At 38.7% G+C, this 247,466-nt stretch overlaps 7 protein-coding genes across 13 annotated transcripts in view; 2 read left to right on the forward strand and 5 right to left on the reverse strand.

Annotated features, from left to right (window-relative positions):
* thsd7bb (thrombospondin, type I, domain containing 7Bb) overlaps window positions 1-24,942 on the forward strand; it is a 127,553-nt gene extending 102,611 nt beyond the window's left edge. Inside the window, exons 15-30 of the mRNA XM_079844379.1 lie at window positions 843-1,034; window positions 1,125-1,433; window positions 4,098-4,276; window positions 6,137-6,291; window positions 6,792-6,945; window positions 9,549-9,687; window positions 10,624-10,739; window positions 10,824-10,938; window positions 13,088-13,233; window positions 15,760-15,934; window positions 16,176-16,349; window positions 19,578-19,673; window positions 19,823-19,905; window positions 21,168-21,357; window positions 23,508-23,595; window positions 23,906-24,942. Coding sequence (XP_079700505.1) covers window positions 843-1,034; window positions 1,125-1,433; window positions 4,098-4,276; window positions 6,137-6,291; window positions 6,792-6,945; window positions 9,549-9,687; window positions 10,624-10,739; window positions 10,824-10,938; window positions 13,088-13,233; window positions 15,760-15,934; window positions 16,176-16,349; window positions 19,578-19,673; window positions 19,823-19,905; window positions 21,168-21,357; window positions 23,508-23,595; window positions 23,906-23,984 — 2,390 coding nt within the window. The 3' untranslated portion in view covers window positions 23,985-24,942. The remainder of the gene's footprint in view (window positions 1-842; window positions 1,035-1,124; window positions 1,434-4,097; window positions 4,277-6,136; window positions 6,292-6,791; window positions 6,946-9,548; window positions 9,688-10,623; window positions 10,740-10,823; window positions 10,939-13,087; window positions 13,234-15,759; window positions 15,935-16,175; window positions 16,350-19,577; window positions 19,674-19,822; window positions 19,906-21,167; window positions 21,358-23,507; window positions 23,596-23,905) is intronic.
* A 30,968-nt stretch (window positions 24,943-55,910) lies between these two features.
* Window positions 55,911-71,429, forward strand: spoplb (speckle type BTB/POZ protein like b). Its single transcript, XM_079844774.1, has 13 exons — window positions 55,911-56,090; window positions 57,766-57,881; window positions 58,711-58,840; window positions 60,608-60,732; window positions 60,825-60,946; window positions 65,725-65,876; window positions 65,972-66,099; window positions 66,185-66,362; window positions 66,555-66,610; window positions 66,922-67,044; window positions 67,139-67,281; window positions 67,855-67,908; window positions 70,417-71,429. The coding sequence occupies exons 4-13, from the start codon at window positions 60,655-60,657 to the stop codon at window positions 70,559-70,561; spliced, it is 1,179 nt and encodes a 392-aa protein (XP_079700900.1). The 5' UTR covers window positions 55,911-56,090; window positions 57,766-57,881; window positions 58,711-58,840; window positions 60,608-60,654; the 3' UTR covers window positions 70,562-71,429.
* Window positions 71,430-72,815: 1,386 nt separating this feature from the next.
* Window positions 72,816-78,267, reverse strand: nxph2b (neurexophilin 2b). Its single transcript, XM_079844775.1, has 3 exons — window positions 77,872-78,267; window positions 77,238-77,359; window positions 72,816-74,906 (listed from the first exon to the last, which is right to left on the reverse strand). Exons 2-3 carry the CDS (start codon window positions 77,286-77,288, stop codon window positions 74,172-74,174), a joined length of 786 nt encoding a protein of 261 aa, XP_079700901.1. The 5' UTR covers window positions 77,289-77,359; window positions 77,872-78,267; the 3' UTR covers window positions 72,816-74,171.
* Window positions 78,268-78,850: 583 nt separating this feature from the next.
* Window positions 78,851-90,151, reverse strand: LOC307142953 (uncharacterized protein). 3 transcript variants are annotated; one of them, XM_079844160.1, is made up of 6 exons: window positions 89,981-90,142; window positions 89,531-89,591; window positions 88,451-89,399; window positions 88,294-88,369; window positions 81,514-81,627; window positions 78,851-80,258 (listed from the first exon to the last, which is right to left on the reverse strand). In XM_079844160.1, the coding sequence occupies exons 1-6, from the start codon at window positions 90,022-90,024 to the stop codon at window positions 79,586-79,588; spliced, it is 1,917 nt and encodes a 638-aa protein (XP_079700286.1). In that variant the 5' UTR covers window positions 90,025-90,142; the 3' UTR covers window positions 78,851-79,585. The 3 variants fall into 3 exon arrangements, with proteins under 3 accessions (XP_079700286.1, XP_079700288.1, XP_079700287.1); XM_079844162.1 differs by lacking the exon at window positions 89,531-89,591 and having other exon boundaries at window positions 90,086-90,151; XM_079844161.1 differs by lacking the exon at window positions 89,531-89,591 and having other exon boundaries at window positions 89,981-90,140.
* Window positions 90,152-90,421: 270 nt separating this feature from the next.
* phka2 (phosphorylase kinase, alpha 2 (liver)) lies at window positions 90,422-134,486 on the reverse strand. Of its 3 annotated transcripts, XM_079844153.1 has the most exons (36): window positions 131,440-131,647; window positions 130,068-130,109; window positions 129,877-129,915; window positions 129,511-129,549; window positions 129,090-129,419; window positions 127,760-127,842; window positions 113,325-113,483; window positions 112,553-112,600; window positions 112,201-112,369; window positions 111,286-111,368; window positions 111,126-111,206; window positions 110,949-111,047; window positions 110,535-110,681; window positions 109,353-109,406; window positions 109,141-109,263; window positions 108,971-109,066; window positions 108,627-108,734; window positions 106,767-106,845; window positions 105,187-105,321; window positions 104,949-105,058; window positions 104,680-104,824; window positions 104,508-104,586; window positions 104,279-104,412; window positions 101,722-101,892; window positions 101,525-101,625; window positions 101,302-101,435; window positions 101,016-101,172; window positions 99,353-99,432; window positions 99,188-99,266; window positions 98,988-99,117; window positions 98,807-98,908; window positions 97,289-97,407; window positions 96,797-96,850; window positions 95,747-95,974; window positions 94,973-95,173; window positions 90,422-91,683 (listed from the first exon to the last, which is right to left on the reverse strand). In XM_079844153.1, exons 1-36 carry the CDS (start codon window positions 131,537-131,539, stop codon window positions 91,510-91,512), a joined length of 4,212 nt encoding a protein of 1,403 aa, XP_079700279.1. In that variant the 5' UTR covers window positions 131,540-131,647; the 3' UTR covers window positions 90,422-91,509. The 3 variants fall into 3 exon arrangements, with proteins under 3 accessions (XP_079700279.1, XP_079700281.1, XP_079700280.1); XM_079844155.1 differs by lacking the exons at window positions 127,760-127,842; window positions 129,090-129,419; window positions 129,511-129,549; ... (1 more) ...; window positions 130,068-130,109; window positions 131,440-131,647 and adding an exon at window positions 133,891-134,486; XM_079844154.1 differs by lacking the exons at window positions 127,760-127,842; window positions 129,090-129,419; window positions 129,511-129,549; ... (1 more) ...; window positions 130,068-130,109; window positions 131,440-131,647 and adding an exon at window positions 133,891-134,233 and having other exon boundaries at window positions 110,949-111,206.
* Window positions 134,487-134,941: 455 nt separating this feature from the next.
* Window positions 134,942-165,535, reverse strand: col6a2 (collagen, type VI, alpha 2). Of its 3 annotated transcripts, none has more exons than XM_079844487.1 (28): window positions 165,333-165,535; window positions 161,297-161,392; window positions 158,909-159,516; window positions 158,725-158,745; window positions 158,170-158,235; window positions 150,956-151,009; window positions 150,775-150,819; window positions 150,445-150,471; window positions 150,318-150,344; window positions 150,179-150,223; window positions 149,751-149,804; window positions 149,602-149,664; window positions 149,448-149,510; window positions 149,313-149,366; window positions 149,190-149,225; window positions 149,045-149,107; window positions 148,821-148,883; window positions 148,642-148,704; window positions 148,418-148,480; window positions 148,270-148,320; window positions 147,998-148,096; window positions 147,000-147,062; window positions 146,817-146,852; window positions 146,693-146,738; window positions 146,454-146,606; window positions 142,628-143,083; window positions 142,473-142,511; window positions 134,942-136,441 (listed from the first exon to the last, which is right to left on the reverse strand). In XM_079844487.1, the coding sequence occupies exons 2-28, from the start codon at window positions 161,382-161,384 to the stop codon at window positions 135,840-135,842; spliced, it is 3,048 nt and encodes a 1,015-aa protein (XP_079700613.1). In that variant the 5' UTR covers window positions 161,385-161,392; window positions 165,333-165,535; the 3' UTR covers window positions 134,942-135,839. The 3 variants fall into 3 exon arrangements, with proteins under 3 accessions (XP_079700613.1, XP_079700614.1, XP_079700615.1); XM_079844488.1 differs by having other exon boundaries at window positions 165,337-165,476; XM_079844489.1 differs by lacking the exon at window positions 134,942-136,441 and adding an exon at window positions 138,050-140,058.
* A 21,909-nt stretch (window positions 165,536-187,444) lies between these two features.
* On the reverse strand, window positions 187,445-242,092 carry col6a1 (collagen, type VI, alpha 1). Its single transcript, XM_079844492.1, has 35 exons — window positions 241,845-242,092; window positions 240,374-240,503; window positions 237,721-237,921; window positions 237,468-237,627; window positions 233,571-233,684; window positions 232,475-232,495; window positions 232,358-232,378; window positions 232,227-232,271; window positions 231,978-232,031; window positions 229,569-229,613; window positions 229,434-229,460; window positions 229,265-229,291; window positions 229,132-229,176; window positions 225,496-225,549; window positions 224,304-224,366; window positions 223,387-223,449; window positions 223,147-223,200; window positions 222,983-223,018; window positions 222,767-222,829; window positions 220,847-220,909; window positions 217,748-217,810; window positions 217,607-217,669; window positions 217,469-217,519; window positions 217,338-217,373; window positions 215,321-215,383; window positions 197,046-197,111; window positions 195,418-195,453; window positions 194,084-194,120; window positions 192,646-192,654; window positions 192,424-192,548; window positions 192,029-192,138; window positions 191,655-191,841; window positions 188,798-188,969; window positions 188,667-188,696; window positions 187,445-188,571 (listed from the first exon to the last, which is right to left on the reverse strand). The coding sequence occupies exons 1-35, from the start codon at window positions 241,930-241,932 to the stop codon at window positions 187,970-187,972; spliced, it is 3,024 nt and encodes a 1,007-aa protein (XP_079700618.1). The 5' UTR covers window positions 241,933-242,092; the 3' UTR covers window positions 187,445-187,969.
* Window positions 242,093-247,466: the final 5,374 nt, after the last annotated feature.

Here is a 247,466-nt window from a genome sequence, read left to right on the forward strand (position 1 = left end):
ATCAAATCACTATGCTATAAGGCCTAGGGTGGGCTAAGTTTTAAAAGTAACCAATAAAGTCACATTACTGGGTTTTCAATGTGTCCTGTCCTCCAATAGCAGTCTGGGTTTTGGGAGTGGTTTTAAAAGAACAACCAATCCAGTTTGAGTTGAAAGACCAATAGGGGGTGGCAGGCAAAGCTGCTCAGAGGTGTGAAAATGTCTCCTGAAAAAACCTGATGGGATTACTTGCCATGGCAACAAATGGCTGTAGCATGGGAGTATACGGCCACAACATACATCCGATTTGGTACCATTTCGGATGTATGCGGATATATACAGATCCATGGAATTTGATCTATCCGGCCAGGATACTCCTGGATTCTTCCGAATTTCAGCAGTGTATACAGGAGTATACTGGTCCGGATACACCTTTTTTCATGCAGTGACCCTTGCTTCATTTAGTATATGCGGATTCATGAATATGCAAATTAGCCCATTCGCTAATTAGACAGCTGCCTTCTACTTCACATTGACGGGTTGGTTACATATTTGTGACGTAGAGACAGTGGTTTCAAACCGTGTTTTTGAGAGTCTTTGCTAAAGTGCAGTTTTAAGGAGAAAATACTGAGCAATGGTGTGTACTTGTGAATTTGCACATGGTTTGTCTTAATAAAAACACCACATAGACATATAAACAACATTTAAAAGCTTGATTTTCATCACAGTATAAACTTTAATAGTGTCTGAATGATACTAAAATAACTCTGGTTTGACAGTGTCCAAAATATTTTATACTAGTTTTGAACAGAATAACCATTTTTTCTTTGCCTTTCTCTCTTTCCTCTTTGTCGTGTTTGCAGAGGTGTTGTGTGTTGGTGCAGATGATTCTCCAGGAGATATGACAGACTGCATGAGGTGGGCAGGAGTGATGCCCGTCCCGGTGAGGGAGTGCCGTGTGCCATGTAGAGACGAATGTAGCTTCACCTCCTGGAGCAGATTCACCCAGTGTCATGGCTGTGGAAGTTGGCGCACTCGTACCCGATCTCTGATAGGTAACGTGTTAGCTGACTTTATTCTGATTATCACAGTGTTTTCTGAAAGCACACACAGCATCCAAGCTCCCTTTTTGTTCAAACTCTCAGGTCGCAGTAAGAAGCGCTGGCGATGCCAACAGGAGGAGTTGTTTCCTCTCCTGGAGAAAGAAGCCTGTCCTTGTTCTGAATTTCACACCAAGCCTCAAGGTCCCTGGTCTTCTTGTTTGCTCTCACCAGCAAAGAATATTGCTGGCCATCCTTTCATCCAAGGAGTTTCCCACCAAAGCCAAAAGACAGTCCAGGACTGGCAAGCTCGGAGGAAGAACCGCGAGTGTGGGCACGGGAAGCGCTACAGAGCTCTTGCCTGTCTGGATCATCTGGGAAAACTGGTGGAGCCAGATCTCTGTAGCAGCCCTGGTGATGTGCTCTTCAAACATAATTTTTTTTAAATATTGTAAATGTATATATGTATATATATATATATGTATATATATATATATATATATATATATATATATATATATATATATATATATATATATATATATATATATATATATATATATATATATATATATATATATATATATATATATATATATATATACACTCATATACTGTATATACACACAAAATATTTCGGTCTAAATTTAAGTTTTATGTATTTGAATTACATTACAATTTTCCATCCATTTGGATTACATAGTTTTAACATAAACAAACTAATAAACTTAATGTGATTCATATTTGTCAGTCATACGTAAATTAAATAGGTACGTTTTATGGAATAGTACACAGCAAAATGCCTATGATAAATTAACACTGCCTAGTGTTCATGTGTGTGCACACTACAGAATTAAAGTACCATTGAAGCAGATATTCAGATATTAGACTCTGAATGAAATCAGTGCGTCAGGTCACTAAATAAAAACCATCAACACGTGACCATATTTTCTCTTGACTTTTGTCCCATAACAAATGTATTTTATATACACACACAGTTACAGCAGTCATAGAAAAGCTAATGTTATAAAGTCAAGTGTCAAGAGCCCAACTAAAGCAAACACTGATCTTGATAATGGTAACTACAAATGAAACTCAATAAATCATCATCATCTAAACCTCTGTTAATCTCAATAAGAGCTTCTCAAGATGAATGACAGAAATAAAGTCAAACTAGTAGCAATGCGTGAAGCTGGTACTGGTGTTTGTGGAGTTGTTTAATCTTCCTCTGCTGAGATCTTCAGAGATTGAATGTCTTTTATCTTCAGTTGGTTTCGGCTGATTCTCTCTTTCTTTTCTGTTGTATATTTATATTATATTTATATTTAGTATATCTATACATTTGGCAGACACTTTTATCCAAAGCGACTTACAGTGCCCTTATTACAGTTGTTGTTTCTCTTTCCTTTAGTGATTCTGCTCATTATCATCAGGTGTTCATCATTAATGCTCAATCATCACTTAATTATCTCATTAACTTCAACACTGCTTCAATGGTACTTTAATTCTGTAGTGCGCACACACATGAACATTTTTTTATTTTAAATGAATATTTCAAACTAATATTAAATATAATGTTTTATTGTTTTATTTTATTGCCCTGGTGATGTGCTCTTCAAAAAAAGGACATGTACATGTTATATATATATTTAACTTTTAAACTTAGATTTAAATTTCCTTAACGCGTTAAAATAATTGAACGCAAATAAATTACAGAAGTACGTGAAACTGTGCCATTAACATACTTTTCGTCACGCAGTTATTTGATCTTAGAAGCCGGGAGATTATCACAATCACACTAGCATCTACAGCACCTGTGACCCTGGTAGGAGGACATTTCCATTCTTTAACCCAATTCTGCTTCTCTGCTTGTGATCAGGCCATTTTAAGCTGTTAAACTCTGGGAAAGTGTTCAGTGATCCAGTAATCAAATTCATTCAAACAGTCCAAAACAGCGCTAATGCAAAGAAAGCCAGGCTGATCACATCAGATATATCAGAGAGAATAGAGACTCACATCACGTTTTTGTTGGTGACTAACACTAACAGCAGTCGTACAATAAGCGCGTGTGAGTTTGTTATATCGATGCGCAGAGAATGTGTATGTGTGTATACTGAGCATGTGTGCCGCATAGTGAACAACGTTGTTGTGTTTAGTAATCGTAGGTTTATGCCGTCAAAGCGGATGATTTAGGAGTTTTTTTGCCGTCAATCTCGTTGTTGTTGCTCTGTATACATACTATACACTGTGAATTCTGTAACTTTTTTTTTTTTATGTTTTTTGTTTTCATGGGTGCTTAGGTGTGTATACATTTATTATATAATATAATTATATGGACTCCTTATATTTGGTTATTTGGTGTCCTTTTGGAGTCTCCAATGATCCCCGAAGCTTGCAGAAAATACAGTTTTGTGAGAATCACCCTTCAATCTGATTGTTTACTTTGGATATAGCACATTATGACGAAATTAATGGGTTTAATAAGATAAATGGCGTATGCTTAATTTCCCGATAAGTGTGCGATTAATCGCACCTTTGTTGTGATTAAATGTTTTAATCTATTGACAGCCATAATACATATACATACAGATCAGGCATAACATTATGATCACCTTCCTAATATTGTGTTGGTCCCCCTATTGCTGCCAAAACAGCCCTGACCTTTCGATGCATGGACTCCACTAGACCCCTGAAGGTGTGCTGTGGTATCTGGCACCAAGATGTTAGCAGCAGATCCTTTGTATCCTGTAAGTTGCGAGGTGGGGCCTCCATGGATCAGACTTGTTTGTTCAGCACATCCCACAGATGCTCGATTGGATTGAGATTTGGGGAATTTGGAGGCCAAGTCAACACCTCAAACTCATTTTTGTGCTCCTCAAACCATTCCTGAACCATTTTTGCTTTGTGGCAGGGCGCATTATCCTGCTGAAAGAGCCACCTCCACCAGGGAATACCATTATATATATATTTCAAACTAATATGAAATATTATTTTTTATTGTTTTTTTTACTATTATTATTTATACTATATATTAAATGTATCTCTAAGTAAGTGTCATGTATGCTGTTATGTATACAGGTTATGAAGAGGAAGTGTGTTATGTGCCCTGTTTTACGGACTGTAAGCTGAGTGAGTGGTCAGATTGGTCCGCCTGCAGTGCCTCCTGTGGTGGGGGTGTAAAAGTTCGCTCTCAGTGGCTACGAGAGAAACCTTTCAATGGAGGTCGACCCTGCCCAAAACTCAATTACAAAAATCAGGTGAGAATGATTTTTCACTTAAATATTTTTTTTATTGAGGGAGGTTACGTTTCTTTTACATTATTGATATTGTAGTCCAAATAAGACAAGAGTTGTTCTAATAACTAGCATTAGATTTACAATTGACAATGACAGAGTTCAGTCCATTCAGTTCCACTAGCCTAGAGAAAAAATCACATGCTGTACACATGCACACACGCTTAAATTATGTGTTCATATATTCATGAATAGTGTTTTTCCATCTTTGAGTGGGAGTCACAGAGGACCAGACAGTGTGTGTAAACCTACTGTATAATTTATTATTCATCTGGCCTGGCTTTGGGGGTCTTCCCCAGCCTGTCCACTTTCAGCTGTTTCCACATTGTTTCTCAACTACACAAGACAAGACTGGAGAGGATCAAGACCTCCGGGGACTGAACCTCTTATCCCCCCAGCTTTTTGCTCTCGCTTCCTTTTATTTCACTCTCTTTATTTTATATTCCATCAGGGCAGGTCAAGCAACATTAAAGTTTCATGAATCTGAACTGGAGTCAGCAAGCATTTCCTTCAGCTCAGTTTCCCTCATATAAATGAACCACTAAATAACGAATCTACGGTGGGGGCAAACATCTTTCAATAGAAACTAATAGAAATCCTTTCCTTTCCCTTTTTCATTTTCCGTTTTCCTATTCCTCCTTCCTTTCCCCATTACTTTCCTCTTCCTTCTTACTTTCATTTCCTTTTCCCTTTCCTTTTCATTCCTTTTCCCAATCTTTAAATGTCCTTTCTTTTTCTTTTCTTTCCTTTTTCATTTCCTTTGCTTTATGTTCGCTATCTACTTTTTTTCAAATTCCGATTTCATTTATTTTCCTATTTCCTTTTCCTTTACTTTCCTCTTTCTTTTTTCCTTTCTTTCCAAATTAATCAACTCTTCCTCTTTCTTAATTTGCTTTTCTTTATGCATTTGTTCCATTTTCTTTCCCCTTTCTTTCCTCTTCCTTTCCCCTGTCTTCCCTCTTTCTGTTCATTTCCTCTCTCCATTAATTTCCTTTTCCTTTCATATCCTTTTCTTTATGCATTTGTTCCATTTTCTTTCCCATTTCTTTCCTTTTCTGTTTCCATCCCCATTAATTTCATTTTTTTTCCTTTCCTTTTTCCCATGTTTTAAATTTCCTTTCCTTTTATTTCCTTTCTTTCCTTTTTTTAATTTCCTCTTTCTGTTTATTTCCTCTCTCCATTAATTTCCTCTTCCTTTCATATCCTTTTTGTTATGCACTTGTTTCATTTTCTTTCCACTTCCTTTTCTGTTTCCTTCCCCATTAATTTCATCATTTTTTTCCTCTTAATTTCCCTTTATTTATTTTTTTCATTTCCTTTTATTTACTTTCCTCTTCCTTGCTCTTTTCTTTCTTTTCCTTTACTCTCTCCATTAATTTCCTTTTATTAATTTCCATTAATTTCCTCTCATATCCTTTTCTTTATGCATTTATTTTAATTTTCCAATTCCTCCCCCTTCCCCTGTCCCCATTATTTCTATTGGCTTTGTTTTCCTTTATTTTTATTTTTATTTCGTTTCTTTACTGATGCTTTTCCTTTTCTTCCCATTCACCTTTCCTATTAATATTTCCTATCCCCTTTTATACCCCCCCCCCCCCATGTTCATGTTCTGCTGATATGAACATCTACAAAGGCTCAGGTGAGTACCCTAGAGAATTGTGTGTGTATATAAGATGTTGTCCTTAAAAGTGTGTGCCTGCATGTATAAATATTAGCATGTTATCTTTTTTTCTGCACATACTTTGTATACACAGAGATGCACAAAACACACACCTGTGTGCATGCTGCCATAAGTAAAGTAATAGCTATCTTGTCTGTGAACAGGTGTCTGAGGTACTGCCCTGTTACTCTGACTGCAGTCAGTATGTGTGGGAAGTGGAGTCCTGGTCCATATGCATCATAAAGCCACCAAACAATCTCACGAACACCGGATCCACCCAGCCTTCCTGCGGAGAGGGTTTCCGGACCTGCAAAATCCAGTGAGCTTATCACAGTTAGTCTTTTAATGAGCAAATAATCTCTTTAAAAGTTTCATTAAAAAGAAGACGTGTCTCGTACTTAGAATGTCTTTTTAAAATGTCCCCATTCTGCCACAATACAGCAGCACAATATATTGTGTCTTACGCGGTACAATGATAAAACCTGTGCGCGTCTCACAGCAAAATTGTCTCATAAGTCAGCGTTCAAAACCGAGTCACGACAGTGCCAAACAGATTCATGGCGTCATAACTCTGCTTCTTAAAGATAAGTGAGGTCGTAACTCTGCCCTTCCGACTAAAGTGAGGTCAGAGGGGATGATGGGATACAGTGGGTAATGTAATAACTGAATTTCTGGTTGTATTTGTGCTCTCACCGTGACTAGGTAACATTTTCTTTGCATAAGAGGCGCCACAACCACCCTAGACATCGTCTGAATTTGAGGCTCTTTATAGTTTCATTTGAAACACAAAAAAAACTCTTGTTTTTCTCTGACTGAAAGCTGCTTGAAAAGGGGAGGAGAAGACCAGGATGAGGTTGTGGATGACTCACTGTGTGCCCAGGAGGAACAGCCAATCACAGCTGAGACCTGTCAACTGCCGTGCCCCGCCCACTGTGTGACATCAGAGTGGAGCCAGTGGACCAAATGTGCCGTGGTCAGTTTGACTGATGAATGAATAGATGGAGGGGCTGATGAATGGATAAGAAAATGTCAGGATGGAGGGAAGCTTGTCATGATGGGATGACTATAACGAAGCGTTTATTCCTTTAGTAAATATGTTCCTGTTAGATGATGGATGGCACAGTAAAAATATTCTTTAATGAGTAAATATGAAAATGTCAAATGGTGTATCGATTTGAATGTGCATTTTTTGCACTTTATTTGTGGAATTATGTTGATTATCACTGAAAATGATTGTGGCATGTCCCTTAATTAGCTAAAATTACAGTAATGCATTTTAGTGGATGTCAAGGGTGCAAGGTATTGCATCTGATTAAACAATAAAATCCACACTGTTTTAAAGGTATAGCCACATGACTTTACCATTACGCTTATTGACATGACACATGTGGGGTAGAATTGCTTACTAACCTGTTATAATTAATATATCCTAAACCCTGTAATTTTCATCTTGATACTCAACTGTTTACACAGAGAAAAAAATCCACTTACAACAGTTTTTGTCTCCAATGCCACTGTCCACAACCAGTGCTCGAAGTGGGGCGGTAGTCACCGGTACACAGTACCGGCACTTCTATATTTTACTCTTAAGCGTACCTGCACATCTCGCTTTTATAACGGCTCAATTGTCTGTGCAATATGACTGTGACTGAAGCCCAATTGTTTAAGTGGTGCGCGAATCACAGTAGGTGCGTTCACCGGCGCGCTCCAAAAGTGTTAAGATTTGCTCGAGCCATTCCTATGCGACGCTGATGATAAAATGTGTGACCCATGGGCGTCACTAGGCCCTTTTTAGGTAAAAATTTGTGATTAACCTTTCGAACATATGAAACTGGCGGGAGGCTTCGGCTTCGTCCCGTCTTTTAATCTGCGTTAAACAGCGTGTTCTTCAATCCGCAGCGGCGTCGAACAGAACAGAGCGCACGTCAGAAGCAGAGGTGTGTGCGTTGATCTGAGCCTCATTGGTCTGTCACCGCTCGTCAATGTCAAAATATTTGAGAAAACCAATCAAATCAGAGTAGGCGGGCTTTATGTTCACACAGAAGCTGCTGAGGCTGAGCGCGAATTTTAGCAGCACGACTCGACCTCAAGTGCGAGATCTGTAGCTAAACTAAACATTTCATATTTAAGTCAGAAATGTTAAACAAATGACAAAAATATTCAGGCAAATTAATAAACTTTTGTCTAATTTCGCCATTTTGATTTGAAATAGGCCAATGTAATGTAATTTATAATACAATTAACAAACAAGAAATATTAACAAAGCCGTTTTCTTCAGATTAGGCGTACGATTAATAGTAATGAATGTGTGCATATTGTAAATTAATAATTCCATTTGTAGCTCTCAGTAAATATAAAAGCTCAGCTTTTTTCAGCCTGTATTGAAGATTAGTAATGAATGTGTGCACATTGTGAATTAATATGTAATATGTAAGTAATATGTAGATCATAGAAATCTAAATTTTCTCGAGGGGCCATGCCCCTGAAACCCCCCTAACCTCACATTTGGGATCTCAGTGATTATAAACCTGCCTACATTGCATGATTAAGGGATGTACAATATGGTCTTGCAGAATAAGGAATTCATATTTGCTTTATAAGTAGGCCTATAAGTAATAATAAATATTACAGCCAATATCCTAATATGCATACTAATAAACTACTAGTTAATAGTGAGAATTGGACCCTAAACTAAAGTGTTACCATTTATTTTTGCATACCCTCACTGAGGGCTGAGCCCCCCTAAAATGAAAATCCTAGAATCGCCCCTGGTGCGACCCATTTGAATTCTATTGAGAATGTAGTAAAACACTACGGAGAACATCAAACATGATCTAAAACAGCCTCCAAAATGACTGATGAAAAGAGGGGAAATCATCCTGCAAGCTTTTTAAACTCATGATGACCACATTTACTAGAATTGATCATGTTCTGTTGTATTTATTGTGGTACATTTTGACTAGTTGTAGAATTTATAATAGATAATCAGTTAAGGGAATAGATTTTTCACTAAAGATGTATACCTGTGGCATGCTGTAGCTATAGTTTCTAACTGCGTTGCTATTTTTCATAACAAATGCAATAGATAAAAAAATTTAAAATGTTAACATTGGCCTGCATGGTAATGAGGTGCCGTCAATGGTCTTGCTTTGTAAACCCTTACTGTAACAAATGCTATAGTTAAACAATTACAAGAACTATGTGTTAGTTTTAAGGCTGAGTACAAGTTAGAAAGAGCTTTAAAATATGGACCTTCTTGAATTATTGACTAAACAACCCCCCCCCCCCACACACACACACACACACACACACACAACAAAGCCCCGCCCCCTTTGGTGAGTACCAGCACTTTTATATCTTTTCCACTTCAAGCACTGTCCACAACAATATTAAAAGATTACAATAAGTAACTACAATAATCATAATTAAGATTAAAATACTTAAATTGAGGCATTCCAGAAGTTTGGGAGTGAGCGTTCCGTTGTAAATGCATTACTGTAAACACAGTGAATGAGAAGTCCCCATTAGGATATGCAAGGTTGTGTATTGGTGTGATTGATGTCTGCATTTCTCCAGGATTGTAATGACGGTGATTTGAGGTGGAGGAGTAGAACAGTTTTGAGGTGGCCAGAAGGAGATCATACCTGCCCTGATCTAAACCAGACTCAACCCTGTATCAATATGACCTCTCTCAAATACTCCTACGTTTACTCAGGTACTGAAACAAACGTTCACACCAGTGGCGAGGCCAGGCATTTTAAGGTGAGTGGACCTCACCTCAGTGCCTACTCTCAAACTAAAGTACATCATTTTACAATACACAAGAAACTAATAGGGATGGAAATTTCGACAGCTAAAAAATATGAATAAATTGAAAACAAAAATGCGATCTGTTGAGCATTCTGCATAATCTCGTCTCATATATTGTTGAAAAAGTCTAGCAGAATACAAAAAGCATAATTGTTGCAGGTAGAGAGCAATACCAAGTACCTGCGTTTTGGTTTGTAGCTTCACCAACCATTAGTAAACCATAGTAGATCACATATATTTATTCAGAGAAGGTGTTCCCGATTCAAACAAGCTCAAACACAACATAACATGACGTTTAGATCTTGAGAGAATTCTCAGTGGCGATGATGCAGTGTTTTCTAACGTCATTTGACAACGTCAGGAAGGTCAACAAATAGAAACTTCTCAGACAGTATACGATTTCAGACGCAGTGTGGATGTTCGGTATGGTGGGTGGGTATAGTGAGCACTAGTAGGGACGCTGAGTAAAGACCCATCGGGGACTGTTGTACAGCGGAAGCTCACTTGGATTGGATTGATCACTCATATTGACAGCTCTTGCATTTACCATTCTTATTCACCAGGATCTTATTACTTCTTATCTTTACATGTTTACACTAGCAAGAAGTCTATTTGTTCATGTATTTGAGTGATTATTGTCATGTATGCAGGATTTCCCACAAAAAAATTTTTTGTCTCATTTAATTGGGTGGACCAGCCATCAATCTGACTGGGCCAGTACAACCCTGGCCCTCATGTAGCCTCGCCATTGGTTCACACTATCACAATTTACAGATTGTCAAAAAAAAGTGTTCTGTCCACATTATGGAGTGAAGTGTGTGTCTATGTGTGTGTGTTGAAGACTGGAGTAGCTGTCAGCTCAGTGAAGACGCAGTATGTGGCCGGGGGATTAAGACTCGACTCCTGAACTGTGTCCGCAGCGACGGGAAGCTGGTGGAACTGAGCATGTGCAAAGAGGTGACTATTCTTTTCTCACTGGAATTATTTCACAAAAGCTCTAATAGGAATCTGGTCATTTTATTGTTGTCTTCTCTTTTGTAGTTGGGTCCTTCACGCGGAAAGCTCTCTGCCCCCTGTGAGGTGGGCTGCCCTGTTAATTGCCTGATTACAGAGTGGTCCACCTGGTCAGAATGTTCACACACCTGTGGAAGCCAAAGTACGATCTCCAATTGATATAATATTAATAATAATAATGGTATAATTATTTTATAAATATGTAGCTTTTTATAATTTTGAAGAAAACAAGTGGTGCTTTCCTTCACAACTCTGGCCAATAAAATAAAATAATAATAGTTATTATTATTAGTAATTCATTATTTATAATTATTACATAATTATTTAATATGAATAAATACACCAATCAGGCATAACATTATGATCACCTTCCTAATATTGTGTTGGTCCCCCTTTTGCTGCCAAAACAGCCCTGACCCGTCAATGCATGAACTCCACTAGACCCCTGAAGGTGTGCTGTGGTATCTGGCACCAAGAGGTTAGCAGTAGATTCTTTAAGTCCTGTAAGTTGCAAGGTGGGGCCTCCATAGATCAGACTTGTTTGTTCAGCCCATCCCACAGATGCTCGATTGGATTGAGATCTGGGGAATTTGGAGGCCAATTCAACACCTCAAACTCGTTGTTGTGCTCCTCAAACCGTTCCTGAACCATTTTTGCTTTGTGGCAGGGCACATTATCCTGCTGAAAGAGACACAGCCACCAGGGAATACCGTTTCCATTAAAGGGTGTACATGGTCTGCAACAATGCTTAGGTAGGTGGTACATGTCAAAGTAACATCCACATGGATGGCAGGACCCAATGTTTCCCAGCAGAACATTGCCCAAAGCATCACACTGCCTCTGCCGGCTTGCCTTCTTCCCGTAGTGCATCCTGGTGCCGTGTGTTCCCCAGGTAAGCGACGCACATGCACCCGGCCATCCACGTGATGTAAAAGTAAACATGATTCATCAGACCAGACCTTCTTCCATTGCTCCGTGGTCCAGTTTTGATGTTGGTGCTTTCGTGGTAGGCAAGGGTCAGCATAGGCCCTCTGACTGATCTGCGGCTATGCAGGTCCATATGCAACAAACTGTGATAAACTGTGTATTCTGACACCTTTTCCATCAGAACCAGCATTACAGACTGATCTCATGAAATAGCGTATGTATGACACGGCAATTCGCTATGCCATTTTGGCGTGCTATCAAGACGCATAATTGCTTTTTAGCGTGTTTATCAACGCCGTTTCATTCTATCCCCCTACACTTCCCCTACCCCTAAACCTACCCATCACACACACACACACACACACACACATACACACACACACTGCCCCTGCCCCTAAACCTACCCATCACAAGAAACATTCTGCATTTTTACATTTTCAAAAAAGCATCATTTAGTATGTTTATAAAATCCATTTACATTCACATCTACGCAAAGTCATGATGTCATGTTGAGCATTAACTTCTTGAGCAATTTGAGCTACAGTAGCTCGTCTGTTTGATCGGACTAACACGGGCCAGCCTTCGCTCCCCACGTGCATCAATGAGCCTTGGCCGCCATTGACCCTGTTGCCGGTTCACCACTTGGAGCACTTTTGATAGATACTGCAGAAACCACTGCAGACCGGTAACACCCCACAAGAGCTGCAGTTTTGGAGATGCTCTGACCCAGTCGTCTAGCCATCACAATTTGGCCCTTGTCAATCTCGCTCAAATCCTTATACATGCCTATTTTTCCTGCTTCTAACACATCAAAATGTTCACTTGCTGTGTAATATAGCCAACCCACTAACAGGTGCCGTGATGAAGAGATAATCAGCGTTATTCACTTCACCGGTCATAATGTTATGCCTGATCTGTGTAAATATTTAGCATTATTTTATAATAATATTTTTTTATGTGCATAAGTGGTGCTTTCCTTTTCAAAACTAAACAATAAAATCAACAACAGCGATGATAATAATAGTAATATTTGACTATTTAATACGAATAAATTCATATGTAATATTATATATTTGTTTTCGATGAAAACATAAGTGGTGCTTTTATGAATCTAGAATCTTTGGAAAGATAGCACACACCTGTATGTTTACACCCTTGAGAGTTCAGTCATGCTTCCTTGAACTCTGCTATTGTTAGGGGCTTAATTAAAATCTGTTATCAGTCTCATTTATCTTCATTCAAGGCTCTGCCAGTCCCGTGAGGAAACTCTTCCCGGAGCGCTTATTCAATTTAAGCATGCAAACAGTGGACTCCAGGTCCTGATCCCATGTGTTCGTGTCTTGTTGTGTGTGCGAATTTTCCAGGTCAAATGACACGTTCCAGGGTCGTTCTCCGGCCTGCCAATGAGGGAGGTCGTCCCTGTCCATCTCAACTCTCCCAGACTCGTCCCTGTCCCATTAGGCCCTGCTACAGCTGGAGACTGGGGGACTGGAGACCATGCAGGGTTGAGGTAGTATTGATGCAGTGCACCTCAAACACAACTGCTGCTGCCACTGAGATATTGTCCTTGCTAGCACAAATGAACAGACCAAATATTTAGATGTTCACGTAGCTTAAACTGTCAAAGTGCGCACATCAGAACACGGTTTCCCCTGAGCTTGCATGAGATAAAATCATCCTCGCTGTGCCGTTATAAACAGCTCTGACAGAATTCTGTCTCATTCTTAGATCTTTATGTTAAGCGGTTGGCAAAGGTGCGGCATCATATAAAAGTAAAACAAAACCTATTCCCAGGTGTATTTGTCACCTAATGATTTATTCAGCAGCTGAAAGTATTAGTCACAAAAATGGATCAAAACTGACAGTAAAGACATTTTATGTTTTAAAAGTTTCAAAATGTTTCTATTTTAAATAATTGTGTCCTTTTCATCAAAGAATCCTTAAAGGGGGGGGTGAAATGCTGTTTCATGCATACTGAGCTTTTTACACTGTTAAAGACTTCCCATGCTAAACATGGACAAAGAACATGTTTAACAATTTGGGACATTTGATGGAGTATTTCTGTGCCAAAAATACTCCTTCCGGTTTCTCATAAGTTTCGGAACGTTTTTTTCGAGTATGGGCCAAAGTGACGTCAACAAGGGCGGAATGTCCTTGTACGGGCTCGACCAGAGCAAGACAGCAAATGCACGGCCATTAACGCACTGTGCTCGGCTTTAGGGAAGTCATAGGCTGTGCGCAGTCACAGGACTTCACAAAATTAACAGTGGCACCAAAGATGTGTGTTTTTGGTTGTCAGGGCAAGACAACCCTGCACAGCTTCCCAAAGAACCCAGAGTTGGGACAGTGGATGGAGTTTGTTTTTCCGGAGCAGCAACAGAGTTGTGCAAGTGTTTTTGTTTGTTCCCTGAATTTCGCCAACGATGGTTTATAAACAAGGCCCAGTTCAACTCCGGATTTGTTGCTCTAGATGGAGCAGTCCCAGCGATTAGGGTTCACGGTCGTGTGCTGGAACCAGGCAGTGAGTAAAACTGCTTCAAATGTCTTTGTGTTGTTAGCTATCGACTCGTTCATTAAAATGCGCTACTATTCCATAGTTTTTTTATGTAAACACGCACTAGTCTGACGTGCAAAACAGTAGCAGCTTGCTACTGCTAACATTAAATCGCATACAATAGTCCATAAACCAAATTATGTCCTCATAAACTATGAGTAAACACACAAAAATGTTGTAAAACTCTTGCATGACAAGTCGCTAAGCAAGTATATAAGTTACAGTTCCAGTATATACCATTGAGACGTCATGCTGTAGTCGTTGCTGCTTCTCCTGTTCAATTTCAGCCTCTAAATCTGATTCTGGATCATATATGTATGGCTAAATCTGATTGATAGTCATGGTTTATTTAGGATAACGTTTTTTTTCCACGTTTAAGGATGTCACAGCTTCCAGACGCTCTCAACACAATAGATGCGCGCACTTGTGATTCTTTAGCTCCGCCCACACGATAAGCCTCCAGCCGCTTGTTTTTTTCCGGAAAGACTCGGTACAGCCTATCTTTCTTTTATAAATATAATAAAACTAAAGATTTTTCCGAGATATGAAGGATGCAATACTACTCTATAGGCACTCAAGGTTGACATGAGATTGACTGAAACTGAGTGTTTCACCCCCCCTTTAAAAAAATATTAAGCAGCACAACGGTTTTCAACATTGATAATCAGAATGATTTCTGAAGGATCATGTGACTGAAGACTGGAGTAATGATGACAATATTATTGTTTTTGATCAAATAAATGCCGCCTTGGTGAGGCTTCTTTCAAAAACATTTAAAAAATCTTACCAATCCCATACTTTTGAACAGTAGTGTATGTCAAAAGTAAAATTATGTCAACATTTTTTATAAATGTATAAAATAAAAGCCATTTTATGTTCAAAAAAGAATATAATTTTAGGTGTAAAAAAGTAAACACATACAAATAAACAGTAAAAATGCATTTTTCGGGGATGTAAAAAATTTAACTATATATATTTTTTTTAAAATGGGGGTGTAAAATACATAATTAAAAAATTATTGAAAAAATCTAAATCTCTTGTCCCAGGTTTCTCTCTGGTAGAATAAAGGCTACCAATTAAAGATGCATTTTTATACAAAATCACTGAAATAGGTCTCCTGAGCAATCAAACGTGTCTCTTTGTCAGATGTAGGTAAGCAGCGAAAAAAGAGTTGACACGCTTTTTTAGCCAATCAGAACACCAAAAGATCAGAAACACTCTCTGGCTGTGAATCATTTTGCGTGTTGGACACAAGCCCATGCGGAGGCCACATCATGGTGTTTTGAGCCAATTATATTACGGCTAAATCTAGAGTGGCTTCTTTCTACCCACACTTTCTACATAACAGAACTCTAGAAAAAAATGACCTGAAGTATTTCATCAGCACACAGAAAAGACATAACACATCTAAACTATCCAATATAACGTCATGAACATGACAGACCTGCTCTGTCTGTAATCTTTCTCTCTCTCTCTTTGCAGGGGGCCGACTGTGGCGAGGGAGTGAGTCGGAGGGAAATATCCTGTGTGGTGCACTGGGGTTCTCTCTCAGGTCCTCCTCAGCCCGTTCCGGTGGATGATAAGATGTGTGTAGGAAATTCACAGAGCAAAGTCAGTGAGATTGAGTTACTGCAGCCCTGCACGATCCCTTGTCCAGGTTTGCATTTCTAACACAAATATTAGCACAAATACCACACTCAAAAGTTTGGAATAAAGGTTTTTTAAATATTTTTGAAAGAAGTCTCTTACGCTCACCAAGGCTGCATTTATTTGATGAAAAATACATTAAAACAGTGATATTGTGAAAGAGTAATACAATTTAAAATAAAGGTAATAAAATGTAATTTATAATCTCTTTGCAACCACTCATTGGCTGTGATTTATGTCTCATACATCAGGAGAATGTCACCTAACCAAGTGGTCACCATGGAGTTCATGTCAGCTGCTGTGTTTGGATGGCCGGAGTTTTGAGACGTGGGGTCGGCAGGCTCGTTCTAGAGCCGTAGTCACACAAGTCCCGGAAAATCAGGACTCCTGTCCCAGCCAGATGTATGAGGCACGGCCATGCCAAGGTTTGTGAGAAGCCATAGGGCCCTATCATACATCCGGTGCAATGCGACGGCAGGCAGTGTTTTTTGCTAGTTTCAGCCCGACGCTGCATTTGTGCGCCCTTGGGCGTGCTGGTCTGAAAACGAGGTGTGTTCTAGGGCTTGCATAGACTAGTCGAGTAGTCAAGAGATCGACTACTTCAACCACTAGTCAGCGCTGTCAGAAATGATTGACTACTCGAGCGTGCATTAACCAAGTAATTCATCATGGATGACAAAAATATCGTAATTTGCCAACTTTGTAAGAATACTTTAAAATACATCAGTACGACAGCTCTGCACAACCACCTACGATTGAAACATCCAACTACAAAGGCAAATGTTAGTGAGATGCACACCATGCAAACGAGCATTGGTGGCCTTTAAACGCCGGATTACAGAGAGGAGAAGACAGGTAATAACAAATTTACTTGTGGATTGCATAGTAAAGCCCTACACGGGCCCGAGACGCTCAGGCCCTGGCCTGGCCCGTGTCCGAAAGCTTATCAAACTCTCTGCCCGAGTACACTGGAGCCGTTTAAAAAAAAAAAAAAAAGTATCCTCACTATTACACACTTACCCCTTTTCCACCAAGGCAGTGCTAGTTTCAAATCGGTTCTTTGTCTTTCGACACCCAAAGCACTAGCTCTGAACCAGGAAAAGTGGTTCTTGAGTAGCACCAAAACATTGCTGGTCTAGAAGTAAGAACCGCTTGCATCAGGGGCTGGGTTACCGTGACCAACAAGACAAACACAAACTTGTGACCGCCATGTTTGAAATAGCAGCTAATGGAGCTAATAGCTGCTCAATTGTAATCTCCGTCTATACAAATTTTGGTGAGCTGCACAAATGCGTTGGATTCACTGTGTTTTGATGCCGATGTAGGATCGTAAAGCCATGTGCATCAATAGTAACGCAACGTTCGCCATTGTTGATGGAAGGCTTGTTCGAAATGCATCGGTGCTGTGCAGACCGATCGCCGTATGACATCAAAGTACATCGAGAGCATACGACTACTTATGCTTTTGAATCGCTCTTGCTGTATTTTGATATCATACGTGGATCGGTCTGCGCAGTGCCGATACATCTCAAACAAGCCTGGTGTGTTTGTGTTTCCCGCTGCCTCGCTAGCGTTGCTAAGAAAGATTAGACGTATACAGTAACGTAAGACCTGGCTCTGTGGCGGCTCTCTAGCATGTGGAAAGGCAAACCGGTTCTTAGAAGGCTCGTCAGTCGAACCAACTCAGAACTGGCACTAGCACTAGCTCTGAACTAGCAACCGGTTCATTCTGGTGGAAAAGGGATAACTGTTGTAGCTATTAAAATAGTTCAGCTTTGTTTTTAATGTCAAAGCAGTTATATTTCGTTTCGTTTCTTTATTAAGTTCATTTAGAAAACTGTTAGGAGCATTTTTTGTTTGTTAAATTAAAGTTTTTGTTTTTTAAAGTGACGACCAAGAGGTCAGCGGCCGACAGTGAGTTAACCACATGTTTGATCAATTTAGCCTCTTAAATCAACACTTGACTCATCTTGCATATAATAAAATCCATAGATATAAAACACTTCAAGCATCACAATGTTAGTTTAAACGTTTATCCTATATCACCACCACCACCACAGTAAAAAGGCAATTTTGACAAGTTGAGGCAGGCTGATGCTGCTCGCAACGGCGCTCGCAAACGAAACAGGCTATATGATCTAAAAACTAAACAAAATAAAACAAAGTAAAAGTAAAAAACATGCAGGTTGTCTTACCTTACACCTCTCTGCAAAACGAATATAAATCCGATCTTCAATTCCCACGCTATATACACATTTAACAGAGTTCACGTCAATGAAAGCAACAGATAGCCTATGAGCTGCATTTTATTTATCATCAGCTCATTTCAAAATCAATAACTATTTTATAGTGAAGGATATAAGACCACTCTCTGCAGTTTCAGGAGAGGGATTCAGGATATCAACTTCTGTGAACCCAGTTACACCGTTCCATCGAATGCAACACTCTGGAAAGCCATGCACGTATAGTTTGCATATGTTAGGATTGCAATGTCGCGTGCAGCTATTTATTTGGCTTTACTCTGTTACATGAAAATTAAAATATAATGTCATAATTATAATGTTTTGAGAGTTTACTTATGTAATTGTTGCATTAAGCTATGAATTAATAAACATTTGTTGATAAGAACTATTTCATGTCTTTTAATTTACAGTAGCATGAACCAGTATTGTTTTAATAAGAAATCGACTAGCAGAAATCAGTAGTCGTGCAACCCCTAGTGTGTTCAGGTGCATTGTTGGCACGTTGCTATTTTGAGGCAACTGAAACAACTGCACCACTGACCAACACAAACCTGGTCTAAAGTCAATAGTGCAGTATTTTTTGTGTTATTTAAAGAGCGTGTTAGTAATATGCGCCTATAGGCGGGTGCGCAACGCGCGTACACTCTGTTTATTACACACACAGGGACGCACAGAAGCACACAAACATTTATAAATATGAAAAATTAAAGGATTAAAATGTAAAAAAAAATATTATTGTGAAAATAAATAAAGAAAATGCCAACATGTCATAATGGATAGTCATTGCATTTATCAGAATTAGCCTAACTATTTGCAGTAATGACGAGCAAGCGAGCGTCATTGGACGTTTCCTTGCTAGAGAAGCGTTCAGTCTTTCCGCTTGCAAATTCTGCCATGAAAATAGCGAATCCGACTGATAGTGAATCCGGCACGAGCGCAACTGGCTTTTAAAGGGAATGGGAGATGAGACTCTGATTGATTTATTGCATGTTACGCTCAAAGCACATCCATGACTCATTAAGAGAATAGGGACAAACGTTTCGGACCTGTCGTGCTGAGAATTTTTCCTGTCGTTAAACTAGCAAAAGTGGATTCGCTTCCTAAGTGCACTTGCGCCATGCGCTTTAGATCATGTGCTTAGTTCGGCCCATAGTGGAGAAATGTACTTATTTTCAACATTTTGATATTAACATTTAAAAGAACACAATACTTGGACTCTTTTTGGTTAGACCAAATAAACCCCTTACTTTCTTTGGCTAGGGAAGTTCCAAGGTGTTGTTTTTCATAGCTGTCATTTCCTCTCTGGCTGTGTGTGAAAATAGCTCTTAGACTGAGAAGTGATAAACAGGAAATGTTGTTTAGCCACTAAACCAGAAAAGCACTCTAGTGTGTTTTTGCCTGTTCTTCCAGGAGGAACGTGTCTTAGTTATGAATGGATGACCGGTGAGTGGAGGCATAACCGTAGGCTGGTGTGGTGCCAGCGCTCTGATGGAGTCAACGTCACAGGTGCGCACTATTAATGTATTAATTCTCAAAATAACATGATAAGAAAACAAATGCATGTCTTGTACCTTTTTTAGTATTGGGAAGGACTAGGAAAAAACAACCATTAATTTTCATTTTGGCTTAATGTAATCAGTGTTCCTCTACATTAGGAGGCTGCATCGCTCAGAACCAGCCATCTGCTGTACGGCAGTGTCACCCTCCCTGCACCAAACCCTTCTCCTTCTGCACACAGGTAACACAGAACACTGTGAACATGAATCTCACAAAGAACATGGTACTATTTCATCCCAAAACGTTGCATTCACACGGGGCGTCTGTGTTAACACTGTGGGTACACGATCCGTTCCACCTGCACGATCTGTTTCACGCATGCGCGTAATTACGTAGTAGAAAACGTCACGGTTTTCCTAAACTATCAGTACCTACTAATGAAACACTTGACGGCAAGGCGGCACAACTTGCGTCATATTTGTGTAACGTAAGTTGTATTGTGTTTAACATTTAACAGCGGGTCTATTTTGATGCTTTTAAATATAGCTTACTCTATGCATTACGATGTGTTTACGTGGTTGCCAATCCAAAATAATAAAGGAGTTGTGAGTCGTTACATGAACATATAACGAAATTCAGACCAGTCACACCAATACTTACAAAAGTCCAGCAGAACACCCGTTCGCCATGTTCAGAGGATTAAACGGACTGAATGAGAGGAGGCGGGGTGCGTGTCAACTCGCTGTCGGTCGGAGAGGAGAGGAGAGCGCAGCTGATATCGATACTGTAGAAAATGAGTTTTGTTTCAGATATTTCAGTATCGATACATAGCGAAATATCGATATTTTTGACAACACTAGTAGGCATACACACAGGTTCGAAGACTCGTTCTCTCGCCCCTACAGTGCAATTCGACTAGGTATACATCCGCGATAAAATATCAAGGTGAAAGTCATCATAGCTTGCGTAGTATAGACCCAACTCCCAACCCAACATTGAGAATAGATTAACGGCGATATTTTTTTTATCGCCCGATAAGAGTCTCACGTTAACGCAGCACGTTAACACCGATAACGGCCCACCACTAAAAATATACAAATAAATCAAAATGTTTTATTATTATTGTCAGTATATTTTAATCATAAGGTTATGGTTAACAATGTATTAATAGAAAAAAAATGTTTAGGTGAATTATGGCAGGGGTATTGAGATTCCCCCTGTTGGTAAAACAGCCGCTGCTACACGGTAGCTTCGGATCTTTGTTCCAGCAATGAATGATATTCTTTTTGTAAGGAAATTTGACAGATGCTGAGTTTACTAAGTGTGGTATCATTTGATGTAAAACCCTTCATTATCATACATCACATCTTCATCTCACCCACTAATGCTGTCCAATTAACAGCTGTACGTCTCCATATGTAGAACGTAACACATTTCAATATCCAGCTGCCACCACACTGCCCCATTACTGATGTTTTACGAGAATCTCTGTCTTATTGTCAGAATGGAGTCTGTGGTTGTGAGAAGGGCTTCATAGAGGTCATGTCCTCTCATGGGTTCCTTGACTACTGTACCAGAACCCCAGGGTTGGACCACAAGGCAGATGTGAAAACCACCGCAGGCCGTCTAAGACCAGAGCACGCTCGGAACAAGAACCACGTCAAGGACTGGGCGCTACAGCCTCTTGGACCTGGTACTAACAACAACCATATACTTTCCTATAGAGGTGATGCAGTGATGATGTATTTTTGTAGCCCAACCCAGAAGTTAGCATCACCCCGGTTCCCTCGAAAAAAACCCAATAGGATTTTTCCATTGGCTTTTGAATTATTGCAGGAGAATACACTCTGTTTTACGATCAAATTTTTTTGATTCTTAGGTATTTGGTTCTTAATGATTATCTCTTTACAAATGAACACACCTTTATGAATTTTGAAACTTAAAGGGGTCATGAACTGGCGTTTTTATTTTTTTATACTGTTGTCTGAGGTCAACTTATGACGTTTGCATGGTTTTTACATTCAAAAACATCATAATGAATAAGTAGTAGGCTATTTTCTGCCCTGGTTTTGAGCCTCTCTCAAGAAACACTCGGTTTTGATAGGCGTGCCGCACTGAAGACTTGGAAGTAAACGCCCACTGCTTCAGCTCCCCGGTGAGTACACGAGGAATTGTTTTGAAAGCTTGAAAAAAAAGAAAAGAAAGAAAGCTTGTGGAGAAACGGCAACCGAAATTGATTCGTCCCACATCGCTCGCAAAATATCTTTATCAAACAAACACAATGATTTATCATCCACCCGCGATTGATTGGAATGTTATTTTTGTATTACTTGGCCCGCCCAATCGGTGGAAATAAGGGCGAACCGTGCATCACAAACACACACACACATATGCCAAGTACGTCGCACACTGCATGATCAAAACTTCTGCGATTTTATTTTTCCTTCAAATATCAAGTCTAGACAGTGAACGCACATCAAGAAAGGAATGTTATTTCACTATTTAAGATAGTCCGTCGGCAGGCCGGGCTTACGTTTTGGTAGCCCGTCTGGAAAACACATAGCCCCGGGACGTTGGGCTTTGCGAGCCCTAGCCCATACATGTCCGAGTCTGATCCCAATTCACAATGAACCAACAACACCACAAATAAAGGATTCTCCAGCCTTTGACAGCGTGCTAATGTTCAGTTAGACACGTATACATAATCAATAGATATCAAACGATCTATAACAATGCAATACTACCACATATAAAAACATTTTTACTCACATAAGTGTGGTTAATCTCATCCTTTCTGCAAATCCAGTCTCTTGTTTACAAACGAATCCGTGGTTAAATGAAGGAACAGACACACAATGTCTTCCCCACGTGAGCTGGATATTCATTCAAAATAAAGTTCATCCATGTGTTTATAATATTGGAACCCGAATTAAGCTTATGCGGTATGTTTAGAAATTCTATCCGGTTTAGCTCCATGTAGGCCTGTGTTATGTTAGTGGCACGAGTCGGTGGGCGGGGCTACAGAATCAGGCGTTGTTCTTCTTCTGTTGAGGTGGTGTTTCACTCTGACGTCATAGCCGGGCACATTCTGAGATTGAGCGTTTGCTGGGCCTGGTGTCAATAAAAGCTTTTCTTTGATTAACAAGGACGTTTTCAGCTCTGAAACTTACAGGATATTCTTATATTACCATGACCTTTTATATATCAAAAGCTCAAGGGAAAGTTGATTTGTCAATTCATCACCCCTTTAAATACAATTGCCAGAAGTAAAAAGCTAAATATCGGCAAGTTTTACCTGTCCGGTGTGATGGCGTTTAATGTCTCAATAACCTCTATAGTCCCATTAAGACACTTGTTAGCAACCACCTTTTTCACTTTTGTACTTGTACAGGGTTTAAAAAACAAACAAATATTACTTAGATATTTTATGTCATAGAATAAAACGTGAAAATATCTTAAATATTTAGTTCATAAAAATGAAAATTCTGTCATTAATTACTTGCCCTCATGTCGTTCCAAACCCGCAAGACCTTCGTTCATCTTCAAAACACGAATGTAGATATATTTGATGAAATCCGAGAGCTCTCTGACCCCTCCATAGACAGCAATTTAGCAATTTTCCAGGGTTTGGAACGACATGAGGGTGAGGAATTAATGACAGAATTTTCATTTTTGGGTGAACTAACCCTTTAAACTTGTGTTAACCACAGACCTTATTTCAGGCATTTAACCAATAACTCTATTGGATGGATTGTTTGATTGACAGCTGGTGGTCGAGAGCCAGTTTACTCAACCAGAATGCTTCGATTGAGCAAAAATGTTAATGTTTATTTTGACTGACAGATGGGCGTGTCAAGTTGTGGGTATATGGGCTGATGGCGGCTGGGTTTGTTGTGATCCTCCTCCTCATCATGATGTCCTTCCTACTGTGGTGAGGCTGATTTTTACATGGATGTGTTGTGCTAGTTTAATGTGCTTTATTTCACTCCATGGTTTCTTTTTTTCTCACATAATAAAACAGTCGTGGTCCTAATCACCCTCCCACCCTCAGTTTAGTTTCCATTAATGACTGCCTGAATGAACATTGTTCCATAAATAAACTAACGCAAATCCTTTACCCTCAGAGATAAAACATGTATGTTCTGCACTCTAGTGGTGATCATTTAAACTGCAATAAATCATGATGCAAATTGTTTCTTAGGTGGTTGTTGTGAGTTTATTAAACATGTTTTGTGTTTCAGTAAGAACCCAGAGGGCAGTCCCAGCAGCAGTCCGCAGAAAGCACTGGCTCTGGCATATGATGGGGACGTGGATATGTGAGTCCACTATGTGTATGCAATCCTAAAACAGACGTCTGGCAACATTCAGACCAGAGCATGAACTTTCACAGCACACAAGCTGAGCATGACAAAGAGCCAGACCAGAGATAGTGTTGACTGGAGAACTAAACAGGAGGCTGTCGGGAGAACATGGACAGTGTCATACAGCCGAAACAGGACGTGACATCGTGTCTACAGTACCATAGCGTGAGTGTGTGAATGTTTGTCTGTCTGTGTGTGTCTTTGTTCATGAGCGTGTGCGAAGATCTGTGCGTGCAGTTTGTTTAATGCCCATTTATGAGGAAATTGTTCAGTACATGTTAAAGGAATCGTTCACTCATAAAGGAGATTCTCATGTCGTCCCAAACCCTTATTAATATCTATCTTCTGTGAAACACAAAAAGAGAATTTCTAAAGAATATCTGCGCCACTCTTTTTAATATAATCAGTCGTATGAACTACTTTAATTATGCTTTTTTTGCGTCTACTTTTTTCGACGCTTGAAAGCTTTGTTCCTATTCAGTGCATGAAAAAGAGCTACCAGAACATTCTTAAAAAAACATTTAATTAAAATTCCTTACGTTCCACAGAAGAAAGTCAGTCATAAGAGTTAGAAAATGATGGCAGAATTTTCATTTTTGGGTGAACCATCCCTTTAATGATCCCCCTTAAAAAAGGGATGTTTTCTGATGCACTACATTAGTGCCATCTTAAGTGCCATATTTATTCTTTAATTTATGTTTTAAAACCTATATAGCCTTTAAAATTTGCCTCCCTATTTGATTCATTTAGGTGTTAAACAAAAATCTTTTGATTTTACCCTAATCAGCTTTGAAGGATTTAAAATGCTTTGTTAACCCCTGACAAGGTTGTAACGTTCTTTTGTAATGTGTGTACTGTAATGTGAATATTTTCTATCTGTGTCTTTGAATGGTTTATAAATAAATCTGAATCTCAGAGAGGAGTGTTATATTTAAATAAGCACTGTATCGTGCTGTAGGACTTTCATATTTCTGCTGTGTTTGCGCTCTTTTAGATTCATCTCCATCTTTGCGGTTCTGGAACAGTGCTGCTGTCATTTCTGATCAGTATCAATACACTGAGCCAACTTCTATGGGTCAACCCCAGACTGTCATATTCCTCTCATGAATTGTAATTAGACTGTGAATTAGTTACAACAGATGAGATCAAATGAGGAAAACGCAGGTGCTACACGGCTGCATGTATTCACAAGGGCCTGTAGATGGCAGTAGAATACTATGATAGAAAACTCAATTATCTGAGGCTTTTGGTTCCTGTTTGCTGATATAATGCTCCATAAGCATACAATGCAATATCAAGGACATCCTAAGAGAGCATCTTAGATTTAAGCATTAGTAGACATGTATATATAATTCCAGAAGTTTGAAGAATCACTGTTCTAGATCCCATTTTAAGATCCGATAAGAAAAATAAGAAAAGATAAAATGACTGCTTAATTTAAACATACAAAAAAGTAAAAAGCTATTTATTGCAGCTTATAGTTTTCAGATCAGCTTATAAACAAACAAGTTATATCAATAAAGGTATAATATAGTTTCAAACCTATGTGATTTCCGTGGATCAAAAGCAGAATGTTTGAGTTGCACATCCATACAATGATTTGTCAATCTTGCTCGTTCATATTCACACTTATCAGACATGTCGTGATGGGTTTGACGTCAGTGACAACAAATCTAAATGGTTGTTTAAAGTTTAAAGGAACACGCCGACTTTCTGGGACTTTAGCTTATTCACCGTATCCCCCAGAGTTAGATAAATCCATACATACCACTCATTTCCGTGCCATAACTCTGTCTGACGAACTCACAGCAAGCCTAGCTTAGCACAAAGACTGGAGGTAAACGGCTTCAGCTAGCCTATTGCTCAATAAGTGACAAAATAACACCAACATTTTCCTATTTACATGTTGTGATGTGTATAGTTGCATTGTGTACTAAGACAGACAGAAAATTTAAAGTTGTGATTTTCTAGACCGATATGACTTGGAACTATGCTCTCATTCGTGCGTAATAATCAAGGAACTTTGCTGCCATACCATGGGTGCAGTGGCGCAATGATATTTTACCAGCGCCTGAAAATAGTCCCCAATGTTACCCCCCCTGTTCGAACAGCCCGCTCCAAGCAGGACTCAAACCCTGGTCCGCCGGCATTAGAATCAGACGCTCTAACAAGGAGGCTAAAGGCTGCAACCTCTAGCATCAGTCGCTAGAGCGTCTCTTGAGATCAGAGGAGTGAGGTTTACTCGCACAGCAACTACTAGCTGGCCTCCGTTACACTCACCCCCCTAAACATCACTCCCATCCGGGTCACGGCACCAATGTAACCCCTCCTGTTCAAACCGCCCGCTCCGAGCGGGACTCAAACCCGGATCCGCCGGCATGAGAATCAGACGCTCTAACAAGGAGGCTAAAGGCTGCAACCTCTAGCATCAGTCGCTAGAGCGTCTCTTGAGATCAGAGGAGTGGGGTTTACACGCACAGCAACTACTAGCTGGCCTCTGTTACACCAGCACCCTCTCTGTGCAAGCAGGTTGTCACGTTGGTTATGTTGACGGAATAAGCCTATTTTCAGGCGCTGCGTAATATCATTGCGCCTCTGCACCCATGATACGTAGCAAAGTTTCTTGATTACTATGCAGGAATGAGAGTATAGTTCCTAGCCATATCGGTAAATAGGAAAATGTTGGTGTTATTTTGTCACTTATTGAGCAGTAGGCTAGCTGGAGCTATTTACCTCCAGTCTTTGTGCTAAGCTAGGCTAAGTTATGGCACGCACAGAGATGAGAATGGTATGTATGGACTGATCTAACTCTGGGGGATACGGTGAGGCGTGTTCCTTAAAATAATGCACAAGTTTTCATGTTTAAGCAAACTGTTCCTTTAATGGCGCTTATGCTCAAAACACTGCAGCTGTAGAGCCAAAGGTAATAGAAAAATGTTAAAAACCCGGCAATCTTTTTAGCATCTGCATGCTGTTAAATACTCGCATGTTGGCATAAATGCACGACAAAAAATTCAATCAGCAAATGTGATTGATTTGGAGAAGTTTTGATCGAGCGCAAGGCGTTTGAGTGAGTTTTCTTCACACCTCGCTTTGCATCAGGTCACTGATAAGGTTTTCCAACAGCCCAGATTTCGAAATTGGATTCATTGATTTATGAGAGGAGGTAAACGACTTTTAACTACTCTCAAAGGAAAATATTGTAGGTTATTTGGACCTTGAATTGTTTTCTGTCTAGCTAAATTCAGCCAAAGATGATCAAATTACCCATTATAGGCAAATGGGCGGCCCACAGCAGCAGTCTTTTTGCATCAAAATGTATTTTGTCTCTCACAATCTGGTTACTGTTGAAGGACGACATTAATTTTACATGTCTGTTTTTGCAACACTGGATTAGCCTTTTTTGTAGATATATGGTTGTTTTAGACGGAGTTTACTCATTTAATTTAGTTTTCAGTCAAACAGAAGACCTCTCATCTCCTCATTCCTCCACTCTCGTAGCTTCTTCTCCCCTCCCCTCTTTTTCACTCCTGTATCAGTGGAGAAGTGCACTAGAGAGCTCTCGTTCTCGCTCGTGTCTCTGTGTGCCTTATCAGATGAGATAAGCTTGAGTGCTAAGGTTCTAATAGGGTTCCAGCCCAGTGGGATTCTCCTCACGTGCCCAGAGAACAACAAACACATACATCACTGCAGCCCGAGATCAGCTCCACTCCACGACAACACAGACGCTGCCCAAATCAACCACATTCTGATCCCAGTTTACTGAGATCGCCAAGAGTTTGCACTTAAAGGTACAGTTCACCCCCATAAAAAAATCAGTCTTAATTCACTCAGCCTTATATATGTTTTTCTTTCTTTAACACACCTAATTTGAACGTCAACATGAATGTGTTGAATATATGGGAATATATTACATGATTTGGGGGAATAAATCAAACTGCGATGTTTACAAATCCCTCAATCTGAACCCTCAGTACCTGACTAATCTGCTCCGTCCGTACACTCCATCTAGAGCTTTGAGATCCAGTGAGCGCTGTCTACTCATCGTGCCTAGATCTAGACTTAAAAAACGCAGCGATCGCGCTTTTGCGACAGCAGGTCCAAAACTTTGGAACAGTCTACCTCTTCACATCAGATTAGCTCCCTCCATTTCCACCTTTAAATCTGCTCTAAAGACCTATTTTTTCTCTCAGGCTTTCAATAATCCTTGGCCTTAGGCTCATTATTTTTTTATTATATGCTGTGTGTTCATTAAGTTTGATATTTTTTTCTCTACCTTTTAGTTTGATCAATTTATGTACAGCACTTTGGTCAGCCTTTTTAAATGTGCTTTAAAAATAAATATTTTATGGTATTGTATTTTTATGATAAAAACTGCAATTTAGATTTAAAATGCAATTTAAAAAATGCTTAGGGGTGCACAATTCGGCCAAAAATTGTATATAAATAATAATAAATATTAAATCAAGAAATATTGATATTGTAATATTTCACTGTAAATTTTAAAATCTAGTATATAAAATAAAAATGTAAAATTACAAGTTGTGTGAATATTTGACAAAATATCTCTTTGAATTCCACAGAAGAAAGAAAAGCCACACGCATAAGTGCGAGTAAATACGTGAATTTTCTTTTAAAAACCTAGCTTATTGTGTTAGGCCTTTTAAAACATTGCAAAATTGGCTAATCATTTGCCATTGAAACCGATATTCCCGCCCCCAAACTCACGCAATTGGTTAACTCAGTGTTGCTGTGTTAGTCTGGACAGAACGCACATAATGTTTTGAAGAAGCTACATCCAAAGTGTTTTACATCCAAAACATTGCCAGGAATTCTTATAATAAAACACAAAAAAAGTCTGCCTCAGCAACAAGCTTTGTCAGGCTCTTTCGAGGGCAGCTCACCTTCCAAATATTAGTAAACGATTATTAAACACAAACACTAAGTGGAAGGCCAGTAATGAGAAAGATAAAAGAAAGTGGCAATGAAGAAAAAGAAGAGTGTTGGAGGAGATAACTCCCGTCTCTTCATTACTCCCTTCTCTCTTCCATTAAAAGCTTTTTCCAGCTCCTCTGCCCCCGGCTGAAGACTCTGAAGAGAAAGTGTAATTGTGCATGGGAAATTAAGTCTGCGACTTGCGACACTATTTAAAATACTGAGTCCCCAAGGGTAAGGAAGTCTGCTATAAAATGACAACCAATGTTGAGGAAGCTACTTTAAAACTCTAGCTTGTCAAGCTTCAAGATCCTCATGACTTATTAATAAAGGAGCAGTTCACGACGTAAATGAAAAATCTTTCATTATTTACTTAACCTTATTTTGTTTCATTCCTGGCTTTCTTCCATCGACGGATATTATGGCAACTGTTTTGTATATAATGAAATTGACTCTAAATGACAAGAAAAAAAGTTTAAAAGTGGTTCATATGACTCGTGAACTATATATACCGCACCATGTAAGTCTTTTGAAGTCATATGATAATCTTGATATCTGCATAGATCTCTGAGCTCATGAGAGAAAGAACAATGCCACATTTGCAAATGGTTCATTCTTTTGAGTGTTAGACCATTTCAATGAATCCGTTGATCCATTTAACAAAACCGGTCTATATGATAAACTTGTGAAACGGAGTGATCCCATTCGCAAGTTCAACTCTGAGTTAGCTCAACAACCGGATCAGTGAACGAAACATTCTTTTGATATAGATCTGTCCAATAATTCAGTTGATCAACTGCACAAAACCAGTCTGAATGATTTGTATATGAATTAAACTTCAACTCGCATTGCTTCTCTTCTCATGAACTGACTCAAAAACCTGATCAGTGAATGAATAGCTCTTCTGAAGTCCGAATCGTTCCTTTGATTCAGAACTTTTTACTGAAACGGTTGATCCATGGTTGCACCAGAAATTGCATACTTCCCTTGTCTGGCTATCACCTGACCAAGCTCAATTTAAGATTGAACATTGGTCTGGGGAGTCTGCTATGTATTTTCTGCTGCACAAGAGGGGTGATAAACAAGCATAATACAAATTACTTTGTATGCAATTGGATAGTCCTTCAACCAATCAGACCACAAGAGGCGTGATCAACTGGGATAGATCCATCGCTTCTCTATCCTTCATCGTGTTAAACCCGCCAATGGCGTGCCAGGTGGATAAGCCAGTCTGTGATTGGTTCCCGCAAAAGTGTAACAGAAGCAGTAGAAATGCAGGTTTCCAGACTGATCTGCAGGGCGAAATCAAATCGCCGGCAGATCAAGCTGGGTTTACCCAGTCTAATACTTCCCTACATGGTAGGCGAAAAACAGTATGTGACAAGAGTAGAATGTCCGAATTCACAGCACTCATGAAGTAAAAAGTACCCGGAGGATCTACTTCTTCCAGTGATATTCTGAAGTGTGTATACAATGAACACTTTACTATCCCATGAGCAGGCCCACACGGAATCTGTGCCCGCACACTTCCGCAAAAAATTCAGCAGATTTTGAGACATTGAGAAGCATACACAACCTGCGCGTGCATGATTTTGAGGGGTAATAGGCGAGAGATCGATATTTTAAAATGCCTAAAATAAAATTGACCCTGGAGGAGTTAAGAAAACGTCACTTGTCTGCAAAAATTACTTATTTATAACTATTAAAAGTAGTTAATTTTTTTACTTAGGGAGGTATTTATTTATTTTGCTCTATTGTTGAATGATATTAAATAGGTTATTTAATGATTTGTGTACAATACAATTGATAAATCAATATTTTCTCTGTCTTTTATTGGATGTTCCATAAAATAGTTGTTCTCTTTGGATGATATTGTAATCCTTAAATAAAACTTAAAGGGTTAGTTCACCCAAAAATGAAAATCTGTCATTAATTACTTACCCTCATGTCGTTCGACACCCGTAAGACCTCCGTTCGTCTTCGGAACAGAAATGAAGATATTTTAGTTGAAATCTGATGGCTCTGAAAGTCCTCCATTGGCACAATGCACGGTACACTCTCAAGACCCTTAAAAGGTACTAAAGATGTCGTTACAAAGTGCATCTCAATACAGTGGTTCTAAAATAACTTTATGAATCGGCGAGAATAGTTTTTATGCGCAAAAAACCCTAAAGAACGACTTATATAGTGATGACCGATTTCAAAACACGGCCTCATGAAGCTTCGAAGCGTTATGAATCAGTTAACTATTAGTTAAATAAAAGTTAAGAAGTATGTTTTATATTTTATTTGTAATGTTTTCAGTTCCGTCATTTAAAAACATTCTGCATAATTCCGCAAATTTTTCCAAAAATTCAGTGCAGAAATCCCCAAAAAGTCAGCAGATTCCATGTGGCCCTGCCCATGAGGCCACGGGAGAGGATTTGTGAATGACAGTGACAACAAGACAAATGCAGTACGTCAAGATTACATTCATACAACACACACTCTTAGAAAATACTTTTTAGCAGTCGCAAAGTAATACTTATTCAAAATAAGCACCAATTCTGAGAGTATGAGATTTTGGACACAGCCCATGTCACAATATCGGTCTAAAGGATTCAATCCTGAATCAAACCGATCTGGTTCACGATCTGGAAGAAAAATATCAGCAAAGAAATTGCTCTTGAGTCAGAATCGTTCTTTTGATTCCATCCATCCATCCATCCATCTTCTTCCGCTTTATCCAGGGTCGGGTCGCGGGGGCAGCAGTCTAAGCAGAGATGCCCAGACTTCTCTCTCCCTAGACACTTCCTCCAGCTCTTCCGGGGGGACACCGAGGCGTTCCCAGGCCAGCTGGAAGACATAGTCCCTCCAGCGTGTCCTAGGTCTTCCCCGGGGCCTCCTCCCGGTTGGACATGCCCGAAACACCTTCCCGGGAAGGCGCTCAGGAGGCATCCGGAACAGATGCCCGAGCCACCTCAACTGACCCCTCTCGATGTGGAGGAGCAGCGGCTCTACTCCGAGTTCCTCCCGAGTGACTGAGCTCCTCACCCTATCTCTAAGGGAGCGCCCAGCCACCCTGCGGAGAAAACTCATTTCGGCCGCCTGTATCCGGGATCTTGTCCTTTCTGTCATGACCCAAAGCTCATGACCATAGGTGAGAGTAGGAACGTAGATTGACCGGTAAATCGAGAGCTTCGCCTTACGGCTTAGCTCTTTCTTCACCACAACAGACCGGTACATCGACCGCATTACTGCAGAAGCTGCACCGATCCGTTTGTCAATCTCCCGTTCCATCCTCCCCTCACTCGTGAACAAGACCCCTAGATACTTGAACTCCTCCACTTGAGGCAGGAACTCTCCACCAACCTGAAGAGGGCAAACCACCCTTTTCCGACTGAGGACCATGGCCTCGGATTTGGAGGTGCTGATCCTCATCCCAGCCGCTTCACACTCGGCTGCAAACCGTCCCAGTGCATGCTGAAGGTCCTTAGAAGGGGCCAACACGACAACGTCATCCGCAAAGAGCAGAGACGAAACCGCATGGTCCCCAAACCTGACACCCTCCGGCCCCTGGCTGCGCCTTGAAATTCTGTCCATAAAAATTATGAACAGAACCGGCGACAAAGGGCAGCCCTGCCGGAGTCCAACATGCACCGGGAACAAGTCTGACTTACTGCCGGCAATGCGGACCAAACTCCTGCTTTGGTCGTACAGGGACCGGACAGCCCTTAGCAAAGGACCCCGGACCCCATACTCCCCGAGCACCCTCCACAGGATGCCGCGAGGGACACAGTCGAATGCCTTCTCCAAATCCACAAAACACATGTGGACTGGTTGGGCAAACTCCCATGAACCCTCCAGGACCCTGTAGAGGGTATAGAGCTGGTCCAGTGTACCACGGCCCGGACGAAAACCAGACTGTTCCTCCTGAATCCGAGGTTCTACTATCGGCCGTATTCTCCTCTCCAGTACCCTGGCATAGACTTTCCCGGGGAGGCTGAGAAGTGTGATCCCCCTGTAGTTGGAACACACCCTCCGGTCCCCCTTCTTAAAAAGAGGGACCACCACCCCGGTCTGCCATCCCAGAGGCACTGTCCCCGACCGCCACGCGATGTTGGAGAGGCGTGTCAGCCAAGACAGCCCCACAACATCCAGAGACTTGAGGTACTCAGGGCGGATCTCATCCACCCCCGGTGCCTTGCCACCGAGGAGTTTCTTGACCACCTTCTTTTGATTCCGATTTTTCTAATGAATCAGTTGATCCATGTCACAATATCAGTATGAATGATTCATTCATGAATCAGTCTGATACGGTTCACTGACATTGCCATTTCTCTCATGAGAAACGGATCAGCGAACAAATCATTCTTTTGATCTGTTCAATGAAATGGTTAATGAACTGTTCAAAGCTAAAGTCTGAAGGATTTATTTACACATTAAACTCACCCATTTGAGTTCAACTTGCACTTTTATTCTGTCATGAATCGTTCTTTTGTGTCAAATCTTTTCGATGAGTAAGTCGATCCACTGGTCTGAATGACTCATCCACAAAATGGATTGGTTCAACTCACTATTTGAATCTGCAACAGCAGTTAACAGCCTACTGGAAGGGAAGATTGTCATATGACTTGGAAAATACTTTTGTGACACTTTATAGAGTAACTAGTTATAGTCTACTCTTCTTACTAACATGTTTTTTTTTTTTTTTTGGCTAGCATTTGACTGAAGTCTGACTGCTTGGACCTTTGCCACTGGTGGGCTTATTTAAACACAAAGCCAGCTTTTTTCCATAGTTTTAGTTTTTTTTCCCATTGTGACTCATGAAGCATGAGTAAGAAACCTCTTATCTTGATGACAGATTGTTTTAAAACTGCTGTGTTTTCTCCTCCACTCAAATCTTGCATTTCTTGCACTGCGGTAATTTTAATCAGTTAGTCTGGCGGAGTGCACAAGCCAACATTTTCCCCTTGGGATCAATAATTGTATTGATGACAGTCCCGATAGAGGCAGTTCAAGCAACCCGTCTCTGCAGAGCCACATCGATTTCATTTTCAGCAATCCATTCGAATCAGGTGGTTGCCAAACGCCATTGTGTTTCACCTCGCACCGGACAGGCATTATCAATCACTCACAGAGAATGGCCTGTCCGATCAGGCCAGAGTTATGTGCAGTCGGTCTTTCTCAGGGACATTGTCCCTGGCCTCCGCTCTTGAGAGATGAGGTTCACTCGGGTGCTTTACACAAATGCCGACAGGTTGCAGTGCAGCTGTTGTGCGTTGGCCATAAGCAGATATGTTCGATCTCTTGATGTCAGACTTATGCAACATGTGATGGTTGCAGAAGCTTTTTTGGTGGAAGCTCTTCCTGTGCTAATTAGATTTAACTGGAGATGAGGGTATTTGTTGACTTGTAATAATATCACCCATCTTAATCAGTTGCTCACTTATATTGAAATTGTGATATAACACTTCCTTTACCAAAAGTACTGTTTCGGTAGGGCACAGTGGTATTTTATATACCATGGTATATATGATTTAATATCAGTGCTATTTATGCGCTACTACTATATACTATTTATAGTATTTATTAATATTTTGAATTAGCTTTTATTTTTAGATTTTCATTTTAATGTTAGTAGTAATTTTGTAATTTGCTTTTGTTATTTAAAAAAAATAATTAATTAATTAATTTAATTAATTTTTTTTACTTCAGTTTTAGTAATTTTAGTACTTTTAATCAGTTAGTATAATTGATACTATTATAGTTTGTTAATATTGTGCATTTTTAGTAATTTTGTTGTTTGTTGTTTGTTTTTGTCCTTTTTATTTTTTATAGTTTTTTTCTTTTAAATATGTATATATTTTAGTACTTTAAATTAAACTAAATGAAATTGAGAACTGTTGCTTGGTACATAGCAGAAATGTAAAAAGTTGAAATGTTCCATCTAATATTTGTTATTTTTTTAGATTGCATATTGTAGCCTATTTGTTATACTTTAGTTATAACAAGGCCGTTTCATGCCACTGTATTTTTTATTTATGACACCAACTCAGTCAGTCTCTTTTGATGTTGTTTACACTAATTGTAGAAAAAAAAATTGTCTGTTGTGCAACATCAGTAATATGTTATGAATCCAAGTCTGTTTCTGCACCAAATCTGGACATCAATATGGTTATGTTCCAAACAAACACACTCACAGATATCCTACAACAAAATAAATGATTTATTCGTATTATCTACTTTCCGAAATATGATTTTTCATATTTCTCTTATCGTTTTTGGTTTAACTTCAGACATGATGATGAAGCTGTCTACTGATCCTTATTAATGGACGTTGTGCGGTATCACAGCCGCTAGCCAACAGAAGGAACTCAGATGCAGCACTCAATGCCACGTGAAGTGTTTCACGTATAAAATTTATCGCTGGACTGCCTCTTTGTCAATAATACCTGCCAATGTGAATGTCAGGGCAATGCATGAGAATCCATTAGACACGGCAGCAGTAGCCTGACCTGTGGCATCGCATTCAGTCACTGTAGCCTACTGTCATTTCTTTTGGGTCTCCAAAGAGATATTCAGAATGGAGTGTTAACCCTGGATCATAAAACACAAGAGACTGCCACGGGCCATTTTGACATCAGCCTCTGATAAAGCTCCTCACACATGTGTAGCTATTGTGAAAAGCCACAATCTGCTGTGAAATTAAAAGTTTTGGTCATTTTGAGGTGTGTTATTCTAACAAAATGTTTAGGTCATATGTCACCCCAAAATTACAAAACATAATTTAAAAAAAATGATCTTGCATAAACAAAATAATACCTGTTTTAGTACCTCTAAAATGCTCAATGCTCACAACAGTAAAATGATTTGTATAAAAAAATACACTATACAACTAAATATGAGTAGTTATATATAATATTAGCTGTATCAGGGTTATAATAGTTAACTAAAACTAAAACAAAAAAAACGTGTTAGCAAAATATTAAAACAACTAATAAATAAAATCTATAACAGTATCTCAATTATAATATATATATATGCTATATATATATCAAATTTTTGTATTACAGTAATAAGAATCTTATGAGAATCAACATTGAGAATAAATGTCCAGACACATTACAGTCTGTAATTTTCATTGAAAATGTCCCAACTTTTTTTTTTTTTTCATTTCATTTACTTAATTTACTTGATTTTGGGGTGAAATGTGGCCTGGACAGGTTGTCTTGTGATTCACCTTAAAATGCTTTCGTTCTGCTGCTGGGAGTTTGAAGTGAGAGCTGTAGCCTAATCTTAATTAAAGGGCTTGATGGCAAAAGGCAGGGCTGAAAAATCCTGCAAAAACAGATTCGTTCACAAGGAGAGAGAGAGAGGGAGGGAGAGAGAGAAAAGAGAGAGAGACAATAGGTTTCTAAATCCCATGCCGGATTGATCTTCCAGCTTGTGGTGTTGGGAGTTCTGTAATTATGGCTGAACTGAGTCCTTGACCCACTTTTGCAGTCTTATCTCTCTCCCTCTTTCTCATTTTCTTTCTTTCTATCTGTCTTTCTCTCACTTCGTCTCTCACTCCGTATTTTTCCTCTCTCTCATGCCGTCTTTCTCCTGCTCGCTAAACTGCTGTGCGAAACGGCCGTGTAGATGCTGTTGTGTGAGACGGAGATGGCCGAGTGCCCGGGGTGTTTAAACTGTGAGAGTTCGCTTCAGCGGGGAGAATTACTCTCCTTCTCTCTCTCAACACCACATTTGGCACCTGAGGCCTGCCCTGGCAAAGCACCTCATCATCCCCACCCGCCCGTCCCCCCCCCCAACCCAGACACAATTCAGCATGGCACCGCAATCGGCTCAGTAATGCGGGACCTCGACCACAGCTGGCTGCAGGGAACTGTTGGCCAGCTAATATTTCATTTGATCCATTTCTTCCTAGAGATAAGAGTCGATAGTCTTGCTCGGGGCGATGTTTGGTGGTAAAGATGTTCTCTTTTAATACTACACGGCAAATGTGCCGAGACAGAATACTCAGCTCATCCTTATTCCGGCCAAAGCAGGCTAAAGGAGTGAAACGGTTGAGTTTAACTGTCAACCTCATTTCACGTGTCATACTGGATAATTTGTATGGCATTGCGGAGTTTATGATTCAGAACAGTTGGAAAAAGCTTTATAAAAGACCAAGGTGTCCCACTGTCTTAGTGTTCGATTTTTGGTGAATCCATAGTACCAGTTTGCACGTACAGGTCACGTTTCTCCCCAAATTCAACTGGAAACATTTTTTTTTTTACATATGATAAATAGCATTACAATGAGCATATTAAATATTATAATATTTTAATTAAATTGAGTTGTTAAGGCAATGAGAGCAGTCTTATTGGTCTTTTTTTTTAAAGCAAAATCTAATTTCTTGTTTCTTTTCTTTTGATTTTGTGATGAAAATCACCCTGGACATGTTTTTGACAGGTTTCACCTGTAAACATTATTCAGTTATGTATAAAACATCTATGTATTTTTCACTCTAGAGCATTCTAACTAACAGATTCAGCAGAGATTCGGCATTCAAGTTGCCAAGGTAATCAACAGGCGAAGACTGCTCAGCTCCAGGACCCATACATCACTGTCACCCCGCCACTCCTTTTCATGACAGCCCCTCTAAAGCACAACCACGCTCCTCAACCAGGATGCTAATCACATCTACACATCCTGAAAAAAATGGTGATGAATGCACTGAAACACATTATGCATTAATGTATGCATTAACACATCTGTGGTATCTCATAGACGTGAAACTGCTGGTGTCTAACCTTTTTTTGTTTAGTCCCTCTATCAGGGTTGTTTGCTTATAATGTTTTTATTTCTGTCAGGACCCCTATGGTCAAAGATGATTGACAAAAGCTATGATTCCATTGCAAATTTCACCAAAAAAAATAATTTTTAATTCGCAAAAAAGTGTTTATGCTAGCCAGAGGTGGTTTTTCACTTGTGCGAAAAAGACTTCATGCGAATAATGGGAAATGGAAATGCACTTGCCAAATAAATTCTGACGTATAGCGAACAATAAACCCACATGACTAATCGGCTGTTTCCCCTGATTGGGACAATCTAAAACGCTTAATGTGGCTTAATGTACTAAGAAAGTGATATTAAAAGACCAAACTCAGTAAACACAATAATAAAGCATCCTATGTGCAGAAAAGCAGATGAGCCCAGAATATGACGATGTGTTCAGGGTGTGAGAGCTTGTTGGAATAGTTACTTCTCTCTCTGTGTTTATGATCTAAGTGTAAGTAAAGATTTGTTTTTTGCAAATCACTAAACTTGCCTGTGTTTTATTAATATTGTATAACGTAGTTTGTCTTTTTTATGACTTGGTCCATTAAGCCTCATTATAAGTGTTTTCTATGGGAGGAAAACGCTTAAAGTGTAATTAAACGCATTGCGTTCATATTCTGCACATATATTTTCTGTGCATATAGTATATTTTATTAGTTTGGTGTTTACCGAGTTTGGTCTTTTAATACCACTTTCTTAAGCAACGTTAAGGTTAAGGAAAGAGTCTCATGCATCGGACCGGCAATGTTCAAGTTTATTTAAATAATCTATTAACTATTCTTGAGCTTCTTGTGGAAATACACTGTAATTGTAAATCAATCAGAGCATCAAGGAAATGCCACTTAATGAATCTTTCCGCTTCATTAGATGTTCATATTCTGGACTCGTCTGCTTTTCTGTACATATAGTATGCTTTATTAGTTTGGTGTTTACCGAGTTTGGTCTTTTAATACTACTTTCTTAAGCCACGTTAAGCGTTTTTCACGTTAAGGTTAAGCTGAGGGAGTTTTTAGCACTTGATGGAAACGCACCTAATTCCCATTTGTTTGTTTTTTCTTTTTTTTCTGAACTTAGAAAAGATTTGCTTCATGTTTGGATGGAAATTAATTAGCATACAGTTTGGAGTTATGGTTCTGTTCTGGGCAAGAATTCCCTGCCCATCCAGGCAGCCTAGCATGGGTAAGGTAACCCCCCTTATATGGTAATCAGAACCAACATAAATGTATTGCAGATATCATTAATGTTCAATAATTTAATGTACAACATAATTCGAGAACATTTTGTCTGAAGGCTGAGTCCTGACTGGACGAGAAGAGGAGCTGGGGATGGAGGAGGGTAATTAGCTCCTGAGCAATGCAATAAAGCTGTTGATAATACTGAATGGGCCGTATATATGCTGTGATAGGCGTCGTATAGGTACATTCTCAGAAAAAATTTAAAAAAAATGTACCTTTAGGGGTACAACAGCTTGTCACTGGGGCATACACTTAAAGGGTTAGTTCACCCAAAAATGAAAATAATGTCATTTATTACTTACCCTCATGCCGTTCCACACCCGTGAGACCTTCGTTCATCTTCGGAACAGAAATGAAGATATTTTTGTTGAAATCCGAAGGCTCAGTGAGGCCTGCATAGCCAGCAATGACATTTCCTCTCTCAAGATCCATTAATTTATTAAAAACATATTTAAATCAGTTCATGTGAGTACAATGGTTCAATATTAATATTATAAAGCGACGAGAATATTTGTGGAATGGCATGAGGGTGAGGAATAAATGACATTATTTTAATTTTTGGGTGAACTAACCGTTTAAAATGACACCTGTGTACCTTTTTTTACCCCTAAAGGTTCATAGTAGTACCTTAAGGTACATATTGCTACTAAGGTACTAGGGCTGCGCGATATTGAAGAATAATGCGATATGCGATATCCTTGTTAAATAATGCGATATTCGATATGCGATACAATAATGCTTTAAGTGTGTAAAATCTATTTCTTTCCCCATCTGATAACTTTCACTTAAAGCATAACCGGCTGTGTTTACATGAATACTCATCAAGACATAACTGTGTGTGTATTTGACAGTTCGAGTGTGTAACAAGACACGGAAAAAAGAACGGCTTGTGCGCACATTACGGTGTGTGTGTCAGACAGCAGACGCATGAGACTGCAAGGAGTTGTTTTTTCGCAAGTCATTGCGTTTAATAACTCAAGCAAGTCACAAGTACGTTTTAGTGTACAACCTAAAACATACACTTTTCACAATGTTGCAGTAGCCTATTAAAATCATTCAGATATTGCGTGCCCTTGCGATATGTATATTGTGATTATGTACATTTGCGATATTTCAATATATTGCGCAGCCCTATAAGGTACTAATTTGCACGTTTTAAGTGTGAAAAAGATGAGAGTCAGCTGATGCGAGCTTGACTGACATGACCTGCCAGAACTAACGATATGCTTGATCTCACAAAAAAAATGTCATTCTATAGGACCCTGAACCAGTTGCAAAATGAGAGCCAGTCATAATAAATGGTTGGAGTATTTGCCATCATCTTATCTCATGTCTTGCATAATGTTGGCTGGGTCCATGTTGACTTTTATGATAAATTGCTTGCGGTGTTCCTCATTTGTAAGTTGCTTTGTATAAAATCATCTGCAAAATGAATAAATGTAAATGGCAATACTTGCCGTTCTCTCTTCATCCATTGGGTCTCATGACAGCTTAAATGTTGTTCAAACAGCATTGGCAAGAAAAACACCTTGCGTTTTCCTCTGTGTGGACACTGACAGCACCATTTATTCTCGTCTGATCATGCTGATACGAAGCCTGATGTTACTCCTGTTTTCAAGGCATCATGCAAAATTCCTTTGCTAGGAAAAAGCACCTTGGAGTGCAAGTCCGTCTGGAGAGATAAAGATGCCTGGGCTGTGGGGGAGACATTTTCTAAGTCAGTTACATAGCTCTTGGTTTTAAAGGATTAGTTCACCCAAAAATGAGAATTCTGTCATTAATTACTCAACCTAATGTCATTCCAAATCCATAATACCTTCGTTTATCTTCGGAAAACAAATTACTACCCAGAAATGCAGTAAAAACATAACAGTTAAAATAGTCCATGTGACTCCAGTGGTTCAACCTTAATACTTTTTATGCGCAAAAAAACTAATAAAAATAATGACTTTATTCAACAATCTTTTCTCATCTGTGCCAGATTGTTGAGAAAAGTCATTATTTCTGCTACAGATATACTCTAATTGTTAGAGACGTTTTTTTTTTTTTTACTTTTAATAAAATTACAATCACAACTTAAGAGCACTTTTGACAACAATTTCATTATTTCTATTTCACATTGACAGGCTTGTATTGATAGAAAAGAGTCTCATGCATCGGACCGGCAATGTTCAAGTTTATTTAAATAATTTATTCATTATTATTGAGCTTCTTGTGGAAATACACTGTAATTCTAAATCAATCAGAGCATCAAGGAAATGCCACTTAATTAATCTTTCCACTTCATTAGATTTTCCAATCATAATTAAATGATTAGTAGATATGAACTTTGCATTCAAGCATTCCACTTCTCCTCGCTGACATGATCTCATGTGATTGGAGGGCGATTGAGTACAAGAGCTCGAGTGTTTAGATGAAATGCATAAATGTGAGTGTGTGTGATTTGTGTGCATGCGCACAGATGGAGTAAGTGTCATATTCTCTTAAAATTTCAGGCAATATTGCAGGGAATCTCACTGGCCTGGTGCTTTGCAGCCCCCTGCGAACAATTCTGCTCTCTCCACAGAGACACCCTTAGCTTTTCCCGTTCCTCTTGCAGGGTTTCATGCGCACCGGAGTATGCCCTGCAGCCGCGGTGTCTTAATGTCACAGGAAAATTAAAAAACTTCTACCTTCGCCAAGGGCCTGAATCTTAATATAGACCCATGCTAAATCCAATACACTGGAGATTATGACCAGGTGACAGGGTCAGTAAGTACTGATTAAAACTGAGGTCAGTAAAAGGTAGCCTTTGAAAAAGAGTGAATAAGGAGAACAAAATACTCTTCTGATGTGCTCTTTCAACGAACGCTTAAGGCTGCTCTTATGTGACGCTTGCATTTCATTTCTTTTTCACGCAGCCCAGACCTGTAATAATTCCTCAGACATGTTTTGATGTCCGCTCTGGTTATGTTGTTAAAAACGCATTTGAATATTGCTAAAATATTGAAGGGAATTAATCATTAATTGAGTGGTAAAAGCGAGGCTCTTAGCTTTTCCTGCCAGAACAAATATCGGATGATGTTTATATGGCTCAAGGGCTCAATAAGGAAAACACACAATTTAAACATTTTCACAGCAATCAAATTAGACATTGCTTGTGACATTGTCAATAAGTATTGCTGTTAGCATAGTTGAAACTTTTTAGTGTAAAGATTGGTGTAATGATTACCTGTGAAAAGTCACTGATGGCTAATGACCTTCCATAAAGAGACAATCCACAAACACACAAGGGTGCAATTTCCTCCCAGTCAGATATACAATCCTACTGCTTTTGTCGAGTTTACAGTGGTCTGAAAATAAAAGAACAAGGTGAAGAAAACAGATTACATTTAGATATAGGTCACTGACAAATAAAGCTTCAAAAAAGGTGTTTTTAAAAAAAAAGTTTTTCAAAACTGATGTAATGCATATTATTGAGCCATGAACAATGTGTTTAAACAAGTTTCAGTTGTACATTTCAAAGTGTTTCATTTGACTGTTTTTATGTCAAGCGGTACAACCAAATAGTTGTATGTATACTGTAGTTGTACCAGCTGACAAAGTGTACCTACCCTCTGGATGATACATAATTATGTGTTTAGTGTTATTACCTTGTCATTTCATAATAAAAGAGCCAGGTTTACAGTTGTGTCACCCTGACATTTGAGAATATACTGAGATAATTTAATTTTTCAATTATCTAAACAGCGTTAAAACTACTTTTATTTATAAAAATGTGTTTATATGAAAGGTTTCAAACCTAAAATGATGCCATAGTTTTCCATTTTTCCATTATTAAGACACCATTTTAAATAGTTTTCTTAGTCTGCTCATTTGTTCGGACAATTGTATAAAATACAAAATAGTATATCTGTTTAAGTGATAAAGAAGACCTAAATATATAATTCAAGCCATTTCTTATAAATATGTGACTCGTTTTATATAAAGTATGAGTTAGTAAATCATATTTACTGTATAACAGGAACGACTCAGACACTATAGCCTATATATCATGGATGGCAATGAGGAGATAACCATGAATGTAGCCTACCTGGCTGTAGGCTATTTATTGTCCAACCTGATTATAGGCTACTTTTTTTAACAATTATGATTAATTAATTTTGTTGGAGACTAACTAACAAATCGTAGAAAAAATAGCGCTGAATAAAAAAAAGGATGTGATTATTGTTTGATGACTAACTGTTTAGACCCTCAAATTAGCCTTGTGTGAAGCCGAAGTAGTTTTCACCTCAGATCACAGAGAGGCTTGTGCAGTAAAACAGCTTTTTATCCGCTCCCTCCCTCACGAGCCCGTGAAACATGCGTTTCGCTCAGTGGTTTCTCATTCCAAAAACACAAATTTAGATATAAGTACAAAAAGAGCTTTAAACCGTGCTGTCAACGGCGGAGATGAAAGGGAGTAAAGCGTCGGAAGCCTGTCAAACCGTTGACATCCGCGCGTTATCAGCACAGCGCGAGCTGCTGGAAGCGCGGGAATCGCGTGTCTGCTGACCGATTCGCAGCCTCGCGCTCCCCTCCTTTCTGTCCTTTCTTCTGACAAGCAGTGGGAGAGAAAGGAGGAACAGACAGGCGATGATGTGTTTTTCTTCTTTTTCTATTTCTAAAGCGAAATAAGGATAATTTCTTGGAAACCCAAGACAAACAATGTGGTTTTGTGCGGCGCTGTGTGTCTGTACATTTTCTCTGAGGCCTTATCATTAAGGCTAATGTTGATTAACTTCTAACAGCTCTCTTTCTTTCTCTTAAGCTGTGTGTTTGGAGTTTGGCAATACATTCCTCCTAATTAAACCAATGTCTTCTCAAGCTTGTGTGCTTTTGTTGATAATTATGTGTTTTTGAAATAGCCAGCCAGACAGAAGTCTATGAAATATCTCTATGAAGACAGGCTTCAAAATGCTATACTATCTGGTCTCTCTCTCTCTCTCTCTCTCTCTCTCTCTCTTTCTCTCTCTCAAAATGGGATAGCACAGCTGGCGTATATGCTGAAGACTGGTGAAGCATTAAACCAACCTTTATAAAATGTTATAGGCACTGCTGCACTTTCCTGGTACTTTTCACATCAATACATTTTCAATGGTCACATAAAGGTGCCGGCACAGGTCATCTCCTGAACGAGTGATCCGACTTAAAATGAAATTGTGTACATGCACATTCCTTTTAATAACCCTTGGGGAACTTTTTGCTGACCACGCAAACATGCACTAACATACACAAACCCTCATGCAAATATAAAACTATATAATCACAAGCATGTCTATCGATCAAAGGTTTGGAATATATATATTTTTAATGTTTAATACAGTAAAACTATTGTGAAATTATTACAATTTAAATTAACTGCTTTCTGTTTTAAAATGTAATTTAATCCTGTAATGGCAAAGCTGAATTATTCCAGTCTTCAGTGTCACATGATCCTTCAGAAATAATTCTAATATGCTGATTTGCTGCTCAAGAAACATTTATGATTATCAATGTTGAAAACGTTTTTTGCCACAGAGTTTATATTATTGGTGGAAACCAAGACGGTTTAGGGTAAAAAAAAACACAAACAAAACCTGAAAGTTCTTTTGAATTGTAATAGGCTTAATATTTCACAGAGATCTTTCAAAAACATGAAAAAATCTTATCCCAAACCTTTGACTGGTAGTGTATAGTACATAAATATATTTGTACATACCCGATAGAATGTGCATTTTGAGCAGAAAATGTGTATTTTTATGTTTGCATGTAGACAAGTCCTATCATAACCATTATGCCACCATTACATCTCCATCAAGGAACACTGTTGGTAAGCAATTTAAGTTTAGCCATTTTCAAATACTACAGGGCAATTTAAGAGAGGATTCTGTTTTTGTCATATATAATAATTCAACATTTGGTTACACTTTATTTTAAGGTGACATAGTTACATTGTACTTACTCAGATAAGTACTAATATTAAAGGCGCCATATGTAAGTTTCAACCCGAGAGGTCGCTTATTAAAAAAAAAAGGCGCACTTTGATGATGCGCACTTTGATGATGCTGTGAATGAGCGTGGAATCATGGGAGTTGTAGTCTTGACTTTTCACTTCCACAGCCGATGGAAACAAATCCAACGGACTCGAGCAGAAATCATGTTCATGAATGAGTGAATCTATTAAAGTTTAAAAATAATTTTTTTATTATGGTGGTATGAAGCAGGATGTGTGTGAGAGACCTTGGGAGCGAATGCTAATGAGAGAGACCAGCGTGAAACATCAGTCTCTTGAGTTTTTATTATGCTTGCTGCAGTCGGCCGCTTCCGCTCTTTTCGTTTCATATGTGGGGTAACGAAGCGCTATTTGAAATTATTAAAACAATCATGCATATATTTGAGTTTGTTGAAAGTTATGTTATAACGGTACTCTGTGCGTTTGCTCGGTGGCTGGTGCGAAAGAGTTGCAATTTGCAGTAATCTAGATCGATATTAGAATATCATATTAATAAAAACGGGATGACTAAATGACAGTGAAATCGTCTGACGTTTCAGAGCTCCAACATTCCAAAACATTCTTAGCGACAGCTGAGAAAACACGGACACTTCCTCATCCAGTGAAGATGAACTTTTTTCATTTGATTTAAACAACCGAAAAGAAGGTTTTGGGTGCACCCAGCCTTAAAGAACAGAGAGTCTGAAGGGGAGTATGCTATTGTGCAGGAGCTAAAACATTATCATGGCACTTACTTTCGAATGTCCATGGGACAATTTGAGGAGCTCCTCCAGAGACAGTAGCACCACCACATCTGACGAGACAAACCACACACTTCAGAAACCAATCGATCCGGAGCAGCTATGTTTCCATTTGAGTCACAATGTAAACATTTAAGTGCCACAGTCGTACTGACACATTTGCTTTCCATAGTCGTGGACACAATTAGGTTTAGAAAAAAATCAACAAGTTTTAACTCAAAAGGTTATGTTATCATTGTCTGTAGCCTACAGTGGGCAAACACAGCTGCAGCTGTACAACTGTAATCTCGCGAGAAAGTTTAGCCATTCGCATTTGGTGTGGAAGCAGCTAATCAAAAAATAAGACCATTGCGTGAATTATTTGCACGTCAAAATCCCATCCAGTGTGGAAGGACCTTAACAATGATTTGTTTTCTGTTGATGAATATCCAAACAGTTGCTCGCCTGTCTAATAAAATACATTCCATATTAAAGTGTCTTTGGTGATTCCTTGGTTTCTATGGAAATTAAGGCAAGCGCAGATATGACGTCATTGACAGGTGATGCAAGGACGTGGTCCATAACACAGGTTAAAATCATAGACTGTAAAAAATGATGGACGTAGTGTCCCGTGACGTCACCCATAGGATTCTGAAGAGCAGTTTTGAAGTATAAAGTAGGGTCGAGCTGACCGTTGCCATCTTGGCAGCGCGTCACTCCAGGATAACAGAAAATGGGCAAAGAGGCGGGTGGGTGGAGCTGAGGTGACGTGATGACTAACAGACAGTAGACAAACGACAATCCACCTGTCACTCAAAGTGACCACGCCCTTAATTATGCAGAATTTTATATCATGTAAACGAATGAGTTATAAAAAAAATGAAGGGCAAAAATAGCTATATAGACCAAAACCGCAATTTGTACCAGCCTGTAAACATGTTTTTTTCTGCTGTAAAGTTGGGCATTTTAACATGGAGCACAATGAGATTCTGCTCCCTTTCTAGTGGCCAGTTGATGAATTGCAGTTTCAGTCACTTGCGTATTGGCTTCAAGAGAAACTGAGGGAGGTTGCTGCTTGAATGATTTCTCTGCATGGATTTAAACATTGTTGGAAATGTTTGGGATGATGTAAGTACACAGGTCAACAAAATATATAACATTGCTAATGTTACATTGCTAGTGTTTTTTGGATATTTTAATCTAAAAATCGTACATGTTGAGCCTTTACATGTACTTACTAGAGTTACAGTTACACCGTGTCTACACCGGACACAAGCGGCACGACAAAAGACAATAGAACCCATTATAATCAATGATGTTGTCTACACTGAATGCGATGCGGTGCGGCGCGACACATCCCCAACAGTAACTGAGGCCTTGTTCTATTTATGACTATTTATGTTCTATTTATGTTCTATTTCTATTTACCACAAGCACTCGCGATACTTCTCATAGGAAGGAAAAATGGATTTGCTATATTCTGATAGCTCTCGTTTTCTGGGCCTGGTGTCAATAAAAGCTTTTCTTTGACTAACAAGGACGTTTTCAGCTCTGAAACTCTGAAAATATTCTTATATCACGATGAACTTTTATATATCAAAGGCTCAAGGGAAAGTTGATTTCTCAGTTCATCACCCCTTTAAGTACAATCCACTTGGATTAAGTAATTTGAACTTGAATTATATTGAACTGATTTAAATGAGTTGAATCCTGTGTTAACTTATAAAAAGTTGAAAATTGCTTAACTTATTTTGATGAGTTAAAGCAATGTAAAAACATGTTTTCATAACTTATTGATCATATAATTTTTTTACAGTGTAGGGTTAGTTACTTGTAATTATGCATAATTTTTAGTAAGTATAGTAACGTGTAACTACGTCACCTTAAATTAAAGTGTTACCCAACATTTATCTCTCTTCCATTTTTTTTTCTGATTTAGAGTTCTATTTCTGTTTATAGCCCTGTGATCATGTTGTGAAACTGGAAACTAAAGTAAAAATGACATGAATCTTTCGCTACCGTGTAGCCTGTGTGGTTTGACTTTGTGGAATCCCTCTTGTAGACCGGGTGTTAATCACTTTTCTCTCTCGATCCTTTTCCCCCTATCTCTCTCCATCCTTCTCTCTGTTGCCAAAGGTTTTAAAACTCATTACTATTACCCAGATTAGAATTCAGAACTCAAACAATGAAGTTAATTACGACAGATGATTACTGCTGTAAGAGCTCTGGAGTTCTTATAAGTCATTAGTTGCCAGGGGGGTACTTTGTAGGAGCGTGCTGAAAGTGAAACCAGCTCAGCTAACCCTATACGCTGAACTATTTTGTTTTTGTCAAAACAGAAGAAGAAAAAAAAACATTTAGTAGTAGTGCATAATTAAGAAGGATATTTACTCACCATAAAATAGAGATAGGCTCAGTGGATCCAGAAATTGGTCATGTCTAAAATCTAATTCACATTGTTTTTAGGTTGTATTAATTAACATGATGTGAGTCACTGGGAATTTAAAAAAAATTGGCCTGTTTTATTTTCCACCAAATTGTTCAGATACATTTTTGGAATAGCAGTAGAAATGCTTGCGTCCACATGCACCTCTCATAATAACTAAAACAGGTCAGAAATCCATGTCTGCATACTAGTCAAAATGCTCTGTTTGATGCGGCATTTCAGCTTTTCATTCTGATGAAACTGGCCAACAGCAGTTTCCCAGTGTGCGAACATCAGTGCTTTTATCATCAAAGAAAAGTCTCAATTACTGTATGATAGAAAGTTTTAAACTTTAACAACATTGATGCTGAAAAACGTGATCAAGAATCATTCCCTATGTGTCCCACAACCTGACAGGGAATTTCTGTCTCATAATTGGGAAAGCCAGAGGGGTAAACTCAACACGCACTGTGCTGGAACACCATCTTTCTTTCTTTTTTGGTTCTCTTTCCCTGCCCCCTTTATGTTTCTTCTTTCATTTCTTTTTCTGGGGAAAAAATGGCATATGTGCTTGAGAAAAAAAATTATAAGACTATCAAAATTCTAAATTATATAGTGACATTTCAGGTATTTTGGAAAACATTTTGCCGCATATAAGCAGTTCATAACCATATACATTATTAACTTATAGCAATAATAAAACCAACCTACTTAAACTACATTCTGCTTTACAGTTTACCCTTCCAATAACATAAAACAGTGTAATGGATTATTGTAAAAGATGTTGACTGGATTTTGAGATGTGGCCATTGTACTCAAAAGGGAAGCAGATGACTGTGAGCAGGGTCGAGTTTACAGAGACTGAGGGTATATACGTTTAAACGACAACCATAGACTGTAAGAAATATGAACAAAGCCCCTTCACTATCTTCCATTGGAGAAAGTGAAGCTGCCAATATCCGAATATGACACTGATTTGGTACCCAAGTCTGCATAGAGAGCAGGAAGTACAGCCACAATATCAAAACCCGCCCACGCTTCGCAGCATGTGTACAGTTTACTGCAGAACAACTCATTATGTTGGTGTGAAATAAACACTTATGGACAGCTCCAATCTCCTCCCGAAAATCCTGAAAAAAGTTTGTTGGTGCCTCAGTGACTACTTTACTCAAAGAAGCTGTCAATCATGACGTCACACCCCCGTTTTTAAAGCATCAAATAACTAACTAAAACTAAACTTATTTTAAAAAACGAACCCTAGATGTAAGAGCCATTATGCTTTATTTATATGTCTGTTGTAGTTCCACTGTTAGACACCGGGTGGAGTGTGGGTTTAATGGATATAGGTAGCCAGAGAGGAAGTGAGGTCAGGTGTAATGAGGGAAGCAAACAATTTTTGACCGTGTCAGGAGTACTATGTGTTTGAGCATCGTAACTGTGACAAATAAAGGTGATAATTGCAGCACTGGACTGGAAGCGTCATGTTTTGGATCCCACGCGTCAAATAACCCTACAACACTAAAAAAAAATTCCTTTCCTTATTTACCTTCTATTTTCCTCTACTTCTTCCCTGCCCTAGTGTACAACCCCAAATCAGAAAAAGTTGGGACAGAATGGAAAACGCAAAAAAAAAAAAAAGAAGTGATTTCTAAATTTACTTTGACTTGTATTTCATTGCAGACAATATGAACACAAAATATTTCATGTTTTGTCTGGTCAACTTCATGTCATTTGTAAATATGCATCCTTTCCTGTCATTCAGACCTGCAACACATTTCAAAAAAAGTTGGGACAGGAGCAATTTAGGGCTAGTAATGAGGTAAAATGGTTAAATAATGATGTGATTTGAAACAGGTGATGTCAACAGGTGATTGTAATTATGATTTGCTACAAAAGCAGCATCCAAGAAAGGTCTAATCCTTTAGGAGCAAAGATGGGCCGAGGATCGCCAGTTTGCCAACAAATACGTGAAAAAATTATTGAAATGTGTAAAAAAAAATGTTCCTCAAAGAAAGATAGGAAGAGATTTGGATATTTCACATTCAACAATGCATAACATAATTAAAAGATTCAAGGAATCTGGAGGAATTTCAGTACGTAAAGGACAAGGGCGCAAGTCTAAGCTGAACAACCGTGATCTCCAATCCCTCAGGCGGCACTGCATCAAGAATCGTCATTCATCTATAAGTGATATCACCACATGGGCTCAGGACTACTTTGGCAAACCTTTGTCAAGTACCACAATACGTAGTTACATCCACAAATGCCAGTTAAAACTGTACTGTGCCAAAAGGAAGCCCTATGTTAACAGTGTCCAGAAGCGCCGTCGACTTCTATGGGCTCGGAGGCATCTGGGATGGACCATCACACAGTGGAAACGTGTACTGTGGTCAGATGAATCAGTATTTGAAGTATTTTTTGGGAGGAATGGACGCCGTGTGCTCCGGGCCAAAGAAGAAAAGGATCATCCAGACTGTTACCAGCAACAAGTCCAAAAGCCAGGGTCTGTCATGGTATGGGGTTGTGTCAGTGCCCTTGGCAAAGGTAACTTGCACTTCTGTGAAGGCACCATTAATGCTGAAAAGTACTTAGAGATTTTGGAGCATAATATGCTGCCTTCAAGAAGACATCTTTTCCAGGGACGTCCATGCATATTTCAACAAGACAATGCAAAACCACATTCTGCACGCATTACAAAGTCCTGGCTGCGGAGGAAGAGGGCACGGGTACTTGACTGGCCTGCCTGCAGTCCCGACCTGTCTCCAATAGAGAATGTGTGGCGCATTTGAAGCGCAAAATGCGACAATGAAGACCCCGTACTGTTGCCCACCTTAAGACTTGTTTGCAGGAAGAATGGGACAAAATTACACCTGAAACACTTCATCACTTGGTGTCTTCAGTCCCTAAACGTCTTTTAAGTGTTGTGAAAAGGAATGGCAACATTACAAAGTGGTAAATGCTTTACTGTCCCAACTTTTTTTGAAATGTGTTGCAGGTCTGAATGACAGGAAAGGATGCATATTTACAAATGACATGAAGTTGACCAGACAAAACATGAAATATTTTGTGTTCATATTGTCTGCAATGAAATACATGTCAAAGTAAATTTAGAAATCACTTCTTTTTTTTTTTTTTGCGTTTTCCATACTGTCCCAACTTTTTCTGATTTGGGGTTTTATGATGCTCTGTGCTATGGCCAAACTTTTTTTTTTATTTCAGGCACTTTCTGTGTTTCGCTGCCTCCTCATGACGGATCGCTTCCTGTACTCCTCTTGGATAAAAAGCGTCTGCTAAATGTATAATTGTAAATGTAACACCTCTAGCCTAAGTGACAAGATGGTCCTTTGTCGCTCCACTAGAACTAACATCAGTGTGATATAAATTAACTAAAATGACAGAAACTATCTTTGAAAAAAAATAATTTGAAGTGTAATTTGATTGTTTAGTTTGTCTCGCATAACATTAGAATACATGGAGGAGGCGGGGTTTATACTGGGATCAACCACCTGCGAGCGATCGAGCCGCTTTGGCTTCACTTTTCAGGACCTGTCTGGCACACTTGACGACAACAATGTACTAAGTTTTTCGTTTGCATTTTTGAAAAGTTTCGCGTACAGACGGCAACGTTGTCAAAATGATACCCATTCACACGGATCCACCAAAACAACTAACATCGTGTCCTAATTAAGAGAAAGGGGAAACTTTAAGACTAATAGATTTAGAACAACAAGGAAAAAATTATGTTTATCAATCTGCGTAGTTTAATTGTGGAATAAACTAGATGAAAACTTAAAGCAATGCCCTAACATATTCCTCTTTAAAAAAATGTATACAGAAAAGATTTTTAAGAAGTATCAAGAAGTACTGTAGGAAAATAGGAGATCTCCTCTGTTATGTTTTGAAATATATGTTAGTGATCATTTTGAAGTATGTATGTATGTATATGTGTAGGTATGTGTTATGTGGATATAGGGGTATACATATGTATGTGTGTATGTATGTACAGTATATATATAGATGTGTATATGTGTATGTATGTATATATGTAGATGTGTATATGTATATGCGTAGGTGTAGGCATATGTAAGTTATTTAAAGGAAAGCAAGAATTAAAGGGGTAGGAGTACATAAGTTTTACTTCTTCCTACTCCTTTTCGCACATGAGATAGAAGCATGTTTATACAGGAAAGTAAGATACTTTGCTGCTTTTTTTAATTTATTTTTCTTCTTTCTTTTAAAATGTTTGAACATTATTGTATTTAATTTTTTCTTTTCTCATGTTCGAAATAAAGATCAATCAATCAATCAATCAATCAATCAATCAATCAATCAATCAATCAATCAATCAATCAATCAATCAATCAATCAATCAATCAATCAATCAATCAATCAATCAAAACTACATGCGACACGATAAGATTCCAGCGACAAGCATCTTGTCTGTCCAGACCACACGCGATGTGACTACGAGATGCGACAAATCAATCAAAAACATCAGCCAATCAGAACAGCGTGTGGGAGGGCTCTCGCGGTAAGTGTACGACACCAGAGATTCTTGACGGCACTCGCAAGGAAATTTGATTATAGTACATAATCAAATTCACAAGTATTACGCCATTTAAACATTACTAAAATACATACTGAGTTACTAAAACAATCTTTGTCATAGAATATACTTGTTTGTTCACAGTTTGAACGTTCTTGTTTCCATTTGTTTAATTTCAAGATCTGAGGTGAATTAAAATTATTTGTTGCTTTTAGTATGACTACGTTACAAAGCTGGGAGCACTTAATGACATTCAAAGTCACATTACACGCTTTTAACATTAAATAACGCACTTAAACATTTCCTGAGATCGTTGGCTGTGTGTTGTATGCGTGTTGTATGCGTGCCTACAACGTACCCTGACGCGCACCTCTCCAAAAATTAAACAATGCGTCAATTCTACGCGGACCGCAAGCGCTGTGATTGGTCTGCCAGAACCCTTCCCTCTGTGGTACACATGCTCCCTCTGCATGTGTAACTGCACGTCGACACGGACAAGGACGCAGAAGTATATTGCTGAATTCACACGGGGCGTCAGCATTTATGCTTCTCATTTACTTTGAATGTTTGACGTCATGCGTTGCCGAACTAAATTGTGGGTTCCGTCGCGTCGCTTCACTCGCGTTGCAAGCAGCAGAAGTTGAAGATTTCTCAACTTTTCAAGCGCCAACGCAGGCGTCATCCAATCAGATCGCCCTATTTAAATACCCTAGTGCAGACGCTAGCCAATTGTGTTCATGCAACCCCAGAGCAGACGTGTCATTGGCTGTTGTCACTATGACGGTCGCATCAGCACGAAGCTTCAGCATTAACGCTGACGCCCCGTGTGAATGCAGCTTAAATGAAAATCGGCGCATTGCCCACGGCGTAGAGGCTACGACGCAGGTCCGATGTAGAAGTATAAATCAGCCTTGAAATCAGCCTGTATTATGCATTCCAGGCCAGTAGTTGGCGATGTCACTTTCTAAAGAAACACTACGCACCTATAGACTAAACAGGAATCACAAATTTAAATTTTTGCTGTTTATTCAGAGGCAATAACAATCTCGGTTTCAAAAACTTGAAGTTTTTGAACTTGAAAACGCAAAAAAAGGTTTTGTTTTTAGTCAGTGTCATGTAAATGCCCCCTAAATTATTGGAGATGTCCCTCATATGTCTCCAGAGAGAAGTCTGTCATTTCAGAAGAAAATCGAGATACAGTATTTTGATTAAAAATTACAAGTTAAAAAAAGGATTTAAAAAGACATGCTTGAATAAATTATTCATTTATAAAATAGACAGGGTGAAGATTAATTTCATATTGAATTAACTGTCCTTTAAAATTATTCATACATTTATACATGCAAAGAATTAATATATTTTTTTACAGTTAAAGGGTTAGTTCACCCAAAATGTAAATTCTGTCATTAATTACTTGTTCTCATGTCGTTCCAAACCCATAAGACCTTTGTTCATCTTCGGAACACAAATGAAGATATTTTTGATGAAATCCGGGAGCTCTCTGACCCAATTTAATCAACACTTTCAAGGTCCAGAATTGTAGAGAAAAAAAAAAAATTAAAATAGTCCATGTGACTCCAGTGGTTCAACCTTAAGTTTATGACGTTACAAGAATACCTTTTGTGATCAAAAAAAAAAACTAATAATAACAGCTTTATTCAACAATTTCCTTCTAACCTGTATCAGTCTCCTACGCAGTTTATGTTGTAAGTACGAAGCTCTTATGGGTTTGTAATGACATGAGGATGAGTGATTAATGACAGAATTTTTATTTTTGGGTGAACTATCCCTTTAACTACACAGAAAAAGAATGATTGTTAGTTTAACTTAAAAGTAAGTAACCTAGACCTGGGAGTTTAGAGATATAAAGAGACTAGTTTAATCAACAGAAACTCAAAATATTGTTATCTGGGCAACATTAATTAGAGAAAATTAGTTGTGATAAATCACGAAAATGATCAGATTTATTTATTTTAATTTTTTTTGTTAAAATTACATTTTATTGTGTAAACCAATATCATAACTCAAAGTATCAAGGCTTTGTAGTTGTTTATTAAAAGTCCCTTTGAATTTTTCAATATAATGATTTGTATGCAGGGCTGTTGTACAATCCAGATTTACATTTTACCACTGACACTGAATTATAAAAGCCTTTTATTAAACTTTGGTCTGCGTATGATAATAGAATATTTTTGCACACAAATGCTGGTTCATCCACTCTCATCTTTTTCATTTAGTTGATAATCCTCTTACTTTCAAACACAGATAGTGCCATGCAGCAGGTCACAGGGCATTGAGACTCAGGTTTTGTCATGGTAATGAAGCAAGTGAGACAGCTTTTAATTCACAGACGATGAGCTCACGTCAGAAATAATACAAGGTTTTTTTTTTCTAAATCATTCAAATTGGCAAGTCACTTTTTCATCCGTTATTATTTCCATGTATATCTCCCCAGGCTTAAAGGAACTGCCTTTCATATTTCATTGAGTGATAGCCTGGATTTGTTGAGGATCATTACCATTACAACAGCCCCTGCAAAAATACTGTTATCTTCGCCCGTGATATCAAACGATGATATATATTGTGAGGCATCTCATTCAGTCTCACAGATGTGATAGCGATCAGCGTGCCAAGGGTATATAATGATGAAGTAGGAGAAAATATAATTTGAGTCAGCTTCGGTGACACTTCAGTCCCGTTTGGTTATGTGGTGAAGGGGGAACTGGATAGTCATGGCTTTTTCCAGTCATATATATATACTAGGCCTATACATACTTAAAAAAGTTACTTGATTTTGTCATACAAATCCCAAGATTTTTGTTTAGGTAAAGTTTCTAGACTGTACCATGTTACAAAACGGCTACTTAGACAGCATGGAGTATATAATGTGTGTGATGAAGTACCTATCAATATATTATAGGTTCACTCTATTATCTTCGTCATAATTTTTCGCCCCCACTTCATGGAAACTGCTAGTGCTTTTGCAGCCGAGAGTAACTTTGGAGTGCATCATAAAACGTAGGCTACTAATGTAGGTGCATGTTTTATTAAAGCAATGGAAGCCAAACTAATTAAAACAACCACGATAATTACTCTATCAGTAGTTTTGAATCGCATTTCTAGCCATTCGAGTTTAGTGTACGATGCTAACTAACTGTGCTTGTTATTAGAACAGATGGTTTGAGAGGAAGTTCTGTGCGCATGCGCAGTGCGCCTGCACGGAGCTGAAGCGCAGGCAGCGCTATGAAAGACAGGGAGAGAAAAACACCCCTTATCTGTAGAGAAAGGCTCAAAAGTTCACTCGTTTCGCAAAAAATTCTTTCTACGACTCACTCAGGTCACATATCGTACCGTGTTTCTATGTCTGTGATGCGGAGTGTCTAAGAGGTTTGTAAAATCATTTTTTCTTGTATTTTAACCACCGCTCTGCGCACTGACACAAAGACAGATGCTTACTCGATCTACACCATTATGTGCTGCTTTGGGACAAACAAATCAGATACGAGCGGGGTTTAGTAGAACGATCGTTCTTTGTTTCGGCCTTAAAGCAACATTGTTGGCTGGGCTTTGTTATGGTTCTGTCTCTTGTTTGGGCCGTGCATGAAATGTAGGCCAAACGAGACGAGCCGTGGTCGGCTAACTTGGTTTCCTTGACTCTTTTTCTCTTCGTTTTCCGCATCAGTTGTACAGCGAGCGGATATAACAGAAACACGACAAGTGTTCGGTGCTTGTATGTATGTACAAACTTGTTCGAACGCGGTAAGAAACACGGTTATCGATTTATAACAAAAACTTGGGGCGGATGAGGCTGATTTAGTAGCGCATTACAGCGCTATCCGATTCGCGAACGAACGAATCGTTATCTAGAGTCGAATCTTTTCAGTGGATTGGTTGATTTGGTTCATAAAACCTGTTTGAACGATTTGCTCGCGATTCACAATCGATTCTCAACAACTTATTCGTAATGAGCGTATTAAAGGGATAGTTCACCCAAAATGTAAAATTTTCTGTGAGCAATTCCTCACGCTCATGTCGTTCCAAACCCGTAAGAAGTTCTTTCATCTTAAGAACACAAATTAAGATATTTTTGTAATGAAATCTGCGCAATTTCTGTCTTTCCATTGACAGCTACGCAACTACCACTTTGACACTTCAAAAAGTTCGTAAAGACATTGTAAAACTAATCCATATGAATTGAGTGGTTTAGTCAACATTTTCTGAAGCGGCTCGGTGAATTTCGGCCGTTTATTCACATATAAACATTGATCAGCGAACATAAACAGAAGCTCAACCGAACCATGCGCAAGAACAAACCTCTTGCGGAAATTAAAACGCACTGCGCAACACTAGAATGAACCTCATTGGTTCTCGCTCATTGAGCGAACATGCTTGAGCTTCTGTTTACCAGATTTGATTTGTGCGTTGATGAATGTTTATATGTAAATAAAAGCCTAAATTCAACCTCTCTTCAGAAAATGTGGACTAAACTGCTCAATTCAAATGGATTAGTTTTACGGTTTATGAATGTTTTGAACCGTCAAAGTGATTGTTGCGTAGCTCTCAACGGAGGAACGGAAATCACTAAAAATATATTAATTTGTGTTCTGAAGATGAAGGAAAGTTTTACAGGTTGACCATTATATCTGTTGTCATTATTTCCGCCATCCATTGTTGACCATGAGGGCAGTGCAACGTTTTTAAAAAGTCGTTTCCAGAAAGTTCTTTCCTCAACTTTATTTTCTGTATGTTTTTTTATTTCATGCAATTGGCTTGTGTGTGTTCCTGTCCTCTGCGTCAGTTATCTAACATTACAATGTCCTTTGCGTTTATCACTGCATCTTATAGGGGTTGCGCGTTTCACTTGTCGACAGAACGTTCCCAAACACAACTCGTTTTTTGAATTTAGTTCTAGATGGTCTCGTTCACCCGACTCAAATCTGCCCATATCAGCGTTATGATGTCAATAGTCTATAGTCAGAAATGTGAGCTGCAAAGCAATTGGGACCGAACTTGATGCAGTGCCAGTGTAGATGTTGTGTTAAAATCCAGTTATTCCTGCCAGGGTTCATTGAGTCTCTGCTGAGAGTGGCATCCCACTGAACCGCCCTCATCTGCCAAGCTTTCCGCTCTGGAAGGCTCGCAAAACTCCCACAAGTGAGATTCAGCATTCTTACTGAGGTGAGTGTGCGTGTGCGTTTTCATAAGGTCAGTTGTGATGTGTAGATGAGTTAAATGCAGACTTGATTGTAGAGAAAGGTGAATTCTGATTCGGCATGTACAGCTGGCACATTGATGCGTTTCATCCAATACAAGTTAAGCTCAGTTGACAGCTTTTGTTGCATATTGCTGATTACCACAGTAAATAATCTATAAATAACTCGATGGAAGTAAACAGAGCCAGGAAATAAATATTAAAATGCATAGTGTTTGTAGCCTCAAGATATTATACATAATAGTGATACAGTTGCTCACTGACCTTGTCTGTGTACTAGTTATATCCAATTTTGTTATGTTTTGTCATGGTGATGTAAGGCCAATCATAATCAGTTCACCATGACCGATGAAGAAAAACAGCCAGAAATGGTTCATCTTTTTTGACACCTGTTCATATTCTGGTAACGTTCACAGATTTTACTTAGGTGACTGATATCAAGCAGTTCATTAATTTAGAAAAGTAGTCAATAAGCCAGTAAATATATGTACATGTATACAAATAATACATGGTTTTTATGGAAGAATTAAAGTTTTAACAAAAATATTAACTTTAGGATGCTGGCATTTGTTGCATTTCTTTCTCAATCTGCTATTTTTGCAAACTAATGGACAAGTTGTGTTGTGTGTGAATCAACATTATGCAACAATTGATTTTTCAATTGATTTGGTGCTGAGTATTTTGGAAGTACTGTATGTTCTTTTGTTTTACACTCAAACACTTAAATGCTATACATTTTTGCTGATTTCCATGACATGGATGCATGTGAGGTGAATTCTGTGTCTGTGTGTTTAGGATGGCTTGTTTAGAGGCTGAGGTCAGTATGCACTGCTAGTCATTGTTTCCAGTCACTCTGACGGCTGTGTCTCTGAGCTTGAGCCCAGGGATGACATGGAAACACAACCTGCTGATCTCTGAACACAAGGTATTATTTGACTTTATACATTCTTTGCCATTACTGTTGGTTGAGTATTTCAATTACTATTGGTTCTTTTTCAAAGCCGCTAACCATAAATATTAAACTTTGCCATCTACACTACTGTTTAAAAGTTTGGGGTCAGCAAGATTTAAATTTTTTTTTTGCAAAGATGCATTAAATTGATCAAAAGTGGCAGTGGACAAAAATATTAAGCAGCACAACAACGATAATACCAATTTTTTCTTGAGCATCAAATATTAAGGCCTGTATACACCGGGTCGAATATCGTGCACGCTTATCGCCAGTGTTTTTCATGACTTTTTTCGGCACGTCTTGAGTGTTCACAGCCAAGCGATTTTTCTCTGGCGATGCACCGAGTGAACGTGCACATTCAGTAGATAGCGCTCCCGGTACACAAGGTGGTGCTGCGGCACTTTACACTTCTGACACTCGCTTGTCACACAGAAGAAGAAGTTTTTACGCCTGGTGTTTTGCACATTGGTGTGCACACTCACATTGGCGCCCTTTGTTTTGGGCACGAGGTGTTAAACGTCGGCGATAAACGCGCATGAAAATCGTCCCGGTGTTAACAGGCCTTTAGAATGGTTTCTGAAGGGTAATGTGACACTGAAGACTGGTGTAATGATGCTGAAAATTCAGCTTTGCATCAAAGGAATGAAGTATATTTAAAAATATATTAAAATAGATAGTAGTTACCTTAAATTTTAATAATATTTAATAATATTACTGTTTTTAAATCTAGACGGAACGTAGCGGCAGCAAATATAATTTGCAGCCAGGGTAGTCTAGCAACTCTCCGTTGTCCTGCGAGCTTGAAAAACCAAACTCTAGTCAGGCCAATCACATCGCGTATAGAGTCGGTGGGCGGGCTTAACATAATGACGGTAGAGTTGCGACGGTTCCGCGTGAATTCCCTGCTACTTGAAAATAAAGATGGCTGCTGCTCCCGAACAGCGGTATTACGAATCGGCTTTGGCTGCGACTCTGGAAGACTTTGAGTTAAGCTTTTCTTTGAGAAAAGAACAAAGAACGGCACTGAAGTCATTCTTAAGAAAAGATGTGTTCAGAGTTTTACTCACCGGATATGGCAAAAGTTTAATCTATCAGTACGTCGCCGCCTTCGTTGCTCTGCTTGGTTGTAGCGCGTGCAGAGGGAATTTGAAAGACAACCGTTTATCCCGCCCCTCAGATTGATCCCTGCCAATGGTGTGTTCCCAGGCCCAACATCTTAATGTGGGTCTGGCTTGTCAGGTTATTTTTCATTAAATAACTGCAGCCTTGGTGAGCATTAGAGACTTTTTAAAATAAAATACAGGCCGCAAACTTGTGAATAGTTTTACATTTTGATAAAATGGTCAAAAAATCCTACAGACTTGCATTGTAGGAGGGACACAAGCCACATATCCCAGAATACTCTAGCAACCACCTTGAAACACTAGAAATCACTCTGAACACCTTAGCATTGTGGTCTGTTTATAAGTCGCTTTGGATAAAAGCATCTGTTAAATCTAAATGTGGTGGGGAGTTTTTTTTTTTTATAGACAAGCTTTTTTCTATCTAGTTTCTTAGAATACAAACTAAACTATGATTGAATGCTTTTTATGTTAGCAACCACTATATATAAACTTTGCCCTAATGGTTTACCTCAGTTGTGATTATTTATAGAACTGCCTTGTGATTGTAACCAGTTCTCTTATTGGGAAATCATATTGACTTGTTTTGACTACAGTTTCGTCTTGATTTTGTGTGTAGGCTGAGCAGTAAGCTAAATCAGGGACGTGGAAGGGTGAAAGCAGGCCATGTCACGGGTTCCCACACCCCCTCCCCCAGGGGAAATGACATCAGGACCTGTGGCGGAGAGCTGGTGTTATACACAGGTGAGCGAGACTGAGTGAATGGTAAGAGAACCGTTCTGAGTTGAGAACGTTAGTCATAAATGTCCCTCTGTGTTTTTTATTTCTATCGACAGGTAAAAGTCGTGAAGTTTTCTTACATGTGGACGATTAACAACTTCAGCTTCTGTCGGGAGGAGATGGGAGAAGTTGTGAGGAGCTCGACCTTCTCCTCGGGCCCCAACGATAAGATGAAATGGTATGTTTCACCGGGTTGTGTTGTCGACAGCTCTCAAGTGGCCTCTTAATTGTTCTCTCTAATGCCCCGCCATCCTGCCCAAACAAAACACACTCACATACACGCACAAATACAGCTTTGACCTTTCCAAATATTATTGTCTGTGAAACCACTGTGGCCCATTTTGATTTGGGTTGGGTTTAAACTGAGCCGTTTGGGACAAAGTTTGGGGATCGCAAAAGATTTATTTTGTCATGACAGTTGATTAATTGCTTTATGATGAATCCTAGTCTACGATGAAGTTCTGACAATATTAGACATTTTTAAGCACAGTCCTGCACTGTGACTGCTTCTACCATGGCTATTTCAAGACTAAAAAACAACTAAAGAGACATTAAAATTACACGTTTTAAATAAAATAACTTATTTTTTTGGGGCGTGTTTACACAACAACATTCTAAAAACTGAAGTTTCAATGGATCCGCAAAAACTGCCATATAATAGAGACAGAGCGACACGCGTCATAATCTGAAGACCACGCCCACCGGGGGGTGAAACAATCGAACGCCCTCCATTGACTTTGCATTGCGTGAAGCGGCATCCATGTCATTTCGGACTTATAACAAAAAACAGAACAATGTCTAAAAGCGGATATGTGACAAAGTGTACAGCAAACAAGCTAAGCAAAACCCACAACCAAAAACCCAGACGTTTTTATAAGCTATTTACCCAAAAAACGAGCGTTTAAGGACAAAAAAGTGGATACAGGCCATTGAGACACGTTATATTACACTGAGAACTACACCCACTAGAGGGGAACGTAATCAGCGACAGGAAATATCATATATAAAACTGACATTTGGATATTTGACTTAACAGTGACAACATATTTACTGCACACATGGGTATACTGAGGCATACTGAGTGTCAGGATCCCAAAATTTACCCATTCTTCCTGCTGAAGCGTCACGTTTTACTGCCTTTATCCACTTTTGTCTCCTTAAACTCTCGTTTTTTTGGGTCGACAGCTTATAAAAACTTAGTTCTGTGTTTTTTAGCTTGTTTGCTGTACACTTTGTCACATATCAGCTTTTAGACATTGTTCTGTTTTTTTTTTTATAGTCCGAAATGACAATGAGGCAGCCTCACGCAATGCAAAGTCAATGGAGAACGTTGGATTGCCCCCCCCCCCCCCCCCCCCCCCCCCCCGGTGTGGGCGTGGCCTAAATACGCTCTGTCTCTCTGCTGCCAGGCCAGTCGTTGTCCCTTTGTAAAGAAAAACTGAGCATATAGACTGAACTAGGGCTGGGCGGTATATCGAGTTAGTACGATATATTGATATACTTTTTTAGAAACGATATGGATTGAGGCAATACCGTTTATATCGATATACAGTAATTTTATACGAGCGAGCGCATTTGAAAAATAGCGGGGGGCGCAGAGTATATAATCCAATTTGTCCTAAACATGACAAATACTTTATATTAAAGGAACACGCCGACTTTTTGGGACTTTAGCTTATTCACCGCATCCCCAGACTTGGGGCGTTTTCACACCTACCTTGTTTGGTCCGGATTTTCGGACTTTTCAGTTTGGTCCGAATCAAAATTACAGGTGTGAAACCTCCCCCGTACCACGGTCCGGACCAAACAGACGAAATTTGGTCCGACGAAAAGAGGTAGTCTCGGTCCGGATCAAACTGAACAAAGGTTCGGTTCATTTCTAGTGTGAAAGCATTTTCTGCATGGTTCGTACTTTCAGACCATTTACAGGAAGGAAGTTCCTGTTTGTGTTTAAATATTATAATGTTATTTTTAAATTCAATCTAGGCTACATTGATTATGAAAAGTGAAAAGATGCGCAATATGTCAGAAGACAGAAGGTCAGAAATGATTTTGAACGAAATTTTGCATGATTTTGCTTATGAGCCTTTCTTTAATGTGAATTTAGTTTTGTATAAATTGTATCTTCATTTTAATCAATGTTTCATCAGATAATTACCTGGATTTAATAAATAAGAAGCAAATAGTCTATAGCAGACAATAATCGCGGGAGCGATCACATGCTTTGCAAATGAACTTGAGCGCGTCTCAAATAAACCGAAACTCAGCAGCTACTGTCTCACAAACATGAGAAATATGTGTATATAAAGCTTGAAATGTCCACTTTTAAACGTGACGAAAAGAACATAGTCAAGCAATGCGCACTGTTAAATAGTGGCAACGATATGCGTCCGTTCCACTGATCTATATCAGTGGTCCGTTCATTCACTCTTGTCAAAGACGCTGACGTCAGACACACGTCCGTTTACAAACCAATCAATGTCAAGATGCAGCCCACATAGATGATGACGAGTGGACGCAAGTGTGTCACGTAAAGTTCTTTAGTGCGCTCGCATGATTGCAATGTGAAACCAAACCAAAACTAACCGAAAGTATCGAATGTATTAAAACGTGAACTTTGGTTCGGACCTTGGTGCGGACTTTCAGGTGTGAAAACGCCCTTAGATAAGTCCATACATACCATTCTCATCTCCATGCGTGCCATTACTCTGTCTGACACACCCACAGCTAGCCTAGCTTAGCACAAAGACTGGAGGTAAACGGCTCCATCTAGCCTACTGCTCAATAAGTGACAAAATAACGGCAACATTTTCCTATTTACATGTGATGTGTATAGTTACATCGTGTACTAAGACTGACAGAAAATGAAAAGTTGCGGGTGCGGTGCAGCGGCGCAATATTACGCAGCGCCTGAAAATAGTCCTCAGCACGCTCTCTGTGCAAGCAGGTTGTCACGTTGGTTATGTTGATGAAGTTAGCCTATTTTCAGGCGCTGCGTAATATTGCGCCTCTGCACCCATTGTACGGCACAAAGTTCCTTGATTATTACGCAGGAATGAGAGTATAGTTCCTAGCCATATCGGTCTAGAAAATCACAACTTTTCATTTTCTTAGTACACAATGTAACTATACACATCACAACATGTAAATAGGAAAAAGTTTGCGTTATTTTGTCACTTATTGAGCAGCAGGCTAGCTGGAGCCGTTTACCTCCAGTCTTTGTGCTAAGCTAGGCTAGCGGTGGGTACGTCAGACAGAGTTATGGCACGCACGGAGATGAGAATGGTATGTATGGACTTATCTAACTCTGGGGGATACGGTGAAGCTAAAGTCTGCGTGTTCCTTTTAAGGGCTTGAAAATAACTGGTAAGATGTAGTTAACGCATATAGTTTAAATCAGCAGACGCTCTGACTGATACATGTGCTGAATGACAGATAAATACTTGTGCTGTTTAATGCGTTTGCGATGTGGTGCTTTCCTCGGTGCTTAACTTATATTTCACAGGTATATTCTGCATCTTTAAATGTTCGAAAGTCATGCAAATATGTCCTTTTTGCTGTCAGGAGAGGACGAGCCTCCTGCAAGTGAATTTCCGCCAAAAGTATGGCTTCCTGAAACGAGCGGTGCCACGCACATGCGTGCCAAACAGACAGAGCGCGCCAAACAGACAGAGCGCAATAGAATAAGAGCGAAATAATTCTGACCAAAATATACATATTGCTAAAATATTTGTTGTTGGACAATAAATGTGCCATACTTGGTAGCCTTGTTGTCTGCCTAAATTATTTATAAATAAACATAAAAAACTAGTAGGCTATTTGCAGTTTATTAAATCGTTTTTGACCTGATTATTTTGCACTGAAATGAGTCTGACACGCTCTGACAGCGTTGCATCACGTGCACCTGCGCAATATCATAGTACTATATTTTCGGAAATCATAGGCTATGTTGTCAACTAGTGATGATATCACAAGAACAGACGGGACAACCTAATGCAGACAAGTTAGCTTACTGTTTTTAGGTGATATGACATGTTTGTCGTCAAGCTGTGATATGCAAACTGTTGCTTGCAAAATTTGCATTTGTCTTGTTTCCCCATTTTCTATTTTTTTAAAAATGCTACCACACTTCCGATGTCTTTGTTGACATGGTAGAAGAGGACTTACTAGGAAAACGCTCTCATAATTAAATAAATAATATACAGAAAAGTAGCCTAACGTTACTTCAATCTGTCTCTCTTCTCCAGTGGGTTGGGCTAATCCAAAAGAAGTGAAAACAAGGGGGGTGTTCTGAAGACAGACTGTTACCTGTGAAACAGGGGTGCTCTGAAAACACCCCCATTAGCAATTAGTGCTTTCCACCTGATGAAATGAACGTGGCAAAAAATCGACCAATCAGAATTTTGGTTGGCCAGAACGTATCGACTAATTGACTGGGAGATTACAGCCCTACTGTATATCACCATTTAACCAAAAAATACAGATATAATTTTTTTTGGCCATATCGCCCAGCCCTAGACTGAACACGCAATACACATCAGTGCATGATGTCGTCGTTTTCTCAAACTTGAATCTACAAAATACACAGAGACAATAACGGTAGCGTTTTCAAAAGTTCGTTTTTTCATCAGGCCCCCAAAACGCTGTTGTCGTGTAATTGAAAGACCAAAAAGCATAACACTTTCCGCTGTTGTGTAAACGGCCAAATTACAGAATTGTGTGGATATACAGTAGGTGGTTGTTCAGAAGCAATGTTGTCCAAGCTATTGAATTGGTTTAAAATAAATCTATAACTGATTTATATTTGCGTTTGACTGCATATGGACACGGTTTATTTTCTAAATTTGTTTTTAAATTGACATTTAAATCATTTTTAATTATTATATTTTATATATATATATATTACACACACACACATTTGTAAAACATTTTTCCTATTTATTTTTTTTTCTGTAGGTGTTTGCGAGTGAACCCAAAGGGTCTGGATGATGAGAGTAAAGATTATCTCTCTCTGTACTTATTGCTTGTCAGTTGCCCAAAAAGTGAAGTGAGAGCAAAGTTCAAGTTTTCTTTATTGAACGCCAAAAGAGAAGAAACTAAAGCCATGGGTAAGCGTTTTCTGGACGCTCAGTGGACAGAGTTTGATTCTGTAGAGTAACTAAATGTTTTTATATGTGCTTCTGTATTCTCCCCACACTTTCAGAAAGCCAAAGAGCCTACCGCTTCGTCCAGGGAAAGGACTGGGGCTTCAAGAAGTTCATCAGGAGAGATTTCTTGCTGGATGAAGCTAACGGACTACTTCCTGATGACAAGCTCACTCTGTTCTGTGAGGTACCGTAACATGTACCGTTTCATGTATATTAAATGTTTTGGTGTAATAATGTCCTTGCTTCAAACCAATGACTCATTTGTTTAGGTGAGTGTGGTCCAGGACTCCGTAAACATCTCTGGCCAGTCGAACACAAACATGCTGAAGGTTCCGGAGTGTCAGCTTTCTGACGATCTGGGTAACCTCTGGGAAGGCTCTAGGTTCACCGACTGCAGCTTGTTCGTAGGAGGGCAAGAGTTCAAAGCGCACAAATCCATTCTGGCAGGTGAGCTTAGTCATCCTAACCCAGCATTGACAGATGCTTGGGGTAGACCCAGATTTTGCCTTGCTAAAAAGACAAGCTGCACAGACAATAGAGCATGTTCAGTGAAATGATAATGAGGCACGGGATGAATTTGGCAGTACTTAACACGCATATGATTCACATGAAACTGATGATTCATGTTTCCTTTGACAGCGAGGTCGCCAGTATTCAATGCCATGTTTGAACACAAAATGGAGGAGAGTAAAAAAGTAAGTGAAATGAAGCACATCGTGTTGTCAAAAGTACCGACCGCGATACCAAGTCGGTACTGAAATGTAAAATATGTGACGCTTTGAGCGGAATCGTAAACACCTATGACTTGCCATCGTGCTCATTGGATTTGCTCATTGATTAGTAAATGTATAAGATTTTTAATGTTTTTAGATGATTTTATTAAACTTACCATGTTTACAATGAAACTGCAATTAATATTTTGCAATTGTATTAATCTTTTGTACAATGTAATTCTAAACCAGATTTTTAGTTCATTAGGTTTTAAATTTTCTCAACCCTATTGCAGAACCGCGTGGACATCAGTGATGTGGAACCGGATGTATTTAGGGAAATGATGGTATTTATTTACACTGGTAAAGCTCCTAACCTGGAGAAAATGGCCGACAACCTGTTAGCTGCTGCAGACAAGGTAAGAGACTCTTGTGTTTCCTGCTCTGAAGGACAGGCGCTTTTGTTTTGTGTTCATGCTATCTGCTACCTGCTCTGTTTCTCTTTCTCTTTAGTATGCTCTGGAAAGATTAAAGGTGTTATGTGAGGAAGCTCTCTGTAACAGTTTGTCTGTAGAGAATGTGGCCGACATCCTCATTCTGGCTGACCTGCACAGCGCAGAGCAGCTGAAAGCACAAGCCATAGACTTCATTAATAGGCAAGTACAAACACTCAGTTCATAATCGTTTTATCTTTAAAATAATTATCCTTTGTACACTTTACTATTCATGTTTGCTGAACACTTAAACATTATTGTATTTACTTAGCAAATATTTGCCCATTTAATGGCGCATAAGTTTAATTGGGCTTAAAATGATGCATGATGGGAGAATTTAAAGCGGAAATGCAATACTGATATTATAAAAATCTTCAGTGTTGAAGGGTTTTAAAAAAAAAAGTGTGAAGGGAGGTGGACTATCTAAAATGGACCATAATATTTAAAATGACGATAAATAACAATAATAAATAAAATTTATTATCTTTCTTCAAAGAATCCTTTTGGCTTATTATTATCATTATCTTCCTTCAAAGCCTTCAGAGAAATCATACATTTTATTGTGTGGTTCCAATTTCACTTTGAATAAACGACTGATTAAAAGCAAAACTGACAGCTATATTAATTGCAATTATTTGTATGACGCTAAATCCTAATTTGTCCTAATGGTGACCGCCGTAGCTGCAGTGCATTCTGGGAACTCTGTGTGAATTCTGCCCTATGCTCTTTCCTCAGATGCAGTGTTCTTAGACAGCTGGGCTGTAAAGATGGGAAGAACTGGAATAGCAAGTATGTGTGCCAACATGTTACCATCTCCCATAGTCCTTTGCAAATAAAAAGCACCCAACACATCTGTATACAGCAGGAAGCTCTAGTTTGCACAGTAATTATGTGACTAAGATACCTGTAAACCAAAGGAGAGGATTTTTTTTTCTTTCTCGAAATACCTTGCACAAAAACACATGTTTTTGTGCTTTTGTTGTATTGCACCATGTTTAAAAAGGAATAATTTGGGTTCAATGATATCTAAGCACTATCATCAGCATCTGTGGCATACTTTTTTTATAACTATGGAAAATACCTACAAGAATAACTTTGGCAACCCATAACCAGAATTTCAACCGCTTGTAACGGTAATCTCACCACTCAGACAACAATACAGCCGAAAAGGATAGTTCACCGAAATATTAAAATGTATTAATTCCTCACCCTCATGTTGTTCCAAACCCGTAAGACCTTTCATCTTCAGAACACAAATCTGCAAACTCTCTGACCCCTGCACAGACAGCAATGTAATTAACACTTTCAAGGCCCAGAAAGGTAGGAAAAACATTGTTAAAATAGTCCAGTGGTTCAACCTGAATTTTATGAAGTTACGAGAATACTTTTTGTGTGCAAAACCCCCCAAAAATAGCAACTTTATTCAGCAATTTCGTTCTAGCTTGTGCCAGTTTCCTACACAGTTTACATTGTAAATACAGTGCAGCTCCGCGTCGTCATCACACGCATGCGTCGTGGTGCTCACGTGAACCGCATCGGCTGCCGTAGAACTCGAAAGCGCTGCACTGTTTACAACATGTGTAGGAGACTGACACAGGCTAGAATTAAATTGTTGAAGAAATTCATTATTGTTGTTAGTTTTTACGCACAAAGTATTCTCGTCGCTTCATAACATAAAGGTTGAACCACTGGAGTCACATGAGCTATTTTAACTTTGTCTTTACTAACTTTCTGGACCTTGAAAGTGTTAGTTAAATTGCTGTCTATGGAGGGGTCAGAGATCTCTCGGATTTCATCAAAAATATCTTCATTCGTGTTCTGAAGATGAACAAAGGTCTTATGGGTTTGGAGCGACATGAGGGCGAGTAATTAATGACAGAATTTTCATTTTGGGTGAACTAACCCTTTAAATAATAAAAACTAAAGCATCAAGCCATAGGGGGCTAGTGTGAATTAAGCATTTTCCCAAAAAAATATATATTTTAATGAAAAACTTTGTTTTATTTTCAGTTATTTATTTATTTGACACAACTGCTCAAAAGCTTGGTGTCAGTAAAAATTTTTTTTTTTTTTTTTTAAAGAAGTCTCTCAAGTCATTTATTTGATTAAAGACAATACATCTGTAATATTGTGAAATATTATTAGAATTTAAAATAACTTGTTTTCCATTTGAAAATATTTTAAATGTAATTTATTCCTGTGATGCAAAGCTGAATTTTCAGCATCATTACTCCAGTCTTCAGTATCACATGATCCTTCAGAAACATTTTCACTCTCCCCCCGCCAGCGCTTTTTAAAAAAAAGTTGCCAGCCACCGCCAGGGTTTTTGATCATTTTCACAAAAATGTAATGGCCCATAGAATATTTTGTTGTATGAATATGATCATGCAATATATCAAAAGAAAGAGCAGACCCTCTGCTTTATTCTAGCTTCATGTATTCCTTTTTATCAACACTTGAATATGGGTACGTTTCATAAAAAATAATTTTTTTTTACAAAAACGTGATGATCTCAGCTTTTTGTTCAAGACTACATCCAGATCAGATTCAGAGCGATGATCAAACACAGATGAATTAGATCGAGTCCATCAACACCCCTAATGCTTGGGTCGACATTTCATTCAGCATTCAACATTAGGCAGTTTTGATTTATATGATGTTTAATGTTGATCACGTTATTTTACATATGCATCTGCTTGCATACGATCGCTTGTTTTTTTGCGTCTTCTTCGCCTGTGTTCTGATCAGGAGATTCTGTACTCATTCAGAAGATGCGTAACAGCGCCCCCTAGCGTATAACAGTGAAAACATGGAAAATTCCATATTTGGCAAGGAAAGAGTTAATGTACTGATTTAAAAAAAAAAAAAATCGAATCAATGTTGAAAACAGTTGTGCTGATTCATTTCAGGACAAATAAATCTGAATTCTAAATAAAGTTAAAAGAACAACATTAACTTGAAAGAGAAATCTTCTGAAACGCTATGCATCTCTTTGCTGTCAGCATCCTTGCAAAAAAATGGCCTCAAACTTGATATGAATTAAATGTATATTGTTTTTAAACGTATTTGTTCTCCAGATCATTTTGCACCATTACTGTACTGTGTATTTTTCCAAACCGGATGCCACAGATGCTGTGAAGCTAAACTTGTTTTGAACCCAGAACATTCCTTTTAATTAGCATGATTTCACCGAATTCATAAAAATCCCAGATTATTTGTACTCATTTCATCAGTGTATAATGAATGTTATGTCATTTATAGATAAGAACCTTGAGGCTTGTTTTTGCTCTTTCGCAGTCATGCTGCAGACATAATGGAGACAGCAGGTTGGAAAGCGATGATTCAGTCCCATCCTCACTTAGTGGCCGAGGCATTCCGCGCCCTCGCATCAGCCCAGTGCACCCCTTTTGGTCTGCCTAGGAAACGGCTAAAACAGTCCTGACCTTTGCCCTCAGACTGCTTAGAACAAAACGCATGAGGAGGCGACTACCCCACCGAGCCCTACTTCCCCCTCCTTTTGGCCCCCCTCTTCACTTACCAGAGACACGACGGAGGAGCTAGATCGAACCGCAGTGCTTAAGAAGAAAATGGACTTCACCACGCTGTTTACTTTGAGCGTCATTTGAGAAATGGCCTTAAAGGATCTGCCCCTCCGCTACTTTGTATCTCTATGTGTAGCTACGTGCCTGCTGCGACTGATCCCAGACCTGTCTGAATTGCACTAGCTCCCACATAATGCAGTAGTTTTAACATGGTGGTGTTTAGGACCTTGTATGTTACATGTTCTTGAGGGGGGGGGAGGATTGCGTTAGCCCTTCTTATGAACTCGTGGTCTGACGTTTCAAAAAACCAAGTATACACTCACTAAACGCATACCCACCCACGCACACGCATCAAGTGCAAAGATCGTCTCCACTGACACTTTTAAAGTGATGATGTTGCCTATATTGCTGGCAGAATGTGGCATTGTATGTTTATCATCATTCGATTTGGCGTAAGTATTAACTGAGGTCGTGCTGTAGAATACTCGGGTGAAATGTGATGCAATTCACATCATGAGTATTACACGAAAACGGCTAAAGATGTCGATATTTTGCACCAAACTAAACTATTGGTAAATATGAATATTTGTTTACCGTGCTGTTTACAGAAATTGTTATCCCTTTTTCGCACAGAGGTAGTTCTGACTTTAGTTGAAGTTATTTTCCATGGTTTAACGTACTCTATGGATCAGGAGAGTTCTTTGTGTTGGAGAAAATGTATTGTGGTTCAAATTAACTTTGATTTATTGCTTTGGAAATAAAATGGAGAAAAAACTAATTAAATGTGTATTTTTCTTTTCTTTTTTTTTACAAAAACTTAGTCAACTTCGACTCTGGATTTAGCTAATTTCTCAATTTATGTCCCTGATCTTATTTTGAAATAATTGTCTTCTTTTCCTTATTCCATTCTTCACTCTTTTTAATTTATTTAAACTTTTTTTTAATTGGAATATTTGGCCAGTCAATCACATGCTTTTAAAAATAATTTAACTCCAATTAAATCCGCAGGCTGGGATTATTATTATTTTTTTTTGCAGCTTTGTCCTCCATTAGCATTATGTCAACAAACATATTTAAGAAAAAAAGTGGACCATTATTTTAGATGTTCATCCCAATTGTTATAATTGTAATGCCTTATTGTGCATCTCTAATGGACACTAGCATGTTGTAAACACTCCATATTCTCTTTATTCTGTGGCTTTAAAAGTCATTTGAGTGAACTTTTAAAAATCTTCCCTTCTTTTAGTCTTTAAACATCTGGAGACGACTTAAGCTGAGATCAAAGCCGGCGTGCTGCAAATCCTCAAACGCCCTATTCATCAGGCCATGCGATTACAAAAACTCACACTGACATTGTGTGTATATTTTTTTAGATCAGTGTCTGCATACATGATCAGACCTTCGCAAATTAAAGGTTTTTCTGCTGATGCGAAACATTATCGTCTCTTTTCTTTCAAATGGCGGAATTTACAGACATTAAACTGTCAAAGCGGCTGTTCTGTACTGAGATTCTCCTTTGGTAGCATGGGAGGGATGCTAACGCGTGTAAAAAGATTTTGTAGAAAATGTAGTGCAGATTTGACTTCCAATGCTTTGTTTGACTTCTCCATATTTTTTCTTTGTTCACAGTGTCTGTGCAAGGATTTCTATCCAACTTTTAGTTGTACAACTGGAAATCTGCAGACAGTCTTGGGGCCTCTTTTATAAAATGTTGCGTATAACCATCCTAAATTTGATCTTATGATCATTTCCCAAACGTGCGTACACGAGTGAGATTTCTTCTCTTCCAGATGTGAAATTTATAAATTACAAATGATCTTGAAATTATGAGCAGCTGAACAATTTTAGAGATCAGCCTTGTAAACGCAGGCTAATTAATGTCATTAGCATGAAACAATGAGCATCCAAATCTTGAGAATGGCGAGCGGCGATAATTGCTTCGATTTTCAAATACCTGCAGTACTCCGATTCTCTGCCAAAATGAAAAGTGCGTACGTCTGCTTAGACCCTGCTAAGCACTCTCATCAAAGACCGTTTTTATAAATATGGACGCTGGCGTGGTTTTTAGCGTACGCAAACTTTCAAATCTGTGCAAATGCACGTTTTTATAAATGAGGTCTTGGAGTCAACAAAGACAATACACAAGGGAGGGATCTGGAAACTCAAATATCAACTTTTCTTTAATAACGAAACAAAATAATTTAGGATACAGTGGAACACATGGCTTCAACATTAATCTTAGTTATTGACTTTCTGTGAACACAAAAACATGTTGGCATGAAAAGGAGGGCACCACAAATGGCTGCAACACAAGATGTTTTTTTTTGTTCTGTTCTTGAATCTCAACTTGTGTTGATTGGAAATGTTTTGTATTTTTTAAAACTTCACACTGATGACGTCACAACAGTCACTGATATAAAGGATTATGGGTCACTGTGGAAACTGTAGATGTGTTGGATTTTAAAGCCTTCAGAAAATCGGGTCTTAAAGGGTTAGTTCACCCAAAAATAAAAATGCTGTCATGAATTACTCGCCCTCATGTCGTTCCAAACCCATAAGACTTTCGTTTATTTTTGGAACACAAATGAAGATCTTTTTGATGAAATTTTAGAGCTTTCTGTCCCGCTGTTTACAGTCTACGCAACTACCTCTTCGATGCTTCTAAAATTTCATAGAGAAATCGTAAAATTAATCCATATGAATTGAGTGGTTTAGTCCAACATTTCTGAACAGGCACGATCGCTTTATATTCACATTAAAACACTGATGAGCAAACAAGCTCAACTGAACCTGCTTGACTCGCAAGAACAAACCTCATTGGTTCTTGCGGAAGCTCAAACCTGCTGCGAAACACGAGAATGAACCTCATTGGTTCTCGCACGTCAAGTTAACATGCTTGAGCTTAAGTTTACCACAACTGATGAGTTAAATTCAAAAGAGAAAATGAGAAAAATCATTTCAATCTGTTCATCATTCAAAGCAATCGTGTCTCGTCAGAAAATTTGGACTTAACCACTCAATTCATATGGATTAGTGTTACGATCTCATCAACAGAGGGACAGAAATCGCTCAGATTTCATTAAAAAGACCTTCATTTGTGTTCTGAAGATGAATGAAAGTCTTACAGGTTTAGAACGACAAGAAATTAATTATGACAACATTTTCATTTTTGGGCGAACTATCCCTTTAAGACTGGGCTAAGCTTGGGTTAGTTCACCAAAAAAGAAATTTCTGTCATCATTTACCCTCATTTTCTTCCAAACCTGTTTGACAGACTGTAGAACAGAAAAAAAAGTGAAAATGATGGCAAAAATAAACTAAGTTTTGGGTGAACTATTCCTGTCGTCAACTGCCCCATAAGAAGGACAAGTCAGGTGGAACGGAAAGATTGATTCCTCATCTGACCTTGCTTCCATTTATCCAGTTCTTTGTGGAACAGAACAAGGAAACCACAGGCCAGAGAGGCTGTAACACTGAGATGACACCTCAACACATCCAATCTAGACTGTGCTATCCTACAGAGGTATAGGGAGTGTCACTGTGGTAGTTGTAGTCTGGGCAGACCTTCTGTACTAGCTTGTAGTCTGCACTGAAGAAGTCAATGTAGATGCAGATGACCTTGAAGGGCTTGGAGCAAAGCCAGGAGACATGGCTTTGGGTCTGCTCCTGGAAGCATACCCTGTTCGGGAAGTCGCTGCAAACAGACGTCCTCTTGCTGCGGTCCGTCTTCTCGTATTCCACTCGACAGTTGAAGGCCTTATTGTCTTTGGGTACCTCAATGGTTTCCTGTTGAGTGATCTCAAAATCGACAGCCTTGGAGGGCGGGACCAGACTGACGGACACATTGCCCAGGCCGGTGGAATTGTGGCGGAAATAGACGCTGAAGGTTCCGTTGCCGTGGTCAACGATCTTCCCAGTAATGAGAAGGTTGAGCTTGACCGTTTTGATGTTTGAATGGAAGTCGCCCCAACCGAACATCTTCTTAAACTTGCCCGTTTTCACATAGGGACGACGTTTGGCCCTCGACAGGGTTCCTTCAGTATCAGTGTGGTTGGATAACCAAGCCCACAGATCCAGGGCCCCAGGGTCCGGAGCAGTTTCACGGCTCTGGCTGTTAGATTGGGATGTGTGGGAGAAAAGCCGCAGGGATTTGAGAATCTCTGAACGAGAGCCGTAAGGGGAGACGCTTTCCTCTTTATCACTCTCTCCCCAACCCAGAGGACTGAGCTCAGCGCCACATGTCACCTTCAAAGACAAAACCAGGAAGAGAATGTTAACCGCAAAGGTTGTAGATGCTAACGTATATTGAGAAAAATAAAGATTCCAATCCAAACCAGTGGTTTATCTTAAAGTATATATGAAATGACATTCAAAACCCACTCTATTTCCATAAGGTGACCTATTTCTGTGGGTCTTTATCAATTGAGAATTATTTGACATTTCAGGCACCATTTAGGGTTTCTTAGTTTGCTACACTAGTGGAACCCTTTTGAAGGTGCTTCAAATATCCTAGTAAGGAACTATCCCGTAAGACGAAGTTGCTGGAGGTACCAATGATAGTGTTTGGAATTCTTGCAGGAACTGGTTTCTATTTTGAAGGTTCCTAAAAGAACTGCCCTTTGACTTCCAAAGGGCTCTGCCAGTGTTGCAACCTGAGGAACCCTAAATTATGCCACACTGTAAAAATAAACAGATAATTAAAGGGATCACTGCGTCAAACCAGAAAAATGCTCTAGGATATCTGGTGGCGGTTTGGGGGTCAAAAAAGCTTTTTAGGGTGCCTTGAATATCCAGACCAGAAACTATATTCTGTACACCTCAAAATTCAAACCTATGATGGTGAATGAGAATAAAATTGAGTTTTGATTCGATTTAGGAAGAGTTGCATGTAATAATTAAAATATTTAGATTCAGTGAACATTCATATTAAATTATTAAGGACTAAAGACTTCCTGAAATACTATAATAACCTAATGTGCATGTCCACATTTACACCTCAAATGCAAAACTACCCATGAATATCTACTACAGTAAAACATGAATAACATTACAGCTAATACGAGATGCATAACTACATAAATAATCAAAACCTAAAGGATGAGAAACTGAAAGCTACATCAGCCTTGTTTAAATGATGCAAACAGGATGTAACATCTTCAGAGCTTGAAAATGATCACTGCAATTTGAGTACACAATACACACCATCTACCTAAAGCCTAAGCCCTAAGACAGAGACACCCTCACAAACCCAGCAAAACTGGTTCTTAAAAAACGCCTTCTAACTCTTTTAGTGTAGTCGCATATTAGTACTACAGCCAATCAGTGCGTTTACTTTGTTTGTACTTTAGGCATGGTGAAATATGAATGAACAGAAAACTGTACAGAAAAGACCAAAAGGAAGAAGATCAGGAAGATCTCCTCCTCTCTATCTCTCGATCTTTCAGCAAAGCTCAAAAGACTCTCTCGCACATACTTTCAAAGGTATAATTTGATAGAATGAAAGAGTGTATATATGTCCCAAAAGGCTGTTTATCTCCAAAAGTATATATTCAGCTTTCTCCAGCATTTCTCTTTCATTTTCAGAGATAAAGAACCAAAGCGGGGAGATATTTAGGGGACACAGATAATCTGTTCTGTACACCTCACAATTCAAACCCATGTTGGTGAATAAGAACTAAAACCTGTGCATGAAAAAGTCTGTTTGTCAACTTCAATATAGTGCAAATTCATGATCAAGCAAAAAACAAAACAAAAAACCTACCAACATTCTCTGGCGGAAAGGAAAGACAAGATGATGCAAAGTATTTTAAGGAGTGTTACCAGAAATCACAAACAAAAAATTATCATATATCTCTGTGGAATCTCTGCTTTTGACTTAACATTAGAATTAGAGAATAGATTTATAAAGTAAATACATTTCAAATTACAGTTCAAAGATGAAAATAAGTTAAGGGAAATAAACACGATTCAAATCTGGCTTAGTGATGGCAATGAAAGAAAAGTCTCTTGAGAGAGGACTTAAGGCTGAGCCATCACACAGGTTGTCATCTCATCTTAAACTGGTTTCTGGGCTAAAGCCGTAAATTAAACTCTGCGTTGGCTTTGTGAAGTCAATTCATATGCATTCAAATTAATCTTTGAAAAATAAAACTACATTCACGCACACATTTTGTTCTCCTTTGAGAAATAAATAAAACTGATGGATTAGGGGCCCTGCGGAAACTGGATTATTTGACGTTTAATACAGGAAATGAGACAAAAAGCCACAGTATATTCTAAAGGCATATTTGGATTATCCAAGCTGTTTGTCTCTTTACAATAAAATTAATTTCTATTTATTTATTTTGGATTCATACCTACCCGTTTTCTCAAAACAAAAAAAACATACTTCCGACTAAACGACTGATAGTTATAGAGATATAATTAGCAGAGATAATAATAATGATAATACACAATGTCTTTTTCCATCTCTCACCAGTAATACACCCAGAGAGAAGAAAAAGATTAATTAACTTTGGCAAACCTATCATATATAATGGTTTGCTTTAATTGAAACGATTGAAATAAAACTCATACCATGTGTAAGCAGAGCACAAACAGGGCAGAGTAACACTGGCACATCTTCATGTATTTTATGAGTCCAGATCTGGGTTAGTAAAGATCAGATCCACTCGTGGAAAGGTCTTGTGTCAGTATGCCTAAAAACAGCACAAAAAAAATCATGCTTAAAGATACAAGGAAATATATCAAATTTGTGTTAAGAACAAACAACAGATAACAAGAAATGCTCAAACTTTACACTACATACTTCATGTAAGGGTGTAATATTTTAGCATGTCATTAACAAATAACAGGTTCAAATGTATATGAATGTATAAAAGAATGCATACATTATAACCGGTCAAGTTTACTGGTTGAAGTACAGCCAGCCTTTTAACTTTTTTTGCAGATCTTGTGGTGTGAAAAATTCATTCTAAAACATTTACAAAAACACCAGGTAGCCTCTCAGATAAAATGAGGTCATAAAACATATTTAACAAAATTACAATGTTGTTTAAATTATGACACAGCAGGAAATAACTACTGAGAAATATTAATGAACAAGTTATTTTGAAAATATGCTTGTAATTTTATTACATGAAATAGCTGCAAAGTAATGTAAAGTGTGAGCAAATTTTTTTTATTTAATGCCAGTTTTATTATAACTCACCCTTCTACTGTAGAGTTGGACCCATACATCTCTGTGCGGTGAGCATCCTTGCGGCGTCGTTCACAGATTGCATATAGAAAGGATGAAGACAAGCATCACTCCTCGACAGTCCAAACTCAAAGTGACCAGCAATAAAAACTTTTTTCGCATTTGATTAAAACAATATAATCTTCTTCTTTACTCAGCGTGGCTCATGTCCAGCTGCATTAAATCCTCTTAGCTCTGCTCATCTGGCTGCATGCCTTTCCTCTGCAACACTCGCATATCCTAACACGATTATGTGTGGAAGTGATTGTCCATCCAAAAGAAAAACAAATAATAAAACTGCTCTCTAAGCAGTCCCCAGGGGAAAAGTCCGCTTTTGCTGCATTCTTGTCCGCTCGCTCTTCCTAAACTGATGTTGTGTGATGGATCAGTGCGCTTTTGGGTTGTGACAGTGGAGTCACTGAGCCCAACCCCTCAACATCAGCACCAATAACAGCACACATTACAGTTTCAAGCTTTTTAATGCATGTAAACCCATTTAAAACCACTAAGTGTAAACTCGGTCTTAAGAAGCATTTTGTTGGTTCATAAAACAGCAGAAGACTTGCCTTGTGGGCAGAGTTTATATTTTTGTGAATAAAGTGCTATTCAGAAGCGTTTTGTCTCATTTTTGTCATGAGACTGCAATTTTATATATATATATATATAGGGGAAATATTTAACCCAGAATAATAAAAAAAAACCACGTTTACCTTATTCCACATAACGTGCTACTAGGTCATGTTGTCACACTATATAGACGAAGTTACACTCTAAAAAATGTCGGGTTAAAAACAACCCAAGTTGGGTTGAAAATGGACTAACCCAGCAATTGTAAAAGGTAACATACAAGCATTAAACCATTGTTTTCCCAAAGAAATATTGCAATTAATAACTTGTATACATTGATTCAAAACATTTATAGTGTATGAAAAAAACTTGCTCCAACCTTTATGGAAATTACCAGTTAAATTACTTTTTTTTGTGCCGTTTTGTTTTATTCAACAGCTATTACAAAAATATTATACTGGAATTTACATTTAAGGAGGTATAACTGCTAATGAAAACACATTTGTATAATTTAACCTTTGACTCAAAGCCTACCCTACCTTCTATACATTACTTTAAATTATATTATATATATTATCAAATCAGCCACAATGCTAATAAATAAATTGCTGGGTCTGAAGGTTATACATATATGCGTATAAAGGATATGTATCCATTTAAAACTACTGAGTTTTGGTTGATTCACTGAAAAATAGGAAGTCCTGAATTTTGCACAAATTCATGTTAGATGTCAACACATCATGTTTGGCCAATGTGATAAGAAAAAAAGTAATATGATGTAACAATTAAAATGGTTCAAACAAAAACAAGTGCACATGCAAGTTTGCTTGGAAACAGCGCCGCTCTGTGGTCATTACAGCGACTGCAGTTCAAGCCACTGTGACATTACCAGCACAGACAAACAGATGTGTTGTTGTTGAACGATTTATTTACTCATGAAAATAAATGCCGATGTTAGAACACAAATAAAGGAGCAATACATATCAGCTGGGTTTTTTTCAGAGATCACATCTATTCATTTAAACAAGTAACAGAAGAAACAAAACTTGATAGCAGCGATGCATGTCTCTTCAATTATACAAAACAAATACCAGAATTAATTACAAACTCCCATAGACACTCATTTGCAGGACTCTTTAATAATCTGGTTCTGAGTTTTCAACAGTGTGGCTATTAACATGGACTTGAAGTTTGGCTTCTGTACAGCCGGGTTTGTATCACCAGTGACATTCTTCTGGTTCCCTCGCTTAATCTTATGCTTCATGCTGAAGAGATCTGTGGGCGTCCTGAACCTATCAGAATACTTGGACTCTTCCTGTTGCTCATACTGGAAACCATTCTGGGCTTCACGAATCTCTCCACGTTCATGCCGCAGCCGTTGGCTTCTCCTTTGATCCGCAGTTCCCACATCAACAGTTTCAGGCGTGTCATCAAACTTCAGCACCCGGCGCGTTCCGCCATCAGACACTTCCTGCTTGTTCAGTTTGCCCCAGAAATTAGTCGTCCTCGGTTTGCTGGAGGCATCTGAGTTCTGCTTGTATTCTGCATTTAATCTTGAAATCTGGTCATCTACAAGCAGTTTCTTCTCCTGTGTCACATTGACACTGAGGTTGAGTGGATAAAGCTGCTGAGATAATGTGTCATTTATGGAAGTCTTTCTATTCACAGAATGTTTCCACCTTCCAACGGGTGGCCAGACCACAGCTCGTGGCCTCTTACGATGCAGTGGCTTCGCTTTGGTAATAGACAGGTCAGTCTGAATGGAGGTCAGAAACTTGCAGCGACGCAAACTCCTAAACATATGCACACAAAATGACTTTACTTACTACTGAAATCATATAAGTTACATTGTGCCAAAACAGAAAAGTTGGATGGTGTGATGTGGTGCACTTTTAATGTGTATCCAGGTTCGTTTAATTATCACATTCGCTAATTAGAATGATTTCTGATGGATCATGCGAGACTGAAAACTGGAGCAATGACTGATGAAAATGTACAATCACAGGAATGAATCACATTTTAAAATATTTAATATAATATTTTTTTTTTTACTGTTTTTACTGTATGTTTGATCAAGTAAATGCAGTCTTGGTGAGCAAGAGGCTTTTTTTAAAAAAAAATTGTACATACATTTTGAACGGCAATGCATTTACTGTATACTTTTATTCAAAATATAAAATTAAATTATAAAAAATTCAAAATAATGCTACTAATAATAATCAACGATCATTAGAATTTTTTTTTATGGAAAATAGGTTCAGCCATCGCTGAAGTGGAACACACTTACCCTTTTCCACCAAGGCAGTGCTGGTGCTGGTTCAGAGCCAGAGCCTAGTTTCAAATCGGTTCTTTGTCTTTCCACACCCAAAGCACCAGCTCTGAACCAGGAAAAGTGGTTCTTAAGTAGCACCAAAACATTGCTGGTCTAGAAGTAAGAACCGCTTGCGTCAGGGGCTGGGCTACCGTGACCAACAAGACAAACACAAACTTGTGACCGCCATTTTTTGAAATAGCAGCTAATGGAGCTTACAGCGGCTCGATTGTAATCTCTGTCTATACAAATCACGGTGAGTTGCGCGAATGCATTGGATTCGCTGTTAGGATCGTAAAGCCATGTGCATCAAAAGTAAAAACGTTCGCCATTGTTGATGGAAGGCTTGTTCGAAATGACAACGAGAACAGGCGACTCCTTATGCTTTTGAATCGCTCTTGCTGTATTTTGATATCATGCACGGATCGGTCTGCGCAGCGCCGATGCATCTCGAACAAGCCTGGTGTGTTTGTGTTTCCCACTGCCTCACTACCATTGCTGAGAAAGATCAGACGTATACAGTGACGTAAGACCTGGCTCTGTGGTGGCTCTCAGCATGTGGAAAGGCAAACCGGTTCTTAGAAGGCTCCTCAGTCGAACCGACTGCAAACTGGCATTAGCACTGGCTCTAAACTAGCACCCGGTTCATTCTGGTGGAAAAGGGGTAACTGAGATCTTAGCCCATTTTCAAGTTCGGTCCGTTTAAGTTATCCTGATAATAAATGACATTGACTCACCTCCACTGAAACACATGAGGTCTGGAGCAGTTCACTTGAGTTGTGTTGATGGCTGCAGAATCTGAGCCTTGTGCTGACAGCATCCTGATGCGACTCAGGCTTTTCCACAATAATCTGAAGATCAACATTCACACAATTCACATTCAACCTAATTAACGGGATTTCCAAACATGGCAGTCTATGCATTATGTAGGAACCATTTTTTGGTGGTGCTCACTACAGAGTCAAATGACGTCAAGCTCCACTTTTCTGGACGTTTAACGGGGTGGAGGGATAGAGTTGTGGGAAGGGTTAGGGTATGGTTGGATATTCTAGCTACACCCATTAGGTATACCAACGTTAAATATAAATCACTATATTACTTGGTCAGTGCGATTTTCAAAATGCAAAGGCTGCCATTTAATTTATAAATATATCAGCATTGTGTTTCATGAAGCGCACATGCGTGACTTGTTGTGATAACAGTTTTCAGGGTTTGAAATTAACACCCACCAAATGGTAAAAATCAATTGTGGAGGGTCACGTTAACTCTGTCAAATCACTGATCACATCACATTGGCGGGTCGCTTACGTTTACTCACTTTTTATATATACGAGCGCGAGTATCCTCTTAAGAGCCGTCGTAAATGAGTTAAATAACATCTTAACTGAACTTAAAGAGTTGATAGAAAATTAGATGCGCGTGACAGCGTGTCAGATCCGCGTTCAGCAGCGGCAGATCTTAAAGGAACCTCAGCCACTAATGCTGTCTGCAATTAATGTTAATCCGAGAACAAAGGGAACAGAAAACAGTAGCTTTAATGAAAATTAATCTATATTTAATGTATTATTTATGCAGTGCAAACTGTTTGATAACTTTATTCAATTTCTGTATATTTCCTTCCTGTTAACAGGCCACAGGTACGATGACAATTATTACAATGGGTTTATGTGAGGATTGTTCACTTAAATTAAAAGTTATTTTTTAAAAGCCTAATGTTGAAATTGATATAGCTTTCAGTTATACTGTAATGTTGAATGTCTCTCATTAATGTTAAAAAAAAATCACGTTCATAGGGACATTAGTAAATGAAGAAATGAAACCATATTAACCATATTTTTTTTTATATTGTTTTTTTTTTGTCATATCAAAAATTTGGTTAAGATTTAGCTTACAGTAGGCTGCTTTTTCATTTGTTTTAAATTTGTTCTGCCATGTCTGTGTAAATTAGTTGAGGCAGCAGAAACTACTCGGTTACTCTTCACATTATTTCAATATAGCCATTAGGTGGCTATTTTAATTATCAAAATTTGAATAATGTACCCCAAGTTTGTATTGCAATTAAACTTGTATGTCATTCATACTATGACAAAGAAAATAAAAACTGCTCTAAAGAGAATTAACGCCTCCCACCCTCACCCCACATTCATTTACAATTATTTAGGTGGGTCGTGAGATAGATTATACTTTTCTAGGTGGGTCCTGGGATGGAAAAGTTTGGGAACCCCTGATTTAAAGCACTGTTTTTGAAGAGTGTACCCTCACTGTTCAAACGCCTTCAAACGTCATTAACCAACGTGGTTGAATGACAGATTTGCAACAGTATGGTTTCGGGAAACAGTTGTGACTAGCTCGGAGATTTCTTCAACAATGCATCATACTATAGTAGTTAAACAGTTAAGACCTTGTTCAGGAAACGTACCTCAGGTAAGTTTGTGATTAATTTGAGCAAACTGGTTTTTCGGGCTCAAGAGAGTGGATTGGTTTCATCGCCATGTTAATTTATGCTACACGGCTAACCTGCTCCGGAGCAGGTTTTATTCTGAGTTAGAGATTTCAGACCAAAACTGGACCAATCAGCTGTGAGTAAAGTGACACGTATCTGATGAAATAAGCCAGTCTCCCTGTATCTCTGTATCTGCTCCAAAGTAAAGCAGTTTCACGAGAATGAATTTAAAAGATAAATTAAACCATGTTTTACTGCTAATTATTTATTATATTTATATTAAATGAATTGCAATTATGTATAATTTATATACTTATTTTACAATTAATATTAAACTTTGCTTTTAAATTAATATAACCAATATATTGCTTTAAAATATAAGCTTTTAAACAGATTAAGCTTACGTGCATTATTTTAAGTGCTAAAATATATGATAAATTAAAAGGCCTATTTGTAAGTCACTTACGTTGATATAGTCAATATATAGTCATATTCCTGCCATGTAAACGTAATATTTTTTTCATAAATATCACTTAAAAGATTAGTTCACTTTCTAAATCAAAATTTCTTGACATTTTACTCACCCCAAGGTGTTTGTGTCTTTCTTTCTTCAGTCGAAAAGAAATTAGGTTTTTTGAGGAAAACGTTCCAGGATTTTTCTCCACATAATGGACTTTGAAGGCAACCAACGGGTTGAAGGTTAAAAAAAAATGCAGTTTCAAAAGCGCTTCGAATGGCTTCAGAGGCTCTGCACGATCCCAGACGACGAATAGGGTTTTATCTAGAGAAACGATCTGTCATTTTCAAAAAAACATCTACGTCTAACGCGACTTTTCAGATGTGATTACGTAATCTGTGGCGTGGCGCGCCGCAGAGCAGCACAAGATGAGCAATATAGGTTAAAAAGTAGGGGTGTGCACGAATATTCGATTATTTGAATATTCGATCTGTAATTAATATTCGAAAAATAAAAATACTATTCGAATTTTACTATATTGCTTTGCTGGTCGTAAATGCAATGAATCCATGAGAAATCCCTCTAAAACTCGCAGTTATGACTAAAACCACTGGGTGGCGCTGTGGAGCGTGTTAATAAGTTAAGTGTATTTGATCACATACAGGTGCTGGTCATATAATTAGAATATCATCAAAAAGTTGATTTATTTCACTAATTCCATTCAAAAAGTGAAACTTGTATATTATATTCATTCATTACACATAGATTGATATATTTTAAATGTTTTTTTGTTTTTTGTTTTTTTTGATGATTATAACAGACAACTAAGGAAAATCCCAAATTCAGTATCTCATAAAATTAGAATATTACTTAAGACCAATACAAAGAAAGGATTTTTAGAAATCTTGGCCAACTGAAAAGTATGAACATGTACAGCACTCAATACTTAGGCTCCTTTTGCCTTCAGCTCTTCTGCATTATTCAGTCTGGCATATCGCATCTTCCTCTTCACAATACTCCATAGATTTTCTATGGAGTTAAGGTCAGGCGAGTTTGCTGGCCAATTAAGAACAGGGATACCATGGTCCTTAAACCAGGTAGCGGTTGCTTTGCCACTGTGTGCAGGTGCCAAGTCCTGTTGTAAAATGAAATCTGCATCTCCATAAAGTTGGTCAGCAGTAGGAAGCATGAAGTGCTCTAAAACTTCCTGGTATACGGCTGCGTTGACCTTGGACCTCAGAAAACACAGAGGACCAACACCAGCAGATGACATGGCACCCCAAACCATCACTGACTGTGGAAACTTTACACTGGACCTCAAGCAACGTGGATTGTGTGCCTCTCCTCTCTTCCTCCAGACTCTGGGACCCTGATTTCCAAAGGAAATGCAAAATTTACTTTCATCAGAGAACATAACTTTGGACCACTTTTTTTCCTTTTTGTCTTTAGCACAGGCGAGACGCTTCTGACGCTGTCTGTTGTTCAAGAGTGGCTTGACACAAGGAATGCGACAGCTGAAACCCATGTCTTGCATACATCTGTGCGTAGTGGTTCTTGAAGCACTGACTCCAGCTCCAGTCCACTCTTTGTAAATCTCCACCACATTTCTTAATGGGTTTTGTTTCACAATCCTCTCCAGGGTGCGGTTATCCCTATTGCTTGTACACTTTTTTCTACCACATCTTTTCCTTCCCTTCGCCCCTCTATTAATGTGCTTGGACACAGAGCTCTGTGAACAGCCAGCCTTTTTTGCACTGACCTTTTGTGTCTTGCCCTCCTTGTGCAAGGTGTCAACTTTCGTCTTTTGGACAACTGTCAAGTCAGCAGTCTTCCCCATGATTGTGTAGCCTACAGAACTAGACTGATAGACCATTAAAGGCCTTTGCAGGTGTTTTGAGTTCATTAGCTGATTAGATGGTGGCACCAGGTGTCTTCAATATTGAACCTTTTCACAATATTCTAATTTTCTGAGATACTGAATTTGGGATTTTCCTTAGTTGTCTGTTATAATCATCAAAATTAAAAGAAATAAACATTTGAAATATATCAGTCTGTGTGTAATGAATGAATAATATGCAAGTTTCACTTTTTGAATGGAATTAGTGAAATAAATAAACTTTTTGATGATATTCTAATTATATGACCAGCACCTGTAATGTCCTGCCTCGCGATGTTTGGAATTACTCAAATGAACATTGAAAATTATCTTACAAAATGGAGTTACTTTTGATAAAATGAATTAATGAAATCACATCAAATCCAAACACCAGTCGAATGAGGACAGCTCTCCATCACTGCATCAGGAGTGCAGGTAAGCACAGATGTTCACCGAGTGAGAGAGAGACGATCAGCAAAATTATCTCGAGACAAATGCTTCCTTTAAGTTTTGTCGAGGGTTTAAGAACAGAAAACACAAAGTGCTGTTAAAAACATCACAACACCGTTATCTGTGTCTCTCCTTAACGTCTGTCAGCGGGGCACGTTTCTCACCCGAGAATATAATCATCCACATGATATTATTGTTTTTTCAACATTATAATGTGCAACTATATAAAAACACGATAACCATATTCTGACTCGTGTGTATATGTAGCCTATGTTCTGCACGATAACTGGCGCGCTCTGCTTTATTAGTGTTTTTTTCCGCTCGTGCTGCTTGAGCTTATAATGCTTTTGTTCTTTAGGCCTATATTTTTGGCTTACACATTGTTTAATGTTTTGAACTGAATGAAAACCTTAAGATATAATGTAAGCTTGTTGTGTACCCCTAATACGGCTGGGCGATATATCGCATGACATTGTTAGGCGCATCTCGTCAGTAAAGCCGGTTCCTTGATTAGTAGTAAATCGCCATCACCTGCTTTCAGATGGAGCGGCATTTACTACATAGAGCCGTAGTTCACTGACAAGCTGAGCCATATCGCATTAATTATCACGGACGTATCGCCTGCGATAATTAATGCGATATGGCTCAGCTTGTCAGTGAACTACGGCTCTGTGTAGTAAATGCCGCTCCATCTGAAAGCAGGTGATGGCGATTTACTACTAATCAAGGAACCGGCTTTACTGACGAGATGTGCATAACAATGTCATGCGATATATCGCCCAGCCCTAATACCTAATCATAAGTTTGTTCAGAAATGGTGACAACAACTTGATGAATAAAAAAAATAATAATAATTACATCTTTCTCCTTTTCTCAAAATAACGTCATTTAAATAAACGATATTCGAATATTCGTTTTTTATGAGCCCAAATATCCGAATACAATATTTCGTAAAAATGCCCATCCCTATTAAAAAGTATATACAATTTTTTAATTTCACTAAATAAGACCCTATTCCTCGTCTGGGATCGTGCAGAGTCCTCTGAAGCCATTTGATAGAAGTCCATTATGTGGAGAAAAATCCTGGAATGTTTTCCTCAAAAAACGTAATTTCTTTTCTACTGAAGAAAGACATGAACATCTTGGATGAGATGGGGGTGAGTAAATTAGTAAATTAAAATTACCTTTCAGGTGCACGTGCTTCAGAGATAAATCGCAAACTCTGGATTAAACCGGAGTTGGCAGAGAACATTTATACAGAGCGTTGTGAGCACGTTTATATGGATTTGTCACCTCTAAACGTACTCTGAAACTCATAGTTTGTTCAACTAGCTTCATGCAACAAGTCTTTAGACTTTGCCTTCTGTTTGTTTGTCAGCCAAAGTTGTTTGGCCTTGTCCACACATACACAGGTATTTTTATAAACTGAGTTTTTCCTCAGTTAAAAATTTTTTTTGCGTCCACATGAAAACGCAAAAACACACTATGAAGTGCTGTCAAGAGCATGCCAAACCAACAGGTGGCAATATAACCCTAACCGTAAAGCCATGTTGGCCAATCAGAAGCCTGGAAAAAAAGGTTATTGCCGGTTCTGGTTTTGACTAAAAAAGCCAAAATCTCCGGTTTCACGGTCCACACGACAACACTGCAAACGGAGTTTCTAAAAATGTTCATCCTACCAGGAGTTTTCCAAAAAGTTTGGTTTCAGTGTCCAGATACTGCGTGTGTGTGTGTGGACGAACGGCCAAACCGAATAGAAACTGAAGCAGTTTTGAAAATACCTGTGTTCGTGTGGACAGCCTAAGTTTTCATTACCATTTCCATCCGTTTCCCTTCTCATTTTTTTGTAATAATATCTGCATGTGCAACTTTGTAGACAATGGAGCTAAGACAAAGGAAGCGTCTAATCTGTCAGGTTACAAAGGAAGCATCAGACCTAAGGTGTGACTAACATGACAATTTGATTACGGATAGTCACTACACAGTAGAAAGGCAATCTATATGATTAAAGAAAACAGTGCTGTGGCGTTCTCTTTTGCAAAATAGATAGGGAAACTTAGGGAATAGATAGGAAAACAATCTTGTCTTTTAAAACGCCTGAATGACTTGGGACATTTCTTGACTATTCTCTGTCATGTAAATAGGCTTTTGCCGTCTGCTTGTCAAGTCTTTTAGATGTTAAAAATCTCACAGTCGTTGTTCTGGGAAAAACCAAAACCGGCGTTTTTTTAAATAAACATAGCTCTGTCTTTTTTAACATCAGTGTGATATTCATTTAAAACATAACATACCCCTTCTCACGATTGGATCTCTGAGGGTGCCACTTCTTAAGCAGAATCCACTCATCACAAGATAAAGACGCTGGATCTAATACACAAAGAAAAAACTTTTTGGTAACACAGTAATAGGCATATTACACATAAATCTCAACACATCCGAAATGCTTACTCCTGTCTCTGCTTTTCTGTTTTGGGGTCGGCTGTCTTCTCATTTTGGCAAAAAGACTCTCACATGCTTTGCATCTTACGGTATCAACAGGATGACAGGGCGAGCTGGGACCTGATTCCACCGTGAGATCAGTACTGGATTCGTCCAAAACAGAGTCAACGGGGCTTCTAGGCCTCAGCTCAGAGGTGTTAGCCATCAACCTGAGTTTCCCTAGAGTGTCCTCAGCCATTGCACCTGGAGCCAGGGAGATCTTCTGAACTCTTCCAGATTGTGGTTCCACAATGGAAAGCGGCCTCTCGTCTTCTTTCCTCAATAGGCATGATGCACCAGCTCTACTCTTCTTTTTTGGACGCTTCATATCTTCAGCACTGTCTGAGTGGTTAGAGTTTGTGTCACTCAACACCACAGAGATGTTCTCGGAGACTTTCTCATGTTCTCGCTGTTGCTGTCGTCCTCTCTGGGCTGTTTTGCGCTGCGGTTTCATAGAGTCAGATTTTGTCATTTCTTCAACACTGTCTGATTGGCTAGAGTTGGTGTCACTCAACACCACAGAAATGTTCTCTGAGACTTTCTCATGTTCTTGCTGTCGACCTCTGAGGGCTGTTTTGCGCCGTGGTTTCATAGAGCCAAATTTTTTCATTTCTACAACACTGTCTGATTGGCTAGAGTCTGTGTCACTCAATACCACAGAGATGTTCTCGGAGACTTTCTCATGTTCTTGCTGTCGACCTCTGAGCGCTGTTTTACGCCGTGGTTTCATAGAGGCAGATTTTCTCATTTCTTCAACACCATCTGATTGGCTAGAGTCGGTGTCACTCAACGCCACAGAGATGCTCTCGGAGACCTTCTCATGTTCTCGCTGTTGCTGTCGACCTCTCGGGGCTGTTTTGCGCCGCAGTTTCATAGTGACAGATTTGGTAGTGACCTCACTGAGAACCAAGATATTCACCTGTTATAAAGTAAAATCAAACAAGTTAACAACTTAACAAACAACAACAACATTTACTGACATGATATACAAGTTATTAAGTCAAAACTTCTTCCAGGTAATAGTTTCTAACTGATTAGGGTGAGTTCTACCTCACTGTAGCATCCTGACTCTTGTCTTTGAGGAAAGATAGTGAGGTAGTAGTAGCATGCCCTGAAAACAATAGTCATCAGTGACTAAAACACAGTTTGTTCTATGACTAACAAGTTTTGGGTGACTGAAAATCCAAACAACATAAAAGTAGCACATTTGATTGACTAATGCCCTAATACTTTGTTGGGAAACATCTTACTACATTGTACATACAGTAAAAATTTACGTAAAATACCTAAATTTAAGAATTAACTTTACGTGTAATCTTTTAATAAAGCACTAAATCACCTCACCTCAACAATAAAATATTTTTCCAAAACACTTACGTTAATAAAACATTTGTTATTTGACCGTTACGTTAAGTTACTCCGTTCACGTTTTGATTGTCTCGTGAAGTTTTTGTACTAGTTGAACACATTTTACAATAGAAAATCGAACATATTTCTTACTCTCTCTCGAAATGTCGATAGTCCGTTTGTTCTAACATGTCCATCGCTTTAAAACCGAGTTCGAATCGGATCGATATGAAGCGAAAACGCAGTTTTTCTGTTTACCTCAGAAGAACTGCTGGCTGGGCTGTTCGCGCGCGATTACTTTCAAGCCTCGCGCGACCTGTCATCATCCACCGGAAACTGCAGTTCAATAAGATCGGCCATAGGAGGGCGCTGCAGGCTATTTTAAAATTATGGCTTGAGAAAGTATAGTTAAAAATATATATAATCACAATTAGGTATTTAATTCACATACTGCTTAGCTTTTTTTATAACTGTAAATGTATACTCTTAACTTCTTATATTCCTAATTACTTTAAAAAAAAAGTGTCCCACGATTCATTAGAATATTCTTAAACATTATAACCAGAAAGATCCACAACATCCAGCCAGGAAAAGTCATGGTTAATTAGATTTTATTCGTCTGTGATTCGATTTTATGGGTCATACAAATGCTTAACGGGGGCCAAAATACAGTACTTCCCTTCAAAAGCAGTAATTCTACATAAACATAAATAAATCGGCCAAAACTCACACACACCTCACATCTCTACTGCCAGTGTCCATGGAGAAGAAACCTACAAATGCCCTTCTGCTTTTCAAATGTTACAAGTCGGAACTTACAACAAAACCTACAACATTTTTCCCTAATGAAATTATTTAATTCATCATATTTCTCATGATTTTCTCCAATAACTGCCCCCCTATAAAATTAATAAAAACACATTTGTGATATCAACCTATGTATTAATCTGTTTTCAGCTCACTAAATAATGATTAAAAATGCCTGATTTTCCAGGTTACCTGTACAAAATAATTACCATGAGTTAAAAGAAAGCATTTTTCTTGCAAAGAACAGGCATATATATTATAATTTCAATATAATTTCATTTTTCACATGATTCTCAGAGCTATTACATTTTGTAATGCCTGTATGTTTCTTTTAATAAGAAGCACATGTTAAATAACACATTTCCTTTAGTACTTTTATAATGTAATAACAAGCAATAAGATTATTATGAGGAAAACACAGTTTCAAAGCTTACAGTACTACAACACAGTTTTGTACTAGAGACAGATCACAGGACATGTAAGTGGCCTATAGACATACAATTTAAATTAAATAAAACGCATTTCTATGAACATAAAATTATATTCTTTAAAATTAGTTAGCAAACCAACCAAAAAACATACTTAAAATTACATAAAGATTTTCTGTCATGTAACGGTTTAAATTAATTATATATTAATTATTTTAGTTATTAGCATTTTACAGTTCTTAAATAGAATTGTATACTTCAAACACAGAACAGCACAGTGTAGTCTGTTAGTTTCACAACATATCCTGTTGCATTTTAGTGGCTTCCCTGTTGATGCGTGTCCTTTGCTACTAAACTGGGGTCAACTGATTTTTTCCACCGTTTGATTGAATGAAACCGGTCATAGATCAGTCCTGAAGGTCACAGATTTTCTGGGAACTGCAGTCGTTACTGCATTAGACAGCTGCTGCTTGGCAGGAAGTCTTGAACATATGTGACCACAGCCTTGGAAAGATAAGTCATCGTACCATAGCTGCCGCTAGGAGCACTGTCATAAAAGAAGTTGCAGATTCCTGTGGCAGGATCTTTCTCCAAGAAATACTCATTGGCCCCGTTGGATCTCTGCAATAAAAACACATATGCAACAGTGTCCAGATTGTGCAAAGCTGGAATCTAGACAAAAAAAGGCCACTTTAATGAAGCTAAAATATAAGAATACATAATTACCATTATTCCATATGTCTTATTTCACAGTTTTGATGACATAAAGGGGGACCTATTATGCCCCTTTTCAAAGTCTTGATTTCTGTTTAAGGGTTTTTCTAGAATAGGTTTTCATGCTTGAAAGTTCAAAAAACACGTTATTTTTATATATATTTGACATTGTTGCAGCACCTCTCGTCCCAACGCTCTGTTTAGTTCCGGTCTCTATGAAGCCCATCCTTCTGAAAAGTAGTGAAGGGGCTTCGTGAAGCACTGAAACAGTTGAAGCAAATGTGCCATATTGTTTCGAAGCTTCGAATCAATCTGACACCCGTCTCTACGGCGACACCTAGTGGTCACTTGCACCGTTGCACGTGTTGATCTGAAATAACCTTGACGATCCTTGTAAAAAAAATCTGTCTGACAACTACATGATCTTGCTTTTGTAACCTGTAGCCTCCTCATTGTGAATAACTATAGGGTTTTTTTGGTCATGAAAAAGGAACATTAATAAAATAAATAAAGCCACAATGTGTCACATTTCTTACATAACATTTTTAATCAAAACTATTATTTGCTCTGCTGTTGAAGGACATAGCCGACTTCTTTTTTTTACAAATAATTTCTCCAGCCTTCGAAAAAATCCTCTCACAAGGGACACTTGTTGCTGGCATGCACAAATATTTTTTAGCAAGTACATACAAATGAGGGAAAATCACTGCTATCACAAAATCTCTGTCCTCTCACAAAAACCCACGAGGTGAAGGAGGATTAACTTCACTTTTAAACAGTGGGGAATTAGGTTCATACAGATGTGTGACTGTGTAGTTTGTTCCCGTCCCTTTCAATAAAACGTAGTTTCGACAAGCACCACCTGATGAAACACTTGAAGCTTCATTTAGCCATAGTCACGTGACATTGGTGTTTCGAATCACAGTTCGGAGCAGTGTTTCGAAACGTCTGCGCTTCGGGACAGTGCCGTTTCTAGCCATTCCGACGCCCTAGGCGAAATCCTTATTGGTGCCCCCAGTCAAATTTTAAAAAGCAACATTGGTATTACTGGTATTAACAAATACATACATACCAAATTATATTTGTATATATTTGTTAATAAGTATTAACATTAATACCAGTAACATTGTGTAGCCAGATGCCTGTATAACCCTAGGCCTATAATATATAGCCTATATTTGTGCGGTCCCTAGTTGCTAAGAAATTGTTCTCAGACATAACTACATAATTATTATGTGTTATTATTACATTTCACATGAAAGTAATAAGAGTAAATACTGATTCAGTGTGTTTTTTGTTACTCATTGATGCATGAACTTCCCCTTTAAATAACGCAACACTTTGCCCTCTGTGTGTACAACACTGCTTGCATTAAGCACTATTAGAACTGAATGAATCGATTCAGAATTCAACACCATCCGTAAAGATAAGTTAAATTCGACAACGTGATTTAATAAAGGATGTATTCATGTTGTGAATTTGCACATTTTATTATACCATTTTTAAATTGGCCGATAAAGTTTTATATGGGACAATTACAAAACACACTGATTCTTTTAACAATGCATTGGCGCAAAAACCTTTTGGAGGTGCAAGTAAGAGAAGAAAGCTTTATAGAGTCAAAATATAACTGCACACTCACTTTATCATGAAATGCTGAAGTGAGTGTGCAGTTGTATTTTGCCTATAACATACACACCGAGCAATGCCATCTGCCCATTTCACAGCGTGATTTCTCGACTACCACAAATACTGCCCTAACAAAATACAGATTTGTACCTGTTATTTTAATTGGCCTTTAGTTTGAATTTAGCTTTATTGTATGGTTAAAAAAGTGTTACCTTGCCAAAGTATTGACCGAGCTCATTGATCTAATGGTGTTGTTGAGCGCTCCAAACACGAACTTTTTTAACAGTACTCTGATCTGATGGCATTTAGGAATCGTCAGATTGACAGTTCTCTGATCCGATAGTGTGGGGGAACTAGTGGGGGTGGCAATAACATTTTAGGGTGGCCGTGACACCCTTTACACACAAACATCTAGTGCCAGATATACGGCCCACCCCACCCCCCCTCCCCACTGATGACACCCTAGGCGACCGCCTAGTTTGCCTATGCCTAAAAACGGCCCAGCTTCGGGATCTCGACAAAGCACCAAAACGTCAGTTACGGGTCAGCCATCCCTACCGAAAAGCACAATGTACTCTGATTGGTCGGTTGGACCAGTGTGTTGTGATTGGTCAGCTGCTTTGAGCGTGTTTCAGAAATGTCACGCCCCTGTGCATAACCGCAAGTTTTAACCAAGCGGCAACCTCCTGCAGTTTCTCTTGAAGCCAATACGGAAGTGACTTAAACTGCAATTCATCGACTGGCCGCTAGGGACAGGATCCAGAAGGAGCAGAATCTCATTGAGCTCCATGTTAAAATGCCCAACTTTACAGCAGAAAAACATGTTTACAACCTGGTACAAATTGTGGTTTTGGTCTATACGGCTAATTTTGCACTTCATGACAACTGTGAAGGGGGTGAATTTTTTTATAACTCATTCGTTTACATTATATAAAGCTTTAAAGTCCTGCATAATTAAGGGCGTGGCCACTTTGAGTGACAGGTGGATAGCCATTTATCTGCTGTCTGTTAGTCATCGTGTCACCTCAGCTCCACCCACGTCCCGCCTCTTTGCCCATTTTCTATTATCCGGGAGTGACGCGCTGCCAAGATGGCAACGGCCAGCTCGTCTCTACTTTACGCTTCAAAACGGCTCTTCAGAATCCTATGGGTGACGTCACGGACACTACGTCCATATTTTTTTAGTCTAAGGTTTTAACACTCTACCAACTCAACCAGGCCTCGTCCCCTTTATTTTGCATATGCTTTGGGTGGGAGTTATTTAAAATGAGAAATATTGTGACGTGCAAGTTTGCCGAAGAAAACTCCAGACTACAATCCAGGCGTTTGAAGGAGTTCAGAAACAGTGATTATACTGATATAGAGAATTCTCTCTTTGGAGTGGACTTTGTGCTTGGCAACATTACAAACTAAAGAAAGTTAAGAATGTACAAAGCACAATATGACCTCTTTAACATTATGCTATAATATAGAAAATAGTACTAATAGCAAACAAACAGGTACCAAGCAGAATATAATGAGCATCATATGATTACGCGTAACAGCATATAAAAAAGCATGATGATACCTGATCATGCTGAAAGAGATCATTGGCCATGTGGACAATGCGGTCGATGTGAATAATTCCACCAATACTGGGAATCTCCATGTCAGCCACAAGCATCAGCACCATAATGGCCTCCACCAGCAGCTGTCTGTACTCAGGTTGTGGGACATGATTCAGTACAGACTCCACGTGCACAGCAAACTTAATCTCTCCCTCCGTCATCTACAATAATACACACAGACAACAGACAACGTATACATGGTTATGGGTATTTAAAGGAAAATTCAGGTTCATGTTTCAATATAATATTATATAGCAATATAAATTATAAAAATAAATACATAGAAGTTCAAAAGTTTGGTGTTGGTTAGATATTTTCTGAAACCAAATCTGCATTTATTTATTTATATATCACATAAAAACAGTAATATTGTGGGATATCATTACTTTTAACATAACCGGTTTCTGTTTTAATGTCTTCAGTGTCACATGATCCTTCAGAACTCATTCTAATATGCTGTTTTGCTGCTCAAGAAACATTTCTTATTATTATTATTAATGTTGAAAATGCTTAATATTTTTGTGGAAACCGTGATGCTTTTTTTCACCAGGATTCTTTGATGTTTAGAAAGTTCAAAAAAACAGCATTTTATTTGAAACTGTCTTTACTGTCACTTTTGATTAATTTAATGCACCCTTGCTGAATAAAAGTATTAATTAAAAAAGCCCCAAATTACTGAACGGTAATTAAGAGACTCAACAAATAGTGTGTATAGTGTGTGCAGGCGTATGCACCTCACTGGTGGTGGAGGAAGGCAAGACATATCCGGCAATGGAGAGGCCGTGACATTTCTGGAGAATCTTCCAGACCTTCTGGTAGAAGCCCATGGGCACCCTGTTTATGGCCCCGTCTAATCTGCGTCTCCTCAGCCACTGGCCCTGGCGCTCTTCCCATTGCAGGTGTGAGTCGCCTGTACCGGTTGGAGACAGGATCCCACTGGGAGTGGAGGGGCTGCTGCATCGCTACAGACACGCATACATTTGCATTGTCAGTATGTCAAAGATATGTACAAAGGCAGAGCTAACAATGTGGGTCGTCTGTTTTAAAGTGACGGCTCTAATCAGCACATTGTTAAACACATGCTTCAGGTTTAGTAAGCAAAGAACTAGGACAAACACAGCATAAGATGTCAATGTCAGCCCATGCTAAGTGAATGAAATGATCACAACAAGACAAGACTGAATTGTGACGCATTTTACAAATATGTGACCCTGGAACATGTAGCATCATCTGGAGGCTGAATAAATAAGCTTTCCATTGTGGTTTGTTAAGATAGAACAATATTTGGCCGAGATACAACTATTTAAAAATCTGGAATCTGAGGGTGCAAAAGAATCTGAATATTGAGAAAATCACCTTTAAAGTTAGCCAAATGATGCCCTTAGCAATGCATATTACTAATAATAATATTTTTATATATATTTACAGTAGGAAATTTACAAAATATCTTCAAGTAACATGATCTTTACTTAATATCCTAATGATTTTTGGCATAAAAGAAAAATCGATAATTTTGACCCATACTGTTGGCTATTGCCGCAAATATATCTGTGCGACTTGTGGATGGTTTTGTGGTCCAGGATCACATATATGTTATGGCTGCAAGTCTGTCCCATTTCAACTCAAATAACTAATCTGAGGCACTGAAAAAAACTAAACTAACAATTTATTTAAAACCAATAAGCTCAATGATCACCCCTCCAAGTTGAATTAATCTGACTGTATTTGATATAGTGGAGAGCAGGGGTTAACGGAGAGGTTTTGGTAGTTTTTTTGCGAGTTACCGTGGAACGTGGGGATGTGAAATTACTGCTGGTGGAATGACTGCTGGTAAAGATCTACGAGGATAAGAGCAGAACATACAAACATGTATAATGAACATAAGAATGGAAAGTATTTCAGACAAATGAACATTTGACGCATCATACAGAGAAGTGCAAGTCTAAAAGATGCATCAAGATGTGTATGATATGGGTCTAGTGAACATTACTCAGAAATTTCATGATTCAACAAATGTGCTGTGACATCTAGACAGAATGGGCTCTGCACAAAAAAAGCTAATCTAAAATATTAGCTCGGCATGCCTGGAAAAAAAAATTACAAACTCAACCCACGCTTATGGGTCTGGAGTCATCGAGCTGAAAACAAAATAATATAAATATTGTTTAAAGTACACTAGTAAGGAAATCTGTTTATAACATCTTAAATGGCAGGGTAAATATACAATCATTTATGAAACAAAAACACAAAAAGACATTTCTCCTCTCTCACTCCACCTGTTTGATTTCAGTCTTGAGTTTTCTGATGCCCGTGCGCTCTGTCTTGGTGGCCCCTGTGTGTCCGAGCTCATGGATGGAGATGGCAGGACTGGTAGCTGAAGACTGAATCGGACGCACTTTCACACAATACAGGGAAATTATCAAAGGGAAATCAACTTTCCCTTGAACTTTTGATATATAAAAGGTCATGGTAATATAAGATTATCCTGTAAGTTTCAGAGCTGAAAACTTCCTTGTTAGTCAAAGAAAAGCTTTTATTGACACCAGGCCCAGCAAACGCTCAATCTCAGAATGTGCCGCCTCAACAGAAGAACAAAGCCTGGTTCTGTAGCCCCCCCAACCGACTCGTGCCACTAACATAACACAGGCCTACATGGAGCTAAACCGGATAGAATTTCTATACATACCGCATAAGCTTCATTCGGATTCCAATATTATGAACACATGGATGAACTTCATTTTTAATGAATATCCAGCTCACGTGGGGAAGACATTGCGTGTCTGTTCCTTCATTTAACCACAGATTCGTTTGTAAACAAGAGACTGGATTTGCAGACAGGATGAGATTAACCACACTTATGTGAGTAAAAATGTTTTTATATGTGGTAGTATTGCATTGTTACAGATCGTTTGATATCTATTGATTATCTAACTGAACATTAGCACGCCGTCAAAGGCTGGCGAATCCTTTATTTGTGGTGCTGTTGGTTCATTGCGACTCGGGATCAGACTCGGACATGTTTGGGCTAGGGCTCGCAAAGCCCAACGTCCCGGGGCTATGTGTTTTACAGACGGGCTACCAAAACGTAAGCCCGGCCTGCCGACGGACTATCTTAAATAGTGAAATAACATTCCTTTCTTGATGTGCGTTAACTCTCTTGACTTGACATTTTGATCATGCAGTCTGCAACGTACTTGGCGTGTGTGTGTGTGTGTGTGTGTGTGTGTGTGTGTGTGTGTGTGTGTGTGTGTGTGTGTGTGTGTGTGTGTGTGTGTGTGTGTGTGTGTGTGTGATGCACGGTTTTCGCTTATATACACCGATCGGGTGGGCCAAGTAATAAAAAAAAACATTCCAATCAGTCGCGGGTGGATGAGAGATAAATCAGTGTGTTTGTTTGATAAAGATATTTTGCGAGCCCGGAGATCATTCCGGTTGCCGTTTCCCACACGCTTTCAAAACAATTCCTCGTGTACTCACAGGGGAGCCGAAGCTCATTAAATATGCAAAACTGTTATCCAATCCTAGCTGTGGGCGTTTACTTCCAAGTCTTCAGTGCAGCACGCCCATAAAAACCGAGCATTCCAGGAGAGAGCCTCAAAATCAGGGTAGAAAATAGCCTATTACTTATTCATTATGATGTTTTTGAATGTAAAAACCACGCAAACGTCATAAGTTGACCTCAGACAACAGTATAAAAAAATAAAAAAGCCAGTTCATGACACCTTTACAGAACAGACCAGCAGAATCTTTTGCTGAAGTTAATAGCATGAAAACTAAGGTTGATTAATACTCACTGCTCCTCTCTACACCAAACTCTTTCCCGCTCAGGATGTGATGTAAGAGATTCTTCATGTCAAACGGACTGAGGCTCATCAGGCTCTCTGACGCCTCCTCGCCTGTATAGGTCATATGGGCAGATTCATTGCAGTGAATGTAAGCGAATGAAAAGATTTTGTACTATCTGACTGGCTGTACCTGAGCAGTGTAGACTGCGAGCAAGTTCTGTAGCCATCACTTGCATGATGAGCCCGATGCGCAGACGCAGCATATCTCCGAACAGAGATGGCTGAGAGCGCACATACATGGCCAGATACGCCATGATCTCCTGAGTTCAGAAGTTTAGTAAGTGCATTGAAAAAACAGCAACATTACTTTAGAGCTTAAATTAGGGCTACCTGTGTGAGTACAGCAATGCTGATGTCTTGTCCACTGGCCTCATAGATCAAGTTAATCAGTTCCTCGGGAGGAAGAGGACTACAAATAAGAAAATTGGTTAAGTTATAGGATAATATTAAAATTAATTAAAAAAAGCAACATCTAAAATGACTAAAGTCACTCACACTGTGATGACCTTCTCTCTGGGCTCGGGAGGAAGACCCACTGTAAGCTGTTTATGATGGGAGATCAGATCTGTGCAGGCCTGTGTGCATATAAACAAACAAACTAAACTATTAGAGGCAAAATTATTGGTCATAGTAGAAATAATGCCACTGACGGTCAAACAGATAAATCATTTTTACACTTTTTTAGATAATTTTTGATTTATAAATCAAATAATTTAACCCCTTAACTGTCACCGTCCTGTTCCGGGACGCCTGGCGCTCTTTTTTTGATCGCCTTTTTTCGTTTATCATATATTTTAGTAATTATCATAAATTAGGTATCATTCGGAAGCTTACAAATTCAAAATTCATCCGTTTTGAAATCGGACGTTGTGTTACCATGGAAATGGTACTCTAAATTCTTCTAGCGGGCTCCTCCCCTAGTGGGCGGTGTCATGTTTCAAAACAACATTTATTTTAACTACTTTATAATCAAAATCTTTTCCAATCTTGATAAAACGCATATCGTCAGAAAGGTCTCAAGGTTCCATATTTGGTGACTGTTTTGTGATGGAAGTGATATTTAGACAGAAATGTACAGGAAAATGCATAAAAAAGGAATTTGGATGACACCCGGTGGCTATTTTTGGTATAGTGCCTAAACAAAACAAAACTTACATTTTTGTGATATCAAATTCGAATTTGGAAAACAACTTGGTTAGACATATGGCTTTGATTTTATAGTAATTTTATAGCAAAACATTTTTTGTAAAATATGTATTTTATATCAAATAAAAAATATTTAGTACAGTATTTTTCGTTTACAGTAAATTCAAAACTTCCATAACTTTTTCAAACTTTCATATTTTGAATTGCTTTCACTTCAGCAATAATCTGCAGAGTGTCTTCTTTAAAACAAGACTTAGGTCTATATTCCAAAGCATTCATGAATTACAGCCCTTAAAGTTTGGATAGTGCATTTTCATGTGTATTCTCAAAAAGGGGGGTGACAGTTACAGTAAGAGGTTAAATTGTATGGATTTTCATAGTTTAGTATTAAAAATTGAGTCTGGAAAAGTAGTAAAAATAAATTATGAAAACATTAGGGAAAACGTTTCCAAGATTGTTCTAATGTCAGATTCACATTCACAAATGTTCAAAAGTTTGGAATTAATATGAAAGAAAGAAATTAATACTTTTAATCAGCAAATAGGCATTGAATTGACTGTAAAGACATTTATACTATTGGATTTTTATTCCAATAAAAGCAGTTCTTTTGAACTTTCTATTAATCAAGAAAGTTAAGCTTTTTTGAACATTGATGATAATAATAAATGTTTTTTGAGCTGCAAATCAGCATATTATAATTATTTCTAAAGGATCATGTGACACTGAAGACATTTGCCACAGCTTTGCCATTGCAGGAATAATTACACTATAAAATATATTAAAACAGTTTTTATAAATTGTAATAATATTTCAAAATATTACTATATTTTTTAATCAAATAAATGCAGCCTTGGTGAGCATAAGAGACTTCTTTCAAAATCATTTAAAAATCTTACCGAACCTAAACTTTTTAATGGCAGCGTTAAATTATTATTATTTTTTTTAATGTAAAAAGTTAGTGAAACATAAAAGAGCATGTAGTTGACAAAAATGCTTTGACATGGGGTCTCACTTCAGCAAGGACTTCCACCCTCTTCCTCAGGATGCCTGAGATGTAGCGGATGAGGCCCCATTCCTTACACGATCCCGCCCGGACATAAAGCTCCTCGAGAAGAGAGCGAACCGTCGCCTCACCTTGTCCTGACAGATGTACCACCCAATCCGGACCCCTAAACACACACAAAGACCGGGAAGAAAACAATTTAATGATCGACTTCAATTAAAATGGCTGTTAAATAACAAAATATTAGAATATAATAGAATGGATATGCACAGTTGAGTTGTATGGATGGTCTCACTTCATAGCATAGAGGACATAGAGGATATCTGCCTGGTCCTGAAGGGTTGGGCAATGTTTTAGCTGATTGACCAGATGGACAAAGTCTGTATTCCCATGAGAATCACGTGGCAAGTGCAGGTCAACGCTATTAGTCTAGAGTGTTTGCAGACAAAATTATGTGTCATACAAGTGCATTCATTTCATTCTCCTCACTTTATGTTTTCTGGAGTGTGTGGACTTGCCTTGGTGTGATGAGAAACAGTGTGCTGAGCAACATCCAGCAGGTTCAGAGACTTCCTGTGTTTGCTCATGATGGGGGCAATAGGCAAATACATTGAAGGCTCTGAAAAGCACATCATATAATGAGATGGCTAGTCATCATTCCAACTAGAAAGCATGAAAACAACTTAACAATTAAAGATAAATATTGAGGGCTTACTTGGCATGTTGTGGCCCTGAACCTGGGCCATGAATGAAAGGATGTCCCTGGTGGTGTGTTCAGCACTGAAAACATGGTGCTGCCCCATCTGGATGGGAGGTAGATGGCATTTTGTGGCAGTGCTGTGCAACAAATCTGTGAGATACTGGTCAAACATGTCTCCTGAACCTCCTGTGAGAAAAAAAAAAGAGATAAATGACTTTGAAATAAAGTCATTTAAAGATTACATTTATCAGCGTTAAATTATTACATTACTGATTGATTCATTTAAAAAAAAAAAAAAACTTGTGAGCATCTAAGGTAATGTTAAAATATTTTTTTTTGTTATTTTAGTATTATTTATATACAATTATATTTCATTTTAATTTAAGTAATTAATAATAATTATTTTTTAGTAATTTTGTTATGTGCTTTGTCATTTTTATTAGTTTTTGATTTTATTATATTCATATATTTAGCTTTTAAGGTGTAGTTTTATTCACTTAAGGACTTTATTTCAGTTAGTTTTCAAAGCAACAATTCAGCTTTTTCATTTTTTTTTATTTTTTTAAGTTTAGGTTTTACATGTAATGTTATATTTTATTTGATTTCAGCTTTAATCATTTTATTTAACAATGGACCCTTTTCACAGACTGTAATGACGTGTTTTCAGTTATCAACATTGTAAATGTATGAAAGTTTTTTTAAAGGGTTGATGAATTGAGAAATCAACTTTCCTATGAGCCTTTGATATATAAAAAAGTTAATCGTGATATAAGAATATCCTGTAAGTTTCGGAGCTGAAAACATCCTTGTTAGTCAAAGAAAAGCTTTTATTGACAACCAGGCCCAGCAAACTATCGATCTCAGAATATGTCGACCATTGACGTCATAGAATGCAGAAACGCTTCCTCAACAGATAAATATGTACGCCTGCTTCTGAGCTAAACGGATCGTGCTAACGAGCAATAAACATGCCGGTTCCAGCTCACGCGTGTAAGACATTGCGCGTTTGTTCGCTTCATTTCACCGCAGAATCGTTTGTAAACATGATACAGGTCAAGACTGGATTTGCAGACATATTGAGATTAAAACACAATGCTGTGCCTTCTATATTGGATCCGACAGGAATGGTGCAACACACTTATGTGAATAAAACATGTTTTTATATGTGAAAGTATTGCATTGTTACAGATCGTGTTGATTATGTGTACGTGTCTAACTGAACATACCTTAGCACGCTGTCACAGGCTGGAGATTTGAGGTGTTATTGGTTCATTCGTGATCAGACTCGGACTTGTAACGTTATGGGCCAGGGCTCGCAAAGCCCAACATCCCGGGGCTATGTGTTTTCCAGACGGGCTACCAAAACGTAAGCCCGGCCTGCCGACAGGTTATCTTAAATAGTGAAATAACATTCCTATCTTGCGTGCGAGCGTGTGTACGGGTCGCGGTTATTCACCGATCGGGCCGGCCAAGTAATAAATAAAAAACATTCCAATCAATCGCGGGTGGATGAGAGATAAATCATTGTGTTTGTTTGATAAAGGTATTTTGCGAGCCCTGTGAGCGTTTCTCCACGCTTTCAAAACAATTCCCAAATGTACTGAGGAGAGCCTGAGGGGAGCTGAAGCTCATTAAATACTGTACGCTGATCTAATCCGATCCTAGCCATGGGCGTTTACTTCCAAGTCTTCATTGCGGCACGCCTATCTAAACCGAGCGTGTCTTGAGAGAGCCTCAAAACCAGGGTAGAAAATAGCCTATTACTTATTCATTATGATGTTTTTGAATTTAAAAACCATGCAAACGTCATAAGTTGACTTCAGACAACAGTATAAAAAAAATGTAAAAGCCAGTTTTAAAAGGTTTTAAAATGTTATTTTTTCTTACCTCAGCAGTAAATTATAAAAAAGAAATTCAGTCTTTGAGTCTTTCTAATACAACGGCTGAGGGAGTGACAGCAAATGTCACAATTTCGTGGATTTTTTCTTCTGCTATTTGGAGCAAAATGGAAAATATTTGTATATATATATTTGCTGTCGTCTCCCATTCAATACTATAGAAGTTAACCAACTATGATGAAATGTCCATAACAACACTGCTTATATGGTATATATATTGTGTATCCCTATAAAAAAACATCAGCTTCACCAACACTAACCAGAAAAATTATGTTATTTTTTCTTACCTCAGCAGTAAATTACAAAAAAGAAATTCAGTCTTTGAGTCTTTCTAATACAACGGCTGAGGGAGTGACAGCAAATTTCACAATTTCGTGGATTTTTTCTTCTGCTATTGGAGCAAAATGGTAAATATTTGTATATATATATTTGCTGTCGTCTCCCATTCAATACTATAGAAGTTAACCAACTATGATGAAATGTCCATAACAACACTGCTTATATGGTATATATATTGTGTATCCCTATAAAAAAACATCAGCTTCACCAACACTAACCAGAAAAATCTAACCTTGATCCAAAATCAATTAAACTGGTCTTTTCAGCAAGGTATGGATATAGTTTCTGGGGACAGATTCTTTCCAAAGCAGCTGTGTGTGAGTCAGTAGGAATACCTGAGGGCCCAAAACTTTCTTCCTCTTCCTCCTCATCCTCCTCTAGCAGATTCTCTTCAGAGTCAGTATCCAAGAAGCTGAGTTGGGTGTGGAAGGAGGTGGTAAGGAACGAGGAAAGGTTTCCCATCTGCACCCTAAAGAGCAAAGGGAATGAACCACATTTGTGCCTTAAAAATCATACTATACATACAGTATCTCTTTTTATTATTATTGTCACAAATTGTCCGACCTTGCTCCCGCAAAGTATCCATCTTGAAGCTTCCGCAAGGTGGACAGAATACACGGGTCAATACTGTCGCCGTCTTCAACTGGCCCAATAATAGAAACAAAGAAACTGTGAATATTATTTTTTGCAGATTGTAACGATATGTTCTGAGGATACCAACAAGAAGAAGTTTTACCCAGCATGCTTTGTGTGATGGGGAACGTGAGGGTAGGTCTTCCAGTCATCCGCCAGCAGGAAGAGAGGTAAGCAAGCTCTGTCCGCAACATCTCAACAATCATCTGGTTATCCAAGGCCAAGTAGAAGTGATGCTGGTCAATGAACTATGAGGGAAAATACAATGTTGTATTGCTTTTATTAGACTTATATTAGTATATGCATATATTTGCAGTCTGACCCTACAGTAGGTCTTCTACTAATAGTAGATTTCCTGCTATGTGAGATTACCTGTGGAGTGAATGTATAAGTACCATCTCTGATCTCATAAAACTTTGAAGTTCCCAGGACACCGATGTGCCTGTATGGTCGCCCGCTCAGATTCAGTTTTTTAGAGTTACCTGTGCAATGGGGAAAGGAAATGGTTTGAATTTCATTCAGTATCCTAGAACCTAATGCAATTCTACAGATGCAGCTGTTTACGCCATCTAGCTTTGTCCTGTTAGTCACAGTAGATCTGAACACTTACCCAATTTCACATAAATGTGGCTCAAGATGCGAGCTGGCATGACCCGGATGGGCGAAACATCAGAGACAGTCTGAACCTCAATCCCATGATCCCTCAGAAGCTGCTGGATCTGCACCGACTCAGCCACTACACTCACTAAACAGCAGAACAAATAGAGCTGCTGGCAAAAGGTCAGTCGTCTCTGCTCAGCAAATTATAGCGTCAAGTTTCAAATTTAAAATTGAGTTTCAAGTAATTAACAGAATCTGCTTCAGCCCAAATCAACCAGCTGGGTCATTCTTACCATGTGGCAGATTTTCATATCCCCTATTATAAAAATATTAAATATTAATAAATTATTAAACTCACACATTCTATTAAAAGTTTTCTATTATATCATAATCATATCATATTATATTATATAGTTTGTTATACATTTTTAACATGAAGAACAGTATATACATAAGTGTTAGCAATAAATTTGATGAAAGTTATAATATTAGTCTCATTCAAACACAGTGCTCACTGTTCACTTTGTTAGATTATCAGAGAAATTGGTATAATATAAAAATTTCATAACTTAATTCTCATTTGAGCTGTCCCTCCCTTACTGAGCAACTTTTGCACTTTATCTCTTTATATCTTGTTAATTTTGTTGTAAAACTATTGTGTAAGAAATCAAATTATACTGTAATTAAAAAAGCCTTAATACCTGAGACTGACCAAAAATCATATACTAATTCCTCTAAATTACAGAGGATTAAAAGGTAAAAACAGGAACAAAACTGCTTCTACACAATTTAAAGGTCCAGTTTTTCGTGTTTTTTTGAAGCTTTGATTGTGTTTACAGTGTGCAATATAACATGTGTTCATGTTTCATGTGTAAAAAAACAGTATTTTTCACACAATTTACTTTGTGTTACTCTGTATACTGCGGTTTTCACTGTCCTCAAAACGGCCTGAGAATTTCCTCGTTCTATGAAGTCCCTCCTTCAGAAACACGTAACGAGTTCTGATTGTGCCAGCGGTTCCCGTGTTGTGATTCGACAGCAGCTTAGCGCACGTTGCCCGGGAAGGTCACGCCTCTTACCATAACGGGGAGATGAACGCGCTCAAACTACAGCCCCTGAATGCCAAACAAAGGTGATTTGACTCCGGGATGAAAATAACAGCGTCTGAACGACATGGCGACAAACGCAACCGAACCGAACCGAACGCAACACTTCCTCTTCTCCACGAGGGAGCAACAAGACCACGCCCCCCTTTTTCGCGTATTCTTGTGGGCGGAGGTTAGTCAACAAACTGTTCTATTGACGTCATTAAAGCAGGATGTACAGGGATGTAGTCCAGACCGGCCGTTCGCTGTAGGCTTTGAAAGGGAACTTCTGTTAAATAAAATATCTCGCTTGGCATTGAACTTTGAGCTTTATAATTTTACAGGTATTATTTATGCTCTAACAGCAACATTACACACTAACTAAAGTTTGAAAAATGGGATCACGAAGAACAGGACCTTTAAGATATTTTACAAATAGGTATTTGTCTTAATAAGTGCACAACTGTCTTTATTCCTTATAAAATAGGAAATAATATTCACAAACCTTGCACAACAACGTCTGGCTTGAATTCTTTAGAAAATCGCCTATTTAGAGGATCAATCTCTCCAGGGGCCAGAAATCCCTGATGAAAAGGAATAATTTGTCAAATAATAGTATGTAGAGCAGAATAGATAAAACATGAAGGATTAAAGAAATATTCAGATAGCACAGTCTGATCCCCTAATATAAAATATTAAACTCACACATTTTATAGATCAAGAATCAAGAATATCAAATATTGGGGGAGGGGCAATTTGCACATTTCAAATTATTCGGGGGGGGGGGGGGGGGGGGGTTATTATCATTTATTATCATTTCTGACTTAAAACATAAAAAAGAACAATGTCTAAAAGCTGATATGTGACAGGGTGTACAGCAAACAAGCTAAAAAACACAGAAATACGTTTTTATACGGTGTCGTCCCAAAAAAACGAGCCTTTAAGGAGACATGGAAGGAGACAAAAGTGGATACAGGCAATACGACTTCAGGCATCAGCAGGAAGAATGGGTAACTTTTGGGATCCTGACACTCAGTATGCCTTCCCTTTCGAAAAATAACCATGGTTTTATTATAGTAAAAGTGTAGTAACCATGGTTTTTTGGCTAATTGATTACCATTTATATAACCACAGTTTTACCACAAATACCATGGTTAAACTATGGTTAGAGTAGCAAAACCATGGTTAATTTGTGGTTACCATGGTTTAACTACAATAACCATGTTTTTTTGGTTTTATTTGTAGTAAAACCATGGTTCAGTTTCGTAAGGGTTAGTATGCCTATGTGTGCAGTAAACATTTTGTCACTGTTAAGTCAAATCCAAATGTCGATTTTATAGATTATATTTCCTGTCGCTGATTCCGTTCCCCTCTAGTGGGTGTACTTCTCAGTGTAATATAACATGTCGCGCTCTGTCTCAATTGCCTGTATCCACTTGTGTGTCCTTAAATGCTCGTTTTTTTGGGTCAACAGCTTATAAAAACTTCTGGGTTTTTGGTTCTGGGTTTTTTAGCTTGTTTGCTGTACACTTTGTCACATATCAGCTTTTAGACATTGTTCTGTTTTTTGTTAAAAGTCAGAAATAACAAGGAGGCCGCTTCACGCAATACAAAGTCAATGGAGACGGTTTGATTGTCCCCCCGACAGTGTCGCTCTGTCTCTTTGGGGGGCAAATTGGCCATTTCTAATTATTCAGGGTGGCTTGCCCCCCTCAATGTCGTTAACAACAGTAAAACAACAAGTGGTTAACAACAGTATAAATTAATTCAATAAATGTTATAATATTAGTTGTTTCATTCAAACACAGTGATCATTGTTCACTTTGTTGGATATCATAGAAATTGGTATAATATCATAATTTCAAAAGTTAATTCTTATTTGAACTGTCGCTCCTTTACTGAGCAACCACACCATACTTACTTATTTTGTGTCAAATCAAGCTGATTGACTTCTGCTGATTGCTTACTCAACATTCAATAGTCTGGTTCAGTGTTTGATGTAAGCTGGTCCTACAACACGCCATCAGAGTTTCTCTGAAACCCTCCACCTCCCCCAGCTCCACCTGTCTAGATCTGTCTGGGATTTACGTATGTCTATTGATGCAGCAGCATCATATTTTACACGCTCACAGTGGCAGTAGCAAGTCCATTCTTCCTTATAGCAGGTCTAGTCTGCCAAGACCAAGTATATTAATATTGTCATATTCATTACCATGCCAAAACTACTTAGAGAGTTGTCATGACTGACATTTTGCATGTGCACTTAGGTAGCACTTCAACACTTGAAATCATGTCTCAATAGTTTTCAGATTACATAAAACATGTTTAATATGAAAGGGCATCCTGTCTTTCCAGGCTTCAGTACCTCAACCAGTAGACTGCCCAGGATATACAGTGACTGGCCCCACATATGCGGGAGCTGGCCAGCGGCCACACGCTCCACAGAGTGAGGATTCCCGTACTCTTCTTCAATCTGAACAAGAAACAAACACACAGATGAGTAACAGATTAAATCATTTTACCCAGAATTTTTTTTTTTTTCACAGTTACTGACCAGAGTACAAACACTTTTCAGAACTGGCATACTTTAGTACATATTTTATGCACAATTGCGCCTTTACACAGTAAAAAGGAGTATTTGACATTATAAATGTGAATGACAGCCCATTTATGAAATGTGTAAACTAGTTCTAAAAAGTATAAGCTCACTTTGTCAGATGGTACAGCGTAGAGTTCAGGCACCAGACGAATTCCGTGTTTGCCCCTGATCAAAACTCCGTCAAGAGCCTCTCTGTATTCCTGCACCTATGAGGAATGGCATAGCTGTCAATCATTACTCCAGAATACAGGTGAGTTTTCACAGGATAGCCTGTTCATACCTGCTCATGTTCCTCATTGAAGATGCCATCAAGTATAAGGTAAGTCCAAAACACTGGCCACTCACATTCAATGTTCTCAAAGAGCTTCAGCTCAGCTGGGTCATAGTGAAGTCGAGTGGGGTCCTATCACAATCATAAAAATATAGAATGCATGCAGTCACATTAATAGAGAACTAGCCACAAAATACTTATTTTGTGTAAAATCTGCTTACCTCTATTGGGGTCCTGTATCCATCTCGGATAAATCGACAACAGCCGTAACGTCCCTAAAATTATTAAAATATGCTTAAGCTTGTAATAAATTGATAGCAAATAGGGATGCACTGATATGAACATTTTGGCTTATACCGATGACAATAATTCTTTATATTTGAAAGCGGATAACCGATATATTTGCAGATAAGTCTAAATCTAATTTTTATATGATTTGAAAGCCTGATTACAAAAACAAAAGTGTTACCAATAAAAGCCAAGTCCCAAGCACACAATTATAATTTTATATAGCCTTTATGACAGACTTGCGCTGCACATGCTGCACCTTTCCTCTTTGAAGTAATTTCAACCCTATTTCAAGCAATTTAAAACCATAATGGCAAACAGTGCGCATCTGAAGCATCTCTGCTGAAGGAAATAATCCATTATTTATCAGCTTTAATATATCGGCCAAATTTTTTTATCGGGCCGATAACGATAACATTAAAATAAATATATATTGGCCTATACCAATATGGTGGCCGACATATTGTGCATGCCTAATAGCAAACACAGTGGAAAAGAGGGGAAATGGTGATGGAAATATCATATTTCATGTGCGTTCTTTTGCAAAAGTATTGTGTTCCCCTGAGAAACGTTGCACTTGCTCGCAAAAGCACTGAAATCAAGCGAATGCAAATGTTTTGAGAGATAACACAAAGATTCTCCGGGGAACACAAAAGTTTTGTGAGAGAACACAAATAAAATAGAAGTCTGATTTTCTTACAATCACCATGTCCCTTAAGGGGCTTCATAGGAAACATGTCTGGCATAGTTTTTTAATACAATATAATATGTGTGGGTCATGGGTAATTCCATCTCAAGTTGTCCAAAATTGGAAAAGTTGGTTGCTTGATCATTTAACATTTTTCCCCACCAGAGACAATCATTTTTCAAAAATGTCAATCTCGCCCCCATTAAAAAAAATTAAGATACAATTCAAATGAACAGTTGAAATGTTCTACATGTACACTATACTTACTAAGGTTCCCCTTCAGAAAAACATTAAAGCTGAGACTTGAATCCTTCCCATTTTAAACTGACCCTAAATGTGGAACCCTGAGCAATCTTCGATAAAAATGGTCCATTAGATCATTTAAAATGGATTGACCCGCACAGCCTTTTCCCTAACGCCACAGTACCTGCAACTTGGTGATGATTTCACCCTTGGTGATGTTGGCCAGATCTGCATCCTCCACTGCAAATGCAGGAAAGGAGATCACAGAGAGCAGACCAGCATCTATCTCTTTAGAAGTGGACGCTCGAGGCAGCATGGAGCACAAAATAGACTAGAAACACAATTAGAAACGAGATGTTTGACGAAGCAAATCTTATTGATTGAAGAAACATTTTAAATGTGAATCATTCACTTCAATTCTTAAGAATAAACCTGGACTGCATCTCCTAAAATCATTGTAAGCTTAAGTAGATCAAAGAGACCATTGGTGTTGATGGTTTCTCTGATCTACTTAGACATATGACGCACTAGGGAGATGCAGCCCTGGTTTGTAAAATAATAACCGACTAATAAGCAGGTACAAACTCTGGTAATTTACCTGACAATGTTCTACTTCATCTGGGAGAACGTGAATGACTGATTTTGGGCCTCCGTGAGCTCCAAACATGTCAAGCTCATCAATGGCCTCCAAAGCTGCCTGAAAATGTGAAGAGCAAACAAAATCAATATTAACTTCTGAATGAGCAGACAGAATAAATGAGAATGACTCTCCAACCTTAGCCATTCCGACAGAGCTGCCATTTAGTTCAGGAATTCCCTGATTGGTCTTGTCTCCTCTCTCCCACATCCCATAATCCTGCAGGGGGAAATGAACAGGACTGTGATGCCAGTTCAGCTCTGGTATATAACCACTTGATAACCCAATGAGAACTTACAGCCACTTTGTACGCTGCCTCGATGTAGAACACCAGGTTCTGGATAAACGCCACCTCGTCCAAATTAGATATGATACGCAGACCTGCGATATGATTTCAACAACAATGAAAATGGTTGCTGAAAACAAGAAACTCTACAGCACAACAAAAACACAACACACCCTTCAAAGGCTAAATTTAAGACCCAATGGAACCAAAGTATTTTGTGTGCATGTGTGTTAGCCTTGAGGCAAATCTATACAAAATCTGTGGACTATTTTCTGCCTTAGTTTTTAGGGGAAATCTGCAGAGTTGTGTGGAACGGACTTGCTAATCTGTGGAGAATTCACGAATGATAGCCATTACAATTCTGCATATATTGCTTAGTTTTTTTGCAGAGTTGTTCTTTGAGAGCCTAGCTAAAAGTAATGCAAAACATTGTATTTACCACATATACATTTACAGTATTTTTTTTCAAAAAATGTTACCCATCTTGATTACATACAGTATTTTTGTCCAATCAAATGTTCTCTAGAATGAAAATGCCCCTAAATATAAACATTTGACATTCAAAAGCAAGTATCAAATCCCACATCCCACCCTGGATTTCATGTTTCATTAGGAAACACTAAAATGTGCTGTTCAAGGAATTTCAATGGGTCTTTAAAGGCATAGTTCATCTAAAAATTTTAATTCTGTCATCATTTACTAATTCACACATGTCGTTGCAAACCTCTATGACTAGAACGAAGATATTTTGAGGAATATTGGAAACCAAGCAGTTTTGGTGACTATTGACTTCCATTGTATGGACAAAAAAAAAACCCTGAAACTTCTTTTGTGTTCCACTTGAAAGAATGTCAAACGGGTTTGGAATGACATTAGGGTGAGTAAATGTGTGAATGAATCTTTTTAAGGATCAAGTGTTCTTCTCACCTGAGGCGGTCATCTGAGCCAGGATGAGCAGGTACAGTGAGGTGGCATCGACCTGAAGGTGCCCCCACTGATCATCTCCAACCACTGTGGCACAGGTGGGTGTGTGATATTTGGCATGCAGGCAGTCCGTTGTGCTCTGTGTGTGTTTGAACTTCTCTACCTTTTCCACCTGCAGTAATATGCACATGCTTAGCCAGCCAGGCCAGAGAGGTGTGTGTTCAGATATGTGCAGACATGAGCTCAATAAAGAATCAATTAACTGATGTATACAATAAAGAATAAAAACTTTATAGCTCAAATGGATGGGTTTAGAATAACATATGAGCAAGACCACAGAAGTTAAACGCTGTACCTGTCTCATCATACACTGCAGCAGCCCCTGCATTAGCTTAACCACACTCTGAAAAAATAACAAAATGTTGTTAATAATGCAAGTAGCGATTTTATATGGAAGGAATGAGCTGCACAATATTTTGGATAAATGCACGTATTAAATGTATATTTATATAATCTATATACAGAGATTTTTTTACGCAAGGGCATATTAAATTGATTAAAAAAAAGACAGTAAAACCATTTACAATATGTTACAAAATATTTATATACCAAAGAAATGCTGTTCTTTTAACTTTTCTATTCATCAAAAAATCCTGGTTCCCACAAACATACTAAGCAACACATCTGTTTTCAAAATTGATAATAAGAATAAATGTTTCTTAAACAATTTCTTAATGTTTCTTGAAATTAGCATATTAGAACGATATCTGAAGGATCATGTGGCTGCTGAAAATTCAGCTTTGCATCACATAAATTACATTTTAAAATTTGCATATTAAAACATAAAACATTTATCTCAAATATCAATCATATTTAACTGCTTTACTTCTTTGAAAAACATTTAAAAAATGTTTGGCTTCCTTGTAAACGTTAAAAAGTCTTACCGACCCCAAACTTTTGAACACAAGTCAATCATTATAAGACTTTAAGACAGCATAATCAGGTGTTACAATCTTTGGTATGCATAGTGGAAGCAATCATCCAACAACCTGTTATACAGTACTCTGCGAAAAATCTACTACTAAACAATGCTTCAACAGGTGGTTATGTTTTAAAGTTTTAGTCACCTGTTCGAGCTCATACGCTTTAGCTTTGTCCTCATCACGGTCTGCATTCTTGCGGTAAGCCATGCCAAGCCCCCACACTGCCAAGATGCTGTAAACATTATCTCTAACCCAGGCATCCTTCTGCTGCTCACTAGCTGGCAGTAGACCGGTCACTGGATTCTATATGGAGGGGTCAAACCCATCTTTATTAGATCATAAAGTCAAGTCAAGTCAACTTTATTTATATAGCGCTTTTTACAATGCAGATTGTTTCAAAGCAGCTTCAGTGTTAAACAGGAAAATAATACAACACATGACAATGTGGGCAGATCAGTTATTTAGTTGATGTATTTAATTTAGTTTAGTAATGACATTTATTTGGATATCTAGTTGAAAATGTAGTGTCCCCAACTGAGCAAGCCAAGCCAAAGGCAACAGTGGCAAGGAACCAAAACTCCCATCAGGTGTCCTAATAGAGAAAAATAAACCGTGGGAGAAACCAGGCTCAGTCGGGGTGCCAGTTCTCCTCTGGCCAATTAACAAACAGTGTATGATTATTATTTACAGGTCAGAGGTCATATTAGATCAAAGTATTTGAAAGATCGGAGTCATCATGCCGGAGACGGGTTTATTGAGGATGACGTGTCGATTAAACAATTATTAAATAGGAATATTTGAAAGATCGGAGTCATCACGCCAGAGACGGGTTTATTGAGGATGACGTGTTGATTAAACAATTATTAAATAAGAATATTTGAAAGATCGGAGTCATCATGCCGGAGACAGGTTTATTGAGGATGACGTGTTGATTAAACAATTATTAAATAAGAATATTCGTAAGATCGGAGTGATCATGCCGGAGACAGGTTTATTGAGGATGACATGTCGATTAAACAATTATTAAATAGGAATATTCAAAAGATCGGAGTCATCATGCCGGATACAGGTTTATTGAGGATGACGTGTCGATTAAACAATTATTAAATAGGAATATTCAAAAGATCGGAGTCATCATGCCGGAGACGGGTTTATTGAGGATGACGTGTCGATTAAACAATTATTAAATAGGAATATTCAAAAGATCGGAGTCATCATGCCGGAGACGGGTTTATTGAGGATGACGTTTCGATTAAACAATTATTAAATAGGAATATTCAAAAGATCGGAGTCATCATGCCGGAGATGGGTTTATTGAGAGTAGTAAGTATACTATACCAACTGTCAGAATTTGATTGATTGACAGGTGGGCGGGACTTCCGGTATAGGGGGCGGGACTTCCGGTATAGGGGGCGGGACTTCCGGTGTAGGCGGGACTTCCGGTGTAGGCGGGACTTCCTGTATAGGCGGGACTTCCTGTATAGGCGGGACTTCCTGTATAGGCGGGACTTCCTGTATAGGAGGGACTTCCTGTATAGGCGGGGCATCCGGTGTAGGAGGGGGCTTCCTGTATAGGCGGGACATCCGGTGTAGGAGGGACTTCCTGTATAGGCGGGACTTCCTGTTTAATAAATCATGTGATTGACATTAGGTTTTGATGTTTTTGACAGTTGGTTTTTGACCTATTGTCATAATAAATCATGTGATTGACATTAGGTTTTGATGTTTTTGACAGTTGGTTTTTGACCTATAGTCATAATAAATCATATGATTGACATTAGGTTTTGATGTTTTTGACAGTTGGTTTTTGACCTATTGTTATAATAAATCATATGATTGAATTGACATTAGGTTTTGATGTTTTTGACAGTTGGTTTTTGACCTATTGTTATAATAAATCATATGATTGACATTAGGTTTTGATGTTTTTGACAGTTGGTTTTTGACCTATTGTCATAATAAATCATATGATTGACAGTAAGTTTTTGATGACTTTGACAGTTGGTTTTGATGTCTTTGATGACTTTGACAGTTGGTTTTGATGGTTTATGACATTAGGTTTTTTTGTTTTGATGAATTTGACAGTTGGTTTTTTTGTTTTGAATGCGGTATAATAAATCATGTTATTGACAGAAGGTTTTATCTTTTGAAGTCGTTGTTATCAGAAAATTCCCCTCCCACCCTGCCACATCCCAGAGCAGCGTATATAAATGGGGCAGTGTGTTCTACAGCTATCAGCAAAGAGAAACATGAGCTACATGAGCATGGACGGATTATCAGCTCCTAAAACCCCAGATGCGGGGTTGCGCAGCAGGACGTTCGACAGTCTGATGACCAGTCTACCTATGGCGCCGAGAAAACCTTATGGGCACGTCCGTTTGACAAGCTTTCTCCATGAACTTTCGGAATGGACTAAAGGAGAATTTATGATGAACAGCAAGCGTGTAATCGGGTACAGATTTCATAAAACAACTCAAGTTGTTATACTCTACACCACCGACAGCGCGGGCGAGTTTCACCCCGGGGAAGACGCATGTCTTGTATTTCCTGAAAAAGACTGGACATTATTTTACAATTTTGTCTGGAAGGATTTGAAGGACGGCGGCGAAGAACCTCTGTACATTTCAGAGTGGGACGGGGTCACCCCGAATGTCCGGTACCGCGTGGTAGGTGACCACACTAAAAAGAACCCGGATGATTCTGTCTACATATTCTGCTGTGATGACAAGACAAAGCTCATCGAAGATCGGTCAGGGGTCGTCCTGCCTAACGAGCATAACAATCTGTATGAAATGCAATTTTTGTTCAAGTGGCAAGATCTGAGTCAGCTGGATATTATGTTTTCAATCATAAACAAGCTGTTCAAATGGTGCGAGCTGCACGACGGCTACAACAAAATTAAAGTGCAGCTGTTCCACCCTGAGAGATGTCCGCGCAGCAGTACATACGCGGCGCATTCCGCCCCCATTCACTACAGACATCCGGAACCTCGACGGTCAGCCCCTCCCAGACGTCGTTTATAAACCACAGCTGAAGCGCCACAACGTCCCCGCCCCCTTTACTGCATCTGACATAAAGTCAGCGGCCAAACCCTCTCAAGCAGCATTTATAAACCATGGCTGAAGACGGCGCTTCAGAACCCGCTCATGTGTGCAGCTGCGGCATCTCTTTCGGCAGCATTCTCGACCCTCCTGACGACAACGCAAGCGACTATTGTCTGACTTACCCCCTTGGATCATCGGACCTTCACAAAGACTGGCAATCCCCCCTCCAAATCGACTGGGACCCGTCAATCGAATACGACTGCGACGGTCCTGCTAAAACTATCAAACGCTCCAAAGACTGGCTGGACACATTGGGCTCGGACCTCGGATCACACAACCTGACTTACCTCCCCACTGCTAAAGCCGGTGACGACGCTACAGACGGATGTTTCAGCGACGTCGGATTCAAAATCGTAAAAGCAGCAACCGTGGTGCTGCTGGAACATCTCATCGGTGATAAGCTGAAGGCCGACTGCGAGGGATGTGCGATTGACCACCCCAGCCAGCTGCAACATTCCTGCCTGTTTGACCCTCCCAACTTCTACTTCGACACACACTTTGACGAGCTGTCAGGCAAGCTGTTTAAGCCCTTTTTCCATTCCATCATCGGCATTCTCCTAAACCGCTGCGGGCTAAAATCTCACCCCCAGCGTATTCAAGGCACAGTCGGGACTATTCTGCACGAATTAAAAGACGAACCATTCATCGTTGCCAAGCTAGAAGAAATCAGGTTGAAACTTCTGGACAAACCCTGCAAGGAAATAGTCTACGACGTCGTTGATCTCTGGCAAGGTCTCTCAATTGTGAATGGAGAGTGACCAAGCCCCCGCCGCGATGGGTGTAGTCTGTAGCCTAAGGAGCTGTTTGGAACTCATGTTTAAAGACCATTTCAAACATCAGATGACCGAGCTACTGGAAAAGATTATTGCGGACGCTGCCCACCCTGATATCCCAGTTGGTCATGACACTACGCGTCAGGTAAATCTCAAGAAGAATATGCCGATAATGAGAGGAATGGCTAATGCATGGGACGATTTGATTGAAAAATGTGTTGATGGTCTCGATCCACCCGATGTAATGATAGAAGCTGTTCTAGAAATGATGTGTGAATCACGCGCTGAGATCAGAATCTCAGACGTGTTGTGTACTTGTACCTACGTGGCAGATGTATGTACCGAGTTGATAAAGAAAAATGGTGATTATGACCCTGCCAAAATTACCGAAATGTATATCGATTTCATCCTAGACAAAAACATGAAGGCCTGTCGCGACTTTCTTTTCTGGTTAGACAGTCAGTAATGTCATTATCACTAACCATTTACTACATTATTATTTTTTACTAACCATTTTTTTAGCTTACTCTGTTGTATTATATCCATTTTAGCCACTGTCTACCCTGTAATGTTGTATTATATCCATTTTAGCTACTGTGTATCCTGTAATGTTTTTTTTTTTTTTTTTTTACTTACTGCTACTTATTATATCCATTTTTAGTTAGATTGTGTTATATTAACATCATTATATCCTTTTGTACTTACTCTGTATCCTGTAACGTCGTTATATCCATTTTTTACTCTACCTGTATTATTTCCATTTCACTTAGATCTTGCATGTATCCTGTAACGGATTTTTTAAAATAAAAGATTGATTCAAAATACTTGTACGCGTTATTCTTTTGCAGCGGTTGAAACGACAGCATGTCGGAGCTCATGAAAAAGGCTTATTATACACCGTCCAACCCCGGCTCTCTAGGGGGTAAAAAACGATTAAAAGACGCCGTCTTAAAAGATACCGGCGTCCGTCTAAGCGATAAAGAGGTTTCAAAATGGTTGGCGGGTGAGGATGCTTACACATTACACAAAACAGCACCTATAAAATACAAACGAAATAGAGTGGTTGTGTATGGGATTGATACACAGTTCCAGGCTGATCTTGTCGACATGACTGCCTACGCCAAGGATAATGACGGTCATAAATACCTACTGACATGCATAGATGTATTTAGCAAGTTCTCATGGGTCAGAGTTTTGAAGAATAAGAGTGGCATTGAGGTCACTAAAGCGTTCCAGTCTATACTCGAAGAGGGTCGTGTACCTCAGAAATTGCAGACGGATAAGGGAAAGGAATTTTTTAACAAACATTTTCAAGATGTGATGAAAAAGCACGACATCAACCACTTCGCCACCGCTACCGATTTGAAAGCCAGCGTCGTGGAACGATTTAATAGAACATTAAAAAGCCGCATGTGGAGATTTTTAACGGCTACAAATTCCCGCCGATACATTGATGTTTTACAAGACATTATTCAGGGGTATAACAGCAGTTATCACCGAAGTATCAGAATGAGACCCGTGGACGTCGACAAAGTAAATGAGGGTCAAGTGTTTGAAAATTTGTACGGCGATATAAAGAAGAAGAAGAAGACCGTATTTAATTTCAAAGTCGGCGACGTTGTCAGGATTTCTAAAGTGAGAGGCCCGTTCGCCAAAGGTTATGAGCAGAACTACACGGAAGAATTTTTCACAGTATCCTCATGTATTCCGCGTCAACCCCCGGTCTACAGACTCAAGGATTATGATGGCGATGTCATAGATGGGGTTTTTTATGAAGAAGAGTTGCAAAAAATAATTGTGAGTAAAAACAAATCTTTTAAGGTGGAAAAGATTTTAGGTCAGAAAAAACAGGGGAAATCTACGCTTGTTCTAGTGAAATGGCTAGGATGGCCTTCAAAATTTAATAGTTATATAGATAAAAAAACTCTGCTGGACTTGCAATCTCCTTAAAACGCACAGTCGTTAACGGATGAGACCATACGAGCGAAGGAGCATCATGGAGGATCACGGGTTCTACGTCACGTTGCCGTGCAATGCGTCGTCGTCGGTTTATCCTGAAAATCGTATAGCCAGCTATACAACCAGGTTGGCTAAAGCTATAGACTTGAAAGGACAATGGGAAGTCGGGCTCGCCGAAATCGAATATCCTAGAAGTTGGTACAACTTTAATGACGAAGATGGTCATTTCATCCTACATACGGCCCCGAAACCCCCGGATAGCAACCCCTCAAATATTGGTTTTTCTATCATTACGAAATTACACATAAGCGGAGGTTACTACGCAAACATTCGTCCGATCCTCCGGGCTATAAATCAACTCATCACACCAGCGGCCGTATTGAATCACGACGAATTAAAAAACAAAGTCTTTCTGGTCGCGAAACCAAACATTTCAGTGAGTTTCCGAGGAAGACTAGCCACTATTTTAGGAATGACTAAAAAACCTCTCGGAGGTTTAAACTATCATAAAGAACCCGATTTTACTACGGACGTCATCACATACGCTCCTCATCAATCCGACATCAATGCTGGGTTCTATACAATGTACGTTTACACGGACATCATCCAATATCAAGCGGTCGGTGATTCGCACGTCCCCCTCTTGAGATGTGTACATATAACGGGTAAAGGCAGCGACGCGGTCATTGCTAGATACGACAACCCCCATTACGCATCGATCAACAAGGATCACATCAGCAGCATCGTCATAGAGTTGAAGGACGATCAAAACCACGAAGTACCATTTTCTTACGGGAAAGTCATCGTAAAACTACACTTTAAACCAAAAAATGGTTTATTATAGACCCGGAGAGTCCAATACCGCGGACTATGTGAGCTATTACCAAAATCAGGCCGGTTCCGGTTTGCCGGGGTATTCGGGATCGGGAGTTATGTACGGTGCGGGGTTAGGAGGCCTATTCAGAGGTCTGTTCAGGATGGCCGTACCGTTGTTAAAAAGAGGATTTAGCATCGCGAAACCTCACCTAAAATCGGCTGCTAAAAATATAGTATCCGACGTCGTCTCAAACGTATTGACGCGTTCGCATAACGATAAAGCTCAAGACGGATCCGGTCTCATGGTCATGGCTCGTAAGAGAATGTCTAAGCCGCCGGGTGTGAGGAGGCGTGGCCAACGGGTGGTACAGAAGAAGAAGAAGAAAACAGTGCGCGGATCAAACAAGCGCTCACTCGTACGCAGAAAGCGTAAGAGGTCTGTTAGTCGAAACGTATCGATCAAGAGAGCCGCAAAATCCATATTCTAACATGGCACTACTCCATCGCATGTCGGGTGAATGCATCAAGTCTGAGCTGGACTTATTTTCAGTTCCGCTGACACAGACAGTTATTGAGAAAAATGGCTATTTAGAAGTAGCACCGTTATCGGCCATATCGGGCTCTGCACCATTGGAATTTTTTATCGCAGGCAACGGCGATGATTATGTGGATCTCAATAACACGATGCTCTACCTGCGGGCGAAAATCACGAAACCTAACGGGGAAGAGATTGCACACCCTGCCAAGGTGGGTCTAATCAACTACCCCGGAGCCACTATGTTTTCACAAGTCGACGTGACCCTTGGCGATCGTCTGATATCTCAGAGTTCGAGCACTTACCCTTATCGCTGTATCATCGAGAGTCTGATCAACTACGGTAAAGATACGTTGGAATCTGTCTTCAGCGCCGGATTGTTCCATAAAGACACGGCGGGTCATATGGACGTTCAAGACCCGGCAGGCCATAACGCGGGGTTGACAAAGAGATCAGGCTACACCAGCGAAAGCAAGGAGGTGGAACTACTAGCCCCCATACACAGCGATATATTCTTCCAAGAGAAACTTATGCTAAATGGGGTGGATATCAAGATACGCCTAATTCAAGCAAAAGATGAATTCTGTCTGATGAGGGCCGACGATGTGGCTTACAAATTAAATATAGTGGCCGCATCCCTATTTGTCAAGAAAGTTACTGTATCACCGCCGGTGAGACTGGCTCACGCCCAGACGTTGCTCTCGACAACGGCCAAGTACCCTGTCGATAGGGTCAGTCTAAAATCGTTCTCCATACCGGCCGGCTCTCGTGTTTCGAATCAGGAAAATCTGTTTTTAGGAACACTGCCAAAGTCTATCGTCATTGCCATGGTCGACAACGACGCATTCACCGGTTCCTACGCAAAAAATCCATTCGCGTTCAAACACTATGACCTTGAATTCTTAGCCGTCTACGTTGACGGACAACAGTACCCGGCCAAGCCTCTACAGCCCAATTTCGAAGCTGGTTTGGCAGTACGCGAATATTATCAGTTGGCGATGACGACCGGGAGACATCTTAAAGACCAACCGCTCTGTTTCGGCAGGGATGATTTCCTGAACGGATACACGCTTTACGCATTTAACCTCACGCCCGACGAAGAGTGCGGTCAGCACATTTCCCTCATCAAGTCCGGGAATATCAGAGTCGAAGCTCGTTTCAGAAAACCGCTACCGAATACCATTAATTTAATTGTTTACGCGGTATTTGACAGCATCATTGAATTGTCTAACCGCCGACAGGTACTCATAGACTACTATTGAGATGAACACGTTGCAACTCACCGCCATCATGGATAAAATTACCTGCAGGACTCATTTTCTCGGCGTTCTACCGAGCGATCAACTACCCGAAAAACCCATAAGGATCTTACCGTCGGCCTGTATCGTGAACACCGACCCTGCTAGCATGCCGGGGGAGCACTGGGTCGCCGTTTATTTAACCCAAGACGGGGGAGCGTGTTTTTTCGACAGCTTCGGCAATCCGCCCAACAGCCATCGCTTTCCAACCAGCATCAATGACTTTCTAGCAGCCAACGGTACCTACGTATTATATTCGGAGAGACGAGTCCAGGATTATTCATCGGACACCTGCGGTCAGCACTGTCTGTTTTTTCTATATCATCTAGCTAGAGGATACGGCTATGACCATGTGATGAAACTATACACCGATGATTATATTAAAAATGATAAAATGGTGTCCCTATTTGTGAAGAGATTAAGACCGTATGTTTGTATTGATACAATGTTGTCCTGCGTTCACTGCGTGCAGACATGTCTGACATATAAATAAATAAAAATCTTGAAACCATTATATTTTTTAATCGTCTTTTATTTAATCATAAGATACATATTAATGTACATACAAAATGAAAGGATTTGTTAAAATTCCAACCATTGTCTTCGATCGATAGTCGGGGATTTAAACACAGAGTCTTCGGACTCTGGAAACACCGAGCGTGATTGTCTTCGTCCCCTTTTGGAAGGTCTGACACGGGGTGGGCTGGGGGTGTCGGGTTTACTCTTTAGAGATTTAATGATGCTCCTGACCTGTTGATTCGGCACTGTAGAAAAAGGGATGTTTAATTCGGCAAAGGCGTGTAGAAACTCTGACCATCCTACAGGTCTCCGGTTATCCCGAACCTTTTGCGGTGCCGTGACATTTTTTAACAAATCGACCATGTGTGAGCCTTGTACTGCTTTACCCCTGAACACAAACTCCCCCGATTCGTTCCACGCGCTTAGTCCTTTAGCTTTAGACATCTTGTCTAATATGTATCTGCTGTTTTTCACACTTCTCGAAGGTACATTCTTCAGAACTTCATCCACCACATGCTCCTCAGCACCGTTGTCGTCTTCGACGCTAGCCGCGATCGGTACTTCATCTTTAGGAGCGGGATCGGGCAACGACTGCGTTAAAACTCCGCTCTCCCGATCGCTTTGTTTAACGATGGTCAAAAACCTGCTCAGGGTATTTGTGTAAAGTTTTGCTTTTTCGTACGGGTTCAAATCAGTGCGGAGTAAGATATTTCTCATGGCGCCGTCCAAATCGTTTTCCACGCTCTGTCGAATATTCTCGCGAACATTTTCGGTTCTCACCTTATCCAGTTGATGTTGCGGGACTAAATACATCTTCTCAGCATACTCCATCCTATCTGTTTGCTATCAAGCTCGAAAGAAAAGGTACGGCGACGCTCAGGAGCGGTAAAAGGAATCCACCCTTCTGGTTGAAGACTCGTTTCTTTGCCGCTATCCCGATTTTTTTATCGGCTACAAATTTAATTTCGGCTTTTCTCTTTCTCAGTTTTCGATACTGTTGTGGATTGACCGGAATCGTCCCGTAGAGGATGTTGAGCGCCACTTCACACAACGATAAAATGAATTCGTCGGACGCCGATTGTAGAATAAGACGCCTTTGTTTAGGAGATGCTTTATGTAGCATTTTTAACACCGGTAGATGTTTACAAAGTCTGGCGGACATGGAGTGATTTGATCACGTTCTTCTTCTTTTTTTCGGGATGTAAACCACTTGACGGTCGGAAAGCAATCCTGTTCTGAGGCGGTACTGTTCAGGAGTTTTTGCTTTATAGTCTATCATTATGTAGCCAAAAGGTTGGTTGACCGCATCGTGATAACACTCCATAAAGTATTTTGTGTTTCCGGGGTACATTTGGCGTCCCAGCATCGCTACTTGATTGACGTCCCGAGGATTTTTAAACAGGATCATATAATTGGCGTTTAAGCTGATGGTTCGGCTGGATTTACCCTGTACAAATAAATTTTGCACTATATAAATAGCGCTGAGATTACGGTGGTGCACGTACTGCGTAAAAACCCTTTGAAGCTCCAAATTGGCGCTAGCTTGCTGCATCAAATCATCCACGATGAGAAGATTTGTTTTAGTGACAGGTAACAAATCATCATCATTCAGACTCTCTGGTATTCCTTGCACAAATTTAATGTCATACAATTTAAGTACATCGTCGTACAAAGGCTGCCAACAATCATACAACCAGACAATGTTTTCAATTTTCTTGGAAATTAAATTCAAACCTTTTTCCAACAAAAGTTTCACAAAATAAGACTTTCCAGAATTGGAAGGCCCGGAGATAACACAACTAAATGGATGTTGAAGTCTGAAATCAAAATCGGAAGCATCCATTGATCCTCTGTGCATCATCTGATCAGTAGCCATAAGGAAGCGTGGTGAAATCGGGCAAAAGTCTGCGTTTATTATACACCACCTTAAACCTTTTAACGACTGATTTGTTGTGCAATGTGAGAGTCTTTTTATTCCTCACAATGTTTTCCGTGTGAGCCAGGATGTATTCGGTACTATCATACGACGTCACATAACTATCAACCAGACCAATCAGGGTATCCAGGCGGATGGCTTGGGAATTTTTTGCATTCAGCGTTATCCCCTTAGCTTTCATGCATACTTTGCCTTTAGCGGTGCGAAAGCCATACGATTTAGGCCCGCTAGAGCAAAACTCTGTGATAAAATCCCCATCGTCTATTTCGTTCGTCAGCTCGCCCAAATGATCACCGAGAGGCGGCTCCCAGTCACCGTCCCTAGACACGAACACGACGGAGTCTGTATCAGAGTAAAGCATACGACTGCTGAGTCTGTCCATCAACTCGTACAATTCCAGTCGGGCGTGGGCCGTAGTGAACGCCCCTATAAACACGTTGACGTCGCGAGCCTTACAAAAATCCTCTTTGTTGGGTTTATGCTGGACGAGAGCCACGTCATCTGAGACAAATGAGAAATACGACAAGGTGTCGGTATTACCGAAGACGATTCTGGTGAAATCTTCGGGGTCGTTCACCAGAGTTGTTTCAGGTAAATTTGGTTTTAAAGAGAACCGTCCCCAAAGCGAATTCAGACATAGCTTTGAGATAGCTCTCTGCGCGGGGTTGTGCTTGATCTTTTCGGGGTCGAGTTGAACCCCCTCTTTTTCAAAATACTCGCGAATGTAAGTTTCTTTCTCAGCGTCCGTGACGACATTAGACGGGTACCCCGACGCTTGTTGTTTCAAACGCAAAAATGTTTTGACGTATTCGACAAACAACGTGTCTGACCGTTGTGGAAAATGCCAAACCTCGTCAATCTTGGCTACCACATAACCCTTCTCGATGGCTTTTAAAAGCTCAATGGATACCCAGGACCCGGAGAGTGATCTTTCCTCATCCGTGTGGGTACAGCTCGTGGTCTGGTTTTGATTGTGAGCGCAGGTTCGGCATAACGGAAACATGAGTTTTCCTTGACATCTGTAAGGGAGAACCGGATGCAGTAATTTGCGGGGAGGGTACACGGTCGCTTTGATGAGTCCGTAATAATTTTCAATCGGTTCAAAATCTTTGAAAATGATTTGGGGGTGTTCGATCGGGTAGCTTTTCCTAGCCTGGCAGAAGGGGTAGAGGCTGGTGAAATCGAGATACCTTATTTTCTCATCTCCGCTCACTTTGTGATAGAGTTTATAAGCGTTCGTGCGACCGCCATACAAGGTTTCTCTGGGGTTCAGTCTCTCCGGGGCTGAATAACCGGCCATAAATTCTATCACAGAGGGGTCGGTCTTTTTCATTTTGATCCATTCACATTCCCAAAGAACCTCGACTTGTAAACCGTACGCGTTCTGCAGAATTTCGATCTTATCGTCAAACTGTCTCCTGAGAGCCCCATAGGGTACGCCCGACAAGGGGTGTGACTCATGGGGTGCAAAGCGGCAGCAGTGACCGTGGAAGATGCACCCCGCGTATTCTAAGCCGTGCTGCACACCGTCTTGCTGGTAGAAGCCATCTAAAAAGTACTTACCGATCGATACTTCACCGTGGTTTACGGCGTGGTGAACATCCACGTTTCGAGTCTTTTTGACATACTCGAGCCATTCGATCGAGCCACTTGAGTAGGACTTATTCTGATGGATGTACGCGTTGTTGTGCGTGAGAGCGAGGGTGTTTCTGCCGAGATAATTGGTTTTGAAGACCCCCATCGAACAGCCGGGGAGCGTCGTGAACCCAAAAGGGTCAATTGCGGTGCATTCTAGGAACGCCTGACGGTATTTCATACAGCCTTCGCGTAATAAGACGACGTCGTTAACCCCGTACGCGTACAGTTCCTGCCTGAAGTCAAACTGCTCCCCCTCAACCGTGCTGTACCATGCATCAAACTTTTCACGGGCTTTATCCGACATGTTATCGTAGTTGTAGAACTTTTTGTCGGGGTATGGTCCAACATAGTTCTCGTTTTCCACCCTGTTGAAAAGATGGGGGAAGTGGCCTTTTTCAGTCGTCGCCAAGTCTAACGCCGCGGGCATTTTGGCAAGGGCCATTGGAAAAAATGAGTAGCTATCGATGTATCGTTGGCCAAACGATTCGTCGTACATGTAAATTAATTTACAGCCTTGCATTATGACCTCAATCGCAATCCCGGCTTTGCAAAAATACTCGAGAATCAGAAAGGAGTCGAATCTGGAGGCGTAATGAGCTATGAAGCAGTAGCCATTATATCGGGGTTTTCTGAAGCGGTTGATTAGCTTAGCGATGCAGTCGGTACCCTCCGCCGTAAATTTCTTCCCTTTGAAAGTGATTGCGCAAACAAAATTAGCCACGTGGCGCCCGTTTTCGTAACGCGTTTCAAAATCGTAGAAAATATATTTCTCGCATGGCTCCTTAGGCTCTAGGGGCTGTATGAAACATTGGTGCGTCCCGTGTTCCGTCAGATGTTCTCGACAGTGGACGCATTTGTCCGTCGGGCATATGTGTTTTGCTTTCTTGTCACCCGCTTTAACGTAGTAACGCAGCCTGCATAGTTTGCAGTATTTGATAATATCACAGGAGGGGGATTCTTGACCGGGAGGAGGGTTCTTTTTATGCATTTCGAAGCAATAGCTCGATTTACAGTAGCGCAAACAATCGGGACAATGTATGGTTCTTTTAGGGAACCTGTGACATTCGGCGTCAAAACAGACATTGCAGACGTGCTTGCATTGATGGTCTCTGCGGTTGCTGTAACTTTTGTAACAAAATTGACAGACGTATGGCGAACCTAAGAAGCCTGTCAGATTCATGATCATATAATAGTGATTATCATGTAGATAGAGGAACACCGTTTTGGGGTGGGGTTCGTCAGAATTTTTGTACGTTTCTAAGACCATGGCATTCGATCTGTGAAATACAACGATTTTAATGCCTAGCGCTCGTTCAAACGAAGCTATGTCGCTAAGAGCGATTCGGTCTTGAATTGAGAAGCCGACGCTGTTTTGGATGACGGTAGCCAGTTTTTCTAACTCGCTCTCGGGTAGCTGGGGGTTAAGAAAACGAGCGAGACAAATAGAGAAGCACAATTGATTTGACAAATTTATGGGGCAGAACAAATTCGTCTTTTTTCTTTTGATTACCTGATCAACGGCCAGATCTGTAAGTTTACGTCGTCGACCGCCTCCTTGTCTGTTCATGGCTACGGTAGCGTCGATCTCGACGGCGTCGTCCGATAATAACAGCTGATTGCTCTGTAAAACTCTTTCAAATTGATCCATAAGCGAATTCACATCATAATCATTACCAGGGGCGAGAACACCGCTGATGGGTGTTTGTAGAGTGGGTGCCGACATGGTCATATTGATTACGGGTGCATCGTGGCCGATTTCTCTAGCGAAGGTGACGATCTCGCTCAGCATGCGATGTAATGAAGTGTGATAAGAGGCCAAATCTGTAGAGTTAATCTCTCTCAGATTCATGCTCCTTCTCAACGACACACTGTTGAAGCGTGGTCGCGGTAAAACGTGATATCCGTTAACGAACCCGCCTTCTCGGATCAGCGTATCAATTTCCGTACGGCTTAATCGACTCTGTCTGTTAGGGTCAGTCTCGCGTAAAGCGTCAATATTACCTGATGTGGGGCTCGTGCTGCTGGTAGATGGCTGTGGAGTATCATCAGCGTCAGGGCGCTCTGTGTCGTCACAGTCAGGATCGCTGTCGGTACATGCAGGGAGTTGATTATTTAAAACACCACCGCATTGTACAACATGATTGTTGTCTACGCTTAGCACGTGATCGTACAAATTAATATTTGAATTTACGGCTAATTCAAAAAGATCCAAATTAGCGTCTACGCTCAGAACTGGATCGAACAAATTAATATTTGGATTTTCAGCTAATTCAAAAAGATCCAAATTAGAGGGGGATTGCGAAGATTCTAGATTAAACAAATACTGTTCTAAAGAATCCGGAAGCCGACTTAGCATTTCAATTTCGTCCGGTGACAGTTCTGCGTTGTCGTCTGAGCAAAAGCTTTTTGACCCATCCATTTTAGATTTCAGACCAAAACATGAAATATTACAAAATCATAAAGAGTATATGGAATAAATCAATACATGATAGATGAAGAAAAATAACAGAGTATATGTAATATAAAAAATCAATACATGATAGATGTAAAAAACATGCATACATAAAACAAAATTACAGAGTATCTGGAATATAAAAATCAATACAAAAGTTTAATGGAATAAATCTATATTGAATTAACTGCAACGTTCCATCTATGATGATGAGAATAATACGAATTTACTCGTCTATTGCATTAGAGATGACGCGAAGAAAGACTAGAATTTCGCGACAGAATTCAGCGATCAAACGATCGGATTCAGTGGACCTGCGATCGCTTCTATCAAATTCCTGATAGATGGTGGATCTCAGGGTTTGAAAACGACGAAATAGTCGATCAACCGCATTTTGAATGAAGCGATCCTGTACGTCCAATCGTCCGCGTGTCTCAAGGTGATAGGCGCGAGCCTGGCCCGCCAATACGGCGGATCTGCGACGGTCTTCGATGCGTGCTTCACGAAACTCACTAAGTAGCGCGGTCAGATTGCTGTCTATTCCATCCACTTTATCACTCAGCTCAATGTATTTGTTGTCAGAATCAACCTGGGTGTCGCGAAACTCTTGACATAATGCCTCTATTAAATTAGTATCGGCGAGTGGCTCGTCAGCCGGGCGATGCTCTGCTGACACTTCTTCAACGTCGATGTCTTCTTCTTCCGACGGAGTTTGGGTCGCTTTCGTACTTGTCCAAGTGATGCGTCGAGGTGTATGCCAGCTAGTCATGTGGTCGGGGGTATAACCCGACCCTGCTGCGGTCGGGGCTATAACACAAAAATTGTTATGGTATGATTCAATTTGTGTTTAAATGAAAATAATAATGTAGATAGTCTCACCATAAAGAAATACGCTGTCAAGACTCGGCGCAGGACTGCTCGGCGGCGTCGGACAGAAAGTTTTCCTGTCAGGACTGTTTTCAGGACTGATTGACGGGATAAAACAAAACGTTTTTCTCTCAGGACAGGCCGGTGAGGTAGGACGATCGGTTTTTCTACTCTTCTTTCTCAAAGGTTCACCGCTGGGTCCAGCGACCTGGTCTAAAGCAGAGCCGGCAGGAACTATTTGATCCGCAGCGTGTGTCGGCGTGGGGTCAGGCCCGTCATCATTATTCTGTTGAGCGGTGTCAGTCAGTGGGAAGCCGGGTTGCGTGATAAACTGAATGAAATCTAAAATAAATAAATAAATAAATTAGATTTTTCATAAATGTTAAGAAAAAAAAAAAAAAAAACACAATGTCGGCGATGGGTCTTGTTTTACCATCAGACGCACTGTCTGCTTCAACCAGCTGAGGGCTCACTGTGAATGAAAAAAAGAGAGACAATTTTATTATTTATAAATTTTTTATTATTTATTTTTATTTATTTATTTATTTATTTTTATTTATTTATTTTTTATTATTTATTTATTTATTTATGATGTCGGCGATGGGTCTTGTTTTACCATCAGACGCACTGTCTGCTTCAACCAGCTGAGGGCTCACTGTGAATGAAAAAAAGAGAGACAATTTTATTATTTATTAATTTTTTATTATTTATTTTTATTTATTTATTTATTTATTTTTATTTATTTATTTTTTATTATTTATTTATTTATTTATGATGTCGGCGATGGGTCTTGTTTTACCATCAGACGCACTGTCTGCTTCAACCAGCTGAGGGCTCACTGTGAATGAAAAAAAGAGAGACAATTTTTTATTTTTTTTATTTTTTTTTATTATTTATTAATTTTTTATTATTTATTAATTTTTTATTTTTATTTATTTATTTATTTTTATTTATTTATTTATTTTTTATTTATAAAAGAGCAGTCCTCACATGCATCATTGCTATCGTGAGCGTCACTTTCAACATTCGAACCTGTGAGGCAAAAATCCTGTTATGAATGGAAACATTTGTGAGTCGCTTTATATGCATGTCTGATGACAGATGCTGAAAAAAATCATTAATTTTCTAAATGTTATTTCACCCCGGTGCTCTAGGGGTGCAATTACACCATAACTGGATGTAGTTTTAACTCCGGGACACCGGGTGGCACCGGAGAGCATGCCATTGTGTCATAACTGGATGTAGTTTTAACTCCGGGACACCGGGTGGCACCGGAGAGCATACCATTGTGTCATAACTGGATGTAGTTTTAACTCCGGGACACCGGGTGGCACCGGAGAGCATACCATTGTGTCATAACTGGATGTAGTTTTAACTCCGGGACACCGGATGGCGCCGGAGAGTACCCGTAACAGTAACATGCTGTGTTGAAGACACTGGCTAAACTCAAGCTTTTATGTTTTTTAAAATAATCTGCAACTATATCAAATAACAGATCGATCGCCTTGCGAAACAGATAGACATCAAAACTAGTTTTTGATATACGATATCATGCACATTTAAGAGCAGTTAGCACCGTAGCACGCGCTGCTAAGCTAAACCATGCATTCCTAACAAGGGCGGTTCTGAGTCATGGGGGGACCGACAGTAACGCGATGGTGTTTTAATAAAAAATACACGGATAACGCTACGACGGGGAGCCGATTTAATGCATGCAGACTTGAAAAATATACATAGCAAACAGAATCGTAGCATAGCTGCTAACTGTCCCGGGACACTTCCTGTTATGGGAGCTCTGTCTTTTTCATAATAAAAGCCACGGGGCCTCGTATTGGTAAAAACAACAAGAAACATTACGTATTGCTTTATGTACAGAAACAATAATAATTAATACATCATTACGGTAGAACAATCCTGCAAAACATTTATAATAAACGGATATGACTAAAAAAATATATTTTAGATGGAAAAACAATAGCCATGATTAAAGCCATCATGAAAAAAATAGATATTGCCTGACAACGATTGTTTTTTTAAAAATAAAACACTGTACCCCAAGCATGAATGACTAAAATAGACATTTTTCCTGACAAAGATTGTTTTTAAAATAAAACAATGCTTCAGAAAAACAGTTTTTCCCATGCATAAATGACTAGAAAACAATAATGTCGATTTTAGTTATAGCTGATAGACCAAAGATGACTCAATGATTAAAACACTGTACCCATGCATGAATGTTTAAAACATCAATAACTCAATGCTAATGTTAGTTATAGTTGATAAATCACATCAATAGCACATTGCATGTTTAAAGCATCATTGTATAACATTATAGCATCAAATATAGAGAAAAAATACTCACCGTTCTGCATTTTGATGAGGGAGAGAGATGATGAGATGCTGTGGTCTAAAAGTTCAGTATTATTATGCATTTTTCCCCTCACACACACATATATACACATTTGTAATGGGGTAAAAAATGGAGAAAAACACGCTTGTGTCCAATAGATGGCGCCATTGCACTACGCATTTTGGGGGCTTATCTCATGACCGACCATGGCCTTTTGGGGGCTACTGAATGCTTTTCACTTGAGACTGTCACAATCAGGACGACTCCCTACGGATGTACTACTGGTAAAAGATTGTAATTGGAAAAAATAAAGACCGTGCCTGTTACACACACAGACACATTTCAGTGTTTAAACATTTAACTGATTGCATTTTGTAAGGCTTATATTGTTTTAAAAGAACAGATGTTTGTGGGAGACAGACTTCACAACACTGCCCCATTCATATACGCTGCTCTGGGCTGCGCGGGGAATTTTCTGATAACAGCGACTTCAAAAGATAAAACCTTCTGTCAATAACATGATTTATTATACCGCATTCAAAACAAAAAAACCAACTGTCAAATTCATCAAAACAAAAAAACCTAATGTCATAAACCATCAAAACCAACTGTCAAAGTCATCAAAGACATCAAAACCAACTGTCAAAGTCATCAAAAACTTACTGTCAATCATATGATTTATTATGACAATAGGTCAAAAACCAACTGTCAAAAACATCAAAACCTAATGTCAATCATATGATTTATTATAACAATAGGTCAAAAACCAACTGTCAAAAACATCAAAACCTAATGTCAATTCAATCATATGATTTATTATAACAATAGGTCAAAAACCAACTGTCAAAAACATCAAAACCTAATGTCAATCATATGATTTATTATGACTATAGGTCAAAAACCAACTGTCAAAAACATCAAAACCTAATGTCAATCACATGATTTATTATGACAATAGGTCAAAAACCAACTGTCAAAAACATCAAAACCTAATGTCAATCACATGATTTATTAAACAGGAAGTCCCGCCTATACAGGAAGTCCCTCCTACACCGGATGTCCCGCCTATACAGGAAGCCCCCTCCTACACCGGATGCCCCGCCTATACAGGAAGTCCCTCCTATACAGGAAGTCCCGCCTATACAGGAAGTCCCGCCTATACAGGAAGTCCCGCCTATACAGGAAGTCCCGCCTACACCGGAAGTCCCGCCTACACCGGAAGTCCCGCCCCCTATACCGGAAGTCCCGCCCCCTATACCGGAAGTCCCGCCCACCTGTCAATCAATCAAATTCTGACAGTTGGTATAGTATACTTACTACTATTGAGGATGACGTGTTGATTAAACAATTATTAAATAGGAATATTCGAAAGATCGGAGTCATCATGCCGGAGACGGGTTTATTGAGGATGACGTGTTGATTAAACAATTATTAAATAGGAATATTCAAAAGATCGGAGTCATCATGCTGGAGACGGGTTTATTGAGGATGACGTGTTGATTAAACAATTATTAAATAGGAATATTCGAAAGATCGGAGTGATCATGCAGGAGATTGGTTTATTGAGGATGACGTGTCGATGAGGCAATTTCAGGGGGAGTCTACAATACAATGATCTGATTTATTAGAGCATTTATATATATTTATTTTATACAGTATATAGTATTTTAAACACTAGATACATGCTGTGAAAATCTTAAATCATATAATAAATAATAAAAATAATCAAACATAGTTATGGTGATCACTTATTATTACTTATGAAGTTTTGTTGCGCATAAAGCATCAGCTTTGCTTTTAAAAGAATCCACATGCTACAGATAAAACAAATATTTCCCTCACGCACGGGTTATTTAAAGGTGACCTTTGTTCAAGCCTTATTTATTTTTAGATTCCTCGTGTCAGAATGGCCCCAATGCACAGAACAATCTCAACAACAAGATGCTAGACATGCCTGTGTTTTTATTTGAGCTAGATTTTGAATCTCTCAGTGTTTTACCTAGGGTGACCATATTTTGATTACCGAGAACCAGGACAGTCTGCCCGGCCATGAGATACTCAAATGATACTCGAAGTTTACTCAAAGATTCCTTATTAATTTCAATACATTTAAAGTATACCCCCTCTGTATGGATAGAAATTTGTTATATTAAAAAACAGGACATGTCCTGGGAAAACAGGATGTTTGGTCACCCTAGTTTTACCAATCTTTTAATAATTCAGTTTGCGATATAGAATGTTCAGAACAGAATATAGAAGAATAGATCAGAATATATTAAATAATATATAATATAGGTTAGAACAGTAAAGTGAAATGCATTAGTACATAATATAGAACAAAACCGAATAGAATATATAAAAGAATAGAGTAGCACAGAATAATACAATATACAGTATAACACACTAGAGAAAAATAGAAAAAAATAGAATAGAATAGAATTCTCAATCGTGTTTTGAACAAACCTGGTGACATAATATTGTTTCATGGACAAGTCTGGCAAATCCATCCAACTTCACTCCTGAATTACTGCGGCTCCTCATGCTGTCATCTGTTGTCGTTGACTTTTATGACTTATTTATGGTCTTGTCATGGAATTTCAGAAGATATCTTGCAAAATAACCTTCTGCTTACAGGAGGAGATCATGCAACCAGATCTTTACTGACTCATGATTAGCCATGTCATGCTCGCAATGTTGTCTATCCATTTACTCCATAATAAAAACGATTGAAATAAACAGGCTCACCACACACACATTTGACCATTTTATGGATCTGCATTAAAGCTCAGGATCCCGCATTAACGTTGACAGCAAACGGGAGACCGCCCACAATAATGACGTACATAGAAAACCGTGAAGTTTAATAATCCTTTCGCCAGCATCCAGGCACGGGCAGAAGATTTCTAGTTATTTTAAACAAACATTCCAATTCGTAACAGCTTTCTAATCACCTATTCCTACCAACACGTTAATTACAATGTCATGTGTTGGGGTTTATAACGGAAAAGTGCGTTTAGCTTCTCCGTTTGACGTTGGGCTCTGCTCTGCCTACGGTATGCGCGCTGGACCAAACGCGATTTGTTTTCATGTAGAAGCTCGTCTTCTGATTGGTTCACGGTGAGTGCACTGAAGTATATTGACTGCACTGACACTGAAAGCCAACAATAAAGATTCTCTCTAGTTTTGCGAGTCAAGTGTGATGTTGTCCTGTGCCATGTAAACATTTTCAATTATATAAAAGTATACTTTTATCTTGACAAGTGTCATACATTTCAGGTCTGTATATTTTCTTCAATTTCAGAGACTTTGTAAACCAGTGACTAGACTCATGGACCAATCCAAAGTCCAAAAAAATAAATCCATGTGCTTAAAGGATTACATAATATAGAACAGAAAATAATATAGTAATATCGAATAGAACAGCTTGATAATACACTAGAACAGAATAGAATTTAAACAAACCTAGTGACATTGACATAATATTGTATTGAACAAAAACCACAGACACCTCAGTTGTGTTACCACAGCTTGATTTATTGTACTAAAATTTATGTTTGACAGCAACTATGGAAATAATCATTCAAGTGTCCAACAGCATGTCAAATATTCAAATGTTTCTTTTTGGTTCTTGGAATTAAATGATTGATTGCAGTGCTAATAATAGTCTCATAATTATTCTTATGTAGGTGAAGAAACGTTGTATATTTCACTATAAGTAAGTATTAATCTAAAACAATGGACTCCTAAGCATGTGTTGTATCAAGAGTGCATGTGCTGTGGAAGGTGGCATAGATTGATTTTAGCTACTGCAGGCCTTTTTTAAGTCGATGGCTTAAACAATGTTTTTAGACATAAAGGTATCCTAAGTGATACAGAATGAATGTATCGAGTGTGTCAAATTCTTGTACCCCTGAATTAGTGCACTTTTTTTTACCAATGTGCATCTGATAATGTTATACAGGAAAAACTCCAGTCTTACTCTGGTTTAGCACCTTGTGTAGAGGAATATATAAAACAAAACTTCAGCTAGAGGCCTTTCAGCATGAAAATACAGAAATAAAAAACTACAATTGCAACTGTCAAAATACACATTCAGTACATATTCTTTGGAGTGTTACTAGTAACTTGACCTCTTGGTTTTACTGCAGTGTCTTCTTGTACCCAAACCCCATTTCCACTGGTGCATCATTGAGTTCAGGCAAATGACAGAGTTGCCTTCTTTCTAAGGTCTTCCTAAGTTGTCAGTTTATCTATGATATGCATAACAAACCATTTTGACCTCTTTTGCCACAATATATATGCTTAAACTGTATCGATTCAGTGTGGATAAAATGCATCCGTTCTACTCTAACCATTGTGCCGAACCCTATGACACACCAATCCCCCCCTTTACTAAAAACCCAGCCTACCCCTCAGCAGATCCACCGAACGAATCGCTCAAAAAAGCTGGGTTTGTTCAAATGGGCAAAATCCTGACCCCTGAAAATGGCCGTCTGGTCTCCTAGCGAAAGCTTCTCCAGGATTTCCTTGTCGACATCGCTGCCCATTGCAATCACCGTGGGAACGCCCTCTGCCCTGCGCATCGCACTAATGCCTTCCTCTAGGTTCTTGTTGCTGGTGACCCCGTCAGTGATGAAGACGAAAGACAGCTCTGCATTTCGTCTAGCCAATCGGGTGCCTGTGCTTGTGACAATGTTGTTGACAGCGTACATAATACCACTTCCCACATTAGAAGTAGAATCCAGGTAACTCATAGTGGCCAGGCCATCAGAGATAACTGTGAAGTTGTTGGTAAGTTCGAAGGCCAGTTTGTGTTGGTTTTCATCGCCAAACTGCAGAAGAGCCACCCTGGCGTTACGTTCATCGTCATCTTTACGGGCTAGGGACAGAAGGTTGGCGACATTCTCCACGAACTCGCGTGCATAGCGGAAATTCTCCTGACCCATGCGCTCTGATCCATCCAGCATAAAGATGAGATCAACAGGCCGCTGGATGCAGTTGGCTACGGCTGGCTCTATAAAATACAAAAACAGCAATGATTTTCTAGGTTGTCATGCTTTGGATTTAGGTGGTACTTTAAGCTTGAATTGGACCAATACAAAAAAAAAATCTTGAATTGAATCAATTATATAGCAAGCGAAAAACAGCATGGCAACAGAGTAGTATGTCCAAATACATCGTTTTCGAAAAACAGTAGGCGAAAAGTACCCAGATGACCTACTACTTCTGGTGAGATTCTGAAGTGTGCATTCGATGGACACTTTACTATCCCATGAGGCTACGGGAGAGTATATGGGTCAATGACATATGTCATGTATTTTTTGTGTCCGAAAAATGTAATAAATACATGTCACATATACAATATTTCCTTTATAAGATACTCTTTTAATTTTTGAGTTGTGGTGTTTCAAAGACCTAAAATGTCAGGTGGTGCGACCAGCAAATTTACATTTAAAAGTATCAATTCACCCTTCGCCGGGAGTTTGATTGACAGGCGATTGGACCAATCACATCGCAGAACCTGCCGTTTTGTCTGACAAGGCAGTCAGGAGAGTTAGTAGATAAACGTCGGTGGACTTGAACCTGGAAAACTTGGTGTGTACTGACATCGTTCCGCGGTTGAAACAACATTTATTTTAGTGTTCATTCATGTTTATTTCATGCTTATCAATGAACTAGAAGGAAGAGATAATCGGTCACGAGCAGCTTTAAATGAGGCGCTACAGCGACATTAAAGTCACATTAAAGAGCCACAAAACGGTATTTATTGTTTACATTTCTTTAAAGAAATAACAATTTCAAAGTTGAGACTTTGCTCTGTCCTGTCTGTCGGCGTGTTGTCAGTGTCCTCCTTGCTCCGCGATGTATTTTCTCTACGTGAGAACGTGTGTGTGGTGTGGGAGCGCCATGGCTTGTCGGACATAGCAACAGTAACTAAAGGGGGCGGGTCTTAGCGAACGGTCAATTGCAAAATGAAGTAAGGAATATAAATGTAAACCATTATATAATGTATACAAAAAACATAAAAATTGTGTTCTGAACACAGAAAAGTGTCCGTTTTTATGAAATGGACTAAAAGGGCAATACATAAAAAAGGGAAAGGGAATTTACCATGTGATACGCATTTTACAATGATTCATATGTATATTGTATATGTACATTATTTTAAATGAATATATGGTGGGACCACCTGACATTTTCTGGGTGGTAAAATCAGAAATTAATTAATTAATTAATTAATTAGAATTAATTCTGTCTTAAAAGCTGTAAAGAAACAATATTAATCAACACCATACATTTTTGGACATAAAAATTAATTTTAAAACTCTTTTGCTTAAAATTATTTTTTTATCTTAAAAAATATATTATTTTTCATATTCTTCATTGACCCATTTATGAATGGCAGTGAAGTGACGCAGCTGACTCTGGTAGGTCACGTGACAACATGGCGGATGTAGTACCGTACATTCAATTTTCATTCATACTCATAATCATATTATACAGAATCGCAAAGTAAATTCCGATTCAAATGTAGTACTTACTCAGTATGAGATTTTTTACAGAATAAATTGTCGAATTGAGATAAAGTTAATTTAAAAGTAAATAAACCTCGAAATATTTTAATTGCTAAAGATATTTATTTGTTACAAATATAATTCAAGTTGCACTTTTGCAGTCCAAGAGCTTGCGTTTTTTTCATTGCACATTTCTGATATACAGTGTCATATATATAATACTTACTACTAAATATACATCATTTTGTATTAAGAAAAATCTCATTATTTACCATAATGGCAGACAAAAAATCTTCTCACTGAATTGTGCATAGTCCATATAGCTCAGACATCTTTTTTTCACTCACACATATTCAATATCAAGATGTACAAGGCTAATTCACATTTAAATGTATTTCCACCAAAATAATCACGAGATAAACATCAATCATGCAATAATTGACACATAAATGGCCATTACGTTTATATGAGGAGGCTACAAAAAGTATGACTGAATTGCCATTGCACAAGCATGCTTTTAGAATGATATACTCTCTAAAGCTTTTTTGTTGCCTAAAAATCAGATTAACTCTCAGGGTGATGATACATGGGGCAATTTTTTTGAGCAATGTTGCTGGGCAATGTAACAAAGCAATGTTGCTTGGCCACTTTCCCATTGGGAATGGGCAACACATTTCTAATGGTGATGATACACAGGGCCACTTTTTGAGCAATGTTACTAGGCAATGTTGCCATCAACGGGCAACCAGGTAAGACACAGGGCCCATGACCGATCTAAAGTATCCAGATAGAAATTTGTTGCCCATTCCCGATAGGAAAGTGGCCAAGCAACATTGCTCAAAAAAGTTGCCCCATGTATCATCACCTTTAGGGGCAGTTATTTAGGAAATATACTTATTAAATTGAAAAAGAAACATTGTTGAAATATGTTTTAAGAATAGACCTGAATGCTATAACAGTGGTAAAGCAATTTAGAAAAAAAAATCTCAGTTGATCATCTTACAAATTATTTGTGTACAATAAAAAAGTGGCCATTTGAAGGTTGACAATGGTAAAGAAGGACTAAAAAGCTTCATAGATATTTCACCAACCTATGAGAAGCTACTAAACTCAGTCTTAATGTGCAAAGTGCAAAACCGATATGAATATAGTATCAACATTAATTGTTCATTAATGTACAGATGCTTTAAAGGAATACATTAACCAAAAATGAAAATTCTGTCATCATTAAATGTTATTTCAAACCTGTATGACTTTCTTACCATGCAAGACGCTTTTATGGAGATGTAATTGTGGAAAAGCTCACTTTTTAAAAAATGTCCTTTTGTGTTCCATGGAAGAAAGAAAGTCATACAGGTTTGGAACAACATGAGTTAAAGTAAATTATGAATTTAAATTTTTTGAAAAACCCTTCAAATCCTAGAAACTAAGGTACTCTAATTATAGCATGCTATGCAAGCAAAGTGTTGAAAAATCTGTTCATCTGTTCTCTTCATTTGCAAATGCAAACAATTATTACGGAGCGCCAGGCATCAATGTCAAGAGGCAAAGGTTGCCATTTCACATTATTGTAGCAGGGAATTGCTTTTAGCAGAGGTTAGCAAAGAATTATACGTTGTTATTAACTGGCCATGATGCTAACATGCTAGTTTCGTGCAAATTGCATCTTTAAGAGAGGTATTAGCAACTGCATTCGATTATTGTTAACGCAAAAACTACATTCATGCATAGACCAGCTAGCTTTTCCTTATTAAGCACAATTCTACAGCGAGGCCAAGGGCTTCCTACTATACCCTTTTAGTCAAGCTACCAATTTTTTTTATTTTTTATTTTGGAAATGCCCAATCCCATGCTTCCTAACACAAGCCAAGAGCTTTGTTTGGGTCTCCCATCTCAGAATATATCAATCTAAACGATTCAATGAACAGATTGGTCCATCTCTGTTTGTCAGGTTCAGAGGTCTGTTTAGCCATCTGGGCTGCGTAAGCCAATGTAGCTACAGCCTTGGTGTAGGTATCAGGGTGTTTGGCCTCTTGTAGATTGTTCATTAAGTCTGAGATGTTAAGTACAGTGGTTGGGATGGGACTGTCCTTCCACTCCTCTGCTAGGCCATCATCTGCAAGTGAGTGTTGAAACAATAGTTTTAGGGGCCTCCTAGCAACTGGCTCCCTCTAGATGCTGTTTGATTGGTTTGAGTTTTTATTTTGATATTTTAATTTTGCGCTGATCATTGTGCGTTTGGCTGACAGGCTCAAAAGGAAATGTCACTCAATGACTGTTTACACACAACTAAAATGTTCAGATACCGGTAACTTTTTACCTTTTTTTTTTCCGGTGGATTCATCATCTTTTAATGTCTTTTCACGTGATTTGTTGATATTTTCCATGAGAAAATCTTTAATATTGATTTCATATATGATTTTAACTGTAAAAAAAAATCCAACTTAACTGGTCAAACTGCTTATTTATACAGTAAATGAACAGTAAGTATTGCAAATTTGTACTTGTTTTTGAAAGAAGACTGCATTTATTTGATCAAAAATACAGTACAAACAGTAATATTATTTTAAAATATATATATTTTAAAATGCAATTTATTCCTGTGATGGCAAAGTAGAATTTTCAGCATTATAACTCCAGTCTTCAGTGTCACATGATCCTTCAGAAATCATTTTAAAGGTCCCGTTTTCCTGTGTTTTTGAAGCTTTGATTGTGTTTACAGTGTGCAATATAACATGTGTTCAAGTTTCGCTGTATTTTTCACACAACTTACTTATCTGTATACCGCTGTTTTCACTGTCCTAAAAACGGCTTGATGATTTCCTTGTTCTATGAAGTCCCTCCTTCAGAAATACGTAACGAGTTCTGATTGTGCCAGCGGTTCCTGTGTTGTGATTCGACAGCAGCTTAGCGCACGTTTCCTGGAAAGGTCACGCCTCTTACCATAACGGGGAGATGCATGCGCTCAATGTTATTGTAAACATGTCTATATTACCGTATCAATTTGAGCTGGAATCAGACCCGGGATGAAATTAACAGCGTCTCGACGACATGGCGACAAACACACTCTACAAACGCAACACTTCCTCTTCTCCACGTGGGAGAGCAACAAGACCACGCCCCCTTTTTTGCGTATTCTTGTGGGCGGAGGTTAGTCAACAAACTGTTCTATTGACGTCATTAAAGCAGGATGTACAGAGATGTAGTCCAAACCGGCCGTTCGCTGTAGGCTTTGAAAGGGAACTTCTGTTAAATAAAATATCTCGCTTGGCATTGAACTTTGAGCTTTATAATTTTACAGGTATTATTTATGCTCTAACAGCAACATTACACACCAACTAAAGTTTGAAAAATGGGATCATGAAGAACATGACCTTTAATATGCTGATTTGGTGCTCAAGAAACATTCCTTACGATCAATTATTATCATGCATATCAATGATTATCAATTATTATCAAACAGTTGTGCTGTTTAATATGTTTGTGGATTCCTTGATTAACAGAAAGTTAAAAAGAACATAATTTACTTCAAATAGAAATCTTTTGTAATAAATGTCTTTACTGTCATTTTTGATCAATTTAAAGCATCCTTGCCAAATACAAGTACTAATTTCTTTCTTTCTTTCAAAGAAAAGAAAGGCCTAATCCTTCATAACAACAATTTTTGGAGCATATGTAGAACAGCAACTTTGTACTTTCTTTATAGAATCGGAACAAGGTGAAAAAGATTCCACTGCAATGTTTAGTTTATGCAAACGGAGCCACAGTGACATTTCCCTGGTGAGACTGGGTTGATTATCACACATAACAAATCATTACATATACATTTGAGATGCATAACCTAACAAATGTATAACATTTGTTATGTGCACTGAACCGTTGACCTTCATGAATATGTTGATCATTTACTCTGCAAATCTGGACAATTATGTGCATTTTATTATTTTGTATAAATGTATATGGCTTCAATAGGCCAAATACAACCAGGGGTTTATTTATATTAGTATAATATAATGGCTGACAATAATTGGCCCTGAATAGTATTGCATTCATTGTTGTTAATGGTAACTAAAACTATTAAAAATAGTTTTTTGGTAATTAAAATAAAGCTGAAATAAAATAAAATATAAATATTAGATGGAAAAACTTGAAAATTACTACTGAAAAAAAAAAAAAAACTAAATCTGAAACTGAAATAAAAATAAATGAAAAGCCAAATAGAAACGACAATAGCACAACAACATTACCAGAACTAAAATTTAAATAAAAAAACTGAAAATATAAAAACAAAAACTAAGTCAAAATATTAATAAATACTATAATAGTATAATAATACTAAAATAACACTGATTGTATGTATAGAGTACTTCGCTTCTACCAATTCAAACCCTGTGAAAAGGCGATTCAAAAACAATAAGGTAAAGAAGAAAAATAATAAAATGTAGGTATTGACAAAAACATTCAGAATGTCTTTTGAAGAATTAGGAGCCTTCAACTTTTGTGAAGGACAAATTAGGAAAGAACACTTACCACTTTTACATGGAAGATCTGGGCAAACAATCACTGGATCTAATACAAATAAAGAAAAGAAAAGTAATGAAAAGAAAGCTCTCTTTTTATCATTTTGAATATCAAGACCACATGCTAAAAGACATTGTAAAGACAGGCCAGGTCACGAGACTCACCTGGGCAGAGGACGTTTTCAATCCTATCTATGAAATCCTCTGCAACCAGATCGGCGAAACGCCTCATGCCCATGACCCTTCTATCTTTGCTGCAAGTGATGGACTTCAGGCTTTCATTCTCTTCCGGCTGGTCGAACATGTCACCAATACCGATGGCATTCACGTCAATGCTGGTGTCCATGCAGAGGTAATTGAGCAGTTTGTCATCGTCACGGGGGTCATACCGGCCATCTGTGATCACAACCACTGTGACGCTAGCCTTGGCACGCCGGCTGTCGCGAATCAGGTTATCGTAGGCGAACTTTAGGGCGGAAGGCGTCCACGTTCCTCCAGCGATCCACTCAAGCTTTTTCACAGCCTCTTTGAAGGCGGACATAGAGTCGATCTTGGAGTCGTTGAGGCGAATAGCTTGGAATGTTCCGTTGTGGCTGTACTGGACAACGCCGACTCGTGTTCCTGAGAAATTTAGCAAATACAAATTTCATTAGGTTAAATTAAACCACTTCTGCATTGCTACCAAGAAAAAATATCGAGTTCTGGAGGAAGAGTGACCTCTGACCCTACGCATGACGTAGGAGTAGCGCAAGCCTAGGTGAGAGTAGATGCCTCTCGTGGTTCAAACAAATAGGGCTGGGCAGCAAACTCAAGCTCCTCTTCTCTTATATCGAAAGTCCTCTGACATTTCTCTGTAAAAATTCTTATATTAGACTTCTAATTCAAGACCCGTGTTTTGTTTTACTCTATCCACTGCGCTTCCGCATTCGTCAATACGTCATACATCGGGTCAGAGGTCACTCTTCCACTGGAACTAGACTCATGTACGGCCGTTAACGGAAGCCAGTGATTATACCCTGCAAGAAATTTTACATTCTCAGAACATCCCCGCTGGTGTCAATGACGTCACCTAATAACGTTCCCAGAATGTTCTGAGACGTCATGATGTGGAGTTCTTTAAAGGGTTTGGGGACATTATTTGGCGGACCTTCACAGAACATTCGGGATGTTCTCTGAACATTTAGAGGACCATATTTTATTTGGAAATTTGATATTCCCAGAACATTCTCAGAACGTCCCCGCTGGTGTCAATGACGTCACCTAGTAATGTTCCCAGAACGTTCCAAGACGGTCATGATGTAGAGTTCTTTAAAGGGTTGGGGCACGTTATTTGGAGGACCTTCACGGAACATTCAGGATGTTTTGGAACGTTTAGGGGACCATATTTTATTTGGAAATTTTATGTTCCCAGAAAGTTCTCAGAACATCCTTGTTGGTGTCAAGGACATCACCTAGTACCGTTCCCAGAATGTTCCGAGACGTCATGATGTGGAGTTCTTTAAAGGGTTGGGGCACGTTATTTGGAGGACTTTCACAGAACATTCAGGATGTTTTTGGAACATTTAGAGGACCATATTTTGTTTGGAAATGTAATGTTCCCAGAACATTCTCAAAACATCCCCGCTGGTGTCAATGACGTCACCAGTAACGTTCCCAGAACGTTCCGAGACGTCATGATGTGGAGTTCTTTAAAGGGTTTGGGGACATTATTTGGCGGACCTTAACAGTACATTCAGGACGTTCTCTGAACATTTAGAGGACCATATTATATTTGGAAATTTGATGTTCCCAGAACATTCTCAGAACATCCCCGCTGGTGTCAATGACATCACCTAGTAACGTTCCCAGAATGTTCCGAGATGGTCATGATGATGAGTTCTTTAAAGGGTTGGGGCACGTTATTTGGCGGACCTTCATAGAACATTCAGGACGTTCTCGGAACATTTAGAGGACCCTATTTTATTTGGAAATTTGATATTCCCAGAACATTCTCAGAACATCCCCGCTGGTGTCAATGACGTCACCTAGTAATGTTCCCAGAACGTTCCAAGACGGTCATGATGTAGAGTTCTTTAAAGGGTTTGGGGACATTATTTGGCGGACCTTCACAGTACATTCAGGACGTTCTCTGAACATTTAGAGGACCATATTATATTTGGAAATTTTATGTTCCCAGAACATTCTCAGAACATCCCCGCTGGTGTCAATGACATCACCTAGTAACGTTCCCAGAATGTTACGAGATGGTCATGATGATGAGTTCTTTAAAGGGTTGGGGCACGTTATTTGGCGGACCTTCATAGAACATTCAGGACGTTCTCGGAACATTTAGAGGACCCTATTTTATTTGGAAATTTTATGTTCCCAGAAAATTCTCAGAACAGCCCCGCTGGTGTCAATGACGTCACCAGTAACGTTCCCAGAACGTTCCGAGACGTCATGATGTGGAGTTCTTTAATGGGTTTGGGGACATTTTTTGGCAGATCTTCATAGAACATTCAGGACGTTCTCGGAACATTTAAAGGACCATATTTTTTTTGGAAATTTGATGTTCCCAGAACATTCTCAGAACATCCCCACTAGTGTCAATGACGGCACCAGTAACATTCCCAGAATGTTCCGAGAGGGTCATGATGTGGAGTTCTTTAAAGGGTTTAGTGACATTATTTGGCGGACCTTCACAGTACATTCAGGATTTTCTCAGAACATTAAGAGGACCATTTTTTATTTGGAAATGTAATGTTCCCAGAACATTCTCAGAACGTCCCCGCTGGTGTCAATGACGTCACCTAATAACGTTCCCAGAATGTTCCGAGACGGTCATGATGTGGAGTTCTTTAAAGGGTTGGGGCACATTATTTAGAGCAGTCATTCCCAAACTGTGGTCCGCGGACCACTAGTGGTCCGTGAGGGTACTGCAGGTGGTCCGTGGAAAGGCAAAATATAATAAAATCATTTTCATTAATTTTACCAGGAAATTTCCCATAAAAAAATTAAAAGTAAAAAGAATATGTAGGCCTATATTGATATAACATTTATATTAAATTGTCAAGTTATTGTGCGATTACTAAAATAGGCTAGTGGCGCTCGGCCGTGACGTTCAAGTTCAGTGCTGTTATGGATCGGTGGATAGCAACAGGTTCTCTGAAGAGAAAAGAGACAGAGGCAGAAGTTACAAAATGAAGAGATTGACAGTGAGTCGGATGCATCTATGAGCCAGATTCTATGAGCATCATATTTATAAATTAAATATGTGGCAGCCGTTGTGTGCAGTAAACTTTCTTTTAACAAGCCTGTTGTACTGATGTGATGACTAGTTATAGTTTTAGTGCTAGTACGCCTATTTAGAGGTGCGGATTAATTCAGGTAGGTCTGTGTGTAGACATATTTTATTATGTGTGTTATGAGGTGGTCCGCAAATTTTTTTGATTACAAATAGTGGTCCACACACACAAAAAGTTTGAAAACCCCTGATTTAGAGGACCTTCACGGAACATTCAGGATATTTTTGTAACGTTTAGGGGACCATATTTTATTTGGAAATTTGATGATCCCCGAAAGTTCTCTGAACGTCCCTGCTGGTGCAAGGACATCACCTAGTAACGTTCCGAGAACGGTCATGATGTGGATTTCTTTAAAGGGTTGGGGATGTTATTTGGCGGACCTTCAGGGAATATTCAGGACATTCTGGGAATGTTTAGGGGACCATTACTAGAGCCGTATGGATTACTTTTATGATGGATGGATGTGCTTTTTTGGGCTTCAAAATCTCAGGCTCAATTCACTTCATTTATAAAGCTTGGAAGAGCCAGGATATTTTTTTAATATTTCTCTGATTGTCTTTGGCTGAAAGAAGAAAGTCATTAGGATGGCTCGAGGGTGGGTAACCCTTTGGGTGAACTAACCCTTTAAAAGCTCATCTGGACTGTAATTTTGCCATAAAAGATTATTAAAATTCAGGGCAAACAGAGACACAATGATGTGTATTTACCAGTATCGGAATGTGGATCTTTTGCTATTGAGCCCAGTCTGTTGATAGTATTGATCACGAAGTTTTTCTCCAGGGTGAAGTTGGTCAACCCTACACTCTCAGAGCTGTCAATCACAAACACAATATCCAGGGCACCGCATCTCTTTTCACAATCTGAAACGAAGAAGAAAAGTGTGTAACAAAAGCAAATATACTGTAGCAATCCATTCTTTTCTATTGAAAAGTTATAAGAACCTTACCACAGCATCCACAGGTCTCTCTAATGTAGTTCATGACATCGCATTCCTGAGAAAATGTATTCAACATTCATCCCTAATGTAATTATGTGCTTTTTAATTACAAAAACAGATTTTTAATGCTTACAGTAAGGCCAGGGTCTCCCTCTGGTCCAGTGTCACCCTGTTAAGGACATAATTTAAAATCATTTTAAGTTCACATAATTTGAACTGATGTTGCCATTTACTGTTGTCTACACTCTTTTTTGTGACTGAATGGATAAAATATTCCATCCTTTAAACATCAATAAGCACTAAAAATTGAGCTTACATCTCTTCCTCCATCTCCTCTAGGCCCCCTTCGTCCAGGCTCTCCTGAGGGTCCGGGCTCTCCCTGAAACACAATGAAGAAATATTAGTATTATGAATAATATTATATATATTATGGAAGTAAAATTGAAATCAAAATTGACAATTTTTATTTTTTTATAATGGAATATTGCAGTTATAATAAATAATTGATCAGTGCACTTAAAGATGATTTAAAAAAAATGTATGTGCCCTCTTAATCTTTAATCAAAATAACTTGTCTCTCTTGAAGCGACATCTCTTCACTGATGACGTGTTTACTGGCACGAGGGTGGGGCGACCTGTCACTCACATGAAATCGACCAATAGCAAACCACAACCATCCAATCAATTCTGGATGAAAAAAAAAATCCCACCCTACATTTTTTCTTGTTCGAGAAGCCTTTTAACTTGGATATTGTCAAGTTGGTTTTGGGTTTTGTTTGTTTAATGTCTTTTATTTTGAAGTTTATCATCATAGTCGTGTTTCCTGGTTCTTGTCATGTGACCTCCTTGCCCTTATGTGGTCATGTGTTTCCCTAGTTTCATGTGTCTTGTTTTAGATTGGTTCCCTTCTCTATATGTCATGTTTCCATTGGTTCATTCTCTTGTCATGTGGTTGAGTTCTGGCTGTTCAGTGGTTGTCATAGTCATGTGTTCCCCTAGTCTCTGTATATATAGTCGAGTATTGTTTCCATAAACCACTTGACTTGAAGTCAAGTCAGGTCAAGTCAAGTCAAGTCAAGTCAAGTCAAGTCAAGTCAAGTCAAGTCAAGTCAAGTCAAGTCAAGTCAATGTTTGCTCCCTTTGGATTATTGGCAATAAAACTGCACTTGGGTTCATCTACACTCGCCTCCATCTCTACGTTACAGATATACATCACAATAGAGAAGAAAAGACTATCAAAACTTCCATTTCATGCTGACTTTAAGAAATGTTCTGAACAGCTAACGTGCAGCTAAAATGAGTAATTTTGCTTACTGCCTCTCCTGGAGTTCCCTTTGGACCTGGGTCGCCCTTTGGTCCGCAGTCTCCTCTACTTCCCCTGGGTCCAGATGAACCTTTATCACCCCTGTCACCCTGTAGAACAAATATATAATATATAAATACTTAGCAGAATTAATGTAGAGATTTTGTAAATGGCTTGGAAAAAAGCCAGTTTGTATTATACAAAATCTTAAACTATAATGTGATCTAAAGTTCTGAAATGTAATAACTTTCAGTATAAGTACAAATTTGACTAATTACAGTACCGTTTGTCCTCTTGGTCCAGGATAGCTGAACCCAGGTCTGCCAAAATCACCCTATGGCAAGAGAAACAACAACTTGTTTTTATAATAGACAAGCAAGCATTGTAACATCACCATTTTAAAAGATTTTTTGTGTGTGTGCGAGATGTACCTTTGGGCCTGGGGGGCCAGGATCACCTCTAGGGCCAGAATCACCTGGGTCGCCTTGGGAACCCTATAATGGAGATAACACGTTCATTACCAATTCTAAATAAGTTCATTATCTGACTGGGCAGTGATGCAACAAGGCTTTGGTTTCGGACACTTTCAGCCAATGTGTACTGTGAGACGGCTGGAAAATATGTCTAAACATTATGTATTTCTCTCTTTTTTTACATTTCTGCCTGATTCTCCAGAAGCTCCTGGTGGACCTCTTGGTCCTGGAAGTCCATTATCACCCTAGAAGTTAGAAACAAAAGCCAAACAAATTTTTATTTTTTAATCATGTCCACCTTAAAACCATCATTTATTTATTATTATTTTATTTTTTTTCAGTATTTAAGCTGCCAAAATACCTTGGATCCTTTGCTGCCAACTTCCCCTGAAAGACCCCTGGTTCCCTCAGGACCTGGTTCACCCTGTCAAACGTTAAACATTTTTCAATTTATCATCTAGGACATTGATCAAATAATTTTTACATTGGACTAACATTGTCTCCCCTCATGCAATCGGAGTTTACAACAGGAAAAGTTATTTTATTTTAAGTTATTTATAATTTTCAGTGAACCCAAACACTGACCTTGTCTCCTTTTGGCCCATTAGGACCAGTGCTGCCTTTAGGTCCAAAGTCTCCTCTTCTTCCCTAAAAATACAATGGTAAATATTACAATTCTGACACAGGTCAACCTACTGTAAGTACAGTAATGTCCAAAACTATTCCTCACATTGTCGCCTTTAGGTCCAGGTCCTCCTGCTGTCCCCTATAAAACAAAACAACATTTCCTATAACATCAACTCAAAAATGTATTTAAAATGAAAATACCACTAATCAAAACAAATACACTTACAGGTGTTCCTTTCTGGCCAGGAGTTCCAGGCGATCCGGGGCTTCCTCTCTCTCCCTGTAGGGGGTGTCAGAGAGTAAATTAACAAAATGTTTGATAGGCAATATTAATTTAATCTCTGTGGTTATGAGATCTTACTTTGGGTCCAGGATCTCCAGCCAGGCCAAGTGGACCTGGTCTTCCTGGACGGCCTGGATCACCCTGAGAACAAAATGAGAAACCATGACACCATACGCCTAATTATTGTTTTTTAAAATGTCAGTTTTATTTTTCTATGCAATTTATCAGGTACCTTTTCACCCGGAGTCCCTGGAATACCAGATTCTCCAACATCTCCAGGATAGCCATCAGGACCCTGTGAAAGGCACATTCATTAACTAACATTAAATCACTTGGAGAAGTCAAGTAACAGATATTCCAAAGAAAAGACTAGTCACACACCTTGTCACCTGGGTCACCTTTGCAGCCAGGTGCACCGATCCTGCCAATTTTACCCTGTTAAAAAAAAAAAAAAATGTTTTTTTAATTTAACCTTTGATTATTTTGATGTATTTTGGCAGTCTAATGATGTGTTATCCAAACTTCACTTTGAGTCTACCCAGTGGCGTAGCGCAAATCCACGGGCCCCCATGTGAAGTCCGTGGCTCCCCTCGTTAGAAATCTCGTTCTGTGGTCCCGGAAGTAATCACGTTCTGGGGAGAGGGGGTGTGGTAAGGGGGGTTGGTGGTTGGTCCCCCCGGTAGAAATTGCGTTCCGGGGTCCCCGTAGAAATCACGTTCCCAGTCCCCCTTGACAGCGGTTATAACAACGCGCAGGTGCGTGCCCGTATGCTACGCCACTGAGTCTACCCCACATTCACCATAACTAACCTTCTGCCCATCCGTTCCATTGCGGCCAGATATTCCTGGAACACCCTATTAAAATAAAAGTATTTTATAAATATTTCAAAATACATGCAGCATGGAAGATTCTGTATTCAGACAAAATATAAAGTGATATATAAAGTACCTTTTTCCCTTGTGTTCCAATTTCTCCCTAAAAACAGATAATTTCCATATAGACAAAAGTAAGTTTTTGGTGCATTATCAATAAGCCAACAATATTTATCAGAACTAACAAATAACTTTGTTAGTACCTTTTCTCCTCTGATACCAGTCTCTCCCTAAATGAGAAAAAGAAACAGTAGGGTGTTTTACAACAAGTAAATTTGACATTTCAAGTTAAATAATGCAGATATACGTATGAGCCTTTGACATAATATTTACTTAAAAACCCCTAAAAATAAATGATATATTGTCAAGGCTGTCTGAGCCTTTCTTTCTGGTAATCTGTTAAGCAAATATGATTATCAGTTAATGGCAATAATTTCAGAATAGCCAAATATGTGCAGATTAATTGCTCTGACTGATATATAGTGGTCTATGACAAGACATTTCATTGCACATGAGGAATGTGAAGAACTCACTTTAGATCCCGGATGTCCGATGGGTCCCTCAATACCTGGATCTCCCTGTAGGTTTTGACATGAGTTAACACAAATAGCACTGGTGTAAGATCTTCACTGAATACAAATTAGGTTTAGCGTCGTCTTTGATTGAAGTGCAGTATTTTACCAAATGCTTTCATGAGAACTGGTTTGTACTCACAGGACGTCCTCTTTGACCTTTAGGGCCAGGTTCACCGTTATCTCCTTTAGCTCCCTGTAATAATCAATGCACCAGATCAAGTGTTAAACAGCAGTGAAATTACTTGTTTATTTAAAGGTGCAGTATGTAATATTGACAGCTAGTGATTGAAATGGGTACTGGAGTCCAGAGGTTAAATTGGGCCGGAGCGCACCGGAGCGCAGCTCCGCCTCCTCAGGTCCACAACACACCCTGCTGGAGCTCAGCTCCGTCTCCTTCAGCACGAAATATTATTATTAGACTTTGATTATTGTTCGTCTCCTGACAAATACAGGCTATATGGAATTATCAGATGCCATAAGGCATTAATCGCTGCGTTCTCTGGTTCAGCACCGCGCCCACAGCCATCAGGTAAAACCGTCACAATTCTAACAGTGCGTTACCATGGAAATCCGCGAACGGCTAGAGCAGCGGTCGGGAACCTATGGCTCGCCAGGTCTCTCACACTTTACCAACATATCTAACATTTACTAACATGATCGATAAAAAGATTAGACACACGCAGCAATGACAAGTTTATCATAATATTCAAGTTGTGTGTTCAGTGCTGTTCGCGAGTGTCATGATAAAATAAATAATAAAAGCATAATAAGTCACGAAAGACAACTGAATTACTGACAGGATGCTGTGCGCGCTCCGAGCGCAACACGGACAAACGGACAAGCATTCTAGCCTTTGTCTTCGGTTGCGCGCCTAAACGGCCAAATAAACACAGAATATAGGCTATCAAAAGTATTCGAGTATTCACATAAACATAGTAGATGTAAGCACTGTGGGCGTTCACACACACGAAGAGGATTTATACTCATCAGTTGGTCAACCTCACAGTGAAAGCCCTGCACAATTAATTCCATATTGCAACTTATTTATTGTTTGCTGCATAATTGTTTGTTTTTAGTTGTGGACCTAATAATTACTATTGTTGACATTTTATTGGGAAAAAAAAGCTATTTAATAATAATTTTGTATAATTTTTGATTGTGGCTCTTTTGGAAAAATGCATTTAACAAAAATGAAAAAAAAAAAAATTTCTCTTTGGTCAAAAAAAGTTCCCAACCCTTTTCAGGGACACTCATCTTTAGGGGAGTATTGTCAAATAATCTACTGCCCACTGACAAGCTATTTATTATTCATTTTTTGGCCTTCAAACTTATTAAAAATGCACATAATGTAGATCAGAGAAATCAAATTTTTCTCGGGGGAGCATTCCCCCAAACCCCCCTATAACTACCTCAAATTTGGGACTTCACTGATTTAAAAAAAAAACCCTGCTTATGGTCCTGTTTGAATAACTCAACTCTAACTTACACAGTAATACTGGAAAAAGAGCCCCTTTGGTGTAAAAACACATTAAGTATTTTTCCGGTGCGATTTTGAATGACCATTCACCGTAAATAAGGGCTCCCCCTCCCTACAAAAGCCAATTTAACCACTGCTGGAGTCCAAATTGTTTCACCCGCCCCCTCCTCCTCAGACCTGCTATTGCGGGTTGCCAGATTGCGGACACACAACAGGAACGAGCGCAGTTGACAATGGAGGGGACTTATGCTGCGTTCACACCAAATGCGAATATAGTGTCAAATTTGCGTCTATCGCGTCTAGTTGGACGATTGAACATTTTGAATCCATTCACACGTCCACAGCGAATTGGACACATGTATAAATCGAGCATTTGAAGCGAAATAGACAAGCGTTCAAGGAGCTCCAGGAGCTGCGCCTGGATGACAGCTCGCTCTCGCTCCGCGAACAGGCAATGAACTAGTGATACAAAACACACAGGTCTGTTATGTCCCAGTTTTGATATATTATAGTAGCTAGTAAAAATTATTCTGTTCAGTTATAGAACAGACTAACTAGAGCCCCTATTTCTGCCCCTCGGGCCGGGCTTCGGGCCAATTTTCACGTCATACCTCAAACGCGGGCTTTTTCCTTCATTTTATATTTTAGACATTCATTAATTAAAAGAAACAATGAGGTGTGCTGCGCTGGTGGAAACAACATGATACCACGACTGTCAAGACGGCTCGCACAGTGTTTAGAGTATAGCCGCAAATGAGTAAAGCAAGCCAACACGCAAACTGCCGAACGTCTTAGATGCTCAAAAACACAATCATCTTCATTAAAACGAATGAGACTAAATGCTCTTACAGTGCTTAGGTCACTTGTTCTGATATTGCGGTCTTTGATCTTGAAATGAGCTGATGAATATAATGCAGCTCATATCTGTTGCTCTCGTTGACGTAAACTCCGTTAAATGTGCATAGGCTAGCGCAATAATTGAAGATCTGATTTATATAAATTTTACGGAGAGGTGTAAGTTATGACAACCTGCCTGTTTTTTATTTATTTATTTTTGAACACGTTTACTCAAAAAAAAACTTTATTATAAGCAAGACATGTTAAGTGTTGATTTAAGAGGATAAATGGATCAAACATGTGTTGTTAACTCACTCAGCCCGCTTGGTCGTTACTTTACAAAACAAAAACTTTAATTTAACAAACAAAAAAATGCTTTAAACATTTTTCTAAATTAACCTAACCCACGCAACCCCTGTACGACTCTCCATTGGAAATGAATGACTTCCAGTACAACGGCTGTCGTTTGTCGTGTGCAGTGGAAAGGCGTTGTGTGCAGTGTCACTAACTACAATTAAAAAACTGAACGTGCCACTTGAGCCAAACTAATGGGCGTCTCAGCACATCAGCAGCAGCAGTCAGATCATATTCTTCATGAGAACGAGGAGCTAAATTACAAGATGATCATGGAATATTTGGTTTCAAAGCGATGTAAAAGCGCCTATTTAAGGGAGTTTGTCATTGTACTGTTTTGTTGCTATGTTTTTCATTAAGAATAATAGCTAATGAACCCACAATTCAAGCAACCCGCCCCTGAATTGGCAAACCGAAAGTAAACTGCGCACGGCTGCATGCGTTCAGCCGCTCAGTGCACAAGCACAGCAATGAGGGAAACGGTGAGGGAAAATTTTTTCACCGTCACATCCCTAACGTGTAAAAAGGATAATACATTTTGATTCTATTATTCTATTTTCCACAATGTCAAACGAACGCAGTTTAACCCAAAAATGCAAGCTCAGACATGGCTTCTACCATATAAGCTTGTGTAGTTGTGCGCTCTGGTACAGGGAAAGCTAAGAAGAAGCAAATATATTTATTTAGTATAACGAGGCTATTAAAAATGGCTTGGCTATAAGATAATTGGAAAAAAAAAGTATTGTATTTTATATAGATTTTTTGTGTAAACATATGCAAGCGCGAGTAAGAGCCGTTTCGAGCAGGCTGTGTGTTCGCGGGAAAAAAAAAAACGAATATTTGAATCACAAATTTGAAAATCGAATACCAACCCATCGAACGAATATTCGAATATTCTGGTCCAGCCCTATAAAAGTCAAGTCAAGTCAACTTTATTTATATAGCGCTTTTAACAATGTAGATTGTTTCAAAGCAGCTTTACAGTGTTAAACAGGAAAATAATGCAGCATAATTTTATTCAGCTGTATAGCCATTCTGGAAAAAAACGCTGATGTCATCAGTTCATTTCAATTATCATACAGTGACAGTGTGGGCTTTAGATCAATAATTTGATCAGTAATTTAGTTTAAATGGTTAATTTAGTTTATTATTTAGATTTATTTCGATGTTTAGTTGAAAAATTTAGTGTCCCCAACTGAGCACGCCAAGACAGAGGCAACAGCATTCAACAGCATAAAACACCATTCTGCCTCTTTTCATTTTCATTTAAAAAATATTAAACATTATTAGCCACACAAATGTGTTTCAGGCAATGCATATTGATTATCTTCACTGCATGTATATTTATAACAAACGAAATATAAAACAACTTTTCGTTTGCATTTAAAAACCAACTTTTCGTTTGCATTTAAAAACAAATATTAAACACATTAATATGTGGTTCAGACAATAAGTGTGCATATATATGAATATCACTGTAAAATTAAATATGACATAAAAGACAACCCAGTCTCTTTCTTTTAAATGTCAGTTTATGTGTGATCAATAACAGCCATTATAAAAGTATAAGTAAAAGGTATAAAGCAGACAATTCAGTCAAACAAAGTCAGCGCTAGTATGCTACAACTATAAATTTAAATAGCCTAAAAATATAAAGTTATGAAGCCAACAGGCACACTGCCGAACGTCTTATAGGCTCAAAAATGAGACTAAATGCTCTTACAGTGCTTAGGTCACATGTTTGCATTTAAAAACAAATATTAAACACATTAACATGTGGTTCAGAAAATAAGTGTGCATATATATGAATATCACTGTAAAATTAAATATAAAAAAATATATATAAATATTAATATTTTTAAATATAAAAATATAAAGTTATGAAACTTCACTTTGCCCTCAATCAAATGATTTGGCAAGCAACAAATTATAGATTCATGAGACCAAAGATTGCCCGTTAGATCGACACAAGACAAATTATTTCTCATGTTTAACCACTACAGAGACATCAGAGCCAGCGGCAAACGTCAGAAGGACTAGCCGAGGTAAGGCTGCTTTCACTGGGGGTAATGAGCGCTGAGCTCCCGGTGATCGCCTGGATCTCACAACTCCAAAAACGCAAGATTACATTTTTTTAATAGGCACTCTCTTCATACATAAACCACAGATTTGAGCTTTAAACAACTACATTCTCACCTGGAAAAGGCTTAAAACTACATTTTGTGACCCAATAACAGTAGTATTTTTTAAATCACGCTGGGTACTATCACGTCACTTTACCACGTGACAGCAGCAAGCAGGCTCCTCATTGGTTAACGCGGTGCGAATTGACGCCAAAGTTCAGATTTTTCAACTCTGTGTCAGAGGCAAATACGCTTCAAATGCGTGAATGCACAAAAGTAATTCGCGCAAACTGGACGAATCATTCCAAAACAAAAACAGACTTTCCGTCAAAGAACGCACATTTCAAAGTATAATAACTGGCTGTTGCATTGCTTTTCAGAGAATGTGAAACATAGCATGTTTCCTAAATATCTGCAAACACATTGGCCCTCATTTATCAAAAGTGCATACACCAAATTTCCAGCGTACACCTGGCGTACACCCAAAACCACGGTGACTTTGAGATTTATCAATATTGACGTTGGCGTACGGCACGCTCAAATCCTACGGCAGCTCGGTAGGTGGTGTACGCACGTTTTGAGTTAGTGCGAAAATGCGAAGAAAAACAATTCCTAACACCACAAAACGCACTGACAAAGATATGCTATATTATGACCCACTGTAAAAAACAACAACAACTAAAGCCCTATTTGCACGTGATTAGTATTATCTGGGGACTCGTGTGATTTAGAAATGACTCCCCCACATCTGAATTTTGCGCGGCGCATTCGCACGGGATAAGCAAGCGATTTTACTCGAATTTAATGACTTATATCCCGGATATGATGTCAAGACTTGTAAATGTTTTTTCGTTGTAGATATAGCTGTATGGAATTATAAACAGTCGTATCGATATCATTTTGATTGTTTTATAGTAATAAAAATAATTTCGTTCAGTCAGAGAACAGACGCAATTAAAAACTGAACTGAGCAATAATAACAATATAAGGCGGAAGATTCAGTTTCAAAGCTAAATGTAAAAGCACCTATTTAAGATAGTTGTCATTGTACTGTTCTGTTTTTGTGTTTTTCATTAAGAATAACATTAAACACACCATTCAAGCAGTTTACTCCCAAATTGGTGCTCATTCTAAAGTGAAAGTATAATCCTCGCGGCCGCACGGGAATTCATAACGGTGCGCATTATATGCAGCCTAGCTCCATTCTTCGTGAAAGATCAAGATAGAAATGCGCACAGGAAACAAAAACCTTGCAAAAATGATATAGGATCCGCCTAATCCCAGCCAAATCACAGAGATGCCGATTCGCACGGGACTAATATTATCACAGGACCTCTGTGTTTGGCGAAATATAGTAGGAAATTTGCGGGGGAATTTTTACTTTACAAATTACAGACATGGCCGATTCGCACGGGATTAAGATTACAGACATTCTCTGCGATTATTACAAATCACCAGAGGTCCCCACATAATAGGCTACTAATCCCGTGCAAATAGGGATATAGTAATTATAAACTTCAGTGTTTATTTTTGTGCAACATGGACTTCAATGTTTAATTTGTGTGACTTTACCAAAGCATTTGATTTGTAGGCATATGTATTCCTCCAGTTGCGAGCCTGTGCGCTTTAACTGACGATTCAGGGTTAGGCCCGGCAGCTGCGCATGGACTGGGACTGAAAATAATTCAGACTGACAAAATAATAAAAATGACATTCTTCTTCTTTTAAATAATAATAAAATAAATAATAATAATAATAATGACATTCTTCTTCTAAATACCAATAAGCGTCATTAATAATACAAATCATAATAATAATAATAATAATAATAATAATAATAATAATAATAAGAATAAGAATAAGAATAAGAATAAGAATAAGAATAAGAATAAGAATAAGAATAAGAATAAGAATCTTACAAATTTTCATGCAATTATAAATGTGAATGAATGGTACTCCACATCACATCATCATCACTATTGTACACCCCAATACATGTTACGTGATACGAAATTAAATGTTAATTGTTTCAAAACATGTGCTGTAAAATAATGCATTGTGATAGGTAATTTCTCATCCAAACAGCTATTTAAACTGGATTTCCACCGTACACCATATTTTGTTTTTGTGGGCGCCTTTAATCCCACTCTTTAAACTCCCAAATAAATTGTTTTTGTTTTTTTCCACTTCCCTGGTGATGGTCTCGATCTCCACGTCGGAGAAGTTTCGCTTCTTTGCCGTCTTCCGTGTGTCCATGGCGTAATGAGGACGTGGGGGAGGCAGAGACTTGAATATATAGGGGTGTGTTATTCTAATGACGATCGTTTTTAGCCGCGGCATTTATCATGGGCAGGTACGCCTGGATTTCAGAGGTGCGCACAGCTTCATAAATCAGGCGGTGAGAGTGTAAGCATAATCTTACGCCAACATATACGCCCGTTTCTACGCAAAATTGATAAATGAGGGCCATTATGGCATTTTTATGCTTTAGTACAGTCAAAAAATTACATACAGCACCTTTAATATTTCAGTCTTTTTTACTTTAGTTTTTTAGATACTCACTTTTTGTCCCCTCTGTCCTGCTGGACCTGGAGGTCCTATAGTCTCCAAACATTTCGCAGAGTAGCACTGGAAAAATATGATGAAATTGAGTTAGAAAACATGATACAATGCAAGATATTTTCCTCTTCTTCTTTTTTTTTTAAAGATGTTTCGTGGCTTATTTGATGAAGCTATAAGAATGACAATAAAGTCCAGATGCTTTAAACAAATTCTATTAGATTTTCTGGGAGAATGACAGAAAATCTTAAAATCTTGTTACCATCAATATCCTTTAACATTCATGGAATCTTTCCATTGCACAAAAGGTTCTATATAGTGGAAAAAGGTTCTTTAGATCATTAAAATGTATGAAAAAATATGGTTCTTTGAAGAACTGCTCACTGAAAGGTTCTTTGGGGCATTCTATGGCATTGTTGTAAAAAAAAAACCTTATTAGAACCTTTATTTTTAAGAATGTAGTGACAGCTCTATGGAAAGTAATGCAACATGTTGGCACCCAATGAAAAAAAAACAAATTGAAATCAATAGATGTTAGTACATTGATAAGGATCTCACCTCTTGATAAGCCAGATGAAGCTATAAGAGAGAACGAGAGCAAAGGAAGATTATTACAATTCTAAATCATCTCTAATAGTTCTGATTTTATCATTAAATGTGACTGAAAATGATCCAGTACCATCATATCAGATTATTAAGCCACTGAATACCCAAAAGAAAGGTATAAAAGGCATTGCATTACCATTGTGTCATAAATGCGGTTGATTGTTGATGTCACTAAAAGAGGCCGCACTCCTGTGAGATCAACCGCCATGTATTTATCACGATAAACTCCAGCAGGCGAGTTAGCGATCTCCCTGAGTCCCGCCTCCTCCAGGTTCCTGGACGATGCGACAGCGAAGATCTTAATTAACTCGTCACGTGCTTTTTCCGCTGCCACTTTGATCCCACCACATGGGTTTCCTGTCACATGACCATCGGTGATGACCACCGCAAAGCGCTTGGCATTGGGTTTGGATGGAAACTTGATAAGTTGTTCGGTCATGTTGGTGATGGCACAGTCAATATAAGTGCCCTTGCCCAGGTATTTGATCGGTTCGAGCAACCTGGTGAATTCACTTTTACTGGTGACCTTGCTGATGATTTCCTGCCGCTGGGAGAAGTGAAGACCTCCTACGGACCAGCTGATCTGAACTGAACCTCTGTACTTAACGTCTTCCAGTTTGTTAGCAAAGGCGGTGGTAAACGCTTTGATGCTCTCTACCAAGCTGCCAGGTGGGATCTCCTGCAAAGCTATGGTCTCAGATGTGTCGATGACAAAGTACAAGTCGATTGGGCATTCGGCTGGTTCTGGAGGGACAGAACACACACAGCAAGTCACTAAAACAACATCAAATAATGTTAAATAACTTGTATAAAACTACCACTAGAGCTGCACGATTCTGGATCATTTCGGAAATAACGTTTTTTTGTTTCAAATAGAAATCATGATTTTCCCATGATTCTGAACAGACACCTTTAACAAAATATGTTAACAAAAATGTTAATGTTAAACATTTTAACAAAATGTTTAAATAACTTTTTTATTTTTTTATTTAGGTTAATTTAAATAAGTAGTTACTTTACTAGAGGGGATTATAACCAGAGGAAGATTACGTTTAAAATAACAAATTTTAAATGTAAAATATTTTTCTCCTGGTCCTTATTTTAAATAGGTCATAAAAAATATCATTAATAATCGATTTCGACCGATATGAAACACTTATATCATGATACAGTTTTCAGCCATATCGCCCAGCGATGATTCAATGACTCATATATACTCCATTTGTTTCATTACTGGATGAACAGCTTTTTTGAACAAATCTCTTGAATGAATGATTCAATGACTCATAAATACTCCATTTGTTTCATTACTGGATGAACAGCTTTTTTGAACAAATCTCTTGAATGAATGATTCAATCACTCACTCATAAATACCTCACTTGTTTCATAACTGGATGAACAGCATTTTTGAACAAATCTCTTGAATGAATGATTCAATGACTCACTCATAAATACTTCACTTGTTTCATTACTGGATGAACAGCATTTTTGAACAAATCTCTTGAATGAATGATTCAATGACTCACTCATAAATACTTCACTTGTTTCATTACTGGATGAACAGCATTTTTGAACAAATCTCTTGAATGAATGATTCAATCACTCACTCATAAATACTTCACTTGTTTCATTACTGGATGAACAGCAGTTTTGAACAAATCTCTTGAATGAATGATTCAATGACTCACTCATAAATACCTCACTTGTTTCATTACTGGATGAACAGCAGTTTTGAACAAATCTCTTGAATGAATGATTCAATGACTCACTCATAAATACTTCACCTGTTTCATTACTATGCTGCGTTCCAGTTCATTTTTATTATGCCCTTTACTCGTTAACTTCCCTCCGTCTCGTTCACTCGGATGTGCGTCGTTGCTTATGTTGCATGAGTTTGTGCCCGCTACTGGAGGAACATTTGCAATGGACTGAACTGGAACGTCCTGCCCTTGATCACTTCGAATCCACTATGGAGTTGATTTATTATTTATATTTTTCCTTTACGAAATTGTTTAATGCAGCATTCTATATGTATATAGGTGTATTTGGGTTGTTTTAAATGCTTTTAAAAAATAATATAAAATATCATATAGTTGTTTGTGGTGGGGTAAATTAAACGCGATATGCGGTGACGTCACAATCGTGTTGCATTGTGGTATATGAAGCTAACAGTAATACTGTGAAATATTATCACAATTCAAAATAACTGTTTTCTATTTGAATATATTTTAAAATGTAATGTATTACTGTGATGGCAAAGCTAATATTAATGCTGTGGAACCCATGATACGTTTTTTCCAGGATTCTTTGATGAAATTCTGATGAAAGTTCAAAAGAACAGCATTTATTTGATATAAAAATGATTACATATCTAACAAACATTATAAATGCCACTTTTGATCAATTGAATAGGTCCATCCATATTGTTAAATACAACATACGTATGTGTGATGAGCAAAGACATAATGCATTCATATTATAATAAAGCAGATGAATCGGTTACTAAAGCAAGCATTTACTTACGTGAGCAAGAAGAGCCGGCTGGAGTCTGGCCCTGTGTGTGAACGCCCACAAACAAGAGGAGGAGGATCGATAGTCTCATCATCCCCATTCTCCTTCCTAAATAGACAAGCAAACAGGATGTTTGACAATGACCTTGATCACAACACAACATTCCCAAACATCCCATCTGTGTGGACATCTGTTATCTTCTTGCAGGACTATTTATACAAGAGGGTAAAATATGTCTCTGCAGTGCCAGAAATTGGGGAATGTGACTGTTTTGCCACTTTAAATTAAAGTACTCTGATGCACATTCATGAAATTATGAACTAACAATCTATTTAAATTCACTTTATAAATATAATATAAGCTATATAAATTCAGTTTCATATTGTGTATCTTTTGCATCAGTCCAGCTGCATTATCCACCAGTACTTCTAATAGGGGCATACAAACAGCTACACTGATACATCAACCAATCAATATTTTATTTATTAAGAAATGTATTTAAAAATAAATATAATTAGATTTTTGTCAAATATATTATAGAAATGTCCTTGAAAACTCTGATAAATGGAAACACTCTCTGGTCACACCAATAGATGTGAATTGAAAACTGAAAGAAATTCAAGAGGTGCCCTGTCCCAAATGGCAACCTTAACACTCGTGATCTACCTACGAGTCCGCACTTTTGTGACGTAAGTGCGCATCGATGGCATTTCGACCGCACAGGGGACACTAGTGAGCACCCTTTTGAAACCTAAAATGACAAATCGGACGCTCTACGGTCTCATGGACTTAACAGACACGCACACACGGCAGCCATTGTATGTCCACCAGACTGAAAGTGCATATAAAGTGTGCCAATTGGGACAGGGCCAGGCAATGACATTCTGGGAAAGAAAGTGTTCTTCCACAACATTCAAAGTTTTACTTGACAAACTTTCCTTTTTCTTGTTAAAAATGACATGTATTGAAACTTTACGAATGTTATGTTCCTGTTTGCTTCCTCAAATTCAATTTGGAAAATCCCATTTGGAAATGAGCTATCATACTTTTCAAGGTACAAGTCAATTTATTTGCTAACAATATATAAAAATACTACTGGAGCCAGAGATCCATCAACTGTCAGTAGAATAAGAGCTCGTACATGTCTCTGAATGTTGTCAAATGGCAATCAAGCTGTTTGTTTTGTAGTCCTAAAACCCAGAAGAGAATTAGCATTTTGAGTCATGAAATTTGTCCAATTGAGCTTTAAGGGTCGTAAGAGACTTTCGTGTTTTGTTCTACAACACACATAACATACAGTCCTACCTCAAACTTCAATTTTGAAGAGTTTTTTTAAATGGAAGTTGCTAACAAGTTGCTAAATAATGATTACAGCTACCACTAAATTGTGCGTTTACGTGCTTGACAAATCAGACAACCATTATAGAACTTATTTAATAACTTGTTAGCAACTTTCAAAGTTTCAAAATTCACATTTGAATGTGTGTAATTTATGATGTAGAACAAAACATGATAGTGTCTTCAAGTAGTTTTAAGTATATATTTTTTTTATATACTGTATAAATGTTGTCTGGCTATCACCAGACCAAGCTCAATTTAAGATTGAACATTGGTCTGGGGAGTCTGCTCTGTATTTTCTACTGCACAAGAGGCATGATAAACGAGCAACGACCCATCGCTTCTCTATCTGTCATTGTGTTAAACCCACCAATAGCGCGCCAGGTGGATAAGCCAGTCTGTGATTGGTTCCCGCAAAAGTGTAACAGAAGCAGTAGAAATGAATGTACAGGTTTCCAGACTGAGTTGCAGGGCGAAATCAAATCCGCAGATCAGGCTTTACCCAGTCTAGTATAAATGCATAAAATATGCATATTTTTCAATAGACATAAAATAAAGGTGTGTGTGTGTGTATATATATATACAGTATATATAACATATTTTAATCAATAGTTCTATATCCCTGTGTTTTTTATTTGACTGTCATTTGCAATGCTTCATGGGATTGTATTTCTTTCTCTAATTAAATCCGTGTTTTTGTACCTTTTGTGTTTTTGTCAATTTTTTTATTTTTTTTATTTTTTTGCTTCAAATGAAAGTTGTGATTAAACTAGTATCTGGTTGGTTTGGTTCATGGATTATGCCGCTTCAACAAAGAGTTTTTAAAAAAAATCCCTACGGAAGTTGACATGTTGCACGTTTGCGTTTTAGGCAATCGAGTTCAAGTCCTGGCGACCCGAGTTTGAGTCCAGGCTCTGGGCCCTTTCTCAGTCCCACCCCTTCTCTCTCCCACTTCATTTCCTGTCAGTTCACTTCTATCAGGGCACGTTTACACAACAACGATGTAGCTAATTTGCATTTTTCATGGACATACAGCAACGTTGTCAAAACGATCGGCATTCACACAGATCCGCGAAAACGCCAGTAGTTGGCGATGTCACTTGACTGAACACATAAATATGCATGCGCATGACGTCTCCCGTTTTCACAAATTAACGTTTTTGTAGTTTACATGGAGACGAATACGGTATAGTTTTCAAAAACTTGCACTTTGAATCCCGTTTTCAAAAGTCAGCATTTTCAGGCCCCAAAACGCAGCTGTTGTGTAAATGAACGTTTTAGTTGAAAACGGTGTCTTGTAAACTGCCCCTTGATAAATGTTTTTTAAAAAATAATAATAAATAAATCTTAAAAATAAAATCCCCATGGGAAAAATACTTCCAGAAAAAGTGGATGGGCACTGTTGCAATCTATTAGCTTTAAATAAGGGCGTGGCTTTGCTGACCGGAATTGTCTAATTATCTCCATAATAATTATCCTAGGTAATTTGAAAATTTCCCTGTGCATTTTCAATTGAATGTTTAATAAAGTTTCTCAGTGTCATCCTTCATATATGAATTATTGTCCAGGCTGCTGCTGAAGCACCAAACAGACGGCCTGGTACTTTTCTCTACACTGGTCAAAAAGGACCAATCACAGTCTTTGCAATTGCTGTATAAAGATTGAATAAAAATATTCGTTTTTCTAATAAGTTTTTAATATTAGTATTTCTGGGGTGGATTTTCATCTACACGTCAGATATCAATTAGAATTAATCAATTCAAGCAATTGTACTGTACAGCCTACTGTATCAGATGTCTCAAATAAGACAAAAATGACTTTCTGAGTCCCCATTCGGCCCCTGAAGTAAGGCAATTATTGTCTAAGATGAAACAGTTATTTGCTAGTGTTATGAAAAGATAATATTTTGAAAACTAAGGTAAAATTCTCTCTAGACCGCAGTTGTCAGATGCCAATTCAGACTACTAAAAACTATTAAAAAGGCATCTTCCATTAAAACAGCTGATCAAAAAGAGGTTTCAGTTGACGTATTCCACAATTAGTACTGTTTCATTTGAAACCATTATCTCATCTAGGCCTTCACGTTTACTCAAATGACTTAAAATAAAATAGGCAACAAAACAGAAATATGGCCTCTAGCCACAATGTTATTCGTATACAATAGGCTACATCCAAATAGCACAGGGGATCCAATGACATGACGAATGATCAAGAATTGTAAATATTTATGATGCATATATTGCAAATATTATATAGCCTATGCATTACATTTACAATTGGTTTTCAAGGTTTGTTTTATCAATCATACTGATTACACCATAACTTCAAGTATTTCAGGCCCATTCGACAATATGAAATATATGTCAAATATATAAGCTTGTCATAATATAAACTAATGCGTCGTTTGATCATATAAAATACATTTTAAAATCAATCAAACAGAACAGCAACACACATATGTGATCAACAGGACGGTCTACGACATTAAATAACATGAATAAGTGCATGCAAAACACACAGTTATGGAAAATTCTTTTCAGTAAATAGTTTTCCAGCAAATATAAGAAGCAGGTGAGAATTTACAGTTCACTGAATAAACTGAACAATGTGCAACAAAGTGATAGCATAAGTGCCTGAGCATTTCCACACTTCCACTCATCAGAGACAGAAACGCACTGCCAAAGTTTCATAAAAATGTGTCTTCACTTACCCACCAAAGTTCAGAAAATCTGAAGAACTTTTCGAATGCTGATTTATGTTTAGTGTTATCAAGCATACATTCCGAACTATGGTAAAAAGCAGAACTCAGAATAAAGCCCGAAATAAGGGAGTGAGTGAGAAGCCAAGCTGCAGGAGAAGTTTCCTCTGCACTTCTCCCAGCTTGAACAGAAGTCTGGTCCCTCCTTCATCAGCGCTAGAGAACCGAGCATCCGTGTGCATGGCCCATTCTGTCCGCATGGCGGCGCTGTGCATCCACACTGATGGACTATCCTCCCTCCCACTCCTCACGGTTTTTGATGAATATCTGGTAATAAGATGATGGGGTGTTGTGGATCACCCACACGTTCACAAAGACCGCCGCGAGGACATCTTATTGAGTTATTTCACTTTTGAAATGTTGTAGGCCCTATGTAGCCTATTGTATTCTTCTCAGGAACGCTCATATGGCATTTCTTCTGTGGAAGTGCATTAATGAAACACACATGGCAGAAGCATCTGTAGGCAGAATGACCATTCATTTTCAAAGAAAACAGGCGTTATGCATCTTTTGAAATCTATTTCTAGAGAATGAATGGGCAAAACACTGCCAGATGTTATTAATAGAGACTTTCAATTATGTTTTATTAAAAAAGTTCGGGAGGAACACTTTTAAATTATCTATCAAATCATCATGTCATTCCAACCAGCTGTCAGCAATCAGTAATCAACATGTCTACCCAATCAGCACAAATGGTGGAAATAGCAATAGATTCTATTTACACTAAATACAAATAGAGATAGATGCTATTAACACCAAGTGTAGCCTATGTATTTACACCAAGTGTAAATAGCAACTAGATTCTATTTAAGTGAAAATAACATTTTCTTAGCGATAGATTATATTTAGCCTACACTAAGTGTAAATAGCTGCAGATGCTACTTACTAAGTGAAATAGCATACTAAGTGAAAATAGTGATATATTCTATTTACACCAAGCAGTTATTTGTCAAAATAAAGTATAAATAGCATCTAAATAATTACTATTTAGACATATTGCAGATACATACTATTTGCACCTCAGTATTGTCGTAGGACATTAAGTGGATGCAATAATAAAATGGAGTGTAAATGATCATATTTATTACAATTATTAAATGGATGCAGCCTTAAAGGGGTACTTCACCGCTGGAAAGATGAATGTGTATTTAAATTGGGTCCTTTATGTAGTAGAAATGTGAAATTATTTTAGTAGTTGGTGCCTTCCAGAAAATGGATTTTTGGCTCATATGGATGAAAGACAACAACTCCCAGAATGCACTTGCTTCGCTGCCCTACGAGGCCACTCCCACCGGTTACTTCACTTGCGGCACCACCCCCACTGTCGTTTAGATTTTATAGTAATAAAATCATTTGGTTCAGTTAGAGAACAGACACTACAATTAAAAACTGAACGTGCAGCGTGAGCCGAACGAGAGTCGCCGCACAGACCAGCAGCAGGAGTCAGATTTCATTCATCAGAGAGTGAGGAGCTGAATGACAAGATGATCGTGGAAGATTTGGTTTCAAAGCGAAATATAAAAGCGCCTATTTAAGTGAGTTTGTCATTGTACTGTTTTGTTTTCATTAAAAATAGAACCCACAATTCAAGTAACCCGCCCCCAAATTGCCGCTAATTCAAAACCGAAACTAAAATGAGCACGGCCGCACAGGCATTCATTCACGGCCGCATTGCCGTCCAGTCATTCATGGTGCGTGTCCAGTCTGGCACATTTTCAGTTCATGCCTATGGAAGCTTAACTTTCATAGGAATTCATTGAAAACACTTGCGTCGCTCCGACCGCTCCGTTATCAATGCCCGAGCGGCCATGCTCATTTTACATTCTGGAGTGAGATCCCACCCCTATGGGCGGGTTGAAAACATGCAGAACTAACTCCTACTGGCTGTAGTCTCTAGCCTCTGGCCAAAAAAAGCCTCTGATGACGCAAAATGACGATATTTGCGTCATCGGAGGCTTTTCAGACATAAAATACATAAATCTCTTGTCTCAGGGGGATATCGGTAGGGAGGGTGTTTATTGTCCCATTAAAGGGTTACTTCAGTGATTTAGCATTAAGCTTTGTATCAGTAGAAACCCGGTAGTATATTAAAATTATCGTGAGTGGTTGCTTGTCATCCCTACGATAATTTGAATATACTACCAGGTTTCTACTGATACAAAGCTTAATGCTAAATCCCTGAAGTAACCCTTTAATGGGACAATAAACACCCTCCCTACCGATGACAAAAAAATCATCCTCACTACTTGAAGACGCCATTTTGTATTGTTTTTCGTATTAATACGCATTGGACTCAGTGTGCAAGGTCTCTGTGCGTGACGAATTTTTCGGATCACGAATACGAAAAAATGCATGCAAAAATTTCGGACTCAGTGTGCAAAAGCTTTTAGACATACTCTTGAGAGGCTTTATGAACTTTGCCACGTTTTTTTTTTTTTTTTTTTTTAATATTCTGTGTCCATGTTTACGGCCGTAGTCATTTCCTTAGTCAATTACATAGCCAAGCATAACAAAGTATTTCCAATTGTAGGCATCTGACAGAGTGTGTGCCATGCAGTCCAGTGAGTCACACACACCAAAAAATATCTACATAAACATTCATATTCCAGTAAACTTTCCCATAAACGCAAGTAAGTGCACACCCAGTAAACACACAACTCACTGCTCAATGCATCTAAACACAGAACTGCTTATACACAAAAGTACCATAATACTTAAAAGCATACATTCATATGATGCCACATGAGACGAGGAAATTGCTGATCATCCGCCATGTGTCCTGTACTGCTGGGTGGGGAGAAGGGGTAGCGGGATTTGGGATTTCCCCTGTGTGGAGAGAGAAAGGCGAACAAGAGAGTGAGAGAGAAAAGAAAGAGAGAAAAGTTATCTTCCACATCCTTTCTAAAGTTCCACATAATTTCATATCACTTGCACAAATATCCCCTTGAACCCAGGTTACATAATATATTAAAGCAGCACAGAAAGCTCTTTATATGCTGGAGGAAGAGAGAGGGAAACTGATGGTCTATAATATAAACAGGATTTTTTATTTTCTGAAGAAAATGTGAGTGGTACTTGCTCATGCAAATCTCACCACCATATAGCGAGTGGTTGCTGGGATGACAAAGGGTTAGATAGCCTAGATATAAACCAATCAGAGTCTCCCTATTTACATGGCGGAATTTGCGAGCAGAAAGACTGAACGCTTCTCCTGAGAGAAATCCTTTTATTTGTAATATTTAAACATGTTTGTGTGCTGCTGCGCGTCCCTGTGTGTGTAATAAGCAGAGTATATGTGCGTTGTGCACTCGCCTAAAGGTGCATATTACTAACGCACCCTTTAAATAACACAAAAAATACTGCATTATTGACTTTAGACCAGGTTTTTGTTGGTCAGTGGCGCACACCAACAATGCGCCTGAACACACCTTGTTTTCAGACCAGCACGACCATGGGCGAACAGATGGACGCGAGTGCATTTGCTATTTAAACAACGTGGTGCCGGATGTGTAAATGATAACTGCGTCGGGCTGAAACCCCCTCGAGTCGGCGGTCGCGCCGGCGCGATCGGCTCTCTTTTTTTCTTATCAGTGCCCAAGAGACTCAAATAACTCTGTCGTTTTTTATCATTCAGGCAAGTGTTATACATCATTATAATCTGTTAAGTTTCTTTTTTGTGTGTACAGTCACAATAAAAACAAAATGTTTTGCTTTTTGCAAAATAAAGAAAACAAACATGATGCGCGATCTGCAGCCTCTCTGTCAAAGACGTTCATCCAGATAGTCTTCAGAAAAGGAACTCTAGCTTAGTGAATACTTGTCTCACAAACATGAGACATATGTCTAAAGAAACGTTGAAATGTCCGGTTTTAAACAATGTAAACCGAAAACAAATATTCTGTGTTTATGTAATCTGTTTGAAAAGCGATAGATGTCAGTCACCCGCGAGCCATTATCCGCTAATGCGACCACGCCCACGGATTGCGCGTTCTATTGAGATTCAAATACAGACGATCCAGAGTCGACGCCCACACATCAACTCATACAAACACATCTAGAGAAGTGCTGTAACGTTACTTCCGCTACATCGTTTTGAAAAGCGTTGAGCAATAATCCTGGATTTAAGCAACTGAAAAAAGCACAAATGTAAGAGAATTTCAAAACTTCTAAAGGGCCCCAAAACAGCTCAGACTCCTTGGGGTTAATAGACACTCCGTATTTGGCAACCTCGTCAAATGTAAAAGTGTGAATATTATGATTGTTGCTATTGTGAATTTTTTTTCATAATTTGTGTAATTCTTCCTAATTTTGTTCATAATTTACATAATGTGTGTCAAATGCAAATGTACAAAGATGCCTCTTTTTGTGTTGATTTGTGTGGAATAAAACAGGGCCGTTAAAACCAATTCAAATGGAGCTGTTTTATAAGGCATTTAAGCAAAATAAACATGAAACTGATGCCAGGAGTGAGAGGAGGATTGGGCTGTGATTCTAACTTAGTAGGTCTGCTATTTGTTAATAAGTCAGAGTCTCGAACAGTAACACACACACACACACACACACACACACACACACACACACACACACACACACACACACACACACACACACACACACACACACACTTAAAACACGTATATTTCCATGGTCACACTCATAAACTCACAGATGTGCTTGCACTCCCTCTCTCTCACAACACACACACACACACACACACACAAGAATAACAACAACTTCCAGCTGGATTCTATCCTTTTTTGCTACCCTTTCACTTTTAAACACTTCGTGTGTGGCATGTTTGTATGCATGCATACATGCACTGTATGCATACATGCACTGTATATCAAGTGCAAACACAGTCAAATCTGTTTATCAAATCTGACCTTGAGCTCTACATGTACTTCAGTCCAGACCACTAGCAGATGAAAGCAGTTAGGACTTTAAATCACCTCCTTTTTCGTAATTAAATGTCTGTGCTGTCTGGATATTAGAATCTGCATCACCCTGTTTTTCAGTACTGCCTTGCTGTATCCAAAAACAAAATGTGAATGTTTCTCAATTCTGCTTGTGCAGCTTGCAACACTACACATTTTTGCTATACAATAAAAGCATGTACTTTGCTAATAATCGGAAAAGTACTTTTCAGTAACGCAGCTAACTCTTAAATAATAGAACGTTAATAGAACGATATTTATTAATGGAATGTTTTTATTCTGAAACGTTTTGGTTTTTGTAAATGTTTCATAATGTTTAAAGAACATTCAAAATTAACCTTCTCATATTGCTTGCAAAATGATACAATGCAATGTTCCCTTAAACACGCCACTATTTTTGAAAATAGGCTAATTTTCCAACTCCCCTAGAGTTAAACAGTTGAGTTTTACCGTTTTCGAATCTATTCAGCCGATCTCCGAGTCTGGCGGTAGCAGTTTTAGCATAGCTTAGCATAGATCATTGAATCTGATTAGACCGTTAACATTGCGCTCAAAAAATTGACCAAAGAGTTTCTATATTTTTTAATAGTCCCCAGGTGCATAATATAATTGCGCCACTGCACTCATGGTACGGCAGCAAAGTTCCTTGATTATTACGCAGGAATGAGAGAATAGTTCCTAGCCATATCGGTCTAGAAAATCGCATCTTTTTATTTTCCGTCGGTCTTAGTACACGATGTAACTACTGAAAATTCAAGTTTTAAATAGGACAAATATCGATACTCTTTGGTAATTTTTTTGAGCGAGATGCTAACGGTCTAATCAGAGTCAATGATCTATGCTAAGATATGCTAAAAGTGCTACCACCTGACACGGAGATCGGCTGAATGGATTCGAAAAATGGTAAAACTCAACTGTTTAACTCTAGGGGAGTAGGAAAATTTGCCTATTTTTTTTTTTTTTTTTTTAAGTTGCTTTAAGATTTGTGCAGTATAACCAAGCAAAAAAAAAAAAAAAAAAAATGCTTTCAGAGAACATTCAGAAATAACGTTTTCATAACGTTAACAAAATGTTTTTAGAACAGATTTATGTTAGCACGGTGTGCCGGTGTGGAGAAAATGTTTATCTACAGATTCAACTGCGCATTCCTTGCTACTACAAAAAAATGAACTATCAATAATTATTTTCCAAATTCTTATTAATGTAAATGATAGTTCAGTTGATAGTATACATCAGGGTAGAATCTGTTGTATTTTTTTTTTTATGTTTATGTTAATTTTAACTTTAAACAAATCACGACAATGAATATTTTCATTGCTGTATATATCTTCATGAATAATATCATGAAAGACAAAAATATATATTTTAATCTACTAGGGAATATTAGAATGAATAATGCACACATCCAAAATCCATCTCAAATAGTATTTAAGACTTTCGACATCCTGTTGTACATGTAATGTGATTTAGGAAGCACTAAGTATAATCTTAACACACACTGTAACATGTTAATAAATATACAAGTATAAATAGCATACTATTTACAATGGATAATATGCAAATTGGCATGGAGGGTCTCCAATCTGACAAACCCATTTTAAATCACATGCATTAGATTAGCCAGACATTTAAAATGTGCAGATCTGAAGCAAGATTGATGAACGTAGCTTTGTGAGACAGCCTGGTCTCTGGATCCTTATCTGATTAGCTGAAATGTTTCTCTGGAAAAAATTCTGATGTCAAGCACCTGTGTGAAGAGACACGCACTAGAGTTAGCAGAGAGGAAACATCATTTCAGCTGCACTGCAGAATAATCAGGCTTGTGAAACAGCGACGAGTTTGTGTTTTTTCCATGTTTCTTGGCAACGCTTGCATATTTCCTTAAAAAGGAGAGAAAGGAACAGAGGAAAAAATAAGGAGATGGAAGGGGTCTAAATGAGGGGGGACTGAGTCTGTTTTGTCTCAGAGGCACTGGATGACTAACACTGCAAGAATGATTCCATACTTCCCTCCAGTTACAAGCTCACAAATGAAAAACTACACCAATACCCTGCTGAACAACGCCACTACAGAATAACCTACACACAATTACATTTCTATGCTGTTTTTTAGACCACCAGCTATTGGACATAAAAAAGTCAACATTATGAGATACTAAGCTATAATTATGAGATAAAAGTCAAAACTATTATAAAAATTATGATAAAAAAATGGACATACTAAGTCACAATTATGAGATAAAATAATAATAAGTTGAAATTGTCATGTCATCATGATAAAAAAGTCAAATTATTACAAAAAAGTTTAATTTATTATGAGATAACTCAAGTATGACATAAAACTCAAAATTAACAAAACTATTGTAAAAAATTTTGATGAAAAAAGTAACAAATAGTCGATAAATGAGATAAAAAGTCGAAATTATCACGTTATTATAATAAAAAGTTGACATTATTACAAAAAGTTTGAAATTATGAGAAAAAGTCAATGACAAATCTCAAAATTGACAAAAAAATAATACATATTATTATTATTATTATTATTATTGTTGTATATAATTTGAATAAAAAGTAAAAATTATGTCCATGCTTAGTCACAATTATGAGACAAAAAGCTAAATTATGATAAAAAAATAATATTATGAACTATGAAAAGTCATAATTATGATGCTTTTAAATTATGACACTAAATAAAAATAATGACATACTAAGTCAATTGAGAAATTATCACGTCATTATAATAAAAAGTTGACATTATCACAAAAAGTTAGAAATTATGAGATAAAAGTCAATGACAAAACACCAAATTTTTCAAAAAACTATTATAATTATAATTATTATTATTATATATTATTTGTATAAAAAGTACTAAATTATGACCTTACTCATAATGACATACTAAGTCAATTATGAGATAAAAAGTCAAAATGATCACGTCATATATATTATTTGTATAAAAAATAAAAATTATGACCATACTCAGTCACAATTATGAGATAAAAAGTTGAAATTATGATTAAAAAAAATGAAATATTATGAACTATGAAAATTATGGTTTATGAAGTCATTATTATGAGAAAAAGGACAAAAAAAATCTACCTTTGAGATAAAAAATAAATTAGGACACATCATAATTTTGACATAAAGACTAATTTATGAGATTCAAACGTCATAATTATGACATTCAAGTACAAATTGACAAAAAAAATCAATGACATAATTGGAATTATAACATAATTATGGCATAAAAGTCATAATTATGATGAATTTAAATTATGACAAAAACGATTATGAGATAAAAGGAATAATTGTATTTTCTTGTGATAATTTTTACGTTTATATCATAATGATGTTTTATGTCATAATTATGATTTACAAAAGCAATATTTTTTGTCAATACAAACGGGCCCCCTGTCCGTCATTCTGCAGAACTCACAAGAACTATTTCTTCTGAAATGTGAAGTTCCTGCTGATCTGCATCTGAAAAATAAGAGATTAAATAACCAAAAAGTGCAACTGATATATGATGGAGAATATATGTGCATGCCATCCTTCCTCTCGTCACAGAATCATGGAGCCCTGTGTTTGAATCCAGAGTCTCTCTGAAATCTTGGAATTAGCCGCAGAACCTATTTCCTTATTCAAACGAAACCACAGGTTTAAAAAAACAGAAGCACAACATAAAAGAATATTGTCATTTTAGTGCTTACTATGCAGATCTGTTTTTAATGTCTGCTGTTCAAAACCAGATATGTGGTATTGCAATTGGCATACAGCGCAATTCACAATAACAAGTTTTAATCAGCATAACCCGTTACGTAACGCTCTCTCCTTCTCACTAACCAATGACTCGTGCTGGATAGAGCTTCAGAACAGTGGATCCCTTTGAGAACACCGACTTGCCCTAAACAGGGAAAGATTGCCTCAATGGGAACATAACGTAAAACATATCCTCAGAATATTCCTTATTTAAGTGTGCAGTGTGTGTTGACGGTTCCACTGAGTCATCCGCTTATAAATTGTAAACACAGTGTGGTTTGTTAGTCGGTTGGGATGCTCTCACATCAAGGCCAGGTTAAACAGAGGCGGGTCGAATTTGTAAACCGTCATTTGATGAGCTGTTTTAACTGATATTTTGGCTGATGCCAAGTGCAAATCTGTGGAAGACATGTTCATTACTCATTTTAAGATGTTTGGACAATTGTCAGTCGCAACCTCCAATTACGTAGTGAAGTCTTTGGAGAATCAGAGGGAGTCGGAACGCTCACGTTTCTCAGTGGGTGGCCGTTGGCCTTGGCAGTGACCAATGAACTTCTTCTCACACCGAAGATTGTCCTGATTACACATATAAAAGCTGCTGACTGTATGGTTGTGTCGTCACCAATAGGGTCAGAATTTAAAGGGATAGTTCACCCACAAATGAAAATGATCCCATGATTTACTCACCCTCAAGCCTTCCTAGGTGTATATGACATTCTTCTTTCAGACGAATACAATCGTAGTTATATAAAAAATTGTCCTGGCTCTTCCAAGCTTTATAATGGCAGCCCAAAATTCGAAGCCCAAAAAAGTGCATCCATCCATTATAAAAGTGCTCCACATGGCTCCAGTGGGTTAACAAAGCCCTTCTGAAGTGAATCGATGGGTTTTTGTAAGACAAATATCCATATTTAACATGTTACAAAGTAAAATATCTAGCTTAAATTTTTAAATTTAAATTTACGGAAAAAGCGTAACTGGCACAATGCTGACATCGGGCGAAGTGTACGTATTTTGAACTGTGAGTTGAAATGTTAGGCTACACTTTCTTCGTAAGTGTCCTTTTGGTGCAATTTGCTTCTCACGATTCTCTGATTCGTGGAGAGTTCTTTGCGGAATCATGGGTAATGTAGTTTTTCCACAATTTAACAGTTATTTTTAAAAACAATGTGAAATAATACAGAGTGATGGCTTCAACAAAAACCAACGATTAACAACCTCATAGCTCAAAGAATGTCTGTCTTTAAAGGTTTATATGTTAAAAATGAATCCCCCTGTAGAGAAAATCTATAGAACTTTTAGATTTCCTTGAGTTACTCTATGCCAGGGTTTTTTCTCTCAACTTTTTAAGTTCAGTTAAGACGTTATTTAACTCATTTAAGACTGCTCTTATGAGGATACTCGACAAAACGGACACTTTGGGATAATTGTTATTGTTTGTTCAAGAGCGAAAGAGAACTTGATTCTGGTGCGCTGTTAGCCTGGTTAAAACCAGACCATTCTCAGTAGTAACTGAGTTATAGTGATGTGTCGTTCATGAACGATTCGTTCATTTTGAACGAATCTTTAATATGACTCGGGACTACCGAGTTGTCTCAGAGAGTGATTTGTTCATTTTGTGTTGACCGCGCATGCGCATTACGCTGAATCTGTACTGGAAAGAACAAAAATGATTAGGACTGTTCCAAGGTCTGAGTCCTTCGTTCGAAAAATATGCCATATACAGGAAAGGATGCATACGAGTATACTTCGCGCACTTAGCGTTCTCAAATCACCCACAATCCTATGCGCGCAGCTTTGCTATCTTGTTCAAAAAATACAAATTATCGGACGTTGGCAGAGTCGGAGCGTTAACGGGGCAATATGCTTTCAAGTGTAAGTATTTACGTTACCAAACATTTGTTATAACCGTAGTAAATATAAGTAAAGTTTAACTTGTAAATGCCAGTACAAATTACAACCGTATACAAATGACGTTATTGATAACGGACGCTAACGGACCTTTTCACTGACTTAATGAGGCTGACGTGCACTTGCTAGCCTGTTCCATTTGCCTGTTCTCCGAATGCTTAAGAGGAGCCTCGCCTAGCCTCTGAAGGAAGTGACTTGGAAGGATCAGTCCTGCAGAGGAAGGATCCTTGACATTGAGAAACACCTATGGTCTGGCAAAGCTTCATAGACAAATAATTTCCAAAGGGGCGTCACCAACGGGCGTCGCTCAAATGCCTCTGGGCGCAATTGGATAGACCTAAAACCAATCAGAGCGACGAAGGAGATGACGTATGCGCGACGGAGAAACTCTGGCCGTCTCTCAATATGCGTTCTTGTCTGTACCACTGTCTATGGTCTGTACTTGTGTTCTCAAATAGGAAATGTCCCCGGTTTCCATTTCAGAAATCTGGTCACCTTACCTAAACCACATATTAATGTTTAATTATTTTTAAAATGTATACGAAAAGAGGCAGGGTGTTTTATACTTCGTTTTATTATAAATATATAAGATAATGAATGTAGGCCTAACTACGCGTTGCCTGAACCACATGTGTGTGGCTAATATGTTTAAGTTTTTTTTTTTTTTTTATGAAATGAGGCAGTGGTGTTTTATGACATATTTTGTACGCGAACTTCTAACTTGCGTCCGTGACTTACCAAGTTTGACTCCGGAGAATGAACTCCCGATGACGGTAATAGTTCATTTTAAACATATAATAGCCACACAAATGTAGTGAAGGCAATGCATATTATCTTCAATGCATGTATATAACAAAACGAAATATTTAAAAAACCCGGCCTCTTTTCGTTTACATTAAAAAATAAAAACATGTAATATCATGTGTGCATAATATAGGCTATGATTATCACTGTAATACAATGAGATATGACATAAAACAAAACCCAGTCTCTTTTTGTTAAATGTTAGTTTAATGCGTGATCAATATCCATTTTAAAAGTATAAGTAAAAGGTATAAGAAGCTATACAATACATAAAGCAATTCAGTCAAAGAAAGTCAGCGCTAGGAGACTACAACGGTAAAGTTTAATAGCTTACAAATATAAAGTTATGAAACTTCACTTTGCCCTCAGACAAAACGATCTGTCAGGGAACAAATTATAGATTAATGAGAGCAAAGATCAGCCGTTAGATCTACACAAGACGAATCATATCTTCACATCAGAGCCAGCGGCAGATGGCAGAAGGACTGGCCGAGGAAAGGCGCCTCTCGGTCGGGTTGAGCAATTGAGCGCCGCTGGTCCACTGGAGCTCACAACTCCAGAAACGGCAGATCAAATTTTCAAAAAAGCGCTCTCTTTATAAATAAACCACAGATTTTGGCTTTAAAAACAACTACATTCTCGCCTGAAAAGGACTTAAAACTATATTTTTTGAAACATTAACACTACAAGAGGGCTCTCGCTAAGACAAGCAAGCTGGTATCAGACTTTTGCCGAATCCAGTCGGTAAGACAGCGATAACATCTTTTTTAGATATGAAGGCTTCTTGTGTTGTTCTTTGCTCTGGTTTTAACGGAATGGAAAAGTTTAAATCGCTTAAAACAGCCGCGATAGCTGATAGTGATGTTCCACTGCTGCATCCATCTTTGTAGTCAGTGTACAGAATCTGCTTCATTGTCGCTGCGCTGTCGTCATCGTGTAAAGCCCGCCTCAACGTTTCTGATTGGTGCCTCAATTTCTAGGGCTTAGAAATGGGTTTGAATGGGCTCTTTGCCAGACTACTTGCAGAGCAAATCTAAATTTGCCGGAAGTTGTCTGGGTTTTCCCAGGCTAGTGCGCTGTGTGTGTGTCTCACAGGAGTGCCACATTCACAGACGGTGCGTATGAGCGCGCTCATATATAAAAAGTTAGTAAACATAGTAGGCTGAGTGATCCGCCAGATTGGCTACACTCTAAAAAAAAAAAGGTTCTATATGGCACCAAAACTCGTTCTTGGCTCGTAATCATAGGGGAACCTTTTTTAGTGCTATACACCAATTTTGGTGCTTCAGTGTTTCTTCAGCGGTTCTTCGGAGGTTCTTTGACTAAGATGCTATATAGCACCTCTGAAGAACCACTGAAGAACCACTGAAGCACCAAAATTGGTGCTATATAGCATCTTAGTCAAAGAACCTCTTAAGAACCGCTGAAGAAACACTGAAGCACCAAAATTGGTTTTATATAGCACTAAAAAAGGTTCCCCATGATTACGAGCCAAGAACCATTTTTGGTGCCATATAGAACCTTTTTTTTTTGAGTGTAGAGATTTGACAGAGTTACCCTCAAGGGGGTAATCCAGCACCCGGAAAGCGTACCTTCCATAGGGGCAGCCATTGCTAACCAAGCCCTCACCTGCTGCTAGCATCCCATTGACTCCCATTCATTTTGGCGTCACTTTGACAGCGAATAACTTTACATCTGAGGTATTTAAAGACTCCATTTGTCCATTGTTTATTTCTAAAGAAACACGACAATGTATAAAAGGCTTCATTACCTTGTATCTTACAATAACGCCCGTAGAAGTTTTTGTAAAAAATGTACTAACGATTGCATCATAACCACGCGACTCTGTCGCACAGTAGAGAAATTACCATATAGACAGGAGGAGAATCTCACAGGCAATCTTTTGCTGTCCATGAGGCAATCGGGGGGACGTGGAGGCATAAAGTCAGATAAAGTCAAGGGTGAAGCATGGGGAGAAGCCCATAGAGAGCCAAAAGCAACGGGACAAAATATTTCAACAACGTGATTCAGATTTCACTTTGCACAACTACTAGAAGACTTACAACTGTCAGACAGGTTGCTCACATCACATCTACCTCATCAAGCTCAGTCTGAGGCTGCGCAGTACGCTCAGCCATCAGGAAGCGAGTGCTTCTACTTGACTTCACTTTTCCCCGTCGAAGCCTATGGGGTCGCTGTGAACATTTCTTTTACTGTCTATGGTTACCCTCCACAATTGATTTTTTACCATTTGGCAGGTTGGCGGGCATTCATTTCAAACCCTGTTAATAATGAAGCTGCTCTGAGATGCTGAAAACTGTTATCACAACAAGTCACGCACGTGCGCTTCATGAAACACAATGCTGAAATATTTATAAATTAAATTGCAGGCTTTGCAATTTGAAAATCGCACTAAGTAATATAGCGATTTATATTTAACGTTGGTATATTGTGCAACCCCAGACTAAACTTTGTTTGTTCTGTGTGTGTGCGTGTGTCATTCACTGAAACGTAAATTTATCTGCAGCCAAGTGACCCACCTCTTCCCACTCTGCGACCCACAAATGGGTCGTGACCCATAGTTTGAAAACCCCTGCTCTGCAAGTTACTCCATGAATAGCATCTTAATTCAATCCAACAATGAAAGTGTTTTCAAGTCAGCTTGAGAGCTTAAAGGGTTAGTTCACCAAAACATGAAAATTCTGTCATTTACTCGCCCTCAAGTTGTTCCAAACCTGTTTCTTTCTTCTGTTGAACACAAAATAAGATATTTTAAAGAACGTTGGTAACCAGACAGTTGACAGTAGCCATTGAGCCAAAAAAATCACTATGGAAGTCAATGTCTACCGTCAACTGTTTGATTACCGACGTTATTTAAAATATCTTCTTTTGTGTTCAACTGAAGAAAGAAACTCATACAGGTTTAGAACAACGTGAGGGCGAGTAAATTATGACAATTTTTTGGGTGAACTATCCCTTTAAAACTCCATCATTAATCATTAAGGTAGGCTGATTTTCCAGTGAAAAGTTCAGTTCGTTAAATGATTAATTATTCACAATAGATCACAATATAATGACTCCATTATGTTAGTGATGATCCATGCTTATAATAATATGAAGTGTTTTGATTCAAGTGGGTTTCCCCCTCCTCCTTCCCTTAGTTTAAGCCTGTGATTCAGCTTCTCCTACGGGCTGTAACAAGATTGTGTGTGTCATTTGACTAAGTGTTTAACCGCGGTTTTGGTATCCCGGTCCTGTGGTTCACTATTGGCACTATAGTTTGTTTAAACTAAACTAAACTCCCACTATGGAGCTCTCACAGCTTTCATTGCTCAAGCAAATTACAGTGCATTGTGGGATTACCCTGCTGCGCCATTCAATCCAATTCTTTCCTTCCCCTCTCCTACCATTTCTCTCTTATCCTCCCTTTTCTCTACTCCTCCATTATCACAAAGGTTCCTTCACTCGCCTCGTATTAATGCCCACTTCTTTGAACCAAACATAAACAAAACATACATTTCAATTTCCTAGCATATATTTACTTAATCCAGTCTTTTTTTTACACATACTTCCTCTTTTATTTTCATTGTCATCTTTACCTCACCTCATAGCTTTTTTTCTGCAGGCGACTTGCATCCTTTAACTGAGGTATTTCTGTGACCACATGCCTCCAGATGTTGGCCCTCAGTGTTCAAAGCCAGCTGGGAGACATTAGCTGGGCACATTGTACCAAACCTCACCGCCTCCTCTCTTTAAACCCCTCCCACACCTCCATACACTCTGTTCCCATGGCCACAGTGGTCGTCTGTGGGATTTCAAAAAATGAGGATTTTGCGATTACCGAATGGGTTTGGCATGTATGTGGTGCTCGTGCTCTAGGCATGATTTGGCAGAATATTGGGTTCCACTTTATATTAGGTGGCCTTATGTACTTACATTTAAATTGATAATCTGCTACAATTGTGTACATACATTACATGTTTTTACATTTACAAAAATAATTACACTGTTGACCGTTCCCTTACCCTTTAAACCACCCTTAAACCTACCCATACCACCAAACCTGTACCTTACCATACCTGTATCCCACCTCAATAACAGCAAAAGTGTTTTGCAATTCAATATCAACACAATAAGTACATATTTTTTAATGCAAGTACATAGTTAAGACCACTTAATATAAAGTGGGACCGAACATTGTACTAGTAACATTGACACATTAAACTTTATATAATTGGGAAGCTCCCAAAGCCACCCATGTTGCACCACTTATAACATGAAGTGGACTGTAACACCACATCTGGCAACATTAATAATTAAATAGGTTGAAATCATTCAAAAGTTTGTTCATTTCAAGGCTGAATTTGTGTTATGAAACTGAAGGTTTGCTAACAATAAAAAGTAGGTCTGGTTCAGTCAGATATTCAGGCGCTTGCCAAGTTAAGAGAGAATTGTAAAAGGAGGTTGAATTTGCCTGATGGGAGAGAAAAACGTTGAATTTGTATTGGCTTTGGATGTTTTAGCAGCTGCAGAGTTTTACCGAGCAAGACTCCCAATGGGAAAGGCTTGTTCTTAGGAAAGTGGTCAAATGATAATCAAAAACTGTATTTGATAAATTAAATAAAAAGGCGCTGGGGGTATAATGAAAACATGTTCCCTTTTTAAAATCAAATGTATTTCTGTGATGGCAAAGCTGCATTTTCAGCATCATTACTCCAGTGTTCAGTGTCACGTGATCCTTCAGAAATCATTCTAATATGCTGATTGGCTGCTCAAGAAACATTTCTTATTATTTCCAATACTGAAATCAGTTGTGCTGCTTAATAGTTTTGTTATGATTCTTTGATGAATCGTAAGTTCAGCATTATTTTTATTTTTTTTGAAAGAGAAATCAATTGAAACATAAATGTCTTTACTGTAACTTTTGATCAATTTAAAGGGGTCCTGAATTGAGAAATCAACTTTCCCTTGAGCTTTGGATATATAAAAGGTCATGGTAATATAAGAATATCCTGAATATCGTAAGTTTCAGAGCTGAAAACTTCCTTGTTAGTCAAAGAAAAGCTTTTATAGACACCAGGCCCAGCAACCGATCGATCTCAGAATGTGCCCGGCTATGACGTCAGAGTGTAGTGAAGCACCGCCTCAACAGAAGAAGAACAACGCCTGATTCTGTAGCCCCACCCACGTCTAGTGCCACTAACATAACACAGGCCTACATAGAGCTAAACCGGATTGAACTTCCAAGCAATAAACAGGCTGCGTAATCTTCATTCGGATTCTAAAACTATGAATGCATGGATTAACTTTATTTTAAATGAATGTCCAGCTCACGTGGGGAAGACATTGCACGTTTGTTCCTTCATTTAACCACAGATTCGTTTGTAAACAAGAGACTGGATTTTCAGAAACGATAGTGAAATAACATTCCTTCCTTGATGTGCGTTCACTCTCTTGACTTGATATTTGAAGGAAAAATACAATCGCGGAAGTTTTCAACATGCTGATTTGTCTGACTATGCAGTGAGGCTTGTGCGCGCGTGTGTGTGTGTAGTTTGCGGTTATATCCACCAATCGGACGGGCCAAGTAGCTAATAAAAAAATAACAACATTCCAATCAATCGCGGGTGGATGAGAGATAAATCATTGTGTTTGTTTGATAAAAACACTTTGCGAGCCCTGTTGTGGGACGAATCATTCCGGTTGCCGTTTTCCCACACGCTTTCAAAACAATTCCCTCATGTACTGACAGGGGAGCTGAAGCTCATTAAATATGCAAATCTTATCCAATCCTAGCCGTGTGCGTTTACTTCCAAGTCTTCAGTGCGGCACACCCCTAAAAACCGAGCGTTCCAGGAGAGAGCCTCAAAACCAGGGTAGAAAATAGCCTATTACTTATTCATTATGATGTTTTTGAATGTAAAAACCACGCAAACGTCATAAGTTGACCTCAGACAACAGTATAAAATAAAAAAAAAAACAGTTCATGACACCTTTAATTTACTGTTGCTGAATAAATGTCTTTATCTGCCAGGAAAACAGAACATGGAAACATTCATTGTTCAATTCAAAGTTGTGGTCATGACTCACTATAAAATATATATTTACATGCTTGAAAAAAAAAAGAATAATAGTTTAGTTTAGATAATAGTTTAATGGTTGCTGTGGTTTCATGCTCCCTGGAGTTTGGAAAGGAAATGGACGTTATGGCAAAACCTCAACAGATGAAGGTGAGATTACACCACTGCTACTGTATCCCTGACCGGAGATGACCTCGTAGCTGGCTACTTTTATGTTGATTTCCACCCCCGTGCGTACAATTTCGGTGCTCCAACACCCCCAAACACTCCCCAGACTTACAAATTCAGTGGAAAATTTGACCGCCCAATGGAGAAAATCGCATTGGGCTATTTTTTACTGGCACATGGTGCTTCTGAGGAATATGAGAAGCGGAGAGGTAAAGTTTTTAAGTATGGTGATTAGTAATGGGTAAACTTGACGATTGTGGAAAGATACAATCCAAATCGGTAACAGATTCTGTAGTAGGACCCCCTCATAGACGTATGAAATGTTTGTTATTTTAAAGTATTGGTTCATTACCATCTAACAGATGCTAATTATGTACTAAAGGTAGGATAGATAGATGAATGAATGGACAAGGGTACCAGACATTAAGCAACGCTTGCCAATGCAAATGTTAAGTGTTTTGTTTACCTGAAAGCAATCCAGTGAGACTATTATTTTAATGTTTCACAGTTGTTCTTCAATGTCTTTTCAAGGGAAAATTAGAATTAATGAGAAACCGTACAATGGCTAAAACGAATCCACATGTGATCTGTTTACAGCTGATGTGAATCACACTACAGCTTCCTCTCATGCTTTGTCACCTCGGGATACTAAAGAAACTGATCTATAAAACGATCTAATTCACCTGGCTCTTAAAAGAAAAGAGACATTCATGGGATGGAGAACATTAAATACAAGCTTTAAATAAATAAATACAAGTTTGAGGTCAGAGATGTATTGTTTTAGAATAAAAATAACATTTTTATTCAGCAAGAATGCATTAAAGGGTTAGTTCACCCAAATATAAAAATTCTGTCATTAATTCCTCACCCTCATGTCGTTCCAAACCCGTAGGACCTTCGTTCATCTTCAGAACACATATGAAGATATTTTTGATGAAATCCGCAAGCTCTCTGACCCCTCCATAGACACCAATTTAATTAACACTTTAAAGGTTAAAGAAAGGGGAAACAGTGCAGCACTTCCTAGTTCTACAGCAGAACGACTTGTGCTTATGCGTAGTGGTGTTCACATGAACAGCGTCAGCCAACGGTAACCCGATGTTTTGGAAGTGCTGCACTGTTTACACTGTGTCAACAACGTAAGAGTCTGACAAAGGCTAGAAGAAATTGTTGAATAAAGTCGTTAAAAAGTATTCTCGTCACTTCATAAAATTAAGGTTGAACCACTGTAGTCACATGGACTATTTTAACGATGTTTTTAGTACCTTTCTGGACCTTGAAAGTGTTTAAGGAACATGCCGACTTTTTGAGACTTTAGCTTATTCACCGTATCCCCCAGAGTTAGATAAGTCCATACATACCATTCTCATCTCCGTGCGTGCCATAACTCTGTCTGACGCACCCACAGCTAGCCTAGCTTAGCACAAAGACTGGAGGTAAATGGCTCCAGCTAGCCTACTGCTCAATAAGTGACAAAATAACGCCAACATTTTCCTATTTACATGTTGTGATGTGTATAGTTACATCGTGTACTAAGACCAATGGAAAATGAAAAGTTTTAGAAAAGTTCTAAAAATTTTTTTAGACCAATATGGATAGGAACTATACTCTCATTCCTACGTAGTAATCAAGGAACTTTGCTGCCGTACCATGGATGCAGAGGCGAAATTATATTATGCAGCGCCTGAAAATAGGCTAACCGTTTAGGCTAATTCTGTCATCATAACCAATGTGACAACCTGCTTGCACAGAGAGCGTGCTGGGGACTATTTTCAGGCGCTGCGTAATATTGCGCCGCTGCACCCATAGTAGGGGAGCGCGGGGCACATCCTAACGCGGGGTAGTTGTAACACGCATGTTTTAACCCTTTCCACACATGCCAGAATGACGAAACTTAGTATATTTACTAGTTGCCATATCAACATTATTTAGAGAAAAAATTGCGCCAAAATTAAAAGATCTCTGGAAGATATTACTGAACATGTATTTAATATTAAATTTCTTACTTAAGTTTAGTTTTCATCTCTGTTTTATTTGTTTATTTAAAATAAGACAAATCCGATAATATTTTAATCTTATATCTGTTATTTAACAGTTGAGATAGTTCTTTAATGCTGATCTAACAGCAGAAGACACGAGCCGCGGTTTAAATCACAGTTGCTCAGATGGGGTGTGTTGTAACACTGCGTTACATTGAACCCCTATTAGAAATATGCCATTATATTCTATACTTTTATTAATTCTTTTGAGAAACCATGAGAAAAGGGTGAATAATGTCTGAGAGTTAATGTTCAGAAATTATTAATTATTATTATGTTTTGAACTATGCTGTATAGCTGTATTTAGCGATGTGTTTGTAGTCAAACTCAAAAATGCTTATATTTTTAATGATTAAAAAATGGCATTATTTTATTTTAAAAAGTTAATAATTGTATTTTTTTGACAAAATATTTTAGTTTATCTTGTATATTTTTTTTGATTATATCAGGTAACATTTTAAGCTGTTATTTGGTCATGTTACATTGTGACCCACCACATGTTACAGTGTACCCCACCTATGGGGCATGTTGTCACATTTCACTTGCATTCTTTCGGAGTAAATCAAGAAAAAAATGATACACTGTATTAATGAAACAAAACCACATGATTGTACTAGACGTGTGCAATTAATGTGGGAAAAAATAAATACTCTGAACCCCAAGTGGATTTACACAAACTGAAGTCAAAAAGCAAAGTTCCTTGATTATTACACAGGAATGAGAGTATAGTTCCGAGACATATCGGTCTAGAAAAGCACAACTTTTCATTTTCCGTCAGTCTTAGTACACGATGTAACTATACACATCACAACATGTAAATAGGAAAATGTTGGCATTATTTTGTCACTTATTGACAAGCAGGCTAGCTGGAGCCATTTACCTCCAGTCTTTGTGCTAAGCTAGGCTAGCTGTGTGTGCATCAGACAGAGTTCTGGCACGCACAGAGATGAGAATGGTATGTATGGACTTATCTAACTCTGGGGGATCCGGTGAATAAGCCAAAGTCCCAAAAAGTCGGCGTGTTCCTTTAATTAAATTGCTGTCTATGGAGGGGTGAGAGTTCTTGGATTTCATCAAAAATATCTTCATTTGTGTTCTGAAGATGAACGAAGGTCTTACAGGTTTGGAACGACATGAGGGTGAGGAATAAATGACATAATTTTCATTTTTGGGTGAACTAACCCATTAAATTGATCAAAAGTGAGTGATGATTTCTGAAGCATCATGTAACACTAAAGACTGGCTTCCATCACAGAAATAAATTACATTTAAAAATAATAAAAAAACAGTTATTTTAAAATGAAATAATATATCATAATATTACTGTATTTTGATCAAATAAATCCAGCCTTGGTCAGCAGAAATGTGTATCCTGACTCATGAGGCTGGCAAGTGCATTTTTGCCCTGTTTCATGTCTTCTCAAACCAATAATTTTATGGATAGCTTTAAATGGCCTTGTCAGATGATATCAGTTCTTAGCTGCTTTGGGGTGAGGAAAGCATTATGTCACACAGAAAAACCACAGCCAGATCTCTAATGACATATGGCATGTTGTCAGGAGGTTGTGGTTGTTAACTGGATGTTTTCCATGAGGAGACTTGGCGTTATACATTGTCAAGTTGCCGTAGTACAAATGTATAGGCAATCCCATTCACTGTTCAACAAGTGAACAAGCAACGAGTGTTCATCCTCTGCAGGATTTATTTCTTATGGGATAAACAGAATATCTCACATAGTTCTCCAACACTCATATTATAAGGGACACAAAATACTGAGTGCAAAACTGATTTACTATTGCATCAAGTTGGATTTTCAGTAGACATAAATTGCTGAAAGATATTAAATCAATGGTTTCATGAAGATTTTTGTGGCATATACAAGGAGATAAATTACTAAGAAAAGCAACTCAAGACATTCTCCTATAACAAATAAATTGACACTGATCATCCACAGCATGTGCATGTAGCTTATTTTCAAGATGGTCAAATGACAGAGGCGTTAGTAGTGGGGTGTAGCATCCTTTATTTCAAATTCCTTTACAATAGCCCAGAGGCTGGTCTCAAATACATTTCCGACATGAGAAACCTATTGGTAAACTCTTTGGCTAAAGGCATAAAGATCTATTTTGAAGAAACCTGCATTTGAAGGAGCTAGTGTAGTGTTTACATCGGTAGCACCAATTTATATTCAAGTTTTACTTTTAATATTAACAATTAAGTGTACCACAGACTAATGCAAATAAAGAACTGACTTGTTGCAAGCAGGGTCTAAAATAAATTGCTTTTGAATTACAGTATATTTGGCAGTGTGTATATATATATATATATATATATATATATATATATATATATATATATATATATATATATATATATATATATATATATATATATATATATATATATAGTAAAATATAGATGAACATGTTTATTTTGGACCCTGGTTGCATTGCATTTTATTTAATACACTCCTTATATTTATAAAGAGTTTAAGTCTTCATCATCATAGAGATTTCAGCTCCTGACCACTGAAAGAATGAATTTTTCGTGCCCTTAATATCATTTAATGCTAATTTCTGGCAGTTATGGAAAGCTAACTTTAATACAGTCATATAGTCAAAGCACCAGAACTCACTCAAACAATTGACGTAAACTGTGAAATGACTTGATTAATCCCTATACTTTACAAAGACTTAGTGACATAAAACATAGACAGTTTTAAGAATTCTGACACAATCATTTCCTGTCTTTTATGAAATGAAACTGAGACTACGAAAATCTTTTAAGTTCAGATATATCATTCACATGAAACATAGACCAAAAACTAAAAACAATCAAAGCTTGTGCTATACTGCCACCCACCCCCTTTATTCCTGGACCCCTCCCACTACCCAATCACCCCCTCGACTCCAGGGAAATCTTGCGGGAGACAGTTTGGTAAAAGACCCCAGTGACCATTGAGCGGTAGTCAGGTACTTTGAAAAGGTGGCGGTAGGCGTACGTGTTGTCATACGGCCGGGCACGGCTCACCAGGGTGCGCAGGTGCTCCTCGTTCACCTGATTTCCCACGGCCAGCACGTACAGTTCAATGCCCGCGTTAGTCACCTGCTCCACGGCTTTCTCAATCTGGACGGCGTTGACACCTTGGGAACGACCATCCGAAAACACCAGCAGCTTCTTCTTCCTCGTACTGCCACCCCTGAAGCGCTGCACGGCGAAGGTGAGAGCGTTTGTTACCTGCGTACCAGCATTCTGAAACTTGGCTTCTGCGATTTTAGCGACCACTTGGGTGGCATTCGAGGAAAATTCAGCCTCCAAGTTGGCATTGTTACTGTACTGGCCAACGGCAACCCGGACCTGAGAGCCTCCTCTTTCTGCTGACAGAAAACGCTTAGCCAGCATCCGTGAGAAGTCCTTGGTCATCTCGAAGTTCTTGGAGCCCACGCTGGCCGAGCTGTCCATCATGATGAGGACATCGGTGTTGTCATTAAATGAAACTGGAGAAGAGGAAAAGGGTGTAACCATTATTATCTAATGGTCAACATGCTGACAGAACTGTTTTTTTTTTGTGTGTTCTCAATTAAATACTTACTTGGACAAGTATAAGTGGGACACTTTTTGTCTGTGAAAAAAAGCACAATGTAGTAAATAGTTGTTCCTCAAAATCAGATCCGGAACTCACAAAGCACCCTAAATCTGCGGCAGACACTGTATTTGACCCACCTTCACATATTTTCTCAGTCAGGTTTTGAAGGAAGCTGTCATCCAAAAGAAGACCAAAGTTGTTCAGGGCAAAGGAGAAACCTTGTCTGGGATCATTTTTACACACAACCTCATCAAGCTGTTCTGGATTGGACTTCCTTTCTGCATAATCCGTGACTCCAACGCCTCCAACCTGCCAGAAACCGAAAGTGAGTCAAGGTTCCTATTAACCAGAAAATCATTTCTGGTTTCATTTAACCTCATTTCATGGGATATACTTGCATCACAATAACATGAAATGTCATTGGATCACAAGTTCTCCCTAGACATTATGACATTACATCAGCAGCATAATAGATTCATACAATTGAATACAATTCTGTACACTTCATCCTCAAAGATCCACACAACATTAGCTCATTAACTCCAAGTTCAACCAAACCTCATTGGAAAACGTGCCTGTTGAGACATTTCTGCATATTGATATTACATTGCTTCTTGCATGTTTCGCAACACTTAAAATATTCAATGACTGGCACTAACAGCTAGTTGTTTTATCTTAAAACAGATGAATGTGTATCTGGAAATGCTATCTTGGCAGTCCGGCAATGAAATGTCCAGTGAGTGGAAGTAAAAGGTTAACACTCTATTGTGTTTGAAAATAACGTACCACCCACACTAAATCCTACCTAAATGCCATTTTAGCTTGCAAGTTTCACTGGACTCGTACTTGAGCACCAGTTGTACCAGGTGAGCTAATGAGCAAGTTTACTATGCCAGAAAAGCCAAACATTTGGAGCTGGTCATGTGATGCAAAATGTATCAGTATACAAATACATGCCCTATGGTAAATGTTTTGAGGTCATATAGTAGGGGTGTAACAGTATTCATCCCAAACCGTCACAGTTTGGTGCATACAGTCAGACGAAGAATACAGTCAAGCACAGGCGATCCATACTACAATCCGGAGGGGGGCGCACACGGTAATGCAACACTGTTTTATAACCGCCACAACAGGAAAAAGAGCCGAAGAAGACATGATCCATGCACTAACCCAAAACAAGAGTTCAGATTGCACACAAGAGCTTGCTAGTGGCCTATATACGCTGACTTTTGAGAAAAGAAAAGCGGCATCTTTTTTGTGAGTGTACACAAATAAAAATGAAAACACAAACCCGTTACAGTTTTGTTTACTTTTATCTGTATGAATAAAATGGTGGGATGGCGTATACATGGTGGAGTATTTTAAGTTATTTCCACTGTCCATTGTGCCAAATGTGCAATGTGATGAAATATGCATATCCTGGACACGGGAAGCCTCGTGTGGCGCTTCATTCGCTGTCTCCCCATAGAAAGGTGATGTAGGCTCAGATGTAGATGCCACCTTTTCTATTTCTCGCTTATCTGTGAAATTTGCGCATCCGCCATTGTCACTGCATGTTAAAGGGATAGTTCACCCAAAAACTAAAATTAGCCCATGATTTACTCGCCCTCGAGTAATTCAAGGTGTATATGACATTCTTCTTTCAGACGAATAAAACCTGAGTTATATTAAAAATGTTCTGGCTAATCCAAGCATTATAATAGCAGTAATAGTTGCTCTGTTTTTGAAGTCCATAAAAAATGCATCTGTCCATCAAATAACGTGCTCCACGCGGCTCCGGGGTTGTTAATAAAGGCCTTCTGAAGCGAATCGCTGCGTTTGTGTTAGAAAAATATCCATATTTAAACATTTATTAAAAGTTTTTCTATGGCTCTGCATCAGCCGTCCCCATGCCATCACTTCCAGCAAATAAGGTCAAAATACATGCAAAATACCGGCGCGATCATAGAAATATACATAGATTCCTCATTGTTCGCGGATCGCTCGAATGAGGCATCTACGTATATACATCTTTGATCGCGCCGGTATTTTGACCTTATTCGCCGTAAGTTATGGCGCTGGGAAAACCAGATGACATTCATCTGATAAGAGGTAAAAAAAATTACATAAATACTATTCGGTTTCTCGAAGAAACTGATCATTTCGTGTCTTAAGACATCAATGTGTCGCCACGAGCCGCATGGTTTAACATGGATTCGTATGTCTATGTGTTTTTACTCTCATAGCTCTCATACTCTAAAATATCCCCATGGCATGCATTATACGACTATCACACTGCAACGGTTGGAGTTAAAAATCTTCATTTGTGTTCTACTGAAGAAACAAAGACACCTACATCTTGGATGCCCTGGGGGTAAGCAGATAAAAAAAATTCAAATTTCGTTTTTGGGTGAACTATCCCTTTAATGAACTCTCACACGCAAAGAAAATGACAGCGAAGGCTCAAACATCACGTTAATAAATCAAAAATCAAACCAATAAGTTTGAAAACAGCAGTTGCATTTTACGCAACAGTGGTCAAGTAACAAATCAACAGTTCAACAAATCTGTTTTTATGCAAGTGTGCATTCTGTTTACTGCTTACAGTAAAAGAGGCTGTACTGAACCAACTACCTCAGGGGGGACTAAATGCTGCTAGGTGGAACAAACTGTAATTTGCCCTACTGTCTGTTCAAAATAAATGAAAAGAAACCTAGCATTTTGGGATTTGTTGCTTTTCCTGTTGTACCGAACTCATATTGAACCGGGACCCCAGGTATGTACCGAACCGTGACTTCTGTGTACCATTACACCCCTTGTCATATGATATTATTAATTGATAATCTGGCCCATAATTAAAATTTGCGTGAACAGCAATAAAAGTTGTTGGTGTTTTACTCCCACTAGTGTTAATGTCAGCTGGAAACGGCAGAGAATTGTACCGTATACTCTGTGCGTTTTGGAGCAGAGGCACGTTTTTCCTGAGCCAAGGTTGTCCAAGTTCATTAGGTTTACCTTCAGTCCCTTGCCACACAGCACGTTCAGGGGTACTGTGTCCCTCTGGGTGTCAGAGCGTCCATCAGTTAGGACAATGATTACACTCCTCTCCGTCACTAGCTTGCTAATCATGTTTGTAAGCGAGTACTGCAGAGCTTCTCCAGTGTACGTGGCTTCAGCTATCCAGCGCAAGTCTTTCACAGCTCTAAAGTGAATGACAGAGATCATTTTTCTTTATTTCTCCAGACATTATGCCAGACATACGCACAAAATGCAAGCTCATCTGATGAGGAAGCAAATTCCTTCAAGCCACAGAAGAGTTTCTTGAAGGTGTTATTGCCATATTGTGTGCATATTATTGCTTTTAACAAGAGAACATCAATATTTCATACTGCTTTAGGTCTATCAGGGTCTTAATGTTGGGGTCACCAAGCTGTACGGCCTCCTGAGCATTAGCACCGCTGTACTGCACCACGCCAATACGAGACTCATTGGCACCAAACTGCAAAGAAGAAATAGGAAACTTAATGCATCTATTATCATTACATTGTGGGATTCATTCAGAAGAGCCCATGCATCTAATATGGAACCACCACGTCTTCAAGATTAAAGGGGACCAAATGTAATAATTTAAGAATCAACCATTGAAACCCATATTGGTCGACCACTAATCTGAATATGATGGGGAATGTGTCTTTCTCAGTGTCTATCATGATTACAGCCCCAGTGAATCCAAGTTGACAGTTAGCTGAAGTGTTAATGAGTCTCGTAGTTATCTAAAACGTACCTGTCTTAGCTTGAGTCTGTCCATTACCGTCACAATGAAGTCTTTAGCAATGGCAAAGTTGGAAGCTCCAATACTCTCAGAGCTGTCCACAATGAAAGCAATGTCCAGGGGTCCGCATGTGCATTCTTAAACAAAACATGCACATAAAGAAGACGGCATTGCAAAACACTAAATAAAACAGTGTGAATTATTTCTCATATACTTCATAGTCTTGGGGCTTACCACAGCAAGCTGAAAGAAAGAAAGAAAGAAAGTGAAAACACATTACATTTGTATCAAATCTGACAATATTAGGCATATCAGAAACACATGTTCTAGCAAAACATTCAAAGTAAGGGATGCACAATTTTGCTGGTCTGGAAAAAATAAGCGTTCATTAAAGCTTATTCATTTATGATATTAAAAAAAAGTAGTTAATACTCTGACCTAAATTCCTGACCATTTTTTTCTCATGTTTTTTTATTTGTAACCCAAAGGGAGAATATTACGAAGAACATATCATATTTAATCTGTGGTGACAATGAATAGAACAATGAATAGACCAAAACGGTGAAAGTCTGCACAGAACTAGGCATAAGTAATATTATGTTTGGGAGGAAAAAGAAATGATAAAACTCTAATAAACACAAAGCAGCCTCATCAAAAGTGAACGGTTGGATGTTTTTCTTGTTGGCTGAAATTGATATTTTTCCATTTGGACAATTTTGTCTGTTTTTTCTCTGGCCCCTGGGGTCTCATTCATAGTACATTTCACACACTGATTTTACTCTTACATGAAAAATGTAATTTATTAAATTAACTCACACAACAACACAGTCAAATTTTTAAGGCTGAAGCCCAAGGGCCGTACAGGGAGGACAACCTTCACTGGCCCAAAACAAATTGGACGATATCAAGTAAAACAGCAGCCCACAAAACATTATTTGCATCTGATTGGCTAATACTGTCCGATCCTATTCCTTTAAACTGATGTGTAATTTTCACACTGACCTTTTACACACTTCTGTTCAAAGAATCAGTGTTCTCTCTCCAATTGGATTATGTCCTGTTTTCACATGCCCAGATGCCGATATTAAATATCTAAGTTAAGCTTCCAAAACTAACATTTATGATAAACGTGTAAAATATGTGCCTTTAAATGAATCCATTCTGGGTTAAAGACTATGACTCCAGCCAGAGTTAAAAAACAAAATAATGAATATCCTTTCAAAAACAATAAACAAATGATTCTTTGGCGTAATTTGATTAATTAAAAACTGGCGTAATAGTTTGTGCAACTGAAGTGGACCTACACAGGACATATTATTCGTATGATTGCATGATTTCTGACAGTGTTTTGGGGAAAAAAGCACATTTACACACACATATTTTGAAATATACTTGGCTCAGAAATCTGAATGTGTTGTGTAAGAGTTTGTAGAGGGCCTTAGTTCTTCGTGGCAAAGTATTTCAGTGTTTTCTCATTTCTTTGCATGTTCACTACTGGCCTGCAAAGTTTTATGAACCCTGAGCTGGCTAGGTGGATTGCTGTATCATCACTTCATGGCACGGGTCGACATTACGGTGTTAAATCAGTGTGGGCGACAGGCAGGTCACCATTTATGGAGGCAGTGAAATGGAGTAGTGACTCATGGGTAAATACAAAAACAGGTCTACTCACAGCACATCTTCATGATGATATCCAGAATCTCACATTCCTACACAGAGAGAGAGAGAGAGAGAGAGAGACATTAATGGAGAGAGACGGCTGCCTCTGCAACTGATTTTCCCTGTCGCCATTTTGTATCACAAAATGGAGCCACAAGTCCATGTTGTTTTAATTACAGGAAATTCTGCACTTTCTGCACAACGCTCCCCAGAGACTCACAATTACTGCAAAGACCCTTTAAAAAAAGTGTATTTCCTCTTGTGCTGAATGATAAAAACATACTATGTCAATATACACCAAGAGTCCAGAGAAAGAGCTCACGAGAAATCTAATAATGATCTTTTGATTAAAAAAAAAACACTATACATTTACATTTTACAATGCCTATGCCTATGGTATTCTTGGTATTCAGAAACTTGTCACAGTAATCAAGATATATTATAATATTTATAAACACCAGAATAACTAATATTAAGAGTAAAATGTAGGGCAGTTCCTGGATGTGTAGCACCTACAGCTCTGCAGAAGACCTGATCTTAACAGTTTATGTGCCACATTTCAGCACAGATTGCTTACTGGGCCGTTAAAATTAAATTGGACTCTGATTTCACATGCAAAAAGGCTGATGTCTTAAAGGAACAGCAGCAAAATGTTTGCCTGTTTAATTCTATAATGGAGAAAATGGTTAAATTTACACAAAATAATGAATCTTAAGGGCAAAAAAACGGTAGCACTTTATTTTACTCAGACCTATTCCTCATATACATACTATGTACTTATTGTAGTTATTACAATAACTGGGTAATAATTAGAAACTAACCCTGAACCTACCTCTAAACCTAACCTTAACCATGTAGTTACTTTATATTAACTAGTACTTTCTTAGATAAGTACACTGTAAGCAAGTGCAACCAAAAAAACTTTACATTACACATTACAAGTGGCCTTCAGGATAAAAAATAACCCCTTCAAATGTCACTCTTAAAGACTGCACATCTATAGTTTCATGCATTCATTTCTTTGCAGATGCTATTGGAACAAGCCAGCTGTCGTGCGCTATTAAAGGATGCTTTTATTCCACAAAAGACTAGCCTGGTATGTGCTTGGGCCTTGGCTAGAGATTACCATAGCTACTTGCTGTCAGCGATGTGGAATTCACAAAAATAAGGGAAAGTGAATTGTGGAATGTCCAGGATCATTTATTATCAAGAGCACTGTCACTCTCCGTGTCTTTTCATACAGGAAACTGAACTGGAACATTTGCGTTATACTATGTCCAATAATGTGTGATTGTTTTGATTTGTGCATTCCGTAAAACCCAGTTTATTCGAATTAAACTCACTCACATCTGCTCCTTGAGGCCCAGGTGGTCCTGGTGGTCCCTGTGCATGAATACAAGACAGATGAAATATACTATGTGCACATGAAGACACATACTGTACTTCTGTAGTATCGAAACAACATAAACAGGTCTGCGAAAGGGTCACTGTTTGTTTTGTTACATGCTACACAGATGTAATTCTCCCAGAGCAAAGAAGCTCTCAATCCCTTTCCAAATAAGAGCATTTTTGAGACAGACAAGTCTCCTCCTCTCTGGATGTCATCCAGTGGCAAAGAGGAACATCACAAAATTGCAGGCTGAGAGAAATTTCCCTTCCCACACACCCATAAATCATGGCTGTTTAACGCCGTTCTACATAACTGAAGATTTGTACACTTAAAAACGTATTTTGGCTCCTCTAGAGAGTGTAAGAGCCTTGTTGTTTACTTCTGAAAATATAATAGCCCCAATTATCTTCTAAATGTATCTGATGAGATTGTTTCTCTTTGTCATTTAAAGATGTTTAACCGAGTTCAGGTCCAGGTTTCCTGGCCTGCCAACTGTCAACCGTGGCCAATGGTATTTTTGATTCTATAACAAGTAACAATAAAACTTGTTTTTTTTAGCTTTTATTTAGCCAGAATTCTGGGGTTAGATTTGTTGATCACATTCCATTGAATATCTCAACTGAACTTTCTTGCACCTTTGGATCTCAGAAATTCAATCCAACAGCAGATCGGCACGTATATGTTTCACTGATTCAGAATACAGATACATTATTTAAAGTTTGTCAGGATGCTGACATAAGCACATGGTGCGGAATATCATACTCATATGAACCCTCAATGGAGAACATGAATCGATATGAACAAATATAACCATTTTTATCGTTATACCCGTAAGCCTTGTTTATACTTTCGCCTCCGCTGACTGCGCACGCTTCTCCCCAAACGGATAAGGCGTTTATACTCGACGCGATCAGCGTTGTGCTATTCTTTGAAACGACAGAGGGCGACTCTGAGTAATTGTTCTATAAACCATCAGGAAACAGCGGTGAGAAGAAGTAGAAGAATGTACACCGGTGGCGATATTTATTTTAGTACACTTCACCAAAAACCAAGGCCGTAACATTGTCTTGAACATTGGGGGGGGGGGGGAATTCTAGGTCTAATTCTAGTTGGAAATAATCCTTTTGGGATTATTTGCAAACAATATTTTCAGTAATTTGCATCAAATATATTATTAGTCCAGAGATTCTTCGCATTAGTGAATAAATACATAGATCTGCTAGTGACATTCGAATTCCCTAGTGGTCTGGTGGTTTTCATCTTTTCATTTCGTTTCACAATTGGACATGGATCTTTATTTCTGCTTTTGTAGGCTAATTTTGTAAATATAAGCAACTCATTTGTATGTATAAACTGGGTGGTGGTGTGATGAGACGTCATGCTCGGCTAGATTCGCCTAGAACTCGTTCATCTTTGGATGCGGAGCCAAGCAAAAAGTTACCAAAAATGCACAGCACACCGCTTCCGCGCGCACCCTCGTGCTCGTGCAGACGTGTCGAGTATAAACAAGGCTTTACATAACAAACTTCAAGTAGGAGATACAGTAAACAGGCTGAATGCATTGAAATGGTGCAATCAAACTCACAGATCTTCCTTCAGGTCCTCTGTGACCTTTGGCTCCTTTAGGCCCAGGTGGTCCTGGCCTGTTGTTCTGTGGAAAACAAGATATGAAGATATTTAGCCTGGAAAATACAGTGTTATAAGTAGCTATACCATTTGAACTCTTTCCCCACAATGGTGGATTTATCCATAATTTATGACAACGCGTCCCCACCAAAATTGACAAAATTTTCTGGCAATCCATGTTTTCACTGTTATAAGGTAAGGACCGCTATTATGCATCTTCTGAAAAAGTACAAACTCTCAGGATCCAAAAATAAGTGAGAAACAGAAACAAGTGATAGAAGCATTGCTTACATGCGAGCTAACGTGATCATCAAACATTAAACAGCATATAAATCAAAATCATTAACGAATGAAATGTCGACCCACAAAGAGATATAGGAATGTGCAAGCTTTGGGGGTGTTGATGGACTCGATCTCTGTTTTTATCAACATTTTGAATCTGATATGGACGTAGCCTTTCTCAGCTTTTTGTTTAAAATGTTGGATTTTACAACATACAAAAAGATGAGAAAAAAATGAGAACATGCAACAACAACAAAATTGAGGAAGGAGTGAAAGAAATGAGAAAACACTGAGATACTTTGCAACTTGAGGAATATTTTAGGCCCTCTACAAAATCTTACACAACACATTCAGATTTTTGAGCCAAGTATATTTCAATATACATATACTACTGTTTACTCTGTTTACTCTTTTGATATTGTATGTTCAGATCATGGGCGTCGGAAGCAAAAAAAATGTGGGTGGGTCCTCTCTCAGAAAAATTTTACTGGAGTAGATGCCATTTACATTAAGTACAAATATTGCCTTGTTTGCTAAACGTCTGGTTGGGCAAGACAAGATTACAGAAATCACCATATCATTGAGAGCAGCAATAGTGTAGGGGTAAGACGCTTGCCTGGCATCAAGTTTTGACGCAAATCAAACTGAGGTTCCAATCCGCATTTTGCCGAACTCACTCTACTCTCTTTTCCCATCACATATCAGATCGGAAAGGCATTTATTTTCAATAAAAATGAAGAAAATATTAGAAAAGTGGAAATAAAGCGTCTAACGTGTTTAATAACAAGTGTTTATCGGTTAGGGGTAGGTAAACAGACATGTGCTAAATAAGAGATGATAAAAGTGAGTGGGTCCAATATCATTGATCGTAAAAAATGGGTGGGTCTTGTCCCACCCACATACAATAGTTCCGACGCCCATGGTTCAGATATTACAAAAAATATTCTGGGGGCCATAACATTTTTGTGAAAATGATCAAAAATGTTGGTGCTGGCTGGCAACTTAAAATTAAAAAAAAAAAAAACGCTGGCAGTGAAAGAGTTAATATGATTTTATTAAAAAAAATTATACAATGGGATTCACTAGTTAAAATGCATCTACTGTACCTTTTTCTAATATATACAGTATATTTTTCATATTACAAATGATATTATTAGCATAATAATTACAGGGTCAATATTACTTCAAATAGATATTTTATGTCATTGTTTCTTCAAATGCCATGACACAATCTCAAAATCTAATTTCTAGGAATAAACCGTCTTTTTATAATATAATTATTTACATTAAAATGATATGCTATTATTAGCAAAACATTAAGAGAGAAAATAATATATAGTATTTTTAAGTCAATATTCCTTCACATGTAATGACAATTTAATCTGTTAATTTCCAGGTTTAAATCAGACTCTGAATTCCAGCCTCAATCTTTCGGACCTCACTGTAATATCAATACCATGAACATCGTAATCAGCTTAAAACCCTCCGAGACAACTCTCTCCCTCCATATAAACAATTGAAATGGTCTCCATTAATTCAGCGGTCTCTGCACAGTTTCGCCACCAGCCCAGTCTGGTGGTGAGATAATACTAACCACCTGTCCCTATTACAAGCCGACTCTCCCATGCTGCTTCAATTACCGTCAAATTCCTCACTTCAAAGTCCACAACTGTCACAGACGTTCTCCAAGCAGGCTCACAGTAGGGACGAGGTTAAATGATGCCGTCATGCCCATACTGTTATGGCTCATTGTGATTACCTTGACAGATACTAGACCAAATGTGGGCCCCTTGAGTTTGGGAGAGACCGGAGGAGACCAATCAATTGTTTACAAGTGCAGAAAAAACATTTCCAAACAGTCTTGGCCAGCAGAAAGATAGAGCCAAACACAAGGAGGAGCAAAGCACCTTCATGGCTCATATGGAGCAGATGTGAAGCCCTGAATAATAATGTATACAAAATAACGTATATATACACACTTCAAACACTTAAACATAATAAATACATAAATTTGGCTACAAACATGTTCACCTAAATAACTGTATGTCACTGCTAATATAATCAACAGGATGCTAATGCTCCAGACAAATATAAAGCTAAAGCCATAACAGCACCTGACAGATATACTACGAGAAGCAAAGTAAATAAATGTTCCTTTCCCACAAAAAGTAGATCAGGCTTCAAGCTGGTTGTTATAAGCTATTATTTGTTTCAGCCACAGTTATTTCAATGCAATGAACACAAACTACATTGCTAGCATGCTAGTGTTCGGAGTGCTTCATACTACCATGTACGCAGGGTGTTCTGGTGGTGTATATCATGCTTAAATGATTACAAAAGTATTAATTAAAAAAACACTTGATGAGAAATAGTAATATTGATTGACTTGGCAAACACCATTACCAGAAGTCTTCAGAAACTGTATATATGTCTTAACCAGAATGATCACTGTGTAAACAGTTTAAACATCCAAAACACAAATGCTTCAAAATGTTACTGTAAGCATTGTGTTTGATTAATAAAGGCCTTTCTGTGGCCCAAACATTCAAGTGTGTGTTCAATCACAGCAGTTTAACTTTACTTTCAGTGTTTGTTTCAGCTTGTTAAAGTGTTCTTCCTTGTGCATTAGAGGGGATATCATTCCCTCCAGACTTTATGGTTATTATGAAGAGCTTCTAGCCATTCTTTAAGATTTAGTTGTAAAACACGTGGTAAACATTTTAATTTATGGCCACTGCAATTCTGCTAATGATAACTTTTGGAATTATAGTCAATTGGCTTCTTTTTGATCTTTGCACATTTTCCATTGTAAATTGAATCTAAATGGATTCTAAATGCATTCTAAATGAATCTTAGTATGGTAAACTACTCAACTTTTACAGGGGGTCTTAAGATTTTTGTGAGTAGTTGAAGAGAGTTACAGAGGTGATAAACACAAGGGTACGGTTCTAATTATCGTAAAGTGCATGTGTGGTTGAACTTTGAGTGTGTCCGTCTAAAGCCATTGCCTTTTCATGGTCTAGGCTCAGTGAACTCTTCTAGCTAAACAAGTTTGTTGTCTTCTGAAATGTGTCCGAACACAATTCATAACTGTGGCAAGCAGGACGAGGGTGAGTCTCGTATCTCATATTCGGATCTTTAGCGACCCGTATCTATATCTAACACGGATGGATCTCTACCTCTCGCGATAATATAAAACTCTCCCGATATTATAGTAACAATTACAGATGAATAAAATAAAGCCTATTTTGTTATCTTTTAGAGCTTGGAAGTGTTCAGTTTGAGCAGTTGTTTTATACCATCACTGTCCCCCCCGGTCAGAGCTCATTAAAAATAATAAGCATCTGGCTCATATTCGCCATCTCAAACATATTCTCAAAATCTTCATCACCAGATCCACCATCAAGTGACAGTGACACTAGTATTTGATTGCAATCAGTACTCGCTCTGCAGCAAATCGCTGAGCCATTTCAAGTTTTGCTGATGATACATCCTATTCTTTTGTTTTCTGTCTGCAGTAACTATGAGTGAAACTTCATCATTGTGTATCAGACAATGCCACCTTGTGGAAGAAAGGTGAATTGCACTTATTCAGTCATCAACGATTCAATTATTGATGTGCAGAAAAAATATACTTGCACTGTTTCACACCTCGGGTCCTTAGCGACCCTATACAATTTTAACAAAAATTGACCGGAAAAAACAGGCATTCTTTTATGATTTTTCTTGTTATATTGTTTATAATTAACTGATTGAGGAATAGTATTTGTTTGAGTTTAAAGAATGAGGAGGAGGGTAGTGAATTAAGTACCGGGTCATTAAAGACCCGAGGTATGCGTTTAATGGTTAATGTAAAAGTCCAATAAAAAACAATTGGGTATACGGAAACCTTGTATCTTCATATATCCTTTTTTCATAAATCCTTACTATTGTTCATCCTTTAACTCTCTCTATGGGTTTTTCAAATATTGAACCAATTAAACATATTTAAAATAGCTTATGACTAAACCACTGGATCCTCAAACTGTTGGTAAAACCTCATAACACAGGTTTTTAGTGTTAGCATTTTTTGTTTTTTACAATTAAAATTGCAATCTTTTTTTTTACAGTGTAAGAAATAGCAATAGTGATGTTTGTCTTGGCAACCCCCACTTATATCAGAAATCTTGCAGAAAAGGTATGTCTTCAATAGAAAGATAACTATGTGTAAACAGTTTACACACATCTGCTGCAAAATGTGCATGGCTTGTAAACATCCTGTATGATTTATGGCCTTCTTTAGCCCAACCATTCAAGTGTACATTCAATCACTCGCAGCTCAACAAACAAACAAAAACCTGGCACTCTATCCTCTCAAAGTGTGAGAGAGACCAACCATTTTAAAATTAGAACATCATTTCTAAAGAAAGAACCACGAACAGCCGACAGATGAAAAACAATTCTTCCACATATGCAAGTCTCCACCGCTTCCTTGAAGGTTTTGATTTTGCATAGTGAAGCTGTCTGGGCGTTAGATCACCAAAAATCGACTCCAGATGACCGAAGATGAAAGCTTGTGAGCATATGTATTTGTTGCTATTTTGTGTCGGCTTGTACAACCACAATGAAGAGACTCAAGATTGTTATGATGAAAAAATTAAACATGAGCTCAGCGCTTTGATATAAGCATATGTGATATGTTTAGTAAGGAATAATTGACGACGGGCCGTTCAATTATTAGAATGATAATGCACACCCGAGGTGGTGATGCAGTCACGACGCGAAGCGGAGTTATTACCTCGCTATAGTGGAAAAAATGTCATGTGTAGACAATGTAGACATTAAGTTGCTACACTATATAGGCCTATAGGCTAACTGATCAAATCGTCAGGTCAGCGCTGAAAACACCTTTTTGTGCAAACTGTAGTGTATGTGTGCGAGCACATGTGATTGCAGTAATGAGACAGAAAAGCTTGTGAATGTATATATATTCATTTAATTATTATTAAATCGTTGCATTTTCTGTTTTTTTGCTTGTTTTTTTTTTGCAAAAATGAATGAAACACAAAAGGCCTTAGGCATATCTATATTATTTGTTGTACCTGCAATAATAACGGGGAAAAAAATCATGCAGCAGGCCTACCAGCTGTTTTATATTTACTTTTTAATTCATGCTACAACTTTATTTATCTAGACCTACATGTTTTATTTATTGAAATTAAACTGCACGCTTCCGTTATTTGTAAAATTAGACATCGAAAATGGCAGATCAAGCGCAGGGAGCTGTGTAGTGGAGATTGTCTTTTCCTGTTGGTCCCGGCCTTGATTTTCTGTGGCGTTTGAATTTTTGTTTCCTGAGAGGGTCAGGCTCCATTGTTTTCTTTCTTCTGCTGAAGGTGCCCAGTAGCTTCTCAGGCTTGTTTCACACTTGTGCCCTGTGACAGACATGATTTGCCTGCTCTCCAGCCCTGCTTCAGACAGTATTTGAACTGCTGTGCTTCTTAATGAATGGTTGGTGTATCTTTTGGATAACCCCACTGCCTCGCAGATGCAAGGAAGCATATTTCCGAGGTAGTTCACACCCATGGGTTTGTGAGAATACCAGAACTCTCGCCTGTCAAGCTCCTCCTGTGTCGCTTTCAGAGGATGAAGATAGAAGGATGTGGCATCAGGTGGGCATTTAGTGAGGTACTTTTTGAAGCTTTTAACTGGGCAAAGGGGGCAGTTGTGTTGGCAGACATGAATCCTCGGTAACAGTCTTTTTTGGGATTGTTGGGCTTTTTGTGGTTTTTTGTTTCTGCATTATAAGACAAGCAAACAAATTCACCTCCATTTTCTTTTTTAATAACGAATGAATGCTGTCTTAACTCTCGATTTCCCTCACGCCCCCTCCTCGCCAGGTTCAGCTGAATGTCAAACCAGACCTTGCGAACCAGTCCGGCTGCTGTGTCTGGTGACAGATACGGAGAGTGACGAATGCGCTGTATTTCAGCAGTGGAGATGGGAGGATGATGAGTACTGACGTCTTTCCCAGCCTTTCGAAACTTTTTGAGGACGGATATACGTCGTTGGATGACTTAAATTCCGATTGACCAATGATGTTGTATTTGGATATATAGCGGTTCAGTCCAGCTCTAAGGGAAATAAAACTTGACACTGAATACTCTGCGCCGGATGCGTTTCGGACAGTGGCATAGAAAGCTCGCAGCAGGGTATTTAAAGTGGATGCCCCCTCTCTCTCTACCTCATCCAGAGACGTATTTTTGGCTTTAAGCCAGTCGTTAAACACATTAACTGCCCAAGCTGTTGTTTTTTTGGTGTTTTCTTCGTGTTTTTCTCCCTCGAGTATGTCTAGCTGTTCTTCGCTAATCATTTTATGTCTTTTGTTGTTGCCGGCTGTCTTTGATGTCCGCTTCCGTTTATGTTGTTCTTCATCTGGACCGTCTAATACTCCTGCCACCCATTTGTTGAACGTTTTATAGTTCCCGTAAATATTAAAATTAACTTTAGGAAAATCGTCTGTCATGGTGTAATTTCCGTTATTACAGTTAACTATGCGAAGTGATATGGAACTGTAATGCGGTCAAGAGCTGCCTGGAACTACGTTCGCTGTGCGTCTCCCAGAAAATAATTGCACACCTCAGAACGTTCATCAACCAATCAGATTCAAGCATTCAACGGCCCCGTAGTATAACAGCTGACATTCACCTTCTCACTTGACTAATATCCCACACAAGGGTGGGTGCTATGAGCAAAACCTCATATCATGGTTATTTTATTATATATTGGATAATACATAGCTAGGTGTGTAATGCATTATTTTAATGTACAACGTGGAGGCAAAGAATCACCCAACCCGAAGCGGAGGCGAAGCGCATTAAAATTGTGAATTATCCTGCTTATACAATGGCATCGTCACTTGCCAACACTGACCAGATGAACAGTTATTGATGTTTATAGCGCAAAATTTGGAGAGAGAGACATACAGTAGATGTGTTTGTGAATTATCTGCGCTCTACTAACAATGAAGCTGCAAGTTTAATTACTTCAAAAACAGCGATATCGCTGAGAAGTATGATGTAGAGATTCAGTAGCAAAGGCATTTTATTAATAAAAGTCATAGGGCAGACTTTGACAACAAGTTTCTGTGCTCCTGTTTTGGTGTGTGCGCAGCGCAATCTCCAATCTCTACAAAAGATGTATGTGTGTGTGCTTCAATGAAATCTGTGTGTTAATACAGAACGGTGATTAAATTGACTGGAACTACCTATGGTTTAAACCATTTTTAATGCACACCTTCCAGCCAATCAGAATAGAGTCTGACAGACCATGGTATATATTTAATAAAAATAACCACGTGGTAATGTCTATTTTGGATGACAGATTGAATTAAAAAAAAAAAAAACTTTATATGAGTGCAAACAAGTGATCAATTGAACAATCTCTCATATAATATAAAACATACAAACAATAAAAAGACTCAAAACAATAAAACAAATATTATAAAACGGATTTGATTGGTCACATTTGCAAGTCTGCATTCATGTACCAAGTATTAAAAACAATGTAAACTCAACATAAATGTAACAAACTCAACTTAAACAAACTATATTGAAATATTTATACCGTCCCGCAACATATAGCGTCCTACTGCCCCAACCACAAATATGTTCCAGATGCAAGGAAGTGACATAATGAAATGGAATCCATGGTGTGATATTACAACGTTTGTAGTCCATGCTTTTGTCCACCACATTTGGAAGTTTGGATTCTGGATTGCAAAACAAAGAGTTCCAAATCAATCCACTGATTAGATCAAATGGCAACTGAGTGCTGAAGGAAAATCCTGCAATTTCATTCCTACAGACGTACAAATTGGCCAGAACGATCAAAGCACTGAATGTGCGGGACATTTCCTCAAACGTTTTTGCTGAGGAAGTGCACAGCTAGACAACATAAACAACAATAGAAAAAGCAATTAGTCAGTGGAGATGGCGGTAGTGCACAAGTGTTTGCTTAATACAATACCTCTTTTCTGTTTCTGTTGTTCAGATATTCAAAATTTGCTGTTAGGAAGGATTCATTCGTTTATTGCTTATTTGTATTTTCTACTTTCATTATAATTTGTATTTTGATTTGTAATTAGAATAATAGTTGGTGGCTAAGAAGTAGTTATTTATTATTTGTATTGCTGGATGGGGGAGGTATTCAAACCACATCAACTGGTAAAGGGGGTTCCTCAGGGATCAGTTCATGGACCTCTCCTCTTCTCCATATACACTACATCAATGAGACCCGCCATCATACAGGCACATGGTTTCTGCTGATGACACTCAGCTCTTTTCATTTCAACCAGATGATGGAACGGTAACTGCACGGATCTCAGACTGTCTGGCGGACGTCTCGGCATGAATGAAAGAACATCACTTTCACCTCAACCTGGCAAAAACAGAGCATCTCGCCTTCCCTGCCACTCCCACTACACAGCACAATTTCTCAGCGAGTTCTTGGGGTAATCTTTAATGACCAGCTGACCTTCAAAGACCACATTACAAAGACAGCTCGATCATGCACTGCACAATATCAGGAAGATCAGGCCCTTTCAAATGGAGCATGCTGCACAAAATCTTGTCCAGGCCCTTGTTATTCTAGGCTGGACTACTGCAATGCTCTTCTGGCTGGACTTCCATCATGGCAAATTAAACCTCAACAACAGTGTTGGGGAGTAGCTAACTACAAGTAGTGGTGCTTCTAACTTAACTACATTACGGTAGCTTGACACAGAAGATCAGTTGCTTTTAAAGCTAACTACTTTTTCCCATAGACAGTAAAAGAAATGGACACAGCGACCCCATAAGCTTCGACGGGGAAAAGTGAAGTCAATTAGAAGCACTCACTTCCTGATGGCTGAGCGTACTGCGCAGCCTCAGACTGAGCTTAATGAGGTAGATGTGACGTGAGCAACCAGTCTGACAGTTGTAAGTCTTCTAGTAGTTGTGCAAAGTGAAATCTGAATCATGTTGTTGAAATATTTTGTCCCGTTGCTTTTGGCTCTCTATGGGCTTCTCCCCATGCTTCACCCTTGACTTTATCGGACTTTATGCTTCCACGTCCCCCCGATTCCCTCAAAGACAGTAAAAGGTTGCCTGCGAGCTTCTCCTCCTGTCTATATGGTCATTTCTCTACTGCGCGACAGACAGTCGCGTGGTTATGACGCAATCGTTAGCCTATTTTTTACAAAAACGGCTTCTACGGGGCGATAGTGTAAGATACAAGGTAATGGAGCCTTTTATACATTGTCGTGTTTCTTTAGAAATAAACAATGGTCAAATGGAGTCTTTAAATGCCTCAGATGTAAAGTTATTCGCTGTCAAAGTGACGCCAAAATGAATGGGAGTCAATGGGATGCTAACAGCAGGTGATGGCTTGGTTAGCAATGGCTGCCCCTATGGAAGGTACGCTTTCTGTGCTGGATTACCCCCTTTCTTTTTCCAGCAAGTAGCGGTGTAGCGTGACCAAAAGCTACCTTGCATTTTTAGGAACCTGCAATGCACTGAAGCAGCGCAGCGTCTGCTTTTTATTAAATCACAAACTAAAATTGTGCATTCCTGCACATATCTTACGGCTTTCCAGTTCACTGATTCACTGATGATTATGTTAAGGACGTACAGGAGTGGGCTGATATTTCACATTAATCGACTAGTAAGGGTTAAACTTAATTTATGCAAATATTTAAATGCTGTATGCGTCAAAGGATCACATACAGGTGAATAATAGCATTTTGAGGAATTATCCTGCTTTATTGCACTCTATATCAAACGTCTATTTCTGGTTTAATTGCAATAATGACCTGCCATCATTTTGTAATGAAACCGTCTAAGGTTACGTATGTAACCTCTGTTCCCTGAGAACAGGGAACGAGCGCTGCGTCTAGCTGACGCTATGGGGAACGCCCTCGGCGTGACTGGTGTCTGAAGCTACTATCGAATCACGGCAAAGTCTTTGACCGACGTCAGCCCATGACGTCATCAACGTGCGACCCGGAAGTATAAAAGGGCGCCGTGCCAACACATACACATCTTCTCGTCTGAAGGGACTGTATGGCAGATAGGCCCTGAAGCATGGCAACGCGACGCAGCGCTCGTTCCCTGTTCTCAGGGAACAGAGGTTACATACGTAACCTTAGACGTTCCCTTTCGAAAGGGAACTCTCGCTGCGTCTAGCTGACGCTATGGGGAACGATATACCAACGCCGCCATGCTGAGGGGAGTGTCTGCCATTGGCAGTGACAACTGTCAACTCAAGTAATTCATAGAAAAACCTGAGCGATTCCCCCTCAGGTCCTGGGCTGACAGTGACAGCACTCCCTACGGTCATAGCCCAAGCTATACAACTAAACGGAACCCTAACGCACTGCGTGGAGTTCCATCTAGACAGCTCGAAGGCCCGGGACCACTACTTCCAAAGAAGGGGTCCCTTCAAGGGAATGTGGCTAGGGGACCCGAAGGAACCCCAGCCAGTCACTACTCGGGAAATGTTCTCCCGAGTGCCACCAGGGAGGCCTGACCTGGTGCCCTAAGTGTTATGGACACTTCGGTTTAGCCAACCCTGTCTGTTCAAACAGAGCCTCTGGATGGTGCCCAAGGGGCGTCCAAGCTAAGGGACTGAAACACAGGCAGTCTTACTTAGCCCGGAACTCAGAGACGGGTTATCCAAGAGAGCAACACTCAGCGTAGTGCTTTTCAACCCTTGCTATCGAGGGGAGTCTGCCTGCTCAAATCAAGGATCTACCAGGTGCTTGTGTTTCAAAGCAGTAGGGAGGCCGAAAGGGCCTTAATGACTGATCTAACAGGGAGGCCTCATGAGAGGCCTACGACCGTCTGACCAGGCTCAGGCGGCTGAGCACTCATAGACGACCCTCATTGAGGGGAGCAGCTGAGCCTGCCTGGCGAGTAACCTCCAGCTGTAGGCCCAACTACCACAAGTTCTCACAGAGAACTGGTAATTAAAGTGCCTAGCTCAGGAACTTCAACTTCAAGGAGGCCCTGTGGGCCTACTACTTGATAGCGGGTATTCCAGGGAGGCCTATAGAGGCCTACTACCTAACCGCAAGCCATGCTGGAAACCCAAGCATCCAGGCTCGGGACTCCGTCCTCAGGGAGGCCTTAGTGAGGCCTACTACCTGACAGCAATACCGCCTGCTGAGGTTACCCTTGTTTTCTCAAGGAGGCCTAATGGAGGCCTACTACTTGACAGTCAAGCTACGCAGGCTAGTCGGGCATCCTGTTTAAGGAACCCGTCCTCAAGGGAGGCCTATTAAGGCCTACTACCTGATAACCAGCCTTTAGGGAGGCCTGGAGAGGCCTACTACCTGATTGCAATACGTGCCAAATGACTGGGTCCCAGGAACACCTCAGGGAGGCCTGATGGGGCCTACTACCTCGTTCGAGTGACCACCATCTGGGACTCGACAGTCAAGCTACGCAGGCTTTTCGAGCATCCTGATTAAGGAACTCGCCCTCAAGGGAGGCCTATTAAGGCCTACTACCTGATAAGCAGCCTTCAGGGAGGCCTGGAGAGGCCTGCTACCTGTATGCAATGCGTGCTAACTGTTTTCAGATGACTGGACCCCAGGAACACCTTAGGGAGGCCTGATGGGGCCTACTACCTTGTTCGAGTCAGGGAGGCCTATTAAGGCCTAGAATTAACAGCAGGCTCTCAGGGAGGCCTGATGAGGCCTACAACCTGCCTCTGAGAGTGACCACAATCCGGGAACTCACCCTCAGGAAAGCCTAGTAAGGTCTTAGAGTTAACAGCAGGCCTTTCAGGGAGGCCTGATGAGGCCTACAACCTGCTTCTGGTAGTGATCACAACCTGAGAGCTCACTCTCAAGGAGGCCTAGTAAGGCCTTACACCTACCAGCGGGCCTTCGGGGAGGCCTGATGAGGCCTACAACCTGATAGCCTCCAGGCTAGCTGTCCTGATGCGCACATCGGTACATACCTCCAGTGAGGCCTGTTTGAAGCCTTCCAACTGAAAATGCGCCTTGTTCAAGAGGCCTACTGAGGCCTACAATTGACAGCCGACCTTCAGGAGAGCGTATTCACCCCTATTTAACCTGATAGCCAGCTAGGCTAGTAGTACCTTGATGCTTAAGCATTGTCACCTGCCTTACTAGAGGCCTGATAAGGCCTACCACTATCACCGTTATTCTTGAGAACGGTGCAATCCTTCCTGCTAACTGGGACCGCCATGTTTGAAAAATGTGGGTTGTAGTAATATTAGACCCAACGGCTCGTTTTCATGGAGGCCTGCTGAGGCCTAACACATGATAGCTACCCATTACAATGGGGACCCGTTCCAGGGAGGCTTGTAGAAGCCTACAAGCTGTACGAGTTTCGCAAAAACGAGAAATAACTGCCAGACAAACAAACTGACTGCTATTAAACCCAACGACTCTCAATGAGAGGAGGCTCTGATCTAAGTACAACAAAAAAGGTGACGGTGCCTCAGCAACGCGCCTCCTTTACCACATACCAACTGACGCCGTAGCGCTCAGTCGTAACAGAGACAAACTAATCCAACCTGCAGTGGCTTAGGGGACCGAAGACACATAATAACCCTAGGCGGTAGACAACCACTACATTCTAACAGAAAAGTGTGCTACCGCCTAGTAATCCGCAAATATTTCAAAGAAAAGAGCGGCGGCCTAACAATACTCTCAAATGAGAGGAGGCCCATCTTCTGATAACCATAAGCGGTGGCCTATCTGGCGCCATCTTGACCAACCAGGGAAAGCCAACACACGCTCACACACATAGCCCAGATAATGGTGCTGTGTTCAAGCCTAACTAAACAGGGGAAAGACAGTTCTCTCTGATGAATACCCAACTCTATACAGGAACCTGGGGTCTGTAAGAAATACATATTTTTAGTATTACATACAAAAAAGACCACTCTCACCTGCGGCATGCTGAGCGAAGACTCATTGTGCAGTTCTCACCACCATGTTCTACCGCCCATGAATGCCTGAAAGGGGCGTTCTCACTCTCCGGGCGGGCCATCAGAACATAGTACTACTCATCATAGGCCCGCCTCAGGCCTGATGTAAGAAGCGCCTGGGTAAAAAGTCATAAAAAGACATAGAAAGGAAAAAGGAGAGGGCTATGATGTAACCGCCCTCAAGGGAAGTGACCCATTACCAACGCCTTCGTTGGGAACGTTTGTCCTGGATCACCTCCCTTAAATCCTTTTTCCCCCCGCGGGAGTCCCGTCTCCTCTGTGCCCTGCTCCTCCAAGGAGGGGGGGCACGAGAGGAGACGCTAGCCCTCTGGTCCTGCCTACGGTCCTCAGACCGTGAAGGACCAGGTCCCGCCTGCCTGGGTGGGGGCGCGGATCTCAGCGGTATGCATGTTTTAAATGCCGCTGAGCGCGCCTTCGCCTCCCTGAACTTTCCAACCACCGCCTCCACGGAGGTGCCGAAAAGCTCAGTAGGCGAAACCGGTGAATCGAGGAGAAAACCCTTTTCTTTCTCCCCGATATCAGCCAGGCCCAACCACAGATGCCTCTCCGTAACCACCATAGCCGCCATAGAGCGGCCGATAGCAGCAGCAGTCTGCTTGGTGGCCCGGAGAGACAGATCTGTGGTGCGGCGCAGCTCAGCAACCGCCTCAGGGGACAGCCCGGCCCCCTGGTCGAGATCCTCCAGCAGGTCCGCCTGGTACGCCTGCAACACCGCCATCGTGTGCAGGGTCGCACCAGCCTGACCTGCTGCCGCGTATGCCCTGCCATTCAACCGCGAGGTAGTTTTCAGCGGTTTGGATGGCAGAGATGGAGCTCTCAGTGTCGACACCTGCCCAGAGACGAGATAGTTCGCAAACGTCTCGTCTATGGGAGGCATCGACACATACCCGTGCTTACCCACTCCCTCGACATCAGCAAAGCTCGCCCGCTGATGTCGGTGAATGCGGGCAGAGAACGGGTTCTTCCATGCCGCCTGGACCTCAGTATGGAGGTCCGGTAGGAATGGAAGGCTCATCTGAGGTGCTGGTGTATGACCGGGGAGAAATCGATCGTCGAGCCGTCCACGAGCGACCTCTCCCCCAGCGCGCCGCCAGGGCAGCCTCAGCCTGTCCGTGGCGCGCTCCATAGCATCCAGCAACTCGGCATACGCGGGACAGGGTGGCTGAGAGGGTCCAGGCAGGTCCTGGTCGCTCTCATCATCCTCCTCAGCCATCTCCTGCCCGTCCCGAAGAGCACCCGCTGCAGGTCTCAGCGGAGAACCATCGTTCACCACATCGACCTGCAGGTCGCTCTCGTCAGCCGTTTGATCGTCCGAGAGTACCACACCTCTCTCCAGACGATCAGCGAGCTCCATCTGGGAACCCCATGAAGTGCGCCGCCGCTCCGCCTCAGCGAGAGCGGAACTCACATCAGCAGCCCCAGATGTTGCACCCTCTTCCCTCGAGAAGAGGGCCAGACGAGAACGGAGCGTTCTAACTGGAAATTGCTCACAGTTTGCACAGGCAGCTCCCTCGAGAACTGCCTGTGCATGCTCTTCGCCCAGGCAATAAACGCACAGAGAATGTGTGTCTCCCGGTGTCAGAAATCTCTGACACGGGTCAACACACTTCCTAAAGCTCTGCCTCTTCTCTGTGCGTTTCATCCTTTTCCTAGTTTAGTAATACTTTACCAGATCTGCAGATTACCGCTTCAAACAAACAGTCCCTGAAGACGAAAAAGATGTGTATGTGTTGGCACGGCGCCCTTTTATACTTCCGGGTCGCACGTTGATGACGTCATGGGCTGACGTCGGTCAAAGACTTTGCCGTGATTCGATAGTAGCTTCAGACACCAGTCACGCCGAGGGCGTTCCCCATAGCGTCAGCTAGACGCAGCGAGAGTTCCCTTTCGAAAGGGAACTAAAATATCACAAAGGTTGTGTTTTGCGCTATTGCTTTGGCAAAGCATCTGTCAATCGAACAGAAAACAAAATTTTTATACATCATAATTGCGATTATAGCTTAGTGCATTTATGACACGGCAAAGTAACTCATGATTCGCGTCTCAGAGCGGTTTCGTTCACAGTAAATGCTGCAAGCTCGAACAAGAGTTGCAGCACAAACGCAGAAGTCAGATTTAATTTATCACGAAATTTATCAAGCTTCGGAGCATTATGAATCAGCTGAATCATGATTCAGATCGAGTGTCAAACCGCCAAACTGCTGAAACCACGTGACTTTGGCACTCCAAACCACTAAGTCGATACACTGATTCATAACGCTCTGAAGCTTCATGAAGCAGTGTTTTGAAATCGGACATCACTATAAGTCGTTATTTCTGTTTTTTTGGCGCACCAAAAATATTCTTGTTGCTTTATAATATTAATATTGAACCACTTTACTCACATGAACCAAGTAGGCCAGGCCTACACACACTTCAAGCCAAGTGCGTGTGTGGGACAGGTCATCCCACCACATGGCCAGCAGGCCCAACACCTCAAGCCATGCACAACTTCCTCAACCTTGACGGAGTCGAAATAACCATGCAAGCTCATAATTTCTTCTTCAGTCCATGCAGAAGAAATCGATTGCAACTTCAATGCAATCGGACCGAACTATCAAGACTTTCTCCTGCGATTTCACCTCAGATGTTCTTCTACAGCTCAGGCTAAATGCAAGTAATGTACGATATACAAATCGCTGTGTAGTTAGTAAAACTGTAAACCCCTTTGTTCAGACAAAGGAGCTTGTAGTCAATGATGGTTCTCCCAGGTGTCTCCATAGTTTCGTCCATCTGTTCTGACCCAGTTTTTCAACCACTTTAACTTTAGTTAAATAGTTAATAAAGTTTGTGCACAATATGTTTGGTTCTGACTCCCTGCCTGCAAACAAATTGTAACTTAAATGATCGATCTTGTTATGCACGCTAAGTGCCGTAAATACAAAAGAAGAATTTTTTTTCTGTGGCCATGAAAAATATTATTTTCTTAGAATTAATTAATAATCAATACGGGGCATTCACAGGATGAACTGATTGATTGTAGTATTAATGTAGCTACATCAAGTTAATCTCATTAACTGATTCAAATATGCATAATTAATCATAATGAGTTATGAATAATTATTAATATTTCCCCTTTGAGCTCATTTGCTAAAACTCTAACTGTAAAAAAAATTTATTTTTATTTTAATGCTGCAAATCAGATTTCTCCAACATAATTTTGTTGTATAAACATTTGCAAAGACAATAAAGATCTAATCTTAATCTTTAAAAAAAGACGTTGATCCAGGAACATGGCTTACTTGGCAAAATCACAGTGACCAGATAGACCGAGCTGTTTATTTTGGGATGAAATCTGAATATTTCCACTTGTAAACACAGACAGGGAAGAGAACGATTGCATCCTTGAGATGCTTGTACATGTTTGGGATCAACGAGGTCAAAAACAACACAGTCAAAAGTTGGAACGTGTGAGGAATTCTCCTTTAAGAGACGTCCATACTCAATATATGCATGCATGCTAGTTTGTGATTAGCTCAAATAAAGTGTTTTTTGCCGTTTTAGTGTGCTGCTAGGAGGTTATGAGAGGATACCAGGTAGTTGCCCAATCTTTATGACATTCCAGTCCGTAGATAATGCTCAAGCAACTATATAATGCAACTCTATGGCATTTTTCCACGTGTTTTATTATCTGTCAAGCAAAAACTGTCTGACTGCTTAGAAAAGTAATAGCACACCTCTCTTTCACAAGTCACATGATTTGAGACATTTATGTATTAGTACATACTGTACAAAGTGCTAACATTTAAAACATAGGTTAGGAGTTCAAACTATTTATGAGCAATACTAGCAATCTCCACTAATAAAATGTAGGCTACTAAATGGATGTTGCATCCTCCTAAAAAATAAGAGATGTTACAGCAGGAGTCCTTATTTAATTGACCAAATCCAAACCTCTTCACCCCAATTTCCACCATTTAAATCAATCATCAAACACTGTGTCGAAGCCTGTGACTGTTCTACAGCATATGTTGTTTTGTGAGAGTGCTGGAGACCCATCTGTTGGACTGAAGGTGTGTGGGGGCTGTCAAAGAATGTAAACCAGCTGGCTTTAGAAAAGTGTTAAACATGAACTTTACAACAAATTTCTGCTCTCAAGCATACTTGCTTATCCAAACTGATATTTAGGCATCTCTAAAAATGTTTTGTTTATTAATGCAAACATTCAAAAGCGACACATTTGGTTACCCTGTGTAGTTTACAAAAAAATTAAACTTGGCTCTGGTGTGATTTTCTCACAAAAACAAATCTGGCGAAATCAAATCATCTCAAGACTTTTTTTTCTAGCTGTTTGAAACTAAGGTAAATAAAGATACAGCCTCTTGAACTTTGCTTCCTTGAATCCATGACAACAAGATATACACGGCTGCCTAAAGTCAACCCTAGAGACAGCGACAAAAACGCTGAGAGGCTCCAGGATTCTCTATGATGTATGTGTGACTGACACACAAGAGAGCAAGATAGAGACTAGCCAAATAAACACATATTAAAGGAAACTTCAAAGTTAATACTAATAATTTTTCCTCTTTAAATTGCAGAAACAAAATTATGTTTTAGTTTTATTTGTATGGAGTCATGGGCCGCCATGTTGAAATCACATGATCAAAAACTCGCTTTATTTCAGACACCCCCCTGTTATTGGACACTTTCTTTTGCTGAATAAATTTGCAGAACTATTGCTGACTGAGCCACTTTTCCGCAATGCTATCGGTAATAAAAAAATGTTTTGCCTTTAACCAAAAAATTCCTTTAAAAGAGAAGAATTTCACGGGAAAAAAACAGAGATGCACGCTATGGAAAATTTTGACTACTCCGAGAGAAGAAAAAAATATAAAGAAGCTAAACAAGGTTAAAAAAAAGAAAATAGGGTGCTACAGTGTGATGAGCATAAGTACATTTAAAAAGACTCACATCTAATCCAGGGTCACCTGGCTCTCCATCATCTCCCTTGGGTCCAGGTGTTCCTTTTCCACCCTTGAAAGTGAGAAGTTAAAGAAAGTGCAAGAAATAGGGGTATTAGATCAGAGAAATATTTTTTTCTGTGTCAGCTCATCAACCGTCTCCTCTTAAAGTCTGGACTCAGAGTCTCAGTCTAGACGATTTACATCTGCTGGGGATGAGTAAATTCAGCTGTTGTGTGTCTATTGTGATACACAATCCCTGCTGTGAGACACATATGCACTAACCCCTAATGAATCAAGACATTTGTGAATCAACAGTTAGGCATGCTAGTAAAACCACCAATAAATCATATGAATCATTCTCAGTATTAACATCATCTTCCATGTGGAGGCTATCTTTTAATCGCTTAATAATTTTGAATTTCATAATAACCACAGATGTGAATTATAGGCTAGTGGACTGCAGGGTAAAGGATTTTCCAAATCATTTTCTCCATAGGGATTTTAAAATAAAACAGCTCCAAGATAAATGACATTACCATATAAATTAATGAATTAATGAATTAATAGAAAAAAGATTAGTCTTAATGTCTTTGATGAAGGAATAATCAACTAATCCCATAAAGCACTGTGAATTAAGCAAATTAATCCGAAACAATGGTAAAATATAAAACATTAAATATTTAACAATATTTTTAACTATACTTATTAACTAATTATTAAGTCACTGATGTACATGTGCATGTTTTTAAAGTGTCATGCAAAATATTCAAACATGCAAATATATAATAGTTTGAGAGTTTCAGGGAGATCATTCGCAATGATTTATGAGAGTGGGAGATTCCTACTTTTTGATTAATGGATCGCTCTTCAGAATTATGGTTCTTTACTAGGAATAAGTGTTGTCACAATACTGGAATTTCCAACTTACGATACCTTGAAAAATATCGATATTCGATACCATGAGGAAAACTGCAATTTATACCACCATACAGATAATAATCGCATAATGTTTTGGTAATTTGGTTGCAATAGCTTACACACAGAACAGGGATGCTTTATTTGAATTGTTGAACAAAATTTACAACAAAAAAGACAAGTAAACAGTCAGTAATAAAATAAGAACAAATAAACAAATAAACAAAAAAAAAAGTTTTGATGGGTTTAATAGTAGTATTCAGGTGAGATATTAAAGTAATCAAATGTAAAATAACACTGGATAGTCTTAATGCTTACAATTCAAGTTACAAAAGTCATTCAGTCAAGAGCAGCGAGTAATTTTCTCTGCCTTAACAGTTCTTTGATTAACATGACAGACAGCAGAAGGTTTATTCGGCTGCTGTCACTTTAAGAGTTTATATACGGATTCAATATACTGTTAGCCAACATACGTTTTCTCTCAACTATTTATGTTCCAAAACTGACTGTATTCACCTGAACATTAATACTAACTCGCAAAGACGGGCCTTTTGACGACCGTTTAAGCACAATAAGCTATGAAAAAAGAAGTACATTTGTCAATACTCACGAGCTGTTTGAGAGGCGGCTTTATGAGAGCGCCACTTATATAGATCAGTAGTGCATGTGCTTTTGGTGTGAGTGCCAAACCTGTGGGAATTACTAAAATTACGTGCAATACAAGCACTATTCAAACGGAGCAAATGAGACAAGTGAGTGAGTGGAGGCGGGTGTGTGTCAATTGGCCGTCGGAGAAAAGAGAGAGTGAGAATGCGCAGTTTGTATCGGTCTATCCATTCTTCAGAAAAGGAGGAACCATGTCAGATATTTCAGTATTGATACAAATCGAAATATCTATATTTTTGACGACCCTACTAGGAATCATTCATTAGTTCGTTTAATTTAAATTACCTGTAGCTTTTACAGAAGCATATATCATAATTTAACAAATCAAAATTGTTATTCATTATCATTCAATATCCGTTTTCTCAGTGAGATTTTTACTTCTGGAACACTAGTGTTGGATTCGAAATAAAAGAGAGATCTTCTGTAAGGTTCGGGATACTTACAGGTGCTCCTTGATCTCCCCTGGGGCCAGGATAACCCTAAAATGATACAAAACATGCACATAAACAAAAAGATACTCTAATAAATATGATTTTTGAGGGCAAGATGTTTCATCAATTGAGATGCACTCTACCTGGAAACCATGGCAACCTTCAGTTCCATTTCCTACTGGTCCATCTCCACCCTGAGCAGGTTAAAAAATGGTTACAGCAATGCACAACTGCCTTTGGTTAGTTAAAACTAGCTCTGAAGATTAACAGGACTAACTCACCCTCTCTCCTATCAGGCCTCTGTCTCCTGGGGCCCCTTTGATTCCTCGGACCCCTTTAGCTCCCTAAAGCACAGACATTCAACATAGGAAATCAGTCGTAGATGCAACAATAGGTCAGGGTGACTAGTTAATATTACCCACCTCAGGCCCAGCAGGACCCTCATCGCCACGGTAACCTGGTGCCCCTGCCCTTCCTGGCTCACCCTGTTGGAAATGGGAAATTATATTCCTGAAGACATTTGAATATATAAGCATTCCTCTGTTGGGGGAAAAACACACTTAAATCAGTCTAAACTAGTTTTCTGGTTTTAGCTACATTACTGACCTATCAGAATGAAATATTCTTGAAAGCTGTGTAAAGATGTAAACTGTAGTAACTGTCTCACTCAAAGGAAGAGAATAAAACTAAGTCACCTAAGAGTCAAGGGTGTAGACACTGAAGACAGAGAGCCATTCACTACAACATGACCACATATTGGAATCATACAGTTGTCTAATGTTTAGCTTTTTACTAGCCTTGGAGATCTGAGTCATCGACTAAAAATATACTTTTGGTAAATGACTAAATAAAAAATAAAACTTGTATTTATTTATTTCATTTTTTTAACTGCAGCTTTATATTTTCAAGAGCGGAATCTGACACATGAGTGAATTAATTCAGTAAAAAAGTAAGCTTTGAGAGAGCAGTGGCTCATGACTTCAGAAACCCATCCAGATTTCCACCTATTTGAACACTTGGTTCTTTCCCATCCCACCCACTCACTTCTACTGGAAAATACCTCTGCCAGGACAAAACCAATAAAAAAGGAAAAACTCATGATTCACTGGTAAGCACAAAAGCTGCGCATCTGGGATAGCGGCGGTTCTCACTAGCTGCTAATGAAGATTATGTACAATGAAGGGCTTGTACAAACGGCTGTTTTTGAGAAACAACAGTTGATGTTGCGGAAACCATGACGCTGAGAAACCATTCTGCATGCACATGCTCTAAACACTCTCACGTAAAGCTGCACAGGAAATTTAGAGTCCTGAGAGGCATCGGAAATTTGTTCTCCTCGCAGTTGGCCTGGTAGTTTACAAGTGCTTTAGAGAGAAGTCAAGTGCTGACAGAACTAGCATGCATGGAGTTCTGTGGTGCAGCTGGTGATGTTGTAAGCCTCAAGAATCCAAGGTCGAAATCTCAGCAGATTTGCTTGTTTCAGCTGGGAAATCAGGTCTGGCATGTATAATCACTCGCAATGTCCTTCCTAGACCTGAACCATTCTAATGAATGTTACTCAACACTTAAAAATCATCCAAGCCATTTGTTTGGGACTAGATTTGTTCTGTTAGTTCTTTATCTGAGCAGGAGATGCATTAAATCAAATATACCACCATTGTTGAAGTCTTTATTCTGATGTCTTGAGATAAACACAATATGCACATGTGGTCCCTGCTTACTTCGACTGATCACTGACTGGCCAAACAAGTGGTTGTATGGCTAGCTCGGAGAGTGAGGTCTGTACATGATCTGATCACGAAACTATGCCAGATTGTGTACAGACCTCACTCACCGGAAGTGATCGCCGTTCAAGGCTGTTGGACATAGTGGTGTATTAGAGGTAAAAAATGATATAAATACTGTTCGATTTCATGTCTTAAAGGAACACGCCGACTTTTTGTGACTTTAGCTTATTCACTGTATCCCCCAGAGTCCATACATACCATTCTCATCTCCGTGCTTGCTATAACTCAAAGGTAAATGGCTCCAGCTAGCCTACTGCTCAATAAGTGACAAAATAACGCCAACATTTTCCTATTTACATGTTGTGATGTGTATAGTTACATCATGTACTAAGACCGACGGAAAATGAAAAGTTGTGATTTTCTAGAACGATATGGCTAGGGACTATACTATCTAGTCCCGTCTAGTCCCAAAAAGTAGGCGTGTTCCTTTAATACATCAATGTGTCGTCACAAGCCGCAGGGTTTAATTTGGATTTGCCTGTGTATGTTTTTTTTTTACTCTTATAGATTTTGCTACCATTCACATGCATTATATACGACTGACAGACTGCAACGGTTGGAGTTAAAAAACTTAATTTGAGTTCTACTGAAGAAACAAAGTCACCTATATCTTGAATGCTCTGGGGGTAAGCAGATAAACATCAACTTTTCATTTTTGGGTGAACTATCTCTTTAAAAACCCTCTAAAACTAGCCAAAAGTCTGGCCAGCAAAGCAGTTTTTAAGAAGTACCTATGATATTAGTGGAATATCTGACTTTTTTCACACTAAATAGAAATATTTAATAAAAATAAAATCTATCCATTGAAAATCTATCTATCATCCATTTATTCGTTCATTATTTATTTATTTCAGTCAGGCATTATTGCAAAATAATTTTAAGTAAAATAAAACCCTTCTGCTTTGTGTTGGGGTCCACTTTTTATGTCATAATTATGACTTTTTAGCATCATTTTTTTATTTGCATAGTTTTTTATCAACTATTACTGTTTATGCATTCTATGAAATGAATTCCATTGCTTTTCTAAACTCTTTTCTTTATTATCTACAAGAGAACACATAAAACTATCACGAGTGCTTTTTAATTTAAACTAATCTATTCTGTTTTGTGTGATTATGGCCTGGATAGAGGAACTTAATGAGTTTCAGCCAGTCAGTCGACCCTACATCCTAAAATGACATCATCTTTTCCTACACAAAGTGTAAGATGTTTCTGTCAGGGAAGAACATTTGTATACTTTTAGGTACTGAAATACATCTGTTGAACTGTATCTGCTGCTCAGGTTTGAACTCACCCGGCTAGTCTAACAACGTCCATCTGACCTTAGGAGCTTATATATCTTTTGTTCTTTCTCCTCCCACTGCCCAAACATCACAAATGGCGGAACCACTAGACATATGTCTTTGTTCCTCAAGTTACTTTCTAACATAGCCCAGAGGTCCAATGATCTCAGGGATTTCAGAGGGCCTCTCAGAATGCCTGTGTCCTGAGGTCATAAGCTTTCATCCTTGTTCAAGCGCTAGTGGTTTTATGTCTCACATAATACACAATTCTGCAATGTATAGTTCTGGACTAGCGGATAAATGTATAAAGATGATAAAATGATAGAGATTAGTGATTTGAACTCATGCAATGTCTCAGTTCAGGCAGGGTAATGCTAAAGGAGTTTACACATTACATTCTTAAATACTAAAAATCTGCTATAAACAACTCGTGATGGTTTTCGTCACTCACCGGGTCTCCGTTTGGCCCAGATGACCCCTCACGTCCTTGCTCACCCCGGGGCCCAGGTTCACCCTGTCAGAGTTAAAAGTCCACATTAACTTCAATTTGTTTCATAACTTATGAACTTTGCAAAACTGACAATATAAGTGAGCTAAACACTGAACCGAATAATGACACTATTATCAGCTAAAATTGTGTTTGTTTCGTGATTGAAGAACATTACCACTGCTTTTTTAGCTGCTTTGAAAGAATCGGTATTGTATACAGCACTATATAAATAAAAGTGACGACTTGAAAATATTATTTTCTTCCTGGGTGCATAAACACTAAAGGCTTAAGTTGTCAAAGTAATTTACAGAACAGAACATGCACAATCTGTGCATATATTATATGTCAGATATGTTTAACTTATGAAAATGTGTATTTGATTAACAATTTGAGTCACCAGAGCCATTTCACTCATCAGTGAGAATACAGTGTCCTTTAAGTCAACATGAAATCAAAATTGAACTGATTTACTTTATTGTGAGTGATTAATTTCAAAGAAATAAAAACTGTGAAGAGATGCCTTTCAACCATGCCTTTTTCAGTTGGAAATCCACTAAATTATCGTAATTAACTCTTTCCCCGCTAGCACCAGAAGTTTTGACCATTTTCACAAAACTTTTATGATCAGATTCAGAATGATGTTCAAACATTCAACATTATGTGTCGTTAATGACGGAAAAACTTGTCAATGGCGGGGAAAGTATTAAAGGGGCAGTAAGCGATTTTTGAAAAACGCTGTTGAAAACGGATCGGACCAAGCACCACAACAAACTTGTGGCCAATCAGAAGTGTCCACTCATGATGTTGGGCGAGAGAGAGTGAGAAAGAGGGAGATTTGAAGAAAGACTGTTGAAAGAGAGATGGCTGAGAGACATTACAAAAGAGAAAAGGTCAGAGAAATATCACTGGAAAAGAAGGTTTCTGTGGCGAGGTTGGCGAGGGACATGGGAGGAGCGAGCGGGACCGGTGGGTGATTGAGAATGAGCACCACCTGCGAGTCACACCGGTCTCGAGTCTTCTCATGAGGGAGCCCGGAGACATATAAGGAGGAGCGACATCAGTGGAGGACGAGAGAGCCAGGCCTGGAGTTTTATGTTGTGTTTTGTTTATGTTTGTTTTGTACGTAGGCGGCAGTCGTCCATGAGGTGCTGCCGTGAATAATTTTATTTTGTTGATTTATTTTATTAAAGTTGTCAAACGTTCCCCGGTTCCCGCCTCCTTCTTCCCTGAACATACAAACCTTACTACAGTTTCTGATCAGGCAAGAGCTTTAGGACCTGTTTTTTTGTTCCACCTTGTTTATTCGTCATGTTCGGGGAAAAAAATAAAGAGGCATCTACACTAGCATTACATGTTCATGCATTTTGTTGGGCATTATCGTGCATTTTGAGGGCGGAGCAATGAAGGGAGGGGTGTGTTTGTTTGGGCTGATTTCATATATCAACAGTGTTCAACAATGATTCTCAGGAATCACTTACTGCACCTTTAAGTGAAATGGCTTGAAAATATCATTTCAAGTTGCGTTTAAATTATTAGGAGGGTTTTAACATTGTGTTTGGAAAAGATGCATTGTGGGATATTTTCTCATATCCACCTTATTCCGCAACACGTAAGTAAGCTATTTTCTGTGAATGTGCAAGGTTTCCGATTCATTAGTTATTATAGATAAATAACGAGAAGAATAACAAAGTGCAGTACTAAACGGCAAAACTATGTGGACCACAAGCTAGTGTTTTTATGAATACGACAATAAATTAAAATAATATGATAAGAATTACTAATTTGCAATATCAAAGCAGCATAACGGACTGTTTTTGTACAGCTAAAATAACTAGAAGTGGCAGCGCCTGTTCATACATTAAAAATAAGGTGTATACTCACAGGCTCGCCTCTGGGCCCTCTGTTACCGCGGGAACCTTGTTCACCTTTTTCACCAGGTGTGCCCTACAACAGAAAAAAAACCTCCGTTCAGACCACCTTCATATTTTTACCCTCACATGTCAAAATGCGAAAAGACCCACATTTGCAAACTACATAAAACACAACCATTCACATTACAAGCTACAAGAACAGAAATAAATATAAATGTTTAATTACTCTGTCTCCTCTTAGGCCGTCTGGTCCTGGTGGTCCCTGAGAACAGGACAGGCAATGGAAGAAACCGTTAGATAACACTACATTCACATCTGTCCCACATAAATACATTGCATGTGTAGAACCCCAGACTTTGAAAAGATGAAAAAAAGCACAAAAACACTTACATCATCTCCTCTCTCGCCTTTATCACCATTGGCTCCACGAGGACCCCTGTCTCCCTAAAACAACAAGCACTAGGATTGCAGATAGGCCAATATCCTTTGAAAACTAGTTATACTGTAAAGACCCACATTGTATAAAATCAAACACCACCAGTGGTGAAACCTATACTAACCTATATTGTTACATGTACCATCCAAATCATGACATAAAAGACATCAAAATATCAAAATGTTCTTCCATACCTTGGCCCCTGAAGGTCCGTAGTTTCCAGGTCTTCCTTCATCACCATCTTTGCCAGGATCTCCCTGAAAGCAAGAAACAAACCCAGTATATGTTTCTAAGTTTAATTCTGTGTTACTGCTGGAAATTACTCATAAGAAGCAAATATCACAAATTATATCTCTCTAAGACAGAACTGATGATAAATGGAGAGCAAAAGGAGACTCCATCTTCTCAGATGTTTTTTCATATGGCATATATTTCTCATCTAATGCTCCAAAGGCAAGATTTTTTTACTTTTATTTAGCAAGAATGCGTTAAATTGATCAAAAGTGACAAGTAAAGACTTGTATTGAACTTTCTTTGTATTGATCAAAGTATTCTGAAAAAAGAAAACATATAATGGTTTCCACAAAAGGCTGCACAACTGTTTTCATTTATGCTAATAATAATAAATGTTTCTTGAGCAGCAAATCAGCACATTAGAATGATTTCTGAAGAATCATGTGACACTGAAGACTGGAGTAATGATGCTGAAAATTCAGCTTTGATCACAGAAATAATTTACATCTTAAAATATTTTAAAATAGAAAACAGTTATTGTGAATACTGTTTTCACTGTATGTTTGATCAAATAAATGCAGCCTTGGTGAGCATAAGAGACTTATTTTCATAAACATTAAAGGTAGTGTATACTGCAAATATTGTATTATTTATTTCTATTTTATTTATCCTAAAAATGAATAGGCACGTTTAAGAATTAATGTAACACGTAAATGAAAATGATATTGGTAGGACAGATATTTCCCTAAAAAATATAAAAAAATATCTGTCATTAATTATACATTTATATACTGAGAGCTCTTGTTGCTGTCTGAGCATAGGTTTTTCATGCTCTAAATTTTGAATCAACATTTTATGACTCATTTTCATCCCTTACTCTTTCTCCTTTGGTTCCATATTGGCCGGGGTCTCCTTTAGGACCTGGTTCTCCTTGCAAGCCCTACAATATAAAATAAAAAGGTTTACTTATGAATGAAGAAGAAGAACATACAACCATATATCCTACTTTTCGTTTAGTATACTCTTTACTACAGAATGTAAACAAAGTACAAACACTCTTGCGAATTCAGCTTGGATATCAAATTTGGTAAATGTTTGGCTGCTAAAGAGGCAAACATCCCCTTGTCCTGGTCTCCAGATGCAGGCTGGAGTGGAAACATCTGCTCATAAAACTGATTGACATGAAGTCACACACAGTCAATGAACATAGCTCAAAGGGGCGGGAACATCTGCAGTCCTATTGAGGTGATGTTTTATAGGAGAATGATATCCATCTTCTCATCCAATTAGATTCTGATATCTAAACATTTGGATCTATAACTTGGGACGATCTCAAATGAATCTAGATCAACAGAAGCTCAAATGTATCTGGATCAAAGTAATATGATGGGAACATGCAAACATGCACACAATTCATGCCTTCAGCTGATATACAGTTATGGGAGTCCATAAATATGCAAAACCCCTGTAAACACTTAACAGTCTCAAGTAAAACAAAGCTGGCATAGAGGATTTCAAGTTCATGTGCAAGTGTAAATCCCCACCCTTTGTCCTTGCCAAAATAACCATATATGGCGCTTACAATGTGTGTTTTTATTATGCATGTCCTCATCTACATATAATCTCCATATGCATATTGCCATCAACAAATGTGACACTAATGCAAAAAAGGGAGATAAAACAGATTGTACGTCGCTTTGCTAAAATAAAATATTTTCTTAATTACTATTACTAAACAAGAGCATTTTAATTGCAAGAGTATTATTCTCATACCATTTGTAATTGTTTAAATAATAAACCTAATGTAACCTACACAATAGGTTTTTTATTATCATTTTAAAGATTTTTATATATTTTTTACTGTAAATAAAACAAATTTCCTTTAACTTAGAATGAGATTTTTTGGCAACTCCAAGAAATGATTTGAATAAGATTTACAAAAGCAGAACATCCTTCACCAGACTTTCCTCTATACAGATCATTTTTTATGTAATATAATAAAGTCATAAGTAAATGTGGTGTGTTAACCATTGCTTGACATCATTTTGAGAGACAGCAGTTATACTTACATCTGGCCCCGGTGACCCTTTGCAGCCCGGAAGGCCAGAATATCCTGGCTCACCCTATGAAATATAATACAAACACTCAAAACATAAACACTGTTCTTCATGGTGGGAGTCAAACACCTTGAACTGCATTTAATTATCTCGAGGGTGACATCACACTAAGAAACAGTGAAGTAATACAGAGGGAAAAGATACTTCAAAACAAGACTGCATGCATTACAGAGACTGAAAATAACAAAAGAGACAGGTGTTGTAAATCACATCACATCATGACGTTTTACTGCGAGTTGAGATGTATCATGTGCAGATGGAGGAATAAAGACAGAAGACTGTGATTTGTTGAGTGGAAAATGCTCTGAGAAGAGTTAAAGTACATGTCGAGAACTAATTGAGGAGAAAAACAACCAAAGGAGGAAGACAAAGCGAAGTCAAGGGTCAGAGACACAAGACTAGGCTTTTTGCCCAAAGGCAAGACACTTAAAAAGAGACAAAAAGCAGCAATGGAATAAAGTGTCAGACAGATAGCCATGCGATGTTTTCTGTATCTTTTTTTTCACATACTGTTAACCTGAAATCTGACATAGGATGCCAGAGAAAGCGGCACAGGAAGATAAGAGAAAAAGAATGTCAAATCTAAAAGCAGTGTATTAAAAACACATTTTTATAGGCAGTTACCATAGGAATATTTCACGTTTAACTTTAATACTTTTGTGGAACACAAAAGGAGATATTTTGCAGAACATTCACGCTGCTCTTTTCTGCACAGTAGCTGTTTCCATACAAACTTATGGACAAAATTGGAATATTGCATAAAACATTTGCGAATAAAACACTGTTTCCATCCAGTGAATCGAAGAGAACAAAATCGTCGCTTCCTGATAAATTGGTGATAAATATCACTATGAAAAATGAAAATTGATGCAGTAGGAGAAGACACCGTATATAATATAGGTCTATAATATTACACAGAGCGAGCAGACGAAACGCAATAAACACAGTCATGTTAACTTCGTTTTTGAGGCAGATGCTGCTGTTTGGGAACGCAGTCGTGTAAGACTTCTGGAAGGGAATTACACCGAACCACTTTGCTCAGGCATTTCAGAATGACCAAAACAGCATTTCAGATGCTGTGCAACGAGTTCGGTCCGCTAGTTAGGTCATCCCACACCAGTTATGCTGCCCCATCGCAAAGTCATGTCTTTTTTTATGCGGAATTAAGGTATTTATTTGGTAAATGTGTTTCCATTGTAGTTTATGCGCATGTTTTCATAATCAGATAAAAAAATATATCAGACTCAGTTGGGCGCATGCTTTTTTAAATGCACATTTTTAAAATGTATGCAAATCTTGGCATTTCCATCCAGCGTTTTTTTTATGCGATATCCCAAAAGGTGCATAAAAATCGGTGGAGGGAAACACAGTGACAGTGAATTTAGACGTGGCATTGACTTAAGATGAAATAAAAGATGTGCACTAAGTCTTCTAACAGTCATATGATAGCTTTGTTTGAAGGACAGAAAGTGTGAAGGTTTATTTTCTAAAAATCCCTAAAAATGTTTGACATCAGTAGCTGCGTTTACATAGACCCTAAAAATAAGATTGTAATTGGACTAATAGCACAGTCAGAATAAAAAGGTCACATGTAAACACTTCAATCGGAATGATTTGGTCAAATTGAAATTTCATTCGGATTGTAAGGGGTGGTTTAAACTTTTTATAATCTGTTCAATAGGTTAATAGGTAAACAATTAATCGGATTGAAAACTGGAACATTGTACAACGATGTAGAAATGCCGTAATGACGTATGACACACAGAACAAGCTGTTGTTGTTAAATATAGTGTTATAAATGACTATCGTGTCAATCTATTCTTCTTCCACTCATGGGCCCTATCATACACACGGCACAATGCGACACCAGACGCGATGCAAGTGTTTTTTGCTAGTTTCAGCCTAGTCATTATCACGTCCAGCGCCACGTTGTTTAATAGCGAATGTACTCTGTTCACCCATGGGTGTGCTGGTCTGAAAATGAGGTGTGTTCAGGCGCATTGTTGGCGCGTTGCTATTTTGAGGCAAATGAAAACCACTGCTGCACCACTGACCAACAAAAAACTTGGTCTAAAGTCAATAGCGCATGTAAATAGCGAATCCACCATGGTGCAAGAGCAACTGGCTTTTAAAGGGAATGGGAGATGAGACTCTGATTGGTTAATTGCACGTTACACCCAAAACACACCCATGACTCATTAAGAGACTAGGTACAACCCTTTTGGACAATGCGCCTGACTTGTCGACCATTTTTTCTGTCGTTAAACTAGCAAAAGTGGATTTGGACACACCCTAATTGCACCTGCGCCGTGCGCTTCAGACCATGCGCTCAGATCGTTAAAATAGGGCCCATCGTGTGTAAAGCAGTGCAAGACAAGGGTGTCCCATGTCTCGCTTTGGACTCTCATACACAGCCAAATTGTTTTGGGTGCAGAAAGGTGCGTTTTTACTGCTTGATTAGCAGCACGACACAAAGCTTCATCATGTGCTCGTCGTCTCCTTATAAGGATCCGAAATAGATAAACATAACGTCTGTTTTTTAACACAAAGAAAAGACGCAGTGGTAGGGGGATGAGTAGTATGTGCCAACAGCAGGAAACTCATAAGATCATAAGATCAATTCCGATTTGAAGCTTGTGACATAAACGCTCACATGATATCACTTTATTTAGCTTTCGTGTAAACAGTATGTTCGGATTCATCAATTGGAATGATTGCATTCTGATTGAAACAAAAGGTGTCCATGTAAACGTAGTTAGTGACATGATCGCCACTGGCGTCAGACCTGCAGAGTGAATGTACATGAACACAAATAACAAAAGAGATTTGAAAACTATGGTGGATAGGAATTAGGAATTTAAAATGTAGTCATACATTCTTAAGTTTCCTTATTGCCACTGATGTTTCCATGAAGAACCTTACAAACCTTTCCATTGCACAAAAGGTTATTTCACAAGTTCACACTTACATATAATTTATGGAGAGTAAATTTAAATGCGTATTTGACGTGCTGTCCGGGGAGGTGACTTTGAGCTTAGAATTTGGCCCGAACCCCTGCCTTGTACCCCTGCCTTGTATGTAAGTGGTTAGAACTAAAAGTGTGGAGAAGGGGTGGTGGAGGGATGCTGATAGACTGTCAACGAACGGAGGTAGGACTGCTGCATATATATATATATATATATACCTCTTATTGTTGATTAGCTGAGTGCTCTCAACTTATGTCAATTATCTGAACGTACTCCTCCCGAAACTTGTTAATAAAACATAATTTATAGTGGGGGAAGTTTCTTCAGATTATTGAAATTTTCTTCACACTAAGAAAAAAGAATGTCTTTTAGGAACTGTTAAAAGAAAGGTTCTTTGGGGTTCTTTAGCATCACTATGAAATATTTTGTCATCTTTATTCTTAAAAGTGTATAGGCCACTTTTATAGTGTTTTTAAGTCGCTTTTTTAGAGTGTTGACGGTTCTAAACTCAACTCAACAGAATGAAAATGAAAATGTTCTCCTTTTGTGTTCCAAAGGTACACAATGAAGAATTTCCCCTTTAAAAGTATGATGTGTGTCACATATGGACATGGGCACTTACCTTACGTCCGTCGATGCCATCAAGACCATTGTAACCTTTGTCTCCCTAAAAGAGGATTGGGATTCAATTCAGCATGATATACAACTTCTGATTGGCAAGACTACATAATTAAAGAGAACAAAAATAAGCTCACCTTGAAGCCTTTATGACCTCTCTCTCCCTGCAGATAAAACAAGAGTGTATTAGTGACGTTTGGCAGTTCTAGAATGAATTATGAGATAAAATAATCGACTGCAGACTGTTGGAATTTGCTTTTAATACAAATTTCCATCGAATCAGCAAGGAAGCTCTGTCTCTTTTACCTTATCACCTCTTATTCCTTGGTCTCCCTGGAAGGAAAGGGAAAAAAGTATAGATTATCATTGCAGCAAGAGTGCACAAATCAACTGTAATGTAAACAGAATATAAATATTTGTGAGAGAGAGCGGAAGACAGACCTTCATTCCTTGGTAACCGACTGGACCGGGATCACCAGCATTTCCCTAATAGGAGAAGTAGCAGAAAGAAACATCAGAGAATGCCAAAACGAGTTTTGCAATGTGGTTGTGGTATAAATAACTAATACAGAGACATGTGGATGCCCCCTCGACCCCTCTGAACTCCTAGTGACAATATTAACAGACCTGAAGTGAGAATAAACAAGGATGAAGGTGGGATAAAGTCTTAAGATAGTATCTTCTAGAAAGAATTCCTACAGGGGCTTATACTGTATGCTGTTTAGTCTACACAATCAACATTCACTGTAAAATAATAGAATAGCTGGTCACCATATGCTGTTTAATAGCTGGATGTTTCCCAGTGTGTGTGTGCTTGTTTTATGATACTTATGAGGGCCAAACATCTGAAAACATCCTTACAAACATAGAAAAACTGTGAAGAAAAATGTGGCAGACAGGAAGTTCAGAGAAAAAAACGAATTTTGAAAGGTCATTGAAATTGTAACAGCTGCAAAAGATGAAAGACGCTGGACCTCGGGGTCAGTTGAGGGTTTTGCTTTGATTGGATTCTCAACAAAGAAATCCGGAGACACATGGAACATTTATTGGACACAATGATCTCATGGTCATGTGAAAAGTATTAATCGGCATGTTAATAGGCATGTACGATTGACTTTTTACCTGACAGCTGTATATTTTGACATAAGGTGCGGCCACATTTACTGTTCTTAAACGAAATTACACGGGCGGAATCCAGTCATTTCAATAGCATGGTCAGAAATTTTGTGTGAGGGCGAAAGATTTCCCCCATGAAGATTTCACAAAGGGGTTAAAGTTGGTCACACAGATTCTGTCATGAGAGAATATGCTAATCAATGACTTGAAGATAGTTAACTCCACATCAGTACACATCCACTAACCATTCAGAAACGTCCTGTTGCATTCTATATGTTGTCACTTCACTTCATGGAGTCTCTCCGTCATTGTCCGAACAGTTTTGACATTTTCAGTGTGTGTCTGCCTGAGGTAATCGGAGCTGCTAACACAAGCTCTTGAAGCTCCGCCCTCTTCTAGAAAGGGGGTTCGGGGGCAGCAGCTCATTTGCATTTAAAGGGACACACACAAAAATGGCACACTTTTGCTCACCCTCAAAAAGTTAACATTTTAACATGATCTGTGGGTTATTTTAAAAGGTAAAGCTTCACACACACACTCTGGTGACATCAGAGACATATTTTACATCTTGTAAAAAGGGGCATAATAGGACCCCTTTAACAGAAAGTGTGAGCTGTGCTTCATACATCGCTACCTTTTTGGCAGCAACATTTTGCTAACGTGACCGCACATACAAGGCCAGATTTACTAACAGCTTGCGCAAACACAAACCCTCCTTTGGCGCTAAAAAACTACTGTGAGGATTTACTAAAGACAAGCAGTGAAAAATGAGCGCTGAAAAGGCGTTGACAGTTATTTATTGCATATGTAGGAGTTTCCCTTTCAGACGTAGAATTTATGGGAGGAGAGTATTCAAATGAATTATGCAACATGATTTGGTAATTCAATTTACTGGAATTTGTGCCAATATTTAACGTTGAAAAAAAGCATGTCTGAACCCATTTTGGGCTTGACATGGTTGCGTCTGTTCTGTAATTTGCGCATTGTCAGCAGATATTATCTCATAATTAGCAGCAGGTATATTGACTGCTGTCACTTTAAGACCTGATGCACGGAGCCATTATACTGTTTTCTTTCTCAGCTGTTTACGTTGACTTAAAACATATCTCACCAAGACCAGCCTTTTGTCATTATTTTGTGTGTATCTGACTGTTTAAGCGTAATAAGCAGCAAAAAATAACTCAATTTAGTACTGAGAGGAGGCTATACAAAATCTGCGGGAACGAGTAAATTATACGAAAAAGTGCAAAGTGCAAACCCATGCCGAAGGGTTTAACACCAACAATATTCATCCTGAGCAAATGAAACGAGTGAGTGAAGGGAGATGGTTTGTGTGTCAACTCGCTGTCGGAGAGATGAGAAAAGTGCAGCTGGTATTGTGTATTGTGTGTTTCAGGTGAAAAATGTATATTTTTGACAGCGCTACATTGCACTTAGTCTATTATTTCAGATGCCTTTTTAAAAGACTACAATTGAAAAATGTATATATTATATATAAAATTAAATCAGCCAAAGTGGCTAGTATAGGCGTTAATGTCAAGCCCTGTGTAATAATATGATTTTGTTAAGCATGATATTTAGTTCTTTTGTATGTCTTTACATATAGCAGAATGACAATAAAGTGAACTTAAATATATAAAGTACAATAAAGTGTAATAAAATGTACGCCTACAAACAACCACTATCACTTCTAAATGGGCATTTATCTTGCAATAGCAGATAGCAGATGCTTACCGGAGAGCCAACATCTCCTTTCTCTCCTGGCATGCCTGGTCTTCCAGTCTCGCCCTGCAGGAAAAGGAAAGGTTAGGCGTTTCAGATATGTCAGTATCGATATGTATTGAAAAAAATCGATATTTCAGACAACACTACACAGACCTCTGTGCATGCTGAGAGTGAATTAAACATGAACATTAAAGATGAATATTTGTGGATGGATGGAGGCAACATAAAGACATAAAAATCTATTTTATTAATACTCACTCTTTGTCCTAGCTCTCCAGGGGGTCCCGGAGGGCCTCCAGGGGCCTGTGAAAATATTGCATGAAACAGTTAGAAACAGAAAATATCCATACCGATCTGTTAAAATGGGTTAGACAAGTAATATCACTTACGTTGCAGTCAAAGGAGCAGCACTGAAGGAAAAATTTATAAAACAAAATTAATTTTGTAATGTACACAAAAAAAAGTATGGTATATAAATGTGCAAAAGCTATGGGAAAGCAACATACCACATCCTTTGTTTCATTTGTCTAGAATGAAAAGAAAAAAAGAGGGAGAGGACCACATTAGACAAATCTACACACACAATTGGCATGAGCCGATGTTTTGCTTTCAATGGCTGCCATTATTGATGGCACACAGATAAAGGAAGTTCAGTGGGTTGGAATTCCCTCTGTGCTGAGCTCATGTGTTTAAAAAAAGCTGTATTATTAAATAAATGCATTGAGCCTATACATTAGAATTGATTTTAGCATTATAAACTATGGACCCACTTTATATTAGGTGGCCTAAACTACTGTGTACTAACATTTTAATTATTCATTTGATACGATGCACGTATTGTGTACATGTTTTTACATTGTACTTGTACTATTTTTTTTAAATACCTGCATGCAATTACATCTGTAATTAATTTCTGTAGTTACATTTATAATTACACTGTTGACACTTCTTACACCTTAAACTTACCCATACCACCACACCTGCCCCTAACTTTACCCATATCCCACCTCAATATCAGCAAAAGTGTTTTGCAATACAATATGAACACAATAAGTACATTGTACTTATTTTTTTTTATGTAAGTAAATAGTAGTTAAGGCCATCTAATATAAAGTGGGGCCTACACGACTGTTAAAACGCTGTGGGTCAGTAAAAAATGTTATGTTTTTGAAAGAAGTATATCAAAAATACAGAAAAAAAATCTGTAATATTGTTTCTTTGTTCAATAGAAAGTTCAAAACAACAGCATTCAATTGAAATGGAAATATTTTGTAACATTATAAATGTCTTTACTGTCAATTTTAATCAATTTAATGCAACTTTGCGAAGTAAATATATTAATTAAAAAATGTACAAAAAATGAATGACCCCAAACATTGAACAGTATACTGTATATAGCTCAAGGTACACAATGTACACACAGATCTATGCCAATGTAATTTTTTCTCAAATAAATATTTGATCATGCAGTTTTAAGTAGTTTCTTAATTCTTTTCTTTAGGCAAATCAATTCTGTATGTGTTTGGGTCAGTCTGACTCATGAATCCACAGGAAAACCACATAAACATCCTTGTTGTGGTGAGTTTGTGTCACGACACTCACAATCATGTGGATGATGGAGTGTATAGTGCTCAGTTGTGTGGAGCGGGTGTTGTCTGCAGCGGTGAAGTTCTGTCTGTAGTTCAGATCTGTGGCAATGACAGACAGTCTGGTGTCCTGGGAAGAAGACAGTTGAAAGAAAAGGAAACATTATGGCTTGTCCAAAATACATCGGCTTTCTCACAAAAAGCATGACTTTTTGTGTAAGTCTTGTGTGGCCAGACTTTTGACCATCGGCATAAAGTCTACTACACATTGTTGCTTATTATTGCCGCCCACTTACACAGGAAGAAGATATATGAATGGCGGTTTTTATATTGTTTACTTGCTTTTACTCAAATATTTCAAATAAAAATCTTGGTAACATTCTGCTAACTATAAGTAACATTGCAACTACCAGTCATTAGAAGTATTAGTAGTCTGTCTATATAATATCCGCTAACACTTTCTTTTAGTCCCCCAACAGACTTTCTACTGACTATAAGTAACTTTGCAAGTATATGTCAATTATCCTCCTAACCTAGCAATCTGCTAATAAGAGTTAGTTGAGAACACTGCAAAAAAAACGCTTTTCTTACTTAGTATTTTTGTCTTGTTTCCAGTCCAAATATCAAAAAATTCTAAAATCAAGATGCATTTAATAGATGAGTAAAATGGCATAATATATTATACCTTGTGTTCTGGAAAATCGTTGCTTAAAGGGATAGTTCACCCAAAATTGAAAATTAGCCCATGATTTACTCACTCTCAAGCCATCCTAGGTGTATATGACATTCTTTTTCAGACGAACACAATCTATTAAAAGTTATATTAAAAAATTTCCTGGCTCTACCATGAATGGAAGCCCAAAATCTGAAGCCTAAAAAGTGTATCCATTCATTATAAAAAAGTGAATCGATGGGTTTTTGTCAGAAACATTTTTCTGTTAAAGTAAAATATCTATCTTCCGGCTGACCACCTTCCGTATTCGAGCCGTGTGGATTATTTTTATAATGGATAGATGCACTTTTTTGGGCTTACATTTTTGGCCTGCCATTATAATGCTTGGATTAGCCAGGATAATTTGTAATACATTCAGATTGTATTCATCTGAAAGAAGATTCACCAAGGATGGCTTGAGGGTGAGTAAATTATGGGGTAATTTTTTTTAATTTTTGGGTGAACTATAGCTTTAAAATAAGTAAAATTATCTGCCAGTGGGGTAAGAAAAAGTATCTTAAAGGGTTAGTTCACCCAAAAATTAAAATTAGCCCATAATTTACTCACGCCCAAGTCATCCTAGGTGTATAGGACATTCTTCTTTCAGACGAATAAAATCAGAGTTATATTACAAAAGTCCAGGCTAATCCAAGCATTAGAACAATGATTCATAGTTGCTCTGTTTTTGAAGTCCATAAAAAGTGCATCTGTCCGTCAAATAACTGCTCCACGCGGCTCCGGGGTGTTAATAAAAGCCTTCTAAAGCGAATCAACGGATTTGTGTAAGAAAAATATTCATATTTATAACTTTATCAAGTAAACTTTCGACGGACCGCATTCCATGGAAAAGTGTTGAATGTTGAAAGTGAAACTCAAGATGTGTACGTGACGTCATGACGAGCATATCTGGTCGCGTTAGTCTTTCGATCGGCAGGGGAACTTTCAACAATTTTTCCATAAATTGAACAGGGAAGGCGGTCGGTCGAAAGTTTACTTGATAAAGTAAATCTTACACAAACGCATCGATTCGCTTCAGAAGGCCTTTATTAACACCCCAGAGCCGCGTGGAGCATGTTATTTAATGGGCAGAAGCACTTTTTATGGACTTCAAAAACAGAGCAACTATGAATCCAATTCTAATGCTTGGATTAGCCTGGACTTTTGTAATATAACTCAGATTTTATTCGTCTGAAAGAAGAATGTCATATACACCTAGGATAACTTCAGGGTAGTAAAGTTTTCATTTTTGGGTGAACTATCCCTTTAATGCAAAACGGAAACAAGATTGTTTTCTAAACTGATTGGCTCGTTTTGAGCAAAAACTCACTTAATTTTATTTTTAATTTTAAAAAAAAATATCTTAAAGGGTTAGTTCTAGCCTGGATGCCAGCCGAATTTAGCCCCGCCCACAAAATGTTTTGCTCGGGCAATTCGGTCTGGACTCGCTCCATAGAGAAGGAAGTATGCCCGAACAGAAACTGTTCGGACCAATGAAATTGTCAGGGCGGGCTTTAGACGATGATGGACAGATGATCAACAGTAACGTAATCATCCACGTCATCGAAGGCTCTTGGGTTGAATTTGCTCTTATCCTAAACGGAGAACTTGTTCGTATATGCGTTCACCTTCACTATTTCTCTCAGAAACGATGATCGTGTTGGTAAGTACTCTGTGTATCCTTAAATTATTTTATTACTGCCAAAGATCGTTTACACTCATGTTTTTCTTGTAACGTTACTTAATCATGCGTGCGTGCAGACAGGGTTTCCAAGTGTTTTTGCAATGTCGCGCACAATTGCTACTCAAAACGTTTGGTTGGCAAAATATGTTATTTTGGCTAGGTTGCCTGCTAAAATCCGCATTCCTGGGTTTATATAATCACATAATTGGGGTCGCTTCAACCCGCGGACATGGAGAAAAACACGGACTTGGTAACAGTGCAGTTGAGTTCTGTTGACATTTGACAACTAACGTTACGCGTCGCTCCGTTGCTCTGATTGGTTGTGGGTCTATCCAATTGAGGTCTTTCCTGGCTCGGTTGAAACACGCCCCATAATCAAAGCGGTACCAGACTCAAATTCTGACTAGAATTGAGTATGGCCACGCCAGGCTAGGTTAGTTCACCCAAAAATGAAAATAATGTAATTTATTACTCATCCTCATGCCGTTCCACACCTGTAAGATCGCCGTTCATCTTGGGAACACAAATGAAGATATTTTTGTTGAAATCCGAAGGCTCAGTGAGGCTTGCATAGCCAGCAATGACATTTCCTCTCTCAAGATCCATTAATGTACTAAAAACATATGCTTCATGAAGCTTTGAAGCATTATGAATCAGCGTGTTGGTTGAATCATGATTCGGATCGCGTGTCAAACTGCTGAAATCACGTGACTTTGGTGCTCCGAGCTGCTGATTCGATACACTGATTCATAACGCTCCAAAGCTTCATGAAGCAGTGTTTTTGAAATCGGCCATCACTATATGAGTCATTATTTAGTTTTTTTGGCGCACCAAAAATATTCTCGTCGCTTTATAATATTAATATTGAACCACTCTATTCACATGAACTGATTAAAATGTGTTTTTAGTACATTAATGGATCTTGAGAGAGGAAATGTCATTGCTGGCTATGCAGGCCTCACTGAACCATTGGATTTCAACAAAAATATCTTAATTTGTGTTCCGAAGATGAACTGAAGTCTTACGGGTGTGGAACGGCATGAGGGTGAGTAATAAATGACATTATTTTCATTTTTGGGTGAACTAGCCCTTTAAGTAAAAAAAAGCATTTTTCTAGTGTAGTTGCAAGGTTAGTAGAATGTCTAAAGTGGACTATCAAAAAATCTAAATTAAGTGTAACCAATATCTTTCAAACATTAAATGGCATGCACCTTGTAAACTTTGGCAAAAATGGTAGTCTACGCACTTATTGTAAAAACTATTAATTAAATGCAACCTTTTTTTATATGTAATAAAATGTTTTATGTTTATGTGAAGTGCACATTCATTCTCTGAAATTGTAAAGCCAGCCAATCACACAGTACGTCAGGCAGTTTGGAGGATGAGTTTACTTTTCATGCAAAACTGCTCTTGAAGTACAGTCATAGGTTATCTACTTAAGTTTGTAAGCATCAATTATATGCATGTCAGGAAACGTAATGCTAAGTAGTGTAAAGTAGCATTTCTTTTGTGTACAGTACCTCCTGGTCAGGCGAGATGGCCACAGCGAACACTTTGATGGCATGTTGTCGTGCTTCATTGGCAGCCTCCTGGATCCCACCACATGGCTCCTTGTAGCCGGTCACAGGGTGACCATCCGTGATCACCACAATGTACTTATTCTCATGATAATGGGAGCCCCTGCAAGCAGATGTATGCATGTATGTATGTATGTATGTATGTATGTATTTTAAAATGTATATGCAGTTTCAAATAATGCCAAAATGAACATACGCTCGGAGCAGCTCAGCAATACCCTCCTTGATGGCACAGTCGGTGTATGTTCCTTTGCCTATATATTTGATTGTTTCTATGGCTTCCTTCAGGTCGTTGCGTCTTGTGTTCAGGTCAACTAATTCCATCACCAGCTCGATGTCGTCACTGTAGTGCAGCGCTCCTGAGTTCCACGTCACATCACGATCACAAGGCTGTCGCCTGTCAAAAACACAATCAAATTACATTTGTAGCAAAGCATTAAAGTAGAAATGTATGTAAACTTATTGTTAAAGGTGCCGTTATTCCGTTATCGATGCAATTGCACTTGCAAAAAAGTAAATAATATAATTTGACCTGGTCATGTGATCTCAATATGGCAGACATCATAGATGGCTCATCTCACGTGTAACATAAATCTGATTTTTCTAGGCCTGGCATACACTGTCCGCCTTTAATGGGAACCTATTACGCCCTTTTTAAAAAGTCTTGTTTTTGGGGTCTACTAGAATAGATTTTCATGCTTGAATTCTAAAAAAAAAAAAAAAAAATTCACACATACAGTTTTGCAGCCAACCAATCAGAGCACATCAGGCTTTTCAGAAGGAGGGGCTTCATAGAGATATTAGGTGTGTTCGACTTAAAGAGGTGCTGTGCAGACCGATTGGTGTATGACATTAAAGTACAGCGAGAGCGAGTAGAGAGCAGAAAGCTCTGTATAGTTTGAATCGCTCTCTGTTGTACTTTAATGTCATACACCAATCAGTCTGTGCAAGTCAAACACACCAAGGGCCCTATCATACACCCAGCGCAATGCGACGCCAGGCGAGTGTTTTTGGCTAGTTTCCGCCCAACGCAGTTATCATTTTCAAGTCCAGCACAATGTTGTTTAAATAGCAAATGCACTCACGCTCATCTGTTCACCCATGGGTGTGCTGGTCTGAAAACGAGGTGTGTTCAGGCGCATTGTTGGCGTGTTGCTATTTTGAGACAACTGAAAACGACTGCACCATTGACCGACAAAAACCTGGTCTAAAGTCAATAGTGCAGTATTTTTTGTAGTAGGCATCGCAATAAGGCAGGCAAGGCAGGCACTTGCCTGGGGCCCAGCATTTTGGAAATTAGAAATGGTAATACAAACATGCAGCGACATCTCTGCATCCCCCTTAGTGGGGCCCCCGCTCTCGTTACGCTGGTAATGCTTTCGCCACCTCGCCTCGACCGCCTTCTTCAAACTGTAGAAAATGCATGATTTGATTTGTTAAGCATGAAGAGAACTTATCCATCTGGCTTGGCCGCTCGCTCTAATGTTAACCTAGATAAATATTCGTTATTATTATATCCAAGTGTTTGTGTGGAGTGTAGAAGCTGAAGTATAGCGCGCTTACATGACATGAAGGCGCCAGCGCGGTCACTGGCATTTTTTCCTGACAGCGAAAACAATTTAAAATACTCCATAATTTATGGTCATACAGATAAGAGTAATAAATCATTTATTTGCATTTGTGTAAACTCACAATAACAACAAATAGTTCAAAATAGTTCAAATAATGAAAGCAAACAGGACGCGCGCTTTCTTTCATCATAGTCTGCAGCGCATCTCATAAATGAACCGAAACTAGGCGTATCAGGCTTCTTGCCTCGCTTTATATATGAGAAATATATCTAGCCTATAGAAAGCTTGAAATGTCTACTTTTAAACGAACAAATTCAAATCGAAAACAAATATTCTCTGGTTATGTAATCCATATGATTTTTTTTTTGGTTTTGTTATGTGTTTTGACTACTTTTGTATTTTGTAAAATTAGATAACGAAGATATATTAACTTTTTTTTTTAATAGGGCCTTATTGATTAATTTTACCTGGGGCCCCCACTCAATGTTGGTTTGCCTCTGTGTGCGCATATAGGCGTGTGCACAACGCGCGTACACTCTGCTTATTACACACACAGAGACACATTTGCAGCAGCACACAAACATTTTTAAATATTAAAAATAAAAGGATTTCTCTCTGGAGAAGCGTTCAGTCTTTCCGCCATGTAAATAGTGAATCTGCCATGGTGCAAGAGCAACTGGCTTTGAGGGAATGGAAGATGAGACTCCGATTGGTTTATTGCACGTTACGCCCAAAACACACCCACGACTCATTAAGAGACTAGGTACAACCCTTTTAGACCATGCGTCTGGTATGGCGACCGTTTATTTCCGTTGTTAAACTAGCAAAAGTGTATTTGGACACACCCTAAGTGCACCTACACCATGCGCTTCAGACCATGCACTCAGATCATTAAAATAGGGCCCCTAATGTCTCAATGAAGCCCCTCCTTCCAGAAAGTGCAATTTGCTCTGATTGGTTGGCTGGACAAGTGTGTTGTGATTGGTCAACCACTTAGAGCATGTTTCCGAGATGTCAAACCCCGATTACCATAACCGCAAGTTTCAACACACTACAAACGCAACTCAAACAGAATAGGAAAAAAACAGGAAGCAAGAATTTCGCCCTTTGAAATGGAATTTGCGCTTTGTAACTTTGCAGATAATAGGACCACTTTAAAAGCATTTAAATGTGATAAACATATGATACGATAAAATGGTAAAAGATAGATATGATAAACATTTATCAAATATCTTGGTCAAGACATTGACCAGAATATGTCATTTAAAGATAGCGTACAGGTTTTTCAGCTCATCGATGAACAGCTTAGTGAAGGCCTTGATCTGGTTTATGTAGAACTCTGGAGGTTTGGCTCTGAGGGCCACACTTTCAGATGTGTCCAACACAAAGAACAAATCCACAGGACAATCTGCAGGAAGACAGAAGTACAAATCACAAAATCATCTGCGGTTTAGAAATCAGTGCTTTACAGGTCTCGACTATCAAGTTTACAGTCATGACTTCAGGAAAAGTATCAAATTCTTAAATGTGAGTTTAAAATAAAATAATTGTGTAAACAGTAGCAATGCATTATCACGTTCATTATGCTATATGCATTATGAGGTCAAATAAAGAACATAAAACATTTTGTTATATAGTGGGTGTAACATCATACATAAACTTTCAATGTTTACTCACTTTAATCTCCACTTCCTAATCGTGATAATTATGGTTAGTTTGGATCCAACCACATTAAAAAATAATGAGCTCCCCCTATTGGTGGATGATAAACTTGACGCTCCATCATCAATTTTGGACATGTGAGAAATTGGCATCACCTGACATAAATACTCCAGTCATGTGACATTACAGGTCATTTGAATATGGTATATTTGAGGTACAGTATACAGGTATATATATGTACCCAGATGTATGTTGTGTGTAACTGCAACAATGCCATAGTAAAATGTTAACCTAATCATAGGAAAATATTCATATTTTAAAATCCATCTCCTTGGGACAGTCCAGCTAGATTAACTTTCTTCAGATGAATATTAAAATAATTATTTCATCCTGTATTTACCAAATTAAGCACAGTTTATATACGAAGAACCCACAAATGTGGCCTAAAAAGGCCTTTCATGCATAGAGGAACAAAGTTTATTCAAAAACACAAGTTGCATGTCAACAAAGCATCTGCTGAATAACTCACTATCATTCATATAAAAGCATAATTTTGGTGATTTTTTTCATGCATCAAAGCATAATAATCTCCTGCATATACTGTAAAACAAGCAGCATCCCATCTCAAACATCATCGTGCATCTCTGGATGGATGGAATCATAATTTTGCAAGGGATAAAATAATGTCAATAATTCTGTAAATTACTACTATTGCATACGGTAACTCATTACTGCACTATACTACAATTTAATATAGCATACTCCCATCCCAAATAATACCTTTCTATGTTTCCATGAGGAATAACTCCCTAGTACACAATACCATTTAGATTACTTTCAGTTGAAATACCTCTACACAAACTTTAATAACTTTTCCATGTTTATCATAACAAAAGAGCAAACGTTACATGCGTTCAGAAGGTAGCAGAGTATATTGTATGTCCAGCGTTTTGTAGCTTCAAAATCTCTCTTATAACCGACTTTTACGCACACGAGACAGTAGTAGCCTAATCCCCAACATGCAAAACATTCATTGCAAATAATAAATAATCAATACAAGGACGAAAAATGGGCTATTTATAATTACCTCTGAAGGAGGATATTTGTGCATCCTGAGCGAAGATCCCTGCCCAAAGTGCGCACAGAGCGGTCAATATATATCCATTAATCGCCATAGATCCTGATTTTACTGCACGTTAACCGTGCAAACTGACTTTGAGGAACACGCAGAACAGGAGTGATATGATTGCAGATGAAATATGAAAACAGGTTCGGGTGAGATGAAGTAGCGGACAGTGGCACGGTGGCGCGTCTGCTCAGAGCGCACAGCAGAATGAAACGCCTTACAGCAGGAGACAGGAGGAGGAGGAGCAGTTCGGTCCACTCATGTAGGCTACTTCAGTGCTCCATCTGTGCTGCTATACAGCGATGTTAGGCCCTGAAACATACGTATATTAATAATCGACATTTACCTGATGAAAATGATTATGTTTAATGCGTCCAATGAACCCTGTTTCTGCCCGATGCAAATGTTTTACGACTTTTAAAGATGCGTATGAAACCACCACTATATAACACAAAAGTGGCATTTTAACTAAATGTAAACGTTTCATGCTTAATACATGCACTTAAAATGGCCCCCTATAACAAAATTTGCATTATATTCATTTATTTATTCCATTAATGCATTTAACAAGCAATTTTTACATGATATAATATTATAGGCCTGCTGTAATACTGTCTAATAGTCAGAAACACCATGAAACAAATGCATGTCATCATATAATATAAATTATATTAAATATTTATATTAGTAATTATATTTTTTAATAATAATGAAAATGACCAAAAATCACCTTTTTCTTATTATAGCCTACTTTTTTTAAAAAAAACATTAAATTATAATTCCATTAAATTGGAATCTTCTTTAATTAGTGAAAGAATGCTTTCGACTTTTTGTCATTTTATTTATTTAAATGTATTTCGTATTACATTTTTATTTATTCAGTGATGCCAAATGCCCAGTTTTATTCCAGCAATAATAACGTTTTTTTCAGAAAGTTTAGTTACTCTGGAAACTACAGTTTTTTTTAGTCGCTTTGGTACTATTTTCAAAAGCAAGGTGTACATTTTCAAAACTCATAGTGCTAATATCACAACAGATCATCAAAAGGGCACTTTTTTCAAACATTTCAGCATATTTTCAATTGTGTGAATACAATACACAAAACCACAAAGTATCCTTTTCACTACACAACAGAAGTGTTTCATCTTTATAAATGTTTCATTCACAGTAACTGCCTTTCATAAAGCTCTTACTATCAAACTTTTGATTTGCATCTTTTCTTGTTCAGTTTAATACATTTGTCTATTATATAATCCAACTGACCTTAATGGTTAATCAATCAATCATTTGGTACACAAATAGATTAGATATTGAGTATATAGACATAGTTTCTAATTTGTTTGCAATTTCCGAAATGGATAACCATATAACATTAATTATTTTTACATTATACGTGATTTATCTTAGATTTTAAGGTGTGTGTGGTAAATTCTACATTATGGGGACAAAATGTCCCCATAAAGATGGCAATATCCTACAGTAATATCCCTTGCAGGGACATTTTTTGGTCAAGCTTATAAATCATACAGAATGAGTTTAAATTTTTTTTTTTTTAAATGCAGAAATGTTTCTGTGACAGGTAGGTTTAGTGTAAGGGGAGAGAATATAGAGTTTGTACAGTATAAAAATCATAATGTCTATGGAGAGTCTATGGAGTGTGTGTGTATGTGGGGGGGATAGGTGGGACAGAAATATTTGCAATTTGTGAATAGAGCAGAATAGAGTATAAGGGAGTGGAAATAGTCAATGACGGTGTAACATCAGACTGATCAGAAATCAGAAGAAGGGAGACAGATGGCATCAAATATAGCATTTTACATTACAGTATGTATATGCCATGTGATACTGTAAACCGATTACCATGGTAGAGACTGTCACATTACTGTAACTGTAACCCTTATAAAGCTCAACTACAGTAGATTCAGTCATATACAGAGAGAACATGTATTGGCAGCAAACTCTGATATAGCACAGAACCTCATGACAGTGTCATAACTTTATCACACCAGACAACACACTGAATACTATTACAAACATCATGGGTTCAATGACATAAGTTAGGTAATGTAAGTGTATTTTCTAATGAGGCATATGTAGCCTGTTACTGTAGATAATTCAGCAACGAGGGAGATTTGAAACATGGATCTTGCATTGTTTGCTGTTGGATAAACTGATTGTTTAAAGTACTAAACTGAAAGAAGATAATATTGTTGTGTTTTGGTGATTAAACCAAATGTTCTCATCACATATTATAATAATCGTGTGTTTGAAACAATGATTATGTGGACTGAAAATATGTGCAACTGAATGAAAGCATGAGATCAGGTTTTGAAAGAATGACTAGCTGTGTTACAAGTGTGAGCAGTTTGGATTTTTGTACCAAGAGTTTTGAAAATGTACACCTTACTTGTGAAAATAGTACCAAAGCGAATAAAAAAAACTGTAAATGGGTAACATTTTTTGTAATGTGCATGTGACATGATGGAGCAGTGCGGTTTGGTTGGGCAGAAGCAGAAAGATGCTCTGTGTGGAGTTTTACTGTGGGAATGATATTCAGGGAGAGAATGAGACATGCAGCAAAGGACTGGGTTGTCAGGAGGGGTGTGTGTGTGTGTGTGTGTGTGTGTGTGTGTGTGTGTGTGTGTGTGTGTGTGTGTGTGTGTGTGTGTGTGTGTGTGTGTGTGTGTGTGTGTGTGTGTGTGTGTGTGTGTGTGTGTGTGTGTGTGTGTGTGTGTGTGTGTGTGTGTGTGTGTGTGTGTGTGTGTGTGTGTGTGTGAGAGAGTGTGTGTGTGTGAGTGAGAGAGAGAGAGAGAGAGAGAGAGAGAGAGAGGTAAACAGCTGTCACCTGAGAGGTGAAGAGTTTGAGAGAGAGAATGAACGAGACATCTGACTGTCTTTTCTCTTCCAGGGGGGGAGGGTGAATCTCTTTTCACATCTGCATCTCGTCTACATGTAGACCAAATGACGAGGCGAGAGAGAAAGAAAGAAAGAAAGAAAGAAGAGAACCATATGAAAGCGTGCCACTCCCTCATGCACATTTCTGTCTTTGAAAGGGAAACAGCGCCACCTATGTGCGGATTTCTGTGTAGAACACGAGACATGGCTTTGCTCACTATTGGCTCACTTCTTAATTAGGACAGTCATAAACTAATCCCAGGACTAAATCACAGTCATGAGTATTCACTTCTGAAAGCCAGCATTTAGTGCAATTCAATCATTCTATACAAAATGGGGGCCAATTGTGTGCTGCTACAAATACATATGCCTACACCTGTTCAAAAGTTTGAAGTCAGATTTCTTTAAATGAAAAATTAATACTTTTATTCCTTATTGATGATAATAATAAATGTTTCTTGAGCAGCAAATCAGCATATTAGAATGATTTCTGACGGATCACGTGACACTGAAGACTGGAGTAATGATGATGAAAATTCAGCTTTATATTTTAAAGTATATTAAAATAGAATAACATTGTTTTAAATTGTAATAATATTTCACAATATTACTGTTTTTACTGTATTTTTGATCAAATAAATGCATGCCTTGATGACCACAAGAGACTTTCTTTCAAAAAAGATCATATCTTATATACCCCAAATTTTCAATCATATTTTATGTAAATTTTGTACAGTAAACATCAACATTAAAGGTGTCATGAACTGGCTTATACTGTTGTCTGAGGTCAACTTATGACGTTCACATGGTTTTTACATTCAAAAACATCATAATGAATAAGTAATTAGCTATTTTCTGCCCTGGTTTTGAGGCTCTCTTCTGCTCTCTTCGGATTTTATGGGCGTGCCGCACTGAAGACTTGGAAGTAAACGCCCACGGCTATTTGGATAAGATTCGCATATTTAATGAGCTTCGGCTCCCCGCGAGTACAACGTGAGGGATTGTTTTGAAGCATGTGGGAAAACGGCAACCGGAATAATTCGTCCCACAGGGCTCGCAAAACGTCTTTATCAAACAAACAGTATGATTAATCTCTCATCCACCCGCGATTGATTGGAATGTAATATTTTTATTACTTGGCCTGCCCGATCGGTGGATATAAGTGCAAACCGTACACACACGCGTTCATAATATTGGAATCTGAATGAAGCTTATGTGTTATGTTTAGAAATTCCATCCGGTTTAGCTCTCTTTGTAGGTCTGTGTTATATTAGTGGCACGAGTCGGTGGGCGGGGCTACAGAATCAGGCGTTGCTCTTCTTCTGTTGAGGCGGTGCTTCACTACACTCTGACGTCATAGCCTGGCACATTCTGAGATCGATTGTTTGCTGGGCCTGGTGTCTATAAAAGCTTTTCTTTGACAAACAAGGACGTTTTCAGCTCTGAAACTTACAGGATATTCTTATATTACCATGACCTATTATATATCAAAAGCTCAAGGGAAAGTTGATTTCTCAATTCATCACCCCTTTAACTGTCAACCTTACTGAAGGTATAATTATATTAAAAAAGACAAAGAATGATTCTCCTATAAAGTCTTCAAGCATTTGAGGGCTGAAAATGCAAGGCTGGTTACACATGTAATACTTAAACAATTAGCATTAAAAAACATATTCATTGACCACTAATCTGATTCATGGGTGGGACGAGTTCTCCTCAAAGTCTAAAATGGTTGCAGACCTAATGCAGTCAAACAGCCTCTGGTGTGAGACCCAAAACATGAAGCTGCTGTAAATCAACACACCAACTGATGCCATAGAGATGAATAATGATCTATACCTTTGTGGTCATGCATGTTTCTGGAACGATGACATGGATCACATGGAACAATATTTCACTCGGGACGGTGAATATGGAGTTAATGAAGGATGCTTTGTGTCTGGGTTAATGTCTCCCATTAGCAGTAAATTCAACATGACACTTTTCAACCTCTTGAGTGAAGAACGACATCATAAGTAATTTGGCGTACACAACAACAGACTCGCATACATGCATGAGCATGAGAGGATGAGAAAACATCGAGTTGCTCTTGAGAAAGTCCAAGTGAGAGCAGCTACATTTTGGATGGGAAAGAGTGACTGTAAAGTGAAGACACTACATTCATTGTACATCCAGCAGTGTTGCGTAAATTAGAGGAGGGGAAAAAAGCAGTATGGTTCACTAATAGAGGAATATTCTTTCCTTTTTCGCTCTGTAATGAACACGGCATGAGCTGGAACATCACAGAGACGCAGAGGGGGAGATCCGGGTGGTCCCTGGATAAACCTAGTCATGGTTCTTTACACACAAAAAATACTGTGGTGGTACCATGGTAATAAATTATGTTTACTCTAATGTACTATGTGGTAATATCATGATACATGATGCTTTAGATAGATAGAGGGTGAAAATTTGAATTGGGATGTTTATGTTTTGGATCAAAATAGTTGCCTGGTGGCAATTGAAGGGAAATGGGTGTGTTTTTCCCCCTGAAGAAAGGATTCATTTCTGCTTGAAAATTCTATTACAAGAGACCAATGTTTGGCCAGAGCTCAGCGAGCTTTTTCCACTGATCTCATTCGCTTTTCTTTTTTTTTCCTTCCATGAAAGAAAGAAGAAATAATTTTGCACCCTAAGACTGAGAGGGAA

This window comes from Gobio gobio, assembly GCF_949357685.1.
Source record: "Gobio gobio genome assembly, chromosome: 19".
In the NCBI taxonomy this organism is placed as follows: Eukaryota; Metazoa; Chordata; class Actinopteri; order Cypriniformes; family Gobionidae; genus Gobio; species Gobio gobio.

Coding starts and splice junctions, on each gene's coding strand:
- spoplb (XM_079844774.1), top strand. CDS start 60,655: ATGTCACGGGTTCCCACACCCCCTCCCCCAGGGGAAATGACATCAGGA. Junction 66,100..66,184: donor AGCTCACTCTGTTCTGTGAG/GTACCGTAACAT, acceptor TCATTTGTTTAG/GTGAGTGTGGTCCAGGACTC. Junction 67,282..67,854: donor GCCATAGACTTCATTAATAG/GCAAGTACAAAC, acceptor CTCTTTCCTCAG/ATGCAGTGTTCTTAGACAGC.
- nxph2b (XM_079844775.1), bottom strand. CDS start 77,288: ATGAAGATGTGCCAGTGTTACTCTGCCCTGTTTGTGCTCTGCTTACAC. Junction 74,907..77,237: donor TTGTGCTCTGCTTACACATG/GTATGAGTTTTA, acceptor TTGTCTTTGAAG/GTGACATGTGGCGCTGAGCT.
- LOC307142953 (XM_079844160.1), bottom strand. CDS start 90,024: ATGGACATGTTAGAACAAACGGACTATCGACATTTCGAGAGAGA. Junction 89,592..89,980: donor TATCGACATTTCGAGAGAGA/GTAAGAAATATG, acceptor TATTGTTTTCAG/GGCATGCTACTACTACCTCA. Junction 89,400..89,530: donor AGTCAGGATGCTACAGTGAG/GTAGAACTCACC, acceptor ACTTTATAACAG/GTGAATATCTTGGTTCTCAG.
- phka2 (XM_079844153.1), bottom strand. CDS start 131,539: ATGTGTATATATGTGTGTGTGAGGGGAAAAATGCATAATAATACTGAA. Junction 129,420..129,510: donor AGCAGACAGTGCGTCTGATG/GTAAAACAAGAC, acceptor TATTTATTTTAG/ATTTCATTCAGTTTATCACG. Junction 101,626..101,721: donor TCAGGGCCACAACATGCCAA/GTAAGCCCTCAA, acceptor TGTGCTTTTCAG/AGCCTTCAATGTATTTGCCT.
- col6a2 (XM_079844487.1), bottom strand. CDS start 161,384: ATGGGGATGATGAGACTATCGATCCTCCTCCTCTTGTTTGTGGGCGTT. Junction 150,472..150,774: donor TCGGACATCCGGGATCTAAA/GTGAGTTCTTCA, acceptor TTTCTCATTTAG/GGAGAGACTGGTATCAGAGG. Junction 143,084..146,453: donor AGATCCACATTCCGATACTG/GTAAATACACAT, acceptor TAAATTTCTCAG/GAACACGAGTCGGCGTTGTC.
- col6a1 (XM_079844492.1), bottom strand. CDS start 241,932: ATGGCGATTAATGGATATATATTGACCGCTCTGTGCGCACTTTGGGCA. Junction 223,450..224,303: donor ATGGAACCAAAGGAGAAAGA/GTAAGGGATGAA, acceptor TCTTGCTTTCAG/GGAGATCCTGGCAAAGATGG. Junction 222,830..222,982: donor ACGGCCTAAGAGGAGACAGA/GTAATTAAACAT, acceptor TTTCTGTTGTAG/GGCACACCTGGTGAAAAAGG.